Source organism: Caloenas nicobarica, chromosome 6, assembly GCF_036013445.1.
Source record: "Caloenas nicobarica isolate bCalNic1 chromosome 6, bCalNic1.hap1, whole genome shotgun sequence".
Taxonomy (NCBI): domain Eukaryota; kingdom Metazoa; phylum Chordata; class Aves; order Columbiformes; family Columbidae; genus Caloenas; species Caloenas nicobarica.
Window position 1 is genome coordinate 17,879,913 of NC_088250.1, and position 269,445 is coordinate 18,149,357.

General features: G+C 40.4%; 3 protein-coding genes across 3 annotated transcripts; 2 read left to right on the forward strand and 1 right to left on the reverse strand.

Moving 5' to 3' along the window:
* Positions 1-2,289: 2,289 nt before the first annotated feature.
* Positions 2,290-137,172, forward strand: PDE11A (phosphodiesterase 11A). Its single transcript, XM_065637182.1, has 20 exons — positions 2,290-3,087; positions 19,575-19,733; positions 60,008-60,097; positions 61,500-61,640; positions 65,289-65,353; positions 69,736-69,871; positions 72,267-72,342; positions 73,780-73,847; positions 74,202-74,294; positions 77,350-77,400; positions 100,875-101,021; positions 101,127-101,234; positions 106,111-106,220; positions 109,241-109,331; positions 112,410-112,510; positions 116,786-116,863; positions 118,248-118,311; positions 121,265-121,339; positions 123,379-123,462; positions 136,689-137,172. Exons 1-20 carry the CDS (start codon positions 2,290-2,292, stop codon positions 136,848-136,850), a joined length of 2,697 nt encoding a protein of 898 aa, XP_065493254.1. The 3' UTR covers positions 136,851-137,172.
* Positions 137,173-142,404: 5,232 nt separating this feature from the next.
* On the forward strand, positions 142,405-144,934 carry IFT70B (intraflagellar transport 70B). Its single transcript, XM_065637917.1, has one exon. The coding sequence runs from the start codon at positions 142,450-142,452 to the stop codon at positions 144,448-144,450; it is 2,001 nt and encodes a 666-aa protein (XP_065493989.1). The 5' UTR covers positions 142,405-142,449; the 3' UTR covers positions 144,451-144,934.
* A 38,428-nt stretch (positions 144,935-183,362) lies between these two features.
* Positions 183,363-241,789, reverse strand: AGPS (alkylglycerone phosphate synthase). Its single transcript, XM_065638022.1, has 20 exons — positions 241,562-241,789; positions 229,804-229,893; positions 226,021-226,111; positions 221,741-221,861; positions 221,585-221,659; positions 220,099-220,170; positions 218,167-218,246; positions 215,911-215,991; positions 212,587-212,712; positions 210,473-210,581; positions 209,920-210,047; positions 206,707-206,758; positions 204,359-204,435; positions 201,159-201,271; positions 199,424-199,493; positions 198,440-198,501; positions 197,238-197,327; positions 196,705-196,804; positions 194,846-194,903; positions 183,363-186,770 (listed from the first exon to the last, which is right to left on the reverse strand). Exons 1-20 carry the CDS (start codon positions 241,753-241,755, stop codon positions 186,649-186,651), a joined length of 1,911 nt encoding a protein of 636 aa, XP_065494094.1. The 5' UTR covers positions 241,756-241,789; the 3' UTR covers positions 183,363-186,648.
* Positions 241,790-269,445: the final 27,656 nt, after the last annotated feature.

Here is a 269,445-nt window from a genome sequence, read left to right on the forward strand (position 1 = left end):
GAAACGCTTATTAGATGAGTATTTCAGTCGCCCTTGCCCTTACCGAGATACACCTGCAATTTCATGTCCAAGCTACATGTACCAGCTTCCTTAGAGGAGCGAGCAGCTCGGAGACGATCCCCTATAGTGTGTCCTCCGATGTCCCCGCTTTCCGCCCCTCGCCCAGCCCTTCGCTCCCCGCAGCCCACGCTCCGCGGGTGCTGCAGCCGGGCGCTCCCCGGCACGTCAGCGGCGGCAGCGGCACGGTGCGGCTGCCGGGACCGGCCCCTTCCCCGCCACCGCGCACCGGCGCGGCCGCCCCGGGCCAGGCTGGCTCCCTCCGCCGTGCACCAAACGGCGGGGGCTGTGGCGGGGGCGGTGCCCCCGCCCCCGTTGCCCGTGCGCCTGCGTTCCGCTCCCCCCCATCCACCCTACTGCTGAGTGGGTGGTGTCGGCGTCGCAGTTTCTCAATGGAGAGCTGTTCTCCTGCTGCAGCTTCCCTGCGCAGCCGAGAGAGCCGAGAAAACAGAGTGAAACTCCGCCGGGGGGGCAGGGGGCAGGCACAGAACGCTGCCGCCACGGCGGCCCGGGGCCGGCGGCCGCGAGGGAGCTGCTGCCCAGCTTGCAACAGCGCAGGCACCGAGGCCGGGAGGCGAAATCCTTTGTCTGCCGCTTCCTGAGCAGCCTCCGGGCTGCGGGAGCCACAGCACCTAAACGGAGCCCCTCATCACCCCCAAGTGCTGCAGGAGACATAGACACACACGTAGCCCTCGCTCCCCGGCTGACATCCGCGCACCCGCCTGCACCATCCACACGCGTCCCAAAATTCCTCCCTCTCCTTCCAGGCTTTACTGCTCGGAGCCCTGCGCGGGGAGGGGCTGCTGCAGGGACAGGTTCCCCGGCAGGTCGGAATCTCGTTTGGTTGAACGTTTGCCTGTGTGTTTTCCCAGCTACCCAAACTCCCATTCATGAATTTCTGGAGCCGCCTTCATTCAGTCTTTGGTGAGCGCATGAAAGACATTTTTCACGTGTTAAGATCCATGACTCCGGTTTTTCAATCGCTTACGCGTAGGCATCGATTTAGCAATGAAACGTGCTCCACGTGCGCATAAAAATAACCCGGGTCCATCTGCCTCGGTGGATGTGGCCAGTTTCCAACCTGGCAGCCGCTGCTGCAGGAGCGGGCACCCAGGCGCGCCCTGGGGCAGCCCGCGGGCGCCCGGCCCCGACGGAAAGCAGCTTTCGGGCAGAAAGCCCTGGGCGGCTTTGCGGGGGCAGGTCAGGAGCCCGCGTTCTGCCCCTCTTACACAGCCCCGGCCGAGAGACACCGCACAAACGATGCGCAGCGGCCAGGTGCCCGCACGGGAGAGGCTGCAGGCGTTTCAAATCGGGATTCAATCAACGGCATTCACTTGGTCTTTCTGAAGGGGTTCCGTTTTTCCGCCTGTCCTCTGAAGTAACGCAAATAATGCTGTAAATTAAACCTCTTTAGCGGGAGCGCTTGCGTTACCTTCCCCCGCAGACCGGAGGCGGGAGCCGCGGCCGGGTTTACCCCTTCCCTACACCGCATCACAGACAAAGGACCCTCCTCCTCCCCCCGCACCCTCCTCCCGATATTCCTGAATGAGGCGCCTGCCAGCGCGGATCTCCCTAGAGCAGCTCTCCACTGCTCGGGGTCCTCCCGCCGGGGGACCCTGCGCGCCTCGCCCCGCACGCCCGCCCTCGCCCCGCGGAGGTTTGCCGAGGCGGCGGTGCCTCCCCCCGCGGCGGGGCTTGCCAGCCCTCCCTCCTCCCCGCCTGCCCCCCCGCTCGGCTCACGCGTCCTCCCCCCGCCCTCCCCTCCCTCCTCAGTGGTCCGCCGGCTGGGTTACGCAGGAGCCGCCGCCAGCACTGACAGCACTTGGCAGAAGAGGTTTGCCCAAGCGCTCCCGGAGCATCTCCAGAGGCGCGGCGGCAGCGCCTGCTTGCCTCACCGGGAGAGCCGGCCCCGAACCGGGGAGCCGGGGCCAGAGCCAGAGAAAGGCTGAGATCCGGGGAGCAGAAAAATACCTAGAATAATACGAATAATAATACTACTACTAATAAAGAGTGGTGGGCAGGAAAAGGAGGTCGCGGGGGAAGCAGAGGGAGAGGAGAAGGCGCGCCTCCGAGGAGGTGCCCGGGCAAGGGGCAGGAGCGGTCCCTCGCCAGGGCAGCCGGCAGCCCGCCGTGCCCCGGGGCGGCCGTCGGGGCAGCGACAGCACGTGGTGGCGGCGGGGCATGGCCCCCGCGGGGGCTCCCGGGGCCTGAGCCGCCCCTGCCGTCAGCACCATGGCGGACGCCACCGACGCCGGCCTCGACGTGGCGGCGGTGGAAAGTTTCCTAGAGAGGCACCCGGAGCTGGTGGAGAAGTGGCTGAAGAGGAAGAACTCGCTTCCTAAAGCGCCTGCCGCCGCCGCCGCCGGCCCGTCGGAGGAGCGCCGGAGCAGCGGCGGCCCCGGCGGAGGCTGGGGCAGCGCGGGCGGCCCCGGCGGCCCCGGCGGCGGGGGGCTGCAGCGGCGAGCCTCCCAGAAGGAGCTGCGGAAGAGCTTCGCCCGTTCCAAGGCCATCCACGTCAACCTCACCTACGACGAGCATGTGCACGCCCGGGCGCAGGAGCCGCTGAGCAGCGTGCGGCGGCGGGCGCTGCTGCGGAAGGCCAGCTCCTTGCCCCCCACCACCGCTCACATCCTCAGCGCCCTCCTGGAGTCCCGCGTCAGCCTGCCCCAATACCCCCCCACCGCCCTGGACTACAAGCGCTACCTCAAGGAGCACAACGAGCGCCAGTTCTTCCTGGAGCTGGTCAAGGACATCTCCAACGACCTGGACCTCACCAGCCTCAGCTACAAGATCCTTATCTTCGTCTGCCTCATGGTGGACGCCGACCGGGGCTCCCTCTTTCTCGTGGAGGGGGCCGCCGCAGGCAAAAAGAGCCTGGTCTCTAAGTTCTTCGACGTGCACGCCGGCACCCCGCTGCTGCCCTGCGGCTCCACCGAGAACAGCAACGAGGTGCAGGTGCCCTGGGGCAAGGGCATCATCGGCTACGTGGCGGAGCACGGAGAGACGGTCAACATCCCCGACGCCTACCAGGTAGGAGCCGGGCAGGCTCCCTCCCGGACCGCGGCGGCGGAGGCTCCTGCCGAGGAGCCCCAGCACCACCCGGCCCTGCCTCCCTGCAGGGCGTCCCTCCCGCGCCGCCCTGCCTCCCCCGGGCTGTCCCTGCCCGGGCGGCGGCGCTGCCACCGTCGGGGGTTGCGCGTAGCGGCCGCTGCTGTGCTCGGGGCAACTGTTGGCGGGACGGGAGGGGACTCCTGTGAAGGCGGGAGGGAAAGCCTCTCCTGGGTGGCCAACGGGCCCAAAGTGGCCGTAAAATCGGTACAGCAGTGCGTCTGGGTTTTGCAGGAGCAGTAGGCGGCTTCATGGGTTTTTAAAACGTATTTTGGAATCGGACGAAGAAAACGTAAAAAAAATGCTCGTGACAGTCCCAAGGATAATATTCTTAAATCTCTGTCTCACTTAATGTTCCGTGCCTGCCTGCTGCTGAAATAATCTCATTGCTTTCAAAAGAGCATATATTTTCACCTTTGCATATGCCCAGTCAGCCCACACGGCATGTGTTTTCAAACCTATTCCTAGGAGTGATATAACCAGTCCTGTTATTCTTCTACAAGGGCTTTCCCCACCTTTTATTTTTATAGAGGCTTCACTGTGAATTGTGCAAATGTAGTCCTGTCTTCAAGGCAAAAATTCCCTTTGACTTCAGCAGGAACAGGCATGCCTTCACCTGCGTGTGTTGATGCAGAAGAGTGCATTCAGTTTACTAGCTTGAAATTTCTCTCCCTCAGTCCTAGGGGCTATTTATAGTGTTTATTAGTGTGAGAAACTATCAGCAATTTGAGATTCTTGAGAAGATTAAGAACCACAGAGTGGCAGATTTTCTAAATCAGGATCTTGGAGAGCTTTGGAAAAGGTGGGAGAGGTATGTCTTTAAGAATTTCAGTAATAACCATCGCTCAATATCTACATTTGCTCTACAGTAACAACAAAAATAATAAGCATTAAAAATGATGATGCTTTATAGTAAACTGTACAAGGAAGAAACTTGAAAAATAAGATTGGGTTATTTTTGTTTGAAATACAGAAGAGCTAGGGTAAATATATTTTGGCCTGAATATTTATTTATTTGTCAAACAGTGAAAAATACTAGGCACCTCACAGATCCAGAGTGACAAAGGTTCCCAACCCACAGAGTTCAAAGGGAAAGAGCAAAGCGTGGTAAAAATGCTGTAATATTCAGACTAAAATGATTGAGTGTTGGATCCCCTTTGAAAAACTCTAAGCTTGATTTCTTTATTTTTCCTTTTTCCCACTATACACTTTCTCTTACCACACCTATTTTTTTAAAATACTTTAACTTCTAAAACGGTACTGTGCCAAAATAGCTGCTGCTGGAGATCAAGCAGAAGATGTTCTTTATAGTCTTAAGTGGCTAAACAGATTAAGGATATCTGAGTGAAAGAGCTTGATCTCTCCTTTTAACTCTGGATAGCTCCAGCAACCTTTTTTGGTTAACACCACTGGAAAGGCAGAGTATTTTCTAGTTGTAGGGGACTGTACTATTTTTTCTTCGTTGTTTGTTCACTTTGTGTCCACTTCCCTGTGAAAAAGCCCAGCCACTTTGAACAGTTTATTGTCTGTTTCATTTGCAGAGAAAAGTGAAAAACAATCAATCCAGTTACCATTCCCGGTACTATTTATATTATATTTTTGTCTTGCTCCTATTCAAAATCGATTTTAATATTATAAAGAACACAATTAATTGTATTTTTAAGCTGTAAGTACATTAGTTGTGGTAGAAGAGAAAGTTCTAGACCAAGTTCATCCTGTAATTATATCAATTGCGATGTCCCTGCTTTCAGTGGAGTTACTTCTGATTAGTGCAAAAGAAACTTTAGACCTTGCAAATTTAATGAAAAATTTGCTTGAAAATATAATGTGGGATCTGCTTTCTATTATGTTTTGAAGTTAGTATGGTTTATCTTCTGTTACTTGGCACATATATATCCATTATGCATCATTAAAAGGAGACCTTTCTAATTTAATAGTATAAAGAGCCCTATAGAAGCCCAGGTAAATGTGCCTAAAGAAGTGACAGCTGTTCCATTTCAGATCATTGTCGTGCTCACAATACAGCACTTTAAAAATTAATAAATATGATGATATGATTTTTGTCATCTTTGCCACGCATGATGGAAATGTTTAATCAACCGTCAGGGAAAAAAAAAGCACCAACAGGAAACTTTGTCAGGCTGACAGATGGAGTTTGAGAGAAACGGGGATAGCACAGCACCATTTTGTCCATTGAATAGAACGATTTGGTAGGATAAGGCCTTATATTAGGTCAGAAGAAGACCTCTAGATTAACTTAGAGTTTTTTTACTTGTTTTTTAAATTAACAAGCTTTTTAAAAAAGGGGTAAGATACTGCTATATCATCAGTATTGGGAAATTTGTTTTATTGTCATCCAACCATCTTTATTTTCCCAGAGCCTGATCAAATATCAGTTGGAATTCTACCATCAAGTACAAATTGGGTTGCCTGCTTGTATTTTCAGCTGCTGCTGACATTAATGGGACTTCAGCGCAATCAACACTGCATTTAAATCCTGTCATGTCGTGTAATGTGCTTTACATAAGCAGTCCCCTCTGCCCATACACAGACTGATTAGTTTAGGAAATATTTGTAAATGACTTGTAGTGTCATTTTCAGAGATAGTATAAGATTTCAATTACACATTTATTTTCCTAAAGAGAAAAAAAATACTAAAAAATGAAATCAAATAATAGTCTGAGGCTTTTCTCTGATCCAGTTGATTATTACTGTTGTTGAATCTAACTTTCAAAACCTGCTCATGTAAACAATCTTTCTTAATTCAATAAGCACACTTAGAGACAAGATTTGGAATTAATATTATGTGTTATTTTAATACTACACAATATATAACATCTCATCGTAATTTGATTTATGAAGTTCAACAGTGACTGAACAAACTTCTTGGAGATTCACAGCATCAGAGAATTTGACAAATACTTAGTTTTTGGGAGAGTTTAGGTGAATGTTATATGACTGATAGAAAAGTTGCAGGATTTCATTCATGACATTAGAAGTTTTATTTATTACACTACCACATCACGTGATGAAAGTGAGGTTATAATTGTAACAGTTTGTAAAATATATGATCCGATCTGTAAGAGTTAGCACTACAGAAGATTTGAGATGGAGACTTTCTTTGCATTTTGAAACCGGTCTAAAACTTTCTCCTGGAAGTAATCCAGTTGGCATGTAACTCAAACTCCTAGTCAGTTTAAGTTTTAAAATAAGGTCTTTGGTCTTCCCATGTTAATTTCAGGAAGCATTTCTGACTCCTTATTCTTATATGAATAATGCACTATATCTTCAGCACACACGTTGGAAGAATCTCATCATACTGGCAAAGAAATTTGGGACCTAAATGTCCTTTGAGGCTCCTTTTAACAGATCATAGATGTAGCTTTTGCAGTCATGTATGAAAATTATTAAGTGTATTGTAAGAACACAGGCAGAGGCCATTAAACCTTTACATGCGGTTCTTATGTGTTGTTCAAAAATTTATGGTTTTTTCCTATTTAAAGCTATGGGTTTTTTCATGTCATCCCTTCTTCTCAAGGCCGTCTATGATGTTTAGCTGAAATTATTGATCACTTCAATTTTGTACCACCTTTTAGAGCAGTATTTAAATAATATAAATTTTAAATCACAGGCTTGCTTATTGTTGTACCTTCAGCTGTGCAAAAGTTGGGGGATAATTTAAGGGCATCCCAGCTCCTTCTAACTAGTGAAAAAAATCTTACTTGTTAGAATAGTTAGCATACATCAGAAAGTGGTGAAAAATATCTTCTGCCTTTTGCCAGTGTCAGCTGAAAAAGAAGTTTCTGTACACTTTATGTTAAATTTGCAATTTTAAAAGTATCTTTAAAAGACAGAAGAAAAAAATGGCTTACCAGATGGATGGTTTAATAAAACGAGGAGCAAAGAGAGGAGAAGTACTAAATGGAGTCATGCTAAGACGTGGTTTTATAAGTTAGAAAGGGTGCCATAAAAGATGATCAGAAATTTTTTTGAGTACAGCTCAAGTCCTTAAAAGAAAATTTAACCATATTACTGGAACAGAAAATCAAGCAAAACAGAAGACAGATTGAGCTCTCTTCGTTCTGGACTCTCCTGTTACCTCTTCCGAGTTGAGGCCAAGTGTAGTGCAACTAGCACACACACAACCCTTCACAATGAGTTTTAAACATCCTTAAGCACCCAGGTACAGGCATAGATTTTTGTCAGCTCCCGCGGGTGAGCCGTGAGGGTTCATTGTCCCCTGCTGTGCCAGGGCAGCCGTACAGGGTCGCTGCTGGTGGGCGCAGAGCTGCCAGCCTGGAGCCCCTGCGGGGGACAGGCTCTTGGTGGAGAAGATCATGCACGGGTGGGAGACACATTTCGTCACACAGCATACCTGTTTGTTAGCATCAATATTAACAGTGTGTCTCTTTCAATTTTAAAGAGCAGTTGAAGTATTAAAACCGTTGGTCCTGGGAGGTTTAGTTCTACAAATGGGAAGCACTTCGGCACTGTTTCATCCAGCAGTGCTTGAGCAGCAGGCAGCAATGGCCATATTCATTTCAGTGCTGACTCTTAACAAGGACAGAGGTTGCTCTTTAGAGAGCAGAGAACATAAAACCTGGCAAGCAGAATCAACAATAGTTTTGAAAAATTTCATGTAATACATAAAAATGAATTAAAACATTTTTTGCTGTGCATTAAACATGACTAGGAAGTATCACGGGGAATGCAGGAGATAATTGCAACAGTAAAGAACTAAACTGCTCTAATGCACTTCCCGCAAAAGGATGCTCCAGCCCATCACGCAAAATTTAGAAAAACTTGAAACTGCAAGTACAAGTCAGTAAATTGGTGAAGAGATGTTGTAATTATCCCTGAATCTGCTGCCCAGCAGAGGCAAACACATCCTTCTTGTCACAGCAGTGCTGGCCCATGAGAGAGGGCTGTCCCCACAGGGGACAGCACCCTACTGGCATCTCCACAGCAGCAGCTGAGAAGGTCTCCTCACCTCCTGTCACCTCCCTTTCTGCATAAATCTTCTCATGGAACCCTTTCTGATTGACGTGTAGGATGTCCTAAGGCCTCCCTGGGTCACAGCATCACTGTTTTCACCTTGGAGATGTCCACCAGGGGCAGGAGCTCCTGGTAGATGCCAGAGCTATGCAGAAGAGCACATGTCCAAAGCCACCTGAGGGCTCACATGCAGCTTTGTGTCTCCAGGCCACTGCTCGAGTGGATCACCAGGACAGACAGGGCTGCACAACACTGCATGCCACAGGTATTGTGAGGGAACACACACTCCTCTCCATCCTTGTGTGGGGTGAGCAAGGTTACCCCACTGACCGAGTGGGCAGTGGCCCATCCTCCATGGCTGCACAACACCTGTTTGCTGCCCAGGTGAGCCTGCAGTGTCTGCCTCATCGCTTTGAAATGAGGAGCAGCTGGGCTGGTGGTGGCCGCCCACAGGGTGCCCAGGTGGGGCTTGTTTGACACAAGTCCATGCACTGGGAGCAGTGGGGTGAAAAAGGGCTTGGGGGTAAGGGGAGGAGTCTGCCCATACCCACGTGTAACGAGTTGTCTCTGTTTCTCGCTGGATCTGTTGGGTAATTACCAGCCATTTTATGGGGCTTGCACACTTTAAATCAGCACTGAAGGATATTGTGCTGCTTTGTTGCAGTGCTGGTGTGAGGGGATGCTCAGGGTGGGTGTAGGCTCCCAGGCAAATGTGAGTATGGAGGACTTCAAAGCATTAACAGGTTAGTAATTCTGGTGTGTAAATTTTTTTTTTAATAATAAAAATATAGTTGTCTCACTTTCTCAGTTGCCTTACAGAGCAAGTACTCAGTAGCCTGGCATGTTTGCTTTCTCAAAAGAGGTGGTTGTAAGGCCTGACCCCCCAGCTCTGCCCTTGCAGCCGGAGCTCTGGCTGTGGGTTGTGCTGGACTTGAGCAGGAGAAGCCTTTTGGAGACCTGGGGTGGTTTTCCTGCCCCCTATAAGACCGTCTTTTGTCAAGCTCATGGACTTTAACTAGTTTATTGCTCACCTAGTCTATCTGTGTGAAGAAAACAGAGCTACTCTTTTTTTTTTTTTCTCAGACACTTATAAAACTTCCTTGTGGAACAGATGTGAAACTGGTGCCTCTGTGGCCTTTAACTTCCTTGTGAGAAGGAAATACGTATATATGATTAGAGCAGGTCAGTGACTGAGAAAGAACTGAAGGACTAGGGCTTTCAGATCTTAGCTGAAAGCCTGTTACAAGGACAAGACTGAGTAAAGCTGTAGTTTTGCTTGGTAATGGATTCTGCTGTTCTCTTTGATTGATTTTCAATTTTTGAAAACAAATGGATGTTTCATTTCGTTTATTTACAGTTGTATGCTGTTGTGTAGCTATTCTGTAGAATAACAAAATTAATAAACAAGCACACATAGATCATTATGCAAGTTAATTTGGTTTTACTTTTGTAAAACAACCCTATTGACAAACTATGAAATACAAATGACTGGAGCTAATGGCTCACCGGAGTTGCGTGTTAACAGGGTAGCAGCAACCCTGTGCAATCTGAGCTTAATGTTTCTACGGTGCACATTTAAAAATGAATGTGGCTTAGTTAATAACACTGCTGCTTTGTCACAATAAGATCTTCTCAATTTATTATTCAAGAATCTTATTATACTGCCTCTGTAATGCTTAAAGCCACGTGTTGCTCACCTGAGGAATTACCTGCAGCTGTGAACACATGCGCAGATGTCTGTTGAAACACACTGGAGTCTTGCTGGTTTCTTTGTTCAGAGGAGTATCGGTTTTTTAAAGTCATCCTGTGAGTGGCTTTATATTATATATAAGTAATCATTAATATTTAGGAGACCAGCACTAGTACCTGGCTCAATGTGAGATTGGAATGAGATGGGAATGTGGATATGGTTGTTGGTGGTTCTCAGAGGGGTGTCAGTCAGGTTTGGTACAGAAGGGCACAGCGAGCCACTGATGGAGTAAACAGTGGTGGATGTGATCTCTATTTTTCTTTGTAAGCCTTTTTTTTTTTTCTTTAATGATACGAGCAGAGCAGAAGTGCACAGAAGCTACCATACATAAGACCACAACTTGGTTTACTGTTGTGCTATTGGTGATCTAACAGGAGTTTGTTTTGAAGGAAGAAAACGAAAACCTTATGTGATGGATCTGGGTAATGTGCTACAGAGAAATATTTCCTGATCCCTGCTGTTGATCAGCTCTGGCTATGAGGCATGAAATGTAATTATGTTTATTAGCTTGGCAGTCATGTCTGCAAACTTGCTAGAGCTTATGAAGTTATTTATTCCTGTCTAGGAAAGTTTATCTATACTATTTTTTCCCCATTAATTTTGTGTCAGTCATAAATAGCCAACATGCATTGTTACTTATGTCCCTGGTCTAACTAATAAATGAAACAGTGGTTGGAAAAGGACATAAATCAAAAATACAGTCCCACCAATTAAAAAAAAAAGTCCTGAACTACTGACATGTTTTTTTAAAAAAAAAAAGAAACGCCTTTAGTATTGCATCATTGCAAATCAACTTTTTTTCAAAGTAAGCTGGTTTTTTTTTTTTTTAGTTTTAAGTCTGGAAATTTAGACTTTTTGAGGCTCAATGTTCTCTGCTTTTTTTAAGAATTGTTTTGGAAGTGAAAAAATAGATTGCTAAGCTGTCTTGCACACTCTTCTCTGTTTTATTCATTTTATCTTATAAGAAATATTGCTGTTGCTCTATAAATAGTCATAATATAACTGGACTGTGTGCTTATTTACTTGGGAGAATTAGGTTTGAAATGCTGGTGAATGGTACTAGTTAGTTCTCCTGCTGCCTTTGTCTCAGGGGCTTTAGGGATTTGGAGGGAGATGACAGGAATAGCTGCAGCAATCCTTACATGGAAGTATCTTCAGAGATTGCTTTATTTTTTTTTTGTGTGCAGGTTTCTTCTCTGCAAGGTTTTTTTCCCCATATCTACTGTAGTGGTTTATTACTTGATTCCTGCTTCTTGTTTATGCACAATGTAATTTATACCATATGTGATTTTTAGAGAAGAGTATCTAGAACAGACTGGATGCCTTAATTTTTTAATTTGTATTTAGATTTAATGTTATGCTTTGAATCTATATAACTTGCTGTCTTTTTGCATTGCTCTTTCTGTTTTCTGTAAAAGTTTTTGTATTGTATACTCATAGAAAGTATGACTAAGAAATTGAATAGGTCTCTTCTAGCTTCAATTTCTTCTGTAAATGTAGTGGCTCCTTCAGTATGGCTTCCTATAAAGTCAGTCAAAAGTACATTAATCAAGTTTGCCTATCCCATGCAGTTTGATAGTACAGTAATACTCAGGTTAACAATGCTGTCAAACATACTACTCTTATTACCTATTTGTTCATACAACTTGGCTAACTCAATATTTTAACTACAGTATAGTGAAAGAAATCTTGCTGCAAGTTTTCTTTTTTCTTGCGCCCTTCCTAAGGAAAAAAACCACTATGCAGTAAACTGCCCAATATAATAGGCCAGGCCTGTTAATTGAAAACCTCTTGTAGTGTTCTGTTTGACTAAAAAGCAGTATTTTCAAATCATAAAATTCAGAAATGGCTTTTCCTTGTGGCTGTCGGCTTTGTTGAAGTCACTCAGTCTGTTTCACTAGACACTTTATCCTTAGACTTTGGAGAAGGAAAACAGTGTCTGTCATGCAGACTGAATTTCTAGAAATGTGTTCAAGCAAGTTTTATCCTCCATTATGTTATTTGACTCTTGTTAACTTGGTTTGGGATAATACTTTTTCTGTTATAAATCATGCAAATAATACTCACATAAATCATACTAGCTTTGATAAGGATAAAAAAGTATATATTTTCTTTCCAAGTTCAAAGAGCTATCCTATGTTTAAAAACAAACAAAAAACCCACACACATATGTACCTTTACTAACAATGTATGAACCACCCACTTAAAATCAACACCGAAATGCAGCTGATGAAAGTTTGCACAGAAGTTAAAACTGTTTGAATTTCTAACATAACCTATTCTGTTACTTCAAATGTCTTGAGGAAAGAAGAAATGTAGATTGAAGTAAGATAAAAGAAGTACAAAATACTTGTTTTGAATGTTTCATGGGAGTTTCAGAGACCCTCTGTGGCCTTTTGTGGAGTAGTACATGTTCTTAAAATTTTGAGGGTTTTTTTAATTGGAAACATGTAGATTCTTTTAGTAAGTGATAGAAGTAGTGACTTTTAATGATGTTATCTCTTCCTGGTGAGCATGGATTATTTTGTGTGGACCTTCTCTAAATGTACCTGTTCAGGTTTAATCATGATCAATGATTGTTATTTAGTGACCTCAGATCCATAATCAATTTGCTATTGATATCGAAGAGGGTTGGATCCTTAATGGATTTTTCTTTTGTTGGCCACTTCTATCAGTATTACAGCTGGTTTGGCTTTTTTTCAGTCCTTGCCCAATATCTGTATAGTGCTTATAGTCAGATTTACAAACTAATATTATGATTAAAGAGGTTAGTCCAGAGGGCTTGACATACAGGTCATGGGCTTTATTTCATAGAATCATAGAACTGTTTGGGTTGGGAGGAACCTCAAAGATCATCTAGTTCCAACCCTTCTGCCACGGGCAGGGACACCTTTGACTAGACCAGATTGCTCAAAGCTCTGTCCAGCCTGGCCTTGAACACTTCCAGGGATGGGGCATCCACAGCTTCTCTGGGCAGCCTGTTCCAGTGCCTCACCACCCTCGTGAGGAATAAAAATTAAAGCTTTTGTGGTTTTGGTGCAATACAAATATGCCTCAGGCATAAATTTTAATTAACTCTATTCCACAATGAGCTCAAGGTTGGTCCGGGACTGGGAGTAACTCATCCACCAACTCTGGGTCCTCAAGACACTCAGGCACCATTAGACTACAGGGCAACATACATTTTTAAACATTTTCCTCTAGCAACAACCTTTCATAGAGTCATTTTGGTTGGAAGAGACACTTAAGATCATCAAGTCCTGATTTAAATTGCCTGAAGCCTCAAGTACATCAAGATAATGAGTATATTATGGTGTGAGAGCTTGTAAGCATGGTCAATGTTTTTAGTTGATATGATGAAGGTAGGGGATCTAGAAAAGTGAATTTGAATGTATCGATTCACTGATAAGAATTCATGCTGTTCCAGGCTCTAGCACTTCCTTATGTTCTAGATTAGTTTCAGATCCCACTTTTAATGTAATCCTCAGTTATAGGGAACTTTTTTTTTTGAATGAAAGTTGGGATTCCGATAACACTGTATGATCCCAGAACCCTAGAAAAAAACCCCTGTGTGTGTCTTAATCTGGTCTTGTATAGAATAACAGCATCAAGATGTTTGTCTGTTCTCATTTATTGGCAATTCTTAAATTTGATGTCCATAAAGAACCAGGATGGCAGTGTCACTGCACAGGCAGCTGAAATACCAGTGCTTGGATTGATGGATCGAGCCTGTTCTCTGCTGTGTCTTGCCTTGATTGAATATCACATTTTACAAGGTGATATTTCCCCAAAGAAGAATTTACAATTGATAAATAACTTGAGACAAGAATAAAGTGTAGCCTACGGAATAACTGTTCCTTGTTGGCAGTTCTGAAATTCAAATGAAAAGTGCCTTGGTCTTCACACTTTGAATGTCTCTGGCATCTAGAAGTCTTATTATATGAAACCAAAGTAGTAAAACCGAGTATGTTTGTTTGTTAGTAATGTTTTAAACCATCAGTGGAAGACTTTACTTGTAGTTCTTAAGTGTTCTTGCATGAAAATACTGGCAGTACAATTATAATTATGGTGAAGTCTCTCTCTCAAAAGAATGTATTGTATATAGTCTGCCCTTAACTTCTGAATATGTCTTGATTGTAAAATAAACTTAAAAACAAGTGCCACAATTGGTGTCATCAACATTGATACTCCTTTCTAGCCAGAAGCCTGATGCAGGTGAGGACTCTGTTGCAGGCTGTTCTAACATGTGGGATAATACAATTTGTTTCTCCAAGTGTTTGCAGTCTCACAGAGGACTTCTCTCTGACCTAGCACCTTTGTTATCAGCTGCTAGACAGGCCTCCTTGCTCAAGGTTACTGCCCTGTGAGGAGAGGTAGACGTAAATCTTGTACAAGCTTCTCAGCCTTCACAGTTCACACTTGGGCATTGAGGTTTTTATTGATACTGTTAAAACCAGTAAAACCTCTCTGCTAGATCCTGTGACATACACCCTATTACAACTATAAGTGATGAAAGAAGGAGGTGTGGGGGTAAAAGAGGTTTGGGACATAATGCAAGTCATCCAGTTTTCTTATGTGCATATTGCATGATGCAACTATGTTAATGTTGCCAGAAATAGTGTTGTCTTTTGTTCACCTCTGTATCTTTCCTAATCACTTTCCCAATGTTACCAAAATAAAATTCTTGCCTGCTTTTCCCCAGAAGGTTAGAGATAGAGTTACACCTCACATTTTGATGATTTTAAATGTTTACTGAGTTCTTGTTGTGGTTAGCCTCAAAGATGTCTAATTTTTCCAGTTAAATGCATTAATTTCCCAATGCTGTTCTTACTGTACCTTTAGTCCCTGCTCCAGAGATGTAATACCCTCCTGTAAAAGGTAGTCCAGTTCTGTCATAGGTGGATAATCTGACATCAGATGGCAGGAAGACAAAAGCATTTTGTTGCACCTCAGGATGGCCTGCTTCTGGGACTAAGACTGCCTGATTGCTCCAGGAGCCCTGTGCTTGCTTCCTCCTAGTGTAGAAGTCCCAGCAAGAGATATAAACAAGAAACTTCCAAAGTCTACTTGAACAGAGAAGCAATATGGCAGGAATGAGTTGTACTTTAAAAAACACTTTTGAGATTACCAGTCCCTCCTGTGTCTGTGGTTCTCCATAGCATCCATTAAGGAACACAGGATTGACAGCTTACCATTAAATCTGTTCCTAACACTCACAGCTGTACTGTATTTATCCAATTCAGACAGGTTCACAAGCCCCTGTGCTGTGTTGGAAAGGCAATGACCACGTATGCTCGACATTGTAAATTACAATTGGATTAAAATACCCACTACAGTGAACCTTGTTACCTAAACAAAAGAAACTTTCAGATAAACATGAATACACCTTGTTAATTTTTGTCCCAGACAAACAAATTGCAACCTGCTTTTGGTCTGTCCAACAACTGTCCTTTTTTGGTTAAACTCCCTTTTGAAGGTTTATTTCTGTTATAAGGCCCACAAGATGTAAATCAACAGCAATATTACTAGTCGGGGCACAGTGTCATTTTGGTGTTTCCCCATGTACTCTGTTTTGCGTTGAAGAAAATTAGTAAAGCAGGGACTGTCTCTTCAGTAACACAAAGCATATTACCAGTATTTCAGTAACAATTACTAATTCAAAATAGTAGTTCAGACATTACCAAGATGTGGTTGAAGAAATAACATTTAATTCATTCATTGGTGAAACCTACTGTGTGATAATTACACTGCATTTCAATTTCTTCTATTGTAGAAAGAACATCTCTTTCTAAGCAGGATTCTCTACAGTGCAGAACAGTTCGGCTTCTATGCAAGTTGATGTGTTTAGAAGCATGTGGAAAGATCAGAAGATCAGGCAGGTCTAGACCCTTGATGCCATTATTAAAAACCATTCATCACAGGGGTTCTGGTTCTCCTAAGGAAGTTGTTAGGCACAAATAATTCAAGGGAATATCATCAAAGCCTTATCAAAGACTGCATATTAGTAATCTAGTCTTTATGGAGGGAAAGACTGTTTAATACACTCCAGAGGCAGAAATAGGTCTAAGGAAGAACAACTCCTAATGAAGTTACAGAATTAAAACAGAACAAAAGAAAATAGTATCATAAAAAAAGCCTAAGAGCTTTGTATTCTATGGCAGAAGAGCACTATAAACTGTATATGAGTACCACAGTTGATATTAATTCCTTGCGCCTGAAGGATATGTGAACTTGCAATGTGTAATAAAATAGCCAAATGAATTTGTTTAATCTTTATGATGAGTAAGCGTGGAGCATTTCTAAATCATGTCTCTTTTTAGGTGACTAAAAAAGTCTATTTCTGTAACATCTGCAATTCACAACAAGGAAATAAAAATAGAAATAAATTTACCAGGGGAAAAAAATCTGTCAGTTTTTAGCATTAGTAAAGATATAATGCGTTATCTCTTCCTTATCACAATCAACTCTTGTTAGGTTAAGGACTGTATGGGTTGTTTTAATCACCTGAGACAAATATGGACCTTGTTTCACAGTCAATACTGTCTGAACTTTTGAAAACAAAACTTGTGTTTATTTTTGTAGAACAGCTCAGTTCCCTCATATTAGGGGAGTTGGAACTGGCTGTAACTGTTGTCCGCAGCATAAATGCTAACTTCACCCTGGAGGAACGGAGCTGCTGCCAGCGAACAGCAGTAATTCCCTCTCTGGCTGATAGAAGAGCTGGTGAAGACTATTCTCTACCAAGATGAACAAAGATGCTCTTAATGCTACCTCTTCTGAACTCTGCAGCCTCCTTTGAGTCCCTTTGTGATCTGCAATTGGAGTTGTACTGTTCCAGAGAATCCATTTCTGCACACTGCCATGTGAACAAATGACCCATGTTTAATCCAGTTTCCTTTAGGTTTTGTCAATCTGTATCGAAAGTAATTTTCTGCTAAGATTTGAATTTTATTTTTAGTTGTTTACATACTACAAATGTTAATGTGTTTAAGAAAAGCTTCAGACTGTTTAATGGTCAAAAGTACTGTAAGCTCCTTTTACTATTCTAGAAAGCCTAGGAAGTCATATGAAAAGATATTCAATACATTTTAAACTCTTCTGTTTATATATATATGGTAGTCTTTCTCCAGAGGTAACTAGCTGCATGTATCCTGCAGGAGGTTAAGCAAACTGCAAATCCAAACAGTATATTCCTTGAGTCATGTCTTTAGCTAAGCTATATGCTAAGAATTATACTGACATGTGGGAGAGCACTCTTTTTTAAATAGGGACATTCTTGTACTGAGTCTTCCAGAAAGAGCTGAGGTTTTATTTTACGTGTTTGAAAAAGCATTTGTACCCTATTGGAATACTAGCCTACATGAGTCTTATTTGGGTTACTAAATTTAAAGTGCAACAGACAGGAGTGGAGACAAGGTCTCCATCTACTTGACAGAGAAGTCATGAGGGTCTATTGAATATAGATGTGAAGTGGCAGTATGGCCTAGCATAAGAGTGTGTGTATGTTTGTGGTACTAACACCAGGGACCAGTCTTTGCTGGGTGTCATTCAGTAGCGGTGTTCTATAAAGCGATGGCCTTTTTTTTTAAAGGATGATCAAATTTAATTTGATCTCAAGATGTAATGTTGCCACCCTGTGTGTATTTTTTCACTACTAATTATGTTTTTGAAGATGGTAGTTTATAATCTTTTACAGTGTAGGAATTTCGGAATGTAATACGTATGAAAGCACCTGGGTTTTCACTAAGACATGGGGCACTGACACTACTTCTAGTGCTTTAGTGTAAAATGTGTTGTCAGTTACCCCTGAACTGTGTTTCAAATCTGAAATAAGAACTGTCTAAATGCAACTTAAGTGGGTTTTTTGATGCATTGGGATTAGCAGTGCTATACCACTAAGATTTTTAGTACCTGAATAGCTTTGGGGATAGAAATAGATTTTTTTTTTTGGTGCAGTGCTGTGACCCCACATGGAACATGAATGACAAGAAGTATGAAGCAATTTTAATAACAGATTTGTATCTTATGTTGAAAAGGGAATTACTCTTTGAATGTTATGCAAGCATTTATTTCATATGAATGTCCCTCAAACATGTAACCTTAGGCATATTCATTGCCTTAGAAAAATTTTAAAATAACAAAATACTTGCTGCTGTTACTTTGAAGAGCATCTTGTTATATTTTTTACTCTTCAATGAGATATGTTATAAACATTTTTATTATTTGGTTGTAAGAGATATCTAACTTTATTGTAAAAGGAGTCTTTATGCTCACAGGATGTGTTGTGTATTTTTTTTAAAGTGCATGCTTTTTGAAAGTTGCATGATCAGTAGGATGACGCTGCATACTTAATAATTATTTAGAGATTTTTATAAATGCATTAATTAAAATAGCTAAAAATTGTCATAGTTAATTATGCGTTAACATTGTTCAAAAAAAGATATTCAAGTGGATATTATTAAATAATAATGCCTAAAATCTGATGTAACAACAATTAAAAACAACTTGATGATATTAGATATAATTCTTCGCCAGCAAAATTTGAAAATAAACAAAACCACAAGAAATTATACCTGCAAAATTCTTGAATAAATAATGGCTACTTTCCATGTAAAGGTTAAGGGTAAACTTTTATTGTGGAGATTCACTTGCTTTGTTCTGTCAACACTGCTGCATTGTGCTGTTAAATTTGCACCTTGGAGCACTACAGATTAACGAAAAAAATGCTCTGGTTTGATACATACTATATTTTAGGAACTTTTGGACTACCCGTGTATTTGCCCACACATTTCCAGTATGCTGTGCAATGATTTAGTTGGATGTTAGTATTGTGGGATGGTCTCTGAAATCTTTCATTGTTTAATAGTTGATGTAGTGTCTGACAAACAAAGTGTTGCAGCTTTACATAGCATTTGTCAAACTGATTCTTGCTGGTATTTCTCACATACTAGTTAGAAGATGGTATAACCTGTAACTAATGATGCACAAGAAAATTCAGAAGCTATCTTGTTTGGTACAGGTATCTGGCAGTAAAGAGTAGGTACAGATCAGCAGAGCAGCTTGTATGTAGGCACACCTTGATCACTGATCAGATTGAACTGCCATGGACTTGTGAAAAATGGGCAAAGACTTCAGATGAATATATAGTGTCATGCTGATATGCTCCATATTTTACATTTTGCAGCTGTCCATGCTGTATACAGCTAATGGACACCCTCGCTCCATGCTGGGGTAGACATGGTGACTTCCTAGCCAGAGATAGATCTGGTATGTACTACTTTCTAGACTATGTGGCTCACCTTCTTCTGCTGTGTTCTCAACTAAGGTGGCACAGCACCCCTTGCAGCTTGTTATAGTCTCATTCAAACCACAACATCTGCCGCTTTGGTAGCGATCCTTTAGGTAGGTCATTCTTCTAATTGAGGTATCAATGTGGGACTTCAGAGAATACAGTTATGTAATAATAAACCTTGTAGTGGTTATACTTTTTCTAAATATAATATCTTAACTGAGTAAAAACAGCTAATAAAGAATGAGGTAATAACAGAAGCAACAACATAATACTGAAAATACTATATAAGACATTTCAAAAATAAAGTACTTTTCCTGTAGAAAGCTTAGATGTATGACATGCATGTTAATGCTGCTTTATTTTCTTTTGAAGGATCGCCGCTTCAATGATGAGATTGATAAGCTGACTGGATACAAGACAAAGTCACTCTTGTGCATGCCCATAAGGAGCAGTGATGGAGAGATTATTGGTGTTGCCCAAGCAATAAATAAGACTCCTGGAGGTGCCCCTTTTTCTGATGATGATGAAAAAGTAAGATTACCTTTACTTTTGTGGTTTTAAAAAATGTCTTTCGTAACTCAGAGTTTTCTAAAGATACTTAATCCAAATAAGTAAATGGCACAGCTCTTGTGTTAATGATGGGTTTTTTTAGTAGTGCTTAATATAAAATATACACTTCTGTTTTTCTCAACATAAAACATGTATCTGTTCTGTAAATATGGGAGACCTTGTGGCTGAAACTTCAACTTAATGGTCTATAAATCTTATGTAGACTTTTTTCGTGTAGTAGGTCTTAATAGGATGACTTTTTTAATTTTGAAAACTTATCTGTAAGAATAAGTTCATGGGGGGAAACTATCAGAGACACTCTTAACCTTGTTGACTTTAAAAATCGCCACCTTCTCTTAGTGCTCTCTGTGGGATAAATGCGTGTAGCACATGCAAGAGAACTTTATTTTAGAGGAGATCATGCACCTACAACTTTATGCTATTCTAAAATATAGCAGACTTGCAAATGCCTAAAGGACAAAGGTCAAGAAGGGAGACGCTAGGTGTATATATTAAATGAAATTTGGAGAGTAAAGTGAGCTGAGCTTAAAAGGCAGGAGAATAGAGGCAGCCACAAGTTGGGAACTTGAATGTAAGAAAGTGGGGAAAATAGGAAATGATGCTGTTGAAGGCAGATGCATATCATGGAGTGTGGAGGGAAATGTGTGTAAAGACAAAAGATGACTGGGGAAAAGAATGGTAGAGGGCAGCAAGCTGTGGAGAAGCAGAACAGCAACTCTCTCTGCCCAGGAGAGAGAAATGGAGTCTCCTTCACACATGTAACAGTGAATTATGGTTCTGTGTATTAGAATAGCATTGAATCTAATTTTTGTGGCATTGTAGTTAGAGGCAGACTTTTGCCCCCAAAAGCTCTTTATGGTGATTCAAAAGCAGTTAATATTTGATGCAGAGCCATTGTTGGTGTATTACATACATGTTGACATGTCTGTGCTATGACAAAAAGCTATCATGCCTTTTGTCTGGGCAAATGCCTATTGGAAGGGAAAAATCCTGTCTCATTGCTTCATCTCAATAGATGGAGATGACTTTGACAATCAAGATAGCTTGACATGAACAAAATACATTATAAAGCTAAACTTACAGTGGTTTATAAAGGCTGTGAATTATTGCATAAATCAAACTCTTCTTCCATATAACCATAGTAACTGTATTTGTGAATACTACTCAAAGTCACTCTTATGTTTTTTTTTACTTGTTACATACTTACAGCAATACAATTAGAGCATTGTGCATAACCATTTCGTAGTTGAATTGTTTGAGAATAAAATATGAATCTTTATATGAATTGTGTCTGTTAATAGCATCATACTCTGGTTTGCTGTGCAATGGGAGTAATTAAAAATTGATTGCCTTTTTGAAATTTTAGGATGCGAAGGAACCTTTTGCAGTCCAGGTGGTAAATCTTTGCCAAATGAAATATTAACAAGTAGGTGCATTGAAGTTGAGAGAGTAAAAAGGAGCACTGATTATTTTTATACCTTGTATTAGTTATCAGATGTCTTCCAACAGAAAGTTATAAGCAAATATTTCATTATAGTTTTATTATTTAGCATAGCACAACTTTGCTATCAAGTGGAGGTCTTCTAGCAGTTATTCTTAGCAACACCTGCTTACAAGCAGCTTGTTTACCATGTACCACTGTTTGCTTTTGGTGCTTTTCCTAAATCTGTTTCAACATTATATTCTGATCTGATGTGCTTTTGAGCTACTTGTCAACTTCTTGTTAAGCTTCAAATTCTCTTTAAGACTTAGCCATTTGGATGCCAGTTGAAAGACTAGACATGTTTGGATTACAGTCTTTAAAATACAAATAAAAAGGAGTGAAGGCTAAATTAGGCCAACAGCATGAAAGCTTATAGATTGACAGATGAACAATATAGATGACTCAGGTCCCCAGATATATGTAGTACTGTAGAGTGAGCTTTTAAAAATACTTTATGTATGTCAACTAACTGTGGTTATTCTTCACACCACCACTATTAGTAATTTTATAAAACAGAAAAATTAATTACAAGAACAGTACTCATTGCAGTGTGTATGTATATCTGGCATCATTTTTTGGTTAGATGTTTTCTTCTAAATGTGAGTTGAGTAACAAAGAAGAAAGTCACAGTCCAATCTCTGGCAGTATCAACTATTCTAATACCACATTAAAGACAACTTTTTTCTTCTGCAGAAAGCTTATAAACTTTTTTCGTAAAAATTAGCTTTTAATATATGTCTTTGCAAGGTGTCAGTGTAACTGATTCTGCTTAGTGATTTAGTTTGACTTAAATAACTAAAAAGTAATTCTCAAATTTCAGATGCTACTTTTTCAGACATCTGAAGTGACCCAGTACTTGTTTCTTTGTAAGTTATCTAAACTTGTGTAACCATTAGTTTGCTACTGAATTACTTCTGATTCTTGAAAGTCTTGGATGTTGAATATTGATGTATTAGCATACAATACAAATCTTGTTAGTGTATGCTACAATGGGTAGCCAAATACAAATTAGACAAAAAGAGACCTTCTCAGAATAGGCTTTTTTCTGCACTTTTTATTACTACTCTGTGTCTGTGTAAAGGGAATTTTGTTTAAAATACAGCCTTTATCATGGATTTGATTATCATACATTCGACCAGCAAAACAACTGTGTACATGTTAATTGCGTATTACATAAACATATTAATATAAATATTTGATGCTACTACTGAGGTTGTGGCATTTGCTTCCATTCACTAACTGTTAAGTATTATATAAAATCAGCAAGATGCTGATAATTTAATTGCCATCTTTATATTATTTTTATTAGCCATTCACTGTTATGAGCCTGTATGTTAGAACTCTTCAAGAATGTATTAAATGGGTTCTCACATATTGAGTTTATGGAAAAATAAATGAGAATGTAACCATTATTGTACCCTGTAATAGATCTTGGATTTAATGAGGCCTGGCAGTCCATGTGCTGTTATTTCCAAATCTGTGCTTTTAAGTTTCTTCATTCATTGATAACCCAGAAAACATGATATAATTCTGGGAAGAAAGAGAGCACACTCTTCCAGGAGAACGTCTTGTAGAAGTAACAGACAGGTGTGTGGGTTTTTTTAATTGTAACATCAGCAAAAGTGGTTGTGAGGAAAGAGGGCAAGTGAAAACTGGGAAATCTTTTTCAAAATATAAGATCTATCGGGGTACTGAGGTGGTTTGTGCAGAAAAGCCTAATGAGTAGCTGACAAAATATGTAAATTAAGCTTTCTGTTGATGTTACAATTTCCAACAATCAGCAACTTCAGAATGGTTAGAAAATGAAAATGTGAATTACTTTCCTCCTTCTTCCCCCAAGCCCTCTTGAAGAAAATGTCAGTATCATTTAAGTCTGACTCTTGTTTCATAGAATTCTTTAGGTTGGAAAAGACCCTCGAGATCATTGAGTCTAACCATAACCTAACTCTAGCAATAAACCACGTCCCTAAGAACCTCATCGAAATGCCTTTTAAACACCTCCAGGGACGGTGACTCCACCACTTCTCTGGACAGCCTGTTCCAATGCCTGACAAACCTTTCCATGAAGAAATTTTTCCTAATATCCAATTGAAACCTCCCCTGGTGCAACTTGAGGCCATTTCCTCTTGTTCTATCACTTGGGAGAAGAGGCCAACATCCTCCATGCTCCAACCTCCTTTCAGGTAGTTGTAGACAGCGGTAAGGTCTCCCCTCAGCCTCCTTTTCTCCAGGCTGAACAGCCCCAGCTGCTCCTCATCAGACTTGTGCTCCAGACCTCTCACCAGCTTCGTTGCCCTTCTCTGAACTCTCTCCAGCACCTCAGTCTCTTTCCTGTAGTGACGGGCCCAAAACTGAACCCGATATTCAAGGTAGGGCCTCACCAGCACAGAGTACAGGGGGATGATTGCTTTCCTAGTCTATCTTCTCTTAGTATTGTGCTAAGCGATTAAAGTAAACTGTTAGGTTTTTTCAAAGCTACAAGACTATATTGTATATTGAAATGTCAGTTGGGGGCAATACTGTCTTGAGTCAGTGGGGAAACAAAAAATTATGTTTTTAATTAGAATTAAGTAGATGCTAGCATAATTTTTATGTACTCTTAGTTATTTTTGGTAAATTAACAACAAATAATCTTTCAGATTTCAGGAGTTTTTAATGCTCCCAAGCTGTAACCAAGTTTATACTTTGCAATATGTAAAATGAACTATTAGATTTCTAAGGGTTTTTTTTCTAGTTTTTCACAGCAAATTTTCAGGTTTTTCTATTACATATCTAACTACTGTGATGATAATATGGCACTAACAACGAGTCTCAGCAAATTTTCCACACGTAATTATTGTTTCCCACTGCCAATTTTTTTTTCCTTTGGCTACAAGGGATGTTTCAGCCAATTCATTGTTTAAGTGCAAAACTGGACTTGACAGCCACTGGCACAAGAGAAAATGTCCTGCCTCACCATATGTCTTGTCTCTGCAACATCAGTGGCTCAGTTGAACAGACTGATTTTGGAGATTTCCAGTTTGATACAAACAATAGTAGAATACCTTATTACTTTTGTATAGCAGCCATTACTATTACATTATGTTGTATAATTGGTAGCTTTTTGGAAAAATAAGCTGGTGGTATACTTTTACATGTATCTTTCAAAAAACGACACCAGTTTATCTGCACAGAGTAGGAAGATTAAAATCCAAACCCTTGCAATGAACTATGCACCTTGCATGTGTTTCCAGTACTGTCCTGAAGATTCATTTAAGTATTTGTGCTGTGCTGGTGAGTCATACTTGTTCCACAACTGGTAGAAACTCAGCCTAACAAGAGCTTGACAGTCTGGAGTTAAGATTACTGTGTGCCCTTTAGCGTCTTCTGAGATGCAGTGCCAAAACAAATCTAATCCTCCATCAGAGGTTCAACAAAAAGAGCAGCAGCAGCTCCACTGTCACGTAAACTGGCATCCTTCTCTCTGGCTCTGACATCCTCCTAGCCTGAATAAGTGAATCAACTGTGGGGAAACTACCCAGGGCATCCAGCTCAAATTAAATCCTGCTTGAGCTACTGAAGAGCAGTAGTTTGAATGAGATCCCTCCTGGGAGGGGAAAGGAAGAACTGGATTTGGTTCTGTGCTCTGCAGATAGTTTTATTAAGACATATATACATATACAGATTCCAGGATTCAGCTGGTGCATGTTTGGTTTGTGGGTGCTTGAAGATATGCTTCTCTCATTCTCCAACACTTCTATTTCTTGCATTCCTAATAGCAGCCCTGTGATTCTAAATTGTCCAATTTAAAGTGCTGCTCTTGGTCCATATTAGTTAAGGCTTAAAGATATTCTATATGGGTCTATGATAATGATGAATGATTTGCAGGGATTCTGCTATACCTACTAATTTAAACCCATCATGCAAAAACTTGCAAAAAATACTTGTGCTGGCAGGTAGCAATTTCAAAGTCAGGACGATTTCTTTAGCTTGGAGAAGTAATCAAATAAAACTACTAGGGAAGGGAGTGATCCAGAACAGGCAAGCATCTCTGACTGTTGTCAAAAATGGTGACCTTAGCTCTGTGAATGTGTGGAATTTACTTAAAAAAAAGTCACTTGAAAATTATTTTGATGGGTTCCCTAGAAAAGAATGTAAGAAATAAATTAGGTAGTGAATTTTGTTTCACATATTGCATTATGTGATGATGTCCTGCTAACATCTGCCTCTGTTCTCTGACAATTTGCAATGCAGTGAGACTTAAAGCTATTATTTAAAATTTACATTACCCTCAAAGGTATCATGTGGCCTGTATGTTACTTACATCCCAATGCAAAGGACAAATTTGCTGAAAGAAGACAGAAGATAACAAAGGCATTTGAAGGATGAAGGTGCTGAAGCGCTACAACTGTCTGGGAAGACTCTAATGGTCTATTAGGCACAGTTCTTGAAAAGTACTTGCTACACAAATCTAAATTAAAGTAAATCACAGTAACCGAACTCTCTTGCTTGCAGAGTTTAAAACAATTTGTCACTAGAATATTTGGTTTATCAACGCAGCTGCACACCACTGATTTGCAACCAACAGCACTAAATGGCTGCAGTGACAAATATTTGAATGGACTTCCTTCATTCTTGCATATATTCAGTCATGCTTTCAAGTTAAGCTGAAAGTCTAGATTTCTTTTTAATTACAGAACTCTATAAATGTGCTTGAAACTTAACAGACATACCTCTATCAATACCTCTGTGTTAAGACTGGCAGTTAATATTTGAATTGGATGTCTTCATCTCTGAGTTATGGAAACATGTCTAAGATCTCTTAGTGATATTTTAGTGAAATATTTTTTCAAATATAAATGTATATTTTCCTGGGCTTAGGGACTACTTTGTGTGTTTATGGTTTGCATTGCACTAAATCCTTGATACCTGCTTGAGGCCTCTAGGTGCTATCATAAAACAAAATACACACATTGTCAGATTTGACATCAAGAAGGGTTTCTCTATAGAATAGTTCAGTGAAGATTTTTTTTTCTGGACTGGAGTTTTGTTCTTGTCTTGTATGATGGTGAGCTTGGGGAATGTGTCTGGATTCTTCCTGCAATTGCCAGCAGGAGTCTGAACCTGTTGGCTCTTCCTGTATTTCCTGTGCTTGTATCTTCTTAATTATTTAATACAGAGAGCCTTGAACAATTAAGAGCTTTTGTCTGGAAACCTAGACTGTCATTTGGCTAATACTTGTAGTGTTTGACTCCAAGCTCAATAAGCTAAATGGAAGAATCTCTGCTGACTTCATGGGCCTTTAAACATCAAACCTCGGTCCATTTCTAGGATAGGAACATCTTATTAAATGCAGATGCCCAAGTTTATTTTATGAAGCTTAAATTCATCAGTTAAGTATCAGTTTTGGCTTGTCCTTCCACTGGATGCAAATGTGCCCCAATAAGCAGAACACAGTTTGTGGTAGACTGTGCTGCTGATCAAATACCTGTCTGAGACATCTCGATTCACTAGGCATAAAAGACTGCTTAATTCCTTTTATGAATATTCACTGAAAAGTCAGAAAACTGGAGAGGTTGTTAGGCCAGCCATTCCCCAACACAATAAAGGTCAGTCTCCTGCAAGTTAAGTTTAATTTTCTTTTCCAGGAGGCATTTTGTCAGCTGCCTGGACTCTGAAGCTGCCGCTGAGTTTGTAAACGGTGATCAGATTTAGAAATGATAGTCAGTCCTGGAAACTGAGCTATACAAAGAGCCACGAGACAGAAAAAAACTTTAATATTAGTTGGATGCTTGTGGTCAGAACAATCTGGTTGGAACATGGGAGAGCCCTGTATGCATTTCTTGCGTTGGGCCTCATCTCTATTCGGCTCTGCAAGAACTGCATTGAATCTAATCTCAGCATGAGAGCTGCTGGTTTTTATGTACCTAAAGCTCTGTGCAGGTTGTGTTAAATTCATCCGGTAGATACATTAGATGATTTTTGTGTCTCTTGGATCAACTTTTTCAAGTGGGTTATAGGATCACCAGGGCTGCATTGTAGTGGTTATTGTAAGGTGGCCTCTGCAACTGTGTGAGGACTTGGGATGATTTTTGTTGTCTAAATACAGACATACAGGGCCCTGAGCAACAAGCCAATGATAATAGGCAGTGCTTTACAGCCTGAGCTAAGTTTTTTACTGTTCTGTTTGGCAATTTGTGGAAGCAGCCCAACTGATTTCCTATGAAATTGCAGCCCTTTTCCTCACATGCGATGGCATTAAGTATTTGTATCTAATGCAGCATTTGGGAACACATACTGCTGCTTTCCTTTGTGCTTAGTTCAGTCACATTATCAAAAATTAGACTTGCAATGATTTTTATCAATTATGTCCTTGTTCGACAAAGCTCCAGAGGAGTGATCCATTAGAGACAAATTATGAAACATTCAGTATTCCCTTGGATGTCAGTCTTACTTTGAGACCTATGGGTCTTCCTGCAAATTCTGAAGCAGAAAAATAGCCCTGGAGCTTTGTGCTCTATTTTTCCTTTTCCCTGGTATTCATAGGGGGTTGCAGCAGGCTTGGAGAAAGGAATCCAGATCTCCATGGGTCAAAAACATCAACAGACTTTGTAGGAAGACTGGTAATGCAAAAAATGTGGTGATCATGGGACACCTTTTCCTTGGCACAGTGCAGCCATGCTGTGTTCTTCAGGCAGAAGCAGAATAGTGTAAAATTTTCAACAGAAAGCTCAGAAGCCAAGAATTCTGCAGTTCTGGTAACTTTCAGACACTTCAGTAACTAGAACCTGTGATCCTAACACTTAATATTTTGTTGTTAATACTATATTAATAGAATTTTCACTTAAATGCTTTGAATACCAAAACAACAATAATATGAGGGCTCAGACGGATTAGAATTTTGTTTGGTTCATCTGTCAGCAGAAAGTGAGCCTGCCACAAAATAGTCTGAGGGCTATGATGTGTATTTGTGTTACAGTAGAACTCTTAGGTGACTAGAAAAGCTTTTTTCCCACCCCCACCCCCCCCCCCCGCCTCCTGGAGAAAACTATTTTATTATATTACCAAAGGAATAAAGATTTTTACCTTTAGCTGTTGTTTCTTGGCAAAAGTCCCTTTAAACCAACTAAATTATTTTGATCGAATGGCTCATTGGAAAAATCTTGTTTGCTTCAAGTGAAACCTGCATTGGGGCCTCATTACAGAAGCATGTGAAAGGGAACCTTTCTGGTCAGCAGCTGCTGAAGCCTTCATTTCTGACAATTACTGGAGAAGTGCCCTGCGGGCTGGATGGGAGGACTTTGTCCCTAGTGAAGTGTTTTCTGAACTTCTGTCAGTCTGTTCAGTTCTCCATAGCTGTTCTTCATAATAACTTCAAGGCTTGATATACTTTTAGAAAATAGCATTTCACATCTCCTGCGAATTGCTTATTTTTCCTGAGGCAGAATGAAATATTTGCGCAGCAGTTCTTGCCATCAAAAGTATTTCCCGCTGGAATAGTGATGCTGGGCCTGTCTATAGCTATAGGTTACATGATAAGGTATTGAAAACTGCTTAGCAAATCACTTTGCTAAAAATTAAGTCAACCTCTGACCTTCAACATGTTATTATAGGTTTCATAAGAAACTGTAATTAAAACAGTATTCTGTTGTTCTAGCACTGACTTACAGTATAGTATGCCTTTGGGCAAAATATTTTACAGTGGTCTCTCTTTTGAAACATAATTCTGGAAATGACATTTGGTGGTTCAATATGTACTATCAGACTTTCCATTTTAAGTATTCTTACTTTATAATAAGGAAATTATTTTCCCTCTTATTGAGCTCAGCCTCAGCTCTTAAAGCCTTGTTGAATGCTGTCTGTGCATGGAGCAGCTGTAATCTGGACACATCTGGTTAGAAAACACCAAAGCAATTTCATGAAAATAAGTTTCAGCTGCTTAATAGTCCCAGCTTTATGTAGTATTTGTCACCTCCATGACAGTTAGTGCCACCCTGCTGTCCTTGATCGGTTTGCAAAAGTGTAACTGGTCTATAATTGGTGAACTCCTGATTGTACATTAGAAGAAACTTGGTTCTCCTCCATGCCATCTTTGCAGCTGCCAGCCTGAGAGATTCCTGTCTGCATCGCAGTGGTTGGAGCGTGTCTGCAGCGATGTAGCTGTGAGGCCTGCTAGGAGCGCATAGGAACAAGTTTCCCCTGTATCTGGGAAACTGGCTGTTAAATTCTGTGGCCACAAGTGAATAAATAAACATGAGATTGACCACCTCAGATGAAAGGTCTGTCTCACCCTTCTCTGTCAGCTGCCAAAAGCAAATACCTGACATGGTATTTATCTCATGTACTCCACCAGTTTCCCGTGATTTGCAGTTCAAGGCAGATCCCAGATATGGGATCTTGTATTTATCGCCACCTCAGGGATTTTTTACTTATGAATTTATTCAGGCATTTTTTGAAGGAAGATAAGCTTCTAGCTCTCACAACATCCTGCACATTGTGTGAAGTGCCACCTGACTTCCATTAATTTAGTTATTCCTCCTTCTGCTTTTAGTGGACACAGTGAAGAGTCATTCCCTATTCATTTTCATGCCAGTTGTTTTGCCCTAAAAATCTTCAGCCTTTAAATGTTGTGAAGTCCCCACCTGGAGCAGCAGCCTTCCCTGCTGTCAGCTGTTTGTTTTGGCAGAAGGGCTGCCTGCTCCCCAGAGCCCTGGGCAGCGCCTCTGCTCTGTGGTGACAGTCGGTACTTTCCCTCTCTGGAGAAGCAGAAGTCACTTGAACCATTTCCATGTACGCTCTAGTCTGGAAAAAAACAAAACCAAAAAACACCTGCAACCCCAAACTAATCAGGAACTGCGCTTTTCTTTGTGGTGTAAACTGTCAGGTATTCCCCGAACTGGTTTTGAAAGCAAGGGCAGATCTTCAGTGCTTGTTGGCATCTTGATGCCACCGCATTACTGCAAGATTAAAAACAAACAAACAAACTTGTTTGTCATTTGACCTAGCTAGTCTGCTTTGCCAGTTGTTAACTTTAGCAAACATTGTTATTGTCCTTATGAAAGATTCCAGAGCTCCCTGAATCACTGTGGATGTTTGGAAGTGTTACGTTTTTAATTAAAAACTTACAACAAAGCATAGAAAACATGTCAGGTCACCAGTGAAAGTTAGTCAACAAGATTACCAATTACTGTGCATCAAGACTACATGTTCAGAGTAGAGCTGACTAGAATTATCAAAGCTAAAGTAGTTTAACCAACTAATGATAACAATTTTGCTTCTCCTGCCTGGCTGGCAAACACTAAACTAGAGTTAAAACAATCAATATTATGATGATTTTTTTCAGTTGGAACATTGTTGGAGCTGTCAGAGATAATTGAGCCAGATTGTTTGTAATCATAAATGATGGTCAGAGATTTCAGCAAGGAAATTATGCAGCACACTTAGGTAACTCTTAATGGAATAAGCAAACTGTGTTTAGAAAAACATTTCCTGTGAACAGCATAGCAATACAGGCAGGGGCACCAGGAAGAACACTTCATTTAACAGTGCTTTATGAAAGCTGCGAGTAAGCACCTTAATTGTCAATTCAGCCTGTGGGGAACTCTTTTACTTAGAATATTTATCCACACACATTTTTAGTGAAATGAAAAAAAAAATACTGGCAGCTATCAAGGCTACAGTCTTTGAACTGAACTTGACATGAATTTAACCTTAGTATTAATTTGTTGGCAATTTGCTATCTGTGTGGTAGAATAGATAAAAACAAATCTTCTGGAATTGTTTGTGGGGGGCTTTGTTTGGTTTTGTTTTGGTCGTTTGGTTTGTTGGGTTTTGGGTTTGTTTTTTCCCCTGGTTTGTGGCTTTTTTTTTTTTTAAAGCTTTTGCTATATAAAAACAGACTAGAATTTTGCATTGTTAGTGTCATGGTTACAAGTCAAATTCAATGATAATAGTTTTCTGGCATGATAATAGCTCTCCTGTATTCTGGCATGCTTTTAAGCTGGGAGGTGAGGGGAAATGCCCTGGAATTATAATGGACAGGGCCCAGTGTGTAGGGCTGTGTTATGGGATCCCAAGTATGGGGAGGCAAGAACTGAGCAGTGATAGAGTTGTGGACATGTGAGAGCTGAGGGTGTCCTGGCTGCCATGTGAGGTGTCAGCAAGATGTCTTGCAGGGCAGCGGGGCCACGTGTTGTGGTCTGAGCTGGAGCAGCCCTGCCGACTTGTCCTACAGAGCAGAATAACTATGAATCTGGTACTGCTTCCTGCTAGGGAGAGGAGGCTTTTAAAGAAGAAAGCTTGCTAAAGCATTACCGTAAACACAATCTGAATTTTCCTGTTCTGTCACACACAGTGGAAAACACGTTTAATGTGGTTAGTGAGGACTATGTACTTGCTTTTGTGCTTGAATCACAATGGTTCATTATCTGCTCTAGCCTAGGGTTTTAGGGCTTCTCCTTCAACTCAAGGCATAAAGTCATGAGGTTTTAATCCTGTATGTCCAGAAGTTTCAGTTCTCAGTGATGGCAAAGATTGTTGCTACCCTACTGGACATGCACAGCAGCTGAGATGTGGCCTCAATAATACCACTGTCACAAGGGCAAACTCCAATCTACAGTCTCTCAAAGAATATCAAATAATTCTGAACTTCAAGAAGGTGGCAAAATTTGATAGAGCAGTAGGGATGTGGATGACTTATAAAAGCCAAAGTCTGCCTGCAGAAGTGCTAAACCAGTAGGTTGACAAGAAGTTTCTCACTAACGAATTAGATCAACAAATATTGCATATTATTGAAGTTTTGGAAAAACATGCAAATTAGAGACTGTAATTTTCATTTTGAGTGGAGAGATGATCTCTGGTTTTGTGTGATCTCATGAACACCTGACAAAATCTGGCCACTGAGTGATAAACTCAATAGTTGCTGCCAACCCAAGCCGTTCATATACAAATTGAAAACATTTTATTTTTCTGAAGTGTGTTTTGGGAAATCACTGTATGCAAGAAGCAGAGCCTCTTCCAGTGAGATGCAGGAAGATGAAAACCACCATAAGAGCCTGTAGGAGTGAGCTGGAGCATTTTGTGTGTTCAGCTATCAGCCTTATGAGGTTTGAAGTTGCTGCACTGCTGTTTATATTTGGAATAAAGACAAGTGGTGTTATAATTTTTTTTCCCCCTCAATATATTACAACTTTTCACATTCTCTTAAAATTAGGTTCCATTTCCAGCGTAGAAATAATGGAAAAGACATTTAAGAAACTTATTTTATAATCCTCTGTGTTCTATGTATAAGGAGGATTTAATATATGTTAATCAATAAAATGAATTCTTCCACTGGTCATCTTCCTGATTGATGTAATACTAAACTAGCATGTCCTGAACATTAAAACAAAATACTTCAATTACTGTTTCATCATATACTTAGGCTTTTTCTTTTAATGAAAACTGAACAAGAGAAGAATAATTTGGATTTATTCTAATTTAATTTATTCTAGTTTGCATAGCCTTTTGTTTCGCTTCTGCTGTCAGCTTTGTGGATTTTATGAGAATTATGTTAAGCCAGATACAAAGACCTATTTTTGCTTATATAAAAATATCAATGTAGATGTTGGATGCTTATAGTAGAATGTGATGTTGAAGCTGGAAATATATGTTAAAAATATCCATGAGATACTGTTTTAAGCAGAACCTGCTTTTCTGGGATAGTTGCTGTACTCCTGACATGAACTTAATCAGGCAGTGTGATTTTTATGTGAGTATCATTATGGAAGTAAGTACTGGGAACAGTAATCAGAGCATTGTGTATCTGGATGCATCTTCTACAATAGCAGAGCTTATAGCAGCAGAACCGTGTTGGTTTTCTTTTTTTTTTTTTTTAAATGGAATTATTTTGCATTTACCTTTCTCTCAATATTCTATTTTTTTGAGCTAATCCTGGGTTCTACTTTTCCTGGAGATGTCTCTGCCTGACTGGCAGCAGCTGCTGCTGCTGGGAGTTATCTGTCACCATGCCTAGTGGTGTGGTTGTCACATCCCTGTTAGTCTGGCATTGAGACTACTGAATTAATACTCAAATTTGTGGTCTTGAGTGGTACTGTTGCATTGACCAGAGCTGCATATTGATACCTTGTCATTTTCATTTGCCATTACTGTCACACAAGGGCTGGGGGAGTGAAAAGCTGGAGCAGACCTAAGCTGAGGGCACAGCAAAAAGCGAAGCATTTTACACTCCTGCGTTTGAGTCTAACACTTGTGTGCCACCAGAAAAGGGTCTCACCCCCTCTAGTGGCTTGTGTTCCTACTTGGTTGTGATAATAATATACAATTAAATGAACATGATGTCTAGAGCAGTGCTTCCCAAAGGTAAGTTGTGACTCTCCTTTAGGTTGGCGTTTCTGGTATTGCTAGTACTTTTTTAACGTTGAAAGCTGGCAGAGTGTTTTGTAAGTGTTAATGAAATATAAATCTAGTTACTCATCTTCATGCTTCTTCCACGTTTTCTGGTAGACATTTACTCCGCATCAACGCAGGCAACTTTAGGCTAAGAATGCTACAAGTGTTTGCAGCTCTCTGTCCATGTCAAACGAGCGCTTTACCTTTCTGGGTGAGGACCGAGCCCGCTCGGTGCTCCCAGTCCCGTGTGCGAGCAGCACCAGCCTGTTCGCAGTGCCATCAAGTGGATACGAGGCATCACGGCACCGGCACCGCGTTTGAAGTTTCTCATCACCTTTGTTATTACATCCAAATCTTAACAAACCTAGCTTCACTTGCTTGCACGTCTGATTCCGGCAACACCTGCGGAGGCCTTTCCTTTCTGCCTGCAATACTGCAGCAGCAGAGTTAGTTCTCTAAAAACATGTGCCAACGTGGGAAGATAAATCAAGATCTTTTTGCTCCAGTCTGCAACTGCCTTACCATATAAGGTTGATTTTGATATACATGTCCTTATCATAGGTGAATAACTGACACTTGCTCAATGTAGACCAAAGTACTCAAACATTAATAACTGTCAGGATTGAAGTCATGTTCACAACTGCATTTAGAGCTTTTCAGGGGTGGTGTTTGCTTTGTGAGCAATGTTTTGCTATTTCTTCCCTTGTGACTTTGTTATGGAATCTCAGACCTTACTCGTCTCCCACTTTTCAATGTTGTTCTGAAGATGACAAGATGAGGAGGTGGTCAGATCCAAAAATGGACTCAGACAGCTAAATTAAGACCTTAAGTGTACTCTTAAGTGTATCTTCACTCAAAAATAGTCTTATGGTTACCTGATTCAAGAAAGGTACTCCGTAGCTCCCTCCCTGTTCGTTCACAAAGTTATCCAGGGTGTCTGCATATGGTGCTGCTTTAGTCTGGCAGCATCATCAATTATTAAAAACTGAGCAAACTTTTCTTTTGTTAGAAGCTGGAAGTAGCTGAACATTTTCCAACAAGATAATTTTTCAATTATTTATAGCTTTATCACATTTTAGATATTCGAAGTGAATGTTTCCGTGCTGATTTTTTTACTCAGGCAGAAACTCCTTTGAATTTTGCCTTTTTTCTTTTAATCTAGTCAAAATAAGTTTTTCTTAAACTATTTTTGAAAATATTTTCTTTGTCAAGCTCTTGCACACCAAAGTTCTGGAAAGGAAGCCTTGCTACTTGACTGTGAGCTGGGATACACATGGCTGGATACGTGTCACAGGTGCTGTGAAGAGTCTAATGCTGTCTGTGTGGTTTAAAAAAAATATTTTTTTTGGACGGTATTCTTAGAACTTTGTCATTCTGCGTTCTACTTTATGGCTCATTCTATGACTCTCATTTTTCTTCTCACACTTCAACACTTGTATCCTTCTTTTTGCAACAGAGAGTGAACCCTGGTGCTGTACATGATGCCCGTCTTCCCTCTGTGTTCCTTTTTTCTTATCCTGTTGCTATCCTTTTGCTCATGTGTCTTCCTACACTTTGTGCAGATGGGTGCATTTGTGAAAGGGGTAAAAGTCTCAATAGATTTGCTGTTTGTTAGCTTTCAGCATGTATCACTTCTCACTTAGACACTGAACATGGTGGTAAAAAAAGGTGATTCCACAAAATCTTTCGGTGTTGTAAGGACTTCTGCATGTTCAAAGGGCTACTAGATTTCACACCAATGAAAGCTGCTACCAGAGGTTGTCACAGTCTGGCATTGTTTGTCATACAGCATTGTATGTCTCCACTGTCGGATATCACTAGAAATGAATACAAGGGTATAGAATATCCTGTGTCCCCACTAAACTATTTGCAGGTAGGAACAACTAAGTTTACTTGATCTGTATGATGTACAATGCAGTAGGTTCACTCTTTTTGAGCTCTTATTTATTAACCCTTTTTACTATTTTATCGTAGTGTTGTTTAAATTTTCCTTTGTTTTACCATCCTATCTCTGGGTTTAATTTTTAATCATGTAATACCGCTTTATTTCTAACTTATTTTTCTTCAGTACAAAGGGATTTTTCTCCTTACTTTCTGCCTTACTCATCCTTGTCTTGCAGGGACCTAAAGGAAGCAATGCAAATGAAAGACAGAGCACTACAAAAACCAGCAACACAAGCGTAGGCACAGGATCTAAGAAAAGGTTAAAAAAATAAAAAGGAAAATTTGGAGTATGTGGGAAGTACGGAAGTGATGACTATTCCTTGCCAAGACTAAGTGGAGAACTTTGTAAGGGCTGCTCATGTATTAAACAAAAGCAGAAACTAAAAAGGAAAAGAATCCACCAGATAAAAAAGGAAACAATTTTGGTCATGATAGCAGTAGTGGAGAAAATACATCACAGCATCTGTGGTGCAGACAACACAGGATGGCAGGTTGTCTTCTGCTTGCTGGGCTAAATAATAGCGTAGCCAAGGGGCTGGTTGTATACATTTAAGTATGCAAGGAGGAATGTAATGTGAAAGAACTTTAATTGTTGAAAAATTGTCTTGAAATAATTGGCAAAGCCTCAGGATTTGTAGTAAGATAATGTTTCCTTTCACACCCTCCTTGTAAGACACACAATTGGTGATAACTTTCAGTTGTCTTAATTTTTCTTCTTATCATGTTTTGGTCAGCTCTAATACCTTCAGAAAGCATTTGCTAGGTTGCTAAATGCAAAAATATTTTGGGATAGTTGGTTCTTTGAACTTTTTGTCTTTTGTATCTAGCTGTCAGCTTTGACCAGAATGTTAATGCCTTTTTCAGAGCCCCAAATTATTGTTTGTGGTTTTTTGTTTGGTTTGGTTTTTTGTGTGTGTTTTTGTTTGGTGGGGGGGGTGGGGGAGGGCATGTTTTTTGTCATTTTGTTTTGTGTGTGTGTGTTGTAAAAATGAGAGAACCTCCTGTCCTAGGTGAAGTTGGGGGGGAGAGCATATGAGAGGGAAGGAGATTAAATAGTCAGAAAGAGGCAATCCATAAAACAAAGAGAGAGATTGGTCTGCCTAACTGGATTGTCTGATTGTTCTGGGATATTATGTCTGCTTAGAAGAGCGAAATAAAAGGTAATAGTTCTGATATGGAAGCTAATGTGTTTTTAAGACCCTTAAGTCTTTTTTTGTTTAAACAATTTAAACTGTTTAGCAAATACTACTGATACTGTACTTGTTTTTCAGGTAGAAATGGAAATAATGCCATTTATTTCTTGGGTAGAGTCCCCAGTTTATCCTGTGATCTTAGCTCTCTGAACTATTGTTTTTAGCCACCACCAGCTCTCCTGCAGAGGACTGCTGCAAGGAGATCCTGAAGTTAACTTGGTGCTTAGATGTAATCACTGCGTCTATACGGGATTCTTCGCTGTCTCTTGAATGCCAGAACGTGCTCCAGGTAGAATATAATCTAGATAAAATTCACTGGTCAGCTAAAAAATGTGGAATCCAGGATTTGAGCCTTGGCATTGGTTTAATTGCAGCAGAACCCAGAGTGGGTTCTGGCATGTGGGACAAGGCTTCATTTCTGGGCTCCTTCTCAGCTGCTCACTGTGTGCAAGTTCCAAGCCGAACCCATAAGTAAAGATACTTTGTGTTTTGTGTCATCATTAGTACGTGCTGCTCTTGAAGAGTCCTAAACTAAATTCTGTTATATGTTGTGTTTTCTCTTCAGGAAATCATACGTAATAGATCAATTGACTTAAGTGATTCTCTCAAGAGAATAACAGGAGTGGTAAATCTAATGAGAAATTTTTTAATGCAAGTGTTACAGAGATAAGGAATTCTTGGCTTTTTTAGGTACATCATAGGTTTATCTTTTTTGAAAGAGCGTGCCTTTATTTCATGTGTCCATACATTTTTCTTTTTTAACATAGCAGCCCCATGCATGGGCCCAAGACCCCAGTACAGTAGGTGCTGTACAGGCAATAACCCAAGAGGTGGTAGGAGGTATTACAAAAATGACAGATGAGGTGACATAAATATGTCTGACCTTTCAGTAGGCTTCTGTAGACCTTTTGGACACTTTAAGGGAATTTAATTTTTGTGCCTTATGAATTTTTCAGCTGAAAGTAGGCCACAAAAATGAACATCAAGGGAAGAAGTATAATCACAGAATAGTAGTCATAGTCGAGAAACTGTAGAAGTGGCAAACTCTTAACCTGTAAGAATAAGACTAGGGTTGCAGATCGGGGTGGCTCAGGTAATCACACAATAGTACCATTGGGCCAAAAGTTGGACCTCTGACACTTTTGCATTAATTCAGTTTTATGTTAGTGCTTACAATACAGTAGAAGGCTCCAGAGACAGCATTCAAGATTCTTTTCTATCAAAAACATCATATGTGTTTTCCTTATGCATTATGGTTTAATATTTAAAACCAACAAACAAAACAACTTTGGTGATGACTTTGTGGTATTAACATAGCTGATATTTTCCAAAAAGTACTCTTAAAGCCAGCTCTTTGGATTACTGTTGTTGTTTTCTAGAACAGATTCCATAAATCCTGTGTTGTTCCCAGATCATATTTTTGGATCAGTATATTTCAATATACCTTTCTTTCTTGTACTCTTTTTTGACGTAGTATATAGTTATTCATCACAGGCACTATGTATCCCAGAGCACAGACATAGATTCACACTAAGAAGGTTTTTCCTTCCTTTTGTGGAAGTATGTGGATTCTTTTGGGCAGGAAATTTTCCCTGACTCTGGACAAATACAACTGTATTATTTTGTAAAGGAGGAAAGAAAAAAGGCATTTTTTGTGAGTTATGCCCTGTTTGCAGTACTGTTAAAATGTAGTAACAAAATATTACTCAGTTCTGCACAGGAATACCAATATCAGCCTTATTAATGAAAATAAGAACCCAAGGTCAAATTTATATACATTCTTTCAAAAAGCTTTCACTATTATTTTCCACTGTCCTTTGTTTTCCCTTATTATGTGTTTTTAGAAACAGATTTTTGCACTATTTTAAATTAGTGAAGGGAATTAGCATATCTCTATCAGGTTGGTAATAATTTTAATATTAATTATTTATTATGGCTTTATGTTCAAGGTATCATGCAACTGAGAGTTATACAACACACTAGACTTATGGGGGACAAGGTTTTGTAGGTGGCTGCAAGCCTTGATTATAAGTGGCCTACTGACTTGTAACTTCTACTGACTTAGGAGCATACCAGGCAGAGTTTGGTTCAAATCTGCAGCCCTTAGCTGAGAATCTGTTGTATTTGGCAGAAGCGTTATAAGGAGAGCTCAGCCTGGAGGTAGAGGAATGAGAGGTGGTTTTAAATTTTCAAGAATATTTGGTATTCTGGAGGTCACTGCAATCTTCAGTAGACACCAGAACAGTCAAATTTATTGCAGTTTCTCTGGGCCATCTCTGCAATCTGTAAGATCTCCAAATGGGCTACTGCCCAATCCACTTATGCATACAGTCTCACCCATGTATGTCTGCTTTCCACCTACGTGCATCTTTGGCTTAGGGAGAAGATGAGGTGTCAGTAGTCTCCTGTGTTGGGACTGGGGAAGCAAAGGTTACAACTTGCCCCCTTTAACTAAAATTCTGTCTTTTAATTTGCAGGGAGCAGTACATTATTCTTTGTGAGAAATGCGGTTGTTTTTCCACATGAGGCTTTAATTCTCCCAATTGTGTTTTGTATTATACAGGGTAACACAAATAATTGGGTTCAATAGCATTAGCCAGTTGTATTAGCAGCTCTATGAATGGGCAGCAGCTCACATCCAAAGAGCTCTCAGACACTCAGATTATAGACTTCCATGCAGCTGGAAGTAAATGAATGTGGTATTCTGCAGTATGGTTGAAATCAAGGGACTTTTTATGCAGGATGACTCACACTGTAAAACACAGGGAGACAATCACAACACTTTTCTTTTTCATACCTAAAACAAGGAGAGTGCTTTTCCTTTCATTGCTTAATGGATAGTAAGTGCATTATAAACGTGTATTGGTACTGTCAAGTGTTGGGCTAAACCTTCTTAAAGTCGGTGGCTTTACTCACTGGACTCTTCATTTGTTGACAGCCATGTGAAGAAACCAGGTTCCTTCGTGGAGCATAAGGCTCAAGTCAGCAGATGTCCCCAAACTGATGTGCACTTGTCACAGCCCAAAGCAGAGGTGCTGACGTGGTGTGCACCTGTGCAAGCAGAAATAGCAAAGAGGTTTGTGGGCACACACTAGTGAGAAGTAGCAGAGCCCCACGTAAGATGGGAAGAAAGTTTATTGTTTGAAGGCTGACTCAAAGAAGGTTAGCACTTAAAGAAAAAAAAAAAAAACCTGCTCATTTTCTGCTTGATTCAATGTGATGAGACTTAATACACTCCTTATATAAAATAACAATGCTTTAAAGCAATATTTGCTCCATTATTCTAGTTCTGCCTTTAATCAAACCAAATCGCAGTCAAAATTGGGCTGAATGGGTCTGAAAAGAGGGAGCATCAGTGTGTAAAACTTGGTACTTCTATCCAAATATAAATATTAAATCCATACCTGCTATCTGCATTTAATTTTCTTGTGATCAGAAATAGCTCCTTCTCCTCAATGATGGAAGTCCTCTACCAACTCATGTGCTTGAATAGTTTCCCCACACTTTTCTAGAAATTGCAGAAGTGTTTGTGGTAGACATTAATGACCTGACATTTGCCTTCAGAAATCCAAAAAGCTTAAGATGACTGGTTGCTGCCCTTTCACATTTCTCTTGCACTTGTAGGAACACACAAAATAAGCACAAAGTATCAGTTTGCTGCTGGTATTGTTCATGTAATGCTGTTCCCATTGTCTGCCTTCATAGAGTGTGTGGGAAGGAAAAGATTTTTTTCATAAGTAAGAATTACTTATAAATTCATAAATTCAAGTGTAGCTTGCCTTTTTTTACGAATGTAAATGGATGCTGAATATATCAGAAGGAAACTGGGTTTTATATTCAAAATGAAGCTTCATGGGTACTTTGTGGATCTATTGCAGATAGTCTCCTAGCTCTAGTGTAGCTGCTGGTAGCAAGTCGAGCCTGTTTGTTTATGGTAGGAAGCATAGCATTTGTTGTCACATAAAACACATGCTTGCAGGGCGACTGTGAAAGCCTCAGTTTTCAGTATGCTTGTCCACAATCTGAATTAAGTTCTGACACAGAAACCCATGGTTTCAGTTATGTTTGACTTCATGGCACTTCATTTACCAGCTATTATTACCTGAACATAGTATGAGTTTATGGAGACATCTTCTCCCAAGGAGACCTGAAAGCAGCGTCACTGCTGCTGGGTCCCAAAGAAGGGAAATGTTAATGCTCCTTCTCAGCTGCAGGACAAGGAGAAGCTGTGTCATTTCTGAAGCCAGAGACTGTGACCCACAGTGGTAACTAACACAGAAAAAAACCAACGCTTGTCCCATGCCTTGGCTATTCCTCTGTACAGAACAAAGGTAGGAGAACACAAAGAGCGCATGGGGGAATTTGGGGGAAAAAAGCATTGTTCTTATGGACAACTTTATCTCTGAAGAACTTAAATGTTCATATTGATATGGTAGCAGAGGAAAAAATCTGTTTTTCAATGAAGGCTGGGAAAAGAAAACGTTTTGTTCTCTGTTCCTTATGATAGTTTCATCTTCCAGTGATGTTCACTTAGAAATAGTGGCTTGAGCTGAGAAAGAAACCACAACTCTGTTTACTACTTCATGTTCTGGCTACTGAAACTAATCTTCTCTTCCATTAATAGGAGAGAAAATAATCATATGCTGGTTATATTCTGAGATGGTCACATTTAAGGCAGCATAAGTGCAGCTTGCTTGAGGAACAGTGAATTGTTGAATTTGGTTAAAGGATATGCCCCATACCAATTTTGAGTTCTTGAGGATCTGGGACAAAAGCTTTATGAAGTGTAAGTTAACCCATTTATTGATTTATTAAGAAAAATATATATGCATTATTACAACTATGGTCTAGGTCAGTATTTCATCTTGTGTGATTACATATATATATATATATATATATATATATATGAACAACCAGACTTTAAAATGAAATGTGTATCAAACCAGAAGCAGCACCTTTGAGAGCAGTGGTTTGCTTGAAAGAAGCTGAATGAGAATAACAACATTTTGAAAAAATAGCTAGTACCTGATCTGTTTGAGTTTGTTCTGTTTTAGAAGCCTTTTAGAATTTCATAAAATAAAGTTGGGGGCACAGTGATGTGCAAATCTGTTTCAGAGTCAGAACACACATGAGACAGCACAACTGCTTTAATTCAGAACTCATATGTCTTTGCAAGCTTTTTCAGTATCTTGTTGCAATGAGACCTTGCTTCTGACAGTAATTAGGTCTGACCTTGAGGAGCCAAGGAGTTAAGTTTGTCCTGAGCTTGGCAGTGATGCTGTATTTCAACATGAATAGGGAGATTTGAAAAACACTAGTTCTTTTTCTAGATCTTCTTTTATCTCTCGTATTTCATTTCTATTTTATGTGCATGATGTACATATGGGCACCTGACTTACTGTGACAAAATCGTCTTCGGTATCAACTTGTGAAACACCATCTAAAGTTATGGTTGTCTTCATAAAAATAAACTGAAACATAATGTGTAGTGCTCACTTATGGAAGGAACAAGTCTGAGCTTCTGTTCTTGTCGGGAGCCAAATGATTTGGACTAATTAACACCAGAGTTAAGGGTTGTATTTGAGTGTTTTCTGGCAATACCATACAGCCAGGATGACAAATATTTTTTTACCACAGATTATGCAATACTTTCTGCTCTTTAAGTGTGGGTGCTAAAGAATTCAGGAAGAGCCAACAGTTTTGTGGTTTCTTGATTTAACCTTGTGTATAGTATAATATTTTGATACTGTTGCCAATCTTTGCATTTTATTCTTCTGTCTTTCAGACAAACACTGTAAAATTAGGGTGACAACAGCATACCTACATCTGAAACAGCATGTCTAAATACAGCAGACAGGTGTTCTTTTCTACTCTATTGATGATTTCCTGGTAAACCTAGAGGTGTGCATTAAACAGTGCACTTTTACTTTGCTCTCCTTGAGACTCTACAAGATGTCCTCATTCTTGGTATGACCAGCCAATTTTCTGAAACGTATTACCACAAGTTAGGGTTGAGAAACTTGTCTCCTATTCAGGTGTTCACAGAACTGGTTTAGCACAAGTTACTAGAAAGTACCAACCCCTTGTAAAATTAGGCAGACCTCAAGAACATGGTAGAGGAAAGATTTCTCAACACCAAAGGATGGGAAGTGGGGCTGAGACTGGGGGGGTGACATGGAAGAGCAAATATGATGCAGCTGTTCTCCTCATCTGTGAACTCCGTAGGAAGTCTGTAGATACACCAACATTGATCACTGTATAAATTACGAATGTGTATTTTGTTCCCCCTCCCTCCCCCACTTTTTTTTTTTTACTGTCGGTGTAAAACTACTAAAATAATCATTCTGATGTATTTTTGCTACATGATGTAGCTGTGAGCAACATAGTAACAGCATAGTAATTCAGGAAGCTGAGTTACTTTGTTAGTATCAGCTTAATACATGGTTTGAAGTAAGATCCTATTTTGACTTATTTCAAAACAAAATGTAGCATCAGCTAAGGTGCTCATTTACAGCACTTTTTCTATCAAGGTGAGCATAGGAGGGTTTACAAAATTGAGTTTTTCATTTTAGAAGTACTTTTGCTTTAAAAGGGTGTGGGGGGAATATATAAAACTGAATCAATACAAATTTTGGTGAAAGGACAATTTTTTTATGCTTCATACATGCAAGTCATGCTGGTGACTTTAAAGAGTTGCAGGAATAAAATGAACAAATTTTAGAAGAAAGACTTTTAAATAAGTAAATAAACCAAAACTAAACAAAACCCCCAAACAAATCCTAAGGACTATATAATAATTGTTTTGCTTGTCTTGGAGGGGTTAAACTGTTCTTGAACTCATATGGTCTAAGCAGAGCTGAGTCTTGTTTTTACAGTGAGGTCTGTTTTTTCAGTATTTCTTACTCTAAACAAAGGTAAGGAAGGAGTAGAAAAGGACAGATTGCTCTGATTTTGCACCTCTCTTCAGCAGACAGCTGGGTATTTGGGGATAAGTAAAGGTACTCTACACAGGTGACTAAGAACAGACACTTGGAGCAGTTGGTGGCTATGACCTGCCAGCTGTCACTGCTCGGCCACCAGCAAGAGCGTGCGAGGGTGCTGGTGGTGCTGGGGCTGCTGCTGGCCTGGGCAGGAGCAGATAAAGGCAGAAACACCCCCGTGCTCTGGAGCCTCCTTTCCCCTGTCATTGTGGATGTCATCCTGGACCTTCTGTGAATCTGCACAGGGGTGAAGGCGGATAGATGGGAAGGAAGGAGCGGCAACGCCAATGCAAAAAATGGCCAGTTGTTCCCATGTTAGGCCAGCAGATGTGAGAAATAAGAAACTGAAAAAGAGTGTGTTTGGTTTTGGGTTTTGGGAGGGTTTGTGTGTTTGTGTTTGTTTTTCAGAATCTAAAATCAGATTTACAGTTTCTAGTCAAAATTGAACTCTCTTCAGAATCAAGAATCTCTTTGCACAGAAAAAGGAGCAGCAAGATCTTTATTTAAATGCCTTGGGCAATTTGTATAAGGATATGGAGCTCTTTGGTACTTTGGATTTGATAGTACTGGCACCACCTATTGGTCTTTTTTGGTGAAATCAATTTATGCTTTGAGTTCAGTTTCTCAGAAACATCATGAAATCCACTGTCACATAGATCCTGGTAAAAAAATTGTCATGAAAAAAGTACCAAGGATAAATCCTGTTTAACTTCCTATATAGTATTTCAGGACACTTGACAGGCGAGCATACAGAATTCACCCATTCTTGCTTGGGCTGTTCTGGTTTTGTGAATAAAGAGAAGATTTTCTTTATGGAGGTCATTAACTTTTTATTATTAAAAAAAATAACAACATTAAATGAACTATAACAAAGTAAAATAGACATTTTTTGGGGGAAGCAATACCTAAATTAAAATGGGTTGTTCTGTAAGCAGAGAATGGAGTTGGAAGTAAGAGTTTTCAGAAGTGAATAAACCAATGTTGGAAAAAGGAGGCAGGAAAAAAATGAAAAATTAGTAGACAGGAGGGCTACAGCAAGATCAAATGCCTCTCAAAAGATTAGCTAAGACAGACTAGTTTTTTAAGCAGATGAAGTTAGGATAAAAACACCAGGCATTGGGAAAATGTTTAAATCCAAATGGAAAATGAATAAAAGCAGAAGGCAAGCAATTGTGAGCAGGTGTGCAGTCAGCTGAATTGGAACTTCTCTTTGCACTTCTCTTTGCATCTCCGTTGCAGTTCTACTGAGCTATAAGCAGCAAGGGTGTATGACCCAGGGATCTTAGCTCATCTTTCAGCCTTGCCCTGGCTAGTGTTCGTTGCTTATTTAATGACAAGTTTGGCAGTTCAAAATTATGGAGAGAAGCCTACGCAAATCAAAGAACACTGCTCTTTTCCTGCATTTTAAAATAAAATATCTGGGGATGGGGATAGCAGGTATGATGACAGGACAGACTGTTTTTCTATTATTTCTTTAGCTTAAAGACCAGATATCCTTACTCAGTTTGTGAGGTATTTTACTCCTTGGTACTACAGAATCAAGCTTAGGCTGAGCAAACTATTATACTACTTACAGGTTTCAACTGGAAGTGAAGCCTTGTTTTGCTGGGTGCTCTGTAAATGTTTAAAATAATTTGGCCCTAGATTGAACTGTTAATGCTGCAGGCAGAAGTCTTTAACATCAGTAAGTTTGCACCAAAAAAGACAGTAGCATATTGATTTCTGAACACAACTCAGCTACATGAAATCAAATGCCCTCCAGTCTGCAGTTCAACAACCATATTACTATTAATACCTTACTGCTTTTCTTCCAAGGCACAATGAGGTATACATAAGTCTTTGTTTAGAAGAAACTTGTGTTGCTGGAAGCAAAATGCATGTCTGTATAACTAACTGTTACAGGTTTGCTTCTAGACGAGATTTTCTATATAAAGACTTGTGTTTTTTCCACTTAAATGAAGATTTGTTCAGATACACAATCACTTTAGTCCAAGACTCAAAACTGTATGATTTTTAGCATTAAGAGGCAGGATGCTGTGTTGCTTACTAGGTGTGAGATAAACTTATTTGAAAATATACACTGCAGCAGATCACTGTTTTATATCTCTGGTGTAACTCATTGTATGGTTTGTAATGCTGTCCTCACAGAGAAGTCATTTAGGCTGTTGTTCTGAACCTTTTTTTTTTTTTTTCCCCCCTGTGCCTTTCACCAAATTATCCCAAAGAAGGAAAGGAAGACAAATGGCCTCATCTGAAGCTGTAGTAAAAACACTTCATGGCCATTTGCAGAACAGGGAGAAAAAGATACATAATTGCTACCTAATACTGATGCTTCTGCAATCTTAACTAGCAAAAGACTCTGAGCACTGGGAAGAGTCTGAAGGCAGAGACTGGAATGTGAAGGTTTGAATACTTCTTTGGACCAGTGAGAGAGACACTTCAGGCCAGACTATAATCATCAGCTTGAGGCAACGCTATTTTTGACTGAATAAAGTATCTTTTTTTTTTTTTGTCTGTGGTGGCCTGCAACACGCAAGTCTCCAGGTATAAACAGCCTGTATGGCAAATAATTCCTGTACCTGCTGTGAGAGAAGACAGGATGTTTTTCTGTGTCCAGGAGACCTCAGAGGTCTATGATTGTGGTTATCTCACAGCCAGGTGAAAAGTAGTGATTTACTACATCAGATCCATAGCAGTGTGCAAGATAAAATTGCAGTGAGAGTTTTTATTGGGGGGAAGCTGTGTCCTGTTTTTGTGGCCTGAAAGAAGAGTGAATTCAGCATCCCCAAACTGTGCTTCACAGACAAGTGCTCTAGGTAAATCATGATCTGTAAAGTTATACCACCAGGATTTGGCCCTGCAGTTCCAGTTTATAAATAACTGCCTAGAAATCAGATAGCAGCATGTGCAGGTGTGAGTCATTAGTGCAGGAGACACAATGATGTGTGGAAAAAGCATGGCTTGCATCCAAACCAGCCCACACACTTTCATCAGCCCCTTGAAGTCTGCAGCACAGAAAAAAAAAAATCAAAATTTTCAAGCCAGGCTGCTGTAGCTCACCCAGTCTTAAAACTCAAAGGTGCAGTAATATGGAACACAGTGCTTCTCCTGATGCTTTGCTGATCAGTTGTGCTCAAAAGGCAATTTTGGGAGACACTAATTTACTCTCTGATTTAATTACCACTATTTCAAGTGAATAGATTAACGTCCCACACATACACACACAAAAAATGTGTGTCAAAGCTGCATTCTGTAAATTATCATTTTAGAAATTGTTCTTTTAAGTTCTAAGGAATTGGAGGAATATCCAAGTTACTACTTGATTTTATTTTAAAAATTTCATGAGCTGAAACTGGAAACAATTAATGATATTGACCTCCCTGATTGCAGAGTTAGTGGGGACTGTAAGGAAGAAATCAACAAATAAGAAAATAGCCCTTATGATAAGGTGCTGGTCTTGGAGAGGACACCAAGGAAAGAAAAAAAAGGAGCTTTTAGTTCAGGAATATACCTGACTTCTAACTGGTCTGGCAAAGTTTATCCTTCCAAGACTTAAGCTGAACGGGGATACCTGACTCCTGAAGCTCGTGGCTGTCATCCATACTCTGATTCTTTCTAACTTATGTCTAGTGAAGACTCTAGGCAAAACAATTGAATTCAGAAAGACTTCAAGTTATTTTTTTAAGCAAAGGTTAAAGACAGAAGTAAATTCTTTTTCATATAAACCCACATTTGCATTCCAGAACTGGTATATTTTCAATATTGCAGATTGAATCATTGCTTATTTTCATAAACTGCACGTTTTACTATTTGCTGGACAATCTTTTTTCCCCATATGTGTAGTTGCAGTGAAGCAAAGATAAAAAATTGAAGCACAAGTTTAGATCACTTTCTCTAAAGTTGTGGCTTTAGATCTTACCAAAAGATGCCATATATTTTCCTTACTTGCTATCATTGAAATTATGGGCAGGATTCAGAGTTCTGTGCAGAGATGGTCACTTCCTTTCCTATTTCTATTGGATGTTCTTGTGCATGGATTAAACAGTAAAATTTGAGATTTGGACATCCTGGTAGACACACAACAGATACAGAGAAAGTAGGGAATGTCAAACAAATCGGGCTGTGTTACAAATTACATGGTTCCACAGAAATCTTGTAAATATTTATGCTCAGATTCTTCTGACTGGCATCTGCCTGAAAAGGATAAAATACACTTTAATGTCAGTCTGCTGCCTTGAAGTTGATACAGCCAGAGCTGACAAAAATGTCCTTGAGGCATCAACCACCTTTCCACATTTTTGAAGATTGTAAAATTCTGTAAATTACAACCCTGTAAATCCAAATTAAGATGTCAGAGGTATTACCGCAGGCTCACAGTAGTTTATATGAGCAATATTTGGCTTGGCTACTTTTCTGCTGTTGTTCCTTTAAACTGTGCTCATAATGAAGAAGAGATAATATAATTGTTCAACACATTTTTCTGTAATTAGTTTTATTAGGAAAACAGTTAAGGAATTTTTCTGTACTTTGTGACGGTCTTTCAAATGTTCTTTTCATTTGAAGTTAATAAGAATTAGCATTTTTGTTCTTTCTTGTGAATTAAGAAATTGTTCTGTTGTTTTGGTATCATGTTAGTTTTAATCTGTCCCTAATTTAGTAGTTAGTAACCTTAGATCACTAAGAATGATACTGTCTAGATTTATAGTGAAGTTTTCCTCCAGCAAATTCTCTGTTACTTTGCATGGATGATGACGTTCTTACTATACCCCGTGGTGTTTTTTTTTTTCATACATGAGCTCAACATGAGGGTTTGTGAGCTATTTTCTTAAAGGCAGTAGTTTGTAGAGTTTATTCCCCCACTTCCTCATGTGAAACATTAACACTCACAATGAGATAGGTAGAAATTACAATACATGTTGTAAGTGCTAGGGTTGCTTTTAATTTGGTCTGAAAATACTATAATAGAAACTCATTCAGATTACCTAATTGCTATAATCAGATTCAAATAAAAGTATTGTCAAGTGTGTTCAATTGTATATCTAATTCTGCTAGAATAAGGTTCTGTACTTTTGCAGGAACATCGTATTTCTAATTAAAAATATGGGTAAAAATGATACACCAAGAATACATTGTATTCCTTACAATCATTTTTCTTGTTAAAAACTGGAACAGAAAGTAAGAACAGCTGTTTCACAAAAAACATACGAAGAGAAGTGTCACCAGCATAAAGTGCCATGACATTCAGTAACAATGATATTAGTCATTAAATATACATAAACTCAAACCAGGCAAATGTAGAACACCACTGGCAAATTTTCCAATGTCAAGGAGAAACTCAACAAATTATCATAAAGATGTACATCAAAAATATAGAATCATACAACGTCCTGAGTTAGAAGGGACCCACAAGGATCATCAAGTCCAACTCCTGTCCCTGCACAGGACAACCCCACAGTTCACACTATGTGTCTGAGGCTGTTGTCCAGTCTCTTCTTGAACACTGTCAGGCTTGGGGCTGTGACACCTCCCTGGGGAGCCTGTTCCAGTGCTACACCACCCTCTGGGGGAAGAACCTTTTTCCTAATGTCCAACCTGAACCTCCCCTGGCACATCTTCCTGCCATTCCCTCAGGTTCTGTCATTGGTTGCTAAAGAGAAGAGTTTGGTGCCTGCCCCTCTTCCTCCCCTTGTGAGGAAGCTGTAACCATGATGAGGTGTCCTCTCAGTATTCTCTTTTCCAGGCTGAACAAACCAAGGGACTTTAGCTGCTTCTCATACGGCTTTCTCTCCAAACCCTTCACCAACTTCGTAGCCCTCTTCTGGACACTATGATATGATCATGTTGCGTTGTGATGCTTCTGTGTATTATGGAAGAAAGGGTCAAGGTACAGGTGCATCCCAGTTGGAAGAGACATAATGTTGTGAAAGGGTCAGTTATGCTATATGTTGTTCTTTTTGGGGTATTTCTATTCCACTGAAGATTTTTTTCCATTTGGGGGTAAAGTTTCTGTAACCTAAGAAACACTAGAAATGCTTTGCTTGACAAGCATTAATCTAAGGGAATACAGTTGGTGTCCTGTGTCCATGGCTTTCTTTTAAGCTGCCACCCAAATGCTGTATATCGCATAAGAAAACATGCTTCATATTTTTGTTGTAGTTGAACAGAAGCCATCCTTTGCATTCCCTTTGGTCTGATGCTGCAAACAGTGGGCAGTTGTGGAGCTAAAATGATTCATATCAGACACAATTTAACTCAGGAAATCTAGTTGGTTTATGTGTTAGATTCAGGATGTTGTATTCGAGTTGGGGTTTCAGTTAGAAGGAAGGACTTTTACTGGCATCAGTTTTAGTCAAGTAAGAACACCCACCTTTCTGAAAGATGAGTTCAGAATGGTGAAGGATTTTGCCTCTGCAGTAAGCTCTTCCAAAACCACTCTCTCTCTGTTAAACAAAGTCCAAGATGAAAAAAAAAAGTCACTGTTCAAGTATTTTTTTCTTCAAAAATAAAAAAACACCTTCTGAAGTATACAAGAGAAGAACCTGAATAGAAACTTAGTAATATCACTGTGATCTCAATGCAGACTGTTATATATAGATGAGCTAAATTCTTTTTTGGTTAAACCGCACACAGTATTTAGGCAACAGCAGGACTGAATTTCACTCATGACTCATAGCAATGTGTCCTGTTCTGGGCTTCCCAGTACAAGACAGGCATGGATGTACTGGACAGAGTACGAAGGTACGCAAAGATGATTAAGGGACTGGGACATCTTTCCTATGAGGAAAGACTGAGGAAGCTGGGACTGTTTAGCAGAGAAGAGAATGGTTATGGGAGGATCTCATCAGTGTATATAAACAGGTGATGGGAGGTTACACAGAGGATGTAGCCAGGGGCTTTTCAGTGGTGCGCAGTGACAGGACAAGTGGCAATGGGCATAAACTTAAACACAGGAAACTCCTCTCTGAAGATCAGAAAACATTTTTTGTTTTACTCTGAGAGTGACCAAGCACTGACACAGGTTGTCCAGAGAGGTTGTGAAGTCTTCATCCTTGGAGATATTCAAAGCTGTGTAGACACAGTTCTGGGCACCCAGCTCTAGATGGTCTTGCATGAGCAGGGGATTGGACCAGGTGACCTCCAGAGGTCCCTGCCAGCCTCAACCAGTTGTTGATTTTGATTCTGTGCCTGCACCCTGGCTCTAAAGACAAAATTTAATTTGTATGAAAACTGAAAGAAGACATTTTCATTCAGTTATGGCTAAGTCAAGAATTAGTAGAAATAGTTTTCAGTTTGTGTACTCTAATACTTGAAGACTGCAGCAAGGAGTATGTGAATAAATCCAGTTCTCATCACTGACAAGAACTGGGAGTTGATAACTGAATTGTAAGTAGAATTGTGACTCAAAGATGACTTTCTCAATGATTGGATGCATATGGAATTTATTCTTGGTTTCAATGCCATTCAGTTAGCATGGTCAGTTATTATGGGTAGAATTTGCCAGAGATCAGACATGTGGTGCAATTTCAAGTGGTAAAACCAAAGTCTGCAATTGTGTTTTAGGAAAAATCAACTTTAAAGAGATACTTGTTAATTCTCCTATGCCAATTTAGAGTTCTGATATGCAATTCCTTTTTTAGTATCGATAGTATCAATCTTCGCTGCTCTCACTCTGCAGTGGCAATACCAAGATCTTCTTGTCTCATGTAGTGACATTTATAAAGCATTTATAATCGTGTCTTTGGGCAGGTGGAGTCCACTGATTCAGGCATAGTGGGAACCAGGAGCTTTTCCAAAATTTTGACAAAATCTTCGTGACCTTCTTCCTCCCCTCAGATAAATCAGTTAATCTTTCTTTGACTCGGTTTTGCTGTCTCTAGAAAAAAGATGACTGCATGATATTGCTGCTGTAAAACTTCACTCACCATCTGCCAAAGTGCTTTGATATACTGAGATGTAAGGCACTGCAGAACTGCTGCCTGCCTTACACAATGGCTGTGAGCTCCTGTGCCTGGGGACCGGCCTCTAGTGGCTCATCCTCAGACAGGAGGGAGCAGCCAGACAGTAACAGCCTCTCTTGGCCTCTCTGGACAACACTACACAGGTGAAATGTCCTCTGTGAACCCCCTCCGCTTGACTTTTCTTAAGGTGATGATATAATTTGGATGTGTCAAATATGACTGACATCCAGCCTTTGAAGAAGAGAATGTTATTTGGTGGTTAGGAGTTGTGGTTTTGAGGACATTAGTGACCCTCCGTGATACTGCTCATTTATGTTATTTCAGATGAACTAGTAAAAGCTGCCTAGCACTTCTCTGTAAGACTTTGCTACAAAGCATGGTGTCCTGCCAACTTTCAAAACCAGTGGATGGAAAGGCTAGACTTGATAACGAAATGCCGTCTATAATTGTCAGGTTGATTTGATGGCCTTCTAACTGCAGGTGGTCACACAGACATGGTGCATAGCTCCACCAGGCAGAATTGAGAGTCCTCAGCAGTCATTGCGGTGAGGAGCCTTTGTGGCTTTCAGCTTGTTTATAATACAGAAGCCTGTTGGTTTACTGGTTTAATCACGTTACTTGAACTTTGCAGCCCTCGCTGCCTGTAAGGTGACTTCTTGCTTTTAAGCTTGATGTGCATTTGCTGAACCTCCAGGGCTAAGTGCTAAATGCCAGGCATTGGGCTTACAGATGCTTACATTAGCATGGTGATGCTCCCACTTTTTTGGTTTTGCTACCCCTCCTCTTCCTCAGTTCATACACTTCTCATTTTAACGGAACCACTGTTGTTTCTTGTGTAAATTTTCTCCTCCTCTTGTTCCTGCTTTTCTGCTGGAAATTCTGGTTTACTATCATATGTTGAATAACCGAGTGGCAGTTTGAAGTGAAGGGACAGGGCTTATTACCGGGCATCACTGATTCGGGTGTGTGTAAAATAAGGAGAAATTTCCAGTGAAAATAGCCAGAGTTTTGCATGTATGAGATCAGAAGATTGGATCCTAGACTAGTAGCCATTTTACATGTATTTAAATTGGTTTTGGCCTTCTAGTCTTTAGCAGAAATGTCTTCATATTTCAGATTTATTTGGAGCAACAGCATTCAAAATGAGGTGCTCTGTGGAAATTTACAATATAGTTTATTGTACTTCCCACTTTATACGAAGTGCTAAATTTAATGCAGTGTTAAAATGTTTAAATATGTCTTACAGAATATTGCTAAAAATAGATTTAATAGCCATGGCCAATGTTTTTGTGTGTATGACGGAACAGTTCAATGTGGCTTGTTTAGATTTTTTCTGAGCTTCACCTCCTGCTCATGATGGCAGATGTGAATACTGTTTAGCTGGAAAGTGACTGGGGCAAGAAACCTCCAAATATCTGCCAGAAAAATGAAACAGGATTAATAGATGCATATAGATCTGACTGTGTAAACTGTTTTACAAGTGTGTTATTGTAAATCAAATTCAATGTGCTCATTTTTTTCCCCAGCTTAATGATCTTAAGCACATAGCAGAAAAGAGAGAAGGTGGGGTTTGTGCTGCAGTACCTGTCGGATGGTGATGGGGCCCAGAAGGTCAGAGGCTGAAGCTGAACCACTTTAAGCTTCACTCCTGCCCTGTCCTGCCCCGTCCTGCCCCTTGCTCCCGCGTGCAATAATCTCCCGGTGCCCTGGCTTATGAGGACAGTGACCTACATAGGATTCAGGTTTTAAAACTGTAATAAATCTGCTCCTACAGGAGACACGTGTTGTAATCTGTCTAGTGACGCAGTTATCCACTTTGAATATGTGCCAGTAATTATATGAGGCAGCTACGCGCAGAGTCGGTGCTGAAGAAATGTTCCTGTGGTCCTTTTCAGGCTGTTTACAGCCACCAAAAGATTCCAGTTAGACAGCAAGCTTTATATGACAGAGATGCTGCTTTATGTTTGCAAGCAATGGGGTATTTTTATGGTGCTGCATAAACAATAAACACATGCAAATGGAAACTAACAACAAAAAAGTCAGAGGCAATAGAAATCTGGTCCAGGAGCCGCTGTAGGTTCACTGATAAAAGCAGGAGCTATGTGCCCTATTTGTGTGCCTGTAATTCATGGTGTGTCTTCGTCAAGCAAACGTTCTGTTCATGCTTTGCGTGGAAAAATAATTGTGGGAAATCTTTCTGAGAACTGCAAACTTAAGTGACGATCAGATTTTATCAGAGGTGTGGATAGCCGGACACTGCACAGCTGGCAAAAGCAATGGAGTCTGGATGAATGCTCGTGCTTAACCATTTTGCAATTGATTTTGGTTTATCATTTTCAGAATTCAGTAGAATATTTCATTTTCTGAACGTATTTTTAACACTTTATGAAGTGTTTCAAAGGGCAGATGGCTTCCTTGACTTGGTTTTAAGTATGTCTGTGAAACACAACTTTAAACTATAGCAAAAACATTTACTTTGAGAAGACTTGTTTTCTCTTTCTAGGAAGCCTGTACTAGCTCCCTTCCTCTCAGCCTTACCAAGCAAGCCGTGCAAAGAGAAGTGGCTCCCGTGGCCACTACAGAAAATAGTTGAACCAGACAAGCATTTGCTGAGAGCTTAAGCTGGAGTTTGTGCCAGGGTGGGTACACAAGCCTTACTGAGAGGCTTCTTTCTTCTATCAGACATCAAAATTGTTCTTTTGTGGCCACAGGCAGGGGGATGCTTGGACTATGTGAGAAGCCATGAGTTAGACTATATTGGTCAGATAGTTATGGCAGGGGGTGCTCTCCGAGGGTGCTGACTGCGGGTGAAACCGCGTGCGGGGGAGGCAGGTAAATGTCATTGCATTAGCTGCAGCTGAACTCGGGGCTGCTTGCCAGCCAGCAAGCGTGAAGCTAGCATCTCACCTCTGCAGCGTGTAGCCGTTGCAGCACTGGCTGCTTTTCATGATTAGCTAATAAATAACTGTCTGCATTGCAGGTCCGCATGCATGCAGCTTCATTGTCTATATCGTTACCTGTCATAAAAAACAAAACAAAACAAAACAAACCACAACCAAGCAAAAGGCACAAAGAGATCTGCAGATATGAACACCTATATTCCTAAATAGGGTAAGAAAAGTAATATTTCATACTGCTTTGTAGTTGATGTGGAGTTTATGCTATTTGTGAGCATAAAAGAACACTGAGGCTGGAAACTGAAGGCTTTTATACCTTCTTGTGAAGAGAAAACTTATTTCCCATGAGACATGCAGTTCTAGAAAATAGACTTCTGTTGAACTTGTAAAGTAGGAGCCAGCAGGGACTTTTCTTGTGTAGCAAGGGAAGGGTGTGCAGGTTCTGTACAGACCATCATACCCAGGCCATGTGATGAAGTGAAAGGTGGTATCTCTTGAGGACAGGTCGTGAGAAAGAGCTTGGCCGGGGGTTTCCTCCTGCCTGTTTTTGATGGTAAAAAAAGAATTATGTAATGCATGAAGTTACTGTGAAACCCAAACCCAGATCATGACAGAAACCCTTAACTTATTTTTAGCAGCTTAGAAGAACATTGATAAGCATCTTATTAACTTATTTATTTTGACTATGTCTCAGCATCTATGAAAATCCAGATGAAAGAAAAATGAGTGTCATATCTCTAGACATTGTGATGCTGTAGTGTAGGTGTCCAAATAACAGTGGAACCAGGTATGGAACTTTTGGCCTATAAAATTGTCATTATGAAGAGGAAACGTATGGAAGACTGTCCTCTCAAATTCTGAGGGAGAGCTAGTGTGCCTTCATCTGGATTTCAGAACTGATGCCTTAAAAAAATCCATGAATCAAGTACAGGTTACAGCTTTCTTATCCTAGCAGTTAATATTGCTGAACTCGGGAATGCATTGTACTTCCACATATTATATCAAGCTACTGCTTCAGTTCTTATTGTGAATTTAAGGGTCTAACTTTGGCCATGCACGTTTGGAGATCTGTGGAGATTCTAAAGCAATGAGAATATATCTTCCTGTGGGAAGGAAAAAGTAACTATGGTCAGGGTAGTCATTAGATCTTACTGGTGTATTCTTGCAGAAAAGATACATTTTCAGCTGAGTCCTGAAGATTACATAAGTGGTTTCATAATTGAATATTAAAGCTCCTGGTGCTTATCCTGGTCATTCCCTAAGTAGCTGTGTTTTAAAACTCCTAAAAGAAAATAACTTCATAATGGAATAATAAAATTTAGAAATGAAGAGATTAAACAAGTGTCCATTGCTTCCTCTTCTTTTCATAGAAGGTTGCCTGCCTTGATAAAATATTGAACAGTTTGTAAGCGAGCACAGCTTTTTAGATTTTGTGTGCTGCTGTGAGCTTGTGAGGTGAGTTCAGTTGCTACCCAAGGTTGTGGTACTAGTTGGAGGGTTAGGTGTGACGAACTGGGTCAGGCTACCTGGAACCTTAATGCTCAAGTAATTCACAATATAATCTTGTTAATCTGCAGTTATTGTATCTGAATGCCTTATAGTTGGCATGAAAAAAAACAGTAGTCTCTTCCAGCATCTCAGCAGGTTCATTAGATTCGTTTATTATTCAGGCCAAACATCATTTTTATCAAATATACTATTACATTTTCACTGATTGTTAATATGCCACAAAGTACTGTGATGAATCATTACAACTAATTTTATTTACCAAAATAAATTAATGAGGTATATCTGTTAAAGCTATATATATATAATTTTTAAAAAATGTTTTTGTATTCTATTTGCTTTCTTGGAAAATTGCTTTGTTTAATAAATCTGCAGGCTCATTTCCTGTCATTAGTTCAAAATAGATATGAAGGAGATTTTCTTTCAGATATATTCTATTTTGCTGCTTTTTTTTTTTTATGGCTTTCTGTATAGCAAAGAGTCTTAGGTCCCTTAGAAGAACATGTTAGGTTTGTTTTCCATGGTTTTCACGCAATTTTTTTGTGCATTGGTGTAATGGAATTATTTCATACTGAGCTTTTGGACCAAGTATCCATGGTTCCTTGACAAATTCCAGCATCAGGTTGTCTTCGTTGTGTAATAAAACTATGTGGTAAAACCTGTACAGATGTTGGCTGGTAGAGGCAAGCTCTCCTGGCCTGTTCGGTGCTGCAGGAAGAACAGCAGGCAGAAAAAAAAAACAGCTCCTTCTTAAGGAGGTTTTGTCTCACCAAGGCAAATTAAAATCACTGCGTCACTTTTCTGTGTTGTTTCCTGTCATGCGCTGCTTAACAGTGTGTCTGTGACCAACCTTTAAATACTCGGTCCTTACCACACACTTTTGTCTTCTGCCCAATTTATTTGCTGTTACCAAATGTCAGTGTTATATTACTGAAGCATATCCATGCTGGAGAATTAAGATAGTAAAATACAGACTGTGCTTTATGCTCCATTATAAGTTACATCCTTCTACTTAGGGAGAAATAGTAGTAATCAGCAGGAATGGAAATAGAATTACAGTGCATTATGGTTCAGTGATGCAGTATGTTTTTACCTTGGAACACCAGAGGATTATTAATTATGTACCTATCACTTAAAAGGAGGAAAAAAGAATGTCCAGTTTCTGGTGGTATATGCCATTTCCTGAACTCTGTGTTCTCTTTGGAGGGAAAATCCCCGAAGTGAATCTGGCATAACAATACCAGGTCCTTACAGTATGTCGTTCAGATAAGAGTTGAATACTATGCTAGACCATATTTGTATGGAATGTCAAAAGTCATAGTATCATCATATTGGAGGTGCTTCTAAAGCAGTCTTGAGTACTGTGGATTTAAATTTATAATTCAAAATCAGAATGTGATAATTTCTTTCTACTGCATTTTACAATTTTGCTTAAAAAAAAAATCTTATTTAAAATTCAGTTGCCATTAGAAATGTCTTTATTCTTTGTTTATTTGGTATTGTATTAAAGTTTGCCAAAAGTGGCTTAGGCAGCAATCACCTTTACTGTTCAGAAAGTACGAAAGAGGAATGACGCTAAGCTTTTGTTTTGTCGACTGTTCTTAGGTAAAATGGGATAACTGATTTATTAGAGGGTGGTTCCTCTCTACCTGACAATTGTGGGGTGTAGTTTTTGTTTGGTTGGTTTTGATTTTTGTTTTCATAGCTGTGGACATTTATTCATTTCTTCTACTGGTTATCTTAAACAGCTTGATGTCTCTTTGTTGCACTGCATCTTACACAATTAGTTTGAGTGGTGAAAAGAATGATGTAAGTCAGCAGCTTTCCAGACTCTTGACATTTCATAAACCAGTGTTTTATAGATGTTAATTTCTATACAGAGTCAATGGCTTGGAATTTGGGTTCCAGAGAGCAATGGTTTTCAATATTGCAAAATTGTGTTTTCTTATTGCTAAAAAAGATATCTTTGCTAGCTGTTTCTGTGGTCGCTGGAGGTTCATAAACCTCTTATATGCTTTACATTGCCACAAGGTCACCTTACTTTTGGGAACAGAGGTTCCAATACGGGAGCAATAAATACTAGTATTTACTTATTTTTATTAAGTAAAACTGTATCTGGTTTCACCGTGATATTCATAATTGCACTAAAGATCAGATTTTTCTCAGGGTGGTTTTTTTTCCCCTCCTCTGAATCTCTTACTTGGCTGTGGTATTTAGTACTGTTACGAGAAAAAATAGATAGCTTTTTTCTTTTGTTTTGGAAATAAAATGATATATAGAAAATTCTATCAGAGAAGTTCTTATAAAAAATGAACACCTCTTACCAATTTGTTACAGTCTTTACTTTTCATTTTGTGTCCTCTTTCCTGGAGATCTGATGTGATAGTTGGCTAGTTTTAATTATTGCCTCTCCAAAAAGATGACTGTTTGTAGAATCTAAAGTATATCATTTTTCTCTAGAGGGAACCACGGTGGGAACAAGATGAAAGTAAAGTGTTTGCAAATTAGCAGTATAGATGTATTTGCGTGCACCCTTAAAATCTGCAGTCTTCTGACAGAAGAGCAGCTGCAAAGGTGCAAAATTCAGAGGATCTAAAGATCCTTTTCAAAACCTCATCATTACTCAAACACAGACTAAGTAGACGTGTAGCAAATAGAGTGTTTAAGGAAGATAAAGTAGAACGTCCATTGCTGCCGTTCTGGTTTTTCTGGATGCTTACAGTTCTTTTTCCTCAAGTAGTCTCAATAGCCTGCTTCCCTGTGTTAGCAATAATTTTCTAATTAAGTGGAATTTCAAAGACAAATGCTACTTTCTCAGTGCCAAAACTTGTTACAGAAAGTATTGCTTACAGCAGATCTCCCAGTTGACAGACCAAGGAGAAGAAGGGTTTGCTGCTGCTGCAGCATTTATTGGCTCTATAAACAGCAGTGCCCAAGTCTCACTGACTTTGCAAATGTCAAGGCTATTCAGCACCCATAAGATTTACTTAATGTCCCAGACCTAAGCTTGGGAACCATTCAGCAATGGCAGATGTTACAGACTTATTACCAGTATGTGGCTTAAAAATGCTGATGTTATTGGACTTTGATCCACTGTCATCCTTATGAAAGTGCCAGTCCTACAGGTATTCAAGTATTTGACTAGCCTGAAGTCATGGCCAGCCTAAAGTCATCTTGTGCACCTCAAAATATTTTCCCAGTCCCTCTTGTCCAATCTTTCTTAATGTATGGTAGAAGGCTCAGTTTCTCAAGCATGTTCTTTAACCTTCCTTTCTTGTGTGGTTGGTTAGTTGGTTTTGGTGGGTGGGGTTTTTTTAATTGTTGTTGTTGTTTGTGGGGGTTTTGTTTTGGTTTGTTTGTTTGTTTGTTTTGTCCCCACTTCTCCCCGTTCATTGAGCATGAAGAAGACAGTCAGCTTTCTGACTAATAGTTTTGGATCAATGTGCTGTGTTCCACTGTGCCTGGTATTCTCCAAAAATTACGTTCTCTAGAACTCAGGAGGAATGTGACTCAAGCTTGCTTCTTGAGCTTAGAAGAAAAAGGCAGTCCAGAAAAATAAAGAACACTTTTTCTAGGGAAGCTGTATTGTCTACAGTAATTTAATGTATTCTTCGGGCATTTTATAGACTTGAGAATCTGCAGATTTCCAGCCAAGTTACAGAGGACACTCATTGCTGGGACCTGTTAACTCAGATTCATTTGTTCTTTCCTACTCATTTGATGTCCATTCCACACATTTGTGTGTCTTGCCCATGACAAGTTTGTTTTGTGTTTAGTGTTCTGCTGAAGACTGATTGAGCGGAGACGCTTCTGGGACGTGTCACCTAAGTTTAGGTCTCTTTGCTAGTAACATTATTGTCTAATAGCAGTTCTTTTTAGTGACTGGGAGTTTCTTTTGATACTAGGTGATGCAGATGTATCTCCCATTCTGTGGAATTGCCATATCCAATGCCCAGCTATTTGCAGCTTCAAGGAAGGAATATGACAGAAGCAGGGTGAGTAAAAAATGTGTATTGGACCAATATCAAACCTTTGTCTTTTGTTCCTTCAGATTGCAGCTATGCATACATGTTTGTGACACAGACAGTTTTAACCATGTTTTATCTCAAAACATGCATTTTCAACAGATCACTATCTTGACTGAGGCAGCAAGCAAGGGAGCATGGGAGAGAAACACGCTCATGGTGGTGACTGTTGTTTCCTGATGTCAGTTCCATGTTTCGTAGTGCTGAAACAATCGCATTTGTAACATAGGTGGTGCAGGAGAGTGTGTTAACTTGGCAGAGATTCAAACTGTCATAAAACTCCAGTAATATCAAATCTTTGCCATCCTGAATTTGTAATATTCAATTCATGTGCAAATAATGTGAATATATCTTTATAAAAGTAAGCAAGAAAAAAACTTCTCTGTAAAGGGTTTTGACAAGTCTGTGTCTGCATATGTACGTTACTCATGATTGCTGATGCCATGTATGAGTCGATACAGAAGGCTCCAAAGAAGTGAAAATAATGCTGAGCTCACATGTCATGTACTTCTCAGAGGTCTTCATTTTTTTAAGAAATAAAATGGTAATTTTGAGGGGGTTTTAATATTTTTTGCCTTTTTTAAACAAGTCCCCTTTCCTGCAATAACGGGAAATTATACTTTTGTTATCATGGATCAGAGCTCTAAAGCTTCAGTAGAAATACCACTTGTAGTGTTCAACCTCATCTTGTTTCACAAAGCAGTGAAAGCTACGGTGGGGTGGGTCTGTGTATTGAGCACTGACATTTTTGTGTATTCAGGATTTTTGGTGCTTTCCATGTCTGGAAGCGAATGCTTTCCTCTACTTTGAAAACTAACAATAGCCCTTTCTAATAGCTTATATATTTGAGGGTCACGATGGATCTGAGCTTGTCTTCTGTCCAGGTCTGACTACAGACCATTATATTTTGGGCTGGAGATGTGGAGGAGACTTGAGGGGGGGGTGAAGATTTTCTGCCAAATATTGATGTGTGTTTTTTGAACATGCAAAGTGTGTAATAAATGAACAAAATAGTGTTTAAATGCACCAGCAAATTCAAATCAAGTAACTCAATCCCTGCTGTGCACTTGGAGAGTTGCATTATAGTCATTGTTTCATTTTTGGACCACAGTGAAATAATTTGAAAGATTCCCATTGTTTGCTAGAGGTTGGATTGTGCCCAGTTTTGAGCTAAGAAATACTTAACTTCTTTCTTTCTTCAGATACACCCACCCCAGTTCTGATGCCATAATCATTACAAACGTTATTTGAATGAAGATTTCAATGGATCACTCTTATTAAAATGAATCACAGAGATTATGCCTCCTTTGCTATGCTCAATTTATTTATTAATTCTACAACCAATAGAAAAGTTTTCTGTTATTGTATGCAGGCTTTACTGGAAGTAGTGAATGACCTCTTCGAGGAACAGACTGACTTAGAGAAAATTGTCAAGAAAATTATGCATCGGGCCCAGACTCTGTTGAAGTGTGAACGGTGCTCAGTATTACTTCTGGAAGATATCGAATCACCAGTAAGTATGGCAGCACATTCTATAGAAAAGCTAATATTTAAGTAGCAGAGCAGCTGCTTTTATTGTGATGAAGCTGTTTCATGTCATATGTAAGTACTGGACAGCAAGTATTCTTCCAGCACATCGTTCTTAAATGTAGGTTTGGTACAGACTGAATCTTTCTCAGCACCACTGTTGTGGTTTAACCCCAGTAGGCAGCTCAGCCCCACGCAGCCACTCACTCATTTTCCCACCCCAGTGGCATGGGGAAGGGAATTGGAAGGGTAGATGTGTGAAAACCTGTGGGTTGAGTTGGAGACAGTTCAGCAGGTAAAGCAAAATAAGGAATTCATATGCTACTTGCAGTCAACCCACAGATATTTCGTCATCTCCAGGAAAGCAAGGCTCCATGACATGTAATGGTTTCTTGGGAAAACAAACACCTACCTCTGAAAGTGTCCCGCTTCCTCCTTTTTCCCCCAGTTTTTATTGCTGAGCATGGCATCATATGGGATATGCCTTTGGTGTGATGGGGTCAGCTGTCCCAGCTGTGTCCCCTCCTAATTTATTGTGTACCCCCCAATCTATTCACTGGGGCAGCAGAGTGAGAAATAGAGGCCTTGACACTGTGCAAGTGCTGTTCAGCACTAATGAGAACGTCCCTGTGTTATCAACGCTGTTTTCATCACAAATCTAAAATGTGTCACCATAAAAGCTACTATGAAGAAAATTAACTCTATTCCTGCCAAAACCGGTATAGCCATTTTTTTCAAATGGAAGTGGAAAAGTACACTTATGATTCCTTCTGGCAATTTGAAGGCATTTAATGGGATGTTTGTGAGTTAGATCCATCAGCAACTATCAGTGGTGTGATCCAGCTGATACACTGTGATTCTCAGTTGTCTGTGTGATAGAATTAGTACTTTCTGCAGAGCAGCTAGGACAGCTTAGCTGAGAAGCAAGGTGCTCCTGTGGTCTGCTTAAAAAAGAAAAATGACCTGATATCAAATATCTATGTGGTCAGTTCCTTTCACGGTATAGCCACTAGAAGGAAAGAAAAATCCTGTCTGTAGCTTCATTTACATTTACCAGGATTTTGTGACCTTGCTAACATTTTCAGGCTAATGACTTATGAAACGGGTGGTGCTTGCAAGTCATTTCAGAACTAGAAACAATTGCATCATCAACCAAATCTTTAATGCTCATTTTTAGAACTAACCTTTTCTGCATACATTCCAATAAATAATTATCAGACATCTTTGTTGGTATTTCTACAGTGTGCATACTTTTGCATCTGTTACTCTTGTTTAACTGTAGCAAACCAAAATACTTACGTAGTTTCTATCCTACTATGTAACATGTTACATCTTTAATCAGACTACTGGTCTCTCAGAAATAACCGATAAACTCATTAAGACTTTAACTGACCATCCTGTGTATTCAGCAGCTCACTAGGCTTTACAGTAATCTAATCACTGACTTCACAGTAGTCAGCTCCTGAACTTGTCTCATGAATGTGGGGGGGGCAGGTTTGTGAAATCTGGTGTTTTAATGTGGAAGAACAGCAAGACAATAAGGGCTGAACCTGCAACACAGGGAGTTTTCTCAACTACTTTTGGTGGCCACTCTCCATGGGATTTGTTCCTTCCTGATAGCCTTCTGCTTACTCTAGTTGTTGGCAGGGGTATGTTTGGGAGTAGCAATGTTTGTACATTTTAAGAAGTTTCTTTAATACTTCTCAAAATAAATAATGAGAACTGGTCTCAGTTCCTACATGACAAAAATGCTGTGAAAAGATAAGTCGTCGTGTTATTTTGACCTAGTAATTTTTCACTGAGGTAACAGAAAATCCATTAGAAGAGACACGTTTGCATATAAATGTCTAGATCGTCATGTACTTGTGATAGGAAGAAGCTTCTGCATTGAGCAGGTGAACCAAAAATACAACTTTTGACATTACTGAAGTATGTTTGGTTTTTGCAATTGCTCTGTCCACTTGACCACGGAATAATTATTGCAGAGCTCTGTTAAGTTGAACAGATGGATGTAAGCTGCATTAAAGTGTTTGTCAAGAGTTGGATTTCATGCACAGTTTTGACAGAGGCTTTCACTGGGACTTTGTAGTACCGCCATTCATAGGGTATGAGGGCCACTTTAAAATGTTTAACCTTATGCCTATTATTAGTAGTAGTAAAATAAGTGGCTGCCTTTATATTTGTAGCTACCTTCAGTGTTTTCAGGCTATTCAACACAAACTATCCTCCTTTCCTACTGATTTAAGAAGTAGTTGAAGGATAAAAATGTTACTTGTGATTTAATTCTTTTTCCTGTCCAAGTATCTTTGGATTCACTGACTCTGTAACTGATTATTTATTGCTGGGCTATGACAAGTGTAGATGATTATCAGAGACAAAATCATAGGTTTGTGTGTATGGCAGAAAAAAAAATCTTTTCTGGAGGAAAGATATGATTCTCATTTCATTTAAACTAATAGAAATTAAGTACTTTCAGTGGAGTATGCCCTAAATTACACTAGCTTTCATAAAAGCAAGATCGAAGTATTTCATTTATATATTCTCTGTTATAGAATTTTAATGTTTCTAGTTTATCTTCTCGTTCTACCCTCCCCCATGCCGATTTTATAATTGCAAGATAAAGTTCTACTACATTCTTATGAAATGCCACTATGTTTGCAAGCCTGATGTGATTTTTATTTTTCACAGAACAGTACATTGTGTTATTAGCAGGCTGTGGGTGGCATTGTTCGCTTAATTTTTCTGCTCTTAGTACTACTTCTACCTTTGAGCATAGAGTGTTGGTTTGTTTTGTGTGGTGGTGGTGGTTTCTTTTCTTTTCTTTTTTTCTTTATTTTTTTTTTTTTTTTTCCAAACCACAGGCAATGAGTTCTCATTTCTCTAGACCAAATTCTGAAATGTGGACAGCCAAAGTATTCATTTAAGCCTGACCTTTTCCTAAACAGTCATAAATCTTAGGTTAATTTGGAGTAGGAGAATAGCACCTTGCCACCCACTTGGTGGTTTTTACAAGTGGTAAAACAGTTATTTTCCTGATTTCCCCCTATTTTGGAGGGTAAACCTATATATCAAAACAGATCTCCATTGAGTGACACAGTGTTAAGCCACATCTAAAATATTGTCATTTGCACATTGTGTGAAAAGCTTTTACAATACAGAACCAAAGTGGGAGATGGGGACCCATGCTAGCATCCAAACATATTATCTGTGTTCTATGTCACATTAGCCACTCTTAAAATGTTTCACTTATGTGCTGTTGGCCCATGTGTTAAATGACAATTGGTTGCAATTAGTAGTGCAAACAGATCTGTTTATTTTCCTATATTAAAAAAGTGAAGTTTGAGTAAAGCTCCATAATTCATATCATAAAGCCCTTTGAAGGGAAGCATCTGCTGTTGCAGAAAATAGTTTAATGAAGGAATCTAAAGATATCATTTGATTTGATATTGTTTGTTAGTGAACTGTGCACAGTGTGTATTTTGAAAAAGAATTCTCCACTGAGAGAATACAGATAGAATTTTTATTCTAAGACCATTGGATAAAAATACGATTTAGATATAGGAGCCTTACATTACTATTTTCTTGCATGTTTATTGATCTTAATAACAAGTTAAAGTGATGTTTTCTGTGACAGGTGGTGAAATTTACAAAATCCTTTGAGTTGTTATCTCCAAAATGCAGTGCTGATATGGACAACAGGTTAGTGCTCGTGCCCTCTGTGGTAATAGATTACTTTATTTTTCACATAGTTTTAAATTTGCTTGGTCATAGTTTTATTTTCTTATGGAACTTGGGATGGATTTGATTAGAGAATGTAAGCCTACAGTTTTTACTCAGACAAGACTTCTGCTTGCTTCAAATGGAGACTTGCTTGAATAAATATACCTGCCTATATTTTTGTGTATATATGCATATATATATATATATATGCACTGACATTGTATCAGTGTCTCACAGAAGAAACCAGGAAACAACTGGTGACTTTTTATTGTTGAACTCATGGAGAACATGCAAATGTTGTTTTGCATAGTTAATACTGAAATAAAAATTATGAGATTATTTTAGCTTGTTTGTTGATCTTTCAAAACGTCTCCTTACAGTTGTGTTGAAAGGTTTCCAGTGAAATTTTGTTTCTGCTCTTGTCAAGTTGGAAAGCCTCAAAACCTCAGAGAACATTTATTTCCTAGAAATTGCGTTCCTGTGACTAAATCTTCTTTGGGAGCCCCGTCAAGATAGAAGTATATGTTTTGCTTAGTGGGATCTGTATTTAAACTGACAAAGGGCTAATTTTAAGTAGTAATAGAAAGAGCTTTTTGCCTATGTGGGGTTACTGTATTAATTCCTTCAAGACAATACTGGTAACAGTTCACATAAAATGTCCTACATATCAAATGAGTGGATGAAGATTCAGGGCTATCATGAGAAGGCTTCCCCCCTCTATCAGGACCCAAACTCAGTGATTGTCATACATATTTTATGCAAAACAATTCACACTGACTCTGCGTTAGAATTTTCCACATCAAATGGCTGCCATGATGATAAACCTGGCCTTCTGTCCAATTTGGTATCCATAGGTTAGCAAACATGAAGATTACTTTGTGCTTTGCCATATTTAAGCCCTTTAAGCAGCTTTGAAAAATAATTTGGGGTAACTTGCCTTCTTCTGTGTTTTATGTCTTCGCCTCCAGTGTGGTAAGAAGCTACCACTTCATTAAGGTGAATGTGCACATGTTGCTCCAGATTACAGAAGGCTGTAATTCTTAAGGCTTTTCATGGATTGATTTCACAGCATTACAGAAATGAGTAGTGTTATTTTTAAGATATGCAAGCTGACAGCAGAGCCCAGGGCCACACAGAAAGATGAGTAGAAGCTGTACCTCTTTCATGCCCTGTCCACTAGTTGGGAGAGAGGCATGCGGAGACAAATGGAAAACAACTAATAAAGAATGGAAGGTTTAAGTATGAATAAGTAATTTGTTGATTCATCTGGGAATCACAAGTTATTGCTTTTGACAAAGAGCTTCAAGCATAGCAGTTTGTCTTTCCTAGGTCAATTAAATGGGTGAAAATACATTCCTTTTGTTCAGGGACAGGACTGTGAATCAAGGGATTTGGTTGTTATTCCTGTTTTTCTCAAACTTGATCTGTAGCCAGATTAGTCAAAACAATGTAGAGTGGTGTCAAGATAACCAAGCTGGCTTGTTTTTTGTTACCATAGTTATATTAGCACGTTACTAAAAAGCAATTTGTTAGTAGCCTCCTCTACATGTAGTCAAGTCAAGATTATTTTAACTTTAGTCTGAGAAGTGAATAAACACATGCAACATGGTATTTAGTCTTTATAAGATTTATAAAGGTATATTTATGTGCATCTTAATATAAAGATTTATTGCTTTTTCTTTATTTTTTTCAGCCAGTGGAGAGTGAAGTTGGTTTTACAAAGACCAAGGTTAGACTGTCAGATATGATGTCACATTTGGATCTATCACAGGCACAGCTTGAGTTATTTGCACTATAGTGGGAAAATAAAGGTTACTTAGGGTACAAAACAATGCTGCGAGCCCTTGACATTTGAGCACTTTTCTAGTGAGTTTTACCCTTTTCATTCTACGTTCTGCAGCTGTAACTGACGTGAAGTAATGAGACATTTCGTGTGGAAAAAAATGGCAAGATGAGTTTCTTCATCATTACACCACTGAGGATAAATATTATTTATTTGAAATTTTTGTGGAAATCCAAAGACATTATAGAATCAGAGCAGTTCTAGTTTATAAGTTTTGTCTGAAAGAGAGAGAGGCTGCAAGGACAATGCAGATTTTCATGTCTTAACGTACTTTATCACACAGTTTTAGAAGAAATTGGCTTTTCTTTTGTCCTTCTTATATCTGGCTAACAGCAATTCACCTGTTTAGTCCCTAAATATTATAATGGATACTGGTATATTTTTTTCCTTGCTGTTGGTTGTAAAGAAATACCTTGCAAGACCACACCTGCATTTATCTGTTCGGTTTGCAGTTTTCCAGAACACACCACGTGACTGTTGAGAGGGGACTGAAGGTACCCGTGATTTTGGCTGTACCACTTCCCTACTGTGCCTTCTGCCACCCCTGTTGGGGGGCTTTGGGGACGATGGCAAGGCAAGCAGCTGCCTGAGGGAGCCTGCAGCACAGCTCGGTGCTCTGGAGCTGGGTTTGCTCTGCCGCCTGACCCACGGGGCTCCTGCCAGCACGTGGGCAAGCGAGGAGCTGGGGGCGTGCAGCTGCTGCTCCATCCTGCAAGGCTCGCTCACAGCTTTCCACGGTTTGGAGAAAATTGTTGCTTATGATTTTTTAGAGTAGCTTCTGAGCATTCCGAGCTGCTGAGGATAGAGAGGGAGCCAGCTGGCTGTGATTTGCATCAGAATTAATCATTGATATTTCCTCCTAGTGAAAGTTGAGTGCCTCTCTTCCAGAGTGTAGTTGTAAAGCACTTGCTGGGAATGAAGACAACATAGTAGAACACACTTTTAAAACTTCTTCCTGAATTATATCTTGTTTCTTTTACTTGAATTCAGTTACTGCTTAAAATCCTTGACATCCATAATGCAGTCCCAATGTAAAGTGTCTTATATTATAATGGTAATATCATCTAGATTTTTGAAGACATGAACTGGGAGCTAGGCATTCAAAATTAGACTCTTATCCTTACGGATTTTTTTTTTTCCTCAAGTATCGATGTCCTGAAATAAATTTTAAATTATAAATATGAATTTCTTACTTAGCTCAAAACCTATTATATTTCTGTAAAGGTTCCTGTCAAAGTATACACATAACGTTTATTACAGTCACTTAAAATTCTTACCTCAAATGAAATTTGATACGCATAGATTTGAGTAAATCATCATTATTATCTTTATTTTAGTCTTTTAAGAATATTGAGTTTTCTTTCAGATGAGTGACTTAGTTGAATTAGTCTCCAGAAAATCAATGCAGCCAACAAAAATCAATCCTTTCACTTTGATTGAGTCTTTCAAGCATTTCACTGTGCATCCTTCTTTCATTCATGTGCATTACTTTGAAGCTTTAAGCTATTGTTGTCTTCTCTATGGCTGCTCAGAGTCACACTTTTTCTAAGCAATGTTTCTCAGGTGTTGAAAATTGATCGGTTTTCTTCTCAAAACTAAGACAACATCCATTTGTTTATTCACACGTGAACAGCTAGCTAGCTACACCTTGCTAGCTAGCTAGCTACACCTTGCTTGCTAGCTAGCTACACCTTGCCAATATCAAAAACCTGTCTGCAATAAGTCCATGAAAACTTTTCTGCTGATTATATAAGGTATGAGGTTAGGAGTTTTAAGGTCTGTGTAGATAGCCTGAGTTTTCTGGAGATGTGGTAGGAGTGTGGTGAGTTGAGCCCACAATTCTAGTGTCTTATGCTCATTTACTGACAGCTCTCTAGCCCCTTGGTAGTTGTGGCAGAAGCTCAGCTAGGTAAAAAAAAAAAGAAAACTTCATTTATTGTACGTCTACTTGGACCCCCACGTTGCAACACACTTATATTGTTGATTTTAAGACTCATGATCCTTTCTTCATCCATTCAGGTCTGACATTTCAGACCAAAATTTAAAAAATGGCATTTCTTTTGACAGAAAAAACATTTGAAGTATGAATTAAAAATACCCCAAATTATTAGACTGATTTGAACAATTAAAATCTTAATTATATACTTTCAGTTAGCTCTACAGAAAATATTATTTAGAACTGATTGATTTAGATGACCAGGCCCGTATCCCACAGAAACTTGGAACATAATCCTGCTCTTGCTTCACATGTAAATGCATGTCATTATTAAATGCTGTATTTACGTTATTTGGGAGACCAATGCTATTTTCAATAGAAGGAATTGTTTAAGGGAGAGAATTTTTGATGTGCCATTTCAATAAATATTAATACCAAAGTATTGTTCTCTAGATAATGCTTAGTAACCATTGCTAACTGTGAATGGTTCTGCTGTTCCTATGAATATGCCTGTAAGACATGCTGCACTTCTAAGCAACGTTGACTGTGTTTTTTTTCTTCCCTTGCTATGCCTTTTGATAGTTTCAAAGACAGTGTGGAGAAATCACCATCCTATTCAGATTGGCTAATAAATAATAGCATTGCTGAACTCGTAGCTTCCACGGGTCTCCCGGTGAATATCAGTGATGCCTATCAGGATCCTCGCTTTGATGCTGAAGTAAGAGGTTTTTAGAAATTTAAATATACGTCATATTTTTGGCATTACAACTAATATAACACAATTTTATTGTTATATCCAAGTGGCTGTAAAACATGTGAATATTTATTTGGAATTGTTTTTTCTAGCCAGTATGTCATCCTTCTGGACTGCGGGTGTTGACATGGCTTTATATAGTAAACACAAGTCACTGAATTAGTGTATGACTTTAGGCAGTTAGTTTGTTCATGATTTTTTTTTCCTATTTATAAGTGATACCTATAATATCAAGTGCTTTGATATGTATGCAAACTGATTTTTATTGCTGAAAATTCTGCTGTTGATGTTCAGTGTTAGCAGCACCATCGTTGTTAGCTGTTGGGGTGACTGGGACTGTACACACACAGAGTGTAAACAGAATTGGTATCTAGAGAGACAAATGTTGTTTGTGATCTAACTTAGCCAACTAACCTTTTAATTTGCACAAATAAAATATGCCCAGTGGATTTGTTATTTCTCCAAGATACGTGTCACTCCTAATAAAAATTGTTTGTGTATCTGAAGGTATTAATTCCAGCTTCAGTTAGGAAGACGTAGGTACAGATAAAAATGTATACACATACTTAACACCTAAATAAATCTTAGAAGCATATGGAAGGACAAAATCTTCACTGAATTCTATCCAGTGAAAGAGTATTACTGCAGGGGATTTGGCCAACAGTTGGGCAGCACATTAATCAGTGGACAGCCTTGGTCAGCAAACTTGCTAAACTATATTACTATAAAAAGTGTGCTTGGAAATGTTTCATGTTGAGAGTTTGCTTGGTTCCAGTTTTATTCCATGTGTCATTAAAGGGATCATCTCAAACTAGCTGAATTTCTCAAAACAAGAAAAATAGAAGGGACCTGCTGTAAAAGTGCACAAGAAAACTGTGTTGATACTAATTTGTTCAGAATTTGAAAAAGTACAATTAATGTCTGGGGTTTATTTTTGATTAAGAGATATGCTAAAATAAAGCATGCCTATCTTTGATATATTTGCAGTTGTACTTTTAATATATCGTGTCCTGGAATAACTCAGCTATTTCTTATTTATTTCACAGTTAGTCCTTTCCAAGTTAAAGGCACTGTCCAATTTATATAGAGAAGAACAAAACAATACAAAGGGCAGTAATTATTTTCTGTTGATGGGTTCCTATGAAAACTTAATTCTTAAATTCAGTTGTTTGAATCAATTCTACAGACAGTCAAGTGTAGCAAGAGGAACATATATTTGTGGTTTATGAACAGGTATTCTGTTCTCTGGTTCTGTTAAAAACACTCTATTTTTTCTCCCAGAACGCTAATTGTAGTTTTCAAACGTTGATGCTCAATTTTCAACTAATTCACTGAGAATTTAATGACAAGGTATTTTCGCGGACTTCATTCTAAGGTGTATAATTCTGAGGCAACTTTTTCCCTGCTCCCATGGATTTTAGGTGGCACTCCACACTGGTTTCAGTGATGCTTTCTGAGTATGTACAAATAAGCAGTACTCTAGTAAAACCTGAGTTATACATTATGCTAGCTAGGAGATCACAGTGATATGAATTATTGCTGGTCTTTTCTTTAATTGCCTGTAGCACTGGCAGTTTTAGTAAGAGAACATCTGATCTCCCGTGAGTGGGCTCATCCCACTCTCTAATCGATTTTGAAAAAGTATTTTGTTCAGATTTTGCAGCAATGACCATAAAGAATAAAGCTCATTAACTGTAGAAAAGAGAGATTCAGTGGCACTTATAATAAATTGCAAAGTTTTATACTATATTAGATAGAAAACAATAAATGAGGCAGAAAACTCTCTTCAGAACTACAGGACCAATTAAACCTACATAGAAAATCTCAAATCTTGGTTTTGACCCCATCCTTCCATTTCTTTCTAGCTTGTACTTCTGCCTAATTCCCTACTTACTCTTGCATTTCTTCTGAAAATGCGTATTTCCTGTAAACGTCCTTCTATAGCTGCTTTGCTAAATGCTAAATCCAGGTTTGGTTTGGCAATTGGGAAGAGTGTTTCTCAGGCATGTTTACTCAACTAAGGTTGTTCCTACTAATACACTAGTGTAAGTAATCTGGGAATTGTCTGGACGTTGCCTCAATTGCAATTTAATTCCAAATCGAAGTCAAATAGTGTAAACTTTCTGTGGCAAAGATGGCAATGTTTGTATTTTCTTTGGCAATTTTTAGAATAATCCTTATGACTTTTTGTTAGTCCTATTGTGAATGAGGTTTCAGCACAAAATTTTTGAGTGAGAACTGCTCCATACAGAATGACATCTGTAAATGTAAACGTACTCTTTGACATTTCTATTACAAGAATGCAAAAGGCTGCAAATGGTACCTACTGCTAATGGAAGATCTCATTTCTATATTTTAGGCTGACCAGATTTCTGGATTTCACATAAGGTCTGTTCTGTGTGTTCCTATATGGAATAGCAGCCACCAAATAATAGGTAAGACTTTCCTTGTAGCTGCATCATTTTTGTGCTAATGTAAATTTAATTATGTCTTTTTAATTCTATATTCCTTTTTCTTCTTTTTCCCAGCTGAATATTGTTAAGAAGTTACGGTACCTAGGATGCATGCTTAGTATCCAAGAAGGGCTGTTTTACTTGGATACTGTATGGACTTTTTCAGCTTTCCCATTGTGTTATTGTTAAGTTATATTGTCTTGAAACTTGAACACTAATAAGATGAAAAAAGCAATTCTAACAATACTAATGAAAAATGTTGATATGCTTCGACGCTTTTTGTGGGTCTCCCTTTTTTGTATACGACCCAGGCATCTGTTCCTGCAGTCAAGCAAAGTGGTCATTTCCCTCTTTAATGATGAACCACTCAGGACAGAGTCACTGGAGAGGCTGTGGCAGGTGTCAAAGCTGCCCGTGGCCGTGGCATGTGCTGGATCAGGACGTGACAGGGTTTTATTGCTTGTTTGATGAGATGCTTCCCAGCTGTGATACACCTGCCAGTGGCCCAGGGTTATTACCTGCTTTTGGCACAAAAAGGAGCGCTAGTTGTAAATAGTGGCACCAGATTCCTCTGTTAACTTTCCACAGAAGAATTCAAGTCAAACGAGAGCGATTTAAACCAGGAGGGCACCCTCACATCCCTGGGTGTTGTGTGTCAGCAAGGCTGAGGTCAGGGGTGCCACTCCGGATCTGGGGCTTGGGGCTTATTCAGCAGAGGTGCTGTGGGAATTGAGTCTTTTAAAAATATGACTCATTGTATGTTGTGTGTGTTACCTTAAAGAAGTAGAAAGAAACTGAACCCTTCACTGCTGATAGCTCTTACAGTATTTTTCTAAGGGCATATTGTAGCTAAATGAAATAGATATGGTTTGTTGCAGTAGAACTCAGTATTAGTTCAGCTAGAGCCAAGAGCTTTGAACACTTTTTCAAATGGTTTAAGGAAATTACATTTATTTCATTGGTTCAATAAATTTATGGACCAGTCGTGAGAATGAAACAATTTATATACCCAGGTGATGGTAAACCAACTAAGATTTTAGGAGTGAAAGTACTGATTCAGCAAATTATATTAGTAACTCCAGATTTCCAGGGCAACTTACATATTGCTATTAGCAAAGTGCTCAAGTTCTTTCCCAAGGAGGTTTTTAACCTTTTGTGAAAAGCATTGCAAGTAGCTTTTAGATTTGCAATATTATACTTGGAAAGTAAAGAATAAGAGTTGAATGTAACAAACTGACTCCTGGTATCAAAACAATCAGACTTCCACATGTTTCTGTCTGTTTAATGATTTTCAGAATAAATATTTGCAGTTTTGCTTTTCAGTTTGAAAGAGGTATTTTAAGTGTTAACAATGACTAAAATATTCTGCATTGTGAATTACTGAATGAAGATTATAATTCATATTAACTCTTTCTAAAGGGGTAGCTCAAGTGTTGAACAGGCTTGATGGGAAACCCTTTGATGATGCTGACCAGCGACTGTTTGAAGTAAGAGGCATTCAATTTTGTAGTAATAACACACTATTTCAGCAGGATTTGGTAATGCTGCTCCAGACTGCTCTAGGGAGGGGGGAAGAATACGTTGTCTGTATTTGTGGTTTGACATTAATTCTCAGAACCTCACTTAAAAAGGTTGCATGCTAATTAAAACAAGTTTCTTGCATCTGATCTTTCTATTCTTGTTGAGGCAAGTGACTTACCTGCATTCTCAAGATAGCCTAAGCATGATTATTCCTAATATTTCCATGCAACTCCTTTTCATGATTAAGCCGGCATTCATCTTTTTCATCTTTGTGTCTGTATTATAACTGGCTTTCTTTTATTTTTTCTCTTTGATTTTAGGCTTTTGTTATTTTTTGTGGACTGGGCATCAATAACACGATTATGTATGACCAAGTGAAGAAATCCTGGGCAAAACAGTCTGTGGCTCTTGATGTATGTATACATCTTAATGATACCTTTTCTTGCTTGTAAGTGTCACATGTAAAGGAACCTACTGCTTTCAAATTTATTGTACTCAGCATCATTTTCTGTATCTACAGCTCTGCACCTTAGACAGTTGTCTCATTAAGGTAATGCTGAAGGGAAACTTTCTCTGGCAACACTTAACTGTGGAGCTCATGCACAGCTTAAGTAATTTCGAACCTGGATATCTCGTTTGGTGCCAATGTCTTTATATTAGAAGGGGAGACATTGATGATGGAGGATCTAGTTTCTTACAGGTGTAAGCGTAGGAATTAATCTAGGCATTATGTATTTTCTTGTCCATCAGGAACTGAAAATTCCTTAGAATTTGATATTTTAGATAGCTTGTTGTTGTTTTTTTAGTGTTGTGAAGTGTAAGTAAAACATACCGTGAACAGGACAAAATTTGAAAAAAGTTATGATCATCACAGGGGTTTTTAGTACCAAAAGCAACATCTACTCTACCCTTATCAGATATATGTCTTGCTAGAATAAAGTCAACACAGGATGGCTAGCAGCTCAGCAAGAGCTATGCTGTGGGTCAAGGCCAATACGTGATGCAAGGTCCAACACATCACGTCTTTCTATGAAATATAGAGAGAGTAGGCAAATGGATGGAAAGCTTTCTCTTTTTTTTTGCCCACTGCCATCGTAGAATTTAATTTTCCTGTTTCCGCTCCCCCTATTCATGAAGAATGAAATCTCCCAGCTCCTATAGAACTCTGAAATGCAGAACATTTAGAAGTTTAAATAATAATACTTTTTTAAAAGCCAATTCAACAATAAGGCACTGTTCTCTATTATATTCTGGAGATTTTAAACACAATCATATTAAAATAATCTTGGTGAGAACAAAGCTTGGAGTTTTGAGGATAGCGTTACAAATTTACATTATTTCTACTAAAACAATTAAGAATGGTTTCAATGAAACTTAAGATCTTTTAAAAATCATTACACGAGACTGATTAATCTTAAAACATTCCTCCAATGCAAGGGTAATGTCGCTAAGGTTTCATATCAGTTTCAATTTCACATGTGAGAAGAGAAGAAAATGATATAGCTGTCCCTGACACGTACACCCTATAACTGTGTAACTCTTTCAAGTTTATACAATACTCACCATTACAATAAGAATGCCAAAAAATAACATTGGCCTGATTGAGATGTGAATTTCTCTCCATTAAAACAAAAATCAAACCAAACTGGATTGGTATGGAGGTGGCCTCCTGCAAGATTCCTTATTCTTTACATATCTTAGTAATGAATTACTGTCAGGCCTCATATGCCCCAGATATTTGTGCAATATGACTCCTTAGAATGAATATTCCTCCTGGCAAGAAAAACTAGCTGTGCCAGATATCACACTTGGATACACCGGGATGAAAGCTGACATAGAAGTTTGTTATTTACTACTGAAATCAAGGAAATTTAAATTTCTTGGTTTAAAATACAGCTCCTTTCTTTGGTCTAAAACAGACTAATACCCATGTAGCTTGAATGTAGGTTATAGGTTTGATAAATGGCCACTGTGCTTTAGTGAAGAGTAATTCTTTCTATAAATGAGCAACAACTTATGATAATATTTGTGTAAAGTGATTGAAGATACAGCAGAAAAATACTGAACAAAACAATGGTATACGCTGAAGGACTGTGAATCCATTTTTAGTAATAGAATAGTTTATTAGTAGCTAGCATGGCAATGATTGGTATTTGAAAATGACATTGATATCAGATGTAAAATACATCAATTTGATATATACAATGATAAGATTCTTATCCAGATCTACAGGTACTGGTTTTCATATAGAATTCCTGTAAGATTGACTAATAAACTAAAGACCAAAATGTAAATAAACGACGGGGAAGGTTTGACAGGAGAACGCCATATGGTTCAAAACCAGGCTAAATTCTGTTTATACAAAGGGTGCAAAATTTGGAAATGATTAAAAGATTAGAATAATCGATATTAAGAAAGACTGTAAAAATCTAGAGGGATATAATGAATGCACATAAACGAGAAGCTTGACGAGATTTTTGGTATTAAATGTAATCTGTTTTAGCAGAAGACATAGTTTTACTAATCTTATAGATTTGGAGAGAAGCTACAATATAGTTGGACAGACAATTAGATACCATTTGAAGAAGGACACGATGTATAGTTATAGAAAGTAAAATGTGACAGAACAAGTGAATCGGTGTTTGTTATTTATTTTATAGTGCAGGAATGATTTCCTGTTACTGTACAAGATGAAACCTCTAGAACTGATACGAGTAAATGCATCTTTGGACTTATTGCCACAAGGTATTGCAAGCCAAGTGCATTTCAGATAGAGTTTAGGTATTTGTACGAGTAACAGAGACATTCATAGATGAAAACAATTTCAAAATGAGAAATGTTTATGAAAGCTGCAGCACATAAGCAAATGGTGTGTTGCTGTGCGGTGAGGAGGACCTGTCCATGCTCGGGGTGCTCTGGTTCCGTCAGCTCCCTCATGGACCAGCGACTCCTCCACACACCGTCAGAGCACAGCGGGCCCAGTACAGAGGAGCTGTGCAGTACTTTGCGTTTTGTTTGATGCTTTCATTTCCAGAATGGTATTGAAGAGAACGTCTGGCATAGCATAGAGGTGTTAATTTGTATGCAGTGATGTGCCACTAGCAAAGGCATTAGTGCTTTTACAGTATAGTAAAGGCATTATTTAAAGTCTATAAATCTACTGTTATTTTTACATTAAGTTCTTTCTCTTTTAATTGTAGAACTCCAGGAGAACAATGTAGAAATACTTATAATATTAAATTACTTACTGTCTATGATTCCCTGTAAAATTCCCTGCAACATAAATGCCAAATGTGTACCTGATAACCTGCAATTAGTTATTATATGCTGACATTCAGAACTGAATTACCATGCATAAATATTAATTAAATTTGTTTTAAACATCATTGATTAGACCGCAGAACGGAGCCCTATTATTTCTGTTTGTCAAGTCTACAAAAATTTTTTTTATCTTTTGTTCTTGGGCAGGTGTTGTCTTATCATGCAACATGTTCGAAGGCAGAAGTTGACAAATTTAAGGTAAGGATTTAAGTTTTTGGTTGTTTCTGAAAATATAACAGTAAATTAAAATGAATTTGGATTATATGAGAGAAAAGTTTTACATCAAAAGCAGAAAATCATAATTAACAGGGATTTATGAAGGATGTATTACATGTTAGGCAGGAAAGGTGGAAAAAAAAAATCTTTCAAAGGATAAAGAGCTGCAGTGATGGGTGCACGGCGGCAAAATACCATTGTCCCAGCACCAGCTGCTGGAACTGCACGTCAGCGTGGGCTCGGTGGTCTCCTCAGCAAGAACCACCATAGGGAAGTTGTACCACAGTGAGAGGTGAAGGAGACTAGAGAAAATGAGAGGAACTTGAGACTTTATGTGCTTATAGTGTGGAAGCTGACCTGTGTTTACTAAAAAAGGAGAGCATTTGCTATTAAAATTGTGCATAGGCTCAGAAGGTTGAACCTGAAGGTGAGAAATCCTCTTCTAACTTCTGTAAGTGCCTTGGGCAGAACTGTAAAGCGATGCATGCTGGGGACAAAAAATTATGTTTTCTCACTGAATCCTGCCTTGCCAAAGGGGAGAGAGTAGGGGGAACGCTGACCTTGCTCTTTCGTCACTGCCAGCACTCAGAGCTGCTTTTGTGGTAGGCTTTGTTTGTCCTTTTCTGCTTGGGGAAACATGAAGGAAACCTGGTGGCACGTTCCTTGGCTGTGAGGAGCCAGTGTTGTAGAGGGCTCCTCAAAGCTGTTTGGGAGGCTCTCGTGGTGGATATCAGTGTTGGTCTCCTGCACACGAAGAACGTTGGAGACGGTGGCGAGGGCTAGGAAGGAGATCTGGACTGTTGTGACTCCACACTGCTGGCATTCCCTGCTGTGGCTCCCTGGCCCCAGTCTGGCTGAAAAATATTTTTTTTGTTATTTTGACACTTGGCTGGCTGCAACCTGATCTGCAGCATTGGGATGGCTGTGGTGGAACGGGGAAGCCGTGGGTGACTTAGCAGAGCTGATACTGATGCGTTACCTGGGCAGAGGAAGGGTAGCTATGGCTTGTTAATTAATTAGTTTGTGGATTATTGCCCAAATGGTAGCTGTGCCTTAGAACTCTGTATCGATACCTGGTGATATGGGTGTAATATTCTCCCTCCATTGTAGTTATTGGTGCAGTTATCCACTCTTTTGTAAGCTGAAGATTAGATTAACGAATAACGAATAATGTTGGAATCAAACATTCTTGAAGATCATTCTACCACTGCAGTGAGCAGAAAATACTATCGTGTGCTTGATAAGTTGTGTTTTATGTTTGGCAAAAAGAACACTGAACACTCTGTGAAAGAGAGGGGAAAGAAAGGGATAAAGGACCGTAATTTTTTTTTTTTTTTAATTTTAGTTTACCTTACAATAAGCATCTGTAGTGTATCTTCTGTTGACTGTCAGGATTCAACCAATATCTTTCTACATACAAGAGAGCCATACTACTTCGTTGTTGTCAGCCATTGAAAGACAATTCTCCATCATGTTCTATGTAGTTGAAATAAAAGCCTGCTATGTTACTCTTTGGACTTAGATACTAGTGTGATGAGGAGCTATTCTGCTTGTTTTCCCAGGTGTCTTCATTAATAGATTGGCTAGTGTCCAAGTAAGGAAGGTCTTGTCATTATCCGTTTACCTTGAAGACTTATAACTATATATTTAATGGTTAATGATAAGATAAAGGGAAATGCAACACCTTTATTCATTAACAAACCCAAATTGATACTTCTTTTTTTTAAAGAACATAGCTGAGAAAATGAGGACTACAACCAAGTTATGCTTCAACTAAGCTATTTTTTTCAGAAAAAATTTCCCTTTTCTATATCCAGTTGTCTTGCTTTCAGTTCTTGGCAAAATGAGTGCCAGGTGGTCTTTGTTAATGCTTTACAGCACTTGTAAATAAAACAAAACAACAAAACCCCAGAGAGGACCAGTGTGTCTTGTGGGCCTTCGACAGAGAGCTCAGCCCCAGGGAGGACCATCCATCCGTGGGATGAAATTGCTCCTGTGTCCCCCCTTGCACAGCTCTGGCAGCCGGTCTCCCTGCTGAGGTCTCCTAGGGCATTCTATGCTGAAATCGCTGCTCTTTTCTCTGTTTGTTATATTGCTATCTTTTGCATAAGCCCTTTGTCATATTAGGGTCATCTTCTAGACTTGACTGACTAATAAACAGTTCCTCCCTCTAGGGGTGTTTGAGGCTAAAACTCTCCCTGCTCCCTTTGGTGATTTGTTGGCAGATGTCAGAGGAAATGTCTGTTATGATTTACCCGATGTTCTGGTTCAATCAAAACAGTAACACACGTGACAGAAACATCTAAATGAGAGTAATGCCCATAGTTCACTACTGGCTCTTGACTGACACAGGACCTACCAGTAATTAGGGACACTGGAGTGACAATGCATTTGAGTTGACAAATTTTCAACGTCTTACCCCAAACATACTGTAACTGGCCCCAGCAGCTTGGAAATAATTAAATATTCTTTCCTCCTAGTTCAAGTTGTTTATTTCCACCTTTGACATCTCATTTCTTTATAGTCTTAATAAAATGCTTTTCCATTAATTTTTATCGGCTAAGATCTCAAAAATATTCTGATAAAAAGTGAAAAATTGCAAGTGTACTTAAAGTTTATTTTTTTCCCTCTGGCTTTTACAAGTTAATTGATTTTATTGCATTACAGAAAACCTAGCAAGACTAGTTAAAGTTGATTTTTTTTACTTGAAATTTTGTCAATAATTCCCTACTGTTATTGGATGAGTTCACAAATATACAAATTCACAAATAATAACTGATATCTTTTTAAGAATCAAACATAATCACTGTGAGCATGTTCTGTAAAATAAATAACATTTATTGCTATTGCTACCAATCCTGTTTAAGAATTAATGAAACAACAGCAACAAAAAAAAAATCTTAGTAACAAACCCTTAAGAAATGATATACATTTCTTCAGATGCTATGATGGGAAAAAATGAAGAGCACCATTGGTCGCGGAGCTGGATAATACAGAGGGAAGTTCACAATATGGAACAATGAAACATGAATGTATAATAATGGACCGCGTCATGCAATTGTCCTGTTCCATATTTGATTTCTACAATTGTCTAAAAACAAACCGACAACATAGATTCACATTGAATGGGGTTTTTTGCAGTTTTTTTGAGGGATTCCACTTCTGGTATTACTAGACTATAGCTTTCACTAATAAAAACCTGAGAGCTAAGTTTAAGCATGCTTATATGATTAAAAATCATTCTATTAATGATTGGAGCGGGGTTTTTTTCCCAAGAAGAAAATCCAATTATGTGAATCATTACTGTAAAAAATCGTGTCACCAGTCACTTTCATTATTTGCATTAAAGCTTTTGGGATTCAGTAGCACCTATGCTCGCAGGCACATGTTTCTCAGGAGGCCGGTGTGAGCAGGACCGGCGTGCAGCTCAGACGCGGTGTGGGCAGGTGCTGCTCTGCGGAGCTGGATGGAGCCACCAGCCCCATCTGCTGCCCCTGCCCAGGCAGTGGGATGGAAAATTCATGCCCTTAACCCAGAGAGCTTGTTTCAGTGACGAGATAGAAGGGGCTTAGCCCTTCCGGCAGGCACAAGTGGAACTGCAGAGATCTGGATTCAGAGCCTGGGCAAATCCTTTTAGTCTCTGTAGGTGGTAATCTGGCCCCGGGGATGGTGATGCTCCTATTATCAATGCTTATAAATATCTCAGGGGTGGGTGGCAAGAGGATGGGACCAGACTCTTCTCAGTGGTGCCCAATGATAGGATGAGGGGCAACGGGCACAGGCTGAAACACAGGAGGTTCCATCTAAATATGGGTAGAAATGTCTTCACTTTGAGGGTGACAGAGCCCTGGAACTGGCTGCTCAGAGAGGTTGTGGAGTCTCCTTCTCTGGAGACATTCAAAACCCTCCTGGACACATTTCTGTGCGATCTGCTCTGGGTGAACCTGCTTTAGCAGGTGGGTTGGACTGGATGATCTCCAAAGGTCCCTTCCAACCATTCTGTGTAACGGGAGGTTTGCCATTGATTTCAGTAGGATGTTGCTGTCTTCAGCTTGACCTGGCATTTGTAAAATTGCATAGTAGTGTTCCTTCTGTCACCTTCCTGGTTAAACAGAGAACTGCTGGGCAAACTCAAGTGGAAGAGGAGAGTTTACAAATCATGGAAGGAGGGGCTGACCACTTGGGAAGAATATAAGGCTGTTGTTAGAGAATGTAGGGAGGCAACAGGGAAAGCTAAGGCCTCCTTAGAGTTAAACCTGGTGAGAGGGCTCAAGGACAACAGAAAGAGCTTCTTCAAATACATGGCAGATAAAACTAACACCAGAGGCAATGTAGGCCCACTGATGAATGGGGTGGGTGCCCTGGTGACAGAAGATACAGAGAAGGCAGAATTACTGAATGCCTTCTTTGTCTCTGTGTGCTCTGCCGGAGGCTGTCCTGAGGAGCCCCGTACCCCTGAGGCCCCAGAAGAAGGCAGGGCAATGGAGGAGTCTGCCTCAGTTGATGAGGACTGGGTTAGGGACCAGTTAAGCAATCTGGACATCCATAAATCCATGGGTCCAGACGGGATGCACCCATGGGTGCTGAGGGAGCTGGCTGAAGTCATTGCTGGACCACTCTCCATCATCTTTGCCAAGTCTTGGGAAACGGGAGAGGTGCCTGAGGACTGGAGGAAAGCAAATGTCACTCTGGTCTTCAAAAAGGGCAAGAAGAAGGACCCGGGCTACTATAGACCGGTCAGCCTCACCTCTATCCCTGGGAAAGTGATGGAACACCTTATCCTTGGTGCCATCTTAAGACATATCAAGGATAAGAGGGTCATCAGGGGCAGTCAACATGGCTTCACCAAGGGGAAGTCGTGCTTGACCAACATCATAGCCTTTTATGAAGACATGACAAGGTGGATTGATGAAGGCAGAGCGGTGGATGTGGTCTACCTTGACTTCAGTAAAGCATTTGACACCATCTCCCACAGCATCCTCACGGCTAAACTGAGGAAGTGTGGTCTGGACGATCGGGTAGCGAGTTGGACTGCAAACTGGCTGAAGGAGAGAAGCCAGAGAGTTGTGGTCAATGGGGCGGAGTCTGGTTGGAGGCCTGTATCTAGTGGAGTCCCTCAAGGGTCAGTTCTGGGACCAATATTATTTAATATATTCATCAATGACTTGGATGAGGGAATAGAGTGCACTGTCAGCAAGTTTGCTGATGACACCAAGCTGGGAGGAGTGGCTGACACGCCAGAAGGCTGTGCTGCCATCCAGCGAGATCTGGACAGGCTAGAGAGTTGGGCGGGGAAAAATTTAATGAAATATAACAAGGGAAAATGTAGAGTCTTACATCTGGGCAGGAACAACCAGGGTTCCAGTATAGGTTGGGGAATGACCTATTAGAGAGCAGTGTAGGGGAAAGGGACCTGGGGGTCCTGGTGGACAGCAGGATGACCACGAGCCAGCACTGTGCCCTTGCGGCCGAGAAGGCCAATGGCATCCTGGGGTGTATTAGAAGGGGGGTGGTTAGTAGGTCGAGAGAGGTTCTCCTTCCCCTCTACTCTACCCTGGTGAGACCACATCTGGAATATTGTGTCCAGTTCTGGGCTCCTCAGTTCAAGAAGGACAGGGAACTGCTGGAGAGAGTCCAGCGCAGGGCCACAAAGATGATTAAGGGAGTGGAGCATCTCCCTTACGAGGAAAGGCTGAGGGAGCTGGGTCTCTTTAGCTTGGAGAAGAGGAGACTGAGGGGTGACCTCATCAATGTTTATAAATATATAAAGGGTGGGTGTCACGAGGATGGAGCCAGGCTCTTCTCGGTGACAACCAACAGTAAGACAAGGGGTAATGGGTTCAAGCTGGAACACAAGAGGTTCCACTTAAATTTGAGAAGAAACTTCTTCTCAGTGAGGGTGACAGAACACTGGAACAGGCTGCCCAGGGAGGTTGTGGAGTCATCTTCTCTGGAGACATTAAAAACCCGCCTGGACGCCTTCCTGTGTAACCTCACCTAGGTGTTCCTGCCCTGGCAGGGGGATTGGACTAGATGATCTTTCGAGGTCCCTTCCAATCTCTAACATTCTGTGATTCCATCTATCTATTCATGGCAGTCAGTCTTTTGTGTCGCCCTGTCTGATAGAACAAGATCTCTGAAAAAAAGTTAAGGTTTAAGATCCAGTCTTCTTTTTATGCCAGTTTAAAATGTAGGTGAAGTAAAAACTTGAGTTATCATGCAGTGTAAAATGGGGCCTTTTTCCTGAAAACAGGTAGATTTTTAAAATGGGGAAAAACATATGGAAGTTTAATTAATAGTTTCAATTAAATAAGAAGTAATTATTAATCAGAATTAATTATGGAGTATCTATTGTTATTCCTGAATTTGGGATATGCACGGTACTTCCAGGTTCTAAGAAAGAGGATGTGTTTTTTTGTGAATGATTTATAGGATTACAACAAGAGCAACGAAAACATACAATTTATAGTAAGTATTGTACATACCCTCTCTGTTGCTAGATCATTTTACATTTATTTGCTACTAAGCATTTTTCAACTTTGATTTTTTTTTTAAATTTAGATTATGATGGCTTCCAAAACAAACAAACAAAAAACACACAAAAAACCAAGCACAAAACAAACTTCCAAACTGTGAAGTTCATATAAACAACGTAACACTTTTTCTGATGTGTGCTGATGTGTTTCTGATGTGTTTTCTGATGTATGCTGCATTATTGTGATAGGTAAATTTCTGATACTATTGCTCTAGATATGGGGAGAAAAATTAAACTTTTCATGGGCATTTGAGAGTAAAAAAAAAAAAACAACACCTTGAGTGAAAACATTTCTTGCATATCTGAGAATGTGTCTAGAGCCTGATTTATCACAATGCTTCTGACTTGTGTCTACATAACTACACTAAATTCAAACTGAATTTTGGCAGGATGAGCTAAAGTAATGCACCAATGAATCATATCCATATCAATATTCATTTTATTTTTTAAAAACTGTGGCAACTAAGTTCTCTCGTATTTTAGACTTAAAAGACAATTCCATTATTTCCATTGTGTATTAGCGTTAGTGTTTAGCTATAAGCATTTGTGTTATTGGAATAGAGGAATGTAAGACTAGTGAAATCTGATTAATCTAAGATTGGTGCTGTCCTATAGCATTGTCCTATAGTGCCAGATTTATTCTCATTGAAATGCAGGCTCTCCAAGCCTAAAAATAGTGTCTTGTAGACAAATATAGAAAGCCAAGATACATGAATAAAGAATGCAGAATTGTGTCCAGGACAGGATATTTATAGCAAGAGCTACTGGCTTCTGAGACAGCAACGAACAAGTCCTGTGACTTAGCAAGCAGTCCCACAAACACACATCACCTTTACATTTAGCTAATATAGTTTCCAAAGAGAATATGTAAACACTGTCCTATTATGGGTAATACACAAGAAGCTATTTTTAAAAAGCTAACCTAATTGTGCATCTGTGAATGGTATAAGCCAGATCAATATTTAATGACTACGATGCATTATTTATAGCCCTGTGAGAGATTCCCTTTTTTAGGTCAAACAGCACACAGGAGAGCTACACAATGGAAAATAATATATTACCTGCTTTACAGAATATTCGATTCAAAATGTAGCATGAATAACAATTCCTGTATTTCTCAATTCTATAACCTGAGATATGGCTGGTTAAGACCTACACCCACATAGGGAGGCTTTTGTGTCTCTCTGACAAACACAGATATTTAACTAAATGATGGAAAGAGCTGAACCAAAAAAGGAAACAACTTTTCAGACTGCTGCTGTATGTGACAGTGTAAACAGTTGAATCCATGAAAGATGGTGGATTTAAGTGAATTTGATACTTGGAGTGCATTACATGTATAATCTAAAATGCATTTGTTACTAATGTCTTATGCTGTTACAATTTTATACCCAACCTTAAATGTATAACAGTGGGCAGCACAATGAAAAATTGAATATTATGTATTAATTTTATCTCTAATACCTGTAAGGATTGGGAAAGCATTCCTAGGCTATGTTATTTTCTGCCGTAATGCCATCTTTCAACTTAGGACTATTTTAGTTATTTTTATATTTTGGTAATTCAATAATTCACAGTGGTTTATAATAATTACATTGTAGTGTTCCTCAGTAATTAAATTTCAGAAAGGCAAGCTGGTCTTTGTGTTTTGGATCACTTATCAAATATTGCCATTTAAAATGTGTATAGCTAGAAGATGAGGTGTTTTAATGTGTTGATGACATTACCGTTTCGACCTGTTTGGTAACGAGGGTTTACGAAGGTCCGAAGGCGAGTGTAATAATCCCACTGCACAGCTGGTATTGCAGCCACGGGCCCAGCCATATGCATGGTGAAGCGTACACAGTTTTCTTTAGAGACCTACAGTTCTGTGTTAAGCGCGTGAAGTTATTCACATGCTTAAGTATTTTTCAGATTGTCCTCCAAGACGAGTCACGCAGGCTCTTGGACTCCTCCTTGGCTGCCACAGGAGGGTCTGCGCTGGCTCTGAGCCTTTCCCCAATGCTATTCCAGCTGCTCGGGTTCCACTGAGAATAGTGACAATGGGGAAGAAGATAAGGAGAAACCCTGAGGGTAAACAGGGCTTAAGTGTTAGTATTGAACTATGTTCCCTTTTTCCGCTTTTGAGAAATGCACATGTTCACAAGATGTAAAACACAGTTTATTTTCTCTGCTTTTCCACATACACTGCCCACATAAGACCTAAAGCACAGTGTTAAGAGTTTCATAATTCATGAAACTGAGGTCTTTATTGTATTACATTATTCCATATGCTTTTACATGTTCCTATGCCTCCAGTTGTCATGGAAACAAGAAGTCAGGAACACATTGCATACACTGAAAATTATTTTTAAAAAAATAATTATTAAAAAGAAAATACTGGGGTTTTTATACTAGTTTCTGCAATGTGAGGCTGTCATCTGTTGGCATCAGGCTAGTGCTCTGTAGTTCAAAGATATATAAAACTAAAAATTTTTTTAAATTTCAGTGAAGAGAGGCAATGGCATGGAGGAGCAGGGAAATAATTTTTGTGGTCTTTTCTCATACAATGTTTAGTTTTAGGGGCATCAAATGAAATTATCAGGGTGCAGATTTTTGCCTAAGATGTCTCTTCAGCAAACGTAGATGTAAATGAGTTAAAAATGATGAATTAAAAGATGAAAAGGCAAATGAGAACTTTTTTGTATGAAGACGGTCATCTCTGGCTCAGGCAATCTCTGACATGCAGCTTGCCGAAGCTGAGGGGACGGCACCGAGGAGTCTGTTTTCTCAGTTCAAATAGTCCTTCCTGCTCTCGGTCACTCACAGCTAAGTTACTATAGGGATTAGAAGGACCTTCGGTCTGACCCAATACAGCTATTCTTGTGTTATTAATCAGAGCCTTCCAAAAGCACTGCTTGGAAAAAAAAAACCCTACATCCTCTGCATCACTTTTTATCACCCAGAAAAGAGACCACGCCTTTAATGTTTAAATGAAATGCGATTTGACTTGATTATTACTGTCATAAATCTCAGAAATTGCAGATACCAGGGTCTGATGAAAACTCCCAAGTTTGCTGAATTGTTTGTTTTAATATGAGCTGTTTCTTTTCCTTTCCCAATCACCTGCCCCTGGAAGCATTTCTGGATTGTCCTGCTAAGCTGTTCTTCAGCTCCTTGTGTCAGTGCTGGGACCTGTGATTTTCAGGTGCACTTCTCCTACTGCAACAGCCCTTCTCACACAGATACTGCTACCATCATGAAACCTGTTTCCAGTGGAATAGGTTTCATTGAGAATAAGGCATATATAAGAGCAACACGACAGTTTGTGGGGAAAAAAACCTGAGGTCTTTTGCCTTAATTTCTTCCATGAGGCATTTCGTCAGAAATAAAGTGGGATGACTTCAGTGTGTCAGAGGTGTGAGAGGCACCTGTTTATGAATTAGTTTTGGAGCTGTCCTACTAGACTTAGTGTCATGCTATAGTGTCTACCCTAATTCTAGGAATAGTTAATACAAAAAGATAATTGAAATTCTGGATTTGCTTTCAAAATTTTAAATATTTGGTTTTATTGAAATTTCAGCATTTGAATCTACTGGTTTTGCAGTCAACCAATATGAGATTAAATTGTTGTGAAAAAGATTCTTCTTCTATTTCTAAACCAATCACATCTACTATTTCCAGGTGAAAACCTCAAGCTCCCAGAGTAAAACATTCCCTTCCCTGCAGGGCAGACAAAATATGAATTTTCCAGGATGCTTTGGAGGGAAAGCTTCACAAGGAGTAATTTAACCTGGTGAGGCTCAGGCACAGAGCTGCTCTCTGAAGGGGCCGGCCCTCTTTGTTGGCGATAGAGGGGTAAAGGGAGGTTATAGCGGTCAGGAGGAGTGCATACACCCGTCTGCCCACCTCCGAATACTTGTGGTCCAACTGGGCAAGTTCCTTGCCTCGTGGTGTTGTATCATCTGAGCAGGGCAGGACGTGACTTCATGTTTTGGATTCCCGTCTACAAAAAGAGGACAGAAATGTTGAAATAACTCTGTGAAAGATTTCAACTTTCTGCTCTATGACCCAAAATATTTCTATGATGCAAATGTGTTGCCTTCGTACAATAAACCCACACAAAACCAGTTTATTTTGTGGTGTAGGGGATAAGAAAATCCTGTTTTAAAAAAGTCTTTCTCTTGAGGAAAAGCTATATATGATTTGAGAGAGTTAAGGCAAAAGAAAGAAGTGTGTGGCCTGGAAGCTAGATAAAACCCACAATTTAACCATATATCCCATGCCCAGACAATTTTTTGGTGTTCATTTATGAGTTTAGCACAGGTCATTAAATCAATTTTTAAAACGGATAGGCTTCTTTCAGCAAGGAATAAGTTCTGGTCTGTGGATTACATCAGGGCAAGGGCATAATGCAGATGTCAATAAGGAACTTCCTGTGGATTTTTTTTTTAATATGCAAAGGCAAAATGTATTTATTCTTAAGTATTTATGCTATACAGAATAATCTGCAAATACATTTACACTGTAGGTTAACAAGAAGTGAGCTTAAGGGTTAGGATTAAAAAAAAGTGAAAAATCAACATTGATATTCTGACTGCAAAGACACACAGTAACTAGAAACATTAAATAATAAATGACTACTTCTAAGATCAGCTACTTCATCGCTAGACCAGAGCTTGAATCTTCTTGTTAAATACCTTAACAAGTGAAAAAACTTTGATCACTGAAAATAACAGAAAATTAAAATTACATGTATGGTCAAAAGCCATCTTTGTACTACTTTTTTTAAAAAGCCTTCTTCTGTAAAGCTGAAACAGATTTCAGCTGATTTAGATAATTCTAAGAATTTCTGATATACTCTAATATTCTTTTATGGTATTAACAAAGCATTCTAAATAGTTTGAAATATTACTGACTTATTGCCTTTTAATAGTAGCTGTTTTTCAGTTTCTTAGTAATTATGCACACTAATGTAGTTGTACTTCAACAACAGAAATTTTCAGCAGAAGAGTAATAAACCACTTATGGTTATTAACTTACCCATAACTAAAAGAAGTGTGCTGCTACTTCACCGCTTTCAAATACTGCATTTTGTTATTTACATGGGAAGTTTTGTATTTACTGCATCTGTTTTATTATCCAAAACCACAATTGGTCCAGGACTTGAGAATGCTTAGGAAAGCAAATTAGAAATAGCAATTGTTGGGAACATAGTATTGGTCACAAGTGCAGGTGAAATGATTTATTATCCAACAGACCTGTTGTCTGTCCTTTGATCTAATCAGTCATCACACTCCACAAGAATCTCTTGTCAGCTGGAAAGTGCTACACCATTTAGCCAAGGACCATATGACAAGTGATAAGGCAAAATGTCATGCCAGCCTGAGGAATATCTGGTGAATGATTTTTTTTTAAAGAAAAAAAAGGAAAATCAACATTTGTCAAATGATGAAGTAGTACGTTTCAGTCAGTGCCAGACTTGGGAATTTATATTTGGCAAGGTTTTCAAACAGGAAGAAAATTCTATCTAGCAAAGACTTGTGCACTTAATTTGGACCAGAATAATTATAAAAATTGGGGTTCTTCAGCAAATGATAGTACTTTAGGAGTTCTTCACTGTGTGTTTATGGTTCTTTCACCATCAATAAGGAACAAATTATTCCCCACAGAGCTGATAGACATCCCTGAGGCGAGCCCTGTGTGACGGCTCACTGTTCTGAGACCCCCATTCCCAGGATGGGCCAGTAAGACCGTTGTATTGTCTGTTTTAATTCATGGAAGAAAGAATTATTCGAAGAAATACAGAAAAATGTCATAATATTTCACATTAAAAATAATTCTTTGTCTGTGCTTGGAATTCCTTTTGTAGCCTCAGCAGATTGACAGTATACAACTGGGAATTTTCTGGGTAAAAAATCAAGTTGTTTTACACCAGACTTTGGATAGAAATTTTCTAATTGGCGTTAATATTAGCAAGATTCATTTTAAAATTAAATAAGCTCCTTTGTAGTTGTACTAGTATTTAAAACCAGGAAAAAAATCTTGTTTTGCCCAGCATTTAACCTACAAAGGAAAAAAATACTTTTCTTTGTTTATTTCTGCCTCTATATAGTGTTCTGACTACAAACACTTGTTTCCTGGTATTAATTTTAAATTATTAATGGTGGTGTTTTCATAGCCAGTCTTTTTACAAAGTAGTTTTCCAAAAGGAAATGAAAAATATTTCCCAAAGGAATAGGCAGTGTCCTTTAGAGTCTTTTGACGTTGCCAACGAGTTCATATTAGAGCTAGAACCTTTTTGTAATTAAAACTTCAGAGAGTGAAGAGTGCAAAATAAATAGATGAGAAATGCTTTTCTGAGATGAATCTGTTTGGCCACTGGGTGCCATCCTTGCTCCATTGTAAGGCTGATCGCCCAGCAGCATTTCTGTTAAGCCGTAAAATCCTGAAAAAGGTAACACCAGTGTGATTTCACACCATCATAATGTCTGTGTGTGTGTGTGCATGTAGTAGCATCATTAGCAGCACAGGCAGCGTGTCCTTCATGTGTGAGTCACCAAGAGACTCAGGAGAAATGTCCCCACAGGTTCACCCATGTTACAGCCACAGTCTCGTATGCAGCAGTTTAAAAAATTTATTTATTTTTAAAATTTTTTTATTTCTCCATCATCTGGTAAGAGTGAAGCTGCGCTGAAAGACTCTTCCCACACGCAAGTGTGTGAGTAACCGTGCTCCTGTACAATATTAACTTCGGCTTGGGGATTGTTTGAAGGGAAAAAATTACATGGATGCACATTTCTTTTCTAGATCAATTCATATTTAGAGCGTATGGGCCTGAATCATCTAAGCAAAACTGTATCTACTATATTATGGAAAAAATATTTGTGATTGCAGCCTTCTGTGTGTTATTTATTACACTGTTTGATTGTCTGCCTGGGGCAGGGAGTGGGGGGAATTCCTCTATTGTTTTAGTCTCAAAAGTCTCTTGTTTTAGGCTGGGCAAAATCCCAGGCAGAGCAAATGTATTTTCTGAGGGAAAAATAATGGCAGTAGTTCTGTGTTTTTAGTCTTTCAAATTTAATGTGTAAACACTTTAGATGTATGAGAAAAAGAATCTAGCACTTCTCTTTCTTGCTGCAACTGTATGGAAAATGTGCAGATTGTACCCCAGGCAAAAACAGGAAACTGAATATTTTATGAGGCCATTTCTGTGAAGTGTTCTGTCATCTTGTGCTTTGCAACCAGCTACACCCAGGTCTGAAAACACACAAAAAAGCTGAGAACATCAGAAACTGGTGTTTGCCAGTGCGTTTGTGATCCCTGTGCAAATAGCACCCTGTTTGGTGTGCTAAATGTGTTATAACTTGACTAACTCCACTTTCTGTGCTGTGTTTTGTCCCAGGCATACAAGCTTATGGGCACACAACAAGCCCCACCTCAAAATAAGAGAAAACCCAATTTCTATTTATGGCCTTCATAAGCTCTGCCGTTAAAGTGATTCCAGGTACCTACTTGCGTTAGCTGTACTTCCCTGAAGGAGACCCGCTGCAGTGCCGCCCCAGAAGGCTCCCAGATCCAGCTCCTTGCCTGGCTCATGTCTCACTTGTGTGCACCCGAACTGTCTCTCTGTTGGAGTCACTGGTGGCTGAGGTGTTTGTGCACCCCACAGCTCTGTGGGGCACCAACGACCCCCAGTGTCCCTAAGACGGAGTCACGCAGACAGACCTCTTCACTGAGATTCATACCTCCTTAGCTGATTAGCGCTGTCTAAATGCAACATAAGATGTTATATTCGAACATTAATTTGGCAGATGCAAAGTGTCTAGGAGAAAAGGAACAGTTATATCAAACATCTTAAAGGCATTGTCATAGAGGCCAGTTAATGTGTATTATAAGACCTTCATTAGAACCTCATGAATGACAAGAAACAAGTATTTATGGCTGTGTTGCAGCCTTTCACCTCAAAGTAGTGGTGGATGAAAGCAACTTTTGTTTAAAGAAAATTTACAAAGCTAGTTAGATAAACGTATTAAGTAAAGAGTTAAATAAATGCAACATTTAAGCACCTATTATTTGTTTTTATTGAAAGAGCAGGATCAGTACATTTTATTTGTTCTTGGAAAACGTGATTAGGCTGCAAGTTGTGTGTGAACTGGAGCTCTGTGTGGGTGCTCAGGCTTTCCCTGGTGTTGTGCTTTGTGGGAGGAAGGGTGCTGTGGAGGATGGTCGTTTTGCCGCGGGGAGAGGAGCTGGGATCTGTGTTCAGTCTGCCCTGCAGAAGCCCCGCACAGGATAACCCTCTTGGCTGTGGCAAGATGAAGCTCTGTTTTTCTGGAGGATGCTCTTTTGAGCAGTCCTGAGTGCTCCTAGGGAGGGATTTATGGGTTCAGAGTAGGATGGATGGGTTTCTTTTAAACCTGCAATCAGAACTTGACAAAAACTAAGGAGAAAAAGACAAAGATAAAACATATTTTAAGGATAATCACTTCAAGGTACTCTGCAGCTTTTCTGTAAATCTGTGTTGTAGGTTTGAAGGTGTTTTCAATATTATTTATTGTCTATCTGACAATATTCTGCTCTAGCTGTCATTTGGGCAGATCTGAAATAGGGCTTTCTCCCCAGTGGAGCAGTAGCCCACTCATATATTTGCATAACTCTCACCACCAGTCGCCGTGCTGCCAGCCCGATCTGTCACAGGTGCTTGGGAAGAAAATTTCGGCAGCCAGCAGGAGCTCCATCCAGTGCCATCGCCGTGCACTCCTGCAGCACCGCACGGCCCCGGCGGCACCCGGCCAGTGGCCCTGCAGATGGGCTTGGGTGCAGCCAGTGCTGCGGGGCGACACCGGGAGGGAAAATAGCGTAATACCAGTGTGGTACCGGTGGGGTTCTTGAGGTGGGTTCGTTTGTTTGTGTGGTGTTGGTGGGGTTCGTTTGTGTCTGGTTTTGGCAGAACCTTCACTTCTTTCTGTCTCACGCTTTAACACCATGTGTCCAGCTGAGAATCACAGGGCACAATCTGGGATGTTTGCCACCAGAAGAGCCAGTTCTTCCCTGTGCCGTTGTATCACATCCTCTGTGAGAAGAACCCTGACCCCGTTCCTTGCACCCTTAACAAGGTTTTTCCTCTCCTGAGTCTTCAAGGAAACGGCTAGAGCCTTCCTTCCCCTTGCGAGGTAGTCTTGTGGAGGAGGCAGCTACCTTCTGTCCCTCTTCCCTCACCCTCCCAAATTTAAAGGCATGAGGGGGTCAGTCTGTTTTGCTCATTTTGTTCTTCCTGGGAGCAACAAAGCCATTCTGTCTACCAAAACCAAGCGAGGCTGTTGTGGGAAGTGGCTGCCTGCATGCCTGACACTTTTGTATCATGGAGAAATACTTGCCCTAGGTTTGCTGCTTGTGTTTGTTTAAAATTCTGGGACGGAGACTGAATAGACCCTTTTGTATGAGCTTCTCATCTGCACCAACGGTCATAAAAAGTCGACAGTTGCTAGCCTGTAGTATGTGACACTCGAGTTCTTTCCCAGTCACCATAAGCCAAAAGGACGTGAACGCTCCCCTGCGCGCCTCGGGAGATCATTGTGTCGAATGTGCATGCCCTGTAAAACTCAGTCCTGGGCTGCTGTGGTTATGGACTTTGGCCTTAAGAATAATAGATGCTCAGACCATTAATTGCTTTCATTTTATGTCTCTGTTCTTTTAAAATAGAAATTTCTTGTTTCTTTTATAGGCTGCCATATATTTTGTTTCTGTGTACTAGGAAACAACTTCAACATCAAGGATTGATTTTTAGCAACATAAATAATGTATTTTGTGTCTTTTCTATTACAGTTTGTAACAAAATCTTAAACGTAATATTTTTATCTCTGAAATTTATTATTCCTTTTGGTGGGTCCTAATTTTAGAAAGTGGCATGTTTAGACAGGATTGATAAGAAACATTCTCAATACTTTGGGCTTTTTAGCTATAATTCTGGACTTACCTTTGGAAATAGCATGTGTCAGGCTGTAATGACATATCTTCACTTGCCCTTTTAAAAATAAAATTAAGAAGACAAATCCTTTTTTCCGGCACATATAGCTTATACCAAAAGTATAAAGTAAATACTGTATTTTTGTCCTAAGTCCACAGTGCATGATAATTAAAAAAATCCAATTAATAAATGCTATATTTGATAGTGATATATTGCTTAATGGTTACTCTTCTTGTTCTAATAGAAGGAGTGGAATAAATAGCTTTCTTAATGCCATGCAGTTTCTCTTTTAATTAAAGCAAATACCAGTATTCAAACTATGTCTGGTAAATTGTCATAGCAAATATAACTTTTTGAAACAAGACTAAATGCAACTTTCTTTGTTCCACAGTTTATGTCGAAATTACATGTTACACTGTTAATTTGCCAGTTGAGGATGAAGCAGTATGCACAACATATACGTGCTTCAGCTGCAGATTTTGAAGCTGGACACAAGCGCAGCATTATTCTCAGTTTACAGATGTGAAACTTTGACTAAAGCAATGAATGACCTTGTCCAGCAAAGGGCTCAGACCTCTACTGTGGGACTTTGGGCAGAGTCTGCGCATTTGATTTCGCAGTTGTAACCCTCTGCTTAATCTGCTGGGTTACTCTGAAGAGGTTTAAAATATAGAAATCCTGTTCCAGCAACTTTTGATGTCTTTTACACCTGAACGGTTGATTAAAACATTCACGGAGTCTGGCACACACAAACGAGGCGTCTGGTAGATCTGATGGTGGCAAAGCGTGTTTGTATGGCAGCATGAGGTTTCCTTATCTCACATTTTCATCCAGCTGCCTTCAAATGAGTCCAAAGCCCCTCTTCTATCTCATCCCAGTCTCCAGTTGTGTTTATTTGAGTATCCCTTCACCTTGTGACCTCATTCAGAGGACTGGAATTTGGTGAAAGTTGTTGAAGGGCAACTGAAGTTGAGGTTTTATTGACCCTGCTTGAGCAGGTGTGTTGGACTGGCTGGTCTCAAGAGCTCCTTTCCAACCCAAAGGATTCTGTGATTCTGGGTGATTTTACTCCCAAAGGCAGCAGCAATGCTACTGTGATAATCATGTTAAAAGTTCATTAGAATCGAAGTGCAGAGGAGAATACATGTGCACACTTTTAAGTCTCTTCCATACCCACTCTGCTGTAAATATTATAAAATTCCCTATAAATGCCTCTATGTTGCTTCTGCTGCAGTTGGTCATTGGAAAAGAGATGCTAACTCAGCAATGTGAAGGGCAGAGAGACGCCATCTGCAGTCTGCACTAACAGATGGAGGCCTTTAAAAGCTGGGTTGCTCTGAGCATTAAAACATCCCTGAGCTGAAACAATTGATTCTTTCCCCTTTGGAGAGGGTAAGAAATGTGTTGGACTAGAACGAAACAGGCTTTGGTCTTCCATGGCTATGAAGAACTGCAAAATTTGACCAGTACTGCTAATAACTGACTCTAAAGATACATTCCAAAAGATGCCTGCAGCTATGAATACAAGTATTTTAGAGGCCTCTATATATGAAAATAACCCTTTACAAATAAAAATCTTTGCCATCGGTCTCCAGTATGACTTGATAGATGATTGAGACATAAAGAAGGCATGGCATTTAAATATCCTCCACTTTGATGGTCTCTGTGCAGGTTTTGATGATCAACCTTTAAGACTTTTCAGTTCATGATCTTCTGAGAGAGATTCTAGACAAAGAGATATTTGAAAGGATAGTTTTATTTTTTTTATGTACGTCATTGTCTGAAGTTCCATTTTCACTGTAGAGTCTGAATGAGGTCAAATCCCAACCTGCTATTGAAATCATGGTACATGGATGCCTGATTCAAAGAGTGCCCCTGGGAGGTAAGAGGCAGACTAGATTGTTTTGCCATTCTGTTGCTACATTGGGACATACATTTCATGGGATATCTTTATATGTGTTATATATATATTCAAGTTTCTTGTTATTTTTTTTTCCATCTCTCTGTCAGTATTTTCTGATTAGGAAACCTTGCTCACCATTCCATATGTCCTTGTCCATAGGGCTATATAAAAAGTGGACTGTATTCAGTAGTGGAAGTTATTGTTACCGAGTAGCTCTGAGATCGCATGGGAAAGAACCTGAGCACACCAAATGGCAGAATGTGCTAATTTTTTTCAATAAAACCATACTAATATACTTATCAGTTGTTTTCAAAATGCTTTCCTCATATAATAAGCACTGATGTCTTATCCACACAGGTAGTAAAACTGAAGTACAGGGAGTTTAAGCTGACACAGCAAAGCAGGATTTCAGTGTTTTCTGTGTTTAGCTGGACTGCTTCCATGGTAGTAAACATTTTACAAGGAAAAAGAATGCTTGCTGGAGAACTCGACAGTTTCCTTACATCTGATTTTATCACATTATCAAATATGGATATGTAAGATCATAAAGAATATGCTATTAATATTACAAGAGTTAGTGGAAAATTAATTAGCAAGCCTTCCCTGTTGATCTGTGGAATTTTATTTTTGTCCCATGTTCTTAGTATCAAATGGGATAAAAAACTGTGTTCTCATATAATGTGTAATGCTGAATGAACTTATTTCGACCAGACCCTTGAGCTGTAGGTATCTTCTGCTTAAGAAACTATCAGTTTGTGCCAGCTTCTAGAAAATAAGGATGGAATAAGAGGATTGTGGCAAGATGAGACAAAATGTAATGACCACCTTGAAATTTCCCCCTCTCCACCCCTGACCGTCTCATAATCAAATTATGCTATAGGGGATTATTAAATACGTAAATTGCTATTTCATATTTGTTCCTGACATGATACAGTTTTTCCCTGCATAAGGAGCTACCTCCCTCTGGCAGCATGTGACCTGTCTGCTGGTCTCCACTGGTGATACATCTGACTAGCTGGAATGGGAAGACTTTGGCTTAGTATAGCTTTTGCGTACTGAAAACTTGGCTTCCAACTCACACAGGAAATTTGATTTGTAAAACTGTGTGGATTGTTAGAGGAATCTATAATGTTTCTTCCCTGTTTGGAAGGACTGGTAATGCGTTTCCAGACCCTAAAATAGCAAGACACCTTTCATGAGCTTATAGAAACTATCATACCTACAGGTTATTCAGGACAAGAAGCTTGCCCCCTTGTCTTTCCCCCATCTCCAAGGGATCATTCTTGTGCTATTTATAACTATAAACTGATTTAGAGTTATTTTGTAAAAGAGAATTTAATGTTATGCTTTGCATATATATTTATCGATATCGGTATTGGCCATTATGAAGGTACTAGCGCGGTGTGTGACAGAAACTGAAAGTAGGATTAAAAGGAAAGCAATTTGCAGTAACATTAACCAAGCTGAACGTAAAACCTCTATCTCATTCAGGAAATATGTTCAGTAAGAGCGGCAGAGGTTTCCCCTTTTGCTAGTGTTGATTGATTGTGATCGCTTTGTTTCAGCCCTTACACTGAGAATGTTGTAAAATGCTTGGTGTATATGTGTGTGCATATTGTACTGCATTTTTCTGATATACATTTACACATGCCATATACTGCCCAGAAGAAAAAATGAATATGAATGCTTATCTTTATTGTTATCTAGTCGCATGCTGACAATATAAAGAAACCATTTTATACAGCATATGTTTTATACATACTTCTAAAACTGTGAAATAGTTGTCTAGAGCAGCACTAAGGCGTAAGCATCAAATAGTAGCTTTTATAGCAAGTATTTAGCCTTTCAAAGGTTCCCTAAAACTTTGACTCTTTAGTTTTCTAAAGTTTTCCTTCTTAGGTTTTGTTCATATGCAGCAGCCCAAAGGCTTATCGATACCACCAGAAACATTATTTTTCTGTTCCTATGGGCTGTATTTTATAGTGGCCAGAACTGGGACTTGATTGTTGGTAGAAGCCGCTTTGGTTTCCTTCCATGCGTTAAGCCCAACTCGTGTTCATGGTTCCTTTCAAGACAAATTTTTGCTTTGGTTCCAAGGGGTATGGAGATGTGACTAGAGGAGGCGCCTGCGGCTGTAGTTTACCATAACCTCACAGAACAGTCGTGTGAATTTCTCTCAAGGATGAAGAGTGTTGAAATTTCATGATCCACAGGGTAAAAAGACCTCGGAGAATAATGGTCTTAATTGTTTTTAGCAAGAGGAAATTGAACTTCAAAATGAAGCCTTTTAAGTGATTCTAAATCACTGGGGTGCTTTAAAAAATAATGTCACTGTAACTTGAATTTTAATTGCCTGTCCCTTCCTCTTATTGTCATGGTACTTTTATCCCCTCTCTTTTCCTGGAAGACAGTGTTGTTATTGCTGTTTATTTTAAAAAATCCCTGGAATTTGTGCTGTAGTGGAGCAAAATTTCAGGAATGGATATGTTTTAATATTCTGTATTATTAATATTTTTTTATATCTTTGTCATTTTAAAAAAATGGCGTTTTAATGACTGCTCTCCTTCGAACATATAGGATAGATGATGCCAGGTGCAGCCAGAATACTGCTGCAGCCTCACAACATATCATTTTTTTAACATTATTCAAATTAGTCTCAACACTCTCAATTCTGTTGTTTCCTTTATTGCTGTTGTAAAGCAAATGGTTCTTTTATACAAATGTTATCTCCTGGCTATTAATTCAGCAGTTATTTTGGATTATGGCACTCCTGTTAGGAATGTAAAACCTCATAAATATTTAAAAGTTTCAGACTGACATGGGAAGAAATTGTTTTGACTTGCTTTGTTAATATCCTGTTGTTCAGTTTGTAATAGATTTGGAATATATTGTTATTTCTCCACTGTTTGACAAAAGGAAAAACAATTGTACTTGAGGAACTGCTTCAAGTGTTCTCCCTTGAATTGTAACAGGCTGGTAAAAGTGTTTGTTTCCAGTAAAAATAGCAAGGAAAATATGTTTTCCTTTCAGAGGACAAAAAAATGTGAAAATTCTAATCAGAACCCATTTCAAAGTTAATGAAAATGCAGCAGTAAGTTTGGAAAGATAGTTTCGATAAAATTGTTTTAAAATTTCAAGTAGGTCTACTTACAATCAAGTGCTTCTGTTTCAGCATCTTTGTTAAAGTTCTTTCTAAGGAACAAATGAGTAAGATGGACAAATGTGTTTCTTCCCTCAGAGACATTTTATAGAAAGTGCATTCACTACCCAATGAGTGTATTCATAGAAAAAATATGAGTATGCCTCTTGAGTATCCCCCAAAGCTCTGAAGAATAAGTAAATGATTAAAAAGTTACAATTTTTGTAAGACAGTAGAAGGTCTGGACAGCACAGTTTCTAGGCCTGCATTCCTGTTTCACAAATTCTTTCTTTACCCCCGAAGTAAATACATAGATTTTCAGCCAGATCATAAAGGCTGTTAAGGTTTGATTTCTGTTGGGATCATCTAGAAGTATTTGAAATGTTTCAACAATTACTCAAAACAAGATGGTATATTGATTCAACGTGGGTAAGCGTGCTAGCAGACAAAGTAAGTACGCAGCTGACAGAGATGACATCTCTGCCTGTGTGCTCCAGAGGTTCTTCAGCAGTGTCCTGGGATGACACCTGATGTGTTTCTTGGATTTTCTATGTCAGCGAGGCTCACTGGTGTGACACTGTGGCTTTCTGTGCTATTGGCTTACTTTACTGGGTGCTGCCCTGAAAAGACCTTCGTCTAGCCCACAAGTTAGTTACTACTGCAATGTTAATACTATTTTATGGCAGGCTTACACCATCTTTTCTTACATGAAATAGCTAAACCAGCTTAATCTCTGCATAAAGTAATTATTGAGGTGGCTAGAAAAAGCTTTTTATGTGTTAGTAGTCTGTAGTTAGGGTGCAGCACTTCAAAGCACAAGTTTTCAAAAAGGAAACCATGAGGTGGTCACATAGAAGCTGTAACTGTGAAAGTGAACTTACAGCTGCATGAGCAAATCAGTGTTTTATGTGAGTAGCTGGATGTGCCACACCAGCTGAGTCTGGGCGATTTTAATTAATTCAGCATGGTCCAGCTCGTGGCCCTTGGGCTGGATCCAGCCCCTTTGTGAGGTTTCTACCCGACCCATCACCTTCTCACTGCAGGAGACAGGGAGCGGATGCTCCTTCAGCAAACACAGCCTCCTCCACCTGCGCTCACTTGGGAGACAGTGGCAAGTCCAAAGGGGCGTATGGGAGGGCAGAGGAGCCCGGGGGTTGTCACAACCTCCACCCGGCTCCCCCACGCGCTGCCACCCGGCCAACCACAACACAGCGGATTTGTTAGCCAGTCCTGCACACTCATCCGTGTGGGTTTGTGTGCATGAAAAGCTCATCCCTCTCTTACTAACAGAATTCTGCTCTTACATGGACAAAGTAAAACGTAAGGCTTTTGCTGTTGTTTATTGACCTACTGCATAATTAGCATGCTGAGAAGTATTTTTATTTTACTTTGAAAAGTACTTCTGCTAGACATTTCTTGTATTACTCTTTTTTTGGTTCTATGAATGTGTAGTAAACAATCTAAAGCAGAGGGCACTTGTATGCTTATAAACGTAAAGACATTTGGATGAAGAAATTCTGCAGAGCAGTATATTTACTCTGTATTTCTGAATGGTCGCAATTAAAATTCACAGCTCCTGGCTGTCCAGATGTTTCTTGCATTACAGCATTGTAATTTGCATTGGAATATATTGTGTTACTGCAGTAGCTGTAAAGTGGTCAGCTTGCACAGTCTAAATGCTGTATACGGGCTCCGATTGGGATGGTGAGCAGATTTCCTGCTCATACCGGGTCTTTCCACTGTTTCCCTGCTCTGTTAGCTTGACACATTTGTATTTCTCAGATAAAGACCTTTGTCGCTCAGCATTCAAATCAAGCAGGGGATGTATTGGCAAGTCAGAACAGATGTATGGATGGTTTCTTCTAAGAGTGACATAGAAAAATACCCAAGTTCTGAATCAGAAGTTTCCCTTTCCCTTTGGCATTTTCAGGCAGCAAATATCCCTCTGGTGTCAGAGCTTGGCATTGATGATATCCATTTTGATGACTTCTCGCTTGATGTGGATGCCATGATTACTGCAGCCCTGCGGATGTTCATGGAACTTGGAATGGTTCAGAAATTTAAAATTGACTATGAGGTAACCATCTGTGCTGCAGAGATATCTGCTGCTTTTGGCTTGGCACTGCTCTGTCCATTTGGACACGTTTAGTAGCCCCGATATAATTTGTACTTTTCATTTCAGACACTGTGTAGGTGGCTTTTGACGGTGAGGAAGAATTACCGAATGGTTCTGTATCACAACTGGAGGCATGCTTTCAACGTCTGCCAGCTAATGTTTGCCATGTTAACTGTAAGTATCCAGCTACAGACACAATCCCATAAGAGCTTTTACTGCCACAATGCCTTACCTGTCTCAACATTTTCCAACATTTGATTTATTTTGTAGTTATTAGGATACTCATTCATTTCCAATAGGAATGCACATGGAATTAGGTTATTCAATTTAAGGCAGCACATATTTGGCAAAACCTTATAGTATTTTAGTGACAATGATATCACAGACACATTAAAGTGACTGAAAACAGATGGCAGTCTTGGAGTGAGCTTGTTATTATAGATCTTGATCTTACAAAAATTATTTTCTTTTGGAACTCTTTGATTTGACATTTATTTCAGACTCTTAAATTAGGAAGTACAAAACCAAGGAAGATTAGAATCCCAGAATTATTTATTATGTTGATATTTATTACCTTTTTATCCAGCTTCATCTAAATAGTTATATAAGGTATTGCCTGCCTTAAAACATTTTAAAATGATTTTCCAACATAGTGATCTAAGTGAAGCTTGTGTCTCCATTGGACACTGCAACACTTCTGGGTTTTATTAACATTATCTCCGTCAGTACCAGAAACTCCTCTCAGCATACAAGTAAATCCCGCTGAAAGTACCACTGCTCTTACCTGTTCTCTCTCCCTAACCCACAGCAACCTCACTGCCTGAAATAATGCATGTTTGGCCAATGAATTCTTGTATCAAAAGAAAGCTCGGTAGTCCTGGATGTTTAATATTCTGGTTAATATGTCAAAAGAGAAGCAACAGGTCTGTGTGCACACACCACTTTCCACTGTACTTTACATTTTGGTTTTGCCTTATCTCCAGATAAAAATAAGAATTCAGGTTTTTCCATTTCTTCTTCATGTTCGGTTTTAATGGCCAGACTCATCTATTGTGAACCTTAAAGTGGACATATCAGTAGCATTTGTGCAAGTATTTATCTGGTACATTGTGTGCTTGTTCCCTAATTTTTAATCACTGAATGTGTGTGCTCCCATTGCTGGCCGGTCCCTGCAGCGTGGTTTGTGTTTGGACTCTGTCTGTAGGGATGGAGACTGCACAGCCTGTGCCCTTCACAGCACAGCTCAGTGCCGTGTTACATGGACCTGAGACACCCGTGGCTTGTGCTCACGGGGCACAGCTGTCGTGTGCGTGGGTTCCCAGCTGCCCTCCTCCCTTTGGCTTTGTCCCTGTGTCAGAACTTTGTGCATTGGGTGAGAAAAAACAAGAGTGTGACATCCCCTAGCAGGCAGATGTTGGTCCAGTGCTAGGTCCATCCCAGCTGTGTGGGTTTGTTTCTGTGAGCATTTACGGAGGCACAGCAAAGTTGTGCCATGAGACAAAGGAAATGGAGACGTTCAGCAAGAAAGAAAGGTCACCCCTTCTTCTGGGCATCAGGCTGTTCAGCTGAGCAGGATTAACATTGTCTCAGCAGGCACTTTCTGATCTCTAATGACATCTCATGGTAACGTGTGGGTATCGGTTGCCTTTACAGTTTTGTAAATTTAACATGCCTTTTTTCTCAGTTATAGAAAAACAAAAAGCTTTTCAGTCAGAAGAGTGAAGGCAAAGTCAGGCAGCACCGTTCAGCTGGGAAATACATTAATTTCTGCCGAACACTGCTAGGGTGTGAAGATCGCTAAAATGTCCCCTGTGAGGAGCTCCGAGGCTGGGATTTTGTCAGGCTGCTCTTGCAGCAGGAAAGCTCCCTCCCAACAGGCATCTCCATCCCAGCTAGTGGTGACTACATGGACGAGAAGGCAGATCCCTGTTGCTTCAACAGCCACCGGCAAGCCTGCGAGGCCTCAACGATAAACTGCTTTGACCATGGTTCTCAAAGGATAATTTCAGGATCCTTTTAGCAGTCAGCACAGGGACACAACTGTCTGTGGAAGGTGATTTGGGATTTTCAAGCCCAGATTGTTTCGTTGCCCACAGTCCTGGTAATAAACCAAACGAGCAATTCCAGGTGCAGGGCTGGACACGTGTGCCCACAGCATCGGGCTCACCACATATCCCACCTGCTTCACTGTGGCTCTGGCTGGGAACAGAACAAGTTCAGGTGTATGACCTGCTTGGATCCTATGATCTGCTCTCCCCTCCAGAGATAGGAAGACTGATCTTGTGAAAAAAGACACAAAAGAGAGAGTCAAGAGACTAGTAATAGAACAAGGGTTGCTCTTACTGAGTTTGTCTTGGGGTAAACATCTGAGTTAGAATGTGCCTTTTTTTCAGCTGCAGTAAGGGGCAAATTCTTTGATCATTGGAGAGGAGCCCTGGTGGTCAAGAATGCATTGCTTTGTGCAGTTATTGCACCCTGTTCCTGATCCATCTTGACAGTCAGCAACATTGACTGCACCGCAAATATAAATCAGTAGGTCTATTTTAGGGCATTTTCAGGTAGGATTTACCAAAGCATAGTCCTGTCTAACCTGCAGTGCAGTAGCCTCTAATGGCCCAACCATGATCCCACTGAATGCGGAAGGAAAATTCAGCCGGGCTGAACAAGCCGAACAACAGAAATTCAACAAAGCCTAAACCAGTTGTTTCACTCCTGCATCAGCCTTCTGCATATCTACTGTATGTTCCTGTATATCTAAGTACGTATTTTCTCTCTGGTTAGACACTGAACAATTACAAGCCCAGTCCTGTGAGTCAGGCTTCTGTATTGCAGACTCGCCCAAATATCCTGAAGACAGGCGCTGAAGTGAGACTGCTCCTGCGAGTCAAGGGCGTCACACGAAATTAAACCGCAGGATCAAGCCCTGGCTTCATTATCAGTGCCTTTGCCTAACACAGTTCACATTGATACTTAGTTCAAAAAGTAAAAATGAACAAGTAAGAAATACAAAATTAAAATCTCATCTGGTGTGCTAATAACAAAACATATAAATGTGGGGCAAAGTATGATGAATGCAATTCATTTCCTCACATGAAAGAATGACCTCCATAACTCACTGGAGACTCTGCCACTCATGACTTATAGGTCATTCCTTTTCTGGTGAAAGTAAATTTTGCCGCACTGTCATCCATAGCCATGTATTTTTTTTCTCTGTGTAAATTCAAAAAACAGGGCAATGTAATCCTCTGTTTCCTTGTATTATGTTCGAAACAGATATTCCCCCATTGTTTTAAATCACATGCTTTTTATTAAGTGAAATATGCTATATTTCTTTCACATATCCTATTATAAGACTTTTGATTAAACAAAATGTTGCATTTATTTTTGAGATATTGCTACTGTTAATAAATCCCTTAATCGGCTTTCCTGCATTTGCAGTACAGGTTGAATCTTCGAGTTTAATCAAAGGTTGTGTTATGCTAAAGAATATTTATTACAGCATCAATTTTATATTATAAAACTTGTATTTTAAGTTGTTTTAATTTAGCCATGAATGTTTTCTCTAGATTGAAACTTGACGCATGGCATGTTGTCAGTTACAAACCTATTTTTAATCCCTTTTTAAAAAATAGACCTTGATTATTATTTGTTACAGATGAGCAATGTTTAAAAACTAAAAAGAGAAGACACTATTTTTTGGAGAATTTGCCTGTGTAGCAGTTACTGAAACTAAAAAAAGCAATGTCAGTAGAAATGAGGAGAAGAATCTCATCATATTCAAGTTACTCTGTACACCAGTGGATTCTACACAAAAGGAATCTTTTTTCCTCATATTTGATCATCTTTTCTGATACGTAAACTTTGAGCACAATTAGAAAGCTTTTGTAGGAGGTCCTGCACTTCCTCATTTCCCACTGAAATGCATTCCTGAGCCCCTGGGGGAGTTTGGCTCCCTGTACTGCCTAAATATTAACTGTGGCCACATTTCAGACTATGAAAACAGAGGCTATTTGGATTTAAATGTCCATTTATTTAAGTAGAATTTGTGGTCCTCAGGGTGAACAGCAGAGTTTTCACATGGTTTTGCAGCAACTGACTGGCATTTCTGAGTGGGCTGTAAGTTGCTACTAGGTAAGGCCATCGCTCCCACTGATATTCACTGTCTTTGGATCACTTAACCCTCTTCTTGCCAGTGGGTGAAATGACGCCCCATTGAAAATCAGTGGAATTCAGGATTTCTTACACACTGTTAGTGTTCAGCCTTGGTTTGGTCCTCCAGTGTAAATGTGTTTTATGTTCCTTTTATATAATTTCCTTTCATACTAACGAGATTGTGTGGCTAATTGAGGAGTGTCATTGTTTCTAGGATCAGCAATCTCATTCACACAGGTGTATCTGGTCTGGGCTACTGATGGGGAATTTCAGTACATCAGTTTTCAAAATTGTCTCCTAAATTCAAGTGAGTATCTGCAGCAGAAATGTGCCATTTGAGACATTTCCTCTTTAATCTCGCCGCTTCATTTAATGTGTCCCAGATAACACATCTCTTAATAGTTCGTAACAGTTCCATAGAGTATATTTTAGCTGGATTCTTTCGTAAGTCTTTTAACATCTCAGCTATCTCAGACAGTAGGGGTTGACTACAATGGTCACTTCAGGATTGAGGAAATCTGCCTAAGTACTTCTCTGAACAATAATTCAAAATGGAATCAGTTTTGGTTTGTATTCCTCTGATATGAAATTCCAGTTCCTGTATAGTGTGTAGTTATTGGTGTTTGTTTTCAGCTCTTTTTGCTTTTCATGCCTTCTGGGTAGTGGGGAAATGGCATGCTGGAAATGCAACAGAGATAACAACAGATCGCTCCAAGATGTTATCTATTCTGCTAACCATCTAACATAGAGCAGGGAATCTAATATGACAAGCATTTATCTTCTCCTTACTGAAACATACATGGTATCAAAACCAACTTGACTGTTGCTCAATAGACTAACATTACTTATCCCTTTTGCTACTGATAGTTACAGCTGCTATTTTTTTTTCTGTCCTCAGACTGCAGGATTTCAGGAGATTCTAACTGAAATTGAAATTTTAGCTTTGATTGTGGGATGCTTATGTCACGACCTTGACCACAGGGGAACCAACAATGCCTTCCAAGCCAAGTAAGTTTTCTAATTCTTATTACTTTAATTTGTTTTTCTTCCACAGAAGAGCAAAAGGTGACTGGGATAAAGAATGAAGCATTAATTTCAGGCCTCCTAGGCCAAGGCCAAGTGTTCCTATTCTTGAATGTAGCAAGGGATTATCCATCTTTATCGTTCTCTGTTCTCCTGGGTAATTGCTGGCTTGTCCTTTGTATCAGGCTGTTGAACTGACATCGCATATTGAAACATAGTGCCAAAACCTGATGCTCTTTTCGGGCTCAGGTATTATGGTTTCTGGTATTCAACCTAGGAAACACTGAAATAGTCTCTCTGGGTTGTTCTTGCTGGCTGGAATGCATGACATTAAGCAAAACCTTGTTCAACTATTAAGAAGAAAAGGAAATAAGTAAAACTGAAATAATGCTTTCACAAAAACTTTCACACCAGTATAGCAAACATACTTAAAGTAATTCCAAGCTTAAGAAACGTTGAACGGTTGCCACCATGCTGGAGCTCTGGTGATGTTGTCCGCAGGGGGTGGCTGGAGTAGTTGCCTGACCCCATACCCGTCAGTTGTGGAGCACACAGGGTCCCTTGTCTGTTGAAATGCTTCCCCCTGGCCTGCCCCCCGCACCAGGGCACACGGAGCCTGTCGGGAGACGTGCTGCAGTGGGCAGGGCTGGGCTGGTCACCCCTGCCCTGGTCAGTGCCCACCAGAACATGAAGCTCGAAAGCAGATTCTTGTATCACCTGTGTGAAATCTTGATCTCCAGATCGTTTTCAATTCTCAAAATGAATTTTATTCTATTCAAATGCTTAGGACCTGATTCAGCAGCCTTGACTTGCACATATTTTTACTGTCCAGGCTGCTGCTCTCAGGCACGGTGAGGCAGAAGCAGGTTTGTGGAAGGCTTGAGGGTACTTCTGTGGTGGTAAGGGCACCCCCTTGACCAAGGTCAAATTCTTTCCAAAATCTGTGTTCCCAGAGAATAGGCAGGGATAATAGGAAATGTCCCCTGACAACATCCTGGCCAAGCTGTGAAATAAAGCTGTCAGACACAGAGACTCCTCCAAATCCTGTGTTGTTTTCTCAACTCCCCAGGTCCTCTGCAGTCAGAATAAGAGACTTTGAGGCTCTGTTGTCCTGCAGATCCGAGCATGCATTGGCAGCTTTGTCTGTTCTGCATTACTGCTAATCCTTCAGCGTGACGGGGAGGTGGTCAAATGGTTGTCCAAAGATGTTTGAAAGACAGGGCTGATGTTGTGTTAGCCTGTTTTCCCCTGCCTTTTGCAGAAGTACTCCGCTGCTGCAATGTGTGTGTGCACGGGCTGCTGCATTTCTGGGAGTGAGTTGCCTCAGTGAACATCACTCACACTGATGTTTCTGATATTCGCTGAGCTGCCATTTCCTGAGCTATTGGTGTTGCTGTACAGTCTGAATGAAACAATGACACTGTCTGGATCTTCAATCACCATAGCAAAGAAAATCAATTGCAGTGCTCAAAAGACAGAGCTCATGGTGCAAAGGTTACCAAGCACTGCTAGATGCCTTTTTGCAGCTGAATCTTGAAGTGAATCAAAAAAGGCGAGACAAATGGGAAAGAAGCTCAGCTGATTGATGTTTATGTTCCTAATTTACAAAAATGAGACCTAAGATTTACATCCTGACCGTTTTAGGCTCTGATTAAGTTAACCACTTCCCCACTGTAACATTACACAACAATTGCTCTTATGCAGAGGGATGGCTGAGTTAAAGGTAGAGGTTCCAGCATTACACCGCTATCACTTACACTTGGTGTTTGAAAATGGAGCACAAAGAGGAGGCTGCCATTTTATGACTCCATAAAGAAATTGCTGAAGACATTTAACAAAAGGCAAACATTACCACACATGTATAAAACATCCCTGAAAACAGAAGCTGTGGATTTCATAGCAAGAGCTATGATTTGTTCCTCTAACTTGGCATAAATTGAAGCATCATATTTTCCTATTTTATCTTCCGTATTCAATACTGCTGTTCTGTGTGATGAAAGTTCAAGAGGTATATGATGGAGGCAATATCACAGTTGCCGGAAATGGCTCTGTTATATATCTCAGCACAGCATTCTCTAGGGATGATGTTTCCTGGACATCCTTCTCTCTAATATAGCTGCTTCTGATAATTAAATATCAGTATGGTGCAGTTTTACAGTATATGCTCCTAGGAGACTCTTTCTGTTTGTCTCTAGCATAATCTCTCATTCTCACTTCTTTGGAAAGAAAACCCATCTTGTTGCTTTAGGCTGGGTCCCAGAAGTGAAGTAATGGTGAAGAGTGACTATTCTGACAATTCGGTCATATTCTTTGCACCCTTCAACATTTCACAATTTTATAATTATATTCTGTAGACTTTTGTTCTTTAAACTTAGAAAGCCCACCTGCGCTGTTCATTTTGAAGCTAATTTTGTTTCAGACAATAAGCATGATGAGAAAATACATTCTAAGGAGATGCTTAACTTTACTTTCATATCCACTGCTCTCACTTGTGTTTTTTTGTTTACTTTAGTATTTTTTTAAGGGCATGATTTTACAGACAGAGCCTCACTGCCTTTGCAGTTGTTTCTTTGTTGTTGTGTTTTGGTTTATTTTAAAGAGTTTGTAATCATCCATTGTAAGCCATTGCGTTTACATCTATTAAGAATTAAAACTAAAAGGTAGTAGCAGAACAGCCAGTCCTAGCTCAAGGACATTACTGTTTGTCCTTACTGCACAGTGGTGCGCCTGTGCTGTTGCATCAGTGAGACGCTTTGAAAGTTGCATTACAAAATTTCATGTAATTCCAGGAAAATCTTTAGTCAGCTGATGATATTTAGCAAGGTCTGGAACATAAATGCCTTGTATCTGGCTTTAAATTAGTATTTTGATCTTGTCAACTTAAGTATGGTTGCTGAAGTGGAGAAGGGAGAGCGTGGCTACATGCTTTTGTTACTAAATTGTCTCTGAAACCTGCTTTGTAAGCAGATGATCAGTATTTGTTGACTCCGTGTGTTCTGTTTCAGGAGCGGATCAGCCTTAGCTCAGCTCTACGGCACCTCTGCTACTTTGGAGCACCACCATTTCAATCATGCTGTCATGATTCTCCAAAGTGAGGTACAAAAGCATGACAATTAATCTCACTGTAAGCTGTTGGGCAGTTTCAGCTGGGAAAGGGAATACCACACACGGTACCTTTTTAATGCCTTCTCCTTAAGGAATTATTTATTGGTTACCACAAAGGTCACAACTAGCACAAAATTAAGCAACTACAAATGCTGATCATAGAGCCTAGAGATTATATTTGTCTCAATCAGCCAGGGGCAAGGAGGAACAAATCCTAATCACATTGTCAGCTTTGCTCAGTCTTCTTACGTATATCCTGCTCCATGGTTTCTAGGTATGTGAAACAGGCTCTTCCCTTTCCCCACAGGTGTTGCATTCAGAGTATTACAGTCATCCTTTACTGGACCAATTTAACTGCTTTGACAGGCTTTCTGTAAGCAGTATTTTTATGATGATCTTGTATAATTTTACTAAATGATTTTTCTTTTTAAACAGTAGTAATATGCTGCTCGAAGTACACCAGTTGCTTTGCAGATACCTATAAAGACATAGTTATTGTCTAAAATATCTTATGCATAACAATGTGCAGCATGCACCACCCGAGATGTAGTGAGAAAAGTAGAAGCATGAACACACAATCCTTACAAAGCAAGGGATGTATTTTCTTAATTTACACGTATAGGTTGTTATAAAGTGCTTTCAGTATATATAAAAGCAAAAATGTTGTTCGTGCAGCACAATTGCAGATCATATGCTGATCTGCAGTAATTTTTGAAGGGCATCTGGTGATTTCCTGTGATCACAGAAAAATGGGCACAGGATGATGGCTTTACCTCTTTGTATAGTGCCACAGAGATTCGTCATGGAACTGTGGCTTTAGTGTTCAGGTTCTTGACATTATATTTAAAAAGTAGGTATAGGAAAGGAGAGCACCAGCATGAAATTTAAACAGCTCAATCTGTTTGGCCTAGCCTAGCTTATCTAAAAGGTGATACTAGGAATTTAATGGCTCCTTGTTCTACCAGGGAAAGACATATGAAAAAGCAGCATTTGAAAGTTAAACAGACTGATTCAGAACCGGGAATGGTTTTTTTTCTAAACCAATGAGACTGTTCAGCCTCTGGAACAAGCTTCCCTGGGCAACAGTGATTTCTCTAGTTCCTGAAAACTTCATCATGACTGAATGTCTCTCCGAAGACAGGCTCAAGACATGGAAAAAACTCTGTGGAAGTTTATAGCCCATGTCAGTCTAGACGCTTTTCTTTATCTTTTCCAGCTTAAAAATAATTAAATTTATGAAAAAAGTACTTGTTTGCTTGGAATCTACTCCAGCTCGTTTCAGAGATGTAAAATGTTACTTGAAATGCACATCCTCCCCTTTGATCATTTAGGCAAATTCTTCAGGTCCTCATTTCTAGACCAGAAAGAAAATTAATCCTACAGGATTTTTATCCACTAGATATTGTTTGTTAATGGAACAAACACCATTTAGTTTGGAATAAATGCAGATTTGGATTGTTCAGCCTACTTAAAGATAAACCACCTTTCACCGGCTGAGCAGTGCTGGTGAATCTCAAATAGGATGAAATTAGATTATATCCTATCCACTAATGTTCATATTCTAGTCTGTCTTTGCTGTCTAGAAGGAAACATAGTATATTGTATTATTTCTTTAGATTTTTATACTTGTTGGACAAAGGAGCTATTTATCCCTTACTCTTGACATGATAACCTCAGTATAAGTGATCTTGTGCTTTATAGTGACATGGGTTTATACACCATGAAACAGGTCAGAAAGGCAACAGATATTATAGAATAACAGACAACTTGGTAAATTACTCCTCTTGTAAGGACTGTTATTTCCTGGTACATTTTGCTTTATTTTCCTTTGAGTGCTTTGGTTTAAAAATTGTTTTTTGTAAATAAGCTTTAGATTCTCAAATCCTTCTCAATATTAAGCTGAAAAGAAATAATAGTTTCATTTTCACAGAGAAGACCATCTTTAATGCATGGCATATTACTTTTTTTAGTCCAAGAATTAGCCGATCTATTAAAAAATGCCATCCCTACCTCCAGACCTTATCTTCTTTATGTCCTCAGACCATCATGGTTATAGCAATGCAGTTGCTGGAAAATTCTTGGTTTTAAGGGCATTTTAATCTTCCTAAGCAGCAGATGGCAGTGCATACTGAATGTGTGCATTACAGTGCTAAATACCACCAAAATAAGACTGTTTAGCAAAAACATATTTCTAGAGGTGATTAGGGAAAAAAGTGTCACACTTTTATTTATGTTAATTTAGTTATATGTGTCTAATGTCACAAAAAACACTTCTTAAACTTACATTTAGGATTTTCTATTAATTTTGTTTCTTTCAGCTTATTTTCTCTAGGATTTCATAGAGAAGTTATAGGATCTCTGTCCCTCCTAGTTGTCAGAAATTCAGTGACAAAAAGACCTTCCCGCTCTCAAATAGCAATATTAAATAATTTGTTTCCTTTCATTCTGGCCACGGAGCACCTTTCAAATTCTTAATCCATGATCCCCTCAAAAGTAGCCTATTGGGCATATAAAGGACATTTAAACTGCATAAAGTTGTGGTTTTAGCCTGCATAGGGAATGCTGCTATACACTGTAAGACAACGCAGTAATGGGCAGAGTGAGCAAATGGGCTGTTTTGAATGAAACCCTGATTTAGTGTCTCTGACTGCTCTAACAGCAGTTTGTGTGCCTGCAAGCAGCAGCACAGATAAATCTATTAGGAGCACAACTCAAAAGCTGCAGTGCACAGCTCCCCAAACATTTAATAAGAGGAAAGATTGAGATGTATCCATAGTTTTTCCCCATAAACTGAGTCTGTGCAGGGTCAGAGCAAGGAGTAAATCTTTACTCAAGAGGCCATAATTTCAGCAGAGTTTAGAAAAACAACCCGGGTGCTTGATTACAGTCGTCAACTCTTCCACCCCAATGTAATCTCAGCAGTATTAACATTATTATTTTGTCGTAGTTTTGCCATGAATCAGAAAAGCCCTCTGTTACAGGGGAACAGTTGACTTGAAGAGTTAGAAAGCCTTTTAAAAAACTATATTGATTGCTAGCCCTTTACCTCTTTTATCTCTTTCATTATAGGGTCACAACATCTTTGCTAACTTGTCCTCTAAGGACTACAGTGACCTTATGCAGCTTCTAAAGCAATCGATATTGGCAACAGACCTCACTCTGTATTTTGAGTAAGTATTGGCATTTCTTGTATTTGACAAATGAAAATTCGAAGAACTTACTCTAATGACCTATTAAATACCAATAAGGATATATAATATGAGAAATTAGTGTTTAGCTATGGTTGAAGAGATTTAGTTTAATACTTAGTATATCTTAGGCTAATAGAAATATCTCAAGTGTCCAAGTAAGTCTTGCTTTAATGTGTGACATGTCTGTATCAACAAAAAGCAAGTGAAATCCTAGGCTGATAGTTCAAAGTGATACCAGGAATCAGCTACAGCTCAGTCCCATAATTCTTCTGTCCCTTCTGTGATAAATTTCTTCAGGCATGTAGAAAATCCATGACATTTTAGAATTATTTTCCACCATTTCAGAGCTTCTAAACATGTATACTGAAAAATACTATATTTAGTTACAGACCCAGTTGCAGAGGTAATGAAAGCATACAGATTGCTTCTTTGAAGGGAAATTATGCCAATTTGCATCCGATGAGAATAAATCTTAAAAAGCTTAACTTGAGAGAAGTGTAATAGGATCTCTCTCATCCAGTTTTCATCATCTCCCTTGTTTGCAAATCAAATCTCTAAGTAACTTTCAAGTTGGTGCTATTTTATGTTTTTCAAATACTATTCATTATTACCAAGCTTTTCCCAGTGAGATGTGCGGGAGCCTGTGTGTAGTCAGAGGAGTCGCGGTGTCACCATCACATCGCGCTTTTGACGTCCCAGTCTCTGGCACATGCCTGGGTCTGACTGACAGGGAGAAGCACTGTCGGATGTGCAGTTTCAGCGTACTGCCTTCCCAGCCTTTTATATTTCATCCTTAGGAATTTTTGTTTGACGTCCATTAGCATCCTATCCTGTACGGTGCTGGGGTAGCACTTAATAATGTTTTTCTTAGGGTGATATACCTGGGTTCCACCCCTTCTTTGTACCGATGGTTGATACCAAACCAAGTTTCGAGAAAACTTCAGGCAAAGTCTTTACCCTGAAATTGTCTAACTATCTATATCAACATTGCATCTTTACATCTTTAACTGTTAATTGTAAAAATACTAACTGGGATGTTGCAATGTTGCTTTGTCGTCTTTCCCTCAGTATTTGGTCACTGTGCCAAGGGCTGTTTCTAAACAGTACTGACAGTAGCCAATGCTGATATTGTTTGTTTCCTGCAAGTGTATTCTCAGCGAAGTTTTATTAAAAAGGGATTTTAATGAATAGTTTTATTATAAATAACTTCTAAAGGTTAGTCCTTGAAGAAATTTGTGCTCCCCAATATGAAAACCCTGAGCAGGACAAATAAACCCTTTCAGGCCACACTCTTCGAGAAGCTATCTGTTCAGATCTCTTGGTATGTGGGGGGCTGGTGTGGCAGGGGAAGCTGCTGACAGGTCTAAGTGAGATACGGGGACCACAGGGATGTGTCAGTACGAGTTCTCGTGTTTCACCACAAATAACAAGTGCTGCAGAAACGTTTTGTGCTGTCAAGGCAGAGGCAAGGGGCAGGGGCAGGGGGGGCAGCTGCCCTGGCCGGGATGCCCCCTGGCCCCCAGGTGTGGCTGGCGAGGGAGCCCAGGCCCAGCCATGATGGAGCTCTCTTCCCCGCCTGCCTTCACTTGAAAAACTACATGGTCCAGTTGTCTTTCTAGTTTTAATGCAGAGAAATAATGTCCAAAAAGGGACATCAGCTGAATTTCAAGATTAATCTTCCTTGCTTGCATAATTGATTTTTATGTGCTACATGAATCAGAAAACTTTCAGAAAACGAGGCCTCTCTACTCAGAAGTCTGCAAATAAGTTATCTTTTCCTCTTGTGTTTTTAGGATTCATTAATCAGGTAGTTGTTATGCTACTTTACTTCCAAAAGTGCCTGAAAATCACTCCCTGGAAACGTTGATGATTTACACTTCTTAAAGCCACCCTCTGTGAACAGATGTTTCCGCACAAGTACCTAACTTGTTTTTTCAGTTTGCTATGTCTTCGATATTTTTGTAGAGAAGGAAATTCTCGTATCAGTATTCTTAGAATACCTAAACCTAATGATCACAAAGTCCAGCTAACAAAACAGCAACAAAACTCCAGGCAGAGCAAGGCTTTATGACCTACTCAAGGCACTACTTTTCTACAAACAAAAAGATGCCTTTCAGTAAAAGATCAGACAAAAAATATACTTGATTTCAGTGGATAATTCCAGATAATGATGCTTGTAGATAATACAACAAGCAAAAGTGTGGAACCAAAATGAAGTTTACGGAAATTCACTCAAATGATGTCTTGAGCCACTGGGCTGTAGAGCAACTGGATTTGCTATATATAGTGAGACAACTTTCCCTTCCGGGCAAAATACAACCAGTGTCAATGTTACTCAAAGACATTGCAAAATTCTTGTCATTCTGTTTATTTCTGAAATCCTGGCATATTGTGTTTGCTTAATAATAGCAAATCTCTTTGTTTTGGATACCATGCATAAGTAACCAGTAGGAAACACTAAATTGTTTCCTTACATGTGCTGTTTTCCTCAGGGTGACACTTTCCTATACCAGAAATTCTCTGTGAAGTTCGACTACTACTTCTGCATCCATTAAAATGGATTTCAAAGAAAATTCTTATTTGGAAGTTTTCAGATTAACATGAGGCCTTGAGACTCAGATTTTCAGTTACTGTTTATGGATCTCTATATTTTAAATTTGAACGTTTCAGGCTTCTTGGATGTCATCTTGTTTTTGTCCAGTAACATACTGTAACCATTTAAGAACTGCTCAGGATATCCAATATGTCAAAAAGAAATCATTACCAAATTTGACACTGAAATACAGGATGCAAAAATCCACTGCTTACTCTCTTAATAGAGTATGTAGTTGTTGATGAGCTGCTCAGGATTAGGCTGGTTTAAGGTTTGTGTGCCAACTACTATTGGCCATTAAAATTTTCATCATTGCAATATTTGTTTCCACTGGGGCCATGATGCTATGACTGTGTGAAAGAACTGAATTTTGTTTTCTGCATGTGTGACTTTGCATTGTCCCAGCAAATTAGGAAACCTGAAACTCTTTTATATCTTATTTCACGAAACATAAGAGATTAGATACCATCACATTGTCCTTGTATCTCCCTGCTCTAGTTGCTGTCATTAAATCCATTCTAGAAAAGGCCCTATAGTAGGAGTGACCGGTCTATAATGCATGACAGTCAGGGACCAGAATAATGCAACGTGCCCCACGTAAAATTCTGTCCATTGATCAAGGGCAATGTTCCTGGAAGTGTGCATTTCCTCGTATATAGAACCTGTACTGCCTGCTGTCAGGTAGCATTGTACTTTCAACAGTGACTGTTCAAAATTTCTGTCTAGCTGAAGTAAATGTAGAAAATACAAGGCTTTGCAAACTGTCTCCTGTTGGGGAATCTAAGTACGTTTCCACCCGACAAAGAGACAGTACAGCCTCCCATGAGAGGGGGCACTGGGCTGTCACTCGGAACACAGCTATTTGCTTTCCAGGTTAATATGTTGTGTCACCCTGGGCAAGTTGTTACCTATTTTTATACCTCAACTTTCACTATATCCGGGGCAGGATCTGCCTCGTATTGTAGTCACGCTGCATGTGATAAGAGCTGCTCAGAGTCTCAGTGCCATAAAAAATCACAGACTACGATCACTCAGAATTTTGGTACTTAAAGGCAACAAACAAACGTTAACATGTTCTGGCTCATGTTTTGTCCATCTCTGAGGACACAGGTAAGATATTGCAGAAGACAAAGCACAGGACCAAGCACAGGGACCTAGTTTCTAGTCAATAAGAACTACAAACTTGAGACATCTGCAGCTCCTGTGTCTCATTGTTCTGTTCTGTGTGCTGGAAATAACAGGAATTGCACATCTCTGAAAAACCCTTCAGGATCCAGAAGAAAAAAATTATTTTGCAAGGACAAGTAGACAGAAGTGTGTATCTGTTTCAGGGGTGTTTCTATTGTCTGTCTGTCCCCTGCTGCAGCTGAACATTTCATGCTTCCATGGAAGACTGAACATTTTGGTACCATTTATTTCCTTATCTGCAGAGACCATAAATACAATATTGCTTTTACTAGGCAGCTCTGACATTGATAACAGACATTTATAGAACATGTTCGGAAATTAGTATGCTTCGCTTAAATGGACTGTCAGTGTAACGACTTTAACAATAATACATGAGGTGCAATGGTTTCGTATCATCCAGAGAACTGTGCTTCCACTGCAGTGCTGCTCTCCAAGTGTCTTGTTTCCTTCTCTGATAATCTGTTTTGTTCCAGGAGAAGGACCGAGTTTTTTGAACTTGTCAGTAAAGGTGGTTATGATTGGAATATAAAAAACCACCGAGAAATATTTCGGTGAGCACTACTATTTCTTGCTTTCTGGTTATTTTAAAGTGTACCCCATATTTGTTTAAGGAATTTCAGATTTCATGGAGTGAAGACTTAGAGTAATAAGAGAAAGTAGCTTGTTTAAAACATACAATCCACGATATAAAACATATGGTATGATTTCTAAACATTACCAAAGAGCGGGGTTGTAATCAGTGTGACCTCACCTTCTCCATTCCTGTTCTGCCTTCACACTCTGCCGCGTTTTCTTCCCTTCCTCCCAGCCTCACCAGTTACTGCTCAGCCCTTCCGCTCTTTCTCCAGAAAGCATCAATATTCTGCCTCAGGGCACAAAGGTCTTTCTTGTCTGTTCCCTGTTCCCTCCTCCTCTCAGCTGCTTTCTTTCCCTGGCCATGCTTCTCTCTGCTCTCCTAGTCTGTACCTGAGAATTTGCAGATCCACAGTACTCTTTCAACCCTCACGAATGCTCTGAGCTTGCATCCTGTTGAAAACCTCAGACATTTATGGGTGGTTTGAGTATACCATGCTTTTGAGACAAGAAAATGCGTGCATTTGCATATGCATGCCTGATTATGTCTCATTTTATCTGAAATTTCATTAAAATTCTGTTTCCTTTTGGTCTCTTGACCAAAATATCAGTCATTTTCTATTTTCCATATCATTTCACCCATTCCTAATTTTAGATCCAGGCAATATATTTGATGCTTCATTTTCAGTGTCCTTGTTCTTCAATTAAACTTTCTTAGACTTTTATCTGCATCATGTACTGTACATAAACGCTTTCTACAGCTGAATGGTTTCTTTCTCCTAATGCATATAAAGCATGGTTGTAGCTAGGTATTAAACTACAGCGGAACAGTATAGCTCATAGTAAATCTTAAATTTTTATTGTAGATGAGCAGTAGAAACTGCTTAAACAGTGTCTGGGATGCCTCCCGTGATTATAGGTTCTTCTGCTACAGCAGTCACTTGCAAATAGGCATATAAATTAATCCAGTTTGCAGGTGTTATTATGTAATAATATCCTTACCTATATCATGTGAAGCACATGTTTTCTATTATATTATAGGTATTCATGTAAGTAGTGTTAGAAGTATTGCAAAATTAGCAGTTATTCCATTGCAATATCATTTCTTTTCTAGTGTACAATGCACAATACCAAAATTCATCGTCTGATGACCTGCAACACATTAGGCTTCCTAGGCTCAATTGTGATGTAAAAGCCATGCTGATGGCTGAGATTTCAAACATGTCATTCTTTTCGGGAGGAAAAGAAGGTGCCAAGGCTGACATTTTATATATGTATTATTTATTTATGCATCCAGAGCAGAGTTATGTAGAAATCCAACAAAGCTTTATTCAGCTGGTATTGTTCATTTCTGGTTTTCAGATCAATGCTAATGACAGCCTGTGACCTTGGAGCTGTGACCAAACCGTGGGAGATTTCAAGACAGGCAAGTCATGATTAATAGCAGGGCTGCGAGGAGGCGGGACTAGCAGGACAATATTCCCAGGGCCCTGGCTTACAAGGGACCAAAACTGGAATCAACTTACAGTGGTATTAATGCTATAAAAAAAATAGCAGGGGGTTTCTGCAAAAAATGGTTTATTGCATAATCTTTCCATGTACACATGCTGGTGAGCAGAGTGTAGGTACCTGAAGAGATCTGGCTTTACAACCTCCCCTCTTATTAACCTTTTAAATCCATATAAAAAAATCAATGGATTAAGTAAAAAAAAAAAAAAGCATTAGCATTAGCATAAGCCGTGCTTACTTGTTTTGTCCCAAAGTTTTCCTTGGCAGCGGCAGAATCTTCCCTAAATCAAAAATACTGCCAGATGATCTGCAAGCTTTGATTATCATAAAATCTTCAGAATATACAATAAGGAAAATGTGTTCATTTTCTCAACACTGATAGAAAAAACTGCAAGTGTAGCATAGAGCCTCTTTTAGCATCCTGTGCTTAGAAACAAACAAATTTCAAGCTTCTGAGCGTGAGTAGGTTCTTTAGAAACATACATAAAACGCGGGTCCAGCATTGGCAAACAATTAGAATGTGAGAAAGCAACCTGTCCCAAAAGTCTTGTCCTTTACCATGTGATTTTCCCTCTTCTAGGCATCTTTCCTTACTCAGCATCCATCCTTAATATCTCCTGTATCCATGCTTATAAATCCTTTGTCCTTTACTGAGGCCCAGAACAAGCTGGTAGAAGGCAGGCTGGGCAGGGGTTTGGAGGAGTGTACAGCATCAAGAAGTGAATAGGAAATAGCCCAGCGCAGCTGAGGGTGGCTGAGCATCTGGAGAGAGAGTTGGACTGGCTTAACAGCAAAGTGGTGGGATGAAAAAGAGAAGCTGGACCAGAGATCTAGTCTTGGAGAAGGACAATGAAGCAACAGAAGCTGAAAGGGACCTAAAAATGTTACATGCACATTAACTTAGTAAAAACACATTTATGTGGTGAGGTCTTCAGCTCAGCTTGCACTTTTGTCAAATTATCTTTTTTTCTTTTATAAGCAGGCTATGGCAATAGTCTTTCTAAGGCTGTTGCTCTACTTGGCCAGAATACAGCCACCTGACATGGAAATCAGGGAGGTTGCTCATATCCTGCAGTGGGAAAATGAGTCACAAGAATTTTCAGTGCCACCAGCCACAGCTGTGGTGTGTGAAATCCCTCCTCATTTTTCTTCTTTAACGCAGTTAGCTTCTCCATTTTCTTTAACAGCCAAAATGTCAGGTAGGGTCTGTTTCCCATATTGTCAAGCTTCATGCTATGATGCTGAATTAGTGCTGAAGTCTCTGGCAAACTGTTTTTTCTATCCTTATCACTCTTGAGGTCTGCAGGTGAAAACTCCCCTGCAGCCTAGTGTACAGGCTTACTTTATATTGAAAAATCCAGTCTGGGATTGATTGAAACATTACTCGGGTGAGCAGAGAGGCTAATAAGTCCACAGAGGGAAAACAGGCAATAGCTGGACCTCAACTGTACCAAAAGGAAAAAAACATGAAAAGTGAGGGAGAAAGATACTAAAATTTATGAATCAGAAGGAATAAAGGCTACATGTAAGAAGGCAAAATTCAGGAAGAGAAGACAGAAACAGACGAGAGGGAAAGGGACACAAGGAGAACAGGATCAGAATAGCAGTGAGAGACAGGGGTGAGACTATGTCTTGATTATATTTATACAATACACTTGGCAAACCCTTAATTGCTGCTAAGTTGTTAAATTATTCATCTCTCTGGAGTATTGATCCAGACTTTTATTAGTGCACTGGGATCATATACATTACAAAGTCCTAAACTGTGTGATAGCCTGGCTCAAGATTTAAGAGTACTTTATAACATCACTTCACCTACTTCCAATTTATTTTGTTACTCCTTATTTCAACTTTAACAAGCTTAGGATTTGTGAATATTAGCTACCATGCAGTTGCTAGAGCAAAAAATTTCGAGATTTTATGAAGTGCAGGTTCTCTCCTTAGTTCACACTCTTGTGTCTTGGTGTTATGAAATCACTTCCTACCTTGAAAACAATAAGCAGGTGTGACAGGACTGTATGACATCTTCAGTAGATTACTTTCCTTTTTTTGCATCTGAAATGTCACAGGTGCCTGCCTTCAAAGTCCCACACATGAGAAGAGCACAGTACGTAAAGGCTACTATATGAGGATTGCTCACTGTTTGACTTTCCTAAAACTCCTGTTGTTTCCATAACTGATTTTGGTTTTAAATCTTGTGTTTTTCTGAGCAGCACAAACCTTTGCTGTGAATAGAACATCCTCATTCACATAAGTCAGAAAAACGCATTCCAACTTCCAACCCACCAGTTCTTGATTCTGATTCAATATGATAATCAGAATCTGAGTTCATATTCAGATCCTATAGTGATGACAGTCATGGGAAAAATGTAGAGCCTAGCGGGGAAAAAAGCCCTCATGATTTCACATTAAATTAAGACAACAGAGGTAATTGGTTGTTTTTGATAAGTGAAGTTGTTTATGTAGGGCAACAGCCTGTAAATACCCAGCGAGCTCTTGCACATTTTACAAAGCATTTTTACAGACACAATTGTGGATGCCAACAAGCAGCTATAATGTTCTGTTCTTAGTAGTTGAGTAAGTTGCATATATCTGCACTGAGTGCTACCTTGACTTTGCAATGTAATCCCCCTGCCAGCTCCCCATCAGGAAGGGGTGAGTGTGCCAATTGCTGGTTATGGCTATACCCCTCTATGTCCAATCCTGAAAACTATGCGAACACACATACCTGACATCAGTCATATACATGGGGCTATTCACTTCTTTACAGTTAAACACTGTTAAGGCTGAACTCATGGTCTGAGCAAGAACTAATTACCCTAAAAATTACGTAGCCAGAAACCTAATCTTTATCATGGTTTATATTTTAGGCGGCTGAGCTGGTAACCAGTGAGTTCTTTGAACAAGGAGACAGAGAAAGATCTGAACTCAAACTCACCCCTTCAGTAAGTTTTTATCACTTCTGAAATAGTAACTAAGTTGAATAGGGTAAGAAAATATAATTGGGTTCATTCAGAAAAACTAACTGAATTTTGTATGTAAAGAAAAATTTTGGAATAGATAAAGACTCTGTCCAATAAGAACATGCATTTAGAGCCATATAGGAAAGTTCTTCATTCAAGTCATTTCCTTTTGCATTGAGCTTTTTCTCCATTTTCTGTACCTGTTCCCAAGGTTTTTCTAAGCAACAGGTATTGTTTTTAATATACAGTATTCAAATAAAAAAATCATCAGCTATTTATGAAAATCAAAATTGTCAGATTTACTTTATGTTGCAGCTACCTGTTTTAATTGATGTGTCAAATGCTGAAAAGCATTTCTATAGGTATATAACTAAATATAATACTGTGATTGAAAGAATAAATTGGTATTGAGTGGAATACAGGCAGATGGATATAAAGTGTCAAACAAGAACCAAGAAAAAAGGTTCCATAAAGATTTTCAGTGAGCAATTCGAAGAGAAAATGTTACATAGGTTAAATACCTCAAAATGTTGACAAGCCATTATCTGGAGGCAACAGGAGAAGGGGAACAGAAAGTATTCTAAAGAATTCAACTTAGAAGCCATTCACAAATATGCTTATGCTTCCAGAAATAAGAAGACCATTCCAGTGGCTCAGACTTGTTCTCACTTTGACAATACTCACACGTGAGCCTGTGGTAACGGAATGAAGTCAATGAAGTTAAAAAGTTTGTAGTAAATAGTGCTCAGATACAATAAATGGATTTTCACTTTGTATACTGTCAGAGGTTGGGATATTAATAGATTTCTTCCCTATAGTAGTTCTGTGTGTACATGTTCTCAAAAAAATGGTAGCTAGAGTCCACAGTTCTGAGACCAAATCTAGGCCCGAATAACTGCAACTGCCATTCCATATAATATGGATATAAGTGCCTTTCCTGTCTTCTATATAAAATTTGCAAAGTGTGTTTCTCATGCTAATGGAGCATAATAGGAAGTAATTTTATTTCAACACATACATTAATGTTACTGTCTTCAAGTAGCAATGAATTCCAGTGCAAATGGCGTAGGTCCAGCAACTTTAAGAATTATTTTAAGGTCTGCTGTTACATCTACATTTTGGACATACTGCAGACTTGGTAGAAGTGCAGAAAAAGAGAAAAGCCAGAGCTTTGAGGAGATGGGCCCAGAATAAGAACAGACTTTACATAGAAAAAAAAAAAAACAAAACAACCAGAAATATTTAAAACTTGGCATATTCAGAGAGTTTTTTTAAAAAAAAAAAGACATTCAGTAAATGGTGCAGATAGGTCACTAGAAGGAGGATTAAAATCCTGTAGATGGAAAGCTGATGGACCCAAGTCATCTCAGGCAGAGTATGGAGGAAAATCAACTCACATTCAGACTCTGCAGAACTCAGTTTCTTCCATCTCCTTTCAGCCAATAATTGAGCCTCTTAAACATGAGCGTCGACCTCTATAACTTCTTCTCTGGAGAGTGCAGTGAGCAGTGAATTAGGCTGCTTCTAGAGGAACAAACCGATAGCTGCTCCCAAAATGAATCTGTTGGTTCCTCACCCTTTGGATTCACAGGCATGGCTGGTTCTGCAGAAAGGGTCTGTAACTGGGAGGGAGGGAGCGAGCCCAGATCCATCACTGGTCACTTTGCAGAGCTGGAAAAGCCCATGTGAGAAAAAGGAAATTTCTGCTCCAAGGTATCTACTTTACATTTCTACAGGAGGTTTCTTACCAGATCAGCTCCAACTGTGGAGCATTTACTTCACATCACAGAATTATAAAATTCAAATACGTTCAGCCTACAAATTTCAAAACAGAATTGAAAATAAACAGTTTATTTTTCATGCCAGACAAAGCAGTAGGAAGACTGCTGCAAAGATTGATTATGGTTTACAAAATGTTCTGGTTGTGACAATTTGATCACAGTTCCAAAGTGCTGGATGATGTGTCTGTAAAATACTCTAGTGTAATAAAGCATGACGGTTTTGTTCCCTTCTCAATTCAGGCCATTTTTGATCGGAACAGGAAAGATGAACTACCCAGGTTGCAACTCGAGTGGATTGATAGTATCTGCATGCCATTGTATCAGGTAATTTTTACTTACTGTTCCGGTAGAGTCCAGAGAAGATTGTTCTTGCCTCTCTAGGGACAAAGCGTTAGCTTACATTGCAGCTTTGACGGCTATTTGAATTCTTATCTTTCTTTGACTTTACCAAAGCCCGAATTCTATGCAGAAATCTTCAGATTCACTGGAGGTGTTAGTATGTGTAAATATAATTCCTCTCCAAGTTCTAAAAGCTGATACAGCAACTGTTTATTTTATCGTGTTTGAGACAAACTGATTCTCATCATGGCATGGTGTGGAGCGCTCTGCAGAGAGGTGCTGCTCTCAAACCTGTCCGAATAGCTGTGACCCAAAGGGAAGCTCAAGGCTGAGCCTTCGCACTCCCTTCTGGCTCCTTTCCAACTGCTAAGGGGCACTCTAGGCCAAGCCTTTAAGGTCAGTGACAAATAACTTGTGGTTTAACATGTGTGCTGTTTAACTTGGAGTTTACTCATCTAATCATGCTTCTACACAGACTGCTTGGGTGCTTGCTATAAGGTGTATAAGCTCTCAATGACTACTATATTAAGACTATAGATGATCAGAATAATGCTTCTGTCTTTATGGATTAAATCAGCTTCAGAATTTGACTTGTGTAACATAAGCTTCACCTTTTTAACTTTTTCTCTCTTATCTGTATAAAAAGCAGAGCTACATGAGCAGGATGATAAATGGAAAATAACACTATAGAAACGTAATCATCAATAGCTGTGTCCGCCAGTCTTCCTCCTACCCACTGAAACCACACAGACTGCCTTAAGTCACTAAAGATTGCCAGTTTGGCCACTGATGTCTGAGAAAACATGGGGATGTTCTCACTTCGCTTTTTTGGGGAACTGCAACAAGTTCTCCCTGTTGCCATTGCATCCGAAACTGCCTCACATCTCCAAGCAGTGGTCAGTGGTCATAAAAAGCCAAGAGCTGGGAAGCACGTACCAGCTCCCATTTTAACGCTGAACTGATGAACTTGCGCCTGAAAGTAGCTTCCCTACAAAAATGGATTGGCAGTTCGTTTTCATTTTATAGACCAGATACATCACCAGTAGCATACGAGGTAAGAAGGCTGATGTGGTTCCCCTGCCCTCTATACCTTGTCCCATCTGAGGCTGCCACTGTGGCAATAACGAAGTGACTGCCCAGCGGCAAAGGCAGCTGCTGTTGTGTGACATGGACAACTTGTGTGAAAAGTGAGGTGGGCTGCTGCTTTGCCAGCAGATTCTGTCCCTTTCTTAGGTCAGTCTTTGTCATGATGAAATCAACTAAAGCTACAGCTTTCAAACAATTAATGCAAAGGAACCACAGAAGAAGAACATAAACCTGCATTTTTAAAAATACCAAGATCATTTTGAACCATAGCGGGGGGCAGAACTGACCTTGGACAAAAACTCTTTAAAAATAATGTTCCTTTCAATATAATAGTTCATATTATACTAGAATGCATATTGTACCGGAATTCATGATTTGTAATAGCATCTGTAATCCAAAAATGTACAATAAAGCAGGAAGAGCTGATAATCAGCCCATCCTCTGCATGAGAAGACTACATCTGAGCACTAAAGCTCTGGTTAGTTAGCTCCATCTTAGCAGGAGATCTCTGAGGAATATATTCACATCTGATTTCCCTGCTTTCTGCTGTCTTTGCATCATGCTGTGCAGCTATTAGCCTGCTGCTCAACAACTTAAAAAAGAGACACCATCAAACCTGGAAGTCATAGCAGCACCAGCCTTAGGGGTAAACAGAAAACTTGGTGTCATAGTATCACACTGCAGGAGATTCTCTCTTCAATGTGAAAGCCAAGTTTTAATTTTCATATCCAGCTTAATCAAACCTCAGTACACAGATCACATCAGCAGTGTATTCAGGCATTGTAAATCCTCCGTTTAGGGCTGGCTGAACACTACAACTATGGCCAAGTCCTAGATTTCTTTTTTTTTTTTTCCTTTCCATATACATTCTTTAAAATTCTAGCCATTGTAATATGTTGTAGGGACTGTATGTAAGGATAGAATGGGTTACATCATTACAAATGCGACATGAAGAGGTGGAGTGGCAGCTGACAAATTAGTAAAATCTTAACAGTCCTTATAGAGCTCACTAGCATAGTGCTAATAAAAACTGTTTGAAATAAGCATTTGACACTCATTTTGATACCAAAATTACAACATTACACCATAGAGAACAAATCAAGGCTTTTGCATGTAGTTTTTTCCATGCTAGTGATTAGATGTCCTGGATCCATGTGGGTAGATCCCAGCACCCAGCACCCTAAAGGGAGCTCTGTGGGGAGTGCATGTGTTCGCACCAACGCAGCTGCTACAGCAGGACCTAATGCTGTGCTCTGTTTTATTTGACACCCACACAGTAGAGACGGTCCCAGCAACCATGGGAACACTGGCAACTCCCATTAAAGTGAGGAGATCACCAGAGCCACCTGAAATTTTCTGTGCTCAAAGTAGTTCCCCAGACTAGGCTATTCTTGGCAGCTGCGCATGTCTGAAGTATGTAATACAGAAGGAACTTCACAGCCCAAATTTCCAGGAGGGGTCTGACACCACCCCAGTGCCACTGACAGTACTATAACAAACCATATCTTCTCCACAGTCAAAGCTTATGAGCCAGGCTACATACCAGAGTGCCCATGAGGAATGTTTCATGCTTAAAAAAAATACATAAATTTTGCCAAGCATTTTAGAGAGTTATGGCTTTCCTAGCCTTATTTTTTTTTGGTCCATTATGAAACATTCTTTGGGACTTGATCAGTCTTCTGGGGAGATTTGGCTCTACCTCCTCCTTATGCATCTCCTCAGCTCTCTGCATTTCCTAAGGCAGTCCAAGACAACCCACTTTGAGGTGCAGTTCTCCCAAGTAAAGGATAATGAAGTCCCCTTTGTTGGGGGATGTGTATCACATCTCTCTGCTTACCTGGCTAGAATTGTTTTCTGTGTTTGGCCCCTTTTTGTGAGAAGGTTTACAAGTGGCTAGCAAATCCTCAAGATGCGTGCATCTTCTCTTCGTAATCCTCTTCGACTGTCCCTTGGAATGCCTGTCCGAACGAGAAGAAAGGTCAAAGATATACAAAACACACTACATCATAATATAACATGGAGCTTGAAGCTAAATATAGATATGTAATGATAGGTGGGGATAGGAAAAAAAAAAAAAAAAAGACACAGGAATTACACAAAGCTAGATTTCCCATATCCAAGTATCTAAATCCAAAACCTTTTTGCGTTTGCTCTGTAAGCCTGACTCTGCTCTTGGTAACCACGGCTCTGCTCCCTTGCGCTCTCCCACATCTGCTGCTCAATGTGGGAGTTAAGCCACCTCCAATTTCAAAATACCTTAGTAATCAAATCTGGTTCCTTCACACTGTGGATCAAAGGTTTGTGAAGATAAAGGCTTCCCAATTTTTTGTTCATTGCTTTTTATTACACTTGGGACATTATAATTTTATTGAATTTACTTTTTTGTTACTGTAGTGATCACTGATCAGAGTATTTTTATGTGACAGTGGAGTTTTTGCCTTGAGTAGCAGAACAGCCATCCATTTACTCTGAAGCTCTGATTTTAGGGGCTTTAGTCACGCTTTACTGCATCACATTTGCTCTTCATTCAAAAATGCCAGCAAGAAAAGAGCTCATCAGTACAGATGAGAAACAAAGTTATTAGAATAATAATTTATAAGGAAAAATACATTTTTTTGAACTGTAGAGCATTTCAAATCTACTAATGTAGCTTCAGTATGAAGTAATCATCCCCCCCTCCCTTTTTTTTTTTTCTTTTTGGTAGAATATTCTATAAAGGGGAAGCACATGCAGCTAAAGCAGAAAATCTAAGACACCCCACTAAAAATAAAGCACTATGGCTATACCGACAGCTGTGCTCACCACATAAAGGATTTTGTACCTATTTGGTCATATATGCTCATGTAACAGGAAACAGAATTTTGATCATTAAGACAAATTACCTCTCTGACCCTCCAGTAAAGAGATGCTAAGAGTTTCAACACCAACAGAGTTCCCTTCTTGACTCTGTGGTTTGTGTGTACCTAAGACAGGATCAGCCACAGATTTTTCCCAACTCAGATTAGATTTCTCTGTGGGGAGCAGACAAAGTGGGAGAGTGAAGATCTTATTCTTTTTAATCATTTTTTTTTCTCACAAACATCATCAAAGCTTCAGTGATTCAGATCAAACAAAAGACGCCAACAGAAGCCCAGCTCTGTTCACAGCATTGTTAGGCAGAGACAGCAGCACCATGAATAGCAGGGCCAAAGGCCGTGCACTCTGCTGCTGGGCAGATAAATACAGAGTCAGGTAGTCAGTGACAATGACAGCAGCTATTTAAATTTAAGGGAGATGTCTTTGTGGAAGATAAAGAAGCTCACAGCTTTTACAACTTATGCGTGCCTGAGATTGCCCTGCTCACCTCTACCTTGGTGCTCCATTGAACTGCTCCATTTTAGTGCTATTTTTAGTGCTATTCAAGATTTTCTTGGGTATTGAGAGCTTTAAACATATAATAGTATCTACAGAAGGGAATCTGCATTACTGCATCCGAGATTCTAGGAGGAATCTGGGAAGAGTATAAACATTTATGTTTAGCCTAACAAGTAATTTAAATGTTTTGAACGGAATGGGGAGGGACAGATTCCTTCTTTATCACATTGTCTGGCATACTTAGAAAGAAATCTAATCACTCTGTCTACAACTACAAGAGCTCTGATATGCCTGTCTTCCTACAGAAGATAATATCTGTCCTTGTAATTAAATCTATCTTTAGAGTATGATGATGTAGCTCCAAAAGCATCTATTCTGCTTGTAAGCATATATTAAATGCATGGGGTATTATAAATGGTAGCGCCTCTACAAAACATAGAAAAAAAATACACAGAAGTCTCCAATAACCATGGCTACCTCAGTGCTTTAACTTCTCCAGTTCCAGTTGACTTTAACACATGAATTGAAAGTGCATATGCACGAACAGTGATTTTTTTTCTTGAAAGTGCATGCTCTAGTTACAATTACAAGGCAGGAGATTAAACTTTAATACTCCTTTGCAGAGAAGGAAGAAAAGGTGTGCTTTAAGAATCAGGCTTACACTTGTCTTGATGCAGCCGTTCCTCAGGTACACCTTCTATTCCTTTTCCTCATTCCTTCAATTACAATTTTGCATAAGGAAATATCGTATAAGAAATTCAGGGTTTGGACCACTCTACTTGTCCAGAATGGACTGTGTGGGATGGCTTAGTCCTCACTTGGGCAAGAGTCACTGGATGCAGCCAAAACAATGATTGCTTCCTTCTGATGTTTCTGTACTCTGAAAAACTTTTAAAATTCTTTAATAAGGAAGGGTTTATCCATATGAACTTTTTGGAAATGGCTTGTTTTACCACCATTCACCCATCCCTGGGATTGTTGGTATGAAAGTCAGAGCGCTGTTGTTCTATTTAAAGCTTGCAACTAGTCAGGGGGCAGGGCTAGTACCGAGTAGTGAGCTGTTCACTGCGAGCAACATATAGACATTCCCTGAAATATGTTCATAAGTTGTTGAGAAGTGTTTTAACAAAAAAATCAAAAAGGGGAATCAGGACTAAGCTATTCGGAAAAAATGTGTTCACAGGAAGCAATTTGATCAGCTCTGTGCAATTCTCATTGAAATCAGCTTTTCCTTTGTAGCAGAAGAGGGGGGTAACTTTCAATAGATCCTAACAAATGCCATAAAGATGCACGCTTTCGGCAAGGCTTATTTCTGACATTTGATTTGGACACAGACAGTGAGAGATAATGCCATCTATGCTTCCTGGGACTGCCGGGCTGACTTCGATTAGTAAGGCAGATAGGCTCAGGCTGCCGTATGTGATACACCATGGACTCAGGCTGCACAGACGTTGGCAGATCAAATTAGCCTCACTTTGTGTTGAAATCCAGGAGGTAATTTTATCCAAGGAAGAGCAGGTGCAGCCTGTCCTGCTGTGTTTGTAAGAAATTTGCTTCAGAGGAAACTTAATCAGCCCAAATGCCAGTACTGGGGGGGAGCTGGCAGGAAGGATTACATTAGGAATAAGGGTTTGTCCCAGAGAAAGGAGATTTGGGCACTGCAGAAGGATCTTTCTGTAGCCTTGAAACAGGAGCTGAGCTAGGTTCAGCTCTTTTGTTGCCTTGTTGCATGCCTATTAATGAGGAACCTAAACGAGGCCACCCAGAATGAACTCTCTTGAACTTTCAGAAAACTCAGATACTATGACTGTGTTACAACTTGCAGCAATGGAACAAGCATCAGCTCTTTCTTACCTCATGCCCTTAACCTAAGAGTCTCTTTTTTTCTGCTACTTTTGTACTGATAGAGAGAAAAGGTGAAGAAGAGCTATACAAGAAAGAAAAACCAGAAGAAGAAAGAATGCTTTTATTTGCAATTCCCTTCCCAGTCAGTCGCTATTTCACAATGTAATACGGAAAGGCATAGTTTTGGTGGTTTCAAAACAAGGATTTTTTTGTGTCTATTAGTATCACAAACACCTTTTTACAACGGGCACAAAAATCCCGATCCTCTTTTTTTGTTTTGTGAGAGCAAGGAGGGATTCATTTTGCTTTTGGAAATGGACAGAACATTAGTTTTGCTAGGATTTTTGTAATGTGATGAGATACTGATGAAACGCACTACTAGAAACAATTTTAGGAAGTTACAAGTTTCCCCAAATTGCTTAGAAGAACAGACAACAGAAACGAGTACTTTTTCCCTTCAAACAAGAGTACTTCAACTTCTTCAAGAGTCAACTTACGCCAAAAATGTCTCATGTGAAAGGGCAGGTCATCAAGAAAGACATTTGGGAGAAGACAGAAACCCCAACATTTGCCATTGACTTCAGTGAAGCTAGGGTTCACTAAAAGGCTTTCAGCCTGATCTGTGAGAAAAAGTGAATAAAACATAACACTACAATTTCTGTTGATGTATTATTTCGAATTATCTGCCCAATGTGTTGCGAAGGACATGCAGTGGTGTATGGAAATGTATATAAAGATCTGAGGAAGTAGATTGAAAAGTTGGCAGATAAGGTAGAAGAGACAGCCAATAGAGGGAACTCAAATTGTACAGCAAATCTGAAAGAAGATAAATGGATAATTTAACAGCCATTCAGTTTTCAAGAAAGACAAAGCACAAACTACATTGCATCAGAAAAGGACTAGAAGTGATGATGGATGAAACACTTCAAGTAAGTGTTTAACACAACAGAATCACAGTTGCCTGCAGAATTCCCAGCTGAGGGCAAATTCAAAGAACTAAATAAGGATATGAGACTGATACGGTTTGAGGAGTTTTTCAAAATCCATTTAAGAGCAAGGCAGAAGACATTGATCAGCTGCTTGGTTAAAATGTTGAAAGGAAAAGAGTTAGAAACATTCTGTCTCTTGCATGCTTTAGATGTAGAATCAAAACTATAAACAGCAGAGCCAAATAAGAAGTTGTTTATGAAGTAATAACTCTTCCTCCTCTGAGCAAACCCTTGGTTTCATGAAATTATTATGAACAGATGAATCATCTGCAACTACAGCAACACATCAGTTGAGCTACTTCAGTAGGTACCCAGTCCTTCAGTATTACTCTTTCCCTTTGACAGCAGAGCGTGCTTGATATTGGTCAGACCACATTTGGCTACCAGGAGCCCTGTACGTATTTTCCTCCCTGAAGCACCTGGTACATTTTACCACTGAAGAATCCTACTTTATAATCATTCCTCTATAATGTGCATGTTTACTTACAAAGGACTACAGCATTATTCTTGCTAGTGTACCATCACCAGAAAGAAGCATAACGCTAATCCATAGTGGAAGAGCTGAACACTTGTGCATATATTAGATCCCTTTCCAGGCACAATTGACTTCCTTCTGCACTGCCAACAATGTCTAGAGAGAAGATAAAAGAAACTCCTGTTTTCTATTAATATCAGAGAAGTTAGTACTATATTCGTTTAATTTAATTATCATTTTTAGGCATCAGAAAAAAATGCCCTGGCAGAAATATGAAAGTAATGCACTGATGCATTATGTACTTCTCAACCTGGACACCTCCTCAGTGAGCTCTAGAAGGAATAAACAAGTCTCCTTCAACTATGAGGAGATTGCTGCAATTTCTATTTTTTCATGAACTCAGCCTCCTCCCAAATACAGTATTTTTTTCTGGAACATGATTAAATATGGCCCTGAATCAGTAGGGCAAATAGTTAATTCATATACGCACACAGTCAAAAGTTCATAGAAGTTAATCCCTAGATCTTCTCTGTATCACTTTATCTTCTGTATTCTACCTATAGAAGGTAGAATTCTAGCAGGGTTTTTTTTTTTGTTTTAGTACATGGGCGTATATACAGAAATGCTTTTGGATTTTCAAAACAATTTCCATCAAGTATTTGTATTATGAAGATCAAATCTGTGGATGACTGCAGTACAGGTTCCCTTTTATCTGAACTAATCTGAAGTTCAAGGACTTTAAGATAGATGGCTCACCTTTGGCCTGCGTATCCTCACGTGAAAGCCACTTCAGCAAAACTCAGGAGTCCAATTCAGCTTTGCTGTAACTGGTCACGACTCTCTTGACTTCAGCAATGCTTCATATGCTTACACCAGGTCTGAATTTATCCCTATGGCTTCTCGGTCACTAGTCCTCCCTTCCAACTCAGAAACTGCCTACATAATAAAAGTGATTCATTACAAACCACAGGGTTCCAAAGTAGAGTGAACACTGAGACCTATAACTTTTTGATATGTGCTCAGTCATAAAATCGAATTTATATGATCTTATTCCATAAACTCACTTTACAAATATTAGACCTGCAACCATACTTCTGTGAGCTGTAATTTTGTCAAAGCTCATAAGTTAAGCAAGGTCAGAATTGGTCAATATTTGAATGAGAATCTCAGGGGGTGGGGAAGTATATACTCTGAGGGTCCTGCAGTGTTTCTTAGTTAGGACTCACCATACTCCTCTTTAAAGGATTTGGTATTAGAATACAACAAAATGTATTTGCTTTAGCAATAGTTTAGACCCTGGCCACACCTGTGCTGCATCTTGGCTGTTTCAGATAACATGCTTTCCCAGAGATGAAGGTGATGTAGCAGACGAAGCCCAATTCCACACCACCTAGGAGGCAGATCTACCAACAAATGCCTCCACTGCTACTCATCACCCTCCCCTGAAGGGGGTTGTTGCTACTTCTACTACTTCTGCATTCTCTATGCTTTATCTAGCAAAATATACCTAAGAAATAGCTCTCTATACCAAATGGAGAAAAAACCTGACATTCTCCCCTCCCTACCTTCTCTCATGAGTAGCTTCCTCTGAGTATCTCATGCTTTCCCTGTTTTGAGCCTGTCCTCCATGCAGCCCTGCCCTCTCCCAGGTGTGCGCAATGGAGCACTGAAGTGCCTTTAACTTCTTGTGCTGGAAGAGCTTATCTGTAAGAGGAGCTATACCTTGTGAAAGTATGCTGTAGGCAGAGCTGTACATAGTCACAAAAGACACCTAAACTATTGAAGGAGGTAAGAAAAGGTTGGTGCTATACAGTAACTTCCTGAAAACCGGCATAGTCACACACCTGAGGTGACACGTGGATGCAGAAGGGAACTGCAAACCTCTCTGGTGTTTCCTAACGCTGCAGCACGCAGCAGCCAGCACGACTGCTGCCCTGGCACCCTTCAGCTCTGTGACTAAGAACAGCTTTTACAGCAAAGTGGATAAAACAGGAAAGGTCACCGGTCCAGCACCTCTTGGACAGCCGGGGGCACCAAGGTCCAGGCAGGGCTTCCCTCAGCGCCCCCGCTCCCAGCCCCACCAAGGAAGGCTGAGGAAAAAGGGGTTTCTGGAGCTCCGAGTTTGTGGTGGGATCCCATGTCGGAGAGCTGCTAAACACCAAGCCTCTTCCTACTAAAGCAAATAACCAATTGGGGGTTAAGAAGCTGGATTTCAAATTAGACAGATCGCTAGCAAAGCAGTTCGTATGAGATGTACATCAAAACCAGTGGCATGGCTGAGCAGTACATCAAGGTGGGGGGATCAGGCAATCAAATGGAAAGTAAAAAGTGCATCCAGGAGGTAGAAAACTGACAAGGCTACAGCCACATAAACTTAAATAGCTTTGGGAATAAATTGGTGGTTGAATCCTGATCATGAACAGGTGTCTGAATGTAATTCAGTAAATGGTCGAGAGCCTGCCAGAAGGGAGAGAAATGTGTGGCTTTTGAGATAATTTCCCAGAAGCTTCATAAAAGAAAATTGATTACTGGGGTTTAATAATTAAAACAGGGCCAGATATATAGTAATCAAATGAGGTTTTAATTACATCTCAAGCAGAAATAAAATCCAATTTGTGTACTTTGTATCAGAAAGTCCTACTGAAATGCTTTGGTAGCAGGAAAAGATAAAATAAAAGCTAATTTCCATAGGAATTATAGTAGTTGGTTTAATTAAAAGACTAGATCAGAACGAAAGAGTCCCAAAGTGAAAGGATACTAAATACAGAAGCAGTGGTTTAAACATCAAATCAATGTCTGAGTAAAGACATTTTATAGACCAAGTGCAAAATCTGCACTGTCAAGTATCCCTAATCTAAATTAATGTGTAACAAAATAAAGTTGGTTAAAATTACACTATATATTTTAAGTGTTCCATAGAATTAATTGCTTGTGCTATGGTAAAACTGAATATTTAAAAAATGGTTTATTCTTAAATATTACTTTTAATTTATTTAATCAAAGTTAATGTTTTTAGTTAGACATTCTTGTTATTTACCCGGTAACCTCTGCTGCACCTGGGTTATTAGACTCTGTAATATGCACTTAGGTATATATTTCTAAGAAATGTATGCCTGTACTTTTGGATTTAAAACGTGTTTTCAGCTCACAAGGTACAGTGATTACAGTAGAACCGTGTGGGGGCTTCTTGAATCTATTCCCAGCCTACTTGGGCTTCTGGTCTCTGCCGCGGTGGATGCAAAGCTCACTGCCCGAGCAGCTCCAGCACTCCCACCGTGCCCCAGGCCTGCAGAGCTGGCCCAGCAGCGGGTCATGCCCAGATCTCTGCATTTGTTCCGTGGCACTAGGACGGAAAACATCAGGGTCTTGTGGTCAGTTTTGGTAACAAAACAGTACAGAAAGGACACAGAGGTAGCCTAGAGCTGCGCACCCCTGCTGAGGCAGAGGCCACTGTCCGAACGCGCCCCTTCTCCTCTACGTTGCCTGCGGCAGGTATAGGCTCCTGGTACAGCACTCGGAACAAGAACAGCCTGTACTGTGTCTTGCGCTTACAGGTCCTGGAGCTGGCAGGGTGGGAGTGCAGAATGCTGTCTTTGTGCTTGGAGCGCATATTGGAAAAATACTTCATGAGAACTTTTTCAAGATTTGAGAAATAACCAGCAAGCTTAACTGCCAGTGGATGGATCCTGGGTTTGCGCAGAAAGGATCTGCTCAGTTGCTGCCAAGAGTTGAATATCTAATGTGCTGCCTCTAGACACTGAGCAGCCAGTGATAATGCAGATGCCAATGACAGCAGCAGTGAGATTTTCAGGTGTTAATGGTGTATCACTGCCCCTCTGGTTTGGACTCCCACCAAAGCAGGTTTGGGGAATACACAATGATCTGAAATAAAGAGCTAAAAAATGGGGAGCTCGGTGATGGCACGGTGATGGGAATGTTATAAATCCACGTCCATTCTATCAAATGAATTACCATCACCAGTGAGCGAAACTATACGTAGAGACGGCAGTAACCTCTGCCTCTTACCCCAGACCCAAGGTTGCAAAATTATCTGCCCAGTCTCCGTCATATTCTAAGGAAATAATTTCAAGTGGATTTGCTTTGAGTTCCACACAAATCAGCTACTTACTTGTGATTTTTCAGAAGTGCTGAGCATTCATATTTCCTACTAAAGTCAACTGAAATTGCAAGTTTTCAGCACATCTTAAAATCAGGCCATTAACCCTTAATTATCATATAATAGCTCAATTAAAAATCTACCAAGACTTACTTCAGTAGCTACCCAAGCTCCCATGGATTGCAGCCTAGCTATAAAAAATCCAGTTCTTCAGTGGTGTCTGGGCCCTGGGGACTATTTAAAGTGGTTGCTGTTAACCCTGCTATTTAAAACAAATAATGAAAATTATCAACTGCAAAGGTACCTGCTTCCCAAATCCTTTCTTTTCCTTCTAATTTTCTGCTCTTTTAGACGAACAGCTTTTGATCTCTCATCTGTCATTATTTTATCTTGCACCAACACTTTATTTCAAATGGCAAATCTGTAGTTTCCATGCTATCAGAGAAAGCACAATACCCCACCCTCAGCAAAACCCACTTCTTGCTCATCAAGAAAGCTGCAAACCAATACTCCTCCTCTGTCTTGAAAGGGCACATTAGGTGACCACTAGGGAGGTAACTGGTTAACCATCCAGTTGCTGCTGTTAATGAGGTTCTGTCTCTCTTCAATGTATGGACAAGAACAAGTGAAGCACTTGTGGTCTTTTCACGTAAACATTTGATACTAAAGGGGAAGGTAAAATAAACTTCTAACAAAGGTGTGCAGGGATTATATAATTTTGGGGCTGATTCAAAGCCAGCTGAAACCAGATAAAAGATTCTTCCTGGCCACTGTGAGCTTTGGGCTGGGTATGTAGAAAAGAGGTGATTTCAGTACAATCTAAAAAGAAAACTATTTTTTTTCTTCATTTTGAGCACACAGAAATGGATTCTTTGCCAGCTTTGAAATGCACAGTACTGCTGTAGTTTACTCATCTATAGGAAAGAAGAATCTAGCACTAGGGAGAATCTGAAGGTTATTTCAGCTTTGCCCAACTTGTCACCTAACCAGTGGACCTCCTGCTCATGCAGATGCCAGCAAGCAGAGAGCCTCAGGCACTTGGGGGATGCCTCAGAGGACTATCTTTAAGGATTACAAGAAAGCTAAAGTAGTTGAGCAGCAACTCTGCCACCTTATGTGCGCTTTTTTGGTGGCTTACTTAAAGCCTCAGGCAAAAGATAAGGTAGAGATCTCAGTGGGAACACTAAGTTTTAGCTACACAGGAATTTAAAGTTGGGGGCGAGGAGGGTGGGGGCACGGCCCAGATTAAACTCTTTTTACCCTGTTGCTCCCTGGAGTGTCCATCAAAGGAAATATTGTCAATATTTTCTCTCTCATCCTCTTTTTTTTTTTTTTTAACTTCCAGTGTCTGGTGAAGCTGAATGTGAAACTACAGCCTATGCTGGACTCCGTGGCAGTAAATAGAGGTAAATGGGAGGAGTTGCACCAAAAAAGACTTCCTTCTCAGGCGGACACCTCATCCTCCTTTTCCTCTAGCTTTACCATGTCTCTCAAAGACATAAATTAAACCTGCAAATGTCAGTGTCGCTTTACGGTAAGAGCTGTCTGAAAGGTTTTCATAAGCTTAGGCCCACCATTTTCTAAGAAATGCTTTCACAGACACGCTTAATTGATTGGATATTATCTTGACAGCAGCACATTTTGCTTTTACTGGGAGGTTTAGTGGGACTGAAAGGAAGGGCCTGCGGTGAGACTGCGCTGGGATCTGGAGCAACACGGAAGACTTAGCACAAGAAGCATTCATTCAGCTCCACTACATTTCAACTGCTGCTGTAAAAATCTGTAAAGCTGACAACAGACTGAAATATAAGAACTTAATAAAATTAATAATACAGAGCAGAACTGGGATGCAAGCTGGTCAATTCATATGCAAGGAGCTGCAGGAAAACAGAATAGTATGTAATTACATTGTTGTTTTGCAACTCTTCAGTAGTGTTATGAATCAATTATGCCTGCTTTTGTGATGTTCCTCATTCTTCCCTCCTCTTTTATGCCTGAATGTTCTGAAAAGCCTGCTTTGTATTCTAAAGAAGTATTTTTTTACAACAAAGCTTCTTAGTGATTGATCAGGGCCTTTAGAATTGCCTACCTTTGCTACATTTAAAAACAAACTTTATTATCTTTAAAAACACTAACCTGTCCCTGCTTCCCTGAGAAATTTATATTAACAATGCAGTAAATTTCTCAGCAAGGGGAAGTTTGCATAAAGGCAAAATATTGCATGGTAATTTTAAAGGTTTTTTTCTTTTTAAGAAATGCTCCTTTAACACATTGATTTTTTTTCAATTACAGTGTCCCCTAAGGAAAAGATTAATGGGCTTTAATGAAAATAGAATACAAATTTTTTTAAAAAAAGTAAATCTGTTGCCCTGTGCTTCAGGTTTATATCACATTAAAGATGGAGCATGGATAAGCCTTTTCAGTATAATTTCCAGTTGAAATTAATATTTTGAAATGGTAGAGAGGAAGACTATCATCATACTGGACTGACTACCTCTTACTTCTCTTGCAGTTCTTTCAGTACAATTTGAGATGCTGTTATTAGAGCTAGCACAGCACTAGCCAAGGCTTACACGTACACGTCTGTGGTAGAGGTGTTCATAAAAATCTAATCAAACATGATAAGTCACAAAACCAAATGTGTCTAGATCTGTGTGATGACACTAGTATTACCTGAAGGTTGGTCTCTCTGCATTGGTGCAAAGATCACTGGTGTAGCACAGCTGTGATCCGTGATTTGAGGGTGCTCTCTGCTGCATGACCAGACACAGAAGGAGTCATGTTGCAGGGCTCACACGAGTTCCCATTCATAGGGAAAAAAAGCCTTTGTACTCCATGAAAAATGGGTTTCTAAATATAGGGTTGTCTGCCCACAGAAATTAAAGCTGAATTCAGCTTAATTTTACACCTGTACCAAACTCCATTTACTTCAGTGGAATTACCTTGACCTGGCACCGACTTGATGGAAATCAGAACCTGGCCCAGCTGACCAGATGCTAAAAACAGCTTTCCTTCTTTCTAAGGAAAGTGAGTTGTTAGCGCCTCTAAAAAGCTGACCACATCTGTCTGACAATCAAACAGAAACAACAAATCTGCTGATCACTCCTTAAAAAAAACCAAAAAACCAAACAAAACCACACCTCTTTGCTACTAATCATGTGTACAGGAGAATAGCTGGAAAATTCGGTACCAATGCAAACCAGTCTGTTAGTGCAACTGAACCCCATCACTATCTCTAGCAGAAAGAAGCAGGGAAGGAGCAGAGATGCAGACTGCACAGCAGTGAACGCATGCACCAAATGGAAATGTTTCTGCTATTATTTTACCACTTCTTCTTTTCCCTGAATAAAGACAGCTGCAGTATAGTAAGCAGCGAGCCACACGAAGCTTACATCACCTACTTTATGGGAGAAACAGACACCAGGAACTGACATAGCGCTGCTGGCAGGTACACACAGTTTTCCTGAATTTTGATATTGCATATTGCTAAATACAATGTAATTTACAGCAGATACCTGACAGCTCCCCCCAAGGTGGGGGTCTCCCCCCATTTCCTCACCTTTGGACTGGCCTCAGAGCACTGTTGCCCACAGCAACACCCATCGCAGGGACAAGGAGGCAGCACCACTGCACCCTGACACACAGCTGAAGCTCCAACAATGTCAACCATCAATCAAGTGACTGACTGTAATTGCCTCCATCTATTTCTCCTGTCTTTCGGTATCTTTGCTATTGTCGGTCAAAATTCAGAAACTGCTGACTAATGTTATGGTTCTGTTCCTTCATCACAAGGAAGAAAATGAGAGAGCATGGCTAGATCTTTATCAAAACGTTCTCAGGCCAAATGAAGCAACCCTGCTGAAAACAGGGGGCACAGTGGTGCATCTCAGAACAGCATTTGGTCTCTCAAAGTGATAGAGCTCAATCTTAAAAAACAAACAAACAAAAATCTTAGACTTTTTTAACACTTAGCTTAGGAATCAGTGGGAGACTTGCATTTTTGAGAGAAAGAAGATTCTTTGTGGAAACAAGCAGCACAGTAAAGAAACATAGTCTAAATTTCTCATATCTTAAGATGGTGGAAAACACTTTCTAGCTAGTGCTTACAAGCTTGACAGACAGAAATTCTTTCAGCTTTTTATTATTTCTGATAGGGAAACATTTTCCCAGTACTTCAGTCAGTTTTGCCAAACCCCTCCAGGTGTCCTACTGACTAGCACTAACCACAGCCTGAATTGGGTCAGATTTCTTGTCTCATGAATCACAGGGCATGAGGTCTCACAGGAGCCAGCCAGCGACCCTCACTTGATCAGCAGAAGATGCTTGGGAGAAGACCTGAGTCTTCATCCCCATCCTCAAAGGTAGTCCAGGCCACACAGTAATTCCACTCAGGATTCCCACCTGTGAGTCTGCTTACCAAAATCAACCTTGCCTCACCACCAAAAAAACCCCAAATCAAACCAGAAATGCCCTAGCATTGCACAGGGTAATCCTGCTTGATTTGGAGCAGGCTTTTGAACTGTGGGTGCACCTTCTCCACCAGCCTGTGGGGAGTCACAAGGGTGGGCTTGTCTCCTGCCCCAAGCCCTTTACACATGAGTAGAGCCCCAATTTCTGTGTGACACCTGGGAGAAGCACAGAGGTGACAGGCTTTGGTGCAAGACCTCAGGAGGGTCTTGTATGTGTATTGTCCCAGATTAAAGCCCTCCCCTGCAACGCAATACTGTGACCGCACCAGAAACCCAAACGCTGTTCAAGGCGAGGAGCACCTGGGGAAGAGGCCCTCCTGTGGCTCAGACAGAAGACGGGTTTCCCACCTCCTGAAGTCCAAGAGGTGTCTTTGGCCACAGTTCAATAGTCGAATCAGACAGTTTCCCCTAAAAGTGTCCCATCATTTTGCCTTTCTCCCAGCCTGGGGCCTACAGGCAAAACAGAACAGCTTCAACAGAACATGATGGAGATGCACGCATCTGCCTCTGTCAGAACACTCTATAGCTCCTGTTCCAAGCAGAATCACAAGGTTAGGCAGCAGCAGCTCACAGAATTTTAAACTGAATTGCTACCTGCGGCAATTAGAGCCTGACCTCCCCCTGCAGCCCTGTGACAGCCAGCCCCTGCCACCTGCCGCGCCAGGGATCTTGCTGACAAGGTCATGAGTGTGTTTTGTGCCCCACAGAAAATAGCCATAGAGAAGCATGTTTCATTTAGCTCAGGTATTCCTTAGGTGGTGTCCTTGGTACAGCAGCTGCATTTTTCTGAACTGGTGACCTTGCTAATTCCTCCTTCTTAGAGTGCACTGCAATCTCGTAATGTGCCTGTAGTTACCAACAAAGCCAATACTAGTATTCACAAACTATTTTTGAAAACTGCAACCAGCAGTGCCTAACGTCATTTGTAATATTTAGACAAATTAATCCTAGTGAAAAAATAGGAGTGTTTCGGTCTACAGGCCAAATATTTATTTTCCCTTCATAGAATTAAAACCATTTTAGTTACTGATATATATCTTAGATGCTGATATATCATTCATGCATTGTGTGAAATTTTAGAACAGATTTACTTCAAGGTTATGTAAAACATATTAACAGAAATTTCCAATGCTGAGAGTGTTCTGGGAAACAAAACATAGAGCAAGAAGGTTTTTTATTGGCTTTGTCAAAGAAGCAGAAATTTTTTGAGAGTAAAATCATGTGAATGGTTTCTAATGTAACAATGAAGTGGGAGGTATAAATCAGCTGAGATGAGAGACTCCAGAGATTCCCATCACTTGAATGTTCCCGTATTGGAATACATACTGTATATTGCTTGTTAGCTTTACTTTCCAGGACTACTTTGTATTTAATTACCAATTCATAAGCACGCTGGCCACATCTTATAGTTGTAAGGAAAATACCATTTTAGGCTTCGAACCTTTGCCTATGGGAAACAACTGACAGAACAACAACAGAAATACTCTGTGGATGTTCCAATGCGAGTGAATCCTACAGACTTTCAAAATGTGTAACTTAAGACTTCTGCATCCTTTTCCTTTTTGCATTTTAAGACCATTACCCTCATTGTTTTGCTTTAATAGATCAAACAATGCTGACTCAGATTTTTAAAGCATGTTTTTGAAATGAACAACTTGGTTTTGTCTCTCTAAAAAAATAATAAATAATTTTAATGGCTTCCTGTGGTTTTTTTAGTATTTTTTTTCTTTGAAAATACCCCGTTGGGATGAATCAGAGCTGTATCTACTGATTACTGAACCACACAAACACAAGAGCATGAAAATGTGTGACTGAGCAGCCCACACACGATTTTTGACACATAAACCTTGCAGCACTCGCTCCTGGGAGCAAGCGCAGCTTCACTGGGTACACATGGCCTTAGCCTGGAATGACCAGAAAGCAAGTCTGGCCGGTGACTTTAGCAGAGCTGTTTACATGTACAGCAATTATACAGATTATACTGTCTGTGACACTGGGCATGCCACTGTTCAGTAAACATACTGCACAGAGAAAAAAAATCCCTCCAAAGAAAAATTACGTTGTTGAACTAGTTATGGAAAAGTGGGGTGTCACTACTACGTTTTTAAAGCTGTAGAAAAGCTGGCAGATTGTGCTAAGGTACAATCGACCTCCCTCCCACCAGCTGTAACACAGTTTGGACCTGCAGAGCGTATGTTTCATGTCCAAAAAGCCAAAGTCACCAATAAAATACTGGCCTGCATTCCAGGACTGCGCGTTTAGCATAGGGCCTGCTTTTACACTACCACTCGCTGCTCGACAGAACTATGAAATCTATTATGCAAGTTTTAGGTACAAATTAAAGGAGTTGGGGAAAAAAAAAAAAAAATCAGTGAGCTAATTTGGATTTCACTCGTTATTCTCCGCAGCTGCCTAAGTCACTGTCACACCGCACACGCTCAGGCCTGGGCGCGGCTCCTGCTTAAGCCGACCCGACCGGACCCGTCCCCGGGCGGCCCCACCAGCCGCTTCCGGGGCAGCGGCCCCGCTGCGCCCTCACCCGCCCGCGTGGGAAGTACTTCCGCTCCGCGGCAGGCGTTGCCATGGCAGCGGGGTCCCGGCTTCCGCTTCCCGTGCGGCGGGGCCGTGGCAGCGGCGATGAGGCCCGTGCCGGTGCCCGACGGGCAGTACACGGCCGTGGTGTACGGGCTGATCGGCGGCGGGCGCTACGCGGAGGCGGTGTCGCTGCTGAGCCGCGAGCTGCAGAAGAGCTGCCGCTCCCGGGGCGGCCTCTCCCTGCTGGGCTACTGCCACTACCAGCTGCAGGACTTTGCGGCGGCGGCCGAGTGCTACGAGCAGCTGGCGGCGCTGCACCCCGAGCTGGATGCCTACCGGCTCTACCAGACGCAGGCCCTCTACAGGGCCGGACTCTACGCCGAGGCCCTGCGGGCAGTGAGCCCGCTGCTGGACCTCCCCGCCTACCAGGGCCGGGCCCTGCGCCTCCAGGCCGCCATCCACTATGCCCAGGGCGACCTCCCGGCGGCCAAGAGCCTGGTGGAGGAGGCGCTGGCTGCCGCTGCGGATGGCGGCCCCGGAGCGAGCGAGGACCCCACAGAGCGGGCTGATGCCGAGATCAACCTGGGCTGCCTGCTCTACCAGCAGGGGCGGCACGAAGAGGCCAGCGTCAAGTTCGCTGGCGCCATGCAGGTGTTGGGTTATTGCCCTGAGCTGTCCTACAACATGGCGCTGTGCTGCTATGCAGCCAAGCAGTACGCCCCCGCCCTCAAACACATCTCTGATATCATAGAGCGCGGCATCCACCAGCACCCGGAGCTCAGCGTGGGCATGACCACTGAGGGCATCGATGTCCGCAGCGTGGGCAACACCCTGCTCCTGCACCGCACGGCCCTGGTGGAGACCTTCAACCTCAAAGCTGCCATTGAGTACCAGCTGCGCAACCTGAAAGCAGCCCAGGAGGCTCTCACAGACATGCCACCAAGGGCTGAAGAGGAGCTGGATCCAGTCACGCTGCACAACCAAGCACTAATGAACATGGACAGCCAGCCCACTGAAGGGTTTGAGAAGCTGCAGTTTCTTCTGCTGCAGAACCCCTGTCCACCAGAAACTTTTGGAAACTTGCTACTCCTCTATTGCAAGCATCAGTACTACGACCTGGCAGCTGATGTGCTGGCAGAGAATGCCCATCTGACCTACAAACTACTCACACCTTACTTGTACAACTTCTTGGATGCCATTATCACTTGTCAAACTGCCCCTGAAGAGGCTTTCCACAAGCTAGATGATTCAGCAGGGATGCTGACTGAGCAGCTGAGAAAACTCACGAAGCAGGTACAGGAAGCTAGGCAGAACTGGGATGATGAAGCTGTACAAAAGGCAATTCATGAGTATGACGAGACCCTGGATAAATATATACCTGTCTTGATGGCCCAGGCAAAGATCTACTGGGACATGAAGAACTACACAATGGTAGAAAAGATTTTCCGCAAATCAGTGGAATTCTGTAATGAACATGAGGTGTGGAAGCTCAACGTGGCTCATGTGCTCTTCATGCAAGACCACAAGCACAAAGAGGCTATTAGCTTCTATGAGCCAATAGTTAAAAAGCACTATGACAACATTCTCGATGTTAGTGCCATTGTGTTAGCCAACCTCTGCGTTTCTTATATCCTGACAAGCCAGAATGAAGACGCAGAGGAACTGATGAGGAAGATCGAGAAGGGAGAAGAGCAGCTGTCCTATGATAATCCTGATAAAAATACCTACCATCTTTGCATTGTCAATCTAGTCATTGGTACCCTCTACTGTGTGAAGGGAAACTATGACTTTGGTATTTCAAGAGTCATTAAAAGCCTGGAGCCATATAACAAAAAGCTGAGCACTGATACGTGGTATTATGCCAAACGGTGTTTCCTGTCCTTGCTGGAGAACATGTCCAAACACATGATCATGCTGCGAGACAGCGTTATTCAAGAGTGCGTTCAGTTTCTGAAGCAGTGTGAGCTGTATGGAAGAAACATCCCAGCTGTCATTGAGCAACCCCTTGAAGAGAAGAGAATACACAGTGGGAAAAATACAGTTACCTATGAAGCCAGGCTTCTGAGGGCACTGCTGTATAAAATCAATGGGTGGACTGCGTAAATGGTGTTCCCGCACAGGAGAAACAAGAACTTTGTGTTTGTTCTTTTCTTGGGCTTGTGAGGCCATGCTCACCCTGGTAGTCCATTAGTGGTATGGGTTTTTCTTGATTGCTTAGCTTTAAAGATTTTGTCCTGTATTTTAGCAGCATTCAGTGAAAAAGAGAACATTTGCATAAAATTAACATGTACCAAATAACTAGGGGCATTTTCAGTAATCTGTCATGTTAAATACACCTTAAGATGTGTCGACCAAAGACTTTATTACAGAAATACCATAGAGTTTTCACCTATAAAATACTTTATCCTTCTGAAATTTTGACCAAGGTTCTTTTCATTCATTGACAGTTGAAGATAATGCCCGCATAATTTATTGTTCATCTCTTCTAGCACAGAAATTGAAGAAACAGAATTGGTTTAGTTCTCCAATTTGTACCTGTGCATGAAATGTTTTTTCTGCTTTTTCCAAGGTATTTTTAATATGTTACAGCCTATGTTGATAGTATATTTAAATACAAAAAATGTCTTTAAAATAAAAAATCAGTCCTACAAAAGTTAACATTGCCTTTTCCTAACTCAGTAATATCGCACAAGTATTCTGGCAAACTGTATACCTAATATAAGGACCAGGAATATATTCCAAGAAGGATATATTAGGATGGCATTTCAGTTCAGGTCTACCCTTGGTTATGAGTCAGAGACACTGCCCAGTGCCGCCTCTTGGCTTCTGCACCCGCCAGAGTCCCCACGCCTGTGCCATCCGAGCAGCAGCTGTTGCCCCATAGACCTGTTTGGTAGCAAGCACGCACTTGGTAACACAGCCTGGCCTGCCCCTTTAATCCAAATACCATTCTCAGAACATAGCAGTCTCTGGTGAGAGACCTTGTGAATGTGAAATTATATTTTTTTATCATATTTCTCAAAAAGCATATAACTTCCATTTCCTGCAAGGCTTACATCTTCTACCATTCAATGGAAGAAATCTGCTTCTCAGTTTCCTCCTTGTGTTACTGTTCCTGCATTTCTCAACGCCTCTCTGAAACCCTGTTTATTTGCTTAATTCCTTTACTTGGCACTTCCATCACACTGGCGTCAGACAGTGTATTTTCTCAATAGTTTTCCCATACCTTTTCAACCATATTACATGTTCCACAGCAAAGTGAGACCAAAATACCTCTCAGTGTTATTGTGCAGTCTGGTTCTGTGCTCCTGGCTGCTCTCTTTTTTCTGTATTCTGCTTTCTGAAGCAATGCATGACCTGAAGTTTTTTTAAATAAGGATCAAAGATCCATGGCTGTAACTCATTTCCTTACCTTTGATACGGGCTTCCCGAAGAGCTGTCACAGGGAGAATTTTGGAATCAGGCTGTGTGTCCCTCAAAATCCAGTGTCTATACTGTGGTTTACCTGGAAAGAAAGAGGACAGCATTTTTGAAAGTTACTCTATTATAAAGCAATAGAATACTTAATCCTTCCAGAGATTAGTGTACATAAGGACTGAAGAGGCCTGCAACCATTTCAACATGCAGAAAGTCAACTCCTCTGATAGGAGAGAAACCTATCAGGACTGAGAATATCCTCTGTAGCTAAAGAAAATAGCCGTGGTTTAGGTAATGTTACAGTTTGCCCAAAACTTCCTATAACAGTAAAGTAAAAATAAATTTCACAGTGTTAAGAATGGGAAAATGTTTTAGAGAGGCTAGAGAGCAGGCAGGAGATGCAGCAAGGTGTCCCAGAGAGGCCTCCATAGCTCAGTACTAGCCCATAAAGCCCCCAGTTACGGTGATATTAAATATTTCCCACAAGTGCTTCCCCACAAGGAGGAGACCTGTGATTCCAGATCTTGTTCACCCCCATGAAGCACAGCAGCAGGCTGGAAAGTATGTTTCTAATTTACAGTGAAATTGTATTATATATTATGCAGCATAAACAGCATGACCTTTAAAAAAAAAAGGTTTTAAAAGTCATGCCACATAATGGCATCTAAAGTGCAGTAATAGGCAATGACTTCAGGAACATCAGCCCTTTATTTGATATTCATTGTGTGTATTCTGTAAAAGTCAATGGACATTTTTAAAAAAAAATCACTTAGCAGATTTGTGCCCGTGCAGATGTTGAATGCCCTCTCATGGAGAGCAATTTAGAGACTTTTCCATGGCTGACTGTTCAGGGATGTTCACATGCTCTAGTGGTTTCCATACAACTGGTGCGTGACATTCATTAGGGCACTGCAGCCAGGATTAGCTGCGCTAAGCGCTCCATTTCTTTCTTGCCTCCCGTGGCACGCAGGGCTCTGCCGGGAACAAGCGGAGGTGACAGGCTCGGCTGGCTCTGGCGCACACTGCCTGATCCTGCCAGCCACTGGGGAACACACAGGGCCCTCGGCCACAGGGTGGAAAGGGAGAGCAGCCATGCTGCTGTGGAAAAAAGTCCCCATAAAAGGACACAGAGTTGTGCAGGATCAGACTGTTTTAGAAAATACAGATAGAGGGCAGTCAGCATGTCTGGAATTTGCGTCATCCTGTTGCAACAGTGCAGACATACCAAAAAAAAACCCCACCCCACCCCCCCAAAAAAAAAACAAAAACAAAAAAACCCACCAAAACAACAACAACGAAAAAACAGATAAACCCCCAGGGGAAATGTCAATAGCAGCATTTTCTGTATTCTTCCCTTTTCCTTCTGTTTTTACTTGCTTTTCCTCCCTGAGCACACTGCACACCCTGACAGCCCAGGGCTTCTGCACAGGCTGGGCGATGCTGAACACCATGACCCCGATGCGGAGAAGCCCCTGCTGCTGAGAGGAGAGGAGGAAGCAGCAGAGCTGAAGCACAACAGGAGGAGACCTGAGATAGGTGCTTCCTCTTCTGCCGCATCAATGGATGCTTTGTGCAGGGTCTCCTCCCCATCCCAGCAGTATTTTCCACCCTGTCCACCACAGCCTCTTCCTCAGCATCAACCACCCAACCTTCCCGTGGCCACAGCCCCTGGGGTCACGCAGCTGTCATCTTTTGCAGTGTAAGGGTGTCGCTTCCTCCAGTGGCAAGCATGCATTTATAGCATCTCCAACTGCAAAGCACTTTGGTCATGAAAAGTATATAAATGTTACAACCAGTTTTATTATCATCTTTATACCACATTTAATGTTATCACTATGTGACTTACACACAAAATACATTTTTAAAGGAAAGCACATACATTTTTATTTGGAGAAAAGGGAGGACACCAAATAATGGTTTATGCTCCTTGAAAATATAGTAAAATCCACCTAAATTAATGCCCTGAGCCAGAACAGTAGTTCTTTTGTCCACAACCAAAAATCACTGTTTTCATTTAAAAGAATGCAAACAGAAAACACTCCCCAGAAACAGCTGACCGCATTCCCAGGGAGCTGCAGAGGGAAAGCAGCTGCAGATAAGCATGGATCCCTATAGCAAGAGCCTCTGCTATTTTTTTTGGTGGAAGCAAGGAGAAGGAAGCTCTCAGCCCTCTGTCACTGCATCGGCATCCAAAAGATGAGCGGCGTGAGATGCCTCCCACACACACCACTGCTGCACTGAGACCAATCTCCGGGTTTTTATTTGAACCAATAGCCTCTTTTGGACCATGTCCTTACGGTGCACCTTGTGAGGTGTTCTTGTCCTCAAACCTTACAAGGGCTTGCCACCTGTGATCTTTTTTCCCCAATTACCTGCGCAGTAATTACAGTGCACGCTGCACGAGCAAAAGCCTCAAACTGCCATTCTGTCAGCGGCTCCCCCGCACTAGCAGGTGGAGCAGGGGAGGCATGAAGGGCCTGAGATGTGATTTACTTCATGGCCCACCTTGAATCCCCTTGGTGCTCAAATCTCTGTAGTTAATCAAATGTCTGCTGACACCACCAGCGGAGGAGAGGTAGTGGATGCCAGGGACACTTGTGATCAGCTCCAGTGTCAGAGCAGATTAAAAAATTTCAGTAATCAAGGGGTGGCTGACTTTATGGTAAGAAAGATATAAAAGATGATACAAAAGAGTCTTTTTTGTAAAATTCTGGGAGAAGCATGATTAGAGTCTTACTTGGGGAAGTCAAGGGTATTTCTGCTAGGTAAGCAAGCCCTATGAGATGATGGACAAGGGAGAGGCATGTTATTTTTCTAAAAGTGGTAGAAGTTGCATAAAAGAATAGAAGCTGATTTGGGCAGCCCATTCCACAATATCTTACTTACAACATCCTGGTTTAGATGCCTGAGTTCCAAACTTCCACACACCCACATTGGCTTTAGCCTCCAGCAAAGGCAGCAGAATCTGGCCCTGACTGATGGTTTGCAGATTCAGGACACTGATGTGATGATGTGGCTGTGTGACCTGAAAGAACAGCACCGAAAGATCCATCTTCTCCTTTCCCCCAGGCTTTTCTTCCTTTATCTCCCTTTGGCCTTTCAGCAAATAAAACCTTCTCTAAATTTGGAGCCTCTGCTAAATCCTGCTATCTTCTAAAGGAATGAGTGTGTCTGGGACAAGGCGCATCTTCTTCACATCATGACGTGTAGTCCATACAGAGAAAAAGATAAACACATGAATACCATCTGGTTTACCAAAAACCAGTCCAAAAAATCAAATTTCCTGCAAACCGTCTTTTATTGCAAAGAGCTAAGAGAGAATGGTAAAACACCACCTTCTTTCACAAGCACAGCGAGGGGCACCTCTAGGCTTTCCTTGCACATCCACCACATCTAAATGGCAACCCTCAGTCAAGGAGCCTTTAGCAAGGTGCAGCCTGATGCTCATGTGGAGTGCACCCGTGTCAGTGCCTGCACAAGAGGCCCCATCAGCTTTCACAAACTGCAGGCTGCCCTTTCTGAGAAGGCACACACGGCTTTGTCACTCTGTGCTGCGGTGGGGACACAGGCAATGAAAGCTGGTAGCAGCAGAAGTGAACCTGGCTGGTGTCCTAGGGGATTGTGAGGAGGATTTCCACACTCGTGGAAATGGTGATAAGCCGGTTAGTATTAAAATCCTGCCATCTTCAATCAATTTGCTGCTAATCAGTAATATAAGAACATCTAAGTGTGCACACAGTCTGGGAGAGGCTGCAGGGAAATACTGAGACATAACTGATACAACAAACAGCTGTTTTGCAGTCCTCTGCCACTCATTCAAACACTGCAACCTTCCCATGATTCCCAAAGAAACAGTTTCTTAATACAGCAAAAGAAGCTTTCAGTCTTGACAAATTTTTAGGCTTTACTTTCAGCAAAACTACCGTTTTTTTGGATGATGCTTTCCCATTAAGTAGAACAATGGAGACATTTGGACTAATTTTCTAAAGAACTTTTGGATTAGCATAATTTTGCTAGACCTTGCCTGAATTTAAGCTAATAAAGCCCGCTCATACAGCAGACCTTGCCAAATCCAACAGCTTCAGTCCAGAATGTTTCTATTTTGGAGGTTCTTCCCCTAAATTCAGTATAGTTTATAGCCCAAACTGAAGCCCAGGGAAACCAATAAAAAAGTTCCCATTGACTTCAATGAGCTTGAAATTGGCACCTTAGAAAATATCAGTTTTCACAGACTGCTATTTCAAGCCATCCAAGAGCAACTTCTTGAAAAGTGCTGAAATGCTACAACCCAAATCCAGTGACAAATTTCCTTGTTCCACCCACTTAAAATACTGCTTAGAAGACAGCTAACCCCATGCTTCTCATGGTGCAACTGCTGCACGTTAAGAAAATACCACTGTTGCACAATGAGAGGTACAAGTCATCAGGGGATCCTGATCCTTTGCTGGACCCAGCCGGGCAGAGCCTCCACCAGCAGCCCACACAGCCTGTCGTGGCTCTGGGGACCCCCTTCCATGTAGCGTCGGATTGTCCCAACAGTGCAGCCCCAGCCCTGCGAGACACCCACGTCCCAACGGCCACCCCACCAGGAACTGCTCGGAGATGGAAATCAAAACACAAGCACCAGATTTTCTTCTGGAAGATGGGAATCAACACTCGGCACTGCAACCTTTAAAACTTCCCAGGGTGAATTTGCACACTGGCTCTGAACGGTCGGAGCTTCTCTGTGGTGTTTTTGTTCTCTGCTGCACACAATCATCCCCTTCTCTGGTTTCAGCCTTTCCCGCTGCTTACCTTCTCCTTCCCTGCAACTCTGCCTCTAGGACCCTTGCCATCCTGTGTCACAAGCAGGGGACAGGTTGACTAACAGCTTTTTATGAGTCAGTTTTATTTTATAGCCCTCTTTCCCGTGGGAGAGGGCAGAAGGAGCTGGCTAACACTCGGATCCTGTTGGGTTGAACTGTTTTCTAATAGCCGTCTTCCAAATTAAAATTAAGACAGCTCAGATTTTTCTTAACTGCATTTCTCTTGTGCCTCACAGAGCTCTTTGTGTCCTCTTCCACTGATTCACAGCTGCTCAAACAGCCAGCAAACAGAAATGCAAGAGCTCTGACATGGCGTATCTGATTTTTTTGCTCTGTCAATAGTATTTATCACTGCAGCTCCCATGCGGAGCAGGAGGGTCTGCTTCTCCATCAGAGCTGAGGGACAGAGGTTTCAGAGCACACATAAATCCTTCACTCATCCCCTGCAGAGCAGGTCAATGCATTTTTAAAACAAAAAAAGAGCCATATCTCCCAACGGCTGTCATCCAACTGCTACTTCAGCCATCTCGATTGCAAAGAGATGCCACTGCACTGACACAATTCCCGCAACTGTCCGTGGGTGCGAGGCAGGTGTGGAGACAGCTCCATTAGGAAATACCGCCTGATTTATCAGAACGGCATTATTCTTTCCCTGGCAGCGTTTGCCTTTGTGTAACCTTCAGGGAGAGGGCTGGGCGGCTGCTGCCATGCTCCAGCCGTGCTACAGAGGGTGCTGCTACGCCAGGTTTAGCCCGGCCGGGCTCTGGCGGCGGCTTGCAGCAGCACCGCCGGCATCCCGGGGACCGGCATCCCGGGGACCGGCATCCCGGGGACCGGCATCCCGGGGACCGGCATTTGCCCTCTCGGGTCCCCGCCACGGGCCTGGGACAGCCACGTTGCTGGGAACGAGACCGAACAAATGCCGGCAGCTAATATTCACTCCGGACACGGAAGGGTAACGAAATCCCGTTTTTCCCAGCCCACGCTAGAGTTCGCTGCTCCTCCTGGTTGGAGGGAAGGAAGGAAGGAAGGGAAGCCAAAACCGAATGGTGAAGGGCAGTAATCCAGGGCTATCTCTGCCCTGAGGAGGTCAGTGCTCCTGAGGGCAGCCCTGCCCTGCCCTTGGCTCTCCAGCAGCTCCCTGCTGCCGCTGGCCCCGCGTTTAGGAGTTTAGGAGGGGCGAGGCCACGCATGGGCTGCCAGCGAGGATTTTATGCTGCCTCTCAGCATCACCACCAGCCCTGGGGCAAGGAGAGGGAGGGAGCGGTTTTGGGTACCAGTGCTCTACTCCCAGAGGTGCAGGCAATGCTGTGCACCCCTGCAGCCTCTTGCATCCCTTGCATGCCTCTGTAGCACCCTTACACAGATTGCACCATGTAGAAGAACCTGCCCTTAAGTACGTGTAGATCTGACCTATATGTATTTGTACCATATAGGGCATGACTCTGACTTCACTGGAACTTCTCTAGGACTTGTGCTGGTTTTACTGTAGGGATTGTTAATTTGCACGCACGGAAGCACCTCCCCAGCAATCTTTACTGAAGCCTTACAGTTGTGTGCAATATAGGAATCACCTTTCCTGCAGAGAAAGGGACCAGCCACAGCTTTTCCTGTTGTGACGAGCAGCACCTTCTTTTCTGCAACACTTAAATGCCTTTTGGCCTGCTCCTGCCCAAGAATCAAATCAGGGCTTCAGAAGACACAAAATGCTGGTAACAAGAGTTAACAGCAATGAAACAGTCAACAAAATATAAAGCTGTTAGAGCAGGATGGAGTCTCTGGGAAGGGAGATGTGGGAGCCCTGCCTGCTGCCTTTGTGCTCAGTCCAGGGCAGAAAGCGCACGGATGCCTCCCTGATCTCGTGAAATGCCTGCAAGTGAGCATGTGTAATGTACTGTGAAATTTTTGTGACTTGCTAGGTTATAAAGCTGGTTATAAGAGAATTTAATAAAAAAGGAAACCAGTTTATCTCTTTCTGATAATTTCTCTATGGCTTTAGGGTCTCATTCTGGCTTCCTCTCCATGCCTGGAGAGGTGATCCTAATAATCAGTGTAAAATGTACAGATTCCCTAAAGGGAACTTGAAAGAAATTCTCTGCTTCAAATTCAAACCTGACAGTACATATCACATCAGAGGATCCCTTTTATCAGCAGGATATTCAGAGGGGATGAATGATTTACTCACGTAATCTCTTAAACCTTTCACTTGCAGAGTCTAAGATAGAATTTATAGCATTTTTATCATTTGCACCTAGAAAAAGCCCCAGTAAAATTCCTCTATGAAATCTGAAACCCTGCTCATTGATTTTCTAGCTGATGAAATTTCAAAGGAACATGTTCTTCCATGGTGGAGTAACAGCAGGCCTCTGCCTTGGCTTTCATGTTTTCTCCTGTTAGAAATCAGAAAAATCCTCCCTAGAGAGACATGTTAAATAGTTACCTCCATTTGAAAAGACTGAGGATGTGTATTAACCTCCCATAATTTAAGACTGTACCAAAATTATTTCTCTAACTTCTGTTTGCCAAATGGATGTATATTTATACAACAAACCTGAACAACTAGTGCCTTCATTCTGAGTCTTAAGTAGTCAGCTTTGTCTTCAGGATGATGAGGAAAGCAACCTACGTGACAACACTTGCTTAATATTTCTGCTGTGTAGCTACTGCAGAAAAGTAAACCAAAGGTGTACTGTGACATTTTCTTTCCTAAAAATTTTTGCCTATTTGATATGTTCACCCTTTATCTGATGAAAATATTAGCTGGTCTGAGTCTGGGTTTTGCTTATCCTGTTGTACCGATAGATCAATATCACTTTTTTTTTTATTCTTCTAAAGTTATTCATGAATTCAACAGGGGGAAATGAGCCCAGAATGAGAATGCAAAGCAGATCCTCATCTCATTTCCTGGAACTGGCATTTTGTTTGTTGTTTGAACCTGCAACAATCGGGTGTTGATCTGGGGTGAGAACCCATACAAAGAAATACATAATAGTGCTAATAACTATTTCTTCATCTGAACTTAAGGAGAGAGGCAGAAGGCAAACGAGCATGACTGGATTGGTAAACAACATGTTAGGAGTATCAGAAGTACAAACCAGAGCTACAAAAACAGATTTCACTTTAGCTGTTGATGAATTAATCTCTCTGGTAGGTTGCCCGCAAACAGTGACAAGGCTCTGGTTAGGACTCTGTCATGCCCAATTGTCACCTCAGACCACGTTCCTATCAAACCCCATCCAGTGTTCCGGGGGAGATAACTTTATGCCTTGCCACTGCTTTCTGGTTTTATGGTTCTCCTGTGAGAGCACCACACGAGCTGGTGATTTGCTCAGTCAAGATAACCACTGACCTCCATGAGAAAACAGTCCTCACCAAGTGCTAAATTATGCTCACGGTTACTCAGTGCAAGCTCCAGTACTTCCATCCAACTCAGCAAAGCACACTCTGATTTAAACCAGTGTAAGTGACAGCAGGATTTGGCCCTGTTGAGCAGGCTCTGTAAGGCCAGATCCTCCACAGGTATAAGTTACCATGGCTCAGTTTACATTTGTAGTGCCAAATTTACTTCTTTCCATTTAGTATGTGGCCCAAGGTCAAGTTAGGAAAATATTTCACTGTCATAATTATTCCCATGAAATCCAGAGCACTTTGTATTTGGCAGCCAATGTCATTTCCCATGCCTTAAGAAGCTGGCATTAATTTCCTCACACTGAACAAAGACAGATTCACTTACACATTTTCCTGACTGTCATTTTCTTTGCCTCCTGCATTTGAATCCCTGCAATCTGATGCAGTCCTGGAGGAGCCTTCCTGGGCACTACTGTAGCACTAACAGTAACCGCATCGCCATTTAATGAGGATTTGTGCCAGGTCTCGTGCAGCAGAAGTTTCACCTTCAACCGGGGGAGTAAGCCCGGCAACACTGCCTTCTGAGAGCAGTTTGCTCCTGCGTTTTCTCCTTGAGAGCCTGCTCGTCCTCATTAAAGAGCAGAGGTGGGGATCTCACAGTGGGGTCATTTCAATCCTGTCACCACGTGTCAGTGAGCCTGCAGCTGGATAATGCCGCGTGGTTTTGCAGCCCTCAGAACCAGCCAAGTGCTTCTGATAGAGGCCCTCCAGCACCTTCCCTCTCTGCGTATCCTGCTTATGCAGCAGAGCCCCGTGCAGAGCTCCCCAGGGAGAAACGTGGCACCATTTCTCCCATCCCAAACGGAATGCAGGCTGGGAGCAGCCGAGCGGGAGTGCCGGCAGCAGCGAGGGTATTGACATGGGATAAAGGCCTTTGGTGGGTGAGTTGGCAGGGCACAGGACACCCACGAGAGGCACAGGAGGAAGACTGGGCTCCTCAGGGCAGGAGCTGCAGCAGGGTCAGGCTGGGGGAAGGCTGCAGGGGAGCCAGGGCAGGCTGTGCCTCCCAGGGACCCGGCCCCTGCTTGCAAATGCAGTTGCTAACAGCCACCTCCCTTCCTCGTTGCACGAAAATAAATATTTCAATCCGTGACATGTAGCTAATATCCTCAGTTGACGCTGGCTTGCCTGGCTCCCCTGAAGCAATGAATATTTATACTAGCTAAGATCTGGTGCGCATTTCATATCCTTCTGATTATTTCTCACAGCTATTTCTGTTTGTTTTCCCACAGCACTAGCTAGGCTGAGTGCCTTTTTCATGCAACATGGTCAGTTTTCACTGTAATTTTTTCCCCATAGGTTTGTTCATATTTACACATCTTGAATTCCCATCACAACTTAATACTAATTTAAACTGGGCAGTGGCAAAATTACCTAAAGTGCATTTGCCCCACCCTAATCAACAAAAAAACTCAACCAACCGCACCCCCCTCCAAAAATAATTAAAGTCCAATAATTCTGCACATCTATGGCAACAACACAGGCATGGAAATGGCGGTGCAGACCTTCCTACACCCTGGCCAGTGCTGCTGGATTTCAGTAAAATTTCCCATTTCTCAGGATATTAAGTTTGACTGCAAGGAAATCCAGACATCATGTAATCCTATTCAGCATTGGAGCGGACCTAATAAAAATGCATAAAACATGCCACAGCCTGGAAGCTTGCTCAGAGGTGCGCATTTACGTTTCAGAATGAAGACAAGTACAGCATGGGTGTGACGGAGACAGAAAGAGCGAGAGAAGAGGATTAAACTATAATGTAAGGAGCCACAGCCTGTTGGACAAATATGAACTTTAATGAGTGGGGAAGCCCAAGCGTGGCCCAAGTTTTGATCACACACTTGCCATACTGATGCTGGGCTGCTGCTGTGCACTGTGCTCCCCTCCACTCCTTCAGCCCCAAGTGGGGCCTTTAAATGGCTGGGGAAACCCGCTGGGGTTGCCCTGGGTCGGGGGACAGTCCCCAGCACAGCAGGGAGCAGCCCTTCTGTCCCCTGGGGATAGAGAAGTAGGACCTGAACCATGCAGGTCCTGAGGCTGGTCCCTCAGTGCAGAAGTGGCATATAATGATCTTTAAGTCTCCTCTGCCATTTCCCTCTCTGGCCCAAGGACAGGGGTGAAGTAACCACAGATGAAGCAATGGAGCCCTCGGGCCAAGATCTGCGTGGCGCGTAGGCACCCGAGCCTTGCCGTTTCAGCAAGAGGTTACCGAATGTCTTTGGGAATCTGTGCCTTAGGATATGGCATGCTGAGACACCACCTGAAAGCACACATCTGCGCCAGGGCTACATCACTGCTCTTGCAAGGTTGCTTGTCCCTGTGGAGAGCAACGAGCTGGCCAGGCTACAGCTCCTGGTGCCAAGGAGCAGCATCCCAACCCCTGCTGAGCAGGCAGACCCTCACCTTCCTGCTTTGGGCCTCAGGAATGGGATGCTGAACTCGGTGGTCTGCTGGCAACATGTTTTAAATGGCTTGGTTTATTGCCTTAAGCCCTCTCTTCTTCCACCTTTGGGCTGTGGGTTTTAAAACTGGTGCTGCCATGAAACATGGCTTGGGGTTTGTTTATTCCTATGCCAGTTCTACTGTTAGAGTTGATCTCACCAAATCCACAAACATCAGCAAAGCACTGAGGCAAAATGTACGACAATAAGGAGGGGAGACTCAGTTTCCATTACATAGCCTAAGCTTATGGCACACAAGGAAAGCACTTCATTACAGGCTCAGGAAGCATAAGAAGGTCTCATCACACAGCTTGGGTGGACATCTGGATCTGAGATGGGACTGTACATGAGAGCCAACGCCCCTGGGCATGAGCTGGTGGGACAAGCGGAGGGATGAGAGGAGAGCAAGACTCACCAGCCAACGGGACAGAGTCCAGAGCACGGCACAGTCGCTCTCGGTGGACACTGGAGTGCTGGGATTTCCCTTTGGCAACAGTTGTACAATTTGCCAGGTGAGGACAGCCTCCTGTGCATATCTAGTCTCAGCAAATTTTTAGCTACTTTTGGAGAGTTCACCTCTTTAATTAGGATAGCTTTCATCATGCAGCAATGACTCCTGCCTTGGTTTGTATAAGGGTGTTACAGCAGAAGCTGACAGGAGTGTTGGGAAACCTGATGATTTTAACAGAGTTTTGCAAGTTTTGTACCCCAGGGCAAGTTTTATACATTCTGTGCACATTTACAGTAAATAAATATATTTTCCCCTGCCTGCCCCTTTCCTGTGCTATTCCCTTTGAAGCTGCACCCTTGTATTTGGTCTCTGATAGGAGCTGCTTGTGTCTCCCATCTTCAGGAAGTTCTCAGCTGGACACAGGCAATGATTTGCTGGTTTAGATGGGAAAAACAGGTGCAGAGTGTATAATTCAGGTCTGATTCATGATGTCCTAAGGATTTAGCAAGGAAATCTATCGACATGTGAGCATTCAAGAGTTAAAACCAAGTTATGGGGGCTGTCTAGTGATTTCGCAGAGCTGCTGGCGGGAGCCGGGGCAAGGGGAATCCCCCTGGTGATTTATAGTTTTGGAGGAGGAGGACTGGAGCTGCTGAACTGCCAGGAATTTGATTTCTGGCCACAGCTGTTTATTCCATCTCATACTGTTCCCCCTCACGAGGCAAATCCATGCCATCTGAAGAGGCTACAACACACTGCTTATTTTTACCACATCACAGAAACATCTGACTCTGCTCTCTTGCTGTATTTTTAATGCTTGCCAATTCTAACACCTCGGATATAAAACTTCCATACTATCCTCTGCCTAGCTTTTGCTTTTCAATTTTTTCCTAGCAACAGGATGTGCTCCAAAGTGTTTCTGACCAGACCAACTCTCATCTTAACAAACGAGAAGACCTTGGCTCTGTATGATATATGCCCTAGTTAAAGTAAACAATAACATTCATATTTTCCTGTAGGCTGCACCAGAGCACTGGTCAACCATTCAGTAAGTAGCCCATATTTCTTATTGCAATTTATGGCCTTGAGATGGACAGGAGCTAATGTAAATGTCCTGAGCTTTTGTGAGGGATGGTGCAGGGCACATAATGGCTTTGTAGTTACCTATGCTGAGCAGATACACAGTTCACTGATCCGTTAAACACTTTTGAGATCATGCAGTGTGTAAAAAAAATACTATGTACTTGTAAATGTCAAGAGGAGTTACTGATATTTATAGAAAAGAAGCTGTTTTACTATTTCCAGTTCTGTGGAGCAAATATGCTGTATACTTTAGGGTTCAGCTCCAGCAGCTCAGTAGTTTCCGTGTGGATCAGATTTTTAAGGTCATAAATTGATTGAGATGACCCCGGCAATTCAGCACCATGCCTGGGTCTTTTAAATCCCAAGGAAAGGCAAGTGACATTTAATGATGGGAAAGAAAACAAAGCAAAGCAAAGGGAATAAGGGGGTTTGTAATATGATAATAAAAACAAGGCACGTGCATTTCATCAGCTGGATTTCGTAACAACCTTGATATTGCAAGCTCTCTTTTGCAAAATATGCCTGGGCGTATGAATTTGTATGTCAGCCCTGAATGCCAAACAACTCACTAACAGGACTTGCCAAACACAGAATCAAGTCAAGCAAGAAAAGGAAGGATCAAGTCTGACAATAAACATGCATTCTGGAAATTGTGACTCTCTAATTTAATGCACCACATGGAAGGCTTTCCATTTTAATTTATCAGTTTCTTTTTAATTGACCAGATTAATTATTTCCACCTTGCCATTTGGCAGGTAGGTCACTGTTCCTTTTCACAGCATTAATGAACTAATTCCATTTTTCCCCTTGTAATTAAAAGTGCGAGTTACAGAGATCACGTTTATAAATTGGCTTGGTACACAATAAAATTTACTTTTTATTAAATAAAATATAACATAATTTCCTATGCCAAAAGAGTTTGTTTTGCTTTGTATTTCTCCACCAGCAAAAACATGACAAGAAAAATAAATCCCCTCAGCCCTGCACTTTCCAATCAGTAATAAAAATGGGTAAAAAAAGATTAACATTTAACTCCTGAACACCCACAAATCTCCCTTGGACACACCAAGCTCAACTACAAATGCAAAAGCAATTGGAAATTTCACATTATCAATGTTTTGTGCTGTAATCAGGGTGTCTCATGATCATGTCGAGAGGCAGGACTTGCCTGGATCCTGCGGTGTGAGCTGGGAGGAAGCACTGCAGCTGCCTGAGGGCTGGAGCCAGTTGCTTTAAGAGAGACCAGAGGAACCTCATGACTGCAAAGCAGCATCACTGCAACCAGCGCAAGTCAGAGTCACCAGGGTGGGCTGACTGGGGGCCTGACACACTTTCAAAAGCTCATCTTAATCCTTAACTTGCCCTCTCAAATCACTGTGTTTACGTGCAAGCTTTGCCTGCCTTTAAATGCCATTGCCAAGTGCGCGCGCTTACTGGCACTCAATTTGGGTAGAGGCTGGACCTAACCAGTTGTATTGGCTAAAGATACACAGGATAAGATGTGAAAACTGGAAGTGAAATAGGAGGAAGAAGCAGAAGCGGGGGCATTGTACAGGAATAGGGATGGACAGATACTACAAGTGATCGTCTGAAAACGTTATTTTGTGTTCCTAATGAATGCACTACAGTTAGGATGAAGGCTCTTTTCTGTTCTGATTTTAGGCCCTTCTGAGTAGTGAATTTAGTTGTCTAAAACACATCTAGAAGTTGCATTCAAAGTCAAGTCCACCTCCCTCCACCAATTTAAAATCCTCTCATGTATGTGTTTGCACTGAAAATACCTGTATTTCTCCAGTCAGAGACTGGACAAAAAAACACTTAAAAAAATATCTATATGATCTAGCTGCAAGGAAAGAACAACACAACACATCAAATATGTTTCAGGAATGAGGAATAACGTTATGTCTACCTGCGAGTTCTTGTGCATATGAGATAAAGGCAGAGTCCTTGCTTGCTTAAAGAATCCCTTGCCTTTCTCTAGTGGTTAGGGCAGCTATTCCAGCGCTTGGGCAGGGGATGCAGAGTGAAGGAGAATTGTGGGAATGGCAGAGAAAAGAGGAGGGAAACAGAAGGGGTAGGAGAAGGTCAGGGGGTGCTGGAGAGAGTTAGAAACTGGGGTCCTAGTGCTGGCCTGGGAAAATAAGTATCTCAGTCAGCAGAATTACAGTTGCCTGAGTACAAATGTGGCTGACAGCCCTCGTCCCTTTCTGCTCTGGCATGTGCATCTGAAGCCCAGCTGTTACAAAACATTGAGTTTCTCTCCATAGATTGCATTTTTCCCCCCACAAAAAAACAGGCAAATACTTAAACATATAAAACAGCCTTAGGACTCATTCTCTGTGCATCTGTGAGGCTGAGATGAATTCAACAAGACTGTGAAAAAAAATACAGCAACTGGTATTTCTAATTCCATTTCTCAGTGGAAAGCTTCTACTAACAGCTAATAACTAAGTCATACTAATCAACTCAGTGACAAAACCTCTAAGCTATGTAATATAACATAGTTTCTGATTTTTTTTTTTAATGGAACCTACGTGTTGCAATCTCCTACTCTACAGTCATAAAACTTTATAGTCTTCTCTTTTGTCTACTGAGATTTCAGGTGTTTAACCACTGACTTCCACCCAAACAAAGTCTGAAGCAACAGTAATGCTGCCCATGTGCTGCAGTGAATGAGCGTTTCAGCTTGGCTGGCAGTGTGAGCGGAGCAGTCCAGCTCCTGCCCTCAGCTGGTGTAACTTCACTGTAACGTTCACAGTTGCCAGTGGAATTACTTCTGATTTACTTCAGCACAACTGAGGAAAGAGTTTGGCCCAGTTTCTATACATTTATGGAGAGAAACCTAGAGGACAGTGTCTGTTCTTGTTTAAAGTATAGCAGGAACTACAGTGTTGGTGAAGAAAAGCATGCAAGCCGTGATTGCAGCCAGCAGCGGCGTTGCTATGGCACACCGTCCTCAGGCTGTTCTTGAAGTGCCTGGACGTTTGGTACCTTGCCCACTGCCTGTGGGACCAGCCAAGGCATGTTATAGTGTTCACATTAAATGACTTCTCAATTCAATTTGACCCAGAGGCACCTCTGGAGAGACAGCGGTGGTGGAGGATGAACAGCGTGTGGGAATCTGAAACAATTAAAGCTGATTTGTGCTCTCCTACCACACCTTGGCCCCATGCACTGCCTTGTGGTATGTTGAAGCCTGGGAAGTTTGATAATAAAAATGCAGTGGTTCAATTAAATAAACTTTCCAGGCATAGGAATGTAACAAAACTAGGGAGTCACCTAAACTCATTACCAGTCCTGACTGGCCACAGCTTCGCTGCAATGATAAAGAGTCATTACAAATAACTATAATTTATTTTCCCTGTCTTATCTTATAAGAATAACCAAGGGACCCTTCTAGCAAGCACAGTCCCATTGGCCATGGGGAAATCTTCACTTGCTAAAGTTCTCCCCTTCTCCTACACTCTGGATTTCCTTTGGGTAGTAATAGAGACCAGCCACAGCACTCACAGCTCCATTATATATTATTGCAGTGCCTGCTAGCACAGCCCCAGTCAAAGGCCTAACAGTACTTTCAATAAAATACCTTGTTTAAAGGGTTTGGAACCTAATTATAAAAATTTGTTTGAGGCTGAAACTTTGTGCTCTGACACTAGAGAATGGCAAAAAACCAAAGCAATAGCTAAAAATAGAGCTTGTTAGTTTCAAGGTAAGAATGCAGAGAGAAAGAAAACAGAACCAAACTAGAACTGCACAATTTGGATTCAGTTCTGCAAAGCTCAGATTTCTATTTTCTTCATTCAGTCCTTGAATTCAGACTTGAACTCTAGAAAAGAGCTGCCTTAAAACCTGAGGAAATTATACCTTGAAATGTTTGTTTAGATTTTACTACCGCTCTCCCAAGTCTACAAGCTTCCTGAATTTCCTGGAGTTACACCGCTAAAATGAAAGAACAGCTTGTCCTTTTCCACTGAAAGTCTCTGCATGTTTCCTTGTTTGCCCCAAATATCAACAAGTGAGTCTTCGTGCTGCTACTTATGTGACAGGAAACAGCCTGTGCTGTGTTGAGCTCACCAGAGGGGTGCACACAAAGGGAGAAGGGGCAGCACACGAGGCACCTGCTGAGAAAACTGGTGTCTCTTGCTGCCAGCAGCCTGTGTACCATGTGCAGCCTGGCCCCAGGGAGGCAGCCGCCCCATGCGCGTGTGGGGTCAGGAAAGGCTGAGTACGGTGCTAGTATTGCACGTTCTTAGGGTATAAACAAACTGTAAAATCAGGTTTCAGGAGATTATTGGTGCAAACTGCCAGGTACCCACTTATTTTGATTTAGAGGTAGTTTATTTCAGCCTAATGGGAGCAAAATCCTGATCCAGAGAAAAGACCAAGTTGGGGTGTAAGACGAATACAAAAGGAGATTTAAAAGACACACTTAGCTTTTCCCTGGAGGGTAATCACAGTCTAGTAATAAGAAAAATTAGAAAAGACTGATTGAAAAGGAATTTTTTTTTAAAAAAGGCCAGCGCATGTCACTGATTTCTGTTGGTTCCAGACCTGATCCCAATTAGTCTGTCTGCAAGTCTATAGAGAATTCTAATGACTTTATTAGTTGGAGCCATTCTCACAACTGGCTCACTGTGCCCTCATAGAAGCACATTATGGTCTGGGTACAGGGCAGGTAATTAGCAGTGGGATCCCTGCAGACAGGCTTGAATTCGCTCCTGCCAGCTCAGAGTTTCTTACAGAATTGTCTATCTTAAGACCTTCCAGTCTCCTCAAACCAACAGTCAAACTGCAGCTCCTGTAAAGGAACAAAGATTTTTGGCTAAACAGGTTTAATTCTGCTCCCAAAGTACATCAGATGATCCCACACCTTTTCATCCATCTTCTAGTACTGTGCAGGCACAGGCAGGACCTGAAACCAAACCCAGCCCTGTCCAAGGAGTCAGGCAAGAAACACTGAGCTACAAGTCCCACACCAGGTGCTGGAACTCAGGAGCTGGTTTTGTCTTCCAGCAAGACCAGCAGAAAACTCCCTTTTGTTTTCTTCCTGAGGCAGTTTTCCACCAGGTTCGCTAACACAATCATGGGGCCAGGCTGGAGCAGAGGGGACAGGTAACAGAAGTGACCAGGAGGTGGTCAGGGAGGACCTGGCCCCAGCAGCTGAGGCCATGCTGTAACTCAGCATCCCAGGGAGAAGCTCATCATGTCAACAGGCTCCGTGGAAGGGAAACCTTGTGCCTAACTGTGGTGGATATTACAAAGACTTTAAATTCAAAATAAGGAAATTAAAATCTTTAGACTCAGCATGGAAGCTATTTAGGAAACTTGAACGTAATCATGGAGAGCACACACACAAAAAAATAGGTGTGCATGGGGTGAAGGAGGCAGGAAAGTATGGGGGAAAGCAATAAAGTGGTTAAATGGCAAGGTATTGTTCAAGCCAAACAGGTGCCTTTCAAAAAATGAAACCCTAGCCCAACTGAAGCCAATAGAAAGGGAATATGAACTACAGCAAATAAAACGTTAGGGTATGAAAGTCTGAGAGTGATTATGAACAGCCAATAATGAAAGACATAAAAATAAATAACTAGAAATTCTTTTAGCAAATCAGCTGGTTTAATGGGGATTAGAAGCAGGATTTCATAGTAAGGAGACAGCAGAAGAGCTGCACGATTTCTTCACATCAGGGAGAATTTAAGAGACGCCTACTGCAGCTGTAGCCTTACCCATTGTTAAGCTGAGAAGCTGTCAGAAAGGTGGTTAATGAAACAGTATGAAACACTAAACCGCACGGATGCGGGCAGAGAGGCCCGTTGCTTATAAAACTACTCTGCAGCACAAAAGGCTAGGTTGTCCCCCTGTGGCTGTTAGTGTTGCCATAGTAAGTATGAGCATGTTTATTGGTGTGAACTGGAAAGGTTTGAGCGATAACACAGAGCGAGATGATTCATGTTAACATCCTCTCAATAGCAGAGGGAATAATTGCCATCCAATATTGCTTGGGTGGTGCAGAAGCACACAAATCTCCTTTCAAGATTAAAGCACAGAGGTCTCCAATAGGCAATCCACTGCCCATTAAAAATGCACTAAAAAAGTGTCCAGAATGGCATTGTAAGTAGTGTGTCTTAACACCACTCACCTTACTTTTCACCTGTTTTAGATAACAATAAATACCTGATCTTAACATCCAGTCTGGAAAAGAAACCTACTTACAAGACGTCTTCAATTTTGGCTTTTCATAATTGCCTGCATACATCTTGCAACTTTAGTTTATTGGTAAATTCATATGAATGTGAGCTCAGCCACTGCATTGATTTTACTGTGTAAGGCTTAATGCATCTTCTGTATCCCCTAAATGATCTACAAATGAAGCTATCACTTATCAACAATATTAAAAAAGCAATATGAATTCATAGATGAATGAAATCCTGCCAGACATGGGCAGACAGGCATGCTCTGTATCCATTGTCACTCTAATGTCTAATAAGGTGAAATGAAGAAAAAGTGAAACAGACACAAAACATTTGGTCTGCATATTTGAAGAAAATAAGGGTTTCTGCATAATAACTTAAGGTCCCTCTTACTTGCAGCATTTGGATTGAATTGTGGTGGCCATGAGGTGCGATTCAATTTGTTTTAAATTCCGTTTTGCCACACTGTAAATGCAGTCACTGCTACAGGTCTCCATAAAAATCAAAAGGTGGGGTGGGTAGGCAGACATATTCCCCTGGCATCTATAAATGCAGGGACTGGATCTGAAAGGCACTAAACAAGAAAGCCATCAAAAAAGGAGGAGGGGGGAGGGGCAGGGTGAAAAGAGAGAAAAAACTGCCCGTTAAAATTACATAAATATTTATGAGTAGGCAGCTTGTAAGTTCTATTTAGTTTCACTGAAACTGAAGGTCCAAAAATCTCTTTTGGTGGAGAGTACAGTCAGACCCACATGCATTCAGCTCTGTAAAGGAGCTGAAGAGGGTTCAGCCATGGGAGCTCTGCTGTAGACCAACAGTTTCCTTCCTTGCTATGTGACCAATGATAACACCAAGAAAAAGGTAATTTTAAAAAATATTTTAAAAAATAACATAATCTATTCAGATATTTCAAGTTTTTGAGGATGGCCCAGGCAAAAGAGGGGGAATGAGAAAGGTGCCGCAGTAACCTTGGCTGGCTTTAAGGTCGTGACTGAACTCAAACTGGACAGGAGAGGACTATTTGTAGGATTTTCCCATTTGGATCAGTTGCTTGAGAAGAAGAGTTGAAAGAGAAATACAACCCTATGGGCTTGGAACTAACCCAAACACTAAAGGATTTTACCTTATATTGAAGATTGATGACAACATTATCTTCAGCAGGAGGGAGGTTTTTTTAGTGGTCAAGGTCTCCCCATATTCCTTGGATTTGTCTGTTAGCTTCAAGTGCCACTTAGAAACCCAAAAGCTCATTTTAAACAAAAAGCATTGCCAAGAAGGAGCCCACCCAGTTTTTGAAGCATCAGTGTTAACCAGAACTTAGTTTTCCTGTTTTCTGTGATATGCATCCATCAGCTTACACAGTCAAATGTTTGGCATCACTTAAATTTGCTTGTATCATGAAATAAGGGGAGGGCAGAATATAGTGACATATCTGTCAAAGCATAGCCCTATAGGGAGACTGTATACCCTATATAGCCCTACATATATATACACACACACCCCCCTTATATAGCCCTACACTGAGTTGTCAATGCTGTTATCATGCAAGAGGAAAAAGCATCCATGCAGTAACACAAATAGACGCTTAAGAGAAGCAATCCACTGTGAAAATACAAAGTCTAATCACAAAAGCATGTTCTGATGCAGTGTACGTGCTTTCTGTGCAAGGCACACCAGATTGGGTGCAAATCCAGCACTCAGGCTATAAATAGCCTTGAATTGATCACTTTGAGGAATCAGACTACAGAACCTGGTATGAGAACAGAGGTAAAAAAAGTCCTCAACATTTATTGTCATCCTCTATACAGTACAGCTCAGCAGCAAATCTCACACAGTCCACATTCTGAAATAATTCATGAGCAATGTGAGAAAAATAGTTTTAGCTTATACTAATAGCCCATTCTGAATTTATTTTAGCTTTTTTCTTTCATATGAGACTTTAGAATCAAATGCAAAAAAACCCCACAGGAAGGTTACTTGTTGTGCAGCCTTTGAGCTGAGAATGAATCTCGTTGTTAAATCCAAGACAGAGCATTGGTACATATCAGCAAACTAGAAATTTCCTGAGGCGGTGTGTGAGATTTTAGCATGTTGCTGCTTCTGAAACACCTGTGCATCAAAGATTGAAGTCAACTCATATTAGTTTTTGAAGGAGTAGTTACAAATAGCATAAGAAGATGCTAATTGAAGACAAATCCTTCTGATTTGCAAGGTAGTTGGCCAAAATTACCACCATGGAAGAGAGGGCCAAAGGGTGACCAACAATCCATTACTTAATTGATGAGTCACTCCAAATCATAGTGCCCTGTCATTGCAATTCTAACCTCAAGACATAGAAAAGTGATATTTCTGGTACATCGAACTCCCGGCTGCTGTTCCCCAGCCTGGCATTCTCAGCAGAAATTGCTGCTACTCAAGATAGACATACTACTGAGAGGAAAACTAACTGCCTTACGTAGAAACTTAATGAAAAATGTTAACTATGAATCCTGCTGATTTGTTGAGCAATGCTGTGTTTTCATCAGCTAATCTAATTGTGCAAAGCCTTCTGTATCAGAATCAGCCAAATCACAACAACCACTTTTCAAACACACATAGTGTGTTTATAACTCTCGTGAGACACACTGTCCACTCCATTAAAAATAACAACCTTTGTAGTTATGCATGCTATACTATCGGTAATCAAATCTCATGCTTCACGGTGTAAGATGATCACTAGAAGTGTCAGGAAAAAATTATTCCCCTAAGAAATGGCACAGCAAGATATGTTTGTTGCTTTTGAATCATGACATGTTGTCAGCAACAGCATACCTGCGTGTTAGATCATCGATCCACCAATTTGTTATAGCAAATTCTATCATCTGATGTTCAGCAAATCAGTCACTTCAAGACCAGCAAAATATAAATCTGCTTTCACCACAGAGTAACCAGCACTAAATTTTGAGATGGTGAGGAATGCAAGCCTGGCTCCAGCACAAGTTTTGAAGAAAGGTATTTACTTCTAGAATGGGCTAAATCAAAAGTCCAGATCTAAAAATTTCATGGTTTGGGGCATCAAGATCTGGCTCTGATATTTGCTGCTTGGGGCCGATCTCTAAGTTTTCTGTAACCCTTTAGAGCTGTCCAAGTTAAGCAAAAACCAAGCAAGGGCAAATGTGTTGGAGCAATTTGTACTGCTAAACTCATTTCCCTTTGTCCCCTGTTTTTATGATGATTTCTAGGGAAATTAAACGTAGCAGAACGACCACTCCCAAATCAGACTAACACTGTATAACAGCTGGAATTAGGCAGGGGGAGGATTGCTGACCCAGTGGCATATTTCACACCTCACATCAGCCTCGTTTGCCACTGGCAGGCTTTTGGTAACTACCAGAGTTGAGACATAATCTCTAGTTGATGAGATCCTTCCTAATAGATGAAGACAGCAACAAAGATGCATGATTTTTGTCACTCTCATACAATGTTAGTTTCTGGTGCCATCTGTGCATTAATCCTACCGTAAGTCTGGTATTTTAAATTCCTCAAAGAATATTTCTAAGAGAAGAGAATCAGAACATTTTCTCTTTGGTAGATCTATCCAAGCACTCTAGAAATTACCCTTACAAAACTGTCAGATTTCTTAAAATTAAAATAGATTGTTAATTCCTGGAAGTGCCTTCAGAAGCAACATTTTATTATCACCCTGGCACTTCTTGCTCTGGCTGCTACTCAAAATCACCTTGGCATTGGAGTCCTGGCCTGGCTGCATCTTCACATCACCTGCCATCAGTAGCCTGGAAACAGTCCTTTGAGATAAACGACCACCACACCAAATAGCAGCATAAAACTGGACAATAAAATATTTTCCTTTCAAGAAATAACTCTGACGTTGCGAAGCTTTGCTGGGCTCTCCTGCCAGCTCCCCAGAAGACGTCCGAGCACTGTGAGTACTCACAGCAGGCACCCTTGCAGAGCCTGAAATCTCCCTGCCCTCCAGAGAAAGGTGCTCGAGCATCCATGCAGCGGCATGGCTCCGTGCGGCCATTCCTCTACCGCAGGCTCCCATGAGGTGGAAAGAACCTGTGGCGTGGTTTTCAGAAGACCCATGGAAAGGCTTCCAGCCCAGCATTTCCCTCCCGGCTAGCTGCCAGCAGGCACCCTCTGCCCGAACATCGCACCCACCTCCACACCCAGTGCTTGGCTCCCGCCAGCCCCTGGCCCCTTGCACCAAGGGGAAGTCCTCTTAGTGTTTCTAGTTTCCAGCCATATTTTGGGGTGTGGGCAAGAAGTTTCCTGCTAACATGCACTAAGCTGTCTTGTCTGCAGTTTTACTTTCTTTGGCTGATCTAAGAAAAGAAAAATCAAAGGTTTGGTATTGCAACAAAATGAGCAGACGTAATGCAGGCTGTAACCTGTAAAAAAGCCCAGACAGATGCAGGAGGGTTTGTCTCTGCTGAAACACTAATAGTCTCAGTCATAGCAGCATTACGCTGGTCTAGCTGAAAATGCAGCTTTGCCTGCCCCTGCCAGTGCCGCGGCTGGAGCCCGGTCTGAGGCCCCACACCCCTGCCGGCACCGGAGTACGGTCCTTACAGCTGCTGCTGGCTACCAGGGCTGGTGTCTGGCAAAGCTTATCTGTGCCGCAGAGAACTGCAAAGCCTTTCTGTCAGCCCACCCACGCTGGCCAGAGCTGGCAATTATGTTGTTTATACAAAATACATTTTGATTAATGGTTAGAGAAATAAAAACTCTAGCATATGTTGCTCTCCATATAAAATCATAAGTCCGTCAGGCTTACGGTGCATCTGGCTGGGAAGGGGGGACAAAGATTTATTCCTTCTGTTATACCCTGTACCCCCCACATTTAAGTCTGAGCTCCCTCCATCATTTCACCTATTATATCCTTGGCCAATTTGGAGAAGAAATCTAAGTGTTGTCTCTGCACCCCACCAGGGTGTCAGAGAGTATGTAGAAGAAGGTGGGATGTGCTCTTGCTGACAGACCAAGCCGTAAACCTTCAGCAGAGCTGGACCCTGGCCCAGGCACAGCTGAGACACCTGCCGGCAGCGGCCCATGGGGATCCCAGACAAGGCATTGGTTTCTCTTGCTCTTAGGGGAACCAAGGAAATGGTTCCCTTGCTCGAGGATGTTTACGAAAATCCTGATTCATACATGGGACTCTGCACTCCCAGTGCACATACGCATTTGAAGGTGGTGTTGCCGTCTCTGCTTCATGGGGGTCTGTCACACTGGTTGTACTCACAGCCAAAATCACACACCTACACCTGGTGTTCACACACGCTGACCTGGCAGCTGTGTCTGGAGAAAACAGACGGCAGCCCTCACCTCACTATGGCCTCAGGGAAAGCTCTCTGTGGTGCCGCCACTGCTGAACACAAGCCTACGGAGGGGGACTCAGCACTGTCCACTCACTCAAACATTCTCGGTCTTCCTCTCAAGTCCCATTCGAAGAGATCCTACGTTAATAGTTCTGAGACTACATCCAAATGCACATTTTCCAATTTCATACCACTACTTGTGAGGTGCAAACAGCAGCACAACAAACTGAGACTTGTCCTAGGACCTGGTGGAGAGGGTGAAGTCCCAGGTCCCTGCCCACTTATGTAAACCTAGTGAGATGGTTTTGTGCACTCCCTTCATTCGAGGGAAGAGAGAATCAGCATTCCCACAGAGGAATGGTGAGCTCCCACACCAACTCTAACAAGCAGATCAGCTCTAGGAAGAAATAGTGCCAGCTGCACAGGAGACTGTCAGATCTAGGAAGAGAAGACCACAAGTCTTCCTTTCCACAGGTAAGACAGCTAAGACAAGAGTGCAGGACCCAGGAGAGAAAGCTCAGTGCTTCATCGTTATTCACACTTTTTTCATGCACATCTTTTATAAAAGTCTTTTTGCTGCGAATAGACTATGATACCAATTTCTGTGGCATCCTCACGAACTTGTTTGCCCTCCACACTCCCCTTTTGCCCCCCAATAAATCAAGAGGGTCTAATAAAAAATATTACCTCTGCAAATTTTATCTCAGTTACAAATAAGACATTGGGCCAGATTCTCAGCTAGTATAAATTTTGGGTTGCTGAATCAAAGCCCAGTGGAGTTGCACCAATCTGGCCTATTGTCTGTAATGCAGATTAATAGAGGGACAGGACTCTAAACCCCATATCTGTAGCCAAACCACCATTTCAGGCACTTCCTTGCCAGTTCCTTGTGCCTGGGGCCATAGATCACAGAAAGTTACAATTTCGATCAGAACAAACTGTGAATGTATGGTCAGCCCAAGCATGTTAATTTTTGAGCAAATCCCTGTAATGAATAGAAACAGAAGAAGCCCAAGAAGAAAGAAAGAAACAGTAAAATCTATTGGACTTAACAAATCTAAATACACAACAAAGATAGCACAGCAATTGTGTCCATTCCCCGGTTCAATACAACATTAATCAGCAAACCACCAGCAACGCTGCTTTAGGACTTCAATGGCCATATTTCTGCATGGCAAAAATCCCACTAAACTTCTTAGCCTGGCAGAACAGAAACAAAAGCCAGTGAAAGCAATGGGACAGAGGTAAAGCCAAACAGCAAACAAACACATATTCAGGCTGTAGAGAAAATGAAATAGAAGGCCCGAAGCAAAACCTAACGTGCTCCAGGACACAATTGCTCTGCCAGGAGCCTTTAATCTCTCATAATTGTAACCCACCACCCACAGAAAGAATTACATTTTCATTTAAACCAGCACAAAAACCAAGCTAAGCTCCACAAACCACCAAAAGGTAAATGAGAGCAGCTAACAGCAGTCAGACTCAATTATTAAAAAAAAAAAAAAAGTAACACGAAGTGAGGAAAGCATCCGAAGACTTTGGAAAGGTCAGTCTTAAAAAACTGATGGACGGTCCTTGTTTCAGAGCTGTTTATTAGCAGAGGTGCTTGACTTGGACCTGTGCTTTTGTATGGAAAGGGCAATTTCCCGCGAGCAGAAATCTCCTGGGGGCTGGGTGGCCATGGGACCACAGCACAGGCAGAGAACAGACCTAGAAGTGACTATGGTGAAAGCTAAGGACTCATCAACAGAGGTGACACGCTCTGTCACCTGGAACAGGAGAAGGGGCAGCCCAACAGGTTAGTTCTTTGCAACCGAAGCTTTTTCCCAAGTGTTTTCTAAGAGAACAATCTTTTCTGACATTGCAGCCTTGCATCTCGTGGTTGCATGTCTAGGTCAGCGGTGATTAAGAGATGGCCCTGAACCACAGTGTTTGTACAGAGACTTTGAATGTCTTAGAGTTCGGGATCTTTGAAGCAGATCCCTTTGTTCAGTCTACAAGAGAGATAAAGATGACTGTCAAAAGGGAAGCCAGAGCAGTTTGCTATAAACATGAATTCACTGTGTGGGCTGAATTCACATCAGAGTTTGTCACAGACAGTTCATTATTCATGGCAGGGCTAGGGCCCACCAAACACTTGAGGAGTTGCTGGCATTTAGTAAGGCCGTTAAAAACAAACAGCAGTAATAAATACTCCTGTTGTTATGCCTTCAGCAAGCCCAAAGGTTAAACGGGGGAATCTTCCTCCTCCTTCTCTGACCAAGGTTCCTTCAGATCACGACAGACACTGTAAAAGAACTGATGGAGGAATCTTGCCAACCCCAACTAGTACTTCTCTAGGGTACACTGACATAAGTACTGATCAGGTTGCTCAGTTTTTCCTATGAGATGTTATGATTGTTGTATAGCATACAGGCAATGGGAAAATGAAGACAAGTGCTTAGAAAAGCATTTACCCAAATTAAAAAAAAAAAAATGGCAACTTGCTAATTGTGATAAAAACTTTCATGTTAAGACACCTTAAACTAATTTCAGAAAACTAGAATAACAACATTGACTGATCTGTGGCTGCTGTATGGTGGCAATTGCAAATGCTTTTTAAGAACAGAGGTGAAGTCCAGCAAGTCTAAGTAAATACACCATCACCCATTTGTTTTTCAACATTTCTCTTCTTAGCATTCAAACCTGCACCACCTGGCTTCAAAGCGCGAGTTAACTTTCTTTGCAGTCATAAGGTAATCTTTGATCTAGAGTTAAATGAATATTTTACTGTATTTTCATACTGCTTTTGGCCAGCACTGGAGAACAGACAGAGGAGAAAGAGACTCCGTTGTCTGGTATGTCATTCCAGCACAGCTGGTAGGAGACAGCAGCAGCTTTATCAGTCAGTGAGCGCTCAGCTCAAGTGCTAGGAAGTGGGGTTGCTCATGCTGCCAGGGAGCACGGAGACAGCTTTTACTGTAGCTCTGAGTGATAAAATGGTCAGAGTCTCTCTGAAAGCAGCTCAGGAAGGAAACAGACCAAACTGCACAGTCACATAGCACTTACAGTAATGGGCACGCCTGGAAAAGGGGCTAGAAACATCCATTTTAGTCCAGGGTGGCCAATTACAAAATAATGGTACACGCATGCGAAGGAGGAGAGGGACCAAGAGGCTCATATGCCACTTCAAATGCCCACTGTATTGATTTACAGGCCTGACCCAGAGCCCACCAGGCAGGTCTCTGCTCCCGTCACTGCCTACTGCACTGATTTGACGTATGCTGCACTTTTTTTTTTTTTTGGTAAGAAAAGGAAAGAGGAAAAAAGATAGACGCAAGACAATAAGCACTGCCAGTCTTTTCACAATAGATTTGTATCACATAACAGAGCTCACATCTTTTATTCTTGCTGAGCTTTGGTCAGCACTCTTCTCTGAAAACAGTCATTTTGCATAGCAGTTAATCTTGATCACACTCATGGCTGCTCAAAAGTTTTCAAATCCAATTTAAAAAAAAGAAAAAAAAGCCAGCTACGGATCTCCCATGGGTAGGAATGCATTAGGCAATTCTTGCACGTGGTTTTACAAGCTAGTTTGCAGGTCTGAATTAAACAAGTTAGGAAAATAAAACCATGATTATCCATCTTAGAAGCGTGTTGACTTATGAAAAACCCATCCCAGATATAAATCAGATATAGGGGCCTTCCACAGGCATAACTGAGATCTAGAGAAGATCTGGAGAGCTGGGATAAGTTTGCTGCTGAGTACACTGCTAAGAGAAGCTTAGCTCATGCAAAGTTCAAATTCAGCTCCAGGTCAGTATGTCCTATGTTTCTCAGTGGCATTAAGATCACCGCTGTCTTGTCCCAAGTCCCAGGCCCTCCTGAGGCAGCTGGGCAGGCTTGTTCATGATGCCCAGACCACATTCTCCCCCATTTTTTCTTGGTACGTTTTTTACATTTGCACATCCTGTGTTCACTCCTGTGGGAGACCAAGTTCAAGGAAAAAAGTAAACATTTTTAAACAATCTCTTAATGTAGCATCAGTTTGTCATCCAGGGAAAATAGAGGAAAGCTGGTGCTACATGACGGTGGGACTTTGCAAGTCCTGAGCGATGACATAGCAGAGTGCCAGGGATGCTTACTTAGAGCCATGGAGAATTGTTGCTGTATGGAAATGCATTAGTTAGTTGGTGTAGTCGACGGGAGAAAGGCTAATAGTGCTGAAACACTGCGAGGCAAGGGATGTGCTTGTGTGGAAGTCAGTACGGCTAATGTATTGAATTAGTAATTTTTAGACACCTCCATCTTTCTTGTAAACTGTTTCATGTTCAAAACAGAACTTCCTCTCCTTGCTACCATCTACCAAATGTTCTGTTTTACACTCGTATGTGTGTACTTGCAGATATGCCTGAGTCCTGCCCTGCTCAGCCACCCTGAGCCCTCACCAGCCTCGTCACTGTTCACCAGGGCTGGGCTGGCAGCTGCTATATAGACAAAACTTGGGGTTTTTTCATTATGGAGCTATCCATGTGGTAAATTTTGATTCCAAAGTTTCCTAACATCAGAGCTACCAATCTGGCTTTTTTTAGCAGGGGATGCAAATCACAGCAGAAGTGCAGCTCTGTGCCAAAAGTAATTTCCGTCTAAGAAACATACAAGCAAAACTAGTTATTTCTGGCATGCAGCGTGGACTTCGCAAACAGTATGCTAGGTAGAGCATTTCCTCATGTCCTCCAGTTTCTCTAGGCATTTATACTTCCTGGGCAAACACTTAAAACACTTGGACAGTTAAATGTATGTGTATTCACCAGAGCATTTGGCTGGGTTCACAGGCTTACTTCGCAAGTGCCCCATCTTTTTGGTGAAAAAAACCATACTCTAACAGCCACTGGTATATCAGATGTCTCTTTAAAAACCACTACACAGACCGAAATAGTCTAATTTCAAGCTTAGTTGCATTCTTAAACTGCATATTCTTATGCAAAATCTTACCCAAGATACTTTTGTGCCATTTTTCTGCAACTATTTCAAGGGGCTTGCCAAGTCTGTAGCAAAACTTGCTTGCTCTTAGAAGACAAACAAGTACATGTTGCACCAGACATTAATCCATTTAAATCAGATTTAGCAAGCTTCAATTTGGGATAATTGTAGTTCTTCTTTGTCTGTGTTTTTGTTGTTGTTTGTTTGGGGGGTTTTGCCTTTTTTTTTTTTTTTCCCACATGCAAAGTAATTGGTATGAACATTGGCATCTGTCTTCACTTTTAATCTGTTTAAAACTTTATTGGCACAGTCATATGAGGTAAGTAAATATTTTTTTCATGAACCTATAAAACATCATTAGTTTATTTTTTCATCATGTCAGGCTAGATAAGTATCTCACAGTGCCTGTACATCTTCATGAGGATTTTATTATTTATTTTGACTTAGACTAAAATAAAACTAAGACCTGTCCCAAAGCCCTGGGCTTTTCTGGCAGTCTTTAAAATATACAGCAATAAAATTGAATTAACAGACTCCTTCAGTGATTTCCAGATGGCAATATACTGGTAACAGCAGAGAAACCACAAGAGCTTTAGCCCCCTCTGTCCTTTGCATCTCTCTCATCCCAAAGTAGAAGGGTCAGAGGACAATGGGGCAGGTAAGAATAGGATGCTGTTGTAAACACAAAAACCTTGCCCATTCCCAAAAGCCAGAAGGGAACATCAGTTTTGCAGGCTAGTGCTTGACTGTGCAATTTTTGATAAAGAATAACTCCAGGATAGTTTAGTATTTTATCCACATAGAGACATTAACTATGTCTCTATGAATGAATAGGTAACAAAATGGTTGCATTACTGAAGCTAATCTGTATTAATTCTCCATCTAGACTACCTTGATGTGAACTAAGACCATCACTAAATATGCAGCTTACCCTAGTTTTGAGGAGAGAAGGGTCTACACTAGGAGTATCAGGAAGCACAAGCACAGATCCACCATAGGCTCATTTTCCAGCTGATGAATCTTGAGTGGACAGTTCTGGCTCAGGACACTTGATTATAAATCTCATCTTTTGTTTGGCTGAAATAACCTAAACCATTTCCTTCCAGCTTTGTAAACTGGGCAAAACAGATAAATTGTTTTCTTTGAACTTATCAAATGTCAGGAGAAACAATGATCGAGGAAAACGTTGTCCTCCATAAAACATCTGCACGACTTTGCCAGTGTAGACCCAGTTAATGTCCCTATAATCCAAAAAAGAAAATGACCACCAGAAGCACAGAAATTGTTTCTGCTACACAAGAAACTCAGAAGAATGCACTGAGCAAACCTGTGCTGATACCTTAAAATGTATTGCCCCTGCAGTCTTTGCTAGCCAACACTTTATAGAAATAGGGCAATTTTCAGTTGCAAACAGGTGAAAAATTGATTTTTGTGCTTGAAAGCAACTACAGCACCTGTGAAAGAGGTGATTAGCCTTGCCAGCTGTCTGTGGATAGCACCACTATAGATTCAGAGCAGCATGTTGGACTGATTGTGAGATCTAGGCTTGCCCCATTACAATTAGTGTGTCTTCAAAGACAATGGTCATTGAAGGGGCTTGGTAGTTGCAGGACTGAGACTGCAGTCCTACAGACAAATGGGATGGAGAGAGAGAATGAGCAAAGTACACAAGCAGAGCTACATACGTTTTCTAAAGTCATTTCTCTGTTCCAGTCAGGTGATTCTTCCTTTTGCATCCATGGCAAATGCAACATTCCTTTTGGGCACAAGATGCACCTCGCCCCCTTACACGCCTGCTCCTCCCTGTCCACCAGACTTCCTCATAGGGCGCGCAGCAAAACACTCTTCTACAGGAATTACAGTTTCTTCAATGCAAATGTGATTCATTCAGAAGACCCAGAAAGGAGACCAAGGTTCTGCCTCCTACCCCAGCAGATCCTAAAGCAAGAGGGAAGGCCCTGCAGGACACCCCACAGTGGGGCAGAGGCCCGAGGTTTCCTTTTCTGTGCTGAAATAAGGAGACCTCTGAGCAGCCCTGTGTTGCACTGGTGCCAGATGGCAGCAAACCAGGGAGCTGTAACAAGCTCTCTGCGGTTTCTTTTTTCCCCTATATTCCCCTTTCTTTCTCCATGGCATCCTGAAAGCAAAGGGCATCAAACACACAAACCACCGTCGCAGTTGGAAAAACACAGATATGCAACTTACGTAAATATAATTCGGTTGTACCAATAAAATTGAAAACAGAGAAATTACATAAAAAGAATGAACGTTATTTTAAATTGCAATTTTTTATATGTTCACTTTTATTGCCTCACTCTTTAAAATAAATCCAGGACTTGATTTACTTTAATAAAAGTTTAATTTCACATCTTGGTTTCAGTTCTGTACTCTTAATTTATTCTATGGCCAGCATTCTGACAGGAAAAGAGCAAGAGCAGCTGGGGAGTTTTACAGGCAGGTTAAACCCAAGTCACTGTAGTAGAGTGGTTAAGGGCAAATTCAATCATAGCTTCCACCGTATAGGAATGTTTTGTTTTATTTTTTTTCATATGTATTGTTTTAAAAAGGAGCCGTTCTTCACAATCCAAACATGTAAGCATGTATGTCAATATTTCATAGTCACATTTCAAAGTTGACAGAAACAGCATACAAAAGAGGGGTGTTTCAAAGGCCAAACCCAGAGCACATAATACACAAGTGACCCTCAGCTGCACCACAGAAGACTCCCGCTTTCAGAAACCTCAGCACACCCAGCAAAATTTGGATTATACTCCTTTTACTTCTTTCTCCTAAAAATCACCAAGTGATTTCAGAGCATGAGGGCAAATAACAACTGCTGCCCGTGCTCCACAGCTGAGCAGTTGCAAACATCAGGCTCATTCAGCCTAGAAAAAATAGATCCACTAGCAAAGTCAGGCTGGATACACAAAGGTTGGCTGCTTGTGAACAAGGGCAGAACACAGTTTGCAGAGCGGCTCTCATAAGCAACTGATACAACTGCACAGCAGTGAAATAGCCTCTTTAAGACATTTAGGACTCAGGTCTCACATCCAAATCCTGTCTCAACACGTCTGAAACACAAGCCAAAGCCAAGAGGTACCCACGGATGCACAGACACACCTTGAGGGAAGCGGACTCCCCACAGCTACGCTCCGGTTGTTCCCTGAGCTCCCCGTTTCCCTGGGGAAGACCTGGATCCGCCAGCCCTGCGGCCAGGGCTCCCCCAGCCCCTCTCCAAGGGCCTGTCTCTGAGGGGACACCTCACACAGCTTCATTTTGGCCCAGGGAAAGGAGTCTTTGCTGCTCTGCTGTCACCTCCAAGCCCCTTTGACCACAGGGCCTCCTCAAGACACCCTTTCCAGCCAAGGGCAGCCCCACTGCAGATTCCTCCCTCCCTGAGACCCACACCAGCCATCTCCTCCAAACCCTCAGTGTTACTATCAGCAAGCAGCCAACAAGGCACTAAAATTATCAGTGTTCTCACAGGCAAATCCTCTTACCTCACCAAGGAGCATCCTGCCGGCCTCTGGCTGCTCACCACAGAGCAGCCACCGTGGGGGCTGCAGCCCCCTCTCCACACACCTGGGGCAGGAACAGCCCCCTCACAAGCAGCCCTGCCCTGGCGGTGGGAGGGCTGACCCTGCCTCCCTCCAGCAGCACCCATCTCCTCATCTGCCACAGAACCACAGCTGAGGCCCATCATTGCCGTTGGGGAAGGAGGAGAAATAGGTTGAGGCATTTGCAGTGGGGAAAGGCTCAACTATCATCTTCAAATGGGCAGCCCTCAGATAGCAGTTCCTGAATTTTTTCTCCTTTTCTTAAATATTCCGTTTCCTCAGAGGTGAGAGCTTTACTTCTGTGGCTGCCAGGACAGGTGGGGTGCGTGTGCCCACGTGTGACGTGCCAAAGGCAGGTGAGATTTGCTCAGGCAGGGCTGGAAACCACGTGCGGCCAAAGCTGCCTCTCTCAGGGCCAGAATATACACAGCCAGAGCACGAAAAGTCTATCTGGAATAAAACAGCAGGCGTTTGCAAACGCAGAGAATGCTGACAGCCCTGGTGAGGCAGCTAAGCTCCCTGTGTGTCAAACACCCACGCAGTCCACGCTGCGGGAGATCAGCAAACCCCTGCTCTCGGCATGCAGCTCCCCAGCCAGCTTCCCGGGAAGTCAGCGCATGCAACCGTTTTGTTTCTGAAGAGCATGTTTGCAAGCAATGAGCAAATGCTGTCGTTCAGAATCACGGTAGAAGTGTAACGTCACGGTTACAATTCAAGATGCCAAGCGTCAGCACCAAACAGACCACTCTGCACGCAGAGGCTAATGGGGGCAAGCACAATTTCTCCTAGGCACTAGTCCCTGTGTTCATACAACTTGCTCAACTCACTGCTAAGGGAATTTGCATTTAACTTCAGCAGTCAGTACTTGTGCTCTGGCTGCTGAAGGTCTTGCTGATTGCTATAGTGTCTCTGCAATTGTGTAACTCATTACAAACATATCATTCATCACAAGGTTCCCTCCCTGACCCCTCACAGATGTTTTAACTTTGCTGTGTGCTGACTGCTCTGCAGCTGTGGCCTATCAGCATGTCGTTTTAAAACAAACAAAAGAAAACTAAAGCAACACTTCAGCTATTGTACCATTTTTTCAAAGGAGCAGATCGTAATTAGCCTATCCATTTTGCAACAGTGACAAGGCTAATTTTGGTTTTAGCAATGTAAATCATGCTGGATAGAGGCTGGGTGGAACAAGCTGAAGAACTGTAGCATGGCTGAGCGGGCCGGCCCACAAATGCTCAGCTGTAAACACCTGAACACTGACTGCTCAAGCTCAGATACGTAGGGGAGTCTTACATGAGCTACTGAAAAGAACAGGAAATAATGTCATGTTTTATTCATGTCTGCAGAGCAGCACACAGCTCTGTAAATGAAGAGATAGTGATTTCCTCTCACCAGCCTTAAAAAAGTACTAAATTGTAACCAAGGCAGCAGATTTGTTACCGCCCTAAATTTATTGTTTCTCTATAGCAACCAGGTCCCTTCTGCCTGACTGTTGCTGCCAGATGTTCATTTCAGTGTAATTTAGCCATACACGCAAGACACTGGCTTGCATTGCCCTTGCTCTGTTTTCCCTGTTAGCAGTTCTCTTTGCTTCCTGATCACTATTTCATTAGCAATAAGTCATGCAACGGACAGGTGAAGTTGTACAAAGAAGTTTTTATTAAGCGTGCTGATGGGCTGTGCTGCCTGCTGAAGCTTTGCAGATGGACAGCCTTTGCGTTCCAGGTTGCAGTGCTAACCTTTGCACAGCACAGGAGTAAAAGCCTTCTTGAAAGCCTTTCTCCACTGCCCCTTGGGCAGCAGTCACTCATCTCCCCCACCTAAGACAGTAAACCCTGCTTCCTCAATCACATGCTGGATAAAAACATGGAAGGACTCCAGGCTTGTAAAACTAGAGCAACTCTTCATCAGGAGAACAGCCAAGACTCTGTTAACACACATATGGACCCAGCTTATTGCTGTCTTCTTCCAAAATCTCTTTCCCCTTCTCTCTCCTCAGCCCCATTTCACAGCTTGCTCCTGTTCTTTGCAGACTGTTTTTAATGCTATGCTTTAAAGGGATCTCACCTCTTAAGGAGAAGGCAACCAGCTACAGTCCATTTGAGGCACTTCTGCATGTGTAAACTGAGCTCCAATACCCTCTCAAGGAAGCCAGCAGCTTCTGTTCTTCATGTTCCTGCACTAGAATACGCTAACCTGTAAAGCTGTGCACAACTGAGAACTTGGGGATAACATAGTTAACAGCATGAACAGAGAAAGATGAAACCTTCATTTATTAAGAAAATCTCAATTAAAAACCAAAACAAAACGACCTGAGTGGAAGAAGAGTGTTGAACTGCGCTTCCAGAAGCAGCAGTACTAAAAAGGCTGGTTTGCCTTGTGGCTGACCCACTCCAAATATTTTAGGGGTCCAAGAACTGCAAGGCAGAGCACCCTGACCATCTGAAGTGATGTACACCAACTAACATTTGGGTTTTTACCACATTGATTCTCTGCTATTAACAAAGGTCAAGCTGACATTTCAGCTTTCATCTTTCTTACCAGCCCAAACTAGGGCTGTGAGAATTTAATACATTGAGAGTACTATCTTATTGGAGTTTGGCTGAAGCTGTCCACAAAACTCAAAAGCTTTGGTGAGGACAAAACGAGAAGAGAGAGGAGCAAACTGAGCAGCAGAGATCACTTTTGCTTTCCTAGCGAATTAGGCTAAACCCAGAATTCTGTCCTAAGCAAGTCAAGGAACAAACTGCAAATACACCTGGGACTAGGCTCTAATCCCATAGTGTGGTCAGTATCATACCTAAGTCCTGTCAACAAGTGTCATTTTAAACCTGAGGTTTTCATGCAGCATTCGGCTCACCCACGTCTTCCTCGCATTTGCTTTCTAACACTGTCACGATTTACTTGACTTAATGACCAGCTTTTATGGCCTCATCTCTACATGTATTTACCCAGCTGCTATGTATTTGCTAGGTGAGCACGTGTGTCACTTCATGCTCCAGAAGGGCTTTTAACCCTGGCCTCCGGGCAGCCAGGATTTCCTGCGCACAGCGGCAGGAACAGGGCGAGACAGGAAAGGCTGCCGGCTGCTGCCAGCGGCGGGATGGGGAAAGGTCAGCGGCTGTTTGTATCTCCTCATTGCTCCCACGTCCTCAGGTTTGTGTCTAGGCAGGACTGCATTTATCAATGCCGCTATCAATAACCAGTTGATGAATAATTGAACTTACCAATTGTCCTTCTATGTTTTCAGTACTTGCTGAACTTCATTTTGGTACCTAACATAATGCCACTCATTGTTTTCAGACTGCTTTGAATGTTATGCTGCTGAGCTAGCGCTGACCACTGCAAGAGCAATGCCAGATTTCCACATGCTCCGGGTGTCCGTGTCACTCACGGGAACAGAACCGAGCCCTTCCAGCAGCCTGAAATGGGAGCAGCTTTATCAAAGCCCTATCTTAAGGCCATCCACTTTATATTTCACCTGGCAGAGGCGTCCATGGAGGTCAGCCACACTAGGACAAGCCACGTGATATTGAAATGCAAAGTTGTGACAATCATTTGACATTCTTCATTGTTAGAAAATACAGTTTAATTTTAAAATATTGTTTTTAAACAAAAACATTTATCACTTATTTCCTAATTTGATTTGAAGTTCTAGAAGCATCAGCTTAAACTTTACATGGTTACAGTCACATAATCGGGTTTTGTCCATCAACTTTTTGCATACACACAATGTCTTGCTGTAATCAACACTGCTGTTTTATCCCTTAGAAGGCTGATACGGTACCTCATAATACCACAATAAACACATTAATTTAAAAGCTGTTATGTCCCTATACGTGGGGGGGGGCTACTACATATTACCATGAAGGTAGAAAGAGGCTGAATGCTACTCAAGTAGTAGGAATGTTATACTGGAATTTCTGAACAGTTGACTGAAACAAACTTAGCTTTATTCTAAATCAAAATTAAACATTCATAAAGTTTCCCATAAAAAGTTCAATGCTTTGTTTTTCCCGAGTGCAAACCCAAATCTGTAAATGAAACATTTCACTGCATTTCATTAGAGGTATACATTATTGCAACTTGTATTGATAAGTATTGCAAGTAACAATATGATTAAAAATATTATAACCCACATATTTTTGAAATGGAATTTTAAATTTAAAACTGATAGCACTAATATTTTTCAAAGACAGCATGGCAAATGTTTTTGAAAAATACCTTTGACGACCTCCGCACTTGAGCACCACAGCAGACCTTAAAGCTCAACATGAACAAAACCACCACCTGCCAATTCTGGTCTCCATAAAGAGCCTAGAGAAAGACATTGATCTACGTTAAAGGTAATGTGGAATTCAGAGTCAGTGTTGGGACTACAAAACCATATACAGTGTGACTGTACTATTTACACAGCTGTGATTTCAGGTCCAACTTTTTATGAAATTTACTTATATTAAACAAAGAGAACACTGATGGGATCTGGCTGTCATCCTGAGGCAAGTATATCATTATCTAAGATTTCCTTCGAATGGAGACTATCTAGATTGAAGTAAAAATACTGCATTTTTATGCTGTTAATAGAAGGGAAACATAAAATGCTTGACTGTCAGACAGTTTTCTCCTTTCTGTGAACGAGCACACAAAAATTTGGATAAGATTGAGAAGTTGTTATAGTTCTACAAATTGAACCACATTATTAGCTCTCCTGTCCCCTGCATACCTATGACTTTTACAGTTTTTGAATAATATGCATTAAAGAAAGAGCATTAATGTAAGACAATTCAACAGCTCTTTCAAGCAAGATGTTATTTCAGTCATTTTTGCTTAAAGGGCATAAAGGCTTCATAGCAACAATGCAGACAACCGAGAAATACCTCTCCTGCTCATATGCGGTGCATTTGTGCACATAGAACTTTCAAGTAGATTCCAGGACCTGTAACAAGGTTTTAAATGAGACACGCGCAACAGCAGGAAGCTATAAACCTATTGCAAGAGCTCAATACAACAGGTCTTTGAAATAAGGTGAAACAAAGTAAGACAAGGTTACAGTCCTGCATTATAGCAAAAGAACTTTCAAAGAGCAGTTGAACATGGTCCCCTGGCTGCCCAAACAGGGAATACCGAGGAGGTGACATTTCTGAACTGGGTAGGCTGGTGTTCAGGTGTTGTTTTGCCCTTCCTTGACTGAAATTCTCATTTTCCTATTTTGCTTTACATGCCGAGCTTCTATTAGCATATATTTACAAATTTAATCTCATTTCCCTCTGCAAGTGCCAAAGCCTTCCTAATAGTTTTTCTTACCTAAGAGTTTACCACCAAATTAAAATGAACCAAAGATGACAAGTTAGTAGAATATATTTGTTTAGTTTAGTTTCAGCACAAAAACCACAATTGTTTAGGCCCATTTTCTTTTTATTAATAATATAAGGTTCTATAATCTCTTAACATTACAACTTAAGTTTTACAGTTAATCTCACACTAAAATGACAAACACTGTTTGGCTTTATTTGCAGAAAGTTAAATTACAGCCTTGATAAACATACATTTCCAAGATTGAGAAGCAATTTATGTTTTCTGGATTTCAGTGCTAATGTATCCCTACCTTTGAAATTGGTTTCAGTTAATTAACATTGCTGTTGGCCTGGCCTCTGTTCACAGCTGTAATGCAAAGATGACATCTCTAACTCCACCAATACACTGTAAATCAATTCATGAAGAGACAAGATTTTCTTTGACTGTAGGATTTAGACCCTGGATCAATTTCTAACAGATTTTCTTCTTTCCCCTCAAAACCTTTAGCAAAGTCTCTCTAATGTAAATACATTTTGCAGTCAAGCCATACTCACTCTGCACCTTTCCTCCTTCAAATAGAGCAGAAGCTGTGTAACTGAAAGTCATGATGAGCTTAATTAAAACTGCTTGTAACTTACACATGGCCAAAATGGTCAAGCAAAGGAAAAAGTAATGTGTTATGCCAACATACACTTCTGATCTGCATGGACCAAACTCCATGTCTGAACAGGCTGCAGCTATGGGAAGTCAAGTCTTTAGAAAGAAAGTACAAAATATAGAAGGAAGAGTGGTGGATGACTTCAGTATTAGAGGAGGAAATATTTCTTTTAAATGGTCAGTCATCTGTGTGTATCTAGGGCTCCTGAACTTGCGTTACACTTTTCTCTATTTTCATTAGGAATTTAACTGTGAAATTAAAGACAGTCAGTAATACATGCATTTCCACTGTGGTTTCACTAAGCTCTGACCAGTTCATAAGACAAAAATATTTAGGAAGACAGCAATAGGGTGGCCATTTGATTAAAAAAAAAAAATATCCATTACATTTGTAGCTATTCTTTCCCTCAGAGCTATCCAGTGACATTGTTTTGGGACCTTATAGCCTATTATTTCACCTTCCCATAGGACAACTGACATGCAGTAAAAATCTTAACTGCATTTTAAATCACTTCAGAAGCCAGCAGCTATTTAACTGTTTGAGAGTATAAGGAGGTTTATCTGTCTAATTTCAATACAAAAAAGGGACACAGAAACCATAGTCAGAAAATTAAGAACTGGAAAGAATGTTGTAGAGTTGTGTAAGTACTTGAAGTCAAAAGCTTAAAAGATCAGTATTACTGAGCTATGTCTAGTTGTTTTAGTTCTGTTTGTGCTGTCATTCTGCAAAAAAGCTTCACATCCTTCAAAATTGATTCTTTAGTTAGACATGTACTTCCATAGAGGCACATAAACACCCTTCATATTTACCGACCCCTGGAAAGGTCTGTTTCAGAGTGATACAAGATACCAGCTCTGGCCATGCACTCACCATTGTGCAGCACCAAGATGAGGGAGTCCCCTGCATGAACGTGGGCAGATTCACTGTGCTGACACCACTGTGTACCTAAGGAACGCTCAACCACAGTGCGAGGAGTAACTGTCCTAAAACAGACTACACATACTGGTTTGGTTGCTGTTGAGATACAAACTCTGGGGGCCAAATCCAAAAAAAAAAAAAAAAAGTAGATTTATGTTGAAATGTGAAACAAAGACCATTTGAAATAAATCTAGCTGCATTGCAAGTATCACATTGTTTTATGACCTGCAGATCATAACAGGTTTTCCTTAAGTACCTTGACAGCATGCATTTTAAAGTGATGTTTTGAGTGTTCAAGTTTTTTTGATCACTAATTATAGAATTTAAATTAAACAAGTTTAAAGTTTTCTGATATGCACTATTTCTCAAGCGTTTTATACTCTTTTTGGTACATTACCAAAACTGAGAGCTAATCAGACAGTATTCTAAAATAGTTTAAAAACAAAAATGCAATTTTATCTTTTTTCCTCATTAAGGGCACTACCAATACAAAAGGTGTCCAAAGGTGACACTACAGAGCTGTGAAGCAGTTGGCTAGAGAGACAGTGTTCTCAAAAGAGTCTGTACTTTTTCTATCCTATGCAACCATATACATCAATTATCAAAAAGTTGGATAATTTGCTTTAAGAAAAGAACCCACATTAAAAATGAATCATGAGTATTGACAAACACTTTTAGTTTGTTTTACTGATTAATTCAAGTTTCAATGTAAAAATGCTTACTCTCATACAATACTGATCAAGAAAATATTTCATTTCCTTAAAGTTAATGGACAATTAAAATTGTGGCTACTAGCAAAGTAAATGACTCATAAAGGCCATAAGAAACTGTACAAAACTAAAATGGGAAATCTTACTTTCAGTATGACAGTATGTTGTCCACTTAGGTGTTTTATTAAACTGTTGAGACTGTTTCAAAAGACAGTGCTGGGCAGTTTCATTTGAATAGCCAAAATTTTTTTTTTTTTTTTTACTCAAAAATATTTCGCATCTCTGCAAAACAAACAAAACAGGAGCAAAACCCATACACACTAGGACCGAAGTACAGATGAAAACAAAGTTTTGTTAGAAACCTGTTTTCAACATACAGTGAGAAATGTCCATTGTACAAAACTTAAATTAACTGTAGGTCAGTCACTATAAGATTATCCCAGCAATGCAAATACAACTCAGAACAGCTCAATTGTGTAAGATTTTCCAATAGTACTATGGTGGGAGACTGAGTTTAAGAAGTAGTTTGACTTATTGCCTCTTTTGATCAAAGCCTACATTTGTACTTTTAATTATTTGCTGGTTATGAGTCTGTTACACTCGATCCTTCAGCACAGTGAAGTACTCTTGGTGTCCTCCCAACTGCCTCCCAGCAGCTTTCCCTTCAGCAAGAGCCTGGGCTGAGCAGCTGCTGCGGGAAACACTGTTGTCAGCCTTTGTTCTCCTTGCAGGGGGTGCTGTAGAAAGAAACATCTGGCAGTACCCAACACTGAAGATACTGTCAGCTGTGTTGCCTAATCAAACCAAACTTGGAAAAGCAAATTTGCATTTCCTGGTTGGTAACCCACTGGGCACAAAGTGTACTGTTCAAGAGTTTAAGAGCATTGTAAGTGAAAAATCCATCAACATTAACAGTGATGTTTACACTTTATTGGGGGTGGGGGGGTAAGGGGGTGGCAAAAAACAAAGTAAGTGACTAAAGTTTAGTCTATGTTATATTTGATTACTGGGATATCAATACAATGAAAGTGGAGGAATTTCACCAGTAATTTTGAAGGAGTTTTAGTACATCACGTTGTGTGGGGCTTTATAAAAGATTTTTGTTTCCAAAGATGTTATTGGGGTCCACATATTCTTTAACAGATCTCAGCATTCCCAGGCCAACATCGGAGATGCTCTCCTTCATCCAGCGCTTCCGCAATTTGCCTACTGGAAAAACAAAAACAAAGTGTTTCAATATATGGCAGGATTCTAGGAGCCAATCAATCTTGTGACCATGAATGAATAAACACTGTGTGATAAATGCTTTTATTCAAAAATGAGAAATGTTTTGCTTTATTTGATTTATTGAGCCCACCAGACTATCAAGCTCATTAAGCTCAGCATACTCCCAGAGGAAGATTGTGTTCCACACTGTCTACTTTCTTTAGAAACAATGAAATTCAGATTAAGCTTAGGTTGAAATTACATGTTCGATTAAAATAGGGAATTGATAGTAGGTTTTTAAAAGGCCAAACTCATTTTAAGTAGGAAACTGAAAGGGAGATTACTAAATAGCAGAACTCCACACATCTTGATTGCTTTAAAGTGAAAACATAACAATCAAGCAAAATTAAACCGGTATTGGTTTAAATAGCAAAAAACCAAAAATTAAGGGAAAAGCTTAAATCCTAGTTTTAAATCAACAAGACACCTTATTTCATTCAAAACTTTAACATGGGCTGGTAATTGCTCATACCATTACCCAAGAGCTTAGTTTCCAATGTAAAAATGTATTTTCACAACAGATACCAAACACTGAGCAAAGCTGAAACACCAGATAGTTAAGAACTCATTTCACTAAAGTCTCACAATAGTCCTGTTAAACGGCCAAGTGCTCACATACTAATTAACCAAGTCATCAACCCTGATTTAACAGATCATTCAAAATAAAGGATGTTTTTTTCATTAAACACACTATAGCATTTAACTTGTCAGCCTGACACAATCCATTTGTCAATAAGATGTGATATAATAAAGGTTTGGGAGACAGATGCTTTAAGAGTATCTGAAGCTAAATTCAAGCCATCTTTTGTACCCTGTTCTCAGAGTAACCATCAAACTGTCATCAGAATAATAAATTACAGGGATGCCTCTAGAGAACAGAGTATATTTGTTTATACCTTAAGGAATATGAGCTAGCCACAATGCCAACTGAAAAAGCAAATAATGTGAGAAAGGATGAAATTTACAGTTTGCTAGAAAACTACTAGTAGCATGCATGTCAAAAGCAAAGCTCATAACTGAAGGACAAATGAATTTTTTACATGGTAGGAACTGTGGTTGTATTTTCCAGCCCAACTCAATGAAAAAATCTCCATCTGTAAATATACCATCACTACAATTTGACTGTCTGAGCAAGTTGATGTAGTTGAATTTTATCTGGGGATACTTTAATACTCCTACCAAAAAAAAAAAAAAAAAAAAAAAAAATCAGGGACATGGTTTGACCATCACCTCAAGTGACTCCCACTGGCTCTTACCCAAGCAGCTGAAGAACAGTCATTACTATTCTCAACTGTTATCTGTAATATAGTTTCAGTGAATGTGTCCTGTGGTTATGGATGTAATTGTCCTGAAAAGACTGCAAACAACTGCTCCAACAAGATGGAGCACATTAGAATCACAGCAGGATGCCCAACAGCTAGCATGCCTGCCTCTTTTACACCTCCAGTAATAATGCAATTCCACAAGGAACTGAACTACTGTCTGAGCAGCACCAAACAGTCGTTGCATATTTAATGAAGTCGCTCACCAAGTGCTGGAAAACAGAAGGTGCTGGGAGTGCATCATTAGTTCTGTCAAAGTGATAATTTACACATCTATCTTGTCAAATTTTCTATGGTTTATACTTTTGCAATAATAAATCTAACATACATTTGATTAGTGAACTGGAAAGAAAAAAAGCTGTACTACAGTTACCAGTAGTCCTTCACAAACATGTTCAATGAAAAGATTTTAACCCCTTGTTAACAGTAGGTTGAGCCCCTGCTCCTACTGTTCACATCAATAAGATATACACGGATTTTTCAGCTACTCAAGTTTTCAGATTAGAGTTAAAAAACATTGAAGCAGTCTTGCTTTTAGAATTCTAAGCTCGTCCATCTGATTAAATGGAAAGTAGATGAAGTGAAGGAAAGGCTCTGTGCAGATGAGAGTACCACTTAGAAAAGCAATATTTGTATTTGTTTCACTTTCAGGTTAGTGGTGCCCTGTAAGTATTCTGTTCCTCCTCCATAGGATGATCCAAGTAGCTTAAAGGATGAGAAGTAAAAAGGAAGAAGAAAATGCCATAATAGTAAAAGATGTTGCCATGAATGTAAAAAGAATTCCAAGTGGCAACATTGCTTAACTCCACTCTAAGCCTAGCCAAAGAGCAGCTTTGGGCTCAAGGAAGTCTTTACTTCCCAACAATAAGTCTCAGTTAAGCCTGATCTTACCATGGACTAGAGAAAACCACCTTTCCATTTCTAGCCCAGAAAAAGCAGACTTTTTAGTTTTAGGCCTAGATGATGCCATTTATGTAGAACTGACATGACACAGTGCAAAGAATCAGATTTTATCCAAGCATCTACCACTTACAGGCTCCCAGCCCAGTATGCTTTTCTCAATTAAAAACTGAGATCAAATTCATCTGATTCTATACACTACATCGTAACATTATTAATAAGGTTCTCAAATCAGTGTAACATTGTACAGTCAATTTGTAGTAGCTTAGCAAGTTGCTACTTGTCAATTCAGCTATATACACCATTACACACACGATCTTTGTTGCCCCAACTGGAAACAAATATAGCCTGCCCTTCTTGCATCTTCTTCCTCTGAACACACCTAATCTTGCATTTTAATTACCTAAGATGAAGTCCAACAGAATTAGTTTTCAAGTTTTACAAGCAGCAAGTGCCCTGTTCCCAAGATGTGCTGAGCAGTCTAATGCCTTAAAACACTCACTGCCTGGAAGCCAGGAGTCTTCAGTCTGAAGCCCAGCCTATTACACAGAGTACAAACACCCCAGCGTGACACGGCATCTACTTCACATAAAGTCCTTCAGACCAGATAGCCCAGAAGCTTCTTCACTAGCAACTCTCAAATTCAGTCCAACATTAATTTTCGCTGCATTTTCAAGTTTTATCATTATAGTCCATGTATGAAAGAAAAACATGTGAGCTGGATAAGTAGTTTCTTCCCAGTTCTGATACATGCTGGTTCCAGTGCCCTTTTAATCTGCTATGCAATAAAATACTCTATACCACTCCTATAGAATACACCCTGTGAAAAAAACCCCAACAACCAAGCAAACATGAGCTAACATTATATTCACTACCAAAAGTGACAATAGTTTCCCATGTGCATGGTTTTTCAAAGAGAAGCGCATTAGATGGACAGCCCATACCTGCTGACCACAAAGAATATGAAGTGGGAGTACAGCTCCCCTGGCTCATAAAGTACACTTGTTCATCTTTGAAAATGCATCTGGCTGCTATGAATGGAAACAAACCTGCAAACAGCAGGTTTTCTCACTTCTGAAATATGAAGCAATTGGGCACATGTGAACAGTCTTGTAAGAAAAGTTTTAATGTAGCTGACGGATTCCAGGAATAACTCTACACCCATGCAGAACAGATTCAGAGCAGCGCATGGTCCCAGTGGAAATAGGCTCTAGTGGCACCGCACATGGCCAGAGGCTTCCTCTGCTCCAGCCCTTTCAACTTGAAGATGTAGTTATTGCAGAACAATAGCTCTGCAAAAGGAGCAGCAGTGAGGGGTCATAAGGCAGGCACTCTTCCAGCTGTTGCATGTTCTTCCTGAAGCTTGTTGTCTTGACAGAAAGCATCTCTCTGCTCTTAGAAATTGCTTAACAGGTTATCACTCTTCCAGAGAGAACTCCGCAATACTGAAAAAGATCAGTGCATTGATCTAATGCTGTGGTAGTGCTGGAGTATATTGGACCAGTGCACCTGAAGCCTACTACGTAACTAACACCTACCATCACCATAACATCTTGCACATTTTCACTTGATATCTAAATAACTTCGGTACTTTCAGGCTCTGTGTTGATGAATCAGAAAGTCCTTTGTATTTATTTAGTAGAAGAGGCACTGAAGATAACTTTTCTATTAAGACATTCAACAGACCAAGGAAGAAAATACAAATGCATTATCATATTACTTAAAATAACATTACTCCATGTCTGACAAATGTCACGGTTTAAACTCATTCTAACCAGCATAGCAAGCTCTAGTGTTAAGATTAAAGTATGATCACGTCTCCAGTGCTTAAAGGTAAGAAGATACATTTCCTGTGTAAAGGACAAAAATATGTTCAATTCTCCCCACAAGAGAATTTTATAATTCCAGATTTTGTAGTTTGTGGGGGTCAATTACTGCAGTGCATAGTTTAAGCCACCGCTGCTTAAGGATGCCAAAGACTTGCAATGAATTGCAATGTCAAACATGCAACTGAACAGTTGAATGCAAATAAGGACTTTTGTGGGTGTTTTTTTTAAGTTTTCCTACATAGTATCAATTCCTTGGCAGTTTATAACTCAAACCTGTGAATCCTAGGCTACATTAACCTTTATTCCGGTCAATCTGTCTAGAAAGTCGAAGAAAATTAGTTCTATAATGGTAAGTGGCTAAATGAGGATATTTTCCTCAAACCCACAAGCTGATAATTGCTTCCTTAAGTAAGGAGTTTTAGTGAGAACATTACCTGTAAAGGAAACAATCATTAATTTTTACACTGTTCCTTAGTTTTACATAGGTATTTATACACCAATTGTACCTATCGATACTTCTTCGGCACATGGTATTTTATATATACAAAAAAGCTTGTATTTGATGAAACAGGAATTCAAGAATGCAAGATCTGACATCATATGGGTGGTTTTAGTGTTTGCCCTAAATGACTGGCAGAATTATTTAACTAAACTTAAACTTTTATCTACATGAAATTGTCGTTCTCAATGCTGTTTTTTAAACGCTAAGTTTCTACAAGATAACTGTGGCTCTAGCAACTCTCACTTACATAACTCTCAAATCTAAAGATACTGAGTGGCCAGAAGAGCAGAAGGATCAAAGCGCTACTCCTTGCTACGTGTAGGACACAGTCAAGGCAAAGTGAAAACTACAATCAAAACTGTAAAATCTCATGTAGGAAATGAAGACAAGGAATGCTACAAATAGGATATGTAATTCCTGAATACCTTTCCAAAACTTTTACTAATCCACAAATTATGTCATAGCATTAGTTAAAAGGGACAAAGAAGGTATAAGAAACCACTTCAAAGTCTCACATTAAAAACTACTTTAAAACAACTAAGAAGCTTTTTAGCAGTTTGTTCACAACAAATTTAGGGAGAAAGACTTACCACATTTAGACAAAAGTGTCATGATCATAAAAATCTGATTGATCCTTATAGAGGAGGTTATTTTGGATGCACTGGAGAATGGCTGAAATCCCCTACATAAGTGCCTATCTGATCAGCTATGTATTTTGGGTATATTTTTATGGCAACTTATATGCCTCGGATTCTTCCTAAATGTAAATTCTGTTTGTTACATAATCCAGAAACCTTATCAAGTGTTAAATACTGACATTAAAGTAGGAAAACCATTCCTGACACTTACCAATTAGATCTACATGTTTGAAAGTCAAGCATAAGATTTCAAAAAGAAAAGCCAATTTGATTAAAAGGACAAAGTAATTTAAGTTACAGTATCACAGAAATTATATCCAGATTTATAAAAACAAAAATCCATATTCTGCCCCAAAATACAAGTGTTACACTGAAAGGTTAAATTAGTTACAGAGATGTGCATGTCTGACTTTGCTACAGCTTCTTGTGTCCATGAGACATGTGCTGCACAAGGCTGGTATTGATACACTTCCGCATTTTCTTTATAGGAATGTTGTTGTTCTTACATCTTGCCAGATGTGATCTTTAATGTAATCCACTAACAATAAAACATATGCTTCTTACAAGTTTTAAGTCTCAAAAGTCATCAGGTGTGATCTTCTCACAGTACTGCTACCTGTAGTGAGTCTTGCCTATAAGTTACAATATTTTCCATTAGCCTGGCAGGAGGGCAAGAGAAAGATACCAAGATTAAAATACAATCCAAAGTAAAGTCTTTCTGAATTTACTCTTCATAAAACTGAAAGTACCATGACTTCAGTTCTCACTGTAGCTATGTATCTACCTGCAGTTAATACTTCACCACATGTAAAGTAATTTAGAGCTTTACACATCTCAAACTGTCATATATGACCACTTCTTCACTCAATGACTATATGAAGATCAACTTAAGCAGGCTTTGTATTTCCTATAGCCTCAAGTCCCAGACTACATCTGTTTTCTTTGATACACAAAACCAGAGTTAAAATAGCTCCATTTATCACAGTGTGATTGTAGGCAGACAAACCAGCCTGTCTGTTTCCAGATAGTGAAAACAACTGTTATTAATCACAATTACAAGACAAATACTAAAAGAAATTGCATCAGTATTTTCTTTTACCCCACACAATAGACCAGTCTTAGCAGTGCTAAGAGTGACAAGGCCTGAAGGTCAGTAAATAAAACTGACACTATCAGGCTAATTCTCAGCAGCACATCTACTAAGCACTGGAGAAATGGATCTTGAATGTCACACACAATGAACTGCCAGACAAAAACCACTCAAAGCAAAAAGTGTTTATCAGTGTAAGAGGCAGTCATGCATGCAACAAGAACATAAGCAGTCTAACAGAAAGCAAGTTTTCCATATCTGTGGAGTCAAAGTTCAAGTGTGCAAAGGTTTGAAAATGAACAAGAAAAACTGTTCTGTAGCAACATATGCCGTAAGCGAGGTTTCATATGGTGAGGGCAAATACATCCAAACACGTGACAAGCTCCAGCTGCATGTGAATTAATGGATGAAACGCTAGTCACAGTAAAATACAGCTGCCCCAGCAGGGGAGAGCACACTGGTACATCAAGGGGGTAATTCCACATCCCATGTGTGAGAAGTGACCGGCCCACTATACCGCCACATGAAAGATTTAATCAGAGAACAATAAGACCATATTAAACAAGAAAATACTGAAACTTTTCATATATTAGCTACACATCTTTCAATATCCTGATATTGCTAAAGCAGAGTCCATTCCAGTTTCTATCACAAAGCTAGATGCCTGAAAACAGCCATAGCTGACCTATAACGATGACGGGTTTCAAGTCCAAGAAGTCACCAACATGTTTTAAAGTGCAGTTTCTGCCCTTCAGTTTTCCCCACACAGAGCTTTCTTAGAATGACAAAGTTTTAATCTGGTTTTAAACTATGAGACTTCTTCCTCTTTTCTTTTATTTCTGTGGCCAGACAATGCCCCACAAGAGAAGAGAGAAGAAATGCATTAAATTAACCAGTTTAAAGATGGCTAGTTACACAAATCAAACTGAGTTCACAGCAAGTCTTCCTGACATCTGAGTCTACAACTTTATATAGGACACATGCAATCAAATTAGGCTGAATATTTGGGAAAATCATATGTAAAGCATCAGGTATATGAAGGATCACTTATGTGACATTGGCTCTTAAACTTAATATAAAGCATGAACTAGCTTGCAAAGAGGCTAGTAACTCAGGACAAGTAATTCCCATACTCCAAGAAAGGAAACTGAATAATCAGAAGTTAGCAGACAGCAAGCCAGTAATATTGATACTTACCTAATACCAATTATGCAACAAATGGTAGATTGCAACACAGCCCAGTTGAAAGTCACTAGCTCTTTTATGCAGGTACTTTCACTAAGTGCTCTGGAGCTGGGGCTAATAACATTCACCTGCCCACCAGGGACATTAAACTGTCTTTGAACTGTGAAACTCCCATTTCAGGTCTTCGTAACTGAATATACCCCTGCACAAGGTTCAGTAGTAGTTGCTTAAGACAAACTTACCAACTACACTTTCAGATTCTCAGACAGCTTGTAGACTTCCTATCAAAGGTCTGAAGCTGGTGGTGCTCATAAACACACCACATTGTGCGACTTGATGTCAAGCAAACCAGGTCTAGGGACACTTCCCCTGAAAGCCTGGCAAAGAGGTGAGAAGTTTCTGGAAAGAATGTCAGGAGATTCCGCCTCCAACCCCCAGTAATTTTAGTTAATGCCTGTGAAATATTTTTCAAAGTTCTATTACAAACTATTTTACGTGCTCATGAATATTTAGCAATATCAAACAGATTCATATTAGACTGAGAACATTTACCTCCATGGTGATGTGACAGACTTCCTCCATTGGCAAGTATTTCTTCTCTAGCAGCCCTCTAAATTGGAAAGATCAGATATTTATTCAACAGCAAATGCACAAGATGTTTGTTTGCAGTGAAATGCTTGCCATTGTACTCATTTACACAGATGCATGAAAGTTTCAGAAGTAATTAGGGTACACAATACAGGTAAACATTTTCCTTCAAGTCTGTAAATAAATTTAAGCGGGGATTTTCCAAATAAACATTATAAAAGCCAAGACATTTAAAATTGCATCTGTTACAATAGATACATTATTCCAGATTGGAATATTCTGGATTACTTCTGCCTTACCAAAACTAGAATAGTCTAATGGCTGTGATGCTCATCTGGAAGATGGTTAAGTGCCTACTGAAAAGGAAATCGCAATAAAGTAGTTTGAAAACAGGCTCCCCACAGTGACTTGAGATACTTATTCAGACCATAGTTTAGACCCAGATCTCCAAGATCCTAGTCGAGGAAATGAGGTATTTTACAACTGACAACTCTTTCATGGGTAAGATTTGTGGCAGAAAACAAAATTTAGATTTTTATGTTAAGAAATACTTTAACACTTTCAACACCAGAATCCTCTCTCATATCCAGCTCTGATTATTAATAGTTAAGACAGTTTAGAAGGTTGTAACAAAAGAAAGCTCTCCTAAGCACAAGCCCTATTTTTTTTCCAAACAGCGTACTTTTTTGAAATAATGTATATAACCATACCTATACAGTTAAAGATTTTTTTCAGTTTGCCACAGAGTACATATACTTGGTTGGCAAACTCACTGTTAGGTTTAATTTAGTCACCTACAGTGAAACACATGCATCCAGGTGACCAAACTAACTCATTTCAATAAACAGTAATGTTTCAGTATTAAAAAAGTTTCATTAAATAAGCACTCAAGTATTACATTCTCCAATGGCCTAGATTCAACAGCACAGAAGCCTCAGAACGTGTAAATAAAATTTCACATCTGCTTGCCAAGTTCAATACAAATTTCTAAAGAATAAGCATAAGGAGAATGATATCTTAGTTATGAATAGACTATTTCTCCACAGTCCTACTGGCAATTTTATGATGCTGAAGCTTTAGCATGTGAAGCAAAAGGTGGGATGAAATGCAATTTGGCCGAAGTTCTTCTATATTTAAGTATAACATCTTCAAGGTAACAAGGATATTGGTTTCTCACTAGGCAAGTACAGTGTTTTACCAGCCGAAGTGTTAAAGCAGAGAGTTATTCTGGAGGTTTTTGGTAAACATTGAAGCAGTTTACAACTGTTCTAACACAGCAGACCTAAACCAGCACTTATGTAGGCCTACACAGAAACAACCACAGCAGTTAATTCTCTGAAATAGCATGAGAGACATCCTCACATTCATTGTTGTCTACACGCAGCACTTAAAGTATGGTCTCGACAGTTTTACCATGTATTTTAAAGACTAATTGAGTATTAAGTGAAAGTAGCAGCTTTATAAATAATGGAAGTACAGAAGTCTTCCCATGGATCTGGTTTTTGTGGTTGACCAGTTTCTATGATCCAAGAATGAACTCCAGCTCGAGCTTTCCTGGACTGTAGTCATAACTGGTAATTTATTGATGTCTAAATTAGTCGCCTTGTGGTCTTTCCTCCACTTGGTGCACTTAGTGTGAACCTCCTTGGTGCACTATTAGTGTGAAGCTCCTTCCCAAGCTGCTAGTGATCAAAGCTTTACAAACAGACTTTTGAGATCTTTCCTGCAGAATTCAGTTAGCTTGGCCAATGGGTTCACTATATATTATCACAGGACTTGAGTCTCTCTCCCTCCCCCTTAACCGTTGTTCTTATACACATTACCTCAATTTGTTCATAGACATGAATAGGATCACTAATTCCTCTGTAGTTAAAGGCAAAGTAGAAGTAGACACATGCACCTGCATCATAAGTCTGTGTCACCCTGTTGAAGAGAACTGCATTACAAACAAAGCTCTATAGTATTAAGTCAGTCACTATGTGACATTAAATAATATAAGTAACCTTATGAATTGAGTAAAAGGGTAGCATCTTTTTTTGATAGCTTTGTATGCTTGTTGCTCATACTTCATGAGCAACTCAATGCTATGACTGAGTTGAAGTTCTTAATAAGTTGTTACACTCAACTCTAGTGCATAAGCAGGAGTGTCAAGACTAATCAAGTGCTACTAACCCCTTGAATTACTCACTCCTAATCCACTTGCAGGTTAAGACAAAGATCAACATTACTAGTGTTTGAAACATCATTAATAGATAAACTTTACCTACTAGCTAGCAGGCTTAATGACCTCTTCCTTAGTTCTCTTACTAATCAAAGATTCAAGAAAAGTGATTATTTAAGTTGTTGCATGGCTTACCTGCAGGTGCAAAGAGGAGCAAACTGAACACCCTTTTCTTTGCATTCTCTTACTATCCTTTCCTTTACATTCCTACACAGGTCCAGAACCCTGTAACAGAAAACACATGAAAATGTAAAATCTTAACATACGTTTTTTTAAGAAGATGTATAAAAATGTAACTTCAGCTTCAGTAATCTTTTTTTAAAAGTATAATCTCATAAAGCATCATCAAGACATCACTAGTATTGCTTTTTCTTAGTGCTCCTGAATAGCAAGTTTACTCTGAAGCAGAGTACATAAGTTCTTTTCCGTAAGGAGCAGGAATAAAAAGTGTTCAACAGAAAATAGAGGTTACCCAGTTCTGTATGTCTTCTCTTTGTCAGCAGAACAGCCTCAAATTTTTTCCAGAGTAGTTGACAAATACAGCTCACAGTAGAAAGCCTGAAAACTCTAGGGCCTTGTATACTCTGCTAACACCATACCCTGAGTATGCTGCAAGGCCAAAACTGGAAATACTCCAGCCATGTACTAGTTTGCCAGCTTGAAATATTGTATCAATAGTTCTAATATGGTAAAGAGCTATTAAAATTTCTCATAAGCCACATGTTCCACTTTGCATTCAATACTGTAAAGCTTTGATTCAAATCACTTTAGATCCCACATAAGAGGTTCCTGGCTTACCAAATGGACAGAAGCATCCAATATTATTTCATGTATTAAACAAATGTTTCTCAACCATAGCTAACCTAAGATAAGCTTAGAAAAAAGATTTATCTTGGGCAAAAGTTATCTTTTCTGTTCTTTCATTTCCCTGCATTACTGGGGAAAGACTTAAAGATATTTCCTTTTTATTTTTCTGTTTGAAATACACTGTTGATTCCACACACACGGCTGCTGATCACACAATACGGTTATTGTCACCATTGTCCAGCTTCCTAAACTGGGCAATTTCAAGTCCTGAATTTGTTACTGTAAGCTAACATAAGTAGAAATTTTACTGAATGCTTGCCTATATTGCATTTACAAAATCCTGATATGTAATTTACTAGCAACTTGAACAAGAACACACAGGTGCAACACTTGAGGCACATCAGGGAGCCTCCGATACACATAAGGCCTAAATTAAATTAAGTTTCCCCATGAGCAAGCTAGGGTTAGGAATAATTTGAATGAAATCAAGCAGAAGTTTTAAGCAATTCTAAAGAATAATCACTGTTTACCTATCCCAAGGAACAGATGTCTCAAATGATTCTCCTATTACATAGTAATCCAGGCCCAGGTCCTAATAAATAGAGAAAGGAAATTATCAGTAACATTCAGCATTGACATCTGGGATTCCAGTGTATGCTACACAGCTAACAGTTGAGCAGCTTTAGTTAGTTTGTATGAGAAAGACAGAAAGCAAAAATACCCACCTGTCTCAGTGATGTTAGTTTATAATTATGGAAATAGGGTAACTCTTCAAAGACACAGATGACAAACATTTTGATATCACAGCTACAGTGAGATAACTTCTCAGAGTAATGAAATTTGTATCACTATGGCATCAAGCCATGAACTCCACTGTGCTAACCAATATAATATGTAGTAGAAATATTTACACAGAATTAATTCCTACCTAGGTAGAATTAAAAGACATTTTTCCCATTTTACATATAGCCTGCTGAAATAAAGTGAAATTCAGTGATTTGTCCCTGACTATAAAAGCCAAATAAAATCTAGTCCTCCAGATGTACTCTTAAACAGTCAGACTAAAATTTGCAAGAACAGCTGCAGCAGTACAGACTAAAGGTCCATTTGTCCTGTAATTCTGATTCGAACCACAACCAAAAGCAGATGTCCAAAGAAGAGTAAGAGCTGAGTGAGAACATGAGTATTTCAAGTACTCTCCCAGCCTCTGTTACAAACTGTAGATTTATTAGTCTGGTCTGGTTTATTTAGCAACTGCTTGTGGATACTTCAATCTATTTTTTTCTACCCTTTATTAGATGCTTTTTAAAAGAGAATAATGTTTTTATGGTGTTTTGCAGATGAAGTTCTCTGATTTAATGTTAGTCAGAAATGGAAGAGACACCACCTCTGGGAAAAGTTTGAGATATCAACCAAGGCAACCTGTATTTAGATTTCAGAGAAAGCATCTTCAAAAACACATCTGTTTCATTACATTAATGGAAAGACGTTTCAGCAGGCAGACAGTGACCTACCCGAAGGTAAGCGATGACAAATGTCAGCATATATCCTCTCTGTCCATTATCTTCTCCTGCTGCCAAGCCACTGCAATTAACAAGAATTTATTTAACTTTCCAGAAGAGTAGTCACCAGTTTCCAAAATATTTTTAAAAATACTTTGATTAAACATGTGCAACTATAGCTGTCTCTAAGCTGTGTTACAATAGCTGCAAATAAAGTGAGAAACTACTTCAGACCAGACCTTTAACTTTTTTGTATTTGTCTTTTCATTCCATAATCTGAATAGAGATGAACAATAACAAAATATTTGATGTGATCTTAAAGTATCACTCTTCAAACATCACAAAAGAACAGGGGCAACAGAACTAGACACAGTATATCTTTTCTGTACATTTACAGAAATATGTTTAACTACATTTTTAAGCATGTTGGATTTGTGCACTTGTGTGCTTATAGGTGATGAGAGCAAGACTACTGACTTGAAATCCCAAAAGCTTAAGTGGTGTGAATGGATAAGACGACACAGCACTACAGAAAAAGGAAGCCTTGCTTTCACTAAACTATCAAGTTAGGAGCATTATGGAAGCCTTTGACCTATTGGTTTCTGAGAACAAGAAAGTGCTATTATCTGTAATCTGTCTTCCTAGAAGCTCCCATAAGTCTGAGGGTGGTGTGTGGGGGGGAAAAGCATCAGACATCCTGAAGAAAGATAGAATTAAAGCATTTTAGACCATTAAACAGTTTAGAGTTTTAAACCAGGTTAAACTATTAAACACTTAGCTAATAGCCTTAACTGAGCAGCACAGACAGCACCATCTTCTAACAGGAAAGTTTCACCCCTTATCAATACACCATCTTGAAATACCAACATACGAAAGGTTTCACAGTTGAAGCCTCTTCACGCATACACCATTAAAATAACTAAAATACTCTAAGATCAAGAGCAATGTTATTCTTATCACCAAAAGTTAGCAAGCTTCTCAAGTGAAATCTCACTTTTAGAAGCTATTTTTAAGTGGTAAAATGAAAGCACAATCAAAACACAAATTTCAGAAAGGACAGCCTTGAAATGGATAAAACAATACTTACGTATATTTGAATAGTTGAGACTAATACTAGCAATAACTTCATTAAAAAGAAAAAAGCATATTCTTGACAAATTGCACTTTTAATGATGATTTTCAATCATACTTAATCAAAGCAGAAGGACAGAAACTACCTGAGCATTAGCCTGACACTCCAATCAATGTTTTCTGTTCTTTTGTAAGAACAGAAAACAGTCTGTGTGACAAAAATTTACCAAATTCCTTTAACACAAACTCCTGTTTTAAACAAGCTTCTTCTATTCATATGCTCACATCAATTCTGCCAAGATTTAATACTACCCTTATGATTTTGTCTTCCCCTTCTGTAGTTAAAACGTATACCCTAGTATTGCAAAATAGGCAGCTTCCATGCCTATAAGCAACTACAAGGGCTGATTCCATTTTAACAACATCAATTCTATATCTAGTCAAATACTTATTTTTCTGCAATACACAGACAGATGAAGATTTTTAGTAAGGTTACCGATTAAGAGACAGCACAAACCATGTTTATCAAAGGGAACATTCAGTAGCTAATTGACTCTTGCCACTAGTAAACTGAGAACATATCCATACAGTAATCACTATAGAAATACAGTAATCCTATTTTTTTTCCTAGCTTCATATGGAAAAAGTTCTTTCAAAAGCATATTAAAAAGCATACCCAAACTTGGTGGCAATATCATAGACTTGCTTTTCATGCTGAAGAACCTTCTCTCTGTCACCCTCAAAGAGCAAGGTAGCTACACATAGTACATTGGGATCAAATCCTTTAAACTGCAAAGAGAGAAAACTTTGTATTATGTCATAGCCTGTGTGGTAGAATACAAGCAACAAGTTTTTACTTTTCAAATACACAGCATGTGCTCTGGTTAATAAGTGTTGTTGCAACTAAGATGAAAGACTATGAAAACAGAATCTTTCAAAAACTTACTCCCAGAACAATCAAGTTTTTCCTTGACAGGGCAAACATTTACAAACCCACTGAAACAACAGGTTATATGTCATCTTTTTTCCCCCTGTTAAAAAGCAGGATAGATATAACAGCTGTCCACCTATGCTGAAGAAAGAACAGGTCTTAAATGCTTTGAGCAAGACAGACACATTCCATCAGCTATTCCTGTATTAAAGCAGGAAGATGACTATGACGACCATAAACATCACTGCTCTCAAAATAGTTGTATCAGCAGTGTGCCACAGAAAGTCTCTATGCTGTGAAAATCACTACAAAAGGAAAATAACTTCTAAATTTGTGGCAGGGAGCGTATCCCAGTGGAAATGTGGAGAATACTATTAAAGGTTTAACAGTAATGCAGTCAGGCTGTCTGTACGGCTTTGTTTCAGGAGTAAGTCAAGAGTTATATTTATACAACTGGTCCAAAAAGGAAGAGTCTGACTTATTTTCTACATTACCTTTATTTTTTTTCATTAATTAGGTCCAGTGAAGTACCACTACTAAGCAAGATTCAGAAGGAGTGGAGATCAAAGTCACAATAAAGTTTAATGACTTTTTCCAGGTAAAAAGAGTAAAAATTTAGAACAACGTATTCTTAATTGCTGGCCAATATACACATTATCTTTTTTTAAACCTTTCCCTTTCCAGTAGCATTCATTGCTTCCAGTCCCTACTCTGCTTGTGGTAACTTGTTACTTACGTACCAAGCAAGATTATATGAAGTTACACTAATAGTCAAGAGATTCAAATTCATCCTTTATGCACAAGAGCTATGCTGACAAAAATCCCAGTTAGTTGCTATACCGTTTATTATTCTCTTAAGCAAACAGAATAACTGTACTGGAAGTTAACTAAAGGTACCAGGAGGGTCCAAAAAAAAAAAAAAAAAAAAAAACAAACAAACCACACCCACACACAATAGTATGGAAGCAAAGTATTTTTGGGGTGGCTCAGTGCTTCAACTGATGAGCTCAAATCTGGATGGTAAGCCCCAGTCAGACATCCAAATTGTTATTTCTGAAAAGGATATTGCATCCTGCCACCCCAATGAGACACCACCATGAAAACCACAGTGAAACAGAATATACCTCCCCAGGCAAAGGATCTGTCTTATCCATTAGTCCTACAAAAACAGCATAGCTAACAAATAGAAAGAAATGTTGTTAGTATAGTGATAAACACCAAGGACAGGAATAAAGATCTATTAAGATCCTATTTACTGTCCCTTCTTGTTCTAGAACCACTTGTATTTCATCTAGTAAGAATCCTTTCATCTGTTCTGCCATCTTTTGGCTGTAATGCTCAGGTAACACCTTACAGTTCTCTTTAAGAGGCATCAGAAGAACAAGCTACAGTGTGAACTACTAGACAAACAAAACAATACCTAGTGCATATGGGTATCAGTGAACAGTCCCAAACTACATGGAAGAGTAAACCAGAAAGACTTTGTCTCTATTGTCTTAAGTGGTATCAGTTAAAAGAAACTACTGCAGTCAATAAAAGCAAAGTGTTAGCCTGATGTGTTCTGTATTCTGACATCTACTACTTTTTTTTTTTCTTTTTTTCTTTTTTTTTTTTTTTTTTTTTAACAGGGAGCAATTCACATATTAAGTATAAGATGGAATTGAGTATTTTGGTCCCAGTAACACCTGCAATATCAGTCTCAGGGTCATTAAACTCACTCTTTTCCCTCTTCCTACCTCCTGACCCAGTTGGGAGTTTCTCTGAAGCAGCAGTTGCTTATCTGCACCAGGGAGCTGAGGACTGAGCCCTGACATAAGAGCTCCAGACTGGTCACCGACCTGGAATCTCTGCATCAGTATTACATAGCATTTCTCTCACTTCTCCACATTTTCTCCTGCAGAGCTGGAACTGCCACACAGCATCCCTTGGTGATACACCATCCCAAGAAGCAGTGATGCTTGTTGCCATCTACAGAAGCAGTAGATGCTGCCAACTAGAATTGTTTCAAACTGACAGCAATCTTGTTGCCAAAATCTGTACTACTTTAGTTTATTCCTGCACTACAGCAGATCAGGAAAACAAGGCAAAATACTTTTGGGGCCATCTCTAAACTTAATAGGTATTCCCTAGCAAAAGTAGTCCCAAGACACATGGCATTTTCTACTTCAGTAGCACAAGAAAAAGCAACAGAAATGAAACTAACCACTGTTTCAAGTAAGCCCACTCCTTGAAGACATTCAATATTATCAGACCAGAGTGGAATGTTTACCTCTTCCCATCTAGCAATTATCTAAATCCAGGGTGACAATTTTCTACATTTGAATACCTATATTTGCAGGAACTCTCTAGTTAGCTAATTTGGAGGGGGAAAAAAAAAAAAACACAACACACTAACAAGACAAATTATTTAATACAAAAGCCTAGGTGAAGCCATTTTAGTCCCAGATAATTCTAGATTAAAAAGGGTATTCATTGGGACGAATTCCAGGAAGGAAGAGCAAAAATATATGGGCAATTTAAGACATATCTTGAGGTTCTCCCAAAATTGTAGTTCTCTGTAATAAGGTAGATCATGCCTTGACAAAATCTGGGAAGAGGAAAAGATAAAGTGTTAGCCTGGTTCCATCAATATTGACTGAGGATCAGTGGTCTGCAAGCTGGATAAACTGGTTCCAGTCTTGCTCTGTCACTGACTCACTGTTAGACTCAGGACATTAATCCCATTTACAGATGTGACCAGTGATAACAGCTCTCATGGAATAACTCCTCGAACTGATAGTATCATTTTGGACTAAACCACCTTGAGAATCTCAAGTTAATTGATACGACAATGTAGGATCTGTTACACCCAAACTCCATTGCATTAGAGACAGTATACAAAAAACACCCTTAAATTTTATGAGTAGCATGCAAAGTTCCAAACAGTATTAAGCCCCAAAAGTTACCTTTGTGATGTAGAATTTTTTCAGTCCATCCAAAAATGATGTAAAAATAGATGTAACTTGTGGTTTAAGAGCGTGACCTTTGGCAAAAAGTGGAAAAAGGTGTGTTAAAGCAAACGGTGCTCTTAAAATTCCTATCTCAATGGGCAAATAAAAAATAGCTTGATAGTCAAAGTTGCAAGAATCACTTAGAGCACTTTGATTATCATAATTAAAGAGACTTCTCTCTACCCATTTAGAAGATGATTTAGGAATTTTTTTTAAAGCATACAATTGGGCAAAAATATTTCAATTGACACTTTAAGGCTAGACTAGTTTAGGTCTTCACAAGTATGAGTATATGGCACATGCAAAATTTTAAAAGAGCACTTCATTAGTTTTTTACACTTAAACTAAGCAAAATCAGTGACCTTTTTTAAAGTTATGCCAAAATCACTGAAACCAATAGCCAAAAAAGGTGCAATTTAGGAGTCAAGCAGTTTTTTCCTTAACGGTTATGTCACCTGTACAAAATTTTCTACATAAAGCCAGTAATTGCTTCCTTAATCACATACAGGGAACTAAAATTACCAGGATATAAAAATGGTGTCTTGGAGTCTGTTAAATTAACATCTCTGCCTCAGGACTGGGTTTAATTGAGATGAAAGTCTTTTACTGTTTGTTCCATTGTTTTCAGTCACAAGCAACTTCTGAACTCCCATTACTGCTTCACTTTAACAGTCTTACATCTGGCCTACATGCTGTGAGCCCAATTCATAAAAAAAGTTATGCACCATTTCCATAATACTTTCTTCTACAATACTTCAAAGTATTTCCTCCTGGAAAAAAATGCATGAACTTCAGCAATTGATTTGTCTCCTTCACTCTTCAGTAAGAAGGGACTCTCCCCAGAGATATAAAAGAACCTCAAGAGGTACACCTCCAAGCACACAGAAAAGCACCAGATAACAGAAGGACATGAACCTATTAAACCACAATTTGTAAAAGTTATTGGATTTAAGCATACTCAAATAATGACTGCAAGAAAAAAACAACCTGTTGCCACACCTGAAATTGTTTTGCAGGTGACCATATATGCTGCAACCTCAGATCAAAGCTTAAGGAGTAGCAGAATGATTTATTCAGCGTTGAGTATAAAGCTTATAATTGGTCAAACTTCTTTGCAACTAAAAAGAAAGAAAAATGCATCTAGCTTCTGTTACAGTGTTTCTCTCGGACCTGTACAACACAAAAAGAGTGACCAAAGCAACCAGCAAGGTTTGCTGGGCTCTCAGGTCTTAAAGATACTGATTTCCTTGGTTTGAAAAGCAAAGTTCAACTTTTTCAACATCATCATATTAATGCCATTTGAAGTCAAGATTCACCACTGAGGCTTCTGTTGAAAAGAAGTTTCAGAAATTCTGACTTGAACAAGTGGTATTAAAATAGAGGTTTTCAAGGTCAATCACACTTCACATTTTTGTCTCTGGGGTACAATCAAAATAGCACGGTCTCAGCAAGACCTTCAAGTTCTGTAAACTATTAGCTTTTGGGTAGTGGAGCTTTAGGTTCTCCTCAAGAATGTCTTGAGCCAGAACACATATTTTGCCAGATCTCCTACAGCTTTCCCTATGAAGTGCTAAACGCGATTGCTCTGTACGTCTGACGTGCTATTTAGGTATTTGAACTAGTTCAAATTTCACAAATGACTTTCTATACTTTAAGCCTATAGCTTAGTTCTATTAGCATACAGTTATGCATTCACTACATCTGAGCTTAAGAATAAATAGCTCACTTTCAACAAGTATGTCATTGCCTCTCTCCCACTCAATCGCTGCCACATCAGAATATTTTCAAAAACCCCTGCTACTTCTGAGGAATCTGTATACCACTTGTGATGCTCTTATGAAATTTAAAGGAATCAACCAACTTACCTTCAAAGGTACATGTGTCCCAATTTTTTTTTTCAGATCCAACTTCTCATTAGTATTCTCAGCAAGAAAATCTTTCCAGTACTACATTGCAAAACTATCATCTCTGCTCTTTACAGCAAAATAGAGGAAGTACCCCCAGAATTTCAAACTCTCCAGTAGACTGTATGCCAAGAATGGAAAGGTAGCCACAAAAAATCTTATGTATTTATATGAAGACCATGGCTCTTCACTGACTGTTGTAGTTGATACTGTTTTCCCAGAGGCAGTTTTCTGTTTCTGAAAGTACACATTATGGCACTACCTGGAGTACGAACTTTAGGTTCATAAGTTTCTTTGTCTAGTTTTCAGCAAAGGAATTACTGCCTAAACTAGGCTTAAGCTACTAAAAATCAAAACCCCTGAAAAGAGATATTTGTCCCTGAATGTCAGCATACTTACCAAACTGAAACTGTGCATTGTCAACAAGGCGAATTGATGCAGGAGCACACCTCTTGGAGGCAAAGTTCAGGGAATCAGAGGGAGAGAGAATAAAAAGATTATTTACACGGTTTGCTGAAATTCATGTCATTCAAATTTTCATTTAAAAACAGCATAAAAGAAAGCACACTTTGATACCAGAGACCTAGGGCCATCACCATCACTGAAAAGGCGTGACCTATAAGCTTGTTTTCCCTCGAGTAGCAACATCTACTCAGTATGTCTAGATATAATCATAGAATCATTTTGGTTGGAAGAGAGCCTCAGAATCGAGTCCAACCATAACCTAACTCTGGCACCAAGCCATGCCCCCAAGAACCTCACCTATATGTCTTTTAAACACCCCCAGGGATGGTGACTTAACCACTTGCCTGGGCAGCCTGTTCCACTGCTTCACAACCCCTTCTGTGAAGAAATCTTTCCTAATATCCAATCTAAACCTCCCTCGGTGCAACTTGAGGCCATTTCATCTTGTCCTAAACCACTGCCTAACAAAAAGGGCTACTCCAGCTCCTCTCCTTCCTTGGCTGTCCCTTCTTAAGAGTTTATAGTCATCCAATTCAACACTCCAGTTGTTGGAGTCATCCCACCATTGTGGTAGAAGTCATCAATGCATTGAGAATTTTCAGTTTAGCCTCAAGGCGGTGCAGGAACAGTCCAAAGATCTTTGACTTTTGAGCAAATGTGTTTCTAAATTGCCATATGCATGAAACATACCATACCTGATTAGAACACCAAGCTTATGTTGCTATATAATCAAAGACACACATACACTACAAAATCCATTGAAAAGTCTAATTGTTGTGCATTAACCCTGGCAGGCAGCTAAGTACAACATGGCTGCTCACTCACTCCCCTGCAGCGGGACACAGGAGAAAGTCAGATGGTCAAAGTAGGAAACCTCATAGGTTGAGATGAAGACAGTTTGATAAGCAAAGTGAGGAAAAAAAACCCCACCACCAAAAAGTGATGCGAAAGCAATCGTTACCACCAGCTGACTGATATCCAGACTGTCCTCAAGCAACAGCAACCCCTGGAAAACTCTCCCCTCCAGTTTTATTTCTGATCATGATCTTATACGGTATGGCATATACCTTTGGTCAATTTGGGTCAGCTGTACTAAATGTGTTCCCTTCCAGCCTCTTGTCCACTCCCAACCTACTTGCTGGTGGGAGAAGAGTAAGAAATAGAGAACCCCTTGACACTGTCCACACAGTAGGTCAGCAATGGCCAAAACTGGTGTGTTAACACTGTTTTGGTCACAAAACATAGCACCACACAGGCTGCTATAAAGAAAGTTAACTCCATCTCAGCCATACCCAGTACACTAATTCTCTGCCAGACTGCAATTAAAATCCCTATCTGGGTCCCATCTAGATTCTGCACTGTACAGAAATCTAAAAACCAGTAAGAATACCTGTCTTCAGTCAGGCAAGTTTTGGTCACAGCTAAGCCTACATCATGTAATCTGTGATGGCTATGTCCAGTCACACTAAAATTTATGGCCAGAGGAATGACAAAGCTTGAATCTTAGGCTAGTCTTCATCTAATCACATGGATATGGAAGTACACCTCCATCACTTGATTTGACACGTTCACCCTCCATCATATCATTAATATATATTGGGTCACACAGTAGGAAGAAAAATGAAGAACTAAGGTAGCTCACCAGGCAGGCTGACAGAATAAGGCTGGATGAGTGGTTTTAAAAGAGACCAACCCACCCACAACCTACAGCTTGGTTATGCTAACATTAATGTAGACCAATACAGACAAGAAACAGCTTTTCAGACAGCTGTCACTGTAATTGCTACCAAGATTGATGCAAAGGGCAACAGAAAAAAGGAATAAGTAGTTCAGGCTCAAGAAGCAGTGAAACAGCAGCAACAGAAGCTTAGACATGAAGCAACACTAAGTGGCTAATAGTGCTTTTTTTCCTACTTCTAAGCACATAGCAAGGGAAAAGAGACTAGTTCCTTTAATTGACTTAAAATCTTGACCAGCCATGTGATTAAAACATTCCCAGTCTGCCTGGGTACCTTTAACAGCAAGAAAAAGCACTAGCAGTAGAAGCATGACAGAAGAACCAGCAAGTGCTGCTGACTCGCATATACATGTCATTCACATACCAGTTTGAACATCTGGCTTGGAACATTAAGTCATTAATTTAGACCAATCACTGGAAAAAATGTAAATCTGTGTTTAGTTTGGCCTTAATTAAAACATCTCTGAAACTACTTCCCTAATTCAAGATACATGCCACCATTCATAGAAATTATTTGATGTGTTTTGCACAGTGTAAGATCGTGAAGAAAGAAAATAGCCAGTGTAAGATTTGCTTGGAAGCACAGCCACAGGAAAAATGTTACACAATTTGGATACCCACATCTGAGTTGTACTACCTGAAGCCATCTGACCACACTATTCAGAAGGCTCTATTTAAATACTACAGTGTAAGCACAATTCCACCTCAAAATACCCAGCTCAGCTCAACATGTCACTTTGCCTCAAGAAGCATTTTCTAAACACAGGCCATATCCTTCCATTGCATGACTTTTGTTCCTTTGTTACTTCAGAGCCATAAATTCAACTGCCTTTTAGTTGCATGCTGCAACTTAATTCCTTTAAATCAGGGGTGTCAAACTCATTTTCACCAGGGGCCACATCAGCCTTGTAGTCACCTTCAAAGGGCCAAATGTAATTTTAGGACTGTATAAATGTAACTATTCCTACATTTATACAGTGCAAAAATTACATTTGGCCCTTGGAAGGCAACCGTGAGGCTGATGTGGCCACTGGAGAAAATGAGTTTGACACCCCTGATTTAAAGACTGGTTCCTTCTACATAGTCCTGAATTAATCTAAGGATAAAGCTCTCTGTTGAAGGAGATGCAAAGCCAAATTTTCTGTGCTGAGATATGCAAATAAGTCCCACTGGAAAAAAGAAAAGCTGTCAAAAGGTATAGCCATAATTTGGCCCAGAATATCAAGCAAATTCAGAACATGCCCAATCCTCAATTGTATAATTTCCAAATGTCTCATGGACCATACATACTTATGAGGTTCATGTTGTTTCAAATCCTTGGTTATCAACTGCCAGAACTACTAGAGCATCATCACACCTCTAGTGCTAGAATCTGTGTTCTTGAGTGAAGTCAGCCAGCTTTTCTTTACCTGCTTTGCCACTTCCCTTAAGCAGGCTACCCCTTGCTCAAAGTTGGGGAAGACCACAGAGCCATACTTCTGGTATTCAGGGACCGGGCGAATCTTTATCGTAACTTCAGTAACCACTCCAAGAGTTCCTTCAGGACAAAAGAAAAAAATTAGTGGAGCGTTGCAAGATGTACTTCTTACAAGTTGCCCAACTTCACAACTGTTTACCAGGATGTTGTAAGGTAACAAATTGGAAATCCCAAAAAATTCAGTATTGCAGTAGTAGGCAATTTATTCCTGACTATTTACATGGCAAATTCTTACAAGTTATCCTCTAAATCATGATTTTGGTTACAAGACTTGTAGGCTACCTCCACAGATCTGTTTTAAGCACTGCTCGGAACTGCTAAACTTCAGTTCTAATTAAGGTCTCAATGTATTATCCTAACACAAGAAAGTAATGCCCGCATGATGCCACCCACAGACACAATGAAAGCCACAGCATTAAAGATGCTCATCAAGCCATTACAGAAGCTGAATTAAGATGCAGTTATGCAAAATGACTGTGAAATACCTTCAGATCCCATAATGAAGTGATGGATATCAGGTCCTGTTGACATGCGAGGTACTTGACAGTTTTTTTCTACTATTCCTCTAGGAGTTACCATTTTTATATGAATCACCTGTTTAAATAAAAGGCAATGACTATAAATACTAGTACTAAGGATAAAGGGGGTTTTGTATGATATTTATTTTCTTCAAAATACATTTTAAGCTTGATACAGTTCAGCTTTGTAGACTTTAGACATTCTGTAGTCAGCCCCAGGAACTTTTGGGATAACCTGAAGACTGTTACCAATTTTCTAACACGGCATGGTTTGCGCACTCAGATTGTTTCTTGTTCCATGCCAAATGAAATCAAATGTTGGCTACATGCAGACAGTAGCAGTTAAAATAATTTTGTTTCTCAGCATAGATAGCACTTCATGAGTACTAGGATTTTAATCCAGGATTTATACACAGTACTTCAGAGGAAAAAGTGAAGCTTTAAATTTTGCTTTAGAACTGCTGCTTGATAAACCTAGTATAATTCAGTCATCGGTTGCTATAGAAATATTTCTATCAGGAAGAAAGACTGAAATAAGCTTTGTGAAATAGATTATCAATATTAAACCTGCCATAAGACTGACAGATATGTAAGGTTAGAGGGTTGTTTTTTAAAAAAATATTTTTCAATGTTATTGCTTGCAGCTTTATTCAGCCACATGCAATAGAGCCCTGTTTTTTTTAATCCTTTATTCAATTATTTTATACCAAGGAAGGGTGGGGTTTGGGTTTTAGTGAAACCTTTAAATGAAGAAAAATTACTGAATTTCAACTAATGGCTTTAAAACTTTCAAGCACAGGTAGCTAAGTAACTTTCAACATACTCAGTTGTTCAAGAATTTCATTATATGCATTTTACAAACTGTTGATTCTGCAATAAGTGGATTTTAGGTGGCTTATAACACACCATTTCTAGATATAAAGTTTCGTCAGAAGGTAAACACTTCCCTGAAAGTTTCTCACTGTGGCATTTTGAACTGGTCCAAATCAATTTTCAACCCTACTTCCTCCTAATGAAAATTTCAGAAGCTGTTTTAACCTGAAGTTATGCTTCCATGATAGTGAAGCCTTCTGCTGCACATCTCAAAGGACAAGCAAAACTCTACCATTCAGCACCACTTAGGCAGCAGGGGACACACGACACTTTGTAAGTGCTGGTGGTTTTAGTTCAGCCAGGCCTGCTGAATAAACACTGCGGAGTTCCGGCCAAGCTCAGTCACTGACAGCGAAGCATCACGTCTGTGCACAGAACAAACGTGTCTGAACTACGAGCTGACGAAAAGCCCCAGATGATGGGGATAAATTACCAAGAATGTGCTGCAGTAAAAAAGGAAAAAACCCAAATGTGTGGAAGGGCTATTGTACAAACTTAGAGTAAGGAAGTTTGAAGCAAAAAGGCAGGCAGAGTCTGGACAGTGATGATTTAATTCCATGTATTTGTTACAACAGAAAAGGTAGATTAAAATAAAAAGTATGCTCAAAAAAGTTACCTGGGTTAATATAAAGAAGAACCATTTTAATGCTTAAAATAGATTCAAGAGTAGAATACTGCCATTCCCAGTCCATTGCCTCCTTCCTCAGGGTTCCTACACACCATGTGGTGGCATTAGTTTTCACCATTGTGCACCCACATGGTCAGTTAGATCAGTCTACTGATTTGAAGACACTACCAGCCTAAGGGGAGGTAGAGAGGTGCCAAGAGCCAGGCTGCTGTCAGAACTAGTTGATCCAACTAGACAGCTTCAGGAACAGACAACAGGTAGGAGAGAACATGGGCCTTTTGGAATCACCCTAGAAGTTTGACAGGATTATTGCACTGGAGCAATAGCACAAAATGGTGGAAGAAGGCACCAGAGCCAGCACAGGGTAACACGATTCCTTGACTTTTAGATCAGCAATAAAAATTAGTACTAATACCAAAAGCAAGCAAACAAGCATTTCAGACAAGACTTGATGCCAAAACTGTATCACTTGTTAAGAGAACCACACTTCACTGCCCCTTTTCCCTCTCATTGTCGTCCACTATTGAAGTTAATCCTTAAAATAGAATAACTGATTAGAAAAAGTATTAGAAATATTTACCAGATCTTCAATGTTTCCATAGATGTTTTTTTTCATGCCTGATGCTCGTGTTGCTACCCATCCTCCTAGTGAGCTGAACTCCATGGAGTCTGGTTCATGGCCTGTACAGAAGCCACTTTCAGCAAGCTAAAGAAAGGAAAAAATACATTCTACAGAGCCTGCATTGCTTAGTACTCCAAATCTCTACATTCTAGGGTTTGTTTTTTAACATAAACATCCTGAGCACACATCCATTTATTCAGGCACAAGTTTTGTCTTTGATATGTAAAAGAAAAAAAAATTGATTCTGCTTCTACTATGCATACACTCTGCTACATATCAACCTATAATACTCCTCCCCCGTATTTTAAAACTAAGGCTTCTATTGTTTCCAAGAGGCTGCAAATTCAAAAACATACAGAAAAAAAATTATAACTAACTGCCAACTTTGCACAAATGCTGCCAATAAATAAGGCACTTCATCTCTTCTTTCTAACCTCATGTGATATGCAGCAGGTCTGCAGAAAATGTGAGCAAATTGCCTGTACTTAATTCTCTCAAGGAGTGATGTGTTTTAATAAACAACCATCTGGTCGGGCTTCCTGTAAGCAATGCTGTCAACTATTTGTGATGCAGATCATGCATTCTTGTACATTAAGTAGTCACTTGTTTCTCATCCTTCTGCATTAGCTTAGCTTTGCCATCTGCACAGCACCTGAAGTTGATTGGATGCCTCAGAATCACAACACCAAAGCTGTCGGACAGGAAGAATTAAGACCCAGCAGTCTCACATTAAGCGATAACTGTGTTAGCACATTTGAGATGATCGATTTGCACTGACCAACTGATAACAATCCAGTCGGACATCAGTATTTAAATATACCACACAATGTGGATCATTAACTACATTCTGTTGTACAAAGTGGTTCTAATTTAAAAAATTGGAAGTTACTTCTATGTAACATCTATGGTGACTCATCTAGGTCACTGTCCTCTCACACCAGAGGAGCATGTGGCTTTAGATGCTCGCTGGTCACGTATTAGGGAAGGGTTAGAGCCTGCACCATCCTCATTCCCCAAGAGGACAAGAAACTTGCTTCAGTTACAATTTACCAATTTCTACAAGTCGTATAAACACAGGTACAGCAGGAGACCATGCACTTGGAAACTCATAACTGGCTGTGCATGTATAAAGCACTTGGTCTAAACCCCTTGAATCCTGTTGGATGAACAGCACATGCTAAGAGCACTTACAGGACAGGACTATGCTATGCACATTGCAGATGCGAGACAGCCCCATCCAGAAAATATGAGCATGTACTAGCTATTCCTACAGAATCACAGTCTGATTGATAATGTTTCTTACAAAAAATGATGTCAAATATCCATTTGTCACCCTTAGCCTTCAACTATCAGCTATTATTCCATATTCTGTTCTGACAAAAACAAGTAACTTGAGGCTTCTCTATAGAACCCACTAATATCTGGGGTTCTGATCCCACAGAAAACAGTGTCACATTCACACTAGAGTCACTAGCTAAGATAGACAAATGTGTGAAGTGTACACTTATTTTGAATCCCCCATTACAACACTTACAGCCTAACTTTTGTCAAATATCTGGTTTTCCAAATCTTATTTGTGTAGAATTCAGCACTTGATTTTAGTTACTGTTATAGGGTTCATGGCATCTGTAAATGAGATAGCCTACTAAGTAACTCCAGCACCCAAGAAATTAGGAACACAGTAAGAAGCAAACCTCTTCACTGCAACATAATTCCTACATAATGCTGGTAAAATCTGTTATGGCAACAGAAGCTGGATTAGTCTCCAAACCAAAGCTTAATACTAGTAAGCTGCAAACCAACCAAACAAAACCCACTCTTTTCAAACAGTTCCCTCTTTGCATGGTCCAAATTTATCTCTGCATTCTACTTGTACTTCAGTGGAACTCTGCATTGGCAGTAACTATACTAAAGTCACAGTTACGCTCAGATTGTACTACACAAACAAGCACAACTTGGAGTCCTAGCTTTAATCACATCCCATTTGCTAGTAATGCTGGAATTCCAGTATACGTAATAAGTTTTAAGAACATATACATATATATATACACTTGAAGATGATGATCTGATTTTGTATTCTTTGCACGTTGAAGGAATTGCACATAAGTCCTCACATGCTCAGAGTCACTCCATGTATCGAACCCTTTGTATGAATACTAGTTTATATTCAATATTGAACAAATTGACAGCCAGTACTCTTTTCATAGTCAAACACCTGACTGAAAAAAGTTTTTTGATCAAAAATAACTACAACCATAGTATTTCAGCTCATAAGGGCTATAAGCAGCAATGGAATTTTGTCCCATACTCTCAGTGAAAGGAAGAGTAGACGTGTTTAAAACATAGTATAATAGTGAAATATCAAACTACTACCATAGAAAAAATGTCATTTAAGTGCAGAGAATATTCTCTTTGCATGTTAATTCCAATCTTGAGACAAATCTAGAAAGGTTAAAATACTATGTCAAGCGATAAAAAGAAAGATAAGAGGCAGGAATGGCTCTCTTTCTCATCAAAAACAGCTCTGCTAGTCAAGTATGACAAATTTTCCCCTAAAAAGTGGTCTAAAAAAAAGGTTTGAAAACCCTTCAAATCTCTGTATATTTGTAAAATGCATTTAGGCACTAAGAAAAGTTTAGACAACATTTAGCTATGAAACAAGTCCTAGAATAGTTTTTTTTTTTAATATAAGCAGAACTGCACATCCTGAAGAATAGTAACAGACATCCACAACTTGCACTGAGACCCTAAAAAGGGTGATGTGGCTCATCTGAAACTGCAATTAAAAGCCACTAGAGGTCACTTAGAAATGAAGGTGATCTAATCTTCCACTGGACTCTTGTTTTGGGCAACTTTCCATCCTTTCTGCTACTCTTCTGTATTTGGCCTTAAGAAGCAGCAACAGCAGCAAATCTGTTCTATGCTCTAACCTGAGGAAACTACCTCTGGCCAAAACGACTAAAACATACATCACAAAATGACAATTTGAACCTTCCCTGGTAATTGGTACCAGGTGTCATGCCTTGCAATCACAAGGTGTATTCTAAGGTCTGGAACAGGAAGCACAGCTTACTACTCTAATGCCATTTTGTGGCTACAGCAAGAAAAAAATTAAGTGTTCGTCGAATACAGCATTTGGTTCACAGCCATGCATATAATGCTTACCACACAAGTCTGTATGTAAACACAAAAACTAAGCTAGAATTCAATGATTTAGGCAAGACATGAGGAACAGCTAAGAGTAATATGGAGAAATACTAGTGCTTGACGAGTTAAAAATACCTGTTTTTCCAGATCTTGTCCAACAATGCCAGCTTCCACACAAGCTGTTAAATTTTTCTCATCTATCCAGAGAATCCGATTCTGTTGAAAAGCCAAAACTAAGAATCAGTGTTAAATATTTTTGTTTATTTCCTTCCCTAATGCTATAGGATCAACATGCTCGGTCACAGAGTTTATTATTAATACAACTCCAGTTATTACAGCTGTGGAACCTGAGCCCTTTGCTCCCTCAAACAGCTACACAACAAGTTACAGTTTACGAAGTCACCACTGTAAGAGAGTGTCATACAATTAGTCAATTTATACTACGAATGTTTACAGAAATAATATAGAAAAGCCAGAAAAAATTAAGTCAAAATTCTTACAGAAGTTAAGCAATACAAGGATTTTCACAGTTAACATGAGTGAAGGTGCCTGAATCCAGACATTAAGTTACACCAAGAAAAGTATTCTTAAACATACTCAATGGGTTAAATAGGCAGCATTCAGTTATTCCAATTCAGCTCTTGGATTTTGACACAGCAAGCAAGAATCATGATATTACTACAGGATGTCAGAGTATGTACATACTTTAGAAATTGAAGATATTTGGAAGGATTATATAATTTTATCTGATGAGACACTCACTGTCCCATCAGTATTTTCTACTAAACAGGAAAAATAGTAAACACTAGAAGTTACATGGTGCACTAGCCACGATTGTCAATGAGGACAATCCACCTGAAGGAGAAACTTAACAAATATGGTTTTAGCTTTGTTTATAGTAAGGACAACACAGAAGCTTCAGCTTCCACTCTTCATTTTTATTAAGTACACTGCTGGTGTACTTCTATAATTTTGTGTATTAATTTTGTATAGAAGGAGAACAGCTCTAACTTCCCTTTGCCTTGACTTTTGAAAAAACAAATATGGACATCTTGTAGTCCAACTAAACTCTGCTTTTAAGCAATTGCCTCCCATCACAACATCTGAGCTAATCAATTATTCAAAGCCAGCTATTTCAGCTCCTTTCAGACACCTTTAGTTTCAACATAAGCATCTTAGATCGATTAAGCAGTTTATGTAAATCAATTGTTTTGCACTATAGACCCTACATATAAGACAAAAATGCCCATTAAGTGTCCATTAAAATACTAAAGCTTAGCCAATCACTTTAATTGCTTTGAGACATCCAGGTTTTAACTCTGACAATGTTTTTCACCTTAATTTCTTTATTTCCCTCTTCATTAATGATTACAAGAATTGGCTCGCAGAGTCATTCAAGACACACGAAAACAGTCTGTTTTCTGACTTGGTATATACTTCCATATCCAGCTGACACAAAAGCATGACGAGTCAACCACATTCCTTTCCCACTCCCAGTCAAAGCCATGGGCTACGAATCAATGCATTCAAATGAAGACCTGGCTCAGCATCGCACTCTTTGGACTTCACACCATACAGACACCCAAAGAGCTTCCTTCAATACACAGCTACTGCCTCTGCAGAAGAGATCGCTTAGACATGCTGAGAAGTAAGTGTAACTGAAGCACCACTGAGTAGAGAAAATGGAGCCAAACCCCAGGTCTTACCTTCAAGGTTAGAGGAGTTAATAAGCTCAGCAAGTGCTCAGAGGCAGCAGAGCCTTACAGAGATACAGAGCTCTTTCTGAGGCATCTCATTACCATGTAGTCATAAAACTATCATTTTAAAAGTATGAAGCTCCTTCATAATGGAAATATGAAAACCAGCACTAAATTTTAAAGAACTCCATTTCTAGACTGCCATAAAGCTATGTACTTCACATTCTCTAGATGCTATCTACACAAAAATCTAGATTTTCGCCTTTAAAGTTGATCCTTCAAGTTGATTTATAGATATTAGGTCACCTTGCCAACCTTTGCTTTAAGTATTTTTACAGTCTGCAAAAACTAGTGAAATTTCTAATAACAAATAACTACCTCCTGGCCTTTCATTTAACCTCAGATACAAGTTCCAATATAGAACAGCAGCTTCCTCCAATTCTCACTTAAAGCTGCTATAAGAAGGCTTAACTCTGATTTTTCTCTTATTAAATACATACAGGTCATATGAAGTAGTACAGGGCTAATATCAGCAAAATATCAGTTAAACTGAAGGCATATCAATTTAATCGTACATGGTGCAGATTAATAATTCCATCCCTACGTTATCCTTGCAAAGAAAGCTCAATCGCTGGTTATCACGAAAGTAACCAAAGGAAAATTTTAAAGAAATAAAACATTAAGAGCAACATACCATTTGTGATGTATCCAGTGAGACAATTGTCCTTTTTTCTTCTTCAGGACACTCAAGGGCACTAGAGACACTTGTCCCTCCTGCAAATATGGGAGGGACACTGATCACAAAATTCCCAGGCAGCCTTTCTTCACGTACCATCCCTCTCTGACTCCTTTCTGATATTGAACTTAATAAAGTAAGATCACTGGAGTTAACTGTTTGAGGCTGGTGACTAGCCTTTTAAGGCTGGCTGTTCTCCCAAACCAGGTTTCACAGAAATCAATGCAGCACTGGAGCTGACAGTGCTTTAACATCACTCAATAACAAACCATGAAATTCTGTGACCATCTCAGCTGCTTCTTTTAAGTCCAAAATAGTTTAAAAACAGGGAAGGATAAAAAAAATAAAGCCATCCAAGAAACAGAGATAGCTATGGTTTCTATATATACTCTTGAGATCACTATGGAAGCCACTACACTTCTACCTAGAAAGCTGGCTTAAAAGTCTACCTAATAGAGGAATGCAATACTTATCTGAAAGCAATAAAGAAACTAAAGGGGTACAACAACAACAAAAAAATAGATAAAACCAAATGTCAGACTTCTGTGGAGCTTTCTAATATATCTTTATAGGGTGTCCCAGAACAGGCACTAAGAAGCCTTTGGCTTCTAAAAGACTGCAAAAAGCCATAGGAAAAGAGACTAGGATGCTAAAGAGATCCACAGTGAACAACCAATAGCAAGCACAGAGAGTGCCAACTAATAAAACAGCCTCCAAGAGCAGTAAAGCCCGTCACCTTTGTTTCCAATGATAGGAAAGGTGGCATTTTCCTTAAATACCAACTCCTACAGTAGCAACTCCAGAAGTTAGCCGTAGTTCAGTACAAACAGACTTGGAAAACAATCTAAAGATCCTTCTCTATCCTGCTCAATGAACAAAAGATAGTCAGTATTACTGCTTTCAGCTGTACCAATTTACTGGTTCCAAAGGTAACCTGCAGCAGTTTTACAACTCTCCAGACCTGGCAAGAGTGACAATGTTTGAGGGGAAAAAACAGCTCCTTTGGTTTGGTGTTGTCTTCAAGTGACATGCTGATCTTCTCAAATAGTAAGCGTCCTTCCTGCAGGGGCTACACTCCTACGGCATAAGCAAGTGCCAAGTAAAACACAGATTTCTCACAGAATTAAGAGTTCTTGACCAAAAAGCTTCTCACAGAATGAACTCATGAAAGCCAACGTCTCAAGTTCCCTGAGCTCTGAGTCAAAACAAAGCAGCTCCTGACTCTACTTCAGCAGGCTTAGAGGAAAAAGCATCCACAACTAAAACCCTAAAGTTCTTTAGAAACTCTTTAGGCTGAGAAAGACACAGATTATAGAGGCCTTTAACTGTGCTCTGCACCTGGAACATTTCCTGAAAACCCTTTGTCACAGGAATCTCTACTCTAACTTTCAAAACTGAACAATGTCTAAAAGAAAATTAGAGTTATAGTTAATGCTTTTGCAGTACAGTGTGTGACCACAATCCTCACAGGACCTACAACATTCAACAGTACAAAAAAAACCTAATTTATATAGGTTTCTGGGAACAGAGCAGGAGCAATACATCCAAAACCATGATCTCTAACACAGATATTTGAATCTCTTGACGTATTTCCTAGAAGACTTCCAAGGCACAGAGGTAGATTTCAGCTTCATTCAATCATTCCTCTTGCACATTCAATATTCAAGATGTTGACATACTTTTAATGACTTCCACTAAATTGAATATAGCAGCTTTTAATACTGCAAGTTCACAAAAAAACCTAAGACCACACTTAAAATATTCCTAAAAAAATCTAACTATGGAATTGTTGTTACAAAATATCACTAAGATTACATATTTAAATCAAATCCAAGTATAGTATATTTTCACTAGTAATATTAAACAGATTCGAGATTCCATAACACTTACCACCAAACGGTATTACGCAGAGATTGTGTTTGCAGGCTAATTCCACAATTTTAACTACATCTTCATGGCACACTAAAAAAGTCCAAACAATTAAAAAACAGGATTTATGCTTAGTACCGTTATTTATGCGTAGTACTAAACAGTGCTTTCTGAATAAGCAGTAGCTCCTTTTCTGACACCAGCAAAGATGACATTTCAAAGAGTTAAGCACTAAAGAGCTGGGCTCAGAAGTATCAGAGTTCCAGAGCAAAGTTTAAACCTGAAACAATTCTACATTTGAAGAACTAACTACAGCCTTAGTCTCCTGTTCTACTCACAAATTGAAACATGCACATTCTCAGGGCAAGATGGGCTACCAAACAGTTAACAATTAATCTAGGTGTCTGGGAAAACAAATAAAATTTAAAGCTTTTGTTGAAAATAAGTGGTCCAATTTAAGTGAGAAATACGTCTCTTCTGAGAGCTGAACACCACATTTTTCCTCCTGGCTGACATTCAGTTTCAGAAGCAGAGTTGCTGGTGAAATTTACTTTTTCACAATGCATTCTGTATCTGGTCAAAGAAAGCAGCAGAAATGCTTGTGCACAGGCAAGGAAAAAGATCAAATACAGCACGTAACTGAGCTTGTGCAAACAGCAGAGAATGAGCAGGACTAAATAAATAGGCTTAAGAACTCTGGCTATCTTGCTCTTGCCACACAGAGCAGCTTTCAACAGTGGTAAGTTGATCACTTTATTGATTTTGGAGCTGCACAAAATAAAGCTGTGGCAAGTGCTGTTCATAGTCATTACTTGAGGACAGGTATTGATGTGACAGCAGCGATGAGATGCATTTACAGTGCCTCTTTTTATGCCTCCCATATGAGGTTTTTTTTTCCCCTAAATAAACGAAGCAAACTTGAGCTAAGATTAAGTTCTTACCTGCTACAGATTATGTACAACAGCATTAGTTATTATTCTGTTTAAAGTGGGCCTAGCCTGCACTCAGATTGCACTGCTCTTTCTTCAGGTCAATGATCCTTTGTAAAGTGTTCTGATAGGAGTTACATGTGCTATATCTTTTTTATTAAAGTACAACATGTTATAAAACAAAGTTCTTTAATACAAACATTTCACTACCCTTCTACTGTTACGTACTCCTTTCAAAAACAAGAACTAGACTGCAGTTTAGACAACTATTCTTGGTGAACATACAAGTTCGAATTACACTGTGGTTACTTAAGTCACTAATTCAGCTGTCAACATAAACTTCAGCTATATTTAATAAATTTGACTTCCCCACAAGATGATGGGATTTCACAAGCACAATCTGCAATCCAGATACTAAACCATCATGGTTACCATTCATGAGAAAATTCCTTCAATTTCTATAAAGATGAATGAAGTCAGTGAACCAAGAGACAGCTTCCCCATGACAAGAAAGCACAGGAGTTTAGTAAACAACAGCCTCCCAGATCAGAAGGTAGAGTAAGACAATTAAAGCTTACCAGGCCATACAACTATATCAGGAATTCGCTTAAACATTCCTTCCCTGAGTACAAATATTTCATGTAGGCAGTGACCTGAAACACAAACAATAAGTTAACAAGTTCAAACAAGGAAGCACCAAAAGCAGCACAGTTACATAAATGAAGTTTTCTCACCATGAGCTCTGAATACCCGATCTTCTGCATCCTGCGAATATGAGATTTTAGTGGCTCTAAGATCCTGAAGAAATTCTTCATCTACAATGGATGGAGGTACATCATTAACATTTAAGGATGCCTACAATACAAGAAAGTGAGTTAATTAAAGGTGGGTTCACTGTTAAAACATTTCTGTACAATAGAAATAATAAGAACAGGTTAACACTAACTGATACCCAAACACAACTATTTCAGATCAGAAATACAGAAGTTCTCTTCCTCATCTTCAATTGCTGATCCCACCTGTCCTACCTGGTACTTGGCTAACTAGATGCACACAAGAAGTTTTATTCCAGTAACACATTCTTACCCTTTTTCGTCCTCAGAAATCTGGAGAAATGCACCAGCTTATGAGTGCAGACTGAACAAAATACCTTTTTAAAGACCTCCCAAGATCCAGCAAAAACAGCTGCCTGAACAGAACTACAGACTCTGTTGATAAAGGGGTAGAATGGAAGGTCACAATTCCTTTTTGAATATAAATCCCTCCCCCCAATACAGAGGAATACATACTAAAGCAGCTAACCACTCTGCAAATCTTCTACTTACAGTTCTGTTTCTACCAACCCACTTCCCCTCCTCCTGTCATGTACTGGAAGTTAAATCCATCTTGGACCAAAGCCTAATCTTAAGTCCAAAGCAAGGCAAAACTAAGTTTGACTGATCTAACACAACCAGCATACTTTGAGTAGACCTCACACATCGGAAAGACTTTATAAAAATCCATGTTCAGCCACTAACACGCATGTGTTTCCAGAAAGCCTCTAGCCAGAAGTCCTAAACACCACCTTGGAAAAAAAGTTTCTTTCAAAGAAGGTACACTGAACATTTTGGCTTACCAACTGGGGTTGAATCAAGGTTCTGCAGATCCAGAGGGAGCATATCTGCTTAAGGTTTTCTAACAACCTGTTTTTCCAGGTCCTTACAACAGATGTCATATAGTATTTTTAGGGCTTCTCAGAGTGCAGACCTAGCCACTTAATTCCCTTTTCTAGAGTCCACTTCAGATATCAGGTACATAAAAACATAGTTCATGTGTTTATTTTTTAAACCCACTTAGAGAATGAGGATTCTTTACAGAATCCAGTTCCAAAAAAATAAGATCTTTGTAGACATTAAATGTAATGTTTTTAATGTGCTTTGAAGGTTCCAAAAACCATGTTTTTCTTTCTCCTTAAAAATGGAGCCAATAAATTGATGTATACTTTTCCACAGGTAGCCTCCCTAAAGGAATATGTTTTCTACTACAAATGGCCTCAAATTAAGCAGTTTCTTCTTAGATATAAAGCTTGTCTTATGACTAAAACTAACTTCTGGACTTCAAATCCTATTGTAAAAGAAAATGATGGTCAAGAATCTTATTTCTAGTTAAAGTCCTCAAGTTCAAGAGGAGAACTGAAAATTTTTTACTATACCATCTTTTGTTTTAAATATACCCCTAAAAATTAGGAGTTGCACAAGAATTAGTTTACACAGTCCAGTGCTTTTAAATTTCTGTCATGAAAACCTTACTGACAAATTAACAGAAATCATCTTCAACTCGAACAGAAGAACATTCTTGCAATTTTGTTATAAAGCCATTAGGAAAGACTATGGGCTGCCTAATGATGCCAGGACAAGCTTGCTTACAGCAAAAAGTATTTTGTATAGTTTTCCACATAGTCAAAACATTTATTTGATCAGCCTAGCCTATGCTTCTTGGAAATTACAAAGAGCAAACAGCAATACTGAATTCATTTTTCTTTCATCTTCTGAAGTTTCAGTCTTCTACAAAAAAAAAGTATACCCACCCATTCAGCTTTTCTTTCCTGGAATAGAATTTTGCCTATCTGCTCTACATAACCTCCAGAACAGTTGATACTTTTTGCCAACATGCATCTTAAGATACAAGCTTAGAGGATAGCACCAGTTACCAAGCTAACAGCAAGGAAAATAGAGATTAATAGTCTCCCATCTGCCACCACAGCATCAGTCTATTCTGAATGGGTTGAGTCTCAAAGTAATAAGAGCCGAAGAAGGGAAGATTTAACCTTCAACAGGAAAGTTTCCAGATAGTTAAAACACCCATGAGGTTGGAACTTGCCTTCCTGTCCACCCTACAAGACACTATGTTAGGTTATATAGAAATTAAGAGTACTTACATGAAAAATTCAGAAAGCAATATCTACATGAGATGTTCATGACTGATAGCTAACAACATTTAGAGGTTCAAAAGGATAGCCAAGTGTTTGTTAAAACTATATTTTCACTAGGTCATGTCTCCCATATGAAAACTACAAAACAATGATTTGACTTCTGGAAGAGGATGAGTGCTGTTCTGACTTGCTTTAAGGATAACATTACACTTCTTGAAATAAGGTGTCAGACATCTGACAAAGATTTTTCCCTCCAACATATTCACTTTGTCACCTACAAACACATAAATTGAGATTAAGGGTTGCTTAGGTGAGAGGTACACTGCTGCTGAGACCATGATTGTAGGGGTTAGTCACAACAAGCACAGAGGAACTCAGGTCCTGGATTACTGCTCTCAGCTCTTACTATTCTATTAATACACATTCACACAGTCCTGTTTGCTAACCCAAACAGCAGAGCTCTGATAGAAATCAGAAAACATGAGAAACAAAGAACTAGGTACCAAATAAAGATCTTTAAGGCACTTTAAAAAAAAAATCCCTGCTAGCTGCGCTTACATTTTCTATTTTAAACTTTGGTTTCTTCATGGATTTCCATAGACAGAACGATCATTTCAAGTTGAACATCAAGTGCCTGAAGATCTCTGCTCTCCATAAGAGGAACACAAAGTACTTAAAACTTTGACAATTCCTTCCAGATGGCTTTAAGTATCTTGATTTTTATCTCTCTTCCATAAGCATTTTAATCCTTTCATTTTCATCTTTGAGACTGAAGAGTTAATATTGTCCATGTAAATCCTACACACAATGCCAAACAAAAATATACCTTTATTCTTATGGTACTGTAATATTTTAAGATTTGTGCACTGAAAGGCTAGACAGTAAGCCCATGTGAACTAGGTCTAGACTGCTATCTGTGGGAAGTCTCGTCTGAAAAAGGAAAAACACACCAGGCCTTGAGCATCACAGAAGCAGGTACATTTACTGTTGCTAATTATAGCAGGAAAAAAAAACCAAACTAATGAGAACGCATGGAACAGGGAACTCTCCAGTCTTATAGAACAGAGGCAGGAAAAGATGAGATAGATCTGCTGGACCATTTGTCTTTCTTTCTTTCTCCTACTGCTGTTCCAATACTCAAGTTCATTCATGCTTGGATGATAGTAGAAGGTGAAAGACCAGTATAGCACAACAACCTGAAAGATAACTAGGAACCATGACAGAGACATGAAAATGGGAGACCTACAGTAGTAGTTGAGAATAGCTACAAGAAGTCCAGATACATACTGGAGACTGCAAAGAGTCCTATTCTGTGTCAAGGCAGTCAGCCTGTTTCAGATTGCAACAAGACTGTCAGAACCAGAGGGGCACAATACAACAGGAAAGCATTCAACATTGCTAGCAGGTATCCTTAAAACCTGTTTTGCAAGACATGCTGTGGAACCAAGACACTATTCAAGAGTCCACCCTCATCCTCTGACTTTACTTAGTTCTATTATTTCTTCTACACGCAGAAAGGGAACAATGTCTCTCAGGACCTCTGGTTGCAGCAAATCAAAGCAGCTGACAGTTAAGAGTAATCCTGGTCAAGGAAAACACATAAAGATGAGTTTTTTTCCAAAATATCTTGGCAGACGAGGATTGTGCAACTCATAGCAGATTAAAGTATTTATTAACTGGAAGACTGAAGAAATGTTGGGGTTTGGGTATAATTAAATATACTGAAAACACAGCACAGTTTAACTTCAGTGAACCTTCTGTCTTTGTTATCATGAACAGTGTTGAAGTTGCATAAACAATTCCCCCTAGGCTAGCAGTTTCTACAATCTTGAAAAGCAACCTACAAGGACAAAAACACCCCCGTGTATTGAAGACTTTGATTCCAACAGAAGCACTACCAGTTAATCTGGAACCACAAGTCATGCTAAGTCATTAAACATTTCACATAGAACACTTTTTTCAAAAACTGTATAATATTAATACACTATATTTCAATAACCTGAAAGGTGACTTTCAGGACAACAGCCGAATCATCTTTAACAATGTGGTCTTGATTACCACCAAGACTAATGTTCAAAGGAACTGGTTCAGCTATTTACTTACTCTAGAGGTAGTTCTGTGCTCCAGACTTGCTCCAAAGGTTTTTTCTATCCATTCCTTAAAAGTTGGTAATACCATACCACCTAATCTGTACCTGAAAAGTCAATATTACACAGGGTCATTTTAAATTAAAAGACTGTATGTCAGATACACTTTTGATTTTATGTATGCACAAATACTTAAATTTTAAATCAAATTCTTTACCTACAAGCCTGCAAAGCTTCTGCAGATTTAGTTTTCATGCAGCTGCACATTTCATTGTATTTTATTGTTCTGTACTCCACACAAAATCAATTGTCAATATCTTGGATATTATTTACATTCATGATCTTTGGGAATTGTGGTATAAGGCTTTTCAGATATCCCACCCCACAATCTTTACTTCTAAGAAAGGTCTCTCCCTTCCAGTAGTGCAGAAAGCAGTGTCACAGTTTATATGCCAGGTAGAGGCCAAGTGTGTAAGGACACGATACAATGTAAATAGCAGCAGTCTCAGACACACAGACTCAGCTCAATACACCTTACATGTTTAGAGGAAACACAGTGTTGAAAGTTCTGCCCTCATCATCAGAATGTATCAGAATTCAAACAACGTGAATTTATTTCTATTGTACGCTCTTTGGCAACAGTTTAGCCATGTGATAGATAAAGACTTACAGACAAGGGAGCTGCTGGTGAACACGTGTACCATATGTGAAAACAAATAGGGCTGAGGACACAAAACAGGGAGAATCTAATTGCTACTAAGTGTATACATATACACACCTTGTGTATGTTTACGTACGCAAAAGCATTCTCCAAAGAGAACAGAAAAAGGACCTTTCTTTGGTATTAAGAACTTTCAGCAGCTGAGAATCCTTACTATAGTTTGTACCTGGGCCACTGCATTATACCTCGTGGGTATTCCTTCTGAGATTATTCAATCACTGTTAATTCAATTATGACTCTGTCCTCACAGCTGTTGCAAGCAACTCTACAACTAAGTCACCTATTACACAGAAAGATCAATTCCTTTTGTTTCCTCATATCAACCACCTCCCAGTTCTCCTATGGCAAACAAACCCTGCACTACTGCTACAGATAAAAGGCTATAACCATATCTCAACTCAAATAGACTCTGCAGCTTGAAAGACAGAATTTAGTTGTTCTTCCTTGTGACAGCTGTTATTGTTTCATCATATCCAGGTGAAACAGTTAAGTGACTTCTACAAAAAGGAAAGTGCAATGAAAGTTTAATGCATTTGCATTAGGAGTTTGCAAAGGTACAGAGAGACTCAAGTCAGCTTGGTGTGCTTTCATTTCCAGACTAGCAAGAATCATCTATCCCTGGTGAGATGGTAGAGTCTACAATAAAAAAAGGTCATTTGACACATGGAAAAGCATGGTCTCTTGGGAAAGACAACATGATTTTCATAAAGGGAAATCCTGTTTCACTAATCCTTGGAGTTTTATCAGGGTGTAAAAACTGGAAGTGAATAAAGGAGATACAACTAACACTAAATTTCACACTCCTTTATACTTCCACAGGTATACACCACCCCAAAAGCTGTTTAAGATAATACATTTGTACAGTACTAAAGAAAAGGTTCTCCTGCAGGCTGAAGGATAAGAAAGACAAGAAGCAACGGGCAAAGTTTCTTGATCACTGTCCAAGACAGACTCAGGAGTGCAACTTGCCACATACTGGTACTGGGACCCGTTTTACATCAAGTTTTCATCAGTGATCTGGATGGTCTCTCCAACCAGGTGAATAATATTAAGCTCTTTTGGGTAGACAGATACTACACTGATAGGATAGAACTCAGTACCTTAAACCCAAGCAGACAAAGAAGGAAGATGTAGATAATTGCAAGAGTGAAAAAAAACAACCACTACTTGCATATTTTGCAGAATCAGACTGCTAGTTAGTATAGGAAAAATCATGGCATCTTCACTGACAACATACAACAGCAGACAGTGTTACACATCAACCAGGCAGGTATACAAACCAAGACAGTTCAACTCTTTGCTGCTCTGTAGAAGCCTGGGGTACCCACACCTTGAGTGCTGCATGCTGGTTTTGTCCCTGTATCTCCAAAAAGACATAGCGGAGCTAGAGAGGGTTCAGAGAATGGCAACTATAAAGACCAAGGGGCCTTACAAACAGAGACTAAAGAGCCCAGGACTCCTCAGCATGGAGAGAAAGGAGAAGAGAGGATATGATTGAGTCTTGTATAAATCGATAAAGCAGTAGACGGGCTGAAAAATTGTCATTAACCTAACCCTGCAACACAGTAAGGGATACTTGGTTTAAAACACAAGTACTCTACACAACAGCAACCTGCTACTTGTGCCAGAGAATGCTATAGAGGAAGACAGACTTGAAACCTATTAGACAAATTTATTGACAGATCTGTAAGTAGATACTAAAAGGACAAGGCATCTACCGTATCTTTGCAGATGCCTATTCTCCTATTTTTCACTTCAAACACTCTCCTTTACTACTGTGACAAAGCATTCCATAGAAACTACATTGGTGTTGCCCAACAGCACATTTCTATTATCATCTATGAGTTAGAGAATGCCAATGGAGGAAAAACGCACCATTCTCTCCATTCTAGAACAGCGACTGGTACTCAGACAGCAGCCTTAATATGCTTCCTCCTGAAAAAAACATAATCCAAGTCCAGCCCTTAAACTTCTCTTTCAAAGTGCACTGCATAAATTTTCTGTGCAGTATAACCTACCCCAGATAAACTAAAAATATCAGATGAAAGAATGAGCAAAGTGACAAGAGTCAGAATCCTAGCAGAAGGAGAGATATCAAGATCTCCCTAAATATTATACAGTGAACTCAAGTGCCCAAGACAAGGCTTTGCATATTAATCTGGGCCTGAAAATGAAGAAATTAAGGATTAAAGTGTTCAACATTAACAGTTAGGTTTTTGAAGCTTTGACTCAAACTAGCTCATGCTAGTTTACACAAACTCTAAGACCAGGAAGGAATTTTTCTTAAGGACAGTATTATTTCAAACTTATTTCTCTTCCCCATCCTTTTTCTTTACTCTTACAAAAAGTGTATTTTTTGAAAAAACAGTGAAGAGACTGCAAGACTACTTCCCACTGAGGCAGAAAAAAAACCAGTAAGATGTCAAGTGACAGGCTTAAATCTCACTGGAAAAAAGTTAAGAGATCCCCAAATAGACTTAATTTTAAAGTCATTTCCTAAAAAAAATATTTCTTGGAAAAGCAAGCTTGCTGTACAGAGAGCTAGTAGGTAATAAATCAGAGGTGTTGCCACTACAGAGCATACAACTGAAGAGCAGTTTTTACTTTTAAGCTCAGAGAATAAAGTATGTCCATGCACAATGGTTAAGAAACCTAAAAACACAAATCGGAAGTTTAATAAAGCACCTTGTTGATGCTCAAGAGATTCTCAAAACTGGCAAAACTGCGCCGGCCTGCTCAATGTTATCTAAAGTTTTAGAACATGGTGCAGATTCTCAGCCCAATTGCTTTCTCCAAGGGAAGTTTAATGAAGAGAGTATATCAAGTTACAGAAAACACTTGCATTAATTTGTCTTTAATACTTTTAATAAACCTTCCAATAAGCCACACAGTCTATTTTAACACATTAGATTACTATGTATAAAATTCAGTAAACCTGTTAAATGCAAACAACTAAACCTATTTTGAGATAAAGCAAGGTTTTTGCCTTCTTTGGGTTAACTGAATAGTGCAGGTTTTAAACTCTTTTAAAAAAAAACAACACTAACACACTTCAGGTATATAAATTTTTCATCTTACCTTTTTCCTGTGAATTCTGCTTGACCCTTCTTATTGAAGACGAATTTGGAGTCATTATATCCCCAGCCATTCCACTTCAGAAGTTCTTGCCTTAAAGGGAGAAAAATGTGAGAATGTTAGCATATTGTGAGCCCAGAATTATCTGCAGTTATATGGCTTTGGAAAAAAAGTCTTATCAGACAGCAATTCAAGAAATCAAGTACATATCAACAGTGCATATCTTAGAGCTAGAAGTCATTCTGCAGCCACGGTCATGGCTCCTTCAGATCACATCCTAAGACTTGAAAGACACAATACTTTAGAAAAACAACCATCTTAAGTCAATGCACACTATATGGTGATATGCTGAAATTAGCAAGACCAATGTTTGAAAGATGATTGTTTTTAAATCTACACATAAATACTAACACACAAATAAGATAAATATTTTCAGAATGAAAGAGACATTTAGCATTTTTTTTCCTCTGTCAAGAGAATAAAAATTTTGTTTGACATCACTACTGTAATCCCACTACATTCTTAATAACGTTCCCTTCATGAAGCACTCACAGAGACACATTTGTATTGAAAATATATTTTGGAAAGTAAAAAACCCCAAGCACTGCAGGAATAACATACCAAATACAACCTGAATGTGCTCTCAAAGCATGCCACCATAAGAATAGGAATACTGAAAAAAACACACACACCACAACCACCAAAATACAACAATAAAATTGAAATACCTTAAGCACAGCCATACCAAAACAGAGGATCTCTTAGTTATGATGAAGTCAAAAATATAGCAGTATAAACATATTTAAGACTCAGAAAGTAATTACACATTAATCTAACTTTGCTTAAAAGTTTGCCATTTATTTACATTAGAAATGAAGTACTAACCCAAAATCTGAATTTTAGTTCCTAAAAAGGCATCTTAAAGAAGTCTGTAAATAGATGATTTACCTCACTCCACTATATCCAGTGAATGTCGCTCTTACCCTTAACTTATCCAGTCAAAGAGTAAGATGATGATCGGGGTGACCGTTTCAAAAAGACCTTGCAATTAAAAGAAAACACTGCCTCAAGTCAGTTATAAATCCAGCGTTACATACAAGATAACTGGGTGATAACTGATTACCAAAGGCTTTCATTATGAAGATAATATTAACATAGGCTGCTAACAGACTGTCAGTGTTGTAATTAAATAGACTTGGCTTAATCAAAATTCTTTTTTTTTCCTTCAAACTGCCTGTACACAAGGTTTTAATCAAATGGGAAAAAACCCACAAACAGACATGTATTTCATTACAATTGTTTGAATCAGACATTTCAACAAGCCTTTGACAAATTTAGCAATTCAAGCACACTTTATAGAGCAGTTTGAGTACTCTAGTAATTACTACAGTTTTGTGAAACAGCCAGCCTACGTTGTTCTTCCACACTGAGGAACACTTTCTAAAATTTCAGCCAAAATTAAACTGTTTGATCAGACAGCTGTCCGGATCCAGAAGCCTCTCTGGCTGCCGCCTCTCTCCATAGACTCAGTCTTCACACATGTAGTGTTCACTCAAAGTGCAAGTATGAACTCCTGCTCAACAGCACAGGAATGCCTTGTGCTATTCCACTGACATGACAGATTATGAAAAAGTGTCCTCAATGCAAGTTACGCACTCTTGCCTATTTTCACATGTATTCCTATATTCTATACATGTATATTTATAAATATTGTATATATTTATAAGAAACTCCACAAAGACACTAAGTCACACACAGTCAAGCTGTTCCTAGCTGAGAACAGGCTGACACAGAACTGGCCAACTCAAGTGACATTTCTTATTTTTTAAACTAAATGTTCCCCTCAAATCCCCATCGTTGTGTCCTCCTCAAGGTAAGACTTCTCCCTCTGCTGACTAAATGTAGTATTTCTATATACCTGACCCCTATAGTTTGTCAAATCCTGTAAAGTAGTCTGAATAGACTCGATATTAATAAGTGATGTTTTTTTCCAATCAGCTTCCCCCCTAGAGAGGCAAGTCCCCTTGCAAGGCAGTGCCACAATGAGCATGCCAAGTGTGACACATGGAACCGGCTCCGGAAACGAGCTGCAAAGCTGGAGACACTCAGACCAAGACACAAAAGACCAGCTCTAAAGGAACCAGTGACATGAGATTAACTGATAAAGCACACCTTTGAAAGTATCATTAGTACTGATGTCAGTACAGATAGATCCTTCCCACAAAATCCAGTGGTGGTACCACTAATTAAGGCACTGAACAAAGGCCCAGATACACAGTCTTTCTCCTAAGCTGACTGCATTCCCAGTGTTTGTCTCTTCTTGTCTGCTTTCCTAGGTTGGTGTTAAACTACCTGCTGATTTCATCAGGCTTTAAAATACAGAAGAGAGGTTAAGAGTTTTAATTCTCCAGGGTTTACTCTCAGATTGAACTATCCCTGAATAAAACAAGTACACAGAGGTTTATTCTGCCAGGCAACATAGCTCTTGTTATTGTTGTGATAATAAATAAAAATCTAATATAACAGTTCACACATCTGTAGAACAGCTGGTTCGAAAACATCTCAGCTACCTCATAACAAAGGAGATTTCCCCCTGTCCTCACATAATGGGCAGTATTATATCTTGTGACAGGTAAACCCCACAACAAAATGTAAACATTTAATTTTTAGATTCAAAACTATACTGAAGAAGTGTGAGGGTTCAGTTTGGAGAGAGAAAGGGCTGGTTTTGTAGCGAGTCATCTTACATCTATTCTTTCTTTTGTTTCACCATACCAGAATTCTGCCAGTTTGAGAACTGCTGTTTGATTTCCTTACTGTACTTCCTAGCACTTCATGCCTACACACTAAGAACAAGTCAGCAGAAATACAGCATGTGGCTCCCTAAAAAAGAACCCAAAAAAGACCAGATTTTGAAAGACTGATTGGTCAGTTCTGATTTGTATAATAATTGACACGGCCTGCAGTGAAGACCAAGTTGTTTAGATCCTCTCAAACACTATCTGAAAGGTTTGCTCTCCTGGAGCAGGAGCTGGCAAACCTCAAGACTCAAGAGAATTACCTTCAGTCCAGAGGAGAGCAGGAGACACCCAGAGGAGATCTGCAAGTTTCCTAGACTACTGAGGCAGTGTCAGAGTCATACTGATATAATTCAAAGACTATAGCGGAACTTTTTGGAAGAGCGTTACACATTAGTTGACATATTTTTCAGAAGATGTGCAAGCAGCTCTGCCAGCCAGAGGCCAGGCAGCACACTCTTCACGTCCAGCTCTGCCTCACTACCCCAGCTGCCTCACACAAGAGAAATACACATCGTGTGCCTGCTCTGCATTTCTTCTTCTTTCAAGCTTACATTTAGAAATGGTATCTGTAATTTGACAGCATAATAAGAAACAGAAGGCAAACATGAAAAACAGTCTTTTTCTAATCATAAGTGTTGTCACAGTATTCCTCCCTTTCCATTTTCACACCGCCCTTTTGCAGTGTTATTTATACAGTCACCATTCCTTAGAAAAAGCCCTTGAGAGCCCAGCGCAGCTCCCTCTGCAATGCCTCGCTGTAGCAGGCAGAGCTGCTGCCAGAGCAGCATTGCATTTTCCTTGGCCCTTTCAGAACGATCCGAGCTGTGACTGAGCAACTGATGGAGCCTTCTACACTTCCCAAGGTTTTAACTCCCAAAATCTCAGTGTTAAACTCATATTCCAGGAGAGTATAAAGATCAGGAAGAATCGCTGAGCTTCTGCAGATCTAAGCACATATTAAAAGCTCCCTCCACATATGAGTACGCAATGTATCCGATCCTGGCTCTGAAACCAAGGGACTCAAACTACATATTGATCTGCAACTTAATATGTACCACCATCATACCTACCCCGACTTTTACAAATTATGTATTCTATAACACTTCATTATTTTCTACCATCTGAAACAAAACTTCCCTTGCTGTAAGTTTCTATCCTCATTCCTCAGAACTTCAAGAATATGATTGCTAAATGGTAAAACGACAAAAATAACCTGTATACCGCATATAATATCTGAATACCTGAGTGGTACCCAAATATCTCAAAACATGTTAAAAAGTTTCATGCCTCATCCTGAAAAAAAGATGCTCCATTTGGTCTAGTCAACTGACATGTTCATGCTACACATGTTCTACATGTAGCAAGACAATTTACACACATCTCTATTTTTCTTACCAATCCCCTCGCCAGGTGTGTGTATATATACATACATATAGCAAAAACAGACTCATCAACACTTATTATTCTTGCTTTAAACACAACGTTACTCAGCTCTGTATTGTACCTGAACTGCTTCACTTAAAGACAACACCTTTCCTATTCATTGGCTTCAACAAAATATCAAGCCCACTAACTCTACTTTCATCTTTGGCAGAAATATGGCATATTTTAGCCAGAAGTAGTGTGAATTGACCATTTTTTTTCTTGCCTTCTAACTTAGAAGTCATAAATTCACTACTGAAATGTATGAAACACTACAAAGCAAAGCTTAAATTTTTTGAATATATATTTTTATATATACGCACACAAAATTTTATTGCTTTGACGCAATAAGGATTTTTACTGCAAAATATTTGTTCAACACGTCAAGCATGTTCTCCTTTTATCTAGAAAACTGGCTGTGTAATCATTGAGGAGACAGTGGTCAGGATGCCGTTCAGGTCACAGCACTATATGATGCCCCTGAAGGGCCACGGAGGTGCCCACAAACTGGGCAGAAGCTCACGAGGTGGCAGCATGCCCAGCTTGGGGGGTGGGGGGTGGTCTCACACCCCCCAGCTGAACTAATGCTCCCAAGGCATCCAGACACCCAGCTGGGCAGGCAGAGGCCTTCGGATCTGCGCTATTTCAACAAAACTCTACCTGCCAGCACCCTCCGAATCTCATGCTTCAGTGAGCAGCACAGTGATGATTGGCTGAAAAAGTTCTGTCTCTCCCTAGAAAACTGAAGAACAAGGACAGGGTCTCCCACAGGTATCCAGGCTCAGCATCTGAAGTTCAACCCACATGAAGATTATACCATGGATAACACTTTTCAGTAGTTTCAAATTCATACCACAAGTGTGTATCAAACATCTACACACACCATACATACAGCTGCCAGTCAAAAAAAGTTTTATACTGCAAAACAAAAAGTATCACCAACAGTTAAATCCTTTTATTTTCCAAGGTCTAAAGCATGTTGATATTATAACACCAGAAGTAAACACAAAGCTTCTTCATTTATGATGAAGTTATGAGATTATGCTGAATGAAATATCAGAACCAAGTAATGAATGAACTCTAAACACTAGCACAAAGAATAGAATTGCTTCATTACACAAACATACCATCTAAGCATATAAATATCAACCAACTTCCCCCTTCTCCAAAATAATCTGAATATCTGGTGCTTCGTACACAAAACTGACATAGGCGAATTTACTCAAAGCACAAATGACAGTTTCATGTATTCAGAGAAGATGAAAATGCAGTTCAACCCAGAGGGAATCAATGTGAGTCAGGTGGAGCAAAGCCAACACGCTCATCGATTTCCTCACAACCACCTGCATCTTCAATCACCAGCTGATGCTCAGCATTGAAACAACATATACATAAAATACTCACAGACATTCCTGTTCCACAATCCAAGAACCAGCACATTCATGGAAATTAAAGTAGCAGTTTTAAGGGCTACCACATGGGCTAAAGCATCACTATTTGCCTAATGTAACAATGCAAAAAAGCCTTGCAGGTTGTAAAGTTTTTACAAAACTCAGCACATGGGTGCAGTACGACTGAGGCAGTATTACGGTGCTAAGGCATTACAACAAGACACTACTCAAACAGTAACTCCTCACCGCCCACCTCAGCTGGATTTTTGGTTACTAACTCAGAGCACCAGCAGGAAATTCAGAACCTTTTCTGCAGGTGATACCAGAAGGTCACTCCCCTCTCATCTGGAGCAGCCTCCTCTGCTTGAGTTTAGAGTCGCACTTCTCAACCAAGTAAGCACGCCATGCCAGAGTGTTTTTGAAGCCAGTAGTAGATTAGTATCAGGTGCCTGGAAAGTAGGAAACAGAATGTAGCCCAAGGAACCACCTCAAGAGCTGCTTTGTGAAAGCATCATTTATCTGGATAAGAACACTGTGCTGCAGGCAGGAAGTATCTGCTGTGTTTGCCATTCTTATAATTCTTCCCTCCAGCAGACAAATATAATCTCAAGTCTAAAGTCACATAACATCTGTTTTATAACCTTAGACACATACAGGTTCTGTAGCCCACACCTTCAGCTAAGCCCCTGCAGCTGCACATACACCTGATTCAGTTGCTATTCTGTTTGCTGAATATCTGATATGGCAACACAAACCTGGGCTCATGTTTACAGTTTACGTCTACAGCGAGCAGCAATTGCAGGCCCAAGATTTTAGACATAAGACTTCAAGTGTTTAGATACTCAAAAGCATAGTGTGCCCTTTGTTACATAGCACGCTAAAAAAAAAATACATCAGGTAACTGCTGAAGAAAAGTTTTTGGGCTATATCAAACCTGAAGACTTGCACACAACAGCTCCATTTTGGATATAACAACACTACAGAGGCATTATGCTTGTCCATCACATTCAGCCTACAATTGATTTTTAATACTTCATATTATTTGCTCTCTACTAAGAGGTATAGTAACATTTAAGGAAAGTCTAGTGGGCTGCAACCTGTTACACTACAGATGTTCTTACTTTACTCCAGCTCAAAGTAGCTTCTAGAAAGTCCAAGTAATTAGTCTATTGCATCAATAGTTTATATATTCATTTTCTTGCACATAAAAGTCCAGATCTCAAGAAGTCAATCTACAAAATTCAGCCAGTTTTTGCCATAAGCTGCTCCTTGCTTTCATATAATAATCCATAATGTACTTTACATATTAAACATATTTCACACTGTCTTGCATCTAGGATTTTTCCTAATAAAATTTAACCAATTAACATATCCAGTTTAGTTTACTTGGTATCAAATAATCTAACAATACATATTCTTCCACTTAAATTCTTACATTTCACTTCCCTGACATGCAACTGTTTGGAGCGAGATAACAGATAGGAATTGCTGTTGCATATGAAGTCACATTTGCCTTCAGATTATGACACCTCCTTTTATCAGGCTAATGTTTCCATATGAGAATCTTCTTTCTTTATCTGTTCCTCCACTTCAAGCATTAGCCTTGATTAGTAATTAAGTGCTTTGATACAATCGCAAAGCCTCCTGTGAACTGCCACACCTTCCTCAATGCAACAGGCTCTTACTCTTCTGATTTGCTCAGACTCTCCAGTGGCACCAGCCCTTCCTTTCTTTGCCCCAAGCTTCCATCACCTTAAGCTCCGAAATCAGCTATACTAGGATTCAGCTTAGTGCCAACTGTTGCTTTAAACACAGTTGTCTAAAGAGTTAAGTGTTTATCATAAAATACTGTTCTGAGTATTGGTGGGAAGATACAAAGCCTCTTTGATATTACCTGTTAAATTCAAGTAGTATCAACTCTTTAGGGAGTTAATTCACGTTGCTGCTTAAAGTCCTAATTGTTACCAGCAACCACAGCAAGAACTGCAAGAGTCAGTATGAAGTTAAGGAGATGTTAACACATCACTCTGAGCAACCTGGGTGTGAACTTGACACAAAGCAGGCAGCTGGCTATACACTCATACCCTGGAGAACAGTGTGCCCATAGTAATTAAAAGACCCACAAGCCTCCCTTCATCCCGCAGGAAAGAAGCTTCACCACAAAAAAAAAAAAGAAATCCTGTGCTGCTTTCTCTTGCTCCATGACAGAAAAATTTTTTAAGCCTACAAGCTACTGAGTCAACATTTACACTCAATCAATATTCCCTTTTAAAAAGGACCAAACTGTTAATGGTTCAATTTGAATAAGTTATAATACACACTATTATGGCAAGATTAACATCAGTGCACACTCCACCTCAGAGGCACTCTCACTTCCCAGCAGACAGAACAGTTACTCTGGTACAACTGTGTCCTGGGGACTTGTAGAATCCTACTGTTTTCAAAGCAGTAAAAGTAGAACACTTCATGTGCTTCATCCTCAAAATACCTGCACCTAAGTTTTTAACTCAAATCTCACCACCAAACTGGGCTTACTAATAACCAGTCAACAGCATAACCTAAAAGTTCAGAAAAAGTAATTTCAAGGAGGAGCTCTCTTCCTCCTCATCTTTTAGTAAGTTTTTCAGCACGCCTGTCATCCTGTTAAGGCTTCAACACACATTGTACAACTATGATCCCCATCTTCCACTGCAACACTGCATTAAAATACAAAATTCAAGCCAGGAATGTCACCAAGAAATAACATCACTCTTACAGTACCTGAGATTTCCCTCAACAGGATACTCAGATAAGTACAGAGTTGCTTGTCTTTTTATAGGACTTTTCCCATCTCCATAATACTCATTTTAAAAAAGTAGGAAGCATATTACAGTCTTCAAACACATCAATTTCCAATTACATCATTTAGCCTTCAGAGGCATTTTTATTTGGAAACAGGAACAGTTAGATAAGCACCCACAGACTCTGAGTCAATACCACATACTCTCCTTCCTCCCCTCACTGGTGATGAATGTCTGGATAAGATCCTTAACAGTTTGGTCTTTGAACTATCAAGCAAGCCATATTTCTGCAGGTCACTCTCTAGTGACTATTGGATAAACAGCAGAAAAAAAAAATCTGTGATCAAAGACATACATCTAAAGTACTACAAATGTGTTTTGGTTTGGGGTTTTTTTGCCATAAGAAGTCTACTTTGCAGAAGAAATGCAACATCAGGAGAGCTCACCTAAATCTGACACAATAGCATCTGCAGCTTTGACACCATTCCAAGCACTACAGGAAAGATGCAACAGGCATGATGAATGAAAATTTTGCTTAAAGTAGTTTTGGTTGCAGCTTCGCCAGGAAAAATTAACCTAACAGTTCAAAAGAGGCAGAAAATCGGAATCATCATACAGAAGGCTGCAAGAAAAAAGAATCTTGGTTTGGATTGTCAATGTTGCTGATCAAAAGCCATACAGTAGCACTGTACCCATCAATAGGCCAGTTATTTTTCTACCAGATTTTTCAATGAGCCTTCTAGGTCTCATAAATAGATCAAGCAGCTCCAGATTAACTGAAAGTCACTTGAGCAGGACTCAGGAGTTCATCACTTGCTGCAATGCAAATCAGCACAGGCAGAAGAATTGTCTTCCTCCTCCATGACTCACTTCAAGACTTGGGTATTATCCTCAAACACAAACTCTACCTAGATCCTCATATCCAAGCTATTTTTCAGTATCAGCGCTTTCACATGCAACATCGCAAACATGTTTCAAGTACATCTCAGATGATCAGAGGGAACCTTAAGACAGAGATACAGCTTCCTTAATTTTTTTTTGTTCCTACACGAACAAAATGGGTGGGCTCTATGTACATCAAGACAGTTGTACCTACAGTGTGCATCAAGCTTTCCAGCAGCTCCCTTACACTCCCACAGCCAAGTATCGAGAAGTTTTACCATTTTGACCATAAACTCTTCAAAACAACAAAATTTTTATTCTTAATCCAGAACAAGTTATTTAGAGCAAAAATAGAAATCCATTCTGGTCCTATGATCCTGTAGCAAACCCCAGTGTGCTGGTTTGACTGAAAATGAGTTAATTTTCTTCATGCAGTTAGAAACCTTTCTCCGCCATAGCTAGCACACTCATTATTTGGACTTAGTTTGAGAACAAGAGATAACACTCCAGCACAGAGTTAACGTTTTTAATTGCTCTGATCTGAGAGCCAAGGCCATTCTGAGTGCTCTGCTCACAGGTGTGAGGCAGCAAGGAAGGGGGGCATGGATGGGGCAGAGCTTGACTGACATCCAGACTGATCAATAAGAGTACTCCATCCCATTAGCATCATGCTAATTATTTAAGAAGAGTCAGGACCTTCCGGGTGGCTCTTCTGCTCTCTCTCTGGGGCGCAGGTGGGGAAGTTTCAGTCGGGACATTTAGTTCGGCCTTTTGCCATTTTGCAGAGGCCTCTGGGCTTTTCTGTGTTTTTCCTCTCTTTTGGATCAGCTGTTCAGGACTGGGGTATCACTTCCTGGGACTATTTTGTTCTTTTATTAATCTGTGTTTATCTACATCCAAGTTCCTCCCTTCCCTTTTGATTCTCTCCCTGATTTGGGAGGCAAGGTGGAGGGGGTGAGTGAGCAGCTATCGTGGTTGTATTGCTAGCTCAGGTTAAACCATGACAGAGAGCAATGTCAATAACTTGTAAAAGTACAGGTGTCAAGTTCACCAGGCCTGCGTTTCCATAGAGAAAGAAGTTATCCCTCATGTCACGTGCATCTTCACAAAAGCCTGTTTTTCCTGCTCTTCAAAGATGAAATAAGTGGCTGCAGAAATTAAGCAATAACAAATTTGAAATAAATCCCTGAAAGCTAACTAAACTGGTATTTTTTCAGGAACAGTAATTCCTTCATATATTCAAACTGAAGAAAATCTCAATATGGAAGGCAACAACTTTTGAATGACCCATTTGTCTCAGTGAGCAGCACTGTTTGACAGATCTCCTGCAAGAGCATCAAATCCCCCTCAGTGAGAACTAAAGGCTTTCGGAGTTGCTTATGTTTGACTACATGCCCATGACAACCCAGCCCTCCTAAAGCAGGCAAGCTCAGCTTATGGCCTTGGGCCACAAATGGCCTGTTAGAATAATTCCGACAGTCCCTTGCTTTCTTCTTGAAAGAAGTGAGAGCAAACCATGGGCTGGATGGATTTTCCTCAAAGGAACAACAACTCTCTTATCCACCGCCTGCCCTGCCTGCCACTTTACTGCCTCCACACACTAACACGCTAGTCCCTGCACACGGCTCAATGGAGAGCAGCAGGTTGTCTACAACTTAAACCTGGAAATGCTCCTACAGGACATCAAGCCAATGCACATGTACAAAATCCACACTCAAGAAAGGGGAAATCACAAAACAAACACAAGTCCACCCCAGCAGAAAGGCACGCCTCATGACTGTGAAGTTGTATCACGGTCTTATAACTGTGGCATTTAAAATAATCTACTAGAATAAATCCAATAGCCAGTGAAACAATTTTGAACTAGACAACTTGACTACTTGTCTTCCCGTGGTCTCATGAGACCTGAGATTCCTTACTACTATATAAGGTAAGAAAAAGAAAAGGTAGTCGATATGGTTAAAACTATTAACTTCTCTGACACGTGAGTTAGACCCTGACCTACACGTACATTTTCGGCAGCATTCGCATAAGCTGAAGGTTCGACGCGTCTGTGAACAGAGGACTGACAGACACACACAAACTTTGCTTCTGACACGTGCATCCTCCAGGCGTGTCACAAACACTGAACCTCTGCTCCAGCTGTTGAGGTGACTACGAGCGACCTCCCGTTTTAACACAACCCCACTTACCACAGACACAAGCAAGACGCTGAAAACCACCTTCCTCCGGTTTCACCCGGCCCCTACCGCGCTGAACCGCTTCGGCACGGCACCCGCCTTTGGGCTCAACCTCCTCCCGCCCCGCGGGGCCTCCCCGGGCCCCGCCAGCCCCCGCCCGCACCGGGCGGCAGCGACACCGCTCTCCGCAGCACGGGCTGCCCCGCACCGCCGGCCGGCCGCTCCGGGAGCCCGCCCAGCCCGGCACGGCCCCCCCGCCGCGGCCCGGGGCCCGCTGCCCCGCGGGGACCCCCGCCCGCACCCACCGCTTCTTCGGGATGGAGCCGGAAGCCGGCGCGGCGGAGCCGCCCTGCGCCTTGCAGGGGCTCGGGGAGAGCGCTTCCCGCCCCGGGGCCCGCGGCGAGCCCCGCAAGTGCCCGGAGATGATGCGCAGCCGCCGCCGGGCGGAGGACGGGGAGCCGCCGCCGCTTCCCGCTGCCTCCTCCGCCGAGGCCGCCATCGCACTTCCGTGTTGTGCCGCCGATCGCCGCCGGGTGAGAGGTCGGGCGGGCGGATGGCGCCTCCCGGCGCTCCCCTCATGTGGGCCGCCCCGGCGTGCACCGCCTCCCGCCCCGCCCCGGGGCAGCGGCCGGGAGCGCGGCACCGGGAGGGAGCCGGGCAGGGCAGGGTGGCCCGGCCGGTGCGGGACCCGGCCCGCGGGCCGCCCGTCCTCAGCGGCAGCGGCGGCGGGTGGCCGGGGCTGCGAAGCCGAGGCCCGCTCTCCGTGAGCGGTGGCGCCGCCCGCCGGAGCAGCCGCCTGCCTCAGCAGTTCCGTGCTTACGTGACGAAACGAGAGACACAAAAGGGTTTATTGGAGGTTTCTCACGTCTTGTGGTGTAATTATCGCCTCTCTAGATCTCTAAACAGATTTGAGAGAACACAAAGGTGCGTATTCTTTACAGCCGAGGGTTGCCTAAGCTAATGATGAAACGCTAATTAATGGCGTGGGTTACTTAAGACACAGATTGGTGAGGTGACAATCCTACAGGAGTTACAGATTTTGTCATTATTGCTGACAGGGACACAGGGCCCTGGTGAGTGAAGGGCTGCGGATCCAGCTGCCTCTGCCTGAGAGACTTGGCTGCTCATCCCACACCACACGTTGCTGGAAGAGGCTCCAGCGTCCCTGTCACCCGCACAACCCAGCAAACCCACGCCGTGAGGTGACCACCGACTGGTGGGAACGTGTCCCCTTCTGTAGCCAAGAAGCCATCACTGGGTACAGAGCTGTCAATCCTGGCTGTGTCTGAGCCCCGCAGGAACAGCTGTGATTCAGCCTGTAGCATCACTTTGCAGAGGGAGAAGACCTGGGATTTAAGGGGAGACACAGATGTGATGGCAACCCCGGGTGCTGCCTGCTGCTAGGAATTTACCGTCATGCACCAGAGTGCTTTGGTCAGCTTTGAATTTTCACTCACAAAAAGATGGGGAAACTGGAAAGATTTTAAAGGAGAAGAGATGAGGTGTTTGTTTCTTCATCAGAGAATGAAAAAAGGCTGAACAAGCTGAGTCCAGACTGCAGTGAAGTGAAAGGGGGCAGTCAATCTGTCCTTCAAGTCCTGGCTATGCTGGTGAGAAGTAATGAGCTCAAACTGCGAGACAGAACTTCAGTACTAGCATTAGACCACTTTCTAATGACAGTGAAAATGAAAAACTGTTGTAGTGTGCCTAAGCAGAGAATGAAGTCACCTTCATTAGGCAGCGTTAAGAACAGACAACACACATCTATCAGAGATTATATGGTTGTACTCACACTGTTGAAGCCTACTCAGTTGTCACGCAGGACCTACTTTCATGATTAGCTTTTGCAGTTGGATGGCACTGACCAGCTGTTTGTAAGTTTTGAAGTGGAATGCTAATATCTATGCAATTACTAATAAGCACAGGAAAATTCATAAAACTCTTACCCTCTTCAGGGACCTATTTTGCCCATGGTACTTCAACATGATACTTTTCCATTAGGTAAGCAACGAGCAGCAGGTTCTCCAGGGAGCAGTATGTGGTGCGCAAGCAGTGAGACTTCAGTTCAGTTCCCTGCTTCACATGCAATATTTGTTCTTCTTTGAGTCGTAGCTCCCCATATATAAACCAGAGATAACAGTATCTCCCTAGAGAGACTGATTTGAAGACAAATACACTAGGGACAGTGTGACAATCAGGGATCAAGCTCTACAAGACCTATTGGCGAAAAGCAGTACATTAAAGCCACGTAGGTATTATTACTATTTATTTTGCTTTTGCTCTCACCGTTGTTAATTGATTTTATGCCTTTTGTGTACTTTGACTATAAAATAGTCCGTAATTTTCCTGGGGCAGGAATTGCACTAGTTGCAATGGGGTCTCTGCTTTAGGATAGTTTTCTGGTATTATTGCAACATAAACAGCTGTTCCGGCAGTTTGATAGTTTGGTTATGGAGTTAAATTTCCCCCCTGTGAACAATTTGTATACTACTTTCTGGATTAACTCATGCATATCCCCATTTATCTGTGTGCTGCTGTGGGGGCAGTCTGTGGGGAACAAACACAGGTCTCCCGAGTTTCCATTCACATTATTTACGGAAGTTCTGGATATAGCTGGGGGGGACTTTAAGCCACAGTTATCTAAATTTTTCCACATCGCTGAGTGCTGGCAAAGACATACTAGATTCATTGCAGTAGGCTTCAGATTTTCCTAGAATGTTTCTTTGTCTCACAGTCACTTGTAAGGAGCAATAGTAAGTCCGTTGTTCATTTATTTGATTCTAATCATAGAGGTTCCCAGTAAAAAAAAATTCAACTAATATCTGATAAGCAATATTTGTCACACCCTAAGAATGTAATTCTCCAAAAAGTTCCAAATTAATTGGCAAGTGTGTGTGTATCTGGAGATTTAACTGGGGGTGGTAGAAGCGTGGTGGTATGGTTTGGAAACCAGGGAGAGCCCTTGTCTTATGCAGAGCGTAAGAGCTTGGAGCTCTTATTTTGCAGTAGTCCTGTGGGAAGGCTCATAGCGGACATGCTGCTCAGGACAAAGGCTACACTCTTGTGCAACCCATACACAGGCTGTGAAAAGAAAAGACTCCTTGATAAATTTTCTTGCTTTGAATGAAATTCTTCAACCGATTCTTGAAAATCACCCAATGTAGCATGGGAGCCCTTGAGATGTATGTATCAGATGTGGAAAATTAATTGATGGTACACACATCCAGACTTAGAAGCTTCAGCAACTTACAAGTTGCTGAAACAGCAACTTTACACACATCTAGAAGAGGAGGTAGAGTACTATATTCAACTTAAACCATAAAAAGAATTTTGAAAAATTTCCAAGAAGTTTTATTGAAACCTGTGAAAGTTCCTGGCCCCAGCTGAAACTAGCAGGAATTTCCAGTGTTATAGTACATGCCTGTGCTATTCCTTTACTAAGTAGCAGAAAAAGGTTGTGGGACTTTTTATTTATTTTTATTTTTCACTTTTACAGTGGTACAGCTTTGAGTTATGAGATAATTCACCTCACTGCTTCTGACAGCAACATTATCATAGTAGTAGCTAATAAGAAAATGAACCTAAAGAATCCTTTGCTTTCTAGAAAGATGGGAAATTAGAAACTAACTTTTTCAAGAGTCTTCATTTCAAGACACTACTTGCAAGATTAAAACAGAATGAAACGCCTACTTGAATAAGGTGTGTTTTAGATGTTCTTGCTTTCTCCAGTTCAACTATTGTTCAGATGTGATTGACAGTAATATGTAAGAACACCTTTTTAGTTGTACTCCTGTACAAAAGCCACCGCCTACAGAAGAGGTGGGGTTTTGGCTGCCCTAGGTACAGGATGGGTGTGGGACATCCGCAGCTGAGTCATAGGCTCAGAAGAAGTTGATGAGGCAATAAAAGGGGGAAAAGGGCATAAACCCTCTCAATTAGATATTTTTTCACCAGAGGGAAAAAAAAAGACAGAAGCTTATACCCATTCATGAACATGTCATTCAACACCAAGTTATTAATGCTCTGAGAGGAGTTTTGTTGACATATATGAATGGACCGAGAAGTTTTCCTGAAAGGAACACATTTGACTAAGACCTACTTAGGCTTTGTGCCATTTTTGTAGAGTCAGCAAAGACCCTGGGGGAAAGGCACCCCATGCATCCATCCATCCATCCATCCACCCATCCATCCATCCATCCATCCATCTGTCCATTACCAGCTTATGGCAATATGGGACTCAGCTTGCACGCCTCAGTGTCACAGAACAAAAAGGGCTCAGGCCTCAGAGCTTACAGCTAGGGAGAAGCCTCCAGGACCTCAAGCCATTGGCAAGGGTCAGCCTGGATTTGAAAAGGTTACACAAGGGCAGGAGGAGCTGAAACTAAGAAAAAAGTGTTAAAAGCCTGCAGAATATGGGCCATGAATAAAACCTCCTCTCTAGGGATCTCCAACTAGAAGCTGACCGTTTTTATATGGAAAATGTTAATGGGCAGCATGCTCTCTCTTTAAACATACAAAAATACAGATTTTTTGTACATGGTGGTCAACTCTCCTGTAAAGAAGGAAAGTATCAAAGATAATCAACTATTTCAACTTTCAGTCAACAAGATGATCTGAACAGCTTAGAAATGCTAGATCTTAGAAGTAAGTCTATATCTGAACAAGAGCTGATCACTGAGAAGCAAGTGCTAAATCCTTGTCCCTAATATGTTAAAAAAATGCATATCAGCTCCTCTTTGAACTGCTGTGACTTCAGTAAGCCTTCCACTGGTGCCTCAAGGCAGAGTTATTAGTAATATATTATTATTATCTATGTACTAGTAATAACTCCAGGTCTGACTTTTCTGTATATCACATTTTGCATGAACAAAAAATACTTGCTAAATTGTTAACTATATGCACAGATGAGTTTGTGCATCAATCAAGTCAAGGTTGACCTTTGCGAATGGAATAAGATACTTTTCTATTTGTTTATTCTGTTTACTTCTGGCAATAAAACCAGTTAAACTCTATCACCGGTAGCAATAGTGGCAGATATGTTTATCAAAGTACCTGCTGTGCAGGTTCCAAATGAACTCATTTCACCTTCATTCTACTGTAACAACAGTCCTGCTGCATCCAGATAAGTGAAGGGAAGAAAGGCAAGCTTCCTAGAAAACTCCGTGTAGAGATGTATAGCTCTGCATAGCTGCAACTCTTCCACAATGCATGTCAAAAGCCTGTCAAGAGAAAAAGCTTTAATATTTATTTATTGAGGCAGCTCAGTAAAACCAAACATAGTTACCACATATGGCTTCCCGTGGCTCTGTCAGTGAAAGCAAGTACAATTTGACATTACAGACAATTAGTTTTGAAGTTGCTTATCCCAAGGAGCTCAGGTGTGGTTTGCAGACTCTTCTTTACTGCCTCAAGACTTTCTCTCCTTCCCCTTTTTTTAAGAGAGTTGTTGAAGTGAAATGTAACTGCCCAGCATCACAAGGGAACTTCTGTGGAAACTATTTGCCCCCTCAACACATTCTTGGCTGTTGCAACTCCTGTACGCCTGCGTCTTATCTCGGTGACTTCATCTCATAACTATTGTCTATTCTCTTTATTTACTTTTAGAAGCTCCGTTTTTCATTCTAGCTTTATGCTGTCCTGTGGAAGAGTCTGGCAGGAAGTGTTGCAACTCTGAAAATCCCCTTTTGAGAAGGAGCATGGCCCTTCCCAGCCCACTTTATGAATTTCTCCAGAATATAGTTGGTAGTTTCCTTTTGAGAGATTTAATTCATATAATTATGACACTCTCCTCATTTAGATAGTTATGTATGTTTGGTAAGGAAAGATGACCTTCTATATTTTCTCAAAATATGTTGCTTTGATAGCCAGCTGACAGTACAGAAACATTCCATGGGAAATTGAGGCAGGAGAAGCTGGATGCAGTAAACACTAATCATGTTCAAAAATTTGTCCCGATAATCCTGCATCCTGGCACTTGCCTGCACTCTAATGTGTACAGAGTGTGAGATGGGCTCAGGACACGGTTGGGATCTCTGTGTACATCTGATCCTTCGGGGAGTTATTGGAACCTAAATTGTATTATAGCATTTTCTTAAATAATCCATTTTAAGTATGTAGTTTGATGCACTAAAATTCTCTCAATTTGCCACAATTTCTGAGAATTTAGCGGAGGAAGAAGAAATTACCTACTAACGGCATTTGCTTAATTCTGCATTTCCCTTACTTACGTCCCTAGACATATTATTGCTTCTAATAACCACTGTTTTACTCCTAAGGGTATATAACATAAAAACTGTTTTGTGGAAGAGAATGTTGCTTTGGTTTTAATTAGAAACTCAATCCCTGTGAATCCTTTTGAGAATATTTGGGGTATGACAAGAGCTCTACAACTTCTGGGTGACAAATAGCATCTCAGGAGGAGGAGAAATACAAGGGTATGGAGAAGGCTGATGGGAGCTGAATGCAGTTTAAGTCTGTTGGATTTTTACTTGCTTAATTAAAATATGAATAAGGTGCTGATGAAAAGCCTAGTGTATTCGTGCGGTTCTTGACTGAATCTTATTACAGAATTCTTTACTGCTGGAAGATAGACTTAGCAGAAATGTTTGACATATTTCAGTTAAAGCTGTAACACTTAACTGTTGTGGCTAAAAAAGCCCCACGTTTCCTAGATCAGATAGCAAGGCAGTTTAACAAACAAATCAGCTATTGCAAATCCTTCCTTGGAGCTTAATGGGAAGGAACAATTTCTTCTAGTGTCTATTACATTTTAAGACAATTACCTGAGTGTGCTCTAGGGAATACCAAGGTCTGCAGCATCAGACACACAATTAAGCAATGTAATTGCATAAACGCCGTATTTGGGACAGGCGAAGTGTTTGAATAGACCGTGCAAAAACTATTCCCAAAGGGAAGCTAACAAATAATCATGTGATTCTTTAAAATGAACAAACCAGTCTTTAAATGTGAGTTGTATTTGACTGAAGTGTTTGATTCTACTTTTAGGGTTCCCTTCAAGTAATGCCATTGTTGTGTTCACTTTTCATGCGCAATTGATTTTTTTTTTTCCTTTGCTTGAAATGATAGATTTTTCAATCATCTCAAGGGAATAGATGTCAAAGCAGAATGAAACATCTTCAGCTTAGATTAAAGCTGTTAACGGTGTCTCAGTAATACTTATATTACTCTCATATGATCTTATATTACTCCATAATTATCTCCCACACAATAGTACAATTGCCATGTAAAGGTAGCTACTAATGGAAAGTTAAGATTTTATAACTAACAAGGGAGAATTTTATTAAACACCTACATTTCCCAGTGCATGATAAGTGCTTTGTGAAAATGGTAGACAGAATCCAACTCCGAAGCCTCTGCGTTTGTTCTGATATACGCAGGCACCCATATCCTTTTATAATTCAAATGCACAGTCTTTCAACACAGAGCTAAGCGTGAATACTGTGGCTGCCATGGAATCTGCTGGGGGCGCGGGTTCAGCTGTGTCTTCACCTCCTGCAGCAGACTGGCAGTTTATGTGCTGAGCTATGTGCACTTGTATCCGAACAGCCACCACTCTCCCAATCCACTATATTTGTATCTTTGTTTAGCCCTCAGGGATATCCATTTCCCTCTGACTCTGTTCCCCCAAATTTTCCTGCAATGCTATATTATTTCTCCTAGTCTGGCCCAGCTTCCCTCTGCATTGCCGAATCAGAGGTGCCTTCTGACAAATGAGAGATGCTTTCCTTGTCTGCGCTGACGAGATATAGGGGAATGATACAATTCACCTTGGTTTTTAGAGGCATGCTGCAGGATGGCAAGTTTAGAAAGACATTCAAGAACAAACGCAAAGATGATGAGAAGAGATGAGATAAGAGTCAGGCAGAGTGTAAACAGAAACAGGTGGTGGTATTAGGCATTGAGTGGTCTCTTTTCATGTGCTGTGCCAAGAGGGGATCAAGCACCCTAAGCAATTGTACGGCAAGATAGTGGAGGCAAACTGAGCATCCAGCAAGGGCTTTTTACGGGCTTGTGCCACAGAAAGCTTCAGCAAATGCCATGAGCACAAGATCTTCTGTGTCCTTGAACCAGGTTTCTTTTGTACCTCTGCTGTTCCTCAAGGAATGGAGCAATGGGAAGGAGGAGTTGCAGTCAGCGAAAGAGGAACCGGAGGCCCAGAGCTGTGAACAGGGAACTTAACCACAGGCTGGTGAGCACCATCCGCCACGCGGTGTTGCACTTGTGGCTAACCACAGCAGAAAGGGAGTGATTTCCTGGTTTACATCAGCTAAATTGTCATTATGCCAGTACTATCCCATTTGCGTTTTGTTTGGGGCAGAAGCCTGCATCTCCCAGAGCTCATTTTCATTCCCCATTTCCTGGACCTGGATCGAAGCTCTTCAGTTTTGCCCCATCTGAGAAGCAAAAACCAGAAGGAGGAGACAGGTTGAAGTAATAATAATGAGATCAAGTAGTAAATCAAGGAAGTTTGAACAAATGTAGCTAATTGTGTCATTCTGTGAAACAAAACAAATGTTGATTCAACTATAATTTAGGCTAGGGAGTCAAAGGCAGCTGAACAGAATATTTGTATGAGTAAAAGCAACATTTCTGCTCAGATGCAAATCTGTTGCAGTTTTTAAAATACAGATTTAACATCAGAAATGCTAGTAAAAAAAAGGATGATTTTCAGGATCTTGCAAATTACAACACAGTATATTAAGAGGAATGAATGGCAATTTATCTGAATATGCAAGGCTATAAACTGGCGCAGTTCAGCAGCTGCTCCACAGGCAGCTAAACTGTCTTTGTGATGAGAGCAAGAGCCCCTTGGAGAAGGGCAGAGTGGACAGTCATGGGTAGGATCTGTTAAAAAGCATCATTACCTGTAAGTAAGCAAGCACTGCTGGAGCGGGCTGAATTGTGAGAGTCACTCACAGGCAGCCTGGCAGACTGTCTCCCCTTCATTTCTTTAATTATTGGCTATTTGTTGATTTTAACTTTGGAAAATTTTGTTTCTGTCCCAATCATGGTGTGATTTGAATTCATCTGCATATCTGATTATTGTATCTTAGAAGTTTAAATAAGTATATAAAATGAAAGCATATCTTCAGTCCATTCTGAGGAGTCGGCACCAGCAGGACACCTTAAATGCTCCCAGTGCTGCTGCCCTGCCAGACCTGAGGACTCCAGTCTCGGGAGCTGTCAGGGCAGTGCTGTTCACCAGGGCTTTGTTTCCACAGAGAAATGTGGTGCATACAAGGGATAACAAAGGCAGCTCCTTTTTTGAAGAACACCAAATAGATGAAGCTGGTCTCAGCTGAAAAGGATGCCATCAATTTAGACAGCAGCCTGCTCTTTCAGCTGAAAACATGGGAAATGGAGCAGCACAAATGGGTGAACTGCTTGATTCTCCAAAATATTTGTGAGATAATTAATCTCTACTGCTTGCTTTGTTTGATAGTGGACCAGCTTACTGCTCCATTACATGCAATGATATTGCTGAAGAAGGTAGGCATTTTCAAACGAGAGAAAAACAGAATTTATTTTCTCTTTAACACAACATTCTTTGTGTGTTGAGAAGTAAAAAAACAAACTGTCCTTGTGTTCGCGGCTCCTCAGCGCTGCAACACTGGAAGTTTAGGGGCAAAGGAACAGTTGTAAAACAGAAAGCAGGGGCAAAGAAAGCAGTGCCAAACTTTGAGGGAGAAAGTACTACTGTAAATATACCCAATGACTCACCATAAAAAGAACTACTGAGTGATTCCTCATGCTCTTGTGAACTGAAAGCAGCTTGGTGAGAAACCTCAGGGCAATCATTCCCAAGCTTGCTGGAACAGCAGGACTCTAGGATACTAGTGTTGGCTACCCTGCTAGAGCACTCCCTCCTGGCCAATGTAAGGATTAGTTCTAAGAGGGCAGTTAAGGATAATATCCTGTTTCCTTGAAAATAAGACAGGGTCTTATTTAAATTTTTGCTCCAAAACTTATTACTTTTTTACATGGGTAGCTGCCAGGACACTATTTAAATTGACTTTTTTATGAACTGTAACTAGGGCTTATTTTTGGAGTAGGGCTTATATTTTGAGCATCCTCAAAAAATCCTGAAAAATCATGCTAGGGCTTATTTTCAGGGTAGGTCTTATTTTCAGGGAAATAGGGTAGTACAACCTTGTGACTGAAGGAAGAATAAAACCATTATAATAAATTCTGCAGAGGAAGAGTTGGAAGACTGAGGCATTTATCAGGATGAATGCCTTGCTGTGACAATAGTAGTACTTACCCTGGACATCTTGGTACAAAGCAGCTTGAGCCGAGAGCATTAAAACTGCCTTAACCCTATTTAAATACCAAATTTCAGCTGGAATGGAGAGGGTGAGACTCCTGCTAGACAGGAAAGCGAGACAGAGCTGAAATGCCTGTTCTTGAGCCCCTAATTTGAGTTTTTCTTCTGTGTTTCAATTTTTCCTCAAATGGCTAGAGGTAATTTCTGTCTTATTCCTCCAATAAGATCTTTAAATTCCTCATTTACCGCTCAGTACATCATTCAGACTCTCCAGCTCTGAGATCAGAATGCACTGCTTTGGGGTCTTCAGTGAAGAGTTCTCTGCTTTTGGAGCAGGAATCAGAGACATAGCACATTCTTTCTGCAGAGAGCTTTTTAGCAATTATTTTGTAGTCAATTGAAGCATGTATTTGTTTCTCAGCAAAGTATTTTCTAAACACTTTTATTATCGTGTCTAAATATATTGTATTTGAGCTTCTAACCAGTTTCTAAACACCATTAAGAAATTAAAAAGCAAAAATTCTTTGCCTCAGATTTCTTTTCCTGGTGATACCATGTATCCCAGAATTGCCAAATGCTTCTGCCTTCTGTAGCTCTTACTTGACTTGTACGGCATTGTTGGCTGTGTTAAAACAGACTTGATGCTTTTGCCTTGTCCATCTTACTTGAGATTTCAGTCAGTTATGTTTTGACTGGATTTAACTGAAAAAGCTCATATTCTGGAACACAGAGGCTGAAGTTGTACCCCCAAATCTGGGGACATCTTTTCATTTGTCCTAACACATCTAGGGACAGCAAGAATCTTACATAGACAGCATCTTTATGTGAAAGCCACTTGAAATGGCACAATACTGAATTCTGATCTAATGAGGTCTGGTAAGCTGAGCAGGGTGGGTTAACAAGACATTTTGTGGTCAGACACAGCATAAACATGTCATTGGCAAAGGACTGGGATGTGCTATTTGTGACCTTGGCTTCCAAATGCAGCAAAGCCCAGCTTTCCTTTTACCCAACAGATGGCCAACAGCTCTTGGAAACAGAGAATAAACCTCAGCAGAGGCTTCCTCTCTGCCATTTATAGCCCTGCAGATGGACACTCTAAAGGAAAGGCAGCTTTGTTAAAAAATAAAACAAAAAATGATAACTTTAAATTTGAGGCCTGATTATTTTGTGCTCTGTGGTGGATCTCCCTTTTTTCCAGACAGCTCTCCGTGGGCAGTAAAATACACGCAAGGCCTCTGGGAAGTGTAGCATGTGCTCCAAGGAGGTGTGGTGGTTTGCTTCTACCAGGAGTGCAAAAGGCTGCAATAGCAGAAATGGTAGGCTCTGTATCCCTGGAAAAGGTTAGTTTCAGGAGAAAATATAAATAAATATTTTGAATTTTTGTTCAATGAAACTCTATCTGCCATTCCCTGATCCTGTTCTTTCTCTGAAAGTTCATTGCTGTTCCTGGCACTGCAGGTTTAGCTGGACCCAGCTGCTCCCAGTGGTTGCAATTCTCTCTGATGCCTGCGACTTTAGGTGATCGGAGAGCGCTCCTAGATGGGAATGTGAAAATCTAAACTCCAGCTAGTATTTCCTCCAAAGTTCACACTCAGGATTAACCCAGCAGCTCAGGCACGGTATTGCAATGTACAGTTACTCATCTGGAGGGGACAGGTTCAACTCACATGCTTAGAATTATCCCTAACGTTTTGTCTCCCACCATTAACTTTTAAACAGTAGGTAGGCGTGGGCAGGCGGGTGGACAGACAGGCATCTTCTAGCATCAGTAAAGGTCTCACAATTGCAAAATGAAAACAAACTAGAAATGGAAACAACAAGCTTTCCTCCATTGCTAGGACATTATGCAGTCTACTGCAGTGTGGCAACCATTGGTGGACACTCAAAAGCTGGAGCACGAGGTGCTTAAGAGCCTTAGACTGACCAGCCACAGGTTTTGTCAACCCACATCTCCAGAACTGAGGACACAGTAGACGTCAGTTGTCCTCCCAGACATGCTGTCTTTGTAGTAGTTTTCCCCCTTCTGCTTTTCCCATAACTGTTACAGCCAGCGCTGTTCAATTGCCAGGGAGGAATATGTACACCCCGTCAGAGATTGCTGTAGTGCAGAGATTACAGAAAACCATTTCCCACTTTATTTGGTATAATTTCTAGCACAATTTGAGCTACTGTTTTATTATTCCTCATATGTAGCAAATTAGCATTTTCTGTCTGAAAATCTCTCGGATGGCAACACAGCAAAGAATATGAATTAAGGAAGTACGACTCCGTGCTAGAAAACGAAGAAAACTGGCAGGAATCTTACAGGCAGATAAAGCAAATAAAACAGCATTAATAATCTTAGCAAAGCATTCCAGATTTTGAAATGACAAAGTCCTTTTCAATAAGCTTTTTGCATTACTTAAACACTGGCTGCAATGTGCTGTGCAAACAGTTTTAATGTTCTCCTCCTACTGAAACAGGAGGTTGTGCAACCAGGCTGCAATACACACGTTGCCTTTTGAAGAGAAGTTTAAAGAGCAATAAAGTATTGTAAAAGTATTGTTACAGGAGCAAAAGCTCTTTTGAGTCATTCTAACTGCTCGTTTCACAAGAGGGAGGTTCTTTAAACTCTGTGCCATGGTATATTATGCATGTAAGTCATAAAAAGTAACCTTGGGAGACAGAAGCATTGCCTGCGCCGGTCGAAGAATGGGTGCCACAGGCATTTGCCTTTCAGGGTGGCAAATAATACTGTAAGTTCACATACAAAACCATGTGCAAATGGGCTGAGAAATGCCGAACAGGTGGAATGGAAGGTTTCTGGCACGGAAAGCAACTAACCTGAGGGGAACCTCTGAGAAGTAAGGCCGAGTGTGCTTCCCTCCCCTGCTAATGATCTCTGCCATTCTGCCCTTTACCTTGCATCTGTTACCTTGATGTGCTTTTACTATTTCCTGCCCTGCCCCAGGTGTCTCTAAGCTTAGTATTTGATTTTTAGCACCTTTTTCCCTGTCTTGCTTATGCTTGGTTCAGGCAACAGCAGCTGCCTGGAATAAATCCTTTGGGTCTTATAGAGCCGTTGTTCAAAGCTGTGTTTAAGAGTTCTCCTACATGTTTGCAATAGTAAACAACTATAGAGAGAAGCTGGAATGAATAAAAATGTAATAAAAAGGTGGAGCTAAATACTCTTATACAGTGAAAGCGATTGGAAGTATGCATGTACAAAAAGACTTCTTTGATTAGCACATTATGAAGAATGACCATTTTTAGAGGAAGAGCATGCAGTACTTATTTCATCCACCAAGATGTGTCGTTGGTTTTGTGTTTTGAATCCAGTTTTGAATAAACACAATGAGGCAGAGATGTTAGATTCACTGTCTTCATTTTGTAAGTAAATGTCACTTTAGGTCCTCTTTCCACCAAGTGACCAGTGCTGCAGTGCATACTGGAACGGCCTCAGGGATGATCTAGTTATGCTCAGACTACAGTTGTTCCAAAGGGAGATTCTAGCTAAAAATACAAGTCTTTCCTCTTTTCTGTCATACCCCCTTTCTGCCCAAGAGAAGCATTTGGCACACAGCTCCTCTGGCAACTCCACACCAGCTCAGAGGCTGCCTCGCCACAGAGCTATTCCTTGGAGTCCATACTGGATCGTGTTGCTGGAAAAAGGGAATGGCTTGGCTATATGACAATTTTCTCTATAGTCCTTTTTTTTTTTTTTTACTGGGTTATCCACAAATCACTAATTAAAAGTAATGGATACTTAAAACAGATGAATTCAGAGTTACCAGTGAGACTTCTATTTTGACTATTTTACATTTTACAAGAAAGAAAACAAAATGACAGTAAACAACTTTTGATGACCTTGTGTATTCCATTCATGTAGCCAACTCCTATTTTGAAAACCTATATGTATAGTGTGCATTTTTATATTATCTAGAACTTCAGAACACAAGATGGCAGTGTATGTTGTAGTGATTTCAGGCTTCAAGCTGCTCCTGCTACTCAAACAGAGCATATAACATTTTATTCTGTCCTATATTAATCTGATCATGTACTTGCAATATTAGAAATAAACCTGAAAGTATTTGTCAACAGCAGAAACATGCAATTTGCCAATAAATGAATATTGCATGAGCAAGCGTTAGGTAAAGCTTAATTCAAGATTTTATCGTACATAACAACACTCTGGAGACATTAAAAGCCTTTTATGGAACTCCTCAATTGCAATAACAAGAGGGTATCCCTTTATGAAGGAATGGTAGTTGGCTCAGTCGTAAGAGCTTCAGAGCAAAATTGGCTGCTGGGGAACAGCACAGAAGAGCTGGTGGGCTGAAATATGTGCAGAGCTCAGGGCTCTCGGAGGAGCAGTGCAGATCACTGGAGTGGAATGGGCTGAACAGTATCTCAAATTGAACAGGTGCCTTTCTGTGAAAAAAATAACAACGCGGACAACTGTGTGGCATGACAATTCAGAGAAAAAAAAATTCCACCAAGAAGCATCAAATTAGAGGATAGATCTCTGGCTGAGGACAAAATTGCTTAAAGAGCTATAAGGAGTCAGACATTTCTGTGTGTAACTTCAGGGAAAGCTCAGAGTTTCTCTGGGTACCAGTGGGCAGAGAAATCCAGTAACAAATTTTCTAGGCAACCACCCCCCAGTTTCTTTTCTTGGGTTGAGTTGAATATCGGAATTAGTAGGTGTAACTAAAAAGTTGTCTTGGCTGCCTTTCTGAGCTGAACTCCTAGTATTTGGTTGTGCAAACATGGCCTCATTAGAAAGGCGTGCTACATAGTAAAAAAGCCCTAAGAAAAATAGTAATATTTCAGAGTGTAAAATAATTCTGGAAACCACTATCCCTGTGGGATGTGTAACACTGACAAAATTCTGGGCAGCTTTCCTTTCTCCTCAGGGGATGGTGCCTCCCTGCACCTGAACTCATGGCACTGATGGGAAAGTCAGACTGACCCAGAAGATCAACACTCAACACCAAGGTTCATAATTTCTGGATACAGCACTTAATTGAACATAGAATTTTATCATCAAAATATATATATTTCTCTCTGACAGGCGTGATATAACTATTTTCCGTTTTCATCCTCCGTTGTGCTGAGCAATGGAGAACCTCACAGCAGTGCGCATGGAGCATGGCATATAGAGCTGGACCAGCGTTTTCGATAGAAGGTGGAATTGGGAATGCTGGTCCCCGAGTCTACTTTCCTTGTGGTCGTTATCCATGTGTGAAAATATCGCCCTGTTCCCAGTCACTCAGTCACAGCAGCTCCAGTGAAACGTTGTCAGATTTTTCATGGTAGTCCACTCCTGTCATTACAATTGAATCAATTGCTGCTTGTTATTGCCTTATGTTCCCATGCATAAATCACTGGGTTTATTCCAAGACTTCCCCCCCCCGCTCCCCCACTTTCTGAGTTTGCATAAGGTTGAATTAGGCATTGATTCAAATCAAATAATTCAAATGTCATTTTTTCCTGGTATTTAAACTAATGCTGGATGTGTGTTCGTGACTAAAATTAAGTGTCTGCCTAGCAGTTTTGGTCATTTGGTCTGTTAGTTACAGTAGATTACAGAAAGTGTGGCATGTACAGAATTATGCATGCACTTTTCAGCCATCTAAAATGGAGGATAAATTGAACATGTCATGGTTCTAGGGCAGTAATTTATATTGAGTACAAGCTGGGGAGGGACCAGAGCCAAAACCTCAGATCTAAATTACCTTGAGTTCCAGGGAAATTTTAATCCAAATAAAAACTTCACAGTGGTTCATTATATAATTAAGTGAAGCAACAAGAGACCATGTATCAGCACTCCCAAACTAAAGAATTTACACCAAAATTGAACCTCTATAGCTAAGTCCACAGATGCCCTGATCACTGAAGTTCTCTGTATGCAGTTATTGACTCCTGACTTCTGCTGTCTGTTGTAACCACTCCACGTGTCTCTGTTGGCTTTGCATATATCCCCATTTGCTGTAAATGAACTTTTCCAGCCCAATAATATTTCTTCACTGAGAGTGTGTCATGAGGATTCACAAACTCAAGATTTTTCATACATGGACTATTAAAGTCAGTCTCGTGGCCTTCTTTTCATTACAGGTGCTTATTCAAGGTTTGATTTGCCAGGGTGCCTCTTCCCTTTGGCAGCCCTGGGAATTGCCTGCCTTTCAAATTTCTATGAATGCAGATACCGCCAGTAATGTCCAAGTTTGAGAGGAGAAAGGAAAACACCATATTTTCTTACTTCTTCTGCACAATCTTCCTTACAGTGTGTCCCATCTCCTTTTGCTTCCAGTCAAAACCAGACTACTTTTTAATGACAGTAGTCAGCCCGCATTGACATACAATGACATTCCTTCTTTAGGTAAAATAGTTCTTACTTTTCTATTCAGAATAATTCCTAATCCAATCTTATTTTACCAGGTATAACCAATGTCCTCATAATCAAGGAAATCTACTCTCCTCCCACAATAAAATGCAACTATAATAGCCTACCCCAAGATTAAGCCACCCCTCACCCGTATGTCACAGAAGCACCTCTTTGACCCAACACAACCCAAATCAAAATTAATTTATTTCCCATAGTCCAAAACAACTTCTTCTCCCCCAAATAAACACTCCCCTTGACATTAAATTGGAACGACACTTGCAAATTCAGGAAGTCACACAGAATCACAGAATGTCAGGGATTGGAAGGGACCTCGAAAGATCATCTAGTCCAATCCCCCTGCCAGAGCAGGAACACCCAGATGAGGTTACACAGGAAGGCGTCCAGGCGGGCCATGGTGCAGCAGAATGATAGTAGCCCTAGAAAAACTTTAACCTTTTCATTTCCCGCAAGCGTCATCCCTCTGCCTTTCATCAACCTGTCATGTAAAAGGCAAGGTCTGGGCTAGGAGGAGATGGAGCAGGGAATGTCAACAGGCCAGGGGTGCTGCCCCTGGGCCAGCACGGGCACCCGGGCTCCAGCTGGGGCTTCGGGCATGTTCAGGGCAGGGAGCGACTGGGGAAACAGGTACTGGGGTTACTACGACTGCTGATACAATCCACAACTAAACACTGATTGTAATAATGAAAGTAAAAGGCAATATATTTAAAATTGGCAAAAGTAATACGCCCGTGAAACATGTTGGCAAATGGTATCATTGAGGCCAAGTGCTTAGCAGGATTCAGTAAAAGGTTATACATACATATTCATACATTTATGTGGGGAATTAGATTGGACCTGATAAAAATTCATAATGGATATAAATGTTCACAGTTCAGGGCATAAATCAGCCACCAGCCTGAGGTTAGAAAATAACTTCTCCGTTAGTCAGGTTCTTACATAATTATCCATTATACTTGCGAAGAGGGGAAAGGAGGTTGAAGAATAGGGCAATTTCCTCAGAGACGTCTGGGAATTACTATTGGCAGACAACTAATTTAGATTTGATCTGGTATGGAAGTTCTTATTACATCAAATAATGTAATTTAGAATTAAAGCATATGATTTATTTTGTATTGCTTACTCTTCGTGTAATCAAGTTCATGCCTGAGGGGAACTGCAATCTTTCCCTTATAAGCTGGCCAAAGGTAGTGAAATCCACTGTGCTGCGTTTTCTCATAGAACGTCCTTAAAAACAGTTTCAATTTTTCCAAGGAAGTCAGGCAGAGTCCCAGGAATTTAGTTTGTTGAAAACCTAGCCAACTAATATAGCCAGCTTACTGTCTGTATTAGCAGAGAAAAAAATGTGTGCGTGAACTGCATATTCTGAAAAGTTCTCATTCTTGTTTAGTTTGCATAAAAACCTGAAAAGACTTGCGGAGCTCCTGAACATCACAAATTATAGCATGTGGGCTGCTCCAGGCCTGCTTTTCCTGCTTGGTATTGTCAGCTCATCTAAGCAAAACATAGGTGTTTTTCATCAAGCAACATACCTCCAGTGCTTTTGTTGTACTTGCAAACAGTCTGCAAGCAAACGTGACACACACTGCATGCTAATAAAAACAGCCTTGGTGACCTTGCAAACAGATCGCTTGATTGAAAATCAAATTCTTAATTGATGAAGAAACTGTAAGCGAATACAGGAAATTATTTACGTTCGCTGCGGGGACCAAGAGATACTAGCTGCATTCTGCTATAGTTCCTGGAATGCGTGGGATACGCTTATTGTAATTACAGCATAAATTATCATCACAATAGATGTAGGAAACTGAGGAACGTTTATTACCAAACATCTCACTAATTTTCACAAGAAAAAAAGAGTGCTACTTGGCAACAATCTCTCTTAAGCATAATTGCTGTTACTAGTGAGAAATACTAGAAATATTGGACAACATCTGGAAGGTTCTATGGCCACAATCAACAAACACTATGGGCTTATTAAAAAAAAATCCTTCTGTGCAAACCTGAGTGATCCGTTCAGAGAGATTTGTAAAAGGAATGGCTGAAGTGAAGGCAGCAGGTGTAAGGCAGTAGATTTTTTTAAAAGATTTCAAATCGTATTCCATAAAAATCTTACTGGAGAAGTGAATTCGAGCTGGCTTTGCTGGGAAAGGGGTGAGAGTGCTGTGGGCACCGTCCCCTCCCCGTGGGGCTCCCCCAGCCCCATGGCGAGGGTGGCGGAGCCTTTGCAGCTCCCATTGCCCGCCGGGCCTCCTCCAACAGCCGGGCTCTGCAGAAGGATCAACGCTGCTTCATGGCTTTCTCGGAACGAACAGGGCAACTCCCTTCAGCACAATTAACTCTTAACAGTGGCAACATTATCAGCCCTGCGGCTGAATCTAACGAGTGTTATGATCATATGGGGTGGGCCTTGTTGGGGCCATTTCACACCAGTCTTCTGCCAGTCACAGAGGCAGTTTTGTTGTATCTCCTGCATCCTTATGTCCTCCTGCTGCTCCGACGATGCCCAGCCAGCAGCAGGCTGTTTCCCTGGGAAGCCCTCAGGCTGCTCTCAGCCCAGCTGCCTCCCTCTGCCAGGCTGCGGCTCAGCTCCTGGCTACGCTTCTCCCCCTCCAGCACCGCTTACAGCGTGCTGGAAAACCCAGTATGTACTGGGAACCTCAATAACAGCGTTGCAAAGATATATGACATATTGAACTGCGAGTAGAAGTTTGGGGTATGATAGATAGAGGTGTGAGGGCTGGTTTTTTTACATATATTTTCATCAGGAAAATGAAGTAAACATCAGCCTGCTGCTGACATTTACAGTTGTACATTGCAAAAAGCTGCAAATACCAAATAAGAGAATTATAGATGGGATGTAAAGAAATGATGCACTCAAAAAGCAATAGTTTCGATCTAGAATAAGGTTAAGTTGATAGATAGTGTACAAATAATCCAAATAATTTTTCAGTGGAAGAAACAGCCTGAAAAGCATGACTTGGAAAAGAAAATGATAGGAAATTCTCCTTCTTTCCCCATGGAAACCAGATGCAAGTTTGCACAGAACATGGCAAGGCAAAAGAGCAATGTCATTTTGGACTCCACATGAAGAGCTTAACAACATCAGGTTAAGTAATTTTCTTTATGAGTTTGGCCTAAAATGTTCAGTTCCATCCACAGCGCTATCAAAAAGACCAAAGGTAAATGAGAAAGAGTTCTGGAAAAATGCCAGAAAAAAAATAAACAGCCGGAGGCCAGATTTATTTGGAAATACGTGTATATATTTAACTTCTCCAAACCTTTAAGGGTGATTAAGAGAAACCCATAATGGACGCCTTCTTCTGGAACAGGGTACTTAGAAATACAAAGTAGGAAAAAAGGGTCAGCAGGTCATGGGCTGCCAGAGATCCCAACACTGCTTTGTTTGCTGCTGCTGAGCAGCTGCCAAATTATTTTAGTAGCACATCCCAAAAGAGTGCATAAAAATGAGGGCTGCATTTATACTCTGAGAATCAAGCTTAGTTTTTCTTTCCTCAGAAACACACTTCCGGAGACAAACCTCCCTGTTTCTACCACATATTTAAATAAAAAGCAGGCACACGGTGCAGTATAGTGCTGAGGATCACACCAATTGCTTGATATTGCTTCCTATGCAAATCCAGCCTTCGTTCATCCCTCGGCCTGTGTGCTGCCCTCTCCCCATGGCGCACTAACCGGGATGAGATTGGGAGTGAGGCTAATGGGTGGCAGCACCATGTACATAATGGCAGGTTTAGGAGAGAAGAAAGAAGTGCAAGTTAAGCTAGAAAGAAAAAGGCAAAATACCAGCAGAAACCCTGCAGGGTTTCTGCGTTTCTGACTGTTCCCTTCATACTGAGGCACAGAGGACATGCCAACACTGGAAGCCGGTCTGTGTGGCTCGTTCAGGGTGTCACCTCTGCTGCCCAGCAGCAGTGGGGCTGCACGAACACGGCTTTGCAGCGCTGGCCTCTGCCCTCCTGCCCATGCCCACCTTCCCAGCCCTGCGCGCATCTGGAAGTCAGAACCCACCAGATGCACCAGGACTGACGCTGCTGACAGCTGAGGGGCTGCCCGCGTTACACCCCGTGCGTGCCGCTGCTCCAGGAGCCGCTCCGGCAGAACAGTGTGAATAGAGTCAGCAGGCTGCTTGTATTTTAAACATGGTAAGTAAGGACTGCTTGCTGGGTTAGCAGAATATACGGGGCATGACAAGAGGCTGAAGGAGTAAACAACATATTGTATTCCCATGTCATATGAGTATCAGGAGGATGATCTCAGAAAAAGAGAAAAGGGAAGGGAAAAAAAGTGACAGGCAGCCAGCTTCTCCCTTTCTCTTTGAAAATCAGAACAGGAAATAACTTGGGGTTTCCCCTATTTAGCAAATGCTTTTGTTATAGCAGAGGACGTACAGAATGATGAATTAGAAGATAAGAAAGGTATTTCCTAGAGGAGATTATGAAGATGAGATTATCTCTTGCATCAGAAAATGAAAGTCAAAGAGACCTCAGTAGTATTCCTGCTTTCATACTTTCTGGATTTTTTTGTTGGTGGAAGGGGCAACAAAAAACCCATGAACTATAGTATGCATTTTAGAAATGTCTAGGCTCTCCAAGCTCCTGGGAACACTTGAGAATTTAAAGGGAAAGGCAGGCAGGTGCTGGGTCAGCTCACCTACGGCATAAATGTATTCCAACACTTGGAGGATGGTGGGGAGTTCAACAGCATGTCAGGCGTGGGGTTCTGACTCCAAACCACATGATGCGCTTTAGACTCTTTTAAAACGTTTATTTATAGTTAGTCTGGCTTCAGCAGTTGAAGTCACAAAGCTAACTCTTAAATTTTAAAACTATTCCCAGTATATTCAGTGGAATGCAGTTGCAAACATTTCTATTCACAGAACTGAACTTGGATTTTAAATTGCAAATAATTAATTCTGGAATAAGTTCCTTCATCTATTTTAGGTTATTTCAATATTTAATTCTAGAGCAATTATTCTATTCTAGAATTATTCCAGAATTTTCTTGGCTCCAGAAGGTCATAGAGGTATCTTTCATCACACATACCGATATTGTAGTATGCCCTGGGTAAAACAAGAATAAGGATTCTAGTTGAGTTAGGACCATGGATCACATCATTTATTATCTGCAGATGCCAGAACATTAAAACTTTCAATTGTTTTCCCACCAAACTGAATGAGGCAGTTCGTTAATACAATTACCTCTGTATAATTGGAAACTAAATCAATGATGACTGCGTGATTTGAATATTACTTCAAATAATTTCATTTTTATGATGCTGTTTTGTTGTACATGGTATTACCAAATAGCTTATTCATTTTCCTGCTGACTGTGATTTGAGTTTGCACCTTTCTTTGAGAAGGAAGAAGCACATTTTCAACCTTTTCAGTTTTCTTGGATACAGCATGCATTGCTTTTCATTATTTAGACTGACACACATTGACACTGAAAGTCCATAGTCTACAGTGAGTGAAACAAGAGGGAAGGATCAAGTGGATTATAACTGCCCCAGGAAGAGGAGAGGACACCAGAGATCTCTGGAAAGGCAGGAATTTGGGGTAGACAACTAATACAGAACTTGAGTGTTGTGAAGGATTTCCCCTGCTGCAGTCAGAGGAGCGTCCCCAGTCACTGCTTGTTTGCTTTTCTGGAAAGAAGCAGTTTTAAAGTATTTGGAGGAGGTAGCAGGGAGAAAGGCCACAGACTGCTTGCTCTGTGTCACGGTTCATTTGGATCTCTCAAATTTACAGGACAACATACTCTGTAAATTGAACTTTATTTTATGAGCTCATTAGGAAAGAAAACAAACATGACAAACAAGGGCTCAGTCCCCTTTGTACCAGCTAGTCTAGCACGTGAATTCACTAATTCGTCACTTAAGTCATGAGGTTTCTATCTCACAAGTTTTCTAATTCATAACTCGCAATTCATTAACTCATAACTTGTAACTCGTGCACCTATGAGCAAAATAATTACCTAGCCAACAGTGCTCATCCTTCCTCCTTCTCCATGGTGCAGGGTCCCCTGTATCACACTGGAAGCACAAACATCAGTGTTTTATCAACACTCTTTTCATCACAAATCCAAAACGTAGCATCATACAAGCTACTATGAAGAAAATTAATTCTATCCCAGCCAAAACTGGTACAATCTCCACCCCTTTATTCCATACCATTTACATAATGCTCAAGTCCCACACTATTCAATAGATCCTCCGCCACTTTCCCCCTTCCCATCCTTTGATACATACACAGATATTGTTCCCTTAATCTATGGACCACCCCTGTAAAATGTCCATAAAATGTCCACAAAATGTCCACTGAGTCCATTAGTCCATGACTTGGATTCTGTCTGTTACGGTGGTCACTCAGCATGGGAGAGGTGGTGTGTTGCATGGAGTTTTTGGGCACCAAAGCCAGCTCAGGTCAGGTCACTGCTGAACTTGCTCTGCTTCTTGTGAGGCCCGTCCTCCACTGGCAGTGGTTCCTGCTATAGTACTTCTTATCATATGCTTCAGTCGCAGGTTACAACAACGTAAAGGTATATCCATTACAATCTCTGCCTCGGGTGTGTTTGGACACTGCAGTGTACTCCTCCCCTTGCCTCTGCTCCAGTGTGGACTTACTCATGAGCCACAGCCTCTTCAGGGGTGTAACCTGCTGCAGCCTGGACTTATCCATGGCCACAGATGCTTTGAGGTGTACCTGCTCCAGCATGGACTTATCCACAGCCACAGGCACTTAGGGATGTCCTCCTCCCACATGGACTTATCCACAGGTCACAGTCCCTTCAAGTCAAGTTGGCACTGGAGTTCCAGCCTGTCCAGCACAGCAGCAAAGGCACAGCAGCGATGCCCTGGCCACCGGCCAGCCCAGGCACATGGCCACTGCTGTTATCAAAATGCTCCCAGGCACAGCGGAGTGAGATGATAAACACTACAGCAAACAGCAAGAGCAAACAGCAGCCACTAACAAGCTCTGGACTCTTAACGTACAGTAAGGCAAGCATAGGAGCCTGACAATAACAGCTAAAAAGCCATAACAGCTATAAATTTGGTCTAGTAAACTCCAGGCAAATTTGTCATTACCTCGAACCCTTCAGGCCCCACGCTGGGCACCATAAAGAACTGTCGTGGTTTGATCCCAGTGGGCAGCTCAGCCCCATGCAGCCATACACTCACTTTCCCCTGGTGGGATGAGAGAGGTAATTGGAAGGTTAAAAGTGAGAAAACTTGTGGGTTGAGATAAAGACAGTTTAGTGGGTAAAGTAAAAGCTGCGTGTGCAAGTAAGGCAAAATAAGGAATTCATTCTGTACTTCCCATGGGCAGGCAGGTGTTCAGCCATCCCCAGGAAAGCAGGGCTCCATCACGCACAACGGTTAATTGGGAAGAGAAATGCCATAACTCTGAACATCGCCCCTACCTCCTTCTTCCCTGCAGCATTTATTGCTGAGTAGTGTCGTATGGTGGGGAAGACCCCTGTGGTCAGTTGGGGTCAGCTGTCCCAGCTGTGTCCCCTCCCAGCTCCTTGTGCACCCCCAGACTGGTGGGGCAGCCTGAGAAGCAGAGGCCTTGATGCTGTGTGAGCACTGCTCAGCAACAGCTGAAACATCCTTGTGTTATCAATAGTTTTCTTCACAAATCCGAAACATAGCACTATACAAGCTACTATGAAGAAAATTAACTCTCTCCCAACCAAAACCAGTTTAGTAAATTAAAAAAAGAAATGTCCTTTATCTTATTTTTTATCAAGCTAACTTAACAGGAAGTGAATTCTTTACGTGTAGGGTTGGTACAATGTGCACCTAGACTTGCGTGTACATAAGCATCTGTACATTACAAAAAGCTCTTATGAAAATTGTTATCTGTTGAGTAGATCAGGCTGCTGTTGCAAAATGAAGTACTGCAGTACTTCACTGTACTGTCACGACAGCAGTTCTTCTCTGGGAATGAAAAGGGGGGTCAGGCAGAGTTCCTCCAAAGGCTTCTAAAATACTGCCATAAAGTGGCTGAATTGTCCTTACAAGCTCTTTCGTCTGTTTTAAATGCATTGTTCTCAAGAATTTTTCAACTTGAAAAGAAATTAATTTCTAAGTTTAAGTCATCAAGCCATAACAAGACATAAACTCTGACAGTCACGCATTCAAAGCATTTCAATGTCAGTTCATTCTACAGGATGAGACAAGTACCAGCAGAAGATAAACAATTCCTGACTCCGCAGAGACAAATTTAAAGTTGAACTTTCCTCGGGAAGAGTAAGGGTCTATATTCTGCTTGTTCATACTCGTGTGCAAAGTCCTACCACTTTTTGTATTTGTGTGGTTCCTGGGAATGAGATCATAACAAATACTTAACCTCTGGGATGTGGGAAACAGTTGTAGGCACATGGTTACTATTTCACTAGTACTAGAGACAGGGTCTTCTCCACGAAGTGAGGAAGGAACCAGCTACTGTACTTTAGACTGTACATTAACCTCATCTAACTTTCAGATGGTAAGTGTTAGGGAAGATGAATTCCAAACATCGTGGCTGAGGATGCACCATCTTGTGCCAACAGCCAAGCAGGGATCCATAGTCCATCTCATGACTTTGCAATGTAAGAAGGGAACAAACTTCTGCCACATGTGATCCTGATTCCAGGGTCCTTGATTTACATCTCGAGCAGAGCGCTCTGTAAAACAGAGGATGTCTCCTTATCACTGACTGAAAAATACTTTTAGTTTCACTGAATCCTTTCATCAGGGTTTTTCTAGTGACATCACAGGGACTAATTTTAAAATGAAAGTTCTTGCTAAAAATGTAACATCAAAAAAACTTCTAGTCAAAATCCCAGATTCTCAGTTCTCTTCTCCTTTCAGTATCAGTCAAAAATAGTCACTGGTTCAAAGTTCAGAAATTCACTGTGACTGAAATTCACTCAACAAGTCAAGACTTGTCTCCAACGTTTTCCAGAGGTTTGAAAGATTTTATTCCAACAGATATTTACCACCATTGCCCTTTTATGTGAAGGTATCCAAACTAGCAAGGTTTTTATTATAAAATGTGTACTTTCAGCAGTAGGTGGCACTATGAAGTTTCTATCTTCATAATGATTCTAATACAAAATAATATAAAATGTTAGGCAGATATATTAGAAAGAACTTCATAAAAATGTTGTTAATAGTCCGTTATCTGAAAATATATCCAGATCTTTCAATTTTCGTATCAGTTTAAAAATTATTTTTGAGTAAATCCTGATAATAAAATAAATGTTTTTCTAAATATTGCAACTGACAAAAGGTCAGTTGCCCCTATAAAGGGCAACTAACAGACAAGTCTGTGTTTCCAGATATTTCAGGTTGTCTAATCAAATGAAAATTAAAATACTGTAAAAGTATTGCTCATGCTTTTGTTTCCGAAAGCTCCCAATGCCATACACCTTGTTCGTCAGTGGCATACAGTAGGAATAGTGCAGTGAGATAAAGGATTTTCATTAAGCTGATTTTTGGATGGCTGCCTTACTCATCAGAAATGAAGCACTGGCCTGCCTGAGCTCAAGGTGGGAAGATAAGGAAAGGAGAAAAGAAATTAAGCAAGGAGCACAAATGAAATATATAGTCAATGCTTTTTTATCTGGCCTGGCCAGAAAGTGTCCTTGCCTGTTTTTTTCACCCCAGGCTCCAAGCAAGCTGCTTAGCTTTGCATACTGTTTCTGCACTGTGATATAATCTATGCCAATGCCTGAGATTCACATTTGCTTTTATTTTGTATTCTGTTAAATAAAGCATGTAGAAAATACACCTTTGTAGCTTCAGGGCAATTTTTCGCCAACTGACATTGTGTATTCCTCATTTTGTGCTAACGTGGTCTGCTTGCTGTTTCTCTTACAGTACTGAAAAAGTCAAAAGCTGGTACTTAATAAAAACATAATTTGCAAGGAGCTGGCAGCAGCTGAACTCAAAGGTTTTTTAACTTGTGACAGCACATTTCTGTTTCTGCAGAGTCTCTAACAAAGTCCTTTCAGCTGGATTTAGTTGGGTTCACTTTTAGACCACAGAATGAAGTGGTACTACAAAAATAATACATAGGAATATACTTAAAATTTTCCTGCTGGTTCTCCATTACAGATGATTTATTGTTGTCATGCATTCTCTCTCCAAGGAGTCAAAGCCATAGTATCACAAGAGCTCCTTCAGTACACCCAGCTCATTCAGTGTTCTGCTTAGACCTCCATCATATGTTCGGTGGCTCTATGGATGTGTCTCAACTGAACTTTGATTTTAAGGCGAGTGCTTCTGCTCTAATACAGTTGTCAAATGTGCATATAATAAATCTACGTAGATTACAGGTTCTTCTTCCTTCAAAGGAATAGATCAATTTCATATAATTACAGCAAGCAATATATCTGGGTAGACACCCACCTGCAACATGGTGGTGCAAAGAATTTTTTAAATTGTTATAGCTCTATCAAATGTATACACTTGTACTATTTTTTAATTTATAAAGTCACACTCCCGTACCTCGTAAGGCAAATGTGAAAATGAGATCTTGACCCTGGCGCTGTTTAAAGGTGCAAGGTGCACTAACACAGCTCAGCGGCTCTGACTACCCAGAGCAGGCTCAGTGTGAGAGGGGCTACAGCAGCACTGTGGCTGCCAGCCACAGGGGCTAAATAAGCACCTGCAAAAGAATAGTTAGATCTTCTGTTGTGGCTAGTGATCGTCCTAATCCCATGCTACTTGGTTGTATTAGATCATTGAAAGTAATCTCAAAAATGGCCCCAAATGATCACTTGAAAGGTATATATTGTCATATACTGTCAGCCAGGCTACAAACACAACAGCAGCAGTCATACCCTGTTCAAAGCCATATTCGGTGCACTAAATTGATTGACTATGTGACTGCTACTTGTATTTCTAAATGGAATTCAGCTTGCTTTGTGATTGATGTCATTTACGAAATAATGAGAAGAGATTTAAGACAAGGCACCCCGACAATTTGGTAGCTGTGACACAGGGGTAGGGATCCAGGTCCGGGCCCCCCTGCTCTAAAACATTCACTCCTTCCTGCTTTTTGGGTGTGCTGGGGCACCTGCTCGTTCTCACACCCGAGGAATACGACGTGTCGTTGGATGCATATTAAATAGATGGAGGAGTCAAAAGGCTTGCAAATGTTACCAGGAGCAGCGACATTACTGCTCTGTGGGGGACCCCGTCTGAAGATGTAAATTCGAAACAATTTTGTGTACTGAACCCCAAATCTCCATGTCTCCGAACTGGCTGGTTCGCGAGTTGCGTCACTCGTTCGGGGCTCCCCTGCCGGGCAGGAGGCAGCCGGGGCACCGGCCGCTCCGCCCGTCCGTTCCCCGCACAACCCCGGTGGCATCCCCGGCCGCTCCGCCCGTCCGTTCCCCGCACAACCCCGGTGGCATCCCCGGCCGCTCCGCCCGTCCGTTCCCCGCACAACCCCGGTGGCATCCCCGGCCGCTCCGCCGGGTTTCGCCGTCACTTCCATCGCC

What these genes read in the sequence shown, in the direction of transcription:
- AGPS (XM_065638022.1), bottom strand. Translation starts at nt 241,755, where the DNA reads ATGGCGGCCTCGGCGGAGGAGGCAGCGGGAAGCGGCGGCGGCTCCCCG. An exon ending in TAAGGGAAGTGGCAAAGCAG is followed by an intron (nt 206,759 to 209,919) that starts GTAAAGAAAAGC and finishes TTTGCCTCCAAG; the next exon opens with AGGTGTGCTCCTGCATCAAT. An exon ending in ACATCTGTTCCTTGGGATAG is followed by an intron (nt 197,328 to 198,439) that starts GTAAACAGTGAT and finishes TTTCTGTTACAG; the next exon opens with GGTTCTGGACCTGTGTAGGA.
- PDE11A (XM_065637182.1), top strand. Translation starts at nt 2,290, where the DNA reads ATGGCGGACGCCACCGACGCCGGCCTCGACGTGGCGGCGGTGGAAAGT. An exon ending in TCATGATTCTCCAAAGTGAG is followed by an intron (nt 109,332 to 112,409) that starts GTACAAAAGCAT and finishes CTTTCATTATAG; the next exon opens with GGTCACAACATCTTTGCTAA. An exon ending in AACCACCGAGAAATATTTCG is followed by an intron (nt 116,864 to 118,247) that starts GTGAGCACTACT and finishes TCTGGTTTTCAG; the next exon opens with ATCAATGCTAATGACAGCCT.
- IFT70B (XM_065637917.1), top strand. Translation starts at nt 142,450, where the DNA reads ATGAGGCCCGTGCCGGTGCCCGACGGGCAGTACACGGCCGTGGTGTAC.